General features: G+C 36.7%; 1 long non-coding RNA gene across 1 annotated transcript; it reads left to right on the top strand.

Annotated features, from left to right (window-relative positions):
* Positions 1-32,978: 32,978 nt before the first annotated feature.
* LOC125149440 (uncharacterized) lies at positions 32,979-212,019 on the top strand. Its single transcript, XR_007145914.1, has 4 exons — positions 32,979-33,148; positions 154,944-155,006; positions 159,588-159,674; positions 211,930-212,019. It is a non-coding gene; the product is annotated as an uncharacterized LOC125149440 (long non-coding RNA).
* The last annotated feature ends 76,339 nt before the right edge of the window (positions 212,020-288,358 follow it).

Genomic DNA, 288,358 nt, shown 5'->3' on the forward strand with positions numbered 1-288,358 from the left:
GGATGTTATTATGCTTTATGGAGTCATTGAGTACCCTAAGTCTACTTTTGTGATCCAAGATTTTTCTTTCCCTCTTTTGTTCAGCTTCATTATTTTCTACAGTTTTATCTTCTATATTACTTATTTGTTTCCCTGATTCTTCCATCCTTGTGGTCATTACATCCTATTGGTTTCAAAGTCTTGACTATTGTATTTTTCATTTCAGCCTGATTGGTTTTTAGGTCTTTTTTCTCTGCAGTAAAGGACTCCCTGGTGCCCTCTATGTTTTCTCAAGCCCAGATAGCATCTTTATGATTATTTGATTTTAATTCTGGATCAGACATATTACTTACATCTGTTTTGATTAGATCCCTGGCTGTGACGTTTTATTGTTCTTTCTTTTGGGATTAATTCCTCCATCTTGCATTTTGTCTAGTTTTCTGTTTTCTTCTGTCTTTTAGGAAAGCCTTTTGTTTCCTCTTCCTGAAAGTAATGGCTTTATGAAGTGGTCCTAAACTGTTCTGGGCCTGGTGCTTCAGGAAATGCCTCTTGTGTATGCTGTGTGCACTCTGCTGCTGTATTATGACTGTTCTTTCCCTTGGATCAGTCCTCTGCAAATTCGTCCTTGCCTGCGGTGGGGAGTGTTTGGACCTTGGCCAGAATGTGGCAAGTTTTAACTAGGTGTGTTGTGGTATGTTTGTTAAAAGAGACCGTTTGCTATTTACACTAGAGGTGAAGTTTTACAGAATTCTGTGCTCAGTTGACATGATGTGTGTGAGGTTTGTGCTGGTCTTCTGGGGGAGTGGCCCAGTGCCCTAACTCTCAGGCACACTTGCCTGGGAAAAGCAGCACCTGCAGAGTGCATGGGGACAGTGCTTGATGTAAGCAGTTTAGGCCACCACTCTTGGCTCTGTGTTGCTTAATAAAGTTAGTTTATGCTAAGGGGTGGGGGAGGAATAAAATGGAACCAGCCAGTTCCCAGCTCCCCTGAGAAGGGAGTTTGTGTCTGCTGCTGTCCAGGAAGCCCTTCCAGAAGAGCAAAAAATAATCTCCACTTGTGCGTCCCAGGCATCTCTTAGATTTCTGCCTTCACCCTGTTTTTGGGCTGTCTGCCTGCCTGACAGCTCAATTCACCTTGGGGTCTATTCCAGGCAGACTGACGCTAAGCTTTAAAACTCCAAACTTTAGGGACCTGAGTGGTAGGGTCCATTGCTGGTCCTCTGGGTGAGGGTCTCACTGCCCTGGGACAGATGCAGGTTTGTCCCAAAAGGACAGTCGCACCAAAGTACAGGTGCATGGAGTTAGGACTAAAGCACAGCAAAGAGCCAGTGCTCTTTGTTCTGCCCACAGCAAGCATCTTTATACCTATGCTGGGAGGTAGGTGAGGGAAATGGTGTCCACTGGCTCTTTTGTCCTCAGAGAGGCAATGCCACCTCTCTTAGATGTGCTCCAAGAAGGGGGAACTGTATCTTCCAGTGTGTCTCAGGAGATCTGGGAATCACACCATCTGCCCCTCCCCCCCCTCCCCACCCCAGGCTATCTGCCCTCCTCCTCAGAGGCACTGCAGTGCCCTCAGGACTTCACACCAGCCATGCCACAGACCTCTAAAACTACATCCTTTGAGCGCCCCTTGTTGTAACAACTCTTGACATTCAGCCCCTCTTGTTTCCCCATCAGTGGTTTTGAGGAAGTGTTTTCCTTGTGGGATCCCCTGTGTGCTCTTCTTTCTCTATCTCTCTTTCACCTTTCTTCATGACTGGGCTCCCTCCCTTCTGCAGTACCCATAATCCATTTCTCCCCCAAACCAGGTCTCTGCATCTCCTACCTTCTGCTATGTGGCCTCTTCATCTCCTACCTTCTGCTATGTGGCCTCTTCTGTACTCTAGTTGTGCAGTTTGTTCTGCTAGCCCTCAGATTAATTTCTTAGATACTCAGAATGTTTCAATATTTATTTAGCTGTGTTCAAGGCATAAGACAAGAAGTCCTACGTCTCTGCCATCTTAGCTCCTCTTGCCCTTATCCACATATTGCACAGAGATTAATTGGGAAATGAAAAACCCACCTCAAATATATATTTAAGTACTAATTGAGAGTGTGAAGTTTGTTAGGTGTAGAAATTATATCCTATGAATATACCTATGAAGATACAAAGCTATGTTAGGGCCAAAAGTGGCACTAAGAGGTAACATTGAAGTTGTAATGAGTGAACTCAGGTATAAAATTCTTTACAATGCTATGTGGGATCACATAAATAGCTCTATGAGAAAGGTGTATATGTTTTGCTTTTCCAAGATGTTTCCAAAGTGTTCCATAGATACAATTCTGGTTTCCTCAGGAACACCTAGCTTGCTCATTGTTTATGCAACAGCTGCAAAACAATTTGTTCCTTTAGTTTAGTTTTCATTCCCTTTTAACTCCTGAATTCAGAGAGTTAAGTGGTCATCATGCTCCATATTTATCACCATCATCATCATCAATGTACAACATGTCTGTTTCATTTTATTTTATATTTTCCTCCATCTTTCTTGATTCTCCCTGTTTCATTGCCCATACCACATATCTCTTTATAATATACATGTATTCTATGCAGTGCATCCAAATGAACTTGCTATTGACAGCAACCTGCTCTTCACTTCTGGTCTTAAAGGTCAAAACTCTGCTAGTGAGTGTCAGTGAACCCACCTCTCAGATCCCTCTGGACTCCATCCTTCCCTCCATCCATACTTCCACTCCTTAGTTCAGACATTTGCTCTTTATTTCCTGCTCCATTGTGACTGATCTCCCTAAGTGGTCTTCCTAACTCTAATCTTATTTGCCAAATGCAGCCAAAATGATTTTTCTAAAACACAAATATGGTGATGTCACCACTCTGCTTTAAAACCTTCCATTGTTGCATTTGCTGATGAAAGTCCTTAGAATAGTGCTAAGGCTCCTGACATTTTCACCCCTGTCTGCAATCACTGTACTTTTTCATTGGCACCCACTTTGCCTACATATTGAGCTGCTTGGCAGTCTCCCATATATACCTCTTGTTTCTTGCCTCAAGAAATGCAAAGATGACCAGAAAAAAGATATTACAAATAGAGAATCCAGCAGCAGAACAAAGGTACCCAGGAGAATCATTTGATTTTAAATTGGTATACACTTAATCATATGCTGTTTATTCTATACACATAATGGACCCATTGGTTACAGTCATGAAGCATTAGGACTATTGAAATTGATTTTTTTTAATTAAAAAATTTTTTTAATGTTTTTTTATTTTTGAGACAGAGCATGAATGGGGGAGGGTCAGAGAGAGAGGGAGACACAGAATCTGAAGGAGGCTCCAGGCTCTGAGCTGTCAGCACAGAGCCTGGTGTGGGGCTTGAACTCATGAACTGTGAGATCATGACCTGAGCTGAAGTCGGATGCTTAACTGACTGAGCCACCCAGGTGCCCCTGAAATTGTTTTTTAAGTATATAATTAAGAGCATGAAATTCTGATAAATCTTCCAATTTAGTTTAAAATAATTTTAACAAATCTATAATTTGACAAACATATGTAATAAATATTCTTATATAAGTGAAGCAAAATCTTGCAAAGAAATGTATAGAAATGATCATATTCCTTATATGATTTCATTGATTGGGAATAAAGCCTATTTTCAGCCTCACTGTGTTACTTGCCAGTTGCATCTTGAGATTTATCTTTCATCTTGTTATTTACAAACAAACCTTAAAAATATGAAAATAATCCTGTTGAATTTTGTGAAGAAAAGGATTTCAAATAACGAAAGCATTTTAAAATTCATTTTTAATATTGAAACACAGGCATATTTTATTTGATGCATTTTAACATACACCCCCAACCTAAATGTTAGTTCCTTTTTGATTTGGTTCCCCTGAGCTGAGTTAAAAAATGCCCTTGACACAGGCTGCAGTAGACTAGGTTTATACCTGAGTGTACCTTATGTCCTGGACTCTGTGGTCATATGTGTTACGTTGATAACCCTGAGATAGATGGAGTAACTGTAGGCCAGGTTAACATCCAGTTAGCCTACCTGCAGCAGTACTGTCTTCAGCCTTAATTTTCCTGGAGAAGGATAGTGATCTTCCAGAAGGTATGACTGTTGCTCAACTAAATATTATCAGCACATCTGGGCTTCCAGGTGAGAACCTTGCCCTAGGGGATGTTGCTGATTACTCTGCTGTGGACCTTGGCTGCCCTGGTTTCCTTCAATATCCTTTACTACAGAAACCCCATTTGACTTACTCACGTGGTACCTGGGTCTAGCCTTCCTGTCAATTTTAATCTTTATCAATAAGGCCAAAAGATAGGTTAAGCATTAAATACATTTGGTTTGGGCATGCCTGGCTGGCTCAGGTCAGTAGAGCATACAAACCTTGATCTCAGGATGGTGAGTTTGAAACCCACGTGTGGGTAGAGTTCACTTAAAAAAAAAATTGGGTTGAATCATGGTTTCTCTTAAATAATTAGCTTAAATTACATTTAATGACAAGCCTGTGTCATTTGTTAAATGGTAAGAAGATTTGTATTTATATTTTGAAATCTTGGGCACATTAAAATTAAATATATATTTATTTAAAATGAAAATATGTCTTTTTACTTTAAAATCACTTCTATGCCTGGCGAAAGTGCTTATTCAAAGTTCCTATGGGAATAAACACAATTATTTAGGAATGGGAAAGTATTCATAATTCAAGAAGTTGGGAAATGCTGGCTTAAGGGAAAAGCAGTGCTATGCTAAACTATACTATTCTTGGTGGGCAATGAAAAGAGAACACGAAAATGAGAGACCTTTCAACACTACCAGATTTTATAAGCATGTAGTAAAAAATACAGGGGTTGATTCTACACAGGTAATTAGTGAGATTAGACTCCAGAATTCTCCTCTATGTTTTTTTTGTACAGAAGCAGTGTTAATTGAAAATTGTCGCTATGTACTCAGCCATATGCAAACAGAGCAAAATGTTGCTTTTACAAATTCAATGTGCTTGCTGTCCTAAATGTGATTTCAATTTCAGAGAATTTTACAGGAATAACCAGCATTGGCATAATATTATTCACGTCCATTATAAAAAATTATTGGCACCGAGGCCAAGTGCATTTCCAAAGTTCATGCTTTCGTCTACTTTTAATACTTCAGAAGAGTTTATGGAGACTTTGAAAATATCATTTAAAAATAATAACGGAATGAAGATACCAGCTAACAAAAGAATATCTTACAAAGTTAAACTTTTTTTTAGAGCCCCATAAATTAGCCTTGCAGTGTAGAAAGATCAGAAATTGGAAGCTCTGCTTCTGTGAGGACTGACAGCCCTAATCAATAGATATAACATTTTCACACTTTGCTTCACCTAGAACTAGAAATTGTATTTAAAATGCCCTCAGAACAATTCTCCTCTTCTTCCAGGAAATAAGACCCAGCTTATAGAAAACACCACAGCTAATGTTCAGTCCCTGAACGTAAAAACCTCTTACTGAGGATAGTGACACAAGATGTATCATAGATTTTGAGAGCAAAAAGCTGATTTTTATGTTTAAAGACTGGCGACTGGGCAATCGGTACTGGTATTAGTGGAAAGAAGACAGCAGCTAAGGACTAAATATTTTACTCAAAATGTACTTGTTAAAGCTGGGCTGAGAAGTGACAAACCCTATAAAATCCATTAGCCATTTAAAATTAACATCTCTTCTAATCTGCAGAAAGGAATAGGAGAGTAAAGAGCCTTATTTCCTCTTTCTAAACGGGATATTACTGCTTGAGGAATTGCAAAATCCAGAATCAGTCTGGGAACCAACCATAGCTTATAGTTTTAGGGGGAAGAAGAATGTGGAATGTTTGTAACCTCTCCTGAAATTGAGCGAAATGAAACCCAGTCTTATTCTGTTGTGAACACACAAATTCTTCCTAAAGATTTGTCACTTTAGTGCTCCATATTGGCTGGCAAAATGCTGAATTACATCAGTCATTCTTCTGTGTTCCTTACTCTTCTGTCTTCCACTCAAAAAAACATGTCTGACCCATTGGTAATATTTATATCTGCTTTCACAATCCTTTACCACTTTGGAGCCATTTAGAACATTTCATACATCAGATTGCTATAGGACTAATTAGACTTCTGATCAATATAGTAGATTGATCTCATGTGATGCACACTGAAACAGAAATGCTAGGTAAAACATTGTAGAATATTCATAGAAACCATAAAAACATATTTAAAAGACATAGTGAAATTTAAAAGCAAGATAGGGAGATTTCTAGGTGCCAGAAATGAAGTAGGATTTTTTAGTAGTTAAAGGAGTTGAATCTGCATGGTACGTGTTTCAGATGCTGGGGTAGAATCCTTAAAGGGGACTGGAAATCTTTGCTAATCAGCTTGCTATTGTGACCAAAAGTGAGCTGTCCACTCTAGGCCAATGGAGTGAAAAGACACTGAAACAAAACATGACTTCCATTTAAAGATGTAAGGCCATATCTGTGAATATTTTATCACGATCTTGCTTTGGGAACTCCAATTAGGTTTGATTTTTGCAATTCCAGTATCAGCTCCATAAAGCTTCCAGAAAATTTCATTTTCCCTATATTCTCTGAGATGTGCCATTTAACTTGTACCATTCTGAATGCCTTCAATTTTTTTTTGAAACTTCGCAGTTTGTTTCAAAAATATTTACCTTCTTTAAAAAAAATTTTTTTTTATAGTTTATTTATTGAGAGAGAGAGACAGAACATGAGCATGGGAGGGGCAGAGAGAGGGGGAGACACAGAATCCAAAGCAGGCTCCAGCTTCTGAGCTGTCAGCGCAGAGCCCGATGCAGGGCTCAAACTCACAAACCGTTGAGATCATGACCTGAGCCAAAGTCAGATGCTTAACCAACTGAGCCACCCAGGCATCCCTTGAAACTTTGCAGTTCTAACTTTACCAAAATCCTTTCTTGGACAATCTGTGGCCATTATCACTTGAAATATTGCTTCTGCTCTGATTTCTTTCCCCTTTGGGACTTCAGTTATAATATATGATATTTTTTTCACTATGTCCCACATGTCACTTATACTCTTTCCTGCAATCTTCAATGCTTTTTCTCTCTGTTTATATTTATGTGTTTTCAACTGAAACACAAATTTATGTGTTTTCTTCCAGTTTTAATAATTCTTTCTTTTGCATACCTTATCTGTTGGTAATCATATCCATTGAGTTCTTAAGTTTAGTTGTTAAGGTTTTTTCAAGTCTATAACTCTTGATTGATAATTTTTCCAATTATTTTGAACATTATTCATTTTGTCATATGCTATGAGTTATTGTAGATTTGTAAAGTTTCATCTCTGATCATTCTAATAAATGTCTGACCCTTGAGTCTGTTTTTGTTGTGTATTTTTCATTTGAATCCTTTTCTTGGTGTGCCTGGTGCTTCTTATGGAATATTGGGCATTGTGTATGATACATTGTAGAGGCTCCAGATAATGTTATCTTCCTCCTGTGAGGATTCTCTTCATCATCTAGTAGCTTGGAAAAGTGGTGGCAGATCATCACCTTAATACAATCAGGGATTAAAATGACTAAAGACTTGGCTAGAGTTTTGTTGTTGCTTTCCCCTCATTCCTAGGGTTTAGACCATGAGATTCCGTATTTGGTGTATTTGTTAAAGGTCTTTTAAATGACATTGAATTCTAGGATCACTGATCAAATGCATCCTACTTTAGTAGGGATTTTGTTTGTCAGAAGCCACTTCCTACTTCTTCCCACACCTTCCCACCTTTAGTAAGGTGTTTCCAGTGACCTGCTCTAAGCCTCCACAGGACATTTGAATCGAATGGGAAGCTTAAAAAAGTACCCAGTCCTAGGTTACCCCCAAGACCAATTAGAATATTTGGAGGTGGGAACCTCAGCACCAGTATGTTTTAAAGTTCTCCAGTAAACCAAACTGCAGTCAAGGTTGAGTGCCACTGCCCTAGACATCCGTAGTTACCATGGTGGGATTGGCTTCTGAGGAGTCATGTGAAATAGCATTAGTCATCCATCAAAATACTTTTTGTTATGTGTTCTTAAAACTCTTATATTTGCTTTGTTTTATATTTTTCATTTTGCCAATCCTATTTATTTGCCAGATATTTACCTAGCATCTAGCACAGATATTTGCCAGCACTATGCTACAAGAATTTAATATATATTAAATAAGATTTTCTTTCCTTTAAGTAGCTTACAATCTAATGAGTAGAGATGGGCTCATAAGCAGTGAATTCACAGTGTGATAAGTTCTGTGACAGGAATAAGCACAGTGTGAGGCACCTTAAGCTAATCTTAGGGGATGATAGGCTTCCTGGAGGAGACATGATAAAGAAGATGGAATAATTCAGGCAAAAAGCACAGTGGAAAGAGGAAGAAATGGCACAGATAAAAGGAACAGTGTAGGCAAATTCTTGAGGCAAATATTACAAGGCACACTTAAGGAACTGCAAGTTCCCTTGACCATGTATTTCTCCTCCCTTTCAGTCATTTGCCACTTGAAGAGTTATGTTTTCTGATTTCATTGTCTCTATGTATCTCACTTGCTCTCTGCTATTTGTGTGTCTCTAGATTTTTATCATCTATCTGGATTTTGAATTAGTCAGTTTGGGCTAGTGTTCTTTCCTTCCCTTCCCCTTCCCCCTTCTCTTCCCTTCCCTTCCCTTCCCTTCCCTTGTCCTACCCCTACCCCTTCCCCTTCCCCTTCCCCTTCCCCTTCCCCTTCCCCTTCCCTTTCCTCTTCCCCTTCCCCTTTCCTCTTTTTCTTTCTTTCTTTCTTTCTTTCTTTCTTTCTTTCTTTCTTTCATATGCTTGGCTGATTTGCTATTTAGATATATATATTTTTTATTTTTCCTGGATGCTGTATCTTGTTCAGATATGTATCTTTGAAATTATTCATAATTAATTGGTGCAATAAAAATTGTGAATTTACTATGTGCTGGACATATTTCTAGGTACTGGTAATATAGTGGAGATGTTATAGCAAATACTCGGTGCCCAGGAAGAGACAAGCACCAAGCACTCGGGAATCAGAAAAGACTATTTATGTAGCACGTGTGCTAGCCCAGTGGAGTCATCTCCAAAGGCTGAGGATCCAGCTCAGGTTTTACTGATCTTTTTTACATATATGCTTCTGGGTTGGTTGGGACTAGTATAGTCAAGCTTCAGGCTCCTGGCTGCTGTTGATGGAAGAGGCAAACAAGAATACAGAAACCAAAAGCATGCAAGGGGAATATCCAGCCTCAGACATCCGGCTCGCCCTTTTATTTGCGTTTACCAGGTTTTCTTCTCATTCTTCCCTTTTGATTTTCAAGCTTCTGTAGCAGATTTTAGAGAAGTCAGTCATTTTTAGAGAAAATCAGTTGTGGGGGCCAGGGAACCCTTTATTGCCATGGGAGGAAGGATGAAGACTGTTCTGCCTTCTTCCTGCTGGACAAAGACGAAGGGAGGAATGTGACAGATAGGGTTCTTTGCCATTCAAAGGAGAGTAGTGACAGCCAGAATGGGGCAACTGGAGCATCATCTGGAGCTTTGTAGCTTCCAGGCTAGAGGGAACAAAGCTGGTTAGCATATTAAGAATGCAAGGACCAAACAGGAGGGCTATGAAAAGCACCAGGAGAGGACCAGCTAAAGGGAGGACCCAGGATGCCCAGTTCCATATGTTGCTCTAAGAGTTCCAGGAGTCTGCTAATTTCTGCCACTCTTTGTTGATTTGTTCCCTTACCCAGTGGTGTCAAGTTTAGGGTAGACCCAAGGGCCCGCAACTGTTGCCTTAGGGTAAGGTTGCCCTTTTTTTTTTTTAATTTTTAATGTTTATTTATTTATTTATTTATTTTTAGAAGTTTTTATTTTTTTTATTTATTTTTTTTTTTCTGAAATTTATTGACAAATTGGTTTCCATACAACACCCAGTGCTCATCCCAAAAGGTGCCCTCCTCAATACCCATCACCCACCCTCTCCTCCCGCCCACCCCCCATCAACCCTCAGTTTGTTCTCAGTTTTTAACAGTCTCTTATGCTTTGGCTCTCTCCCATTCTAACCTCTTTTTTTTTTTTTCCTTCCCCTCCCCCATGGGTTCCTGTTAAGTTTCTCAGGATCCACATAAGAGTGAAACCATATGGTATCTGTCTTTCTCTGTGTGGCTTATTTCACTTAGCATCACACTCTCCAGTTCCATCCACGTTGCTACAAAAGGCCATATTTCATTTTTTCTCATTGCCACGTAATATTCCATTGTGTATATAAACCACAATTTCTTTATCCATTCATCAGTTGATGGACATTTAGGCTCTTTCCATAAGTTGGCTATTGTTGAGAGTGCTGCTATGAACATTGGGGTACAAGTGCCCCTATGCATCAGTACTCCTGTATCCCTTGGATAAATTCCTAGCAGTGCTATTGCTGGGTCATAGGGTAGGTCTATTTTTAATTTTCTGAGGAACCTCCACACTGCTTTCCAGAGCGGCTGCACCAATTTGCATTCCCACCAACAGTGCAAGAGGGTTCCCGTTTCTCCACATCCTCTCCAGCATCTATAGTCTCCGGATTTGTTCATTTTGGCCACTCTGACTGGCGTGAGGTGATACCTGAGTGTGGTTTTGATTTGTATTTCCCTGATAAGGAGCAACGCTGAGCATCTTTTCATGTGCCTGTTGGCCATCCGGATGTCTTCTTTAGAGAAGTGTCTATTCATGTTTTCTGCCCATTTCTTCACTGGGTTATTTGTTTTTCGGGTGTGGAGTTTGGTGAGCTCTTTATAGATTTTGGATACTAGCCCTTTGTCCGATATGTCATTTGCGAATATCTTTTCCCATTCCGTTGGTTGCCTTTTAGTTTTGTTGGTTGTTTCCTTTGCTGTGCAGAAGCTTTTTATCTTCATAAGGTCCCAGTAATTCACTTTTGCTTTTAATTCCCTTGCCTTTGGGGATGTGTCGAGTAAGAGATTGCTACGGCTGAGGTCAGAGAGGTCTTTTCCTGCTTTCTCCTCTAAGGTTTTGATGGTTTCCTGTCTCACATTTAGGTCCTTTATCCATTTTGAGTTTATTTTTGTGAATGGTGTGAGAAAGTGGTCTAGTTTCAACCTTCTGCATGTTGCTGTCCAGTTCTCCCAGCACCATTTGTTAAAGATGCTGTCTTTTTTCCATTGGATGTTCTTTCCTGCTTTGTCAAAGATGAGTTGGCCATACGTTTGTGGGTCTAGTTCTGGGGTTTCTATTCTATTCCATTGGTCTATGTGTCTGTTTTTGTGCCAATACCATGCTGTCTTGATGATGACAGCTTTGTAGTAGAGGCTAAAGTCTGGGATTGTGATGCCTCCTGTTTTGGTCTTCTTCTTCAAAATTCCTTTGGCTATTCGGGGCCTTTTCTGGTTCCATATGAATTTTAGGATTGCTTGTTCTAGTTTCGAGAAGAATGCTGGTGCAATTTTGATTGGGATTGCATTGAATGTGTAGATAGCTTTGGGTAGTATTGACATTTTGACAATATTTATTTTTCCAATCCATGAGCAGGGAATGTCTTTCCATTTCTTTAAATCTTCTTCAATTTCCTTCATAAGCTTTCTATAGTTTTCAGCATACAGATCCTTTACATCTTTGGTTAGATTTATCCCTAGGTATTTTATGCTTCTTGGTGCAATTGTGAATGGGATCAGTTTCTTTATTTGTCTTTCTGTTGCTTCATTGTTAGTGTATAAGAATGCAACTGATTTCTGTACATTGATTTTGTATCCTGCAACTTTGCTGAATTCATGTATCAGTTCTAGCAGACTTTTGGTGGAGTCTATCGGATTTTCCATGTATAATATCATGTCATCTGCAAAAAGCGAAAGCTTGACTTCATCTTTGCCAATTTTGACGCCTTTGATTTCCTTTTGTTGTCTGATTGCTGATGCTAGAACTTCCAGCACTATGTTAAACAGCAGCGGTGAGAGTGGGCATCCCTGTCGTGTTCCTGATCTCAGGGAAAAAGCTCTCAGTTTTTCCCCGTTGAGGATGATGTTAGCTGTGGGCTTTTCATAAATGGCTTTTATGATCTTTAAGTATGTTCCTTCTATCCCGACTTTCTCAAGGGTTTTTATTAAGAAAGGGTGCTGGATTTTGTCGAAGGCCTTTTCTGCATCCATTGACAGGATCATATAGTTCTTCTCTTTTTTTTTGTTAATGTGATGTATCACGTTGATTGATTTGCGAATGTTGAACCAGCCCTGCATCCCAGGAATGAATCCCACTTGATCATGGTGAATAATTCTTTTTATATGTCGTTGAATTCGATTTGCTAGTATCTTATTGAGAATTTTTGCATCCATATTCATCAGGGATATTGTCCTGTAGTTCTCTTTTTTTACTGGGTCTCTGTCTGGTTTAGGAATCAAAGTAATACTGGCTTCATAGAATGAGTCTGGGAGTTTTCCTTCCCTTTCCATTTCTTGGAATAGCTTGAGAAGGATAGGTATTATCTCTGCTTTAAACGTCTGGTAGAACTCCCCTGGGAAGCCATCTGGTCCTGGACTCTTATTTGTTGGGAGATTTTTGATAACCGATTCAATTTCTTCGCTGGTTATGGGTCTGTTCAAGCTTTCTGTTTCCTCCTGATTGAGTTTTGGAAGAGTGTGGGTGTTCAGGAGTTTGTCCATTTCTTCCAGGTTGTCCAATTTGTTGGCAAATAATTTTTCATAGTATTCCCTGATAATTGCTTGTATCTCTGAGGGATTGGTTGTAATCATTCCATTTTCATTCATGATTTTATCTATTTGGGTCATCTCCCTTTTCTTTTTGAGAAGCCTGGCTAGAGGTTTGTCAATTTTGTTTATTTTTTCAAAAAACCAACTCTTGGTTTCGTTGATCTGCTCTACAGTTTTTTTAGATTCTATATTGTTTATTCCTGCTCTGATCTTTATTATTTCTCTTCTTCTGCTGGGCTTAGGCTGCCTTTGCTGTTCTGCTTCTATTTCCTTTAGGTGTGCTGTTAGATTTTGTATTTGGGATTTTTCTTTTTTCTTGAGATAGGCCTGGATTGCAATGTATTTTCCTCTCAGGACTGCCTTTGCTGCATCCCAAAGTATTTGGATTGTTGTATTTTCATTTTCGTTTGTTTCCATATATTTTTTAATTTCTTCTCTAAATTCCTGGTTGACCCACTCATTCGTTAGTAGGCTGTTCTTTAACCTCCATGCTTTTGGAGGTTTTCCAGACTTTTTCCTGTGGTTGATTTCAAGCTTCATAGCATTGTGGTCTGAAAGTAAGCATGGTATAATTTCAATTCTTGTAAACTTATGAAGGGCTCTTTTGTGACCCAGTATATGATCTATCTTGGAGAATGTTCCATGTGCACTCAAGAAGAAAGTGTATTCTGTTGCTTTGGGGTGTAGAGTTCTAAATATATCTGTCAAGTCCATCTGATCCAATGTATCATTCAGGGCCCTTGTTTCTTTATTGACCGTGTGTCTAGATGATTTATCCATTTCTGTAAGTGGGGTGTTAAAGTCCCCTCCAATTACCACATTCTTATCAATAAGGTTGCTTATGTTTATGAGTAATTGTTTTATATATTTGGGGGCTCCGGTATTCGGCGCATAGACATTTATAATTGTTAGCTCTTCCTGATGGATAGACCCTGTAACTATTATATAATGTCCTTCTTCATCTCTTGTTACAGCCTTTAATTTAAAGTCTAGTTTGTCTGATATAAGTATGGCTACTCCAGCTTTCTTTTGGCTTCCAGTCGCATGATAAATAGTACTTCATCCCCTCACTCTCAATCTAAAGGTGTCCTCTGGTCTAAAATGAGTCTCTTGTAGACAGCAAATAGATGGGTCTTGTTTTTTTATCCATTCTGATACCCTATGTCTTTTGGTTGGCGCATTTAATCCATTTACATTCAGTGTTATTATAGAAAGATACGGGTTTAGAGTCATTGTGATGTCTGTATGTTTTATGCTTGTAGTGATGTCCCTGGGACTTTGTCTCACAGGGTCCCCCTTAGGATCTCTTGTAGGGCTGGTTTAGTGGTGACAAATTCCTTCAGTTTTTGTTTGTTTGGGAAGACCTTTATCTCTCCTTCTATTCTAAATGACAGACGTACTGGATAAAGGATTCTCGGCTGCATATTTTTTCTGTCTAGCACCCTGAAAATCTCGTGCCAATTCTTTCTGGCCTGCCAAGTTTCAAAAGAGAGATCAGTCACGAGTCTTATAGGTCTCCCTTTATATGTGAGGGCACGTTTACCCCTCACTGCTTTCAGAATTTTCTCTTTATCCTTGTATTTTGCCAGTTTCACTATGATATGTCGTGCAGAAGATCGATTCAAGTTACGTCTGAAGGGAGTTCTCTGTGCCTCTTGGATTTCAATGCCTTTTTCCTTCCCCAGTTCAGGGAAGTTCTCAGCTATTATTTCTTCAAGTACCCCTTCAGCACCTTTCCCTCTCTCTTCCTCCTCTGGGATACCGATTATGCGTATATTATTTCCTTTTAGTGTATCACTTAATTCTCTAATTTTCCCCTCATACTCCTGGATTTTTTTATCTCTCTTTTTCTCACTTTCCTCTTTTTCCATAACTTTATCTTCTAGTTCACCTATTGTCTCCTCTGCCTCTTCAAGCCGAGCTGTGGTGGTTTCCATTTTGTTATGCATTTCGTTTAAAGCGTTTTTTCAGCTCCTCGTGACTGTTCCTTAGTCCCTTGATCTCTGTAGCAAGAGATTCTCTGCTGTCCTGTATACTGTTTTCAAGCCCAGCGATTAATTTTATGACTATTATTCTAAGTTCACTTTCTGTTATATTATTTAAATCCTTTTTGATCAGCTCATTAGCTGTTGTTATTTCCTGGAGATTCTTCTGAGGGGAATTCTTAAGCTTGGTCATTTTGGATAGTCCCTGGCGTGGTGAGGACCTGCAGGGCACTTCCCCTGTGCTGTGGTGTATAACTGGAGTTGGTGGGCGGGCCGCAGTCAGACCTGATGTCTGCCCCCAGCCCACCACTGGGGCCACAGTCAGACTGGTGTGTGCCTTCTCTTCCCCTCTCCTAGGGGTGGGATTCACTGTGGGGTGGTGTGGCTCGTCTGGGCTACTTGCACCCTGCCAGGCTTGTGATGCTGGGGATCTGGCGTATTAGCTGTGGTGGGTAGGCAAGGTGCTCGGGGGCAGGAGGGGCAGGCTTAGATCGCTTCTCCTTAGGTGATCCACTTCAGGAGGGGCCCTGTGGCAGCGGGAGGGAGTCAGATCCGCTGCAGGAGGTTTGGCTTCGCAGAAGCGCAGAGTTGGGTGTTTGCGCGGAGCGAGCAAGTTCCCTGGCAGGAACTGGTTCCCTTTGGGATTTTGGCTGGGGGATGGGCGGGGGAGATGGCGCTGGCGAGCGCCTTTGTTCCCCACCAAACTGAGCTCTGTTGTCAGGGGGCTCAGCAGCTCTCCCTCCCTTTGTCCTCCAGCCTTCCAGCTTTCCGAGCAGAGCTGTTAACTTATGACCTCCCAGACACTAAGTTGCGCTTGTTGTGGGAACACAGTCCGTCAGTCCCCTCCGCTTTTGCCAGCCAGACTCGGGGGCTCTGCTTGGCCGGCGAGCCGCCCCTCCGCCCCGGCTCCCTCCCGCCAGTCCGTGGAGGGCGCACCGCCTTGCCGCCCTTCCTATCCTCTTCCGTGGGCCTCTCGTCTGCGTTTGGCTCCGGCGACTCCGTTATGCTCAATGTTTATTTTTTGAGAGAGAGAGAGACAGAGTACAAGTGGAAGATGGGTAGAAAGAGAGGGAGACACAGAATCTGAAGCAGGCTCCAGACTCTGCGCTGTCAGCACAGAGCCCAATGCGGGGCTCGAACTCACAAACCGCAAGATCATGACCTGAGCCAAAGTCGGGCATTCCACCAACTGAGCCACTCAGGCGCCCCTAGGTTTCCTATTTTTATTTAGATTCGTCCCTTATTCCCTTGATAATGGGGGAGGGCACCCATAAAGAATTTTATCAGTGGAGAACCCCATCTATGTATTTAACTTCCTATTTGCAGCTGCAGTCTGTCTTCCTGAAGGTCCCTTATCTCTCCCTGGCTAATGTTAATCCTTTCCCTATTTATTCCTTCCCCTGGTATAGGGCCTGTAACTGTTGTTAGGGAATAGGGATAATGACTGTTCTGGCTTCTTCAAACTGATAAAGGACGGTGTGGGGATACAGCAGTTAGATACACCCAAGGGTAGGTTGAGTGGCTCACAGTATGGTTCTGCAGGAAGGCTGGCAGGCATGACGCAGCATAAAAATTAGCAGACACAAAGAGAAAAACACAAAGATTATATTGCCCAGCAAGATAGCATCTTAAGGTAATGTCCCCAGTTCCCAAACCAGTCAAACAATCTAGGAGAGACCCTAAGTTTGTCCAATTATTTCCAAATGTAATCTATTAGTTCTAAAACTCTGTGAGAATTATCATTTATATTGAAACAACGTATGTCAAGAAATCTCTCATAACCCAGGTGATGGAGGAGCTGTAAGTAATCACTGGTGGCTCTGTTCTCCAAGAGTTTGGCCCTAACTTTCCTTATTTTTTAAATCATCCAATTATTGTGAGGTGTTATAGTTTAGTGGAGTATAAGCAGGCAGTTTGTTTTATTTAGAATTGTAAAACTTGCAAGAGCTGGGAGTCCTATTAGAGAAAGAGTCAAGGCGACTGTTATATCATACCTCACAGGCTGAGCTATCCTTGACAAATTTTTTTTTAGTAAACATCCTTTGGGCCATTTGATAAATTTTATCTCTCCGTAAATGAAAGGCCTGATGCAGTGCTTTAATGATCTTTTAGTTCTGTAAGCTTAGTAACAGTAATTGCCCCAGCTCTGTTTGTAATCATCCCAAGGGCTAGAGTCAGTATCCGTTATTTAGACCCCAGTTTATTTTCTTAGGAGAGTAGGTGGGATTGAGTCTCCTTTAATAATTGATATAGCAGGAGAGCTATTTTCTGAACCCTGGCATCCACAGCCTATAATATCTAGTAATTCCCAAAAACTCACATAATTGTTTATCTGTCCTAGAGTTAGTAGCACTATAGTCTCTAATTTAGTTATAATGTCCCTTTCTAGCAAGGGAGTAAGGCTCTCTGGCATTATCAGGAAAGAATGAGAAAAAATTAAGTTTCCCCTGTACATCCCAGGGGCTGAAAGAAAAATTTAGTTAGAAGTTTTCCAGAGATGCCTCTAATCGTCATGCTGGCATTTGGATAGTTGTCCTGGAGTGGAAAGGAGGACAAAAAAGGTGGCCCCGATATCAAGAAGGAAGTGAACTGGCTTTCTAGCTACATGAATTGTCAGAGTTACCTGAGGCTCTGGACTTCCAATAGATAGTTGGTTCCGGGAGCCACCCCGAGGAGCCCAAGGTCCCATCAATCCCTTCCAGGGACACTGGTTATCTGAGCCCTCACAGATAGAGGTCTCTGAGGGCATTCAGGATTTCAGTGATTGGCTGACACAAAGGGCATGGCTTGCCAGGCTTTGACTTCTGTGGTTTCTTCTGAGGGCAGTCTTGTTTCCAGTACCCTGAATGGCCACATAAGTGGCATTTCATGCCAGGACCTTGGGAATTCTAGTTTGACATAGTACATAAGGCCACAACTAAGCCCTCATATATATATTTTAATCTTGGTTGTAATATACCCAGTCGACAGCTTGTAAGAGCTCCTCCAGGGACCCTTCCAGGCCAACAGCCAATTTTTGCATTTTTTCTGAATATCTAGGGTTGATTGAGTGACAAATTTGTGCTTTAAAATCATCTCAGCCTTAGGAGTGTCAGGGGAGATAGCTATATATTTAATGAGAGCCTCCCTCATCCTCTCCAGGAAGGCCACTGGGCTCTCATTTTGTGTTTGTAAAATATTGGCTTATTTAGCATAATTCAAAGGCTTAATCTTAGATTTTCTTAAGTTTTTTCAAAACATAAGCTTGGAGGTGGCAGCAATACCATTCCCCAATGGGATGATCATAGTCTCAATTAGGATCTTGGGGTAGAACTGCCTGAGCTCCAGTAGGGAGCTGGAAGTTCCCTATAGGATGTCCAGTCCCATGGTAATTAATGAGTTGCTCATCCCCATATCTCTTAGCTGCTGCCTGAACCCCACATTTTTCTGTCTCATTAAGAGTCTGATTTAACCAAAGCATTATATCTTTCCAAGTCAACTCAAAAACATATATAATGTTTTGAAAACCTCTGTATACTTATCTGATCAGAAAATTTACCTAGATCTCCTTTTATCTGTCTTAAGCCTTGTAATGTAAAGGTTTCTTCTTCTGGCATTCTAGTTTTTTTGTAAGGGAAACATTCCTGTTACATTACAGGGAAGGCCTAGAAAAGGTGGGCAGCAGGGAGAAGAATTGCATTCTTTTTATATAGATTCAGGACCCAAGGAGGAGGAGGTTGAGGTGGAAGACTTCCCTTCCTCCTTCTCTAGGTCTGCTTTGGATACAGGCAAGGGGCCCTTAGTTGTTTCCTCTCCTGTTTGCGGGACTTCAGAAAGGGTTGCCATTAAATCAGGATCCACCTTACATTGCTTACATATATTTTGATTTTTTTCTTAAGGCCCCAAAACAATGAACATAGGGGAATTCTCCCCATTTCCCATCACATTTGCAAAACAAGTCCAACTGTGGGATAGTATTGTCAATGATATTTCCCTCTGGCAGCCAGGTTCCCTCCTCCAGTTTGTATTGGGGCCAAGCCTTTGTGCAAAAGAAAATGAATCATAATGCATTCCAAAGGAATAATGGCCTTGGTTGGGAATTACCCATCTGTAGGAAAGAGGAAGAAAGGCTTCCCTCATCTCAATTTCCTATAGCTGGCCAAGAGAAACCTCATCTTCCAGCTGCCTTTTCGCTGGCTATGTGACTGGCAGCCAAAGGCCCTGTTGGTCTCACAAGGTGCTGGGAATAGTTGCTCTTACCCAGGCTTGACCTTACCTCTGAGAGTTGACCTGGTCTTCCCCAGTTTCTCTTACCCCTCCATTTCCCTCCTGCAGGATCTTGAGGGTATTGGCTGTGACCAAGCAAAACTTCCCTGGTTGTCATAGCATGCACTAATTTTATTTTGGCCCAACAGTAACTTACAAATTGATCACTGGCCATTGAGGGAGGGAATTAAAGGGCCGGAGTCAAGGTCTATTTCCCTGCCTTTTTCAACAATGCCCACGTAAATATGTTCCAGCCATGTGGATATCCATTGTCAGCATACGATGGGCTAAGCTTAGTAAAATTGCTCCCATGTATCTCAGTAAAAGCCCTTCATATATCATCCATCCCTCATATGGCACAAGCATCTATTCCTCTGCTAAACAGGAACAACACAAATGTGGAGGATTTAGAGGCCAGCACCAATGGTATTGCCATCATTTTCCCAGCCTTGGGTCAAAGGAGGAGGACATTTAATATTAACCTCGTGTACTTTTAAAATCCATTTATTTTAACCTTAGTTCATCCTGACCACACATAAAATTCCTTCCCAAAGATTTCCTTTCATGAACCTTCTACAACTTTCCTTTGCATTCAGATTTTGTCCCAAGCCATTTCTCTACAAATAACCATCTCATTTGGGACAAAATTACTTTCTTTTACCTTCAACAAAAATATATTTCCATTCCTTATATCTTTTTTCACATCTCTTACTTTTCTACATACAGAGTTGCTTTCCTTATTTCCATCAGTTTTAACTACATTTACCAAAATTTTAACTCTTAGAAATCTTAGTTTCCAGTTAAACTAAGTAGTAACCAATTTCGAACCCTATGTTACATCAGAATTCTTTGATGGCAAACTTATGAATCCATTAGGCATAAAGTAAGTTTTCCTACAGATTCAAAATATCCTTAGTTTCTCTGTAACAAGTCAGAAGCACAAACCTATATCTAGTAATTACTGCTTTAGTCTCTTATCTCAAATATCCAATGAATTTAATCTCAGTTTATCATGCAAGCAAAACTTTAATTTTTTAGGTTACCAAAGACTTTGAAAGCTATCTTTTTTTTTTTTTTTTTTATGAAATTTATTGACAAATTGGTTTCCATACAATACCCAGTGCTCATCCCAAAAGGTGCCCTCCTCAATACCCATCACCCACCCTCTCCTCCTTCCCACCCCCCATCAACCCTCAGTTTGTTCTCAGTTTTTAAGTCTCTTATGCTTTGGCTCTCTCCCATTCTAACCTCTTTTTTTTTTTTTTTTTTCCCTTCCCCTCCCCCATGGGTTCCTGTTAAGTTTCTCAGGATCCACATAAGAGTGAAACCATATGGTATCTGTCTTTCTCTGTATGGCTTATTTCACTTAGCATCACACTCTCCAGTTCCATCCACGTTGCTACGAAAGGCCATATTTCATTTTTTCTCATTGCCACGTAATATTCCATTGTGTATATAAACCACAATTTCTTTATCCATTCATCAGTTGATGGACATTTAGGCTCTTTCCATAATTTGGCTATTGTTGAGAGTGCTGCTATGAACATTGGGGTACACGTGGCCCTATGCATCAGTGCTCCTGTATCCCTTGGATAAATTCCTAGCAGTGCTATTGCTGGGTCATAGGGTAGGTCTATTTTTAATTTTCTGAGGAACCTCCACACTGCTTTCCAGAGCGGCTGCACCAATTTGCATTCCCACCAACAGTGCAAGAGGGTTCCCGTTTCTCCACATCCTCTCCAGCATCTATAGTCTCCGGATTTGTTCATTTTGGCCACTCTGACTGGCGTGAGGTGATACCTGAGTGTGGTTTTGATTTGTATTTCCCTGATAAGGAGCGACGCTGAACATCTTTTCATGTGCCTGTTGGCCATCCGGATGTCTTCTTTAGAGAAGTGTCTATTCATGTTTTCTGCCCATTTCTTCACTGGGTTATTTGTTTTTCGGGTGTGGAGTTTGGTGAGCTCTTTATAGATTTTGGATACTAGCCCTTTGTCCGATATGCCATTTGCGAATATCTTTTCCCATTCCGTTGGTTGCCTTTTAGTTTTGTTGGTTGTTTCCTTGGCTGTGCAGAAGCTTTTTATCTTCATAAGGTCCCAGTAATTCACTTTTGCTTTTAATTCCCTTGCCTTTGGGGATGTGTCCAGTAAGAGATTGCTACGGCTGAGGTCAGAGAGGTCTTTTCCTGCTTTCTCCTCTAAGGTTTTGATGGTTTCCTGTCTCACATTTAGGTCCTTTATCCATTTTGAGTTTATTTTTGTGAATGGTGTGAGAAAGTGGTCTAGTTTCAACCTTCTGCATGTTGCTGTCCAGTTCTCCCAGCACCATTTGTTAAAGAGGCTGTCTTTTTTCCATTGGATGTTCTTTCCTGCTTTGTCAAAGATGAGTTGGCCATACGTTTGTGGGTCTAGTTCTGGGGTTTCTATTCTATTCCATTGGTCTATGTGTCTGTTTTGGTGCCAATACCATGCTGTCTTGATGATGACAGCTTTGTAGTAGAGGCTAAAGTCTGGGATTGTGATGCCTCCTGCTTTGGTCTTCTTCTTCAAAATTCCTTTGGCTATTCGGGGCCTTTTCTGGTTCCATATGAATTTTAGGATTGCTTGTTCTAGTTTCGAGAAGAATGCTGGTGCAATTTTGATTGGGATTGCATTGAATGTGTAGATAGCTTTGGGTAGTATTGACATTTTGACAATATTTATTTTTCCAATCCATGAGCAGGGAATGTCTTTCCATTTCTTTAAATCTTCTTCAATTTCCTTCATAAGCTTTCTATAATTTTCAGCATACAGATCCTTTACATCTTTGGTTAGATTTATTCCTAGGTATTTTATGCTTCTTGGTGCAATTGTGAATGGGATCAGTTTCTTTATTTGTCTTTCTGTTGCTTCATTGTTAGTGTATAAGAATGCAACTGATTTCTGTACATTGATTTTGTATCCTGCAACTTTGCTGAATTCATGTATCAGTTCTAGCAGACTTTTGGTGGAGTCTATCGGATTTTCCATGTATAATATCATGTCATCTGCAAAAAGCGAAAGCTTGACTTCATCTTTGCCAATTTTGATGCCTTTGATTTCCTTTTGTTGTCTGATTGCTGATGCTAGAACTTCCAGCACTATGTTAAACAGCAGCGGTGAGAGTGGGCATCCTTGTCGTGTTCCTGATCTCAGGGAAAAAGCTCTCAGTTTTTCCCCGTTGAGGATGATGTTAGCTGTGGGCTTTTCATAAATGGCTTTTATGATCTTTAAGTATGTTCCTTCTATCCCGACTTTCTCAAGGGTTTTTATTGAGAAAGGGTGCTGGATTTTGTCGAAGGCCTTTTCTGCATCGATTGACAGGATCATATGGTTCTTCTCTTTTTTTTTGTTAATGTGATGTATCACGTTGATTGATTTGCGAATGTTGAACCAGCCCTGCATCCCAGGAATGAATCCCACTTGATCATGGTGAATAATTCTTTTTATATGCCGTTGAATTCGATTTGCTAGTACCTTATTGAGAATTTTTGCATCCATATTCATCAGGGATATTGTCCTGTAGTTCTCTTTTTTTACTGGGTCTCTGTCTGGTTTAGGAATCAAAGTAATACTGGCTTCATAGAATGAGTCTGGAAGTTTTCCTTCCCTTTCTATTTCTTGGAATAGCTTGAGAAGGATAGGTATTATCTCTGCTTTAAACGTCTGGTAGAACTCCCCTGGGAAGCCATCTGGTCCTGGACTCTTATTTGTTGGGAGATTTTTGATAACCGATTCAATTTCTTCGCTGGTTATGGTCTGTTCAAGCTTTCTATTTCCTCCTGATTGAGTTTTGGAAGAGTGTGGTTGTTCAGGAATTTGTCCATTTCTTCCAGGTTGTCCAGTTTGTTGGCATATAATTTTTCATAGTATTCCCTGATAATTGTTTGTATCTCTGAGGGATTAGTTGTAATAATTCCATTTTCATTCATGATTTTATCTATTTGGGTCATCTCCCTTTTCTTTTTGAGAAGCCTGGCTAGAGGTTTGTCAATTTTGTTTATTTTTTCAAAAAACCAACTCTTGGTTTCGTTGATCTGCTCTACAGTTTTTTTAGTTTCTATATTGTTTATTTCTGCCCTGATCTTTATTATTTCTCTTCTTCTGCTGGGCTTAGGCTGCCTTTGCTGTTCTGCTTCTAGTTCCTTTAGGTGTGCTGTTAGATTTTGTATTTGGGATTTTTCTTGTTTCTTGAGATAGGCCTGGATTGCAATGTATTTTCCTCTCAGGACTGCCTTTGCTGCGTCCCAAAGCATTTGGATTGTTGTATTTTCATTTTCATTTGTTTCCATATATTTTTTAATTTCTTCTCTAATTGCCTGGTTGACCCACTCATTCGTTAGTAGGGTGTTCTTTAACCTCCATGCTTTTGGAGGTTTTCCAGACTTTTTTCTGTGGTTGATTTCAAGCTTCATAGCATTGTGGTCTGAAAGTAAGCATGGTATAATTTCAATTCTTGTAAACTTATGAAGGGCTGTTTTGTGACCCAGTATATGATCTATCTTGGAGAATGTTCCATGTGCACTCGAGAAGAAAGTATATTCTGTTGCTTTGGGATGCAGAGTTCTAAATATATCTGTCAAGTCCATCTGATCCAATGTCTCATTCAGGGCCCTTGTTTCTTTATTGACCGTGTGTCTAGATGATCTATCCATTTCTGTAAGTGGTGTATTAAAGTCCCCTGCAATTACCACATTCTTATCAATAAGGTTGCTTATGTTTATGAGTAATTGTTTTATATATTTGGGGGCTCCGGTATTCGGTGCATAGACATTTATAATTGTTAGCTCTTCCTGATGGATAGACCCTGTAACTATTATATAATGTCCTTCTTCATCTCTTGTTACAGCCTTTAATTTAAAGTCTAGTTTGTCTGATATAAGTATGGCTACTCCAGCTTTCTTTTGCCTCCAGTCGCATGATAAATAGTTCTCCATCCCCTCACTCTCAATCTAAAGGTGTCCTCAGGTCTAAAATGAGTCTCTTGTAGACAGCAAATAGATGGGTCTTGTTTTTTTATCCATTCTGATACCCTATGTCTTTTGGTTGGCGCATTTAATCCATTTACATTCAGTGTTATTATAGAAAGATACGGGTTTAGAGTCATTGTGATGTCTGTATGTTTTATGCTTGTAGTGATGTCTCTGGGACTTTGTCTCACAGGGTCCCCCTTAGGATCTCTTGTAGGACTGGTTTAGTGGTGACAAATTCCTTCAGTTTTTGTTTGTTTGGGAAGACCTTTATCTCTCCTTCTATTCTAAATGACAGACTTGCTGGATAAAGGATTCTCGGCTGCATATTTTTTCTGTCTAGCACCCTGAAAATCTCGTGCCAATTCTTTCTGGCCTGCCAAGTTTCAAAAGAGAGATCAGTCACGAGTCTTATAGGCCTCCCTTTATATGTGAGGGCCCGCTTACCCCTTGCTGCTTTCAGAATTTTCTCTTTATCCTTGTATTTTGCCAGTTTCACTATGATATGTCGTGCAGAAGATCGATTCAAGTTACGTCTGAAGGGAGTTCTCTGTGCCTCTTGGATTTCAATGCCTTTTTCCTTCCCCAGTTCAGGGAAGTTCTCAGCTATGATTTCTTCAAGTACCCCTTCAGCACCTTTCCCTCTCTCTTCCTCCTCTGGGATACCAATTATGTGTATATTATTTCTTTTTAGTGTATCACTTAGTTCTCTAATTTTCCCCTCATACTCCTGGATTTTTTTATCTCTCTTTTTCTCAGCTTCCTCTTTTTCCATAACTTTATCTTCTAGTTCACCTATTCTCTCCTCTGCCTCTTCAAGCCGAGCTGTGGTGGTTTCCATTTTGTTATGCATTTCGTTTAAAGCGTTTTTCAGCTCCTCGTGACTGTTCCTTAGTCCCTTGATCTCTGTAGCAAGAGATTCTCTGCTGTCCTGTATACTGTTTTCAAGCCCAGCGATTAATTTTATGACTATTATTCTAAGTTCACTTTCTGTTATATTATTTAAATCCTTTTTGATCAGCTCATTAGCTGTTGTTATTTCCTGGAGATTCTTCTTAGGGGAGTTCTTCCGCTTGGTCATTTTGGATAGTCCCTGGAGTGGTGCGGACCTGCAGGGCACTTCCCCTGTGCTGTAGTGTATAACTGGAGTTGGTGGGCGGGGCCGCAGTCAGACCTGATGTCTGTCCCCAGCCCACCGCTGGGGCCACGGTCAGACTGGTGTGTGCCTTCTCTTCCCCTCTCCTAGGGGCGGGATTCACTGTGGGGTGGTGTGGCTCGTCTGGGCTACTTGCACCCTGCCATGTTTGTGATGCTGGGGATCTGGCGTATTAGCTGGGGTGGGTAGGCAAGGTGCTCCGGGGCAGGAGGGGCAGGCTTAGATCGCTTCTCCTTAGGTGATCCACTTCAGGAGGGGCCCTGTGGCAGCGGGAGGGAGTCAGATCCACTGCCGGAGGTTTGGCTCCGCCGAAGCGCAGAGTTGGGTGTTTGCGCGGAGCGAGCAAGTTCCCCGGCAGGAACAGGTTCTCTTTGGGATTTCGGCTGGGGGATGGGCGGGGGAGATGGCGCTGGCGAGCGCCTTTGTTCCCCACCAAACTGAGCTCTGTTGTCAGGGGGCTCAGCAGCTCTCCCTCCCTTTGTCCTCCAGCCTTCCCGCTTTCCGAGCAGAGCTGTTAACTTATGACCTCCCAGACGCTAAGTCGCGCTTGTTGTGGGAACACAGTCCGTCAGGCCCCTCCGCTTTTGCAAGCCAGACTCGGTGGCTGTGCTTGGCCGGCGAGCCGCCCCTCCGCCCTGGCTCCCTCCCGCCAGTCCGTGGAGCGCGCACCGCCTCGCCGCCCTTCCTACCCTCTTCCGTGGGCCTCTCGTCTGCGTTTGGCTCCGGCGACTCCGTTCTGCTAATCCTCTGGCGGTTTTCTGGGTTATTTAGGCAGATGTAGATGGAATCTAAGTGATCAGCAGGACGTGCGGTGAGCCCAGCGTCCTCCTAAGCCGCCATCTTGCCGCCGACTCCTCTGAAACTATCTTAACAATTACCCATGAACACTCTGAGACAGACAAAATTAACCATCATTTTAATCACCTTTTGATGACAAATTGCAACACGATAACAAGAGTTTATTTGACCTTCAGAAAACCTTAGGTGGAAAAAGTTTTATATATTTAATGCTGATGACTCTAAAGATATGTCTATCTTAAACCAACAAACTTAAATCTGTTTAAATACCACATATGTTCCATCTGTGTCCATTTAAAAGTTAATCAATTTGTTCCCCATTGTCTAATTTTACCTGGTGCACCAGTGGGGAAATCTGAAGTGGGTGGTCTTTGCTCCTCAACATCTAGGGTGGGAGGAGGAGCTAAATGGTGCCTGAGGCATTGAGGCCAGTTATGCAGGCCACACCCCAGGTGGTGCAGAAACAGGAGTGGGGGTGGAGGGAGGGAAGGGAGAAGAGGAGAGATGCCACCAGGAGGTAGAGAAAGGGGGTTTCCAGTTTTAAATCTTGTCAGCTTGGATAGATGAATAGATGCCATGTTTTTTTCCTTTCTACCAACAAGAGGAGATATGCAGTCCATGTCAGGCCAGAGAAGACTGGGAATTTTCCTGAAGCAAAGGGAGTTTCAGCAGCTGCTTGAGAATATTTCTTAAAGTCCCTGTTCTAGGTAGACTGACTAGAGACAGTTGGCTCTAACAGTTGGTTTTGAGGAATTTCCCCCCTCCTAATATCCTAGATGGGATCCCTCCCAATGTATGATGTTTCAGGACAAACATGAGGGAAGAGATAACTTAGTCTTCTTGGCCACTCCCTTTGTAGGGATTTAGACACCTCTTAGCATTGTCAGGTCAGTAGAAACCCCTGACTTGGATCAGGCCTCTGTGGACCTGATTCTGCCTTGAGCTGTATGAGGTTGTCATGGAATTGCAGGGTAGGACCCACTCAGGCTCTGTAGCTGAAACCATGGAGCATGGGCACTCACACACATGTTCAGACAGACCGCATACTTCCATCCAGTACTTCTCTGTCCTAAGTGGTGATTCTGTCACCTGGGAGGTGTTCAAGCTCCCCTTCCACCTCTAGGGTGGGCCTGAATTCGGTCCTGGGTCCCTGGGGGATATTTATCTGATCTGAAGTCCTGTCCTGGCAGAATTTTCTGATTCCTCCTAGAGTCTGTTTAAGCACAGCAGTAGCCAACTATTGTTGGTCCAAGTGAAGGTCAGGGTCCAGTGAAGTCACAGGCGGTGTGCCTTTCTTTCCATTACAGGGGCCCGCAATAAGTGGCCTCTCCACTGGCCTCTGACAATGGTGACTCAAGGGGCCAGTGTGGGTGTTGGCTTCCTGGCCAATGCACCAAAAATGTTATAGCAAATACTCTGAGCCCAGGAAAAGAAAAGCAACAAGCAGTCAGAGAATCAGAAAAGACTGTTTATTTCATACTGGTGCCAGCCCAGCAGAGTCACCTCCAACGGCTTAGCATCTGGCTTGGTTTTTACTGATCTTTTATACATATATGCTTCCGGGTTGGTTGGGACTAGTATAGTCATGCTTCAGGTTCCTGGCTGCTGGCTGATACAAGAGGCAAGCAAGATTGCAGAAGCCAAAAGCATGCAAGGGGAATAAACAGGCTTGGACATCTGGCTTACCCTTTTGTTTGTGTTTACCAGCTTTCCTTCTCAGAGACATAGCATTAAACCAAACAGACAAGAGTTCCTTTTCTCATAGAACTTACACTAATTGAAGATCATTCTTTTTTTTTTTTTTTTAACATTTATTTATTTTTGAGACAGAGAGAGAGCATGAACAGGGGAGGGTCAGAGAAAGAGGGAGACACAGAATCTGAAACAGGCTCCAGGCTCTGAGCTGTCAGGACAGAGCCTGACACGGGGCACAAACCCACAGACCGCAAGATCATGACCTGAGCCGAAGTCGGACGCTTAACCGACTGAGCCACCCAGGCGCCCTGAAGGTCATTCTTAATAACCTCTGGCTACTGACCAAGAGTATGTTTTTGAATCTCCCCATTAGGTTAAATTCCCAATATCGTCCAGAATTTCTCATCTTGTTTTTGAATTGCACATGCATGATCTATTGCTATTTGTGTTCTTCATGAGAACATGTTTCATGTGTCCTATGTCAGCACTGAGGTAACATCCAGAACCTTTACAGGGCCAATAAACTATAGCTTTAGTTGCCACTTGTTTTTATAAATAAAATTTATAGGCACATGGCCATGCCCATTTGTTTAGGTATTATCTTTGACTGTTTTCAGGCTACAGTAGCAGTTGAGTAGTTATAACAGAGACCATATGACTTACAAGTCTAAAATATTTACTATCTGTCCCTCTAAGAGAGTTTGTCAATCTGAGTCTATTCTAGATCATTTACCATAGGTTTAAAATTTTTTTAAATGTTTATTTATTTTTGAGAGAGAGAGAGAGAGAGAGAGAGAGAGAGCACGCACACACACGTGCACGCGCATGAGTGGGGAGGGGCAGAGAGATAAGGAGACCAGAATCTGAAGCAGGCTCCAAGCTCCAAGTTGTCAGTGCGGAGCCTGACATTGGGCTCAAACTCATGAACCATGAGATCATGACCTGAGCTGAAGTCAGATGCTTAACCACCTGAGCCACCCAGGTGCCCCTACCCTAGGCTTTTAACACAACCCTCCTGAACCCTCATTCTATGATACCTTATTTCTTTAATTTAGTAGGCATATAAAGATTTGGTTCCAGACCACCACAATAAAGTGAATATTGCAATAAAGTGAATAAATGAATTTTTTTGGTTTCCCAGTGCATATAAAAGTTATGTTTACACTATACTATAAAGTATACAATAACATACTTAGTTTAGTGTAGCCACCTTCAGTAATAATCTTAGCTAGGTCTTCTGGATAACTTGTTGAAGCTTCTATATCAGTACTTGATGCTTCACCTTGCACTTTGATGTTAGAGAGATGGCTTCTCTCCTCAAACCTCATGAACCAACCTCTGCTAGCTTCAAACTTTTCAACTACAGCTGGCTCCCCTCTCTCAGCCTTTACAGAATTGAAGACAGTTAGGGCCTTGCTCTGAATTAGGCTCTAGCTTAAGGGAATGTTGTGGCTGGTTTTGCTTTCTTATCATTTGCAAGTTCATTGGGTTAGCACTTTAAATTTCCTTTAAAAAGTTTTGCTTTGCATTCACAACTTGGTAACTGTTTGGCGCAGGAGGCCTAGGTTTCAGCCTGTCTTGGTTTTCTACATGCCTTCTTCGCAATGCTTAATCATTTCTAGCTTTTGATTTAATGTGAGAGATGTGTGACTCTCCTTTTCACCTGAACACATAGAGGCCATTGTAAGATTATTAATTGGCCTAATATCAATATTGTTGTGTTTCAGGAAATAGTGGGGCCTGAGGCGGGGCGGGGGGGGGAGAGATGGTGGAACGCTGGTCTGTGGAGCAGTCAGAACACATACAACATTTATTAAGTTTGATCATTTTATATAGGCACAGTTCATGGCACCTCAAATAATTACAATAGTAACATCAAAGATCACTGATCACAATTCATCATCACAAATATAACAAAAATGAAAAAGTTTGAAAAATTGCAAAAATTACCAAAATGTGACACAGAGGCACAAAGTGAGCATATGCTGTTAGAAGAATGGTACTGACAGACTTGCTTGATGCAGGAGTGCCACAAACCTTTAATTTGTAGAGACTGCAATATCTGTAAAATGCCATAAAGTGAAGTGCAATAAAATGAGGTAGGCTCGTATTAGGATAAAGAACAAATTTGGGCTGTTAATATTGCAAATGTGCTCAGTTTGCCAACAAGCAGTGTTGTCTCAATGCAATGGCCTGAGAGAGGAGGTTGCAGCATAGGTGTGTGTTCCTCCTATTCTCAGTTCAATAATTCCAGAAAAGTTTGGCATTCAGACTAGGCTGAAAGGAGAAAATATTTTCCATTTACCTTCCTGCCCTCAGTTACCATGAATGTCTGCAGTAGGACTTACAACACCAAAGGTTGGGTTCTGGGGATGTAATTTTGCCTGGATTAACTGCTTGAAGAGGGCAGAGATTGCTGTATTTTCTAAACTCTTTGGGTGTTGGGTGTGCAACATATTATATGCACCAATTTTTTTTTAATTTTAAAATAATGGGACACATGAGAAGCTGATTTTAATTCTGAGGTCCTGAGGAACCACACACATTCTTTTTTTTTTTTTAATGTTTATTTATTTTTGAGAGAGCGAGAGAGACAGAATATGAGTGGGGGAAGGGCAGAGAGAATGGGAGACACAGAATCCAAAGCAGGCTCCAGGCTCTGAGCTGTCAGCACAGAGCCCAATACGGGGCTCAAACTCACAGACTGTGAGATCATGACCAGAGCCAAAATCAGACGCTTAATCGACTGAGCCACCCAGGCGCCCTGGAACCACACACATTCTTAAGAAAGATAATAACCAAGGCAACAGCTGCTGAAATAACTCAAACATACTTGGGTTCAGAATAAGACATCTCTCTCTATGCCTGAGAAGAATAAAAGCTTTTGAAATAATGATAATAATGATTATAGAACTTTAACTTGACAATTTTGGATTTTAGTTTCTTTGAACTTTTACTTTTGAGATCAAGAAAATTTTATTTAGTGCTATAATGATTTTGGACATTAAACCCACAGAAGCAAGGCAATTTGATTTTGGATTGAGTTGTTTTGGACTTTAAATTATGTGTACTTTAACTTGTAAGGAAATTTAATTTGGGGACATTAATGTCTCTCTAGGAAGAGACATTAATTACAATGGAAGGTAATTTGTATTCAAATGTATAGCTCTTACATGTGGTAGCATTTTTTAAATGGTGTATCTTGATGTTTTTATTTAATCTCCTTGCAAAATCTTTGATGGCCTATGTTAGAATGTGGCCAGACATAGCTTGAAATGAGAAATGTAGACATTATATTGCCTTAGAGTTAATTTAATTGGTGACCATTTTTAAAACATTCTAGCAGCAAATTCGGTGCTATTTACCAGTGTTATCAGGAGGATCCACAAAACAATCATGGCTAGTATTGGGGAAGAGGGCTTATGAAGTTGATATAGAACTGCCATAATAATTTCTGATCTTCTATTAGAAAGGGATAACTACTATCCTGGTTGACTGTAGGTCAAATGAATTAACAGAACAAATACTTCTCAACTTCTCAGGTCTTCTTGTGGAGGTACTTCCCTAGAGTAAGTTTCCTGACATTTTGTCCCATGGAGCAGGAGGGAGACTCCTGATAAGTGGTTGACAATTACTGATATAAGTTTCTTGGTTGGAGCAGAGCTAATATGTTACTGGAGATTCTGTTTTCTCTTTTTCTCTTTCTACCCCAGATTAGGCTTTTGTGCTCGGTGCGCTTAAACTTCCTTGTGGCTTTCTCAAGTTTTAGAGTTACAGAGAGTATTGGCAAGTCCTAGAATTCTTAGTCCTAAATCACAGTCTCCAAATATTTGTGTCAGTAATAAAAGTGATATTTTGATTTGCATTCTGTTTACCTCTCAATGGGTTTAGAACTTGTGCAAGAAAGAGAGGGGTGTTATGTATTTGACACATTGAGAACTCAGCCTTAGATTTTTTTGATTTTGCTGAACGCTGGTCTTCTAGCTTAGTTTCCTAACTTGATCTGCCTACAACTTGATCTTTTTTTTTCCTATAGTATATTATCTGTCAATTGTCCTTATTACCATCTTAGTGTCAATAAATAGAGATATGATTGTACTCTTCATTTGAAGTGAAACTTGCTAAAAATTATTTAGGAAACATTAACAGTAAGGTAGAACAATGTATTGGGCTTGTGTAAATGGATGAAATAAACTTTGATTGGATGGATTTGGAACCTTTCAGGTATTAGACATTGTGTATATAAAACATTCATCTACTTCGGTTGAATTTTTCACTCTTTTTTCCAAAATTTTGTTATCATACAGATGGAGTAAAAGAACATTGGATTAAATTCTAACAACTGTATGGTTGTAAATTCTCATATCTCTAATCTAAACCCATCCTGGGAACCTGCCCACATGCCAAGGTTATTGCTTTTTAGTTTGTTTCTGATCACCTTTTATTACTTTAAGAAATGTCTGAATCCAAACTTTATAGATAGCAAATTCCACATAAAATATATATGGATATAGTTCTTAATGTTCTTTTGTAGCTTCTTGTTTCCTTACAACCTAGAAAGCACATCATTTCTTTTCATATTGAAGAAAAATCACACCATTAAGTTTTAATGTTCAAGATATTTTATAGTTGCTAAAACACACTTCTGATTCTCTCTCATTCATTACATATGGTTTGGGGGATACTACAGTAAGATTTTTAGGTTTGAGTACATTTTTTAAAGATCATGTTTTAACATGTTTTACAATTATGTGTTTTCATGGCCTCTAATTTGTAATTTGTTGCAATTAAATGAAAGTGTAGGAATGATTTTTTATTGATATGTAAATAAAAACCCGTGAATTTATTTGATCCAGGTGACAATAATGGAAAATAAATTCAAGTGAAAACTGTGATCAAATTATAAGTGAATGTTTTTTGTCTTTTTTTTTCCTATTGCTATTATGGATTCAAGGGGTCCAATTGCAGAAATATTTAATTTCTGAGTTTTCTTCTTCAAATATTCAGCAGTGTGAAAGTAGTTTTTAAAAGAATAATGTTTCATTAGTCAGCTAGCCACAAACATTTCTACCTATTCTTGAAAGAGTAGCAAATATGCTTTACATCATTTAAGATATCTATGAAGAATTTACCTTGAAAGATGGAAAAAATATTTCAAAGGTAAATATAACACAAGAACTGGCAAATCTAGTTCTCTACCCAAGGGAAACTAAAAGCTTGACATTTGTCAGCTAGTAGTTACATTTTCAACTGAAAATAAGAAAATACAGATGAAAGAACTATGATTTCATGCAAGTCATGAACAAAGTTGTCATTTATTTGAGAAACATTACTGTCTTGTGTTCAGGGCATGAGTCTTATTACTGTATATTTGTCTTTGTAAATACAGTGTCAGTGCATCTAAGAGCAAGAAATGATTTTGTTTCCACAGTCTCAAATGAACATCACCCTCTTGATTTTCTTCATTTTAATGGGCTTTGAAATGATCATCGGGAAGTGGATCACATCTCTAACTGCCAAGATGCAATTTGGTCAAAGAAGCTGTTTAGCTTTCATCCTGTAATCAGAGCTGGTGATCTAAGAAACATAAAGATCTTGTATTTGCTGGGTGAGTACTAATTAAAACTACCAACAGAGTTCAAACATCTACTTAATGCATGAGTTCATGTGGAGAACTATTCAAGACCAGCTTATCAGGTGGTAGGTTAATGTTGAACATTATGTATAAACATCAGCACACCCATACACTGTCTTTATTTTTTCTCCTTGAAACAATGACAATATTGCATCACTCTTTCCCATTATTTTTGGAAATACTTGAAAACTGAGACATATTAACAGTATCTGCTGCACTCCCAATGTGAGCAAGTCAGTATTAAAATGCCCTTCTCAGCTATGCATCAGTGTGGGAGAAGATGAGGGCTTTTGTTTTTAGTAAACCTTTCATTTAAATATAACATATTAACAGAAATGGATAGGGATATTAGCATTTAGTTAGATGGCTGCTGAAGTTCTGAAAATAAGCAATCCTTTCAAATATTTTTTTAAAAAAATCAATGCTTTTAAGAAATTTAATTCAGGATTGGGGTAAGTAATGATGGGAAGTATAATAGAGGTGACTAGTTGATGTTTTGAGTTCAAATTCAGGCTCATCCATCTTCTTCTAGCTGTGTGACCTTTGAGTAAACTAAATAATGTTCTTAACATTTCTTTCTTCATCTATAAAGTAGGAATAGATTCAGTTTGTATTTTTTTCATTGTGGGGCAAGGATTAAGACAGTGTATAGAAGTGTTTTAGCACTGTGTTTGGCACATAGCCAGAACCCAATGTGAGCTAAAAATGATATTAACAACAGTAATAAAAATGCTAATAATAGTAAGGAGCAGAAAGGGTTGAGAGGAGTAGTCTGCTTTTAAGGGACAGTAAGATTTACGGCATTTCAGGATATCAAGATAAGATGCATTTTAGTGATTCAGGAAAATGAAATTTGGTGTAGTGAATTTGAGATTGGCTATTTTGGAACCTGGAATTTCATCCTTAATCAGCATCCCTGGGGATAGTGCATTCTCAGACATAAAACATGGTGACCTGTTTCTGACAAATTGGAATAGTGGCAAGGATTGGACAGGGGAACATATACAAGGACTTAAGTCATCAACTGACAAGGGGAGAGGGTATTTTTATTCATTTATGTTATTATCATTTATTTTTTTAGCTTTAAACTTTTCAAGGTGATAATTCAAAGAAAACTGATCAAAAAAGAAGGGAAATAAATGATAGGCTAAAATAGAGGAATGAAAAGAGATTTAAATGTTAGGTTATGTGTCTTATTGTTTTTAATGTAAATACATGATATTTAAAGACAATTTAGGATATAGTTGTTATTGTCTCAGCATTTCTACAGGCTTGTGGTGGAGCTCAAGAATATGGATTTTTGGATACCTGGGTGGCTCAGTCAGTTAAGCATCTGATTATTGGTTTCGGTTCAGGTCATGATCTCACAGTTTCATGAGTATGAGCCCTCTGTAGGGCTCTGAACTAACAGCATGGAACCTGCTTGGGATTCTCTCTCTCTTCCCCTGTCTCTACCACTCCCCCACTTGCACTGTCTCTGTCTCTCTCAAAATAAGTAAACTTAAAAAAAAAAAGAAGACAGAATTTTAACAACCACAATTATTCTAGCACATATGTCCTTGGACCAAACTCTGAGAAACTCTGTCATAGACTTTGCTACTTACAGCGTGGTCTGCGGACCAGCAGCCTTGGCCTCCCATGGCAGCTTGTTAGAAATGCACAGACTCAGGCTCCATCTCAGACCTATGAATCAGAATCTACATTTAAAAAATATCTCCATGGTTTGTTCACACACAGTAACATTTGGGAAGCTCTGATCCACATGCTTCTCAATTCCTCAGTGCCACTGTGCTGATGTAGGGTCCACAAACCCCTAGCTGCACAGTATCTGGTGCCAGCTGGGACAGCGAGCAGTTTATTTCCTTTTTTAAAGATGAAAGTTTTGATCAGTGGCCTGAGCCCATCCAGCTCTGGAATTCTTATATTTTAAGAATTATTCTAATGACAACTTCACTGAATATTAGTTCCTTTATTTTTCCTTCAGCTTATTTATTTTCCCAAGTACTTTTCATTTCTCTGGTTTCATGTCAGCTTATACTGAGCTCCTTTTCAGAATAAAGCCTTCAATAACTGACTTGATACTTTTCTTCGCACATTGTGACAACTGGTTCCTTCAGATTCACTCCATCTCTCCTGTAGTTGAGAGTTCATCTTTTTTTTTCTTTTCTCTCCTTTCTTCAAATGTTCTCTGCCTGTTTTGCTATTTTACTCTCACTTTCAAAAACAAAAATGTTCATGAATATTTTAAAAGACACCAAGTGAATAATCCCCAATAATGACTAAACAAACATCTAACAGATTTTTCATAAATAAGAAATAAGCCTAACAGAAAATGTATGCACTTAGTAGTGAGTCATCACCCATGAGCCTGGCCACTGCTATGTGCATAGTGCTGAGGGCATACACAGACCAGAAGACGGCCTTTGCTGGCAGCCTAGTGGACATTTCAAATATATAAACTGTAAAGTTCTTTTGTTCGGTAAAAGTAGAATTGCAAACCGTGGGAAATTAAAGTTCTAGGAAAACCTATCCATTGTTTCACCAAAATAATCTTTTCTCTTATTTTTCTCTCATTTCTCTTATTTTCTTCTACTCTCCTTTTCTCCTTCCCTTTTTTCTTTTTCCCCTTTCTGTTTCCTCCCTTGCTCTTCCTCCTTTTCCTTTTTGGTTTCTTATCTTTATCAGACTCAATTTTTTCCTTCCCAAGTAACAGCACAGATGCAATATAAGGCAACTAATGAATACTTCATCTTGCTTTTTAAGGTACTTAATGACACTCTGATCATTCAGCATGTGCAAAATCCAAATTGGGTGAAATCAATCCTGTGGACATTCTCAATAGAGTGAATTTTCTGTTTTGCACTTTTAAGTTCTGTGTATGATACTTCTGAGGATTTACAGAAGGTTCTAAGGAACAACCCATATTTCTGAATTGCAGCTGGTTTATCACACTCAAGATTAATAATATAGTATCTATACTCTTAACTGGTTTTTCAGGCATTTAAAAAACTTCTCAAAAGTATTTAAAGAGGTTAAAATATGTAAGTTAAAATGACACATGTATTATTTATTTTATTATTATTATAGAACATCCTCTTTGTTTAAAGAATGCAATTGTGATATCTGTAAGGGAGTTTGGAATAATTGAGAACACAGGGAACAACAACCAAAAAACAAAACAAAACAAAACAACAACAATAACAAAAAGAAAAAGAGAGAAGGGGCATGAGTTTCTTCAGGGAAAATGCAATATAGAAATCAATAGTAGTGGTTTCACAGAAACAGATGTAGCTAAATTCTTATTTTATGCAGCAGCTGGAATGGCAAATAGAATTCCCAGCTCTTGGGAAGGGAGGTAAGGGACAGACTCAAATCTGTTATAGGAAACTTACCAAGCTTCCTTGATTCTAAGACACACAGTTTTCCCTTACATTTTATCATCTCTAAATTGTGTTAGCTCTGACAACAGATGGGCTGCTACTGTTTAACTGGTAGCATTTACCCCCTACACCTAGGGGCCACAAACCCCAGGAGTTTGGTGTGGCTTAGAGACAATGGTTACTGACATTCAGTGAAGTACAAGATGTAGTGGTGATTTCAGTGATATCTAGACATATTCTAGCCCCCATCCAAAGTATTTGAGGATTTCAGCTGCTTTTGTTGCTGATGCCAAAACTTTTATTAATAGGATATAATTTACTTTGTAGCCTTTAACCATGGGTAGGCACACATCAGGTTTTATCACTCATCTATTGCTTTGTTTGAATGGGTTTAGCAGAGTTTCTGATTGCCATGTTCTTTGCAGTTAGTTTTGTTAGCAGAAGGTATTGATATGGAGGAGCACCTGATAGTGCCTTATTCCACCACTATTTCTTATCATTAACCCTCATTTTTTAGGAACAAAACTGTATTTAGCCTTAAGGTGCAGACTCATCCTAGTTAATAACAGAAGCATCTGAAAATTAACAACACAGGAAACAGTAGATGTTGGTGAGGATGTGGAGAAAAGGGAACCCTCTTATACTGCTGGTGGGAGTGTAAACTTGTGCAGCCACTCTGGAAAACAGTATGGATTTTCCTCAAAAAGTTAAAAATAGAGCTACTGTACCCAAGGTATACAAAAATACTGATTTGAAGGGGCAAGTGTGCCCCAATATGTATAGCAGCATTATCAACAATAGCCAAAGTATGGAAAGAGCCCAAATGTCCATCAACTGATGAATGGATAAAGAATATGTGGTATGTATATACAATGGAATATTACTCAATTACCAAAAATAATGAAATCTTGCCATTTGCAATGATATGGGGAGCTAGGGAATATTATGCTAAGTGAAATAAGTCAGTCAGAGAAAAGCAAATGCCATATGATATCACTAACATGTGGAATTTAAGAAACAAAACAGATGAACATAGGGAAAGGGGAGAAAAGAAATGGAGGCAAACCATAAGAGACTCTTAAATATAGAGAACAACCTTGGGGTGTGAGAGGGGAGGTGGGCAGGGAATCAGCTAAATGGGTGACAGGTAGTAAGGAGGGCACTTGTTGGGATGAGCACTGGGTATGTACGTGATGAATTGCTAAATTCTATTCCTGAAACTAACATTACATCTTAACTAACTAGAATTTAAATAAAAACTTAAAAATAAAACAAAAACAAAGGCACCTGAAGAATGAACAATGCTATAACTAACAAATCTTTTCACTTATCAGAATCAAAGGATTCTACACCTGCTTCTTTGGTCACAGACTTACAATTTGTTCTTATCACTAGACTTTTGAGGAATGCTGAAGCAAGTGAGCTGCCCAAAGACCAGCTACACGACAACAAATGATGTAGTGACAGGGACACTGGCTCTGCAATCAGAATTGGCCATTGGATTAATTCCTCTCCTTCCCCTGACATCCATTTTTCATTTGAAAATGGAAATAATGTTGCCCTGCTTACCTCCCAAGATTGTTGTGAAGGTCATATGGAATGATATATATTAGAGCACTTGCTAAATTTCCAGTTTTAAGGGAAGGTTAGAAGTTATTATTATATCCAACCAAGAGGATAAGGAGAAATAAGAGAAAGTTTTGCCAGTTTATAGATTAGAAGTATAATCTTTGCATCTGGTCCCATTGCTTTGATCATGTTTCATTTTCCACTGTATTCCAAATATCAACAATTGAAGACTGTTTCCTGAGGAAGTGGGAGGCCAGCTTAGGTATCTATGAGTTGTGATTTGATAGAGGCTCTGGGAAATTACCTGTGTGACAGGGATTTGTTTTCATGGTACCTCTAAATCATTGTCACCTGTGCTCACTCTGTCCAGGCACTTAGTACCACATGGACAGAATGTGATAAACATTGTGTTCCAGGGAATTACTGTATACAGATGTCTTCATGTGCAATTGCCCCTAATTAGTCACTTGAAGTCAGTAACACAGAGATATTTTGGAGCATTCAGCAATTCTTGGGAAGAATTATAAGTTCCTCACTAAAAAGGAATCTTGGCCCCTTTCATGGCATTACCCATTTCATGAGCTCTGTAGACTCAACTTGTGATTACCTTTGACAGTGTGAGAATAAAATCAAAGGATCTATTGATATTTTCCACAGGGTAGTTTTTAAAGTTTAGCTAATGTTGGGACACCTGGGTGGCTCAGTTGGTATAAGCATATGACTCCTGATTTCGCCTCAGGTTATGATCTCAACAGTTTGTGAGTTTGAGCCTCATGTTGGGCTCTGCACTGACAGCATGGAGTCTGCTTGGGATTCTCTTTCTGTCTCTCTACTCCTCCCTGACTTTCATTCTCTCTAAACAAATAAATAAGTAAGTAAGTAAATAAATAAATAAATAAATAAATAAATAAATTTAAGGTTTAATAAATGTTAATTAACCATATATTATGTGCCAGGGTATTACTTAGCATTAGGGAGAGAGATGTCTAAGACCCATTCTGTTCACTCAAGGAGTTCACAGTCTAGTTTTACCCTTGAACAACTAGTAAAAAATAGGACCATATAAGGAATACTTTGTGAAGTAAGGGTATACTGACAGGCAAAGGACCTCTTAAGAAAAACTTTTTAAGATTTGTATCTTTTGAAGGGACCTTAGAAAGAGTCTCTTATTTATGAGTACATCTTTATTAGATATTAAGTCTTCTTATAATGTTAAAAATAATTTATTTTGATATTGCATACTTCCTTAAGCATATATATTCCTGTATACCCAGATCATTTTATGGAGCTTTGTAAATCTCTGTCAAATCATGGACTAAAGTCCCTTTAGCTTTTTGTATTCTGAGCTACCATTTTCCAACTTAGACTCCATAAAAGCTTTTGATTCTTTTATGGCTTGCAAGTATCTTTCTTCAAGCAACAAAGAGCTCTTTCCAAGTATCCAAACTTCTAATACTGGACATGTCTTTAACATTGCTTAGAAGGGGGTGTTGGGGCTGTGTATATTTTAGGGCTATAGTCTGCCAATTGAATGTGCCTTTGTTCTTTCCCTTATATACTTACTTCTCAGTATAATTCTCTCAGAGACACTCTGTGTGGCTATCTCAGCTGTGGTACTCCTGGCACAGGCTTATGTCTTTGAACTTCAGAGATCTGAAAACAAGAAAGTTCGTGTGATGCTCCACCAAGAGTTCAGGAATTCTCTTCTGTACTCGTCCAAAAATGTTTGAAAATTTTTTTTAAATAACCAGCCTCTTGAAATGTTGGGGAACGTCACTGTTTTTCTTGATGCTTTGCACTTTACAATGTATCCTTAAAAAATAGGTTAAGATGTGAGTTCTTAGATACTTGATGTATTATTCAGAACAAATTCGTTTGAAGATGCATCAAGACCTTACCATCGGAGCTGCTTTTTCATGTATCCTTTGTTTTAATTCACTCAGTGTTTGGGTCTTAGAGTCTAGAATTCATGGTGATGTGCTTACCCTATTGGGGAAAAAAATGCCTTTTGAAACATCATTCAAAAAAGCAGAAGGCTTACTCTCCTTCCTTTGTAGGCATTTAAAGATCCTAGTTAGTTGAGCCTAGTTAGAACTATCATGTGACCTGAAAACTGTGCCTGAATCTGTTTAGAACTCCGTGTGCACTCTGTGTCATTTAACCATTACCGTAAGCCAGGGCAAAGGGATTCTTAGGATCCCACGTTGTTATTCATGGAATAATGGCACTCATATCCCCACAGGGTTAAAATATTTCATTGGACACTTTATGCCTGGAAATTACTTCCTAATCTTTAAAAATTATACTCAATCTAGAATTTGGAATACTTTTTAATTCTATCTTTTGCATGTTTGACTAGTATCTTTGTTTAGGTTGCTATAACAAAATACCATAGACTAGGTAGTTTAAACAACAGAAATTTATATCTCACTGTTCTAGAGGCTGGAAGTCCAAGATCAAGGTGCTGACAGATTCAATGTCTGGTGAGAGCTCTCTTCCTGGTACAGATGGCCACCTTCTTGCTTTGTCCTCACATAGCCTTTTCTCAGTGTGTGCTCATAGGGAGACAGAATGGGGTTTTTGTCTCTTTCTCTTTTTATAAGGGCAGTAATCGCATCATGAGGGCCTCACCTTCATGACCAAATCTAACCTTAATCACCTCCCAAAGGTCCCACTGCCACCTACCATCCCACTGGGGATTAGGGCTTTAACATACGAATTTGGAGGGATGTGTGGAGGTACACAAACATTCAATCCATAGCAACTAGCAACTAAAATGAAACAGAACAAAATGAAATGGAGTCATCATGTGCAAAAGTTTCTGAAAAAGTTGAATTGGACATAGAAGAATGAAAAATATACCTCATGGATATTAACATTGAAGTGTTATGAAATCAGACTCAAGCAATCTTAAAATGTGTTTTGTTACGGCCCAGCATGGAGGCAATGCTTTTGACCTTGGTTGTTACTTTGTAAAATGATATATCCAGGGCAGTATGATAACCAAGAAAAAAAAGCCTCCACATTGGCCCTTTGCCTGAGAACACAACCTTAGAGTTATGTTGCCAGATCAAAGCAGTCAGCATGACGTCAGAAATCATGCTTCAGTCTGCAAGAGGTGATTGTGAATGGGAACAGTCACCAGGATCATTACACTTGGTGAAACCCATTCAATCTGACTTCCTGTGTGACAAAGAAAACCTGATGGAGGCTGGATCTTTTCCCTTCAACAATGTGCTTGCCACCCACTCGGCTCTCTGCTTCCTTACAATAACATGTATTTGAGATGAGAAGTATAGATTGACTCTTTGCACCTCATTAAGCTCATCCTTCTGTCTTCCAAGCAGGGGTTTATAAAAACTGTGGTAACTGCCTGAAATTTTGTCACAGTCCACTGAATAAGTAATTTCAGTTTTTCAAAAAATATTCATAGCAGTACTGTATGAAACATTTTATAGCAAAGTTTTGGCTTATTCACAATGTTTTAGTGACATAACCGGGAAATAGCAGAGTTCCATTATTCCCATATTCTGTGTGTGTGTGTGGGGGGGGGGGGTGGTGGGTGGGGTGTTGGGGAGGAGATGCCTGATACCTGGCAGTCATGGAAACAGCATGATTTAGTTTGCTAGTGTGTTTCTTTATAGTAGAATTTTACTGAAGAATGCAGAAGGATACTGTGGAAAGAATTCTAACCTTGGTTTTATCTCTTCCTGTTTTGTGAACTTGAATTAGTCATTTGGTTCTTCTGATCTGGAATTCAGTTTCTTCATCTATAAAAAGCAGACTTGGATTAGATAAATTCTCCGCTTCCTTCCACCCCGAAACCCTAGCATGCTGTGACTTTACCATTGAAGTCAAAGCTTCATGGAACAAGCATGAACTTGGGAGTCAGACAAACTTGGATTTTTATCCCTGCTGTTTCTTATTTCCTCTGTGAACTTAGGAGTCTTTGCCCTTGTGATGGCCCATTTCTTTATCTTTAAAATTGGAATTCCAGGAGCACCTTGGTGGCTCGGTTGGTTAAGCATCCTACTATTGACCTGAGACCAGGCCTTGATCTCAGGGTCATGAGTTCAAGCCTCACAGGCTCCAGGCTTAGTATGGAGCCTACTTAAAAATAAGTAGAATAGGGGGCACCTGGGTGACTCAGTCGGTTAAGCGTCCGACTTCGGCTCAGGTCACGTGGTCTGTGAGTTCGAGCCCGCGTCGGGCTCTGAGCTGATGGCTCAGAGCCTGGAGCCTGCTTCCCATTCTGTGTCTCCCTCTCTCTCTGCCCCTCCCCCATTCATGCTCTGTCTCTCTCTGTCTCAAAAATAAATAAACGTTAAAAAAATTTAAAAAAAAAAGAATAGAATAGAAAAAAAAAAGGAAAAGAAAAGAGGAGTTCCAGCATCCCTTCAGCATGGTTGGGAGATCTAAATATATGTCAGGTAGGTAGTATTGTACAGATTAGGTACTCAATATTGACGGTTATGATTATTGGCATTATGATAAAGACTACTGTTCTTTCAGTTTGGTAAAGAAGATTCTTCCACCTGAGGTTGAACTGAGCTTGGCACATGTGGTTGAATAAGGAGGTGATGGTTGAAAGGCCAAGTGATCCTGGTAAGTGGTTTGTGATGTTGCCAACACTTGTAAAGCATTTGGATTTGGAGACCCTATGTGTTTTGTTTATTTTTGTTCTTCTTGATTGTTTAAGAAGGTATTTCAAATAAGTCCCCCCTGTCTCTTTGTTTACCAGCTGTCACAAAGATAAGCTCAAGAATTACATGAGAATAATCAGTACAGAGCCACATAAATCTTATTTACCTCTTTAAGTAGCCCCATTTCTTATGACACTTAAACTTCAAACGTGGACACCTTGTTGTCCTGTGATTTCACTCTACTATTAACAAATAATAGTTTTCATTTGTTGGACTCTAATTATGCCAGACCTGCTGCTTTTATATGATGTACATATACTTCTACTTCCATTTTCACAAAACTCCTCAAGTACTTTTGTTGTATTTTCCAAATAAAGAAACCAAGGCTTGAAATGGTTGATTAGCTTATCAAATATTCAGCCTTGAAGTTAGAGGAAATCCATGACTGTTTCTAAAATTTGGGTTGTTTTTACTAAGATTTACTACATATATAAAATCAGCCATTCAATTTTTCCTGTTTTTATGTTTAAATAATAAATTGAACTGAAGAATTATATTCAATATTTTGAGTTTTTGTCAATTACCTGACATATCTAAAAACACCGTGAATAGGTTGTCTCCAAAATAGCTTAAACTTTGCTGACTGTAATGTTTTGCCAAATCAACTCATTGTAGAGATGAAACTACAATATTTTAAGTACCATATAATAAATCAGAGGCTGAATAAGGATTCCAGTTTTGGACTCTGAGTTTCCCATCTGCTCCTTAATCCCCAAGCTACCTGAGTTCTAAATTTATATGGAATATGAATCTATATTGGTCTTGGAATAAAAATAAGAAAGGGAAAAAGGTGCAGATTTAATGATGTCAGGGATTAGGATCTTAAACTTTTTTTTAACCTTAAATTACTTTTAGTCTGTACCTTCTTTGCCTGAAAATATGGGCATTTTTCTGTGTTCAATTCATGACTATATGTCATATATTTTTAATGTTAATAATATTCTTTATGACTCTTAACAAATCTTTAAAAGCCTGACTTGAACATGGAAGATATAATGTATGAAGTTTATGGATATCATTTTAGTTGAGCATCGACATAAAAAGGCTATAATAATAATTATGAATAAATACATTCAGGAAGAGAAAGATGGCAGATAGAACCTTAGCCACTTCAACTAATAGAAGAGAATGATTAATACCAAACCTGGTAAATAGCACAATAAGCAATCCAAAGCATCATAAAATCCCAGTGAATTGTGTATCACTCAGATTCCTATAGCAGTAATGCATCATAACAAACAAAGCCTAAATTTCATTGGCTTAAAATAACAATGGTTTATTTCTTGTTCCTTGCTTTGCTGGTCAGCTAGTGTGTGTATGTCTCAGGCTGTGGGTTGAGTTCAGGTCTGCTTCAAAATTCTTTTGTTCTAAAGTCAGTGGTTATTTGAGGCTTTTTCGTCTCATGGAGGGTGTCATAATTTCAATGGGGCAGACAGAAACATGTGATGCTTATAGCAGAGAATTGATAGTTTCACTTCCACTCACATATCAGAGAAAACAAGTCACATGGGTGAGTCCACTTCATTGGCACATTGAAGTATTTGTTATGGTTCACCATACAGTGAACCATGATAAGGATATGGAGGGATGAAAAATTGAGCAAATAATAAAATCCATATGTAATGACTAAGTGAAGCTTTCTGAAGACACAAAGAAAGTAGAACCATAATGTTTATAATTGTGCATCAGTGCTGTTTCTACTCACACTGGGACTTGGCTATTGTTTGCTTAGTTCTCTGGAAATCCCCCAAGGGAAAAGCAGATAGGAAGAGAGAAGAAAAAAAAAAAGAGGGTATTCAAAGAAAAATTTCCACCTGGTTAAGAGACTTGTATTCCGGTAGCATGAATGATTTATTGAAGTGTGCAACAGAATCAGATTAGCCCCAGAATGTTGGAGGCTGTCTATGAGACTGACAGACTGTGAACTACTCTGCTCATTTGCATATGTACTCAGTGCCTCTTAAGTTCACAGCATGGAGCCGGGTGCTTTGGAGAAAAAGGGAAGTATTGGAAATTAGGAGAGAATTGAGTAAATCCAGGTAAGAAAAGATGTAAAGAGAAAGTCAGGTGACAATTGATGGACTAAGGAGGGTTGATACTCAGGCACTAATGTTCCTGAGGAAGGAGGGAAGTTTGAGAATTCCTGTGCAGGGGAAGAAAACATCTTTTTCCTTTACCTTTCTAAGTGAGGAGGCCCTAGGAAGAGAAAAGAGAAAAGCACACACATTTATTTAACAGAAGTTTCACGTTACTTGGAGCCTTGATGAGGAAATAAAGAACTGAAGAAGTGGTTAAACCTGAGTGTTTTTGTGCTAAGTTTGATGAAGAGCCATGGAAAAAATGTGATTGGACAGGAAAGAGTATGAGCTTAATGCAGTTTGGGAGAAACGGCGAGAACTATACATTCACATTGCTCTTGTGTTCCCAACTGTTTAGAGGTAAGGATACTCCTTTCAGTGTAGGGAGGACACCTTTCACTTGAGGGTCTGTGACCTGCTTCAGGAAAGGTCAGAAAATCCTTCCTGCACCTGTTGTTTCTCCAGTTCTTTCAGCTTGAAGTATTCACTATGCCAAAGTGCCACGTTTTAGGACAGCTTGTCCTGAATGTTGTCACCTGTGATGAGAAGGGGAAGACAGTGGTGCAGGAGTTTGTGATTCAGTCACTTAGCAAATATTTATGAGTCTCTTTCGTGTTCCAACTTAGGTAGTATATGTCAAGAATACAAAGCACACATAGTCCTTATCCTCAAGTCACTGAGAAACAGATGGGGATCATACAAGTGAATGGACAATTATCAAGCAGCCCTTTAAGTGCAGAAGTGATGGTAAACATAAAGTCCTTCAAGTGTACAAAAAGATACGTAATTAAGACCTCAGAAGTTAGTAGGGACTTCTAGGACCAACTGACATTATGCCAGGGTCCAGAGGGACTTTAGATGATGATATAGGCTTCAATACAAGAAAAATATGAGTAATGGCAGAGGAATAAAGTTTAGAAGTAGCAACAGTGATCAAGGAGTCAACAGTATTCTGAATTTAAATTGGGGTGAGTGCAAGAAGGGATAGCAGGTCTTAAAAGTTGGGGAACAGGTTGTGGTATCCAAACCCTTTACTTCTCAGGCAGAAACTGGAAGTTGTGAGTTCCTTCCTGGTGTATGTTATGCTGGAGGTGGGGTTTATGGCAAGATTGTGCCTCAGCTTTTCCTACCCATTTTGATGTACATTTTTTTTTTTATCATTTACTCAGTCTTTAGATGTCACTCAGCTAAGTTTCTGGATTTTAAAAAAAATTTTAATGTTTATTTATTTTTGAGACAGAGAGACAGAGTGGGAGCAGGGGAGTGTCAGGGAGAGGGAGACACAGAATCTGAAACAGGCTCCAGGCTCTGAGCTGTCAGCACACAGCCTGACGCAGGGCTCGAACCCACGAGCTGTGAGATTATGACCTGAGGTAAAGTCCGATGCTTAACTGACTAAGCCACCCAAGTGCCCCTGGATTTTTTCTTTCAGAGAGAACTGCTCCATATGTAGCTTTGGTTTTGGTGTGTTCCTGGAGGAACTGAGTTCACAAATCTGCTATTGTCACTATTTTGAACCAGAACTCCTTAAAAAAAAATTTTTTTTAACGTTTATTTATTTTTGAGACAGAGACAGACCATGAACAGGGGAGGGGCAGAGAGAGAGGGAGACACAGAATCTGAAACAGGCTCCAGGCTCTGAGCGGTCAGCACAGAGCCCAACGCGGGGCTCGAACTCAGGGACCGCGAGATCATGACCTAAGCCAAAGTTGGACCCTTAACTGACCGAGCCACCCAGGTGCCCCCAGAACTCCTTTTAAAGTCACATTCATTTTTAAATTAATTAATTAATGTGTCCCATTTATTTGTATATTTATTTAACTTAAAAAATTTTTTTAACATTTATTCATTTTTGAGAGACAGAGACAGAGCCCAAGTGGGGGAGGGGCAGAGAGAGGAAGACACAGCATCAAAAGTAGGCTCCAGGCTCTGGGCTGTCAGCACAGAGCCCAATGTGGGGCTCGAACTCAGGAGCTGAGAGATCATGACCTGAACCGAAGTCAGATGCTCAACCAACTGAGCCACCCAAGTGCCCCATCTTTATTTAACTTTTATTCCAGTATAATTAATGTAGAGTGTTATATTAGTTTCAGGTGTACAATATTGGGATTCAACAGTTCTGTACATTACTCAGTGCTCATCATAAGTGTACTCTTTAATCTTCTTCATCGATTTCACCCATCCCTCCACCCACCTCCCGCATGGTAACCATCAGTTTGTTTTCTATAGTTAAGAGTTTGCTTTTTTGTCTCTTTTTTCTTTGTTTGTTTTGTTTCTTAAATTCCACATATGATTGAAATCCTATGGCATTTGTTTTTCTCTGACTTATTTCACTTAGCACTATACACTCTAGATTCATCCATGTTGTTGCAAACGGCAAGATTTTATTCTTTTTTATGGCTGAGTAATATTTCATTGCATACACACACATACATACCACATCTTCTTTATCCATTCATCTATCAATAGACATTTGGGCTTCTTCCGTATCTTGGCTATTTTAAGTAATCCTGCAATAAATATAGGGGTGCATATAATTTTTTCAAATTAGTGTTTTTGGATTCTTTAGTAAATACTCAGTAGTAGAATTATTCGATCATATGGTAATTCTATTTTTAATTTTTTGAGGAAGCTCCATACTGTTTTCCCCAGAAAGCCATATTCCTTTTAAATGTTATCGTCTACTACTTTTTAACTAAGCAACTATCTCATTAAGATGTCCTGCCTCTTCAAGTGCTTTGCATAATTTTGAGGAACAAGGGAGTTTGGTATGCATTGCCCTTACCATTTTTTTAAACACATGAGACTTAGTGATGTGGTATTGAAATATATTAGAGCTAGATGTAAGTGAATATAGTGAAATGGGGGAAAATATGTTTTGTCCTAGATCTTATTTAGAAAGATGAGGAATAGTGAAGTGAGGCAGAAAGAATGAAAAGGAAAGTTGAAACAGACATTTATTTTTATATGAATGAATGGTGAATTATATAAATGAAACTCAATAAAATAAATGCAATAAATACATTGTATTATAAGCCTAGTTTTAGTAATCATACTTATAGCAGTGAGTCAATATATAGAAATCCCTTTACTGGTAAGGTCTCCAGAGTTTGGCTTACACCCATGTTAAGCATGCCATTAACCTGCATGTAATCATTTACAGGGATAAAAAGAATGTAAAATAATTTACAGGAAAAGTTTACTATAGTTCATAAATATTTTGTTTTGTGTGTGGGACAGTCTCAAAGATATTCTAAGGAAAATAAGGTCTTATAAAATCGGTAAAATAAATATAGAAAAGTCTAGTACTTTAAATGAAAATCAATCCCTATATTGAAAACTGAATTGACTGAGAACATGTTAAATGTATGAAAGAACTAGGAACTAATTAAATGCTGGTGTCCAGGAGATCTTAAAGATCTCATCTGATGATAGCCTTTTCTTATATCTTGAGCCCTTTACCCAAAACTTCCCACCCACCCAACAGATCTATTAAATAAACAAAAACCAAACAAACAGCTTTGTTAGGTTTTTCTGTTTTGTTTTACCATAGGTTTGAAAATGGGAATTTAAAGGATATTTAGTGAATAAGTAATAAAAGGAAGGAGTGGTTAAAAATATAGTGAGGAAATAATGTATGAAATTCAGGTTTGGTGGAGATCATCTGTCTTAACATGACCTTAAATATGACTTTCCTACAAATTGAGAAGAAAAAGGTTTTTGGTGAATTTTCAGACCTATGCTTTAAAACCTCATTACATTAATATTTAACCATTTTACTTCACATTTGGGTTGCTTCTACTTCCCTCTGAATTTGGGCTGTTATGGCTTAAAGTTTGAAATATTGTAAATATTATTGCAGTTTTACTGCTTTTAAGTTCCATAGCTACAAGTATGTTCAGAGTGCTTTTTCATTATGGGATAAATTTGTTGAGATTCTTCTAAATGCTTAATCATAGCTTTGGCAACTTAGGGTATTTTTTAAAAAAATGAAAATAAATACAAAAAGTCTGGATAAAGAAGAAACATGGAATTAAAAATGTCAGGGACTAAAAACTTAATGAAAGGGGACATTTAATGTCAGATAACTTGGGGTAGATCCCAAAATCTTTACCATATGCAAGTGACAGATATTTTAGTACACAGTATTATGAACTGGTACAATTTTGGCCCTAGACTGCCTTGTGCCACCGCCTCATGTTATTAATTAGGAAACATAAGAGCCTTTTGAAATCACAAAACTATTAGAATCAAGGCTCTAGATTCCCAGTCTCAGGCTTCCCTGTTGGCATGAACAGTTGGGTGAGAGGCGCCTGACTTGAGTAACTGCTCACATTCATCAAATATTTTTGTGGGGACTTTAGGTAAATTACTTATTATATGCATGCCTTAATGTCCTTGTCTGTAAAAATCAACATAATATTTGTTTTCTTAAAAAAAAACTCTAAAAAACATTATACAGATTAATGGGGAAATGGCTCCAAAAAATACTGTTTCTTATCTACGAACTTAGGAAGTTAATTGAACCTGATGATAGCTCTGAAAGAGATCCCCAACAATTACCGGACAAGATGAGAACCTTCTTCTTCACTTTTTCATGCTGGCTTGAGTTCATTCTCTGAAACTCAGTACTTTGGAGTCAGCTTCTCTTTTTGCTTCTGGTAGGGGGTGGTACAACTGCTCCATATCCCATAGTCACCTATGCCTACTGCTAGTATTTTCTTTACTGTGTTTATCAGTCTTCCTCCATGTAAATGACCTCTTTGATGTTGGATACTATGTTTAATTTATCTTTGTAACCCAAATGCCTTGCACAGCATCTGGAACTAAGTGGATCAAAACAAATATTTGTCAAGTCAATGAAAAAAACCCAAGATGTTTTCAGTATCTGAGTTTGCTGGTGATGATAGGCAAGCATTTAGACATAATGGTCAGTATGTATGAGGTTCTAGATTATTAAAGTAAATTTCAAGTGTAGGATAACCTCTCTAATTCTAGAATTAGATTTAAATTAGAATTGCCATTTCACCCCCTGGTAAAAAAAAGTTTCTGTTTAAAATCACTCACCACAGTAATCAATTGTTTATATCTGCTGGTAAATGGAGAAACAGAAAGAGAAGCGCATACATGATCAAAAAATATGGAAAGGGAAAGAAAGGTAAATTCAGGATAACACTATTTATATGAACTGAATCTATAATCATCATTGCAGTCATTTTCACAGTAATAAGTATTTGGCATCAGAATGTCACTCACATTTTATATATATGTTATTGTAATATTTTTGTGGGGATAATGAAAGCATTTATTCTTGAAGACATATTAATGAAAAATCTGAATAGTGCATATTATAATCAGTTTTCTAATAAACAGTGAAATAAAACACATGCTTATTTGACTTAATTGCATTTCCGGTTATATGTTAGAGACATTTAAAATAGAACCAGAAATTAATGCCCAGTGGAGACAGGAGTTGAAGTAATTAAAAGTAAATATTATATATAAAGCTTAAAAGTACTGTTTTCTAGGGTACAAATAAAATAAAGGTGCTAAAAGCTAATGCATCATTGAAGATTCAATATAGATTGTAAGGACTTGGCTCTTCACTGACTATAAAAGTAATTTATTAGAATATAGATCAGACTGTACCACAGAGAGGGAAAATTTTCAAGGCATCAGGTGGTAGTTGGACAGGATGACCTTTATCGTCCCTTCCAACCCAGAGATTCTGTAAATGGATGAAATCCCAATAATGAGGAAGGTGCTAATGACACACCATAGTGCCCTCTATTTTTAAAATGAGTATTTTAAATGTCAATATGTTATTTGTTTTCAATGTCTCCAACTTTTATCATGAAAAAAAAATCCATGTTACCATTTCTCATTCAAGCTTCTAATGATAGACTGTGACCTTTTTCTGGGGGAAAAAAAAGGCCAAGTCTGTCTGAATTCTTGTTACAAAGAAGTAATGCAAATGAAAGAGGTTCCAATTCCCCAAAGGCTGCTAAATGACACCCTCCAACTATAACCTGCTGGTCTCCAGAGGGTAATTAAATTGCAGATCGGGAATATATCTGTGATTTATTTTTAGGAGACCAGGCTGGAGAAAATAAAATACACCTGACCTTTAAGTTTTTAGATTTGTAGGGGAATTATTAGCGAAGTTATTTGTGACTTTAAATTTTCAGTGTTTGGTAAGAAATGTCAATCAGTTAACAGTGCTGTTTGCTCTAATGGAATCTTACTGGTAAATTATAGGCATGGAACAAGAAACTATACTGAAATTGCAACAATAGTTTGCTGCCCTAAGCATAGATATTATGGCCCATTTTATGAGGAAGTGTCCTTAAAATTTATAGTTGTATGTGCACCTTGGCAAATAACAACATGAAACTGATCAGAATAGAGGAAGTCATTCCAAACTTTGCCAATGGGCAGAGGAGAGCAGTCCTTAGGTGAACTAGTTTCTACTATCTGTTCTTGGTAAACTCTACTAAAATGTGGAGATATTGTATACAGTGGTTGATCTTTTAAAAGAGTTTAAAATGTTTAATGTATGAACTTAAAATTTTGGCATTTTATTTGTCTTTTCAGAATGTAGATGAGAACGTATTTGGTTAATATGCCAGCTTTAGTTCATTGAATATGAAACATTTATTAAATAGTTTTTTCTTAGGTGTGTGGGAAGATATAATTTAAATTTGGAAACAAGTTTTTATTTTACTAAATTCATTAAAGTTTTTCTTTATACGTTGCCTAGGGGATCTGAGGAGGGGGGATTAAGAAAAACAGGTGTTTACAATTTAAGGAGACGTCTTACAGATAGCAGCTTGCAGAACTTCTAAGTGTGGGTGACTGCTTTGCAAGTTACAGGATACCAAAGTAAATATTGGCTTTGGGAAAGAGAATTGTGATTTTCTTCCCAGAAAATCTAAAATGTTTAGATACATGGGATACATGAAAAAAACTGGGTGTTCTCCATTTTGAGTTTAAGAATAACAGAATCCTGCATGTAAAATTCCTTTTGTGGGGATTCTAAGTTCATGAGATAATTGTGTGGAGAACGTGAAAGAGAGGAGAAAATTAGGAAATGTATCACTCTTGTTTTTTGTAAATAGATAATGGGAATGAGTAAGAATTAAAATGTAATATTTAATCACAGTTAGCCCCAACTCCCTCCCAGATTAATAGACTTGCACATTTCTGACTTGAGGTTAACATCAGAAGGAAAGGGTACATTATAGAAGGTGGTGGCTCAGGAGTGCTCCTAATTTAATGTCCACATGGGGGAAAATTTAATGTTCCTGATGGGGGAAAATTGGAATTGCCAGAGATGTTATAGAAATGTAAAAAAATTAAACAAAATAAGCTATGTAAATTGTGAAACATATTCCACAGCTCAATTTACTCTGTGGTAGGGTAACAATTATAAAATTTCCATCTTGCTAATAGAGACATCTACCTCTATCACATTAAATTATCTTTGCCTTCTCCTTCCCTTGCAATTATATTTTTTCATGCTTACATCTATGTTCTAAGTGTGAATGTCCAAAATTAAGCTACTGCTGTTGCTGTTGCTGCTTTAGCTCCTACAAAGGAATCTAGCACTTTCTATGTGATAAGTCTGAACTAAAGAAAGACTTTACAAGAATTTAAGTTCTTTGAGTCTCTCAAAAATCCCATGAAGTCAGTAGTTTCATTAATTTCCTTACAGGAGTGAGGAAACTGAGGCTTAGAAGGATTTGAGGCAGACAGTTCAGCTGCTTAACTCACATCTTAACTTCTGTTCCATAATTTCTCAAATTTTAATGACATTTGCCTTTAGAAATTTTAGAAGTTTAAAAGCCCTTGTCTCATCCTCATTGTAAAGACTCAGTCAGGACCTTCTTTCATTGAATGCTATTTCCTGACTTCTTTCATATTATACCCATCACCTTACACTTGATCTCTGAGCCTGGCTGTCAGGAGAAGACTCTAACTTTGTCTGTACTCTCCTCCTCCCAGGATGAGCCCATAAATGTGTGTAGTCTATTAATTATTAATTAAACAACCATATGCTTGCCTGCTATTGGATGCTAATTTGGAGGACCCCAAAAATGCATAACATCCAGCCCTTGCCATAAAGAGGGGGAGACAAAGGGACAGGCATATATCTCAATAACAAAATTATTATTGTTCATTTTCTTCTTGTTAAGGAGGACTTTGTTGGTATGAAATCCAGACTGCCTTATTTTTTCTGGCAGATGCTCTGCTTTAATCTGGTTTTGGCTTTCTAGTTTAACTCCTCCCACCCCCCACTTATAGCTCTAGTATTCAGATTCATTTATTTATTAAATATGCTGTGACTATACAGGAGTTTTAGGAGACAAATAATTCTTCTTTTTCCCCACCTGTGTTTAGAATCACTAATATAGACATAGAGGTCCAATAAATGGAGATAAAATGTTTTATAATATCTGTAAAGTTATCTGGAGATTGAGGCTGAGGTCAGGCAAGTGAGTTTGTGGATACACTGCCTTCCTCAGTGTAACAGGCAGCCCTAGGAAACCACAGACCAAGGGGTCTGGCCCCTGCTACTGCATAGTAGGGAGAAGACCATACATAATCTCTCATCTAATACACAGATCATGAAGAAAAGAGAATGAGACAGGACAAGAGCTGAGCGTGGCTGGTTTGTTCTAACTCTAACCCACCAGTTAGAGGGACTAGGGTGAGGGGTGCTGGAGAGAGGCCAGGAGTATCATCTAGTGGAGGTCTCGCTGCATAGACATAGGAGGAGCAAGGAACAAATTTTCCCTACAGCACATTAGACCGGATTGAAAGATGTGGTTAAAAGATCTCAATCAAATGAAAAGCCACATAGAGAAATAGGCAGTTCTAGTATAGGGAAGTTCATTTTTTCCCCAAATTTATTGAGGTATAATTGACAAATAAAACTTTAAGGTATTTAAAGTGTCTACTGTGATGATTTGATTTGTGTATATATTATGATAGGATTTCTTTCATGAATTAATTAACACATCCATCACCTTACATATCTACCTTTTTTTTTTCTCCTTTGGTGGAAACATTTAGGTTCTACTCTCTTAGCGATTTTCAATTATACAATATAGTGTTACCAACTACAGTCACCATTTTATATATTAAATTCTCAGACCTTACTTATAACTAAAGAAAGTTGGTACCCTTTACCAATTTCTCCCTGTTCCTAGCAACCACTTTTCTATTCTCTGTTTCTATGAGTTCACTTTTTTTTTTTGTTTTTGTTTTAGATTCTACATATAGATGACATCATCTGGCTTATTTCACTTAGCATAATGCCCTCCAGGGTCATCCATGATGTCACAAATGACAGAATTTCTTTATTTTTATTTTTATTTATTTATTTCAAGTGTTTATTTATTCATTTTGGAGAGAGAGAGGGAGACAGAGAGAGAGTAAGAGTGAGTGGAGCAGGGGCAGAGAGAGGAGGGAGAAAGTCTCAAACAGGCTTTGTACTGTCAGCTCAGAGTCCAGTGGGGCTTGATCTCATGAACTGTGAGATCATGACATTAGCCAAAATCAAGAGTCAAATGTTTAACCGACTGAGCCACCCAGGCCCCAAGATTTCTTTCTTTTTAAAGGGTGAATGATATTCCATTATGTCTATATATAACACATTTTCTTTATTCATTTGTTGATGGCTACCTACGTTGTTTCCATACCTTGGTTATTGTGAATCATGCTGCAGTGAACAAGGGAGTGAAGATATCTCTTTGAGATAATGATTTTGTTTCCTTTGGGTATATATCCAGAAGTAGAATTTTAGATCATATGGTAGTTCAGTTTTTAATTTCTGAGGAAACTCTTTACTATTTTCCATAGTGGCTGTACCATTTTACATTCTAGGGAGGTAGTTTTGTAGTACAGGTCTAAGTGTTGTAGAATGTGTCATAGATAGATTCCTAGAGGAGGTGACACTTGTTGACTCTTGAGGAAGAAAGATGAGTTTGCCAGAGAAACAGCAAGGGGGGCAGTGCAAGCATGTTCCAGCAGAGGAATAAATAGCACACATACAGGTTCTGAGTCTTTATATATTTGGAGAATTGAAACTGCTTAGATATTATCAGAGTGTAACTGTCAAAGATGGGATAATAGGTCAGAATATGAGGCTGGATGGTAGGCAAAGTTGGTTGACTCCCTATCCCCTGCTTCTGAGGGTAGCGGTATTTGGGACCGTTAAGTGTCTTCTCTTGGAGCTCTGCTCATTGGCCTAACATTGTGTAACCTGGTGAGAGATTCTTAAGGCACCTTTGCTTTAAGTGTAGGTGGAGCCTTTTCTCTTTCTTTAGTTATGTCAGCCTCACAATCCTTGAGATCATGTAACCCCCATGTTGTGCTACCAGGAAAGTCAGATGCAATTCTAAAGAAAGGTTGAGAATAGGAAGCAATTTCTAGTTTAAGACTAATAGCTTCTCCTAATTTTGGCTTAGTTTTTATATTTTTGTGGTAGATTAGAAAATTCCATTGCTTTGACAATCAACAGTGGTCACAAACGCTGGGCCCAGATGGCTGTTTACTGCCAGTGCTGCATTGATGCATTCACCACTAGGTGGACTCTAATACCACAGCTTTTTCAGTTCCAAACCAGGCTGACTTCTGAGTAGGGTGATAGCTTGCTTCATCCCCTGAGCATAGAATGTTATCCTCATAGAATATTGGAATATTAGAATAATAGAATAATAGCTCACAGAATATTATCCTGCTCTTGGAGGACTGCATCATGGAGCCTGGCAGATAGTTTGGTGTGCTTAGCATTTCAAATTTATAGAACTGAAAACGTTGAGAGGTTTGGAGGATATATCTTCATTTCTTAGTTTTGTTTGGCCTATTGAAATTCTGTGCCAGAGCAAGCTAAAAGTTATATTTACCACTTGAATTCATTATGCTGACTTTTTCATAAGGAATTATTCTTTGTGATAGTAACTTGTATATATGTAGTGTTCAATAATTTTTAGAAACTTTTCCTATACATTAGGAAAATATATTCCAGTACAGCAAATCAATAAGACAGGGCAATGTTTATTGTCTCCATTTTACAGAAGTGGATACTGAGGCTTACAGAAGCTAAGTTGTATCTCTTAGATCAGTGCTGTCCCAAAGAAATCTAATGCAAACCATATATATAGTTTTAAATATTTTGAGTGCCACATTAAACAAAGTAAAAAAAAACAGGTGAAATTAATTTTAATAATATCTTTTATTTAACCCAATGTGTCCAAATGTTACTATTACTGCATGAGATATTTTATATTTTTCTTAGTAAACCTTTGAAATCCAGTGTGTAATTTATACTTAAGGCAGGTTTTAATTCAGACTAGCCACATTTCAGGTGCTTGATAGCTGTAAGTGGCTAGTGGCTACTGTATTGAACAGCACAGACTTAAATAAAGACTGTAAGGCTGACTTTTCTATTGTGCACTATATTGACCCGCTACTAGTTTGGGTAATGGAGTGGCGTTGTGTTTTAAGAGTTGTAATACATCTAAACAACTTCATTACAAACTTTTTCTTGTTTTGCCTGAGAACAACATCATTTATCTTTGTATCACTTGATTATTTCCATAGGTGTGGTCTGTGAGCCCTGGAGTAGCTTTCCCTAGTAGAGGAATTGAGCAGAAACTCACAAATAATGAGCAAAGAGCTATAACCGACATTCCTTAAGTAGCCAGTTAGTAATGAGTAAGTTCACCTTTGTATCTTAGGAATGAAGGGGCATATCCAGTAATATCAACTTTGTGTGAAAATGCTTATATAAATGATTTTTCATAAGGAAAACTTTGTAAATGAAATTAAAATTTCACATCTAATCCTTCTCTAGTATTTTTCTTTACTTTGCCCCTACTATTTTCAGTCTGTGTAGGCCAAAATTTCATTTCTATTGATTGTTTAGTGTGGGTGGAATAGGCTGGCAGACATTTTTATTGACTAAATGAAATATATGCCTTCATGAGATTCATCATCTCTTTTCCTGAAATAGCAACTCTACATTTTCCAGGTAGCTAAAAGGGAAAAATCTCAGCTTTAGAATTTTATTTCTAGTGGTTCAAAGACTGAAAATCTTAGATTTTCAAATATGTGTGCTTGATTCCAGGGGGCTCCATTCCTTCCCATGAGAAAACCAAAACCAAAATAAAACAAACCAACAAACCTCAAATACTTTATTTGAAAAAAAACTTCCAGAGAGAGAGTATTTGGGATTTCCAGATAAAAGAGCTGTTGTTTCCAGTCCTTCCAGACTAAAGGCTAAACTTTACTTTCTCTTAAGTGTTTACACAAGCTTGTCCTTTGTGCTGTTGCCAACCATCTGTAGTCACTGGCTAAGACTGACCCATTTGATGAAATTTCTAGTTCCTCTTATTAGAATTAACTTTTTCTTTTCCTGGGTTCCCATAATACTTTGTTTGTATTTCTGTTATAAAAAATAATTACAGGGGCGCCTGGGTGGCGCAGTCGGTTAAGCGTCCGACTTCAGCCAGGTCACGATCTCGCGGTCCGTGAGTTCGAGCCCCGCGTCGGGCTCTGGGCTGATGGCTCAGAGCCTGGAGCCTGTTTCCGATTCTGTGTCTCCCTCTCTCTCTGCCCCTCCCCCGTTCGTGCTCTGTCTCTCTCTTTCGCAAAAATAAATAAAAAAAAAAAAAAAAAAAAAAAAAAACAAAAATAATTACAGGGGCATGTGGGTGGCTCATTTGGTTATGTGTCTGATTCAGTTTTGGCTCAGGTTATGATCTTGGGGTTGTGGGGTCAAGCCCTGCATGGGGCTCCACAGTGGGCCCGGAGGTTGCCTAAGGTTCTCTCTCTCTCCATCACTTGAGAGGTTTTTATTCTTAAAAAAAACCAACAACAACAAATTACATTGTCTTCTATGTTATATTAGGTTGATCCAAATGTGATTGCTGTTTTGTTGTAGGTATATGTTCACTTTCAAATTCTTCAACCTACCATAATTACCTTATAGAATTCTGAATACACACACACACTCATATATATCTAGGAGGCAGAACCTGTGTCAGGTTAATTTGTGAATATCCCATAGCATCTTGGCTATGGTAGCCCTTCAGTAAGATTTGTTTAGTTTGAACTGAATGAAATAAAAATGGAATGCATGTTGGGGAAACAGAATCATATAAATCAACCCTCTTCTCTATAACACTCATAGACTATTAGTGCCTTGCAGGTTTTGAATTTCAAAGAAATTGACAGACTTCAATTTGATGCTCTGATATGTATATTTAAGGAGAGGATGCCAAAGAAATTGGAAGTAAACATATTCCAGAATTTAGATAATGCTAGTTTTAAGCAGGGAAGCTGTTGTATTGCTGATAAATGGGTTGAGTGCATGTACTATTTTTATCTAAGTGATTATATATATATATAAATATATATATATATATTTAATAGATCCAGTTTGGAATGAAACCTTCAACAGATTGAGAATAAGAAAAGCTCTTTCTAGTGGCAAAACAATTGGTCTGAGTGATTTATCAGACTAAACTGACAATGGACAGTTTTTTATTTATTTGTTCATGTGTGATAAAGATACATACAGAAATCATGTGTTACCTTCCTATTCTATTTGTATATTGAAATTTAATGAAATCATGATTTAAAAAGCCAGATAATTTCAAAATCAAACTATCCTTTGAATTTGCTATTTTTTCTGTGTACACCTGTTCAGGATGTGCAACAAGATTATGGCGGCGGTTTTTCTTTACATATCTGTGCCAAAACAATTGCATTGGAAATTCAGAAGGAAGAAACATCTGTGGATTTTGTGTATCTGACATGATTTTTTTTTATGAGTCAATCTAGTCATTTTGAAATTCAAGGTCTCTGAATTCTCAGTTAGACCTTGGTCTCAAACTGTGGCTAAATAGAATATGAGTCAAATTGTGTAAGATAAAGTTCATACTTTGTCTTGGGCAGCTATATATCACCTCATGTGGCCATGGAAAGAATATTACACTAAATGTCAAGAATGGGCTCTGGTTATGCTGCCCAAATTTTCCTTTAGAGATGAAGGTCTTATTCCCCAGCTGCTGGAAGTGGTACTGGCAGATACCCCTCAGCTCTTAGACATTTTTGGAAAGTGCCTTGACAGAGAAGATCTACATTGTCCAAGGTCATATCCCTTCCTGGAGAAACCTGTATCCTATGAATGTCAATGTAAAGGTATAACATTCTGTACTTCTCATTCCAATTCAGGACAAGAAGGGTCCTTTAAGTTTCAGAGCCCCTGGCTGGGGGAGCAGGGGATCAGCTGAGTTGACTTTGGATTTGTTGAAGCCAAGTTCAGCCTTTGCCCAACTCTGCTTCATTCCCTTCTTTTCATTTATGCAAGGATTGATCTCAAAATTTTTTCCAATAAATTTCCTGTATGCTCATTTCTGTCTCAGAGTCTATTTTCATAGAGCCCAATTTATGACAATATCAAATTAGGAAAGGAGAGATGTTCCGAACTGATAGAAACTTGAATAAGACTTCAGGCTAAAGAAAATTTGCAAATTACCAATTCTTTCCATATTGTTGATGAAGAGACCTAGATGCCTTCGATCAATTGCCCATAGTTGCTGATACCACATCAGGGACTTGACTTCACAGGGTCTTATTATTTTGGCTGCAGAGCTGATTAGAGGTTCTTCCTGTTGTTTGTGTTCCTGTCTAGCTCGTTCTAGTGTGAAGTTATCTATCTATCTATCTATCTATCTATCTATCTATGATCTATAAGTGTTCCAGCAAATCAACTCAACTGAGTGATTTAATAGGTCCAGAAAATTCTCCAGAGGTAATGTCTAAATTTGAGTCTGAGGATATCCCGAAACATTCTGAGTTGTCAGAAGTGGTTGTTGTTTGCTCTGGCATTTGGAGTTCATTGCAAATAACTTGAAATCCCAGTCATTCTACTGTGTTTTTTGGGGGATATCTGAATAGAATGAGAATGACACTTGGACCATTTCATGCAAGTTGGAGTCTTCTGGATCCATCACTGGAGACACGCAATTCCCTGGGCTTGCTTTTGCAGTTTGCTTCAAGATAGTATAAAACTTACTGGGCCACTGATGGGTATTTTCTTTTTGTACTGTGCATTTATTTGAATGACCTCCATATGACATAGAGCAAGTGGCTCAAGGCTAGCTTTGTTCTCAATGCTACCATTCTGTGTGAAAATTCACCCAGCAGAGGCAGTCTCCTATTTTGAGCTCTCTCTCTTTTTCTTTCTCTCTTCTGTGTTTTAATTTGAGTCTTTTATAATTATCTTGGAAGATTATTATTAGCTGTTGCTTTAAGAATTAGTCCAATTATCTGAATGAGCCAGCATTTCTGTTGTGAGAAGTTTAAGAGAATAGTCAAACTTATCCTAAATAGATCTTATCTGTTGCCATTGCTAGTTTGACCAGGCTGGTAAGAAGAAACTGCTGTTTCTGAGTTCAGAAAGCAGATGTGGGGACTCAGAAGAGTATGGAGAAACATGATATTCTCTTTACATTTCTTTAGGTGTTACATCTATAAAAGAAAGCAAATCCATTTTTTTCTGTGTTCCTCAAGAAAACAGATCTAGGATTAGTGGGTAGGAGTTAGAGGAAGACAGAGGAAGCACTTTCTAATAAATATTGTCTCAAATTGAAATGGTCTTACATGGTAATGGGTGTAATCTGATTAAAGTGTTCAAGGATAATTGAGGTATACACCTGAGATATTTTCTCTTGGATGGAGAACTGGATGGGGTAGTCCACTTTGTTGGTGCTCCACAGTGATCATATCTTCTGGTATTTACACCATGTGCAATCTTCTTGGTTAGTAATACTGAGCTCAGCCACATGGCTACATCTCACCATTGGGAACATTGGCAAGCATGATCCAAGCAGAGGCTTGCTGAGTGCTTTTACATTGGAACTTGTCATCTGGGAACACTCCCTTTTGGGAGAAAGATGTTGTACCATAAAGAACTTGGGCTGGAGTACTCAACTATGAGAAGCTATTGGAGGGAGGCTAAGCTCCCAGTTGAATGCAGCCACATGAGTGATTTCATACCACAGACAGCAGAAAAACTACCTAAGTAAGATTAGAATCATGAGACATAATGTGTTGTTGCTGTAAGCCACTAAATTTGGGGGTGGTTTATTATGCAGGAGTATGTAATGGAAATACTGAATATGTTATATTATCTCTGGGATCTCTCCAATTCTTATGCTCTCCAACAGATTGTAAACAGTGGGAGAAAGAACTTCAAAAAGCATATAGTTATAAGGTCCCTTCCGAGGTACTGTGTTTCATTCCTTTGCCTTGGGGAAATGTTCATTTAAACTATCTCTACTTTGTGACAATCTTACAAGTACATAAATATCTCCCACAAAATCCTCCCTCATCAATCCTCCTGTTCTGATTAATCCTGATTGGCAGATTGTGTAGACATGGGGATGGTATTCCGGCTTCAAGTTGAGGTAAGAGTGAAGATACCAAAACCTCCCTCAAAATGTAACATTTCTGAAACTTCAACAGATATTAAATGTAGTTTAATCAACATTGATTGATTCCACACTGTTTTCTCATCTACTACATGAGGTTTCCACAGCCACTTAGTGGGAAAAAAAAGGAAAAGTTAAGCAGAATATAAATGAATCATTGTGTCCATTTTAAAATTAATTAGATAGGATTTTATATTCGCCTTATGCTTTTTCTTAGTAACTATCATTTTCTATTTCTTTTCAAGAAATTCTTTGCTAATCAAAGTTTATTTTTTTGTCGTTCCCTCTGGAGTTACAAACCAGCAGTATAAGCGGGAAGATACAGATATTCCTTGATGTGTTTGATTTATTTTGGATGTTGTCAAATTCACAGATCAGAGCAGAAGTTTGATTTTAGCTTAGGCTTCAGGAAATTTTTTATTTATAGAAAACCATGATAAGGAAATTTTTTATGATGTCAATATAGAAAAACATAGTCTTCTTGTATATTGTACCTTCACTCATTTACTTTTGGGCTATAGTGAGAAAATATGTTTTGTTATTGTTGTTGTTGTTGCTAATTGTTTACTTAAGTTGGGTGATTAGTACTTTCTCTAGTTTGGTCAGTCCATGTTTTGGGGTTCCTTAAAACCTGTCCCACAAACTGGCATTAAAAATACTGCTGTGAGTAGTGCCTGCATTCGGTTAATGTCTACTGGTGTAGTCAAGGCCCCAAGTTTGGCCCCATGAAATGGCCAGTGTCCACTGGTTCTTAACTTTCAGCTGGGCCATAACTCTAATCTCACCTCACAAGTGGAGCACCTGCCATCACAAAGGAAATGAGATAAGGGACCAAGGATATCTTGGGCATAGTCATCATTTCTTCTAGAAAAGTACCTAAACATGGAGGTCCTGTTTCAATTTGAAGCATACTCCATGAGATAAACTGAAGCAGCACATTATAGCACGTCTTGTAGAGGAAGTGGGAGAGGGAAACTGAAATGATGACAAGAAGAAGCTGGCTCCTTTCCTCACAGGCTAGTGAAGGACAGCGGTGACATTGTCCCATTCACTCAATATTGGCATCAAAACTCTGAGGGATTATTAACAGAGTACAGAGGGTAGAGATGTTGCCCAAACTTGGAGGCTAGACCTTGGGTTAGGTCATGGTCTGCTCTAAGAGAGAAGGCTTGAATGCCGACCTCCAAGCCTCTTTGGTGCTTGAGCTCCATTCTTCAGCAGAATGGACATTCTTACACAGTCATTTAGGATCTTGAAAAACTACATTTCCTATGGTATGCCTATTCTTTCATAAGTTTACCTCCTGTAACCAAAGTGAGAACCTCATCACCAATAACAAAACATAACCATGGTCCTCATTTTCTTTCTTCCAAACTCTTTCCAACTGACTAAGGACCTGACTTGCTTTGCTAACCCATTCCTAGGGTAAAGAGTGAAAAAGTGTGGCACATTGTGTGTACATGTATGTGTTTAGCAGGTAGAGAACTTGAAGGGACAGTAGCTGTTGTTATTCATTATAAAGCTAGTCAAAGTTTGTACATTTCTAACAAATATCAGATGTCAGATTCTTTACCATTATGTATCTTTAAAGTCCAGTTTATCTTTGTCTGAGGGGAAATCATGTTATTTTAATTGCTGTATTTACACTAAGGGAATATTAAAAATAGCTTGAAAAGAATAAAATAGCTAATACTTGTTGAATGCTTATTGTGTTCTACACACTTTATTACCCAATTTATTCTTCTAACAAACCTATAACATTCTGTTATTGTCCATATTAACAGCTAAGGAAACCGAGGTGTAGAGAAATCAATGGAGCTTGTTCAAGGACATTCTGGCTGGCTAAAGATGTTAACAAATTCTTCAACACTCTCCCACTGAGGGAAGTTCCCTCTCCTTGAAACTCGTGGACTCTGTGTCTGCTTTGACTAATATAATATGGCAAGAATAACACTTTGCCATGGGGTCCAGGCCTTAAGGATTTGGTAGCTTCCACTTCCTGTCTTTTGGAACACTTGCTCTAGGATTCCTGAGATACATGTAAAAGTCTGATAACTCTGAGGTCATCATGCTGAGAGGAGGCTGAAGGGAGCCAAGTGGAAGGGTCATGTATAGGAGGATTGATGCTCAGTGAGTCCCCAGTTGTCATGGCTATGGCTCCCAGCTGTTCAAGTCACCAACTGAAGCCACAGACATCATGTACATGTCAGAATACTTGACTCATAGATTAATGAGTAAAATAAATGATTAGTATTTTAAACCACAGAGTTTTAGGGTCATTTGTTATATAACAGTAGATAAGCAGAACAGTTATTATGTATAATACAAGCCAAATGGATTTAACCCAAGTGATTTGGCTACAGAGTACATATGCTCAACAAATATTCTATATAATATATATGGTACCCAGGATGTTGTGCTATTTGAGTTCAAACAGCAAGTCTCCCACCTCTGCAACACGCTGCATGGACTTTTTCTTTAGCCTATTTCTTTCTTCTTCAAAGCCCTACTACTACCTGACATCTTGTGTCCTCTGTTCATACTTATTTAGTGTCCATTTCCCTACCCCTCACTCAAATGGACAATACACAGGGCAGAGGTTTGCCTGTTGACTGCTATATCCCTAGAACCTAGAATAGTTCCCAGCATGAAGTAGATATTAAATATTTTGGACTGAATGAGTAAATGATAGAAATGTTTCATTTTAAAGTGAGAGAAATGGGAAATGCCTTTTGTTTCATTCACTTGAGACATTCTGTGTAGCTATTCTGGTTTACTCTTTAGGGGGGAGAGAGAGAAAGGTCAGAAAGAGAGTCTTACAAATAAAATGGATGATATATTAACCTCATAAGACAATTACCTGAGTCTAACCCAGGCAAAGAAAAGAAAGAATGGCAAACAGTAAAAAAGCAATTGTGACAAGCTGCATTTATTGAAGATGATATTTTTCTGGCTACAAATCTGTTAGTGAAATCTGCAGGGAGGATGTGCAGCAAAGCATCATCCCATAGAAGTGAGCTATCCCCTGGGGGTGGCTCAAATATGACACCATTCCACTTGGAAGAATTTGAGTAATGACAGGATGGCCTCCAAGAGTTCCATTGGCTTGAATAATTGAATAGGCTAAACTAAAGCAAGAAAAATTAATTTGTGGGTTAAAGAAGAAAGATAAGGAAACTAGACGTTTCTAGGAACCCTAGAGCAAAGATTGACCTCTTCAGATTCCAGTGAGGTATTAAGGAAAATAAATCCAAGTGATAGTTAGCTGTAATATATGGTAAGTTGAAAGTATGACATAAATGAGGTCCTATTATTATAGCATACCACTGAAAGAGGTTTTGTAAGTGACTTAGAGGAAATGAACTGTTCAATATGGAGATGGTGACAAGTTGGGAAATGCCTACAAATAGAGCCTCTCTCAATCAAGCGTTTGCTGGTCTGTTTTGTGTGTTAGTCATTCTGGCTTCCAGAAGAAAGAGTTAAGCCTGAATGATGTAACAGATTTAAACACTTCAACAAGACGAAAAAGTGATCTCACTGAGAAGTTATCAGCTTCTAAATCAATTGAGGGGGCTGAAGCCAGACCAAAACTAAATATATTCAGGTAGGTGTGCAGCAGTGGGAACTGGGAAATTGCTCTCCAGATGGTGTGGGTGAGTATTAAGCTCCCTCAGGAAATTTAAACAATTCTCTGTGGGCACATAACTCACGTTTCATGATGTGAATTCTAGAATTGTTTTCAAAAATTGGCACTTAAAGCCAAAGCTGTAGCAATAGTCTAAAATAAAGACAAGAATCACTTCCTCTAAACACAAATATCCAGTTCAACATTTATGAGAAAAGAGAAGTTGGGTGCCATTCATTTGGGGAGCTGAAAGTCAAGAGGTTATGTTTTGTTTTACTTAAAGAATTGAGTTATTTTCTTTCTAATTACACAATTATATCAGATATGGCAATCATGAAGTATAGTTTGCAAAAAGTGCCACATGTTTCACTGATTCCATTGCCTGGATAAGCACAATGAAATGTAAATGTCAATAGGTTGGGCCAAGAATTGAGAATTGATTTACCAGAGGGCCACTTTAGCCATATTTGTTTATTTACTGCCCTCAGAGTATATTAAAAACCCTGATCCTCCTCCATTTATATCATTTGTTTTAATTAATCTCCAAAAGACAAGGACCTATGCAAGTGTTTTCAAAATGAAGATAGGGAAATTCTAACATAATTGTCATTCATATATTTCCACAAATCTTTTAAAAATATATGATTTGTGTTTTTTATCAGAATATAGGTATGTGATTGAAATGACTTTACTTATTACTATATTCTTATAGTTGTTGCTATGTCCAAAAAGGAAACAAAAAGCCTATTAAAGAAGAAACTTGTTCCATTTACATCTGCAGTATGAGCAATAATAGCTAATTCATTCTGGGTGTCACTTATTAATACATTAAATTCTATAGCTTTGTGGCTGAGTAATGATAATAGTCAACATTGACTATGTAGTTTTACTTGTATCAACTCATTTGATTCTTATATCAACTTACTCCTATTTCATAGATGAGAAAATAGAGGCACAGAGATGTTGGGTAACTTTGCTGAAGTCGGGAGCGGGTAGGTGGCAGATCTGGCATTAGCATACAGCAGTTTGATTTGTAACCCAGTCTGTGCTCATATTAGGCTATTATGCTTCTCAAACACTGCATGTGGTAATTTTGCATTTTGTCTCATGATTCTTCCAACTGAATTAGTATATCAATGTTGAAATAGTATCATTTCATCTATTAAAAGTAAAGATGTTTTCTTTCTGTTATACTCTTGATGCAAAAAATACCAGATTTAAATTTTTATGGCTCATTTGGAAGGTGTCTTAAAACAAATAGATTTCTTTAGGTTGATGTGAAGTCAATGCTGGTGGCTGGGTTGGGGGGAGAGGGTACAGGGGAAAGATGGCTTAACCATAGCAATTTGTCAGAAAGGAAGTTACTCAAAGTGGCATTTTAGAGTGCTGCAGTAGAGTTCATAACATGCTCCTATAATGTACAGCTCATATCTGCTCTTGCTACCTAAAATGAGTGTTATAGAAAGAAAAATAAATAGGCATATTCTGGAACCCATGTTGTTTTGTGTAGTTGTAAGAAATATGGATAAACTAAAATATATTGCCACTTCACAGTTGGAGAAACTGAGGAGTAGAACCTGCTTCAGGATGTTAAGAGAGATTAGACACTAAGCCAGAACAAACATTTAGAATTTTATAAAATTAGAACTTGAAAGATTACAGTTCCCAACCATCTTATGTTGCAGTGAGAAAATAAGGCTTGATGGTTTTATAGGCTTTTTATTTTGAATGTGTGTAGGTACTTGTGTATTTGTAAACCTTACCTGGTTTCCCCAAACCCTCAAATACAAGTAGAGTACAGAAAGGCTTTTATGAACAAGACAAAATAAAGTTAGAATGCTAAGCTATAATGACAGGTGAAGTTAGAACACAAAATGAATGAGTTCCCAAATGCTGTTGGAGGACCATTTGGCTTTCAATTTTCTAGCAACAAACACTAAGACAGAAACACAAGCCACAGTGTTCATGTGATCAGAATAGCACAATTATTCCTGGTTCTGAGCCCTGAGAAAATTTATTGTAAAGGGCCACACAAAGAAGGGTGTGTTTATAAATGAATAATATCCTTAAAACATAAATACCATAAGCTTCATAGGACTGTTTCTTCACCTTCACTCTCTGTAGGCTGTTAGCAGAACAAATCAGCACAATATAGCAGGATAATTTTATGAGCCACTGAAGCAATGCAGACCAGGTATGAAGGTGTCCTGATGTCCTCTTAAGGATGGATTTTCAAATTTTAGAAGACATACAGACAACATCTAATTCAGGCAGTTATGCAGAATACATATTTCTCTCAATCAAGCTTTTAACTAAGTATTGAGTAGCAATGAGTTTGACATTATCCTCTCAACTAACTGTTTCAAAAGTAGTCTATGTTCTGATTAAAAGAAGACCCACATACCTGTAAGCATCAGAGTTCTCTGAACTGGGAGAAAGCTTTCCACACTGCAAGAGCTTTTGTATTCCCTTTTACACATATTTTCCCCAGCCCAATATTTATACTTCTTCTTTTTAATAATGTATTTTTCCATGTAGAATTATGGGTTTGCATGTGTCAGAGTAGGAGGCCACTCCAACTCCATGGAGTGATGGATTGAGCAAGTACTGAGGAGTAAGCCAAGATTTCTCCTAAAAATAACTTTAAGTTTATTCCAGCTCATGAACAGATGGGTGACCGAAGCCCTCAAAACATGGCCACAAGAATTTTAGTTTGGAACATTTTCAAAGTGGGTGTTAACAAATGCCCATCATGGCCATAAAAATAAACCTCAGGAAGGGATTCATAGAACATCTAAATGTTGAGCAATGTAATTTCCTACAGAATGCTCCCAGATGAAACGATTACAAAATATACCCCTCATGCCTGAATGAAGTGTGACCATACATAACCACGTATAGATCCATATGAATGCATCTATGGTGATCATGTGGTCTGGTGGCCTGGATAGTCCTGGATAATGCCTGTTGTCCTGACATGATTCTTAATAGCACTTTCTTTATTGTGAAAAGTGTTTTGGCCCTTTTGATGCTTTTTGGTTACATTTGTGATTATAGAAGATGTTTACTGAAAATCTTGTACTAATGTTAAGTATTTTTATAGACTTTTTGCTTTCATGTTTCATACGGGCTCTGCCCTCTGAATTTGAGGAGATGAAGGAAAAAATGATCATAAAAATCTTTTAAAAAATTCCAAATTTTCATTTCAACATAATGTTGAACACCTTTAATGTGTGTGTGTGTGTTTAGTGTGTTGCTCTAATTGTCAACTTTGTAGGCATTTCAATGTTGTAAAGATTCATTGCCATTGTAAAGGTCCTGGAATTGACTATTTGTCTCTGAAGATGTAATTAAACCAAATGAAGTACTTCCATTGGAAGGCTTATGCTGACCCTATAGCTATATGTTAATTCTCTAAAGGTTACATAAATATATAACTTTTGGCACACATACAACAAAGTATCCTGGATAAATTAAATGATCACACTATTCTTACCCGATTCTTGTTTTGGGGAGTCAATGCTAAGGAGAGGTACATTTAAGCTGCATAATCAGACACTATTTTTTATTGAAGTATAATTAACATATAATATACTCGTTTCAGGTGTACAATATAATGCCTTAACAATTCTGGACATTTATCAGTGCTCATTCTTTATGATGGCCATTGTTAATAGTGATCTGCTGTACCCTGTGTAGAATACTAATTTGAGAAACCAAAGCTCCCAATTTATTGGTGAGAGCTTGCTGTATATTTGAGATAACCATTATGTCCTTAATTTGTGGACAGAAGGAGTAGCTCTTTAAAACAATAAATGGGGGCGCCTGGGTGGCGCAGTCGGTTAAGCGTCCGACTTCAACCAGGTCACGATCTCGCGGTCTGTGAGTTCGAGCCCCGCGTCGGGCTCTGGGCTGATGGCTCGGAGCCTGGAGCCTGTTTCCGATTCTGTGTCTCCCTCTCTCTCTGCCCCTCCCCCGTTCATGCTCTGTCTCTCTCTGTCCCAAAAATAAATAAACGTTGAAAAAAAATTTAAAAAAACAAAAAAACAAAAAAACAATAAATGGATCACATCTTGAGTACTACTAGATCATGTAAATATATGAGGAAGATTTTGAGCCCATAGTTTGGAATGTTCCTTGAACAATTCTGAAAGAAAGAAATCTTCCCCAAAAGGCTTTATATAGATTGAACTTTAAAAAATAATCAGCAATACAATATGAGGAAGTAGTGTCCTAATATAATCCTAGAGTTGGCTGGGATTCACAAAGTTCAGAGCAATTGACCTTGGTTTGTCCAGCTGGGACAAGTATACATCTTAAGGGTCAACTTGAATCTGAGTTTGAATGACCACTTTCACTAAATTTATACTCTACTAACTTGTTTCACATTAAGTCCTATTGTTATATCTAGGCCCAAAGTTAGGCCCTTCCACAAGGATTCATTTACCCAAGTTCTTTCAAGGCATGGAGATTTAAAATTACAGAGAAAAATCCTATCTCCAAGTGTGATGACTCAGTTTCTTTGTACAGATGCTAATAAAACTGTAATTATGGGTGTGCTAAAATATGAAGCAGTGAGTTTGGTTGAATTCTTCCCATTGGTGGGGAAACCACTTGTAATTACTTTCCAAGGACCTTCAGGACTCCTCTAACCTGAGATAGAATTGATCATGCCTATTTCGTGTGCTCAGTGAATTTCTATCTGTTATTTGTATTTACCACTGTAACACCTTGAAGTATTTGGGTATCCATTTCCCATCAGACTTTAAATTCTCCAGTAGCAAGGATGGTGACTTATTTGCTTTTGCTTTTCCAACAATTAGCACAGTGTTTGTGTTGAATCAATGGAAAGATGTGTTTTGTCCATTTCTCTGACATTTTTATTTAAAAAAACAATTTTTTTTAACGTTTTATTTATTTTTGAGACAGAGACAGAGCATGAACGGGGGAGGGGCAGAGAGAGAGGGAGACCCAGAATCGGAAGCAGGCTCCAGGCTCTGAGCCATCAGCCCAGAGCCCGACGCGGGGCTCGAACCCACGGACCACGAGATCGTGACCTGGCTGAAGTCGACCGCTTAACCGACTGAGTCACCCAGGCGCCCCTCTCTGACATTTTTAAATAGCATTTTTTTAAAGTCTAAAAATTACATCACAGACATCTACCACTCATATTTACTACATATTAGTTTTGCATTTTGCCTTAGATAATTTTATTAAAAACAATTCTTTTTTTTTTTTAGAGAGAGAGAGAGAGAGCACCTGAGCAGAATAGAGGGGCAGTGGGAGAGAGAGCATTCCAAGCAGTCTCCACTGTCAGTGTGGAGCTCGACACAGGGCTCAATCCCATAACCCTGCGATCATAGCCTGAGCCAAAATCAGGAATCAGATGCTCAACCAAATGAGCCACCCAGGTGCACCCAGATAATTTAATTTAACTTAATTTTTTTATTTTTTTTAACGTTCATTTATTTTTGAGAGAGAGTCAGAGTGCAAGTGGGGAAGTGTGGGAAAGAGAGGGAGACACAGAATCTGAAGTAGGCTCCAGGCTCTGAGCTGTTAGCATAGACCCCAACATGGGGCTGGAACTCATGAACCGTGAGATCATGACCTGAGCCAAAGTCAGATGCTTAACTGACTAACCCACCCAGGCACCCCCAAAGGAAATAAAACTTTATAGCTATAACTAAGGCTTCTTGCCACTGGGTTTTCATCCCAGAGATTACCAGTCTCCTGAAATTGATTATGCCATTTCTGGCACTGATTTTTACTTCTTTATTCATATGCCAATGTGTATCCATAAAAACAGCGTTGTTCAAAGTGTTTTTAAATTCTTTACATGAGTGATATCCTATAAATATTTTTGCAACTTGCCTTATTAAATTGATATTTTGTCTTCAATATTCATCTATATTGATACATATAGATGTAATTCCTTCATACCAATGGCTGTATTCTATTATTTGAGTCCACTAAGGCTTATTTATCCTTTCCAGTATTGATAGACATATTAAGGTTGTTTTCAGATTTCCACAATTATGAATCATGTGTAAATAAATACCCTGGCACATATCTTACTGAGTACATAAGAATTTTTAGAATATACAAATATTAAAATGAATTTCTGGATTTTCTGGCTAATCACATTGTTAATTCTTTAAGGTAGTATAATCATTTGCACCATCATAAGCTGTGTATATTGTGTATATGTTCTTATTTCCCTATTTGACCATTCTTGGCATAATCCAACTAAATTATTGTCAACATGAGAGATGTGAAACATCTCATTGATAGTGAGATGGGAAATCTTTTCATTTGTTTATTATACATTCCTATTTTCTCTTCTGTGAATTGCCTATTTATAATCTTTTTCCATTTTTCTATTGTCTTTTATTATTGAGATATTTATTTATTGATGTATTCTTAATCCAAATCTATTGTCAGCTACATGAGTTGGAAACATATTTCTCAGTCTGTAGTTTGTATTTTAACTTTAACTGGGTCTTTTGTCAGGCAGGGATTTTAATGCAACTAAATTTCTTAGCGTTTTCCTTTATTTTGTGGGATTTTTATGCCTCGATTAAGACATCCTTTCAAAGAGAGAGACAATGCATATTGTCTTCCAAAGCTTTTAAAGTTTTGCTTTTCATATGTGTGACTTTAGTAAGTTAGAAACTAATTTTCAGCATGAAATGAAGGAAAATGAAAGGGTCTAGTTTTATTTTTTTCATACAAACAGTGTTATTATTTTTCACCACACCATCCTCCCTTCACTGATTTGAAAGTCACATGTCATACACCAAGATTTCATATAAATGGATATCTGAGTTTTAGCTCTTGATTTTGTTCTGTTGACTTATTTATATGTTCCTGCCCCAAAGGCTTTTTAATTTTGATAATTTTACCTTTTCAATATGTTATACTATCTGGTAGGGCAAGTTCCTTCCCTCATATTCTTTAAAATTACCTTGACTATTCTTGGCCTTTTATCCTTTAATATGAATTTTAGGACCATCTTTTCAAAATCAATGAAAAACACTGCCATGGTTTGGGAAGGATTACACTGCATTTATGAACTAATTCTAGAGGAGTTATTACATATAATTTCCATATCTGTGACCATGGTCTATTTTTTCTTTTATTTAGTTTTCTTTTTTAAGTTTATTTATTTATTTTGAGAGAGAGGGAGAGGGTGCGCAAGCAAGCCAGGGAAGGGCAGAGAGAGAGGGAGAGATAATCCCATGGAGGCTCTGCATCCTGGATTCAGGGCTTGAGCTCATGAACTGTGAGATCATGACCTGAGTTGAAACCAAGAATCCGATGCTTAGCTGACTGAGTCATCCAGATACCCCTGGTTTTTTCATTTAATAAAATTTTGTAACCTTTTGTTCCATAAAGGTCTAGAATATACTTTGTGGAATTTATTTATAATTGTCTTAAAATATTTGTTAGTGGTATATGGGAATCCTTAAAAATTAAATTTTCTAATTACTTTCTTATCATGTATAACAATTCTGTTTATTTTGGTATATTGTTTTTAATTGAGGTGAAACCACATGACATAAAATTAACCATTTTATTTTATTTTTTAAAATATTTATTTACTTGTTTTTGAGGAAGAGAGAAATAGAGAATGAGCAGGGGAGGGGCAGAAAGAGAGGGAGACAGAATTCCAAGCAGGCTCTGCATTGTTAGCTCTGCCCCATATGGGGCTCGAACTCACAAACTGTGAGATCATGATCTGAGCCAAAACCAAGAGTCAGACACTTAACCAACTGAGGCACCCAGGCACCCCCAAATTAACCATTTTAATGTGTGCAATTCAGTCATTTAGTACTCTCACAATGCTATTCAGTCACCACCTTTATCAAGTTCTAAAACATTTTCATCACCCCAAAAGAAAACCTCATACTGAATAAGCAGTCACTTCCCATTTTCCCCTCACCTCATCCCCTGACAACCACCTATCTGCTTTCTGTCTCTATGAACTTATCTATTCTGTATATTTCATATAAATGGAAACATGTGGTATATATCTCGCTGTTTTCACTTAGCATGTTTTCAAGGTTCAGCCATGTTATAGCATGTATCAGCACTGTGTTCTTTTCTTATGGCTAAATAATTCCTTTGTATGTATATATCATGTTTTGCCTATCTACTCATTCCTTGATGGAGATTTAGCATGTTTCTACCTTCTGGTTATTGTGAACTGTGCTACTACGAACATTTGTGTACAAGTATTTGTTTGAGTGCCTGCTTTTAGTTCTTGTGGGTAAGTGCTAGGAGTGGAATTGCTGGGTCATAAGGTAATTCTGTGTTTGACTTAAAACAATTTTTGTTTTTAACTTTTATTTTTGAGAGAGAGAGAGCGAGAGAGCATGAGCGGGGGAGGGACGGAGAGAAGGAGACAAAGAATCCAAAGCAGGCTCCAGGCTCTGTCAGCAAGAGCCCGATGTGGGGCTCAAACTCACAAATCACGAGATCATGACCTGAGCCAAAGTCGGACGCTTAACCATCTGAGCCACCCTGTGTTTAACTTTTTGAGGAGCTGCCAAAATATTTTCCAAACTGGCTAAACCATTGTACATTTCCAACAGCATGTGTGAGGGATTCATTTTTTCCATAACTTGTTATTATTGTTTTAATTATAGTACTCCTCATGGATGTGAAATGATATCTTACTGTGGTTAACATTTGCACTTCCCTAATGACTAATGATGTTGAACATCTTTTCATGTGCTTGGCCATTTTTATATATCTTTGGGGAGAGTCTATTCAGATTCTTTGCCCATTTAAAAAAAATTTTTTTTAAATTAAAAAAAAATTAATTTTTGAGAGACAAAGAAAGAGTGTGAGCAGGGGAGGAGAAGAGAGCAAGAGAGACACAGAATCTGAAGCAGGCTCCAGGCTCTGAGCTATCAACCCAGAGCTCAATGCAGGGCTTGAATTTATGAAGTGGGAGATCATGACCTGAGCCAAAGTTGGATGCTCAACCAACTGAGCCACCCATGCACCCTGGTTCTTTGCCCATTTTTAAATTGGTTTGTCTGTATATATACTGTATACTATATAGTTATCAGATATATGATTTGCAAATATTTTCTCCCAATCCATAGATTGTATTTTCACCTTAAGAGTATCCTTTGATACACAAAAGTTTTTTTTTTTTAATTTTAATGAAGCTCAGTGTATCTACTTTTTTCTGCTGTTGCTAGAACTTTTGGTGTCATATCTAAGAATCCAGTGCCACAACCAAAGTCAGAAAGATGTACCCCTATGTTCTCTTCTACTAACAGTTTTATAGTTTTAGGTCCTATATATACCTCTTGCTTTAGGTATAAATTTGTTAAATTTATTCTAAAGATCAGATGAATTGATATGGTTTATCACTCTAATTCTCTTTTAAGTATTATCTTTAGTTTAACTACTATATTAATTATAATTTTAATAGAAAATTTTCTTTCCTAAAATTTACACATACTTTTTTTTGGTGTCAGCTTCTTGTATTTTGAATAGTTTTTTTAATTTTATATTTTTTTAAAATTTACATTCAAATTAGTTAGCATTTAGTGCAAGGATGATTTCAGGAGTAGATTCCTTAGTGCCCCTTACCCATTTAGCCCATCCGCCCTCCTACAACACCTCCAGTAACCCTCAGTTTGTTCTCCATATTTATGAGTCTCTTCTGTTGTGTCCCCCTCCCTATTTTTATATTATTTTTGTTTCCCTTCGCTTATGTTCATCTGTTTTGTCTCTTACTGTCCTCATATGAGTGAAGTCATAATGATTTTTGTCTTTCTCTGACTGACTAATTTCACTTAGCATAATACCCTCCAGTTCCATCCATGTAGTTGCAAATGTCAAGATTTCATTCTTTTTGATTGCTGAGTAATACTGCATTGTATATATATACCACATCCTCTTTATCCACTCATCCATTGATGGATATTTGGGCTCTTTTCATACTTTGGCTATTGTTGATAGTGCTGCTATAAACATGGGGGTGCATGTGTCCCTTTGAAACAGCACACGTGTATCCCGTGGATAAATGCTTAGTAGTGCAATTGCTGAGTCATAGGGTAGTTCTATTTTTAGTTTTTTAAGGAACCTTCATACTGTTTTCCAGAGTGGCTGCACCAGTTTGCATTGCCACCAAAAATGCAAAAGAGACCCTCTTTCTCCGCATCCTCGCCAACATCTGTTGTTGCCTGAGTTGTTAATGTTAGCCATTCTGACAGGTGTGAGGTGGTATCTCATTATGGTTTTGATTTTCATATCCCTGATGATGAGTGATGTTGAGCATTTTTTTCATGTGTCGGTTGGCCATCTGGATGTCTTCTTTGGAGAAGTGTCTATTCATGTCTTTTGCCCATTTCTTGACTGGATTATTTGTGTTTTGGGTGTTGAGTCTGATAAGTTCTTTATAGATTTTGGATACTAACCCTTTATCTGATATGTGATTTGCAAATATCTTCTCCCATTCCATCAGCTTCCTTTCAGTTTTGCTGATTGTTTCCTTCTTTGCTGTGCAGAAGCTTTTTATCTTAATGAGGTCCCAGTAGTTCATTTTTGCTTTTGCTTCCCTTGCCTCTGGAGACATGTTGAGTAAGAAGTTGCTGTGGCCAAGATCAAAGAGGTTTTTGTCTGCTTTCTCCTCAAGGATTTTGATGGCTTCCTGTCTTACATTTAGGCCTTTCATCCATTTTGAGTTTATTTTTGTGTATGGTGAAAGAAAGTGGTCCAGGTTCATTCTTCTACATGTCACTGTCCAGTTTTCCCAGCACCACTTGCTGAAGATACTGTCTTTATTCCATTGAATATTCTTTCCTGCTTTATCAAAGATTAGTTGGCCATACGTTTTTGGGTCCATTTCTGGGTTCTCTATTCTGTTCCATTGATCTGAGTGTGTGTTCTTGTGCCAGTACCATACTGTCTTGATGATTACAGCCTTGTAGTATAGCTTGAAGTCTGGGATTGTGATGCCTCCTACTTTGGTTTTCTTTTTCAAGATTGCTTTGGCTATTGAGGGTCTTTTGTGGTTCCATACAAATTTTGAGATTATTTTCTATAGCTCTGTGAAAAATGCTGGTGTTATTTTGATAGATATTGCATTGAATATGTATATTGCTTTTGGTGGTATTGACATTTTAACAATATTTCTTCTATCCAGGAACATGGAATCTTTTTCCATTTTTTTTTGTGTCTACTTTCTTTCATAAGCTTTCTATAGTTTTCAGTGTTTAGATTTTTCACCTCTTTTGTTAGGTTATTCATAGGTATCTTATGGTTTTCGGTGCAATTGTAAATGGGATACATTCCTTGATTTCTCTTTCTGTTGCTTCATTGTTGTTGTATAGGAATGCAACCGATTTCTGTGCATTGGTTTTCTATCCTGCAACTTTGCTGAATTCATGAATCAGTTCTAGCAGTTTTCTGGTGTAATCTTTTGGGGTTTCCATATTGAGTATTCTGTCATCTGTGAAGAGTGCAAGGTTGACTTTCTCCTGGCCGATTTGGATGCCTTTTACTTCTTTGTGTTGTCTGATTGCAGAGGCTAAGACTTCCAATACTATGTTGAATAACAGTAGTGAGAGTGGACATCCCTGTCTTGTTCCTGAACTTAGAGGGAAAGCTCTCAGTTTTTCCCCATTGAGGATGATATTAGCAGTGGGTCTTTCATATATGGCTTTTATGATATCGAGGTATGCTGCTTCTATCCCTCCTTTCTTGAGGGTTTTGTTTTATCAAGAAAGGATGCTGTATTTTGTCAAATGCTTTGTCTGCATCTATTGAGAGGATCGTCTGGTTCTTGTCCTTTCTTTTATTGATGTGATGTATCACATTGATTGTTTTGTGGATATTGAACCAGCCCTGCATCCCAGGTATTAGTCCCACTTGGTCGTGGTGAATAATTTTTTTTAATGTTTTGTTGGATCCAGTTGGCTAGTATCTTCTTGAGGATTTTTACATCCATGTTCATGAGGGAAATTGGTCTATATTTCTTGTTTTTAGTGGGGTCTCTGTCTGGTTTTGGAATCAAGGTAATGCTGGCTTCATAGAAAGAGTTTGGAAGTTTTCCTTCCATTTCTATTTTGGGAACAGCTTCAAAAGAATAGGTGTTAACTCTTCATTAAATGTTTGGTAGAATTCCTGTGGAAAGCCATCTGGCCCTGGACTGTTGGTTTTTGGCAGATTTTTGATTACTAATTCGATTTCCTTACTGGTTATGGGTCTGTTCAAATTTTCAGTTTCTTCCCGTTTCAGTTTTGGTAGTGTATATGTTTCTAGGAATTTGTCCATTTCTTCCATTTTGCCCATTTTATTGGCATATAGTTGCTCATAACATTCTCTTACTATTGTTTTTATTTCTGCTGTGTTGGTTGTGATCTCTCCTCTTTCATTCTTGATTTTATTTATTTGGGTCCTTTCCTTTTTCTTTTTGATCAAACTGACTAGGGGGTTGTCAATTTTGTTAATTCTTTCAAAGAACCAGCTTCTGGTTTCATTGATCTGTTCTTGTGTATTTTTGGTTTCAGTAGCATTAATTTCTGCTCTAATCTTGATTATTTCCTGTCTTCTGCTGGTTTGGGTTTCATTTGCTGTTCTTTTTCCAGCTCTTTAAGGCATAAGGTTAGGTTGTGTACCTGAGATCTTTCTTCCTTCTTTAGGAAGGCCTGGATTGCTATATACTTTCCTCTTATGACCACCTTTGCTGCGTCCCAGAGGTTTTAGGTTATGGTGTTATCACATTCATTGGCATCTATATAGTCTTTAACTTCCTCTTTAACTTCTTGGTTAGCCCATTAATTATTTTGTAGGATGGTCTTCAGTCTCCAAGTGTTTGTTACCTTTCCAAATTTTTTCATGTGACTGATTTTGAGTTTCATAGCATTGTGGTCTGAAAATATGCACGGTATGATCTCTATCTTTTTGTACTTTCTGAGGGCTGATTTGTGTCCCAGTATATGCTCTACTCTGGAGAACATTCCATGTGCATTGGAGAAGAATGTATATTCTGCTGCTTTAGGATGAAATGTTCTGAATATATCTGTTAAGTTCATTTGGTCCAGCGTGTCATTCCAAGTCATTTTTTCCTTGTTGATTATTTGATTAGACGATCTGTCCCTTGTTGTGAGTGGGGTGTTGAAGTTTCCTACTATTATGGTATTACTATGAATGAGTTTCTTTATATTTGTGATTAATTGATTTATATTTTTGGGTGCTGTCACATTTGGCGCATAAATATTTACAATTGTTAGGTCTTCTTGGTAGATAGACCCCTTCTGCATCGCTTGATACAGTCTTTATTTTAAAATCTAGATTGTCTGATATAAGTATGGCTATTCTGGCTTTCTTTTGTTGACCTAAGCATGATAGATGGTTTTCCATCCCCTTACTTTCAATCTGAAGGTGTCTTTAGGTCTAAAGTGGGTCTCTTGTAGACAACATATAGATGGATCTTGTTTTCTTATCCATTCTGTTACCCTATATCTTTTAATTGGAGCATTGAGTCCACTGACATTTAGAGTGAATATTGAAAGATTAATTTATTGCCATTATGATGCTTGTAGTGTTGGAGTTTCTGGTGGTGTTCTCTGGTCCTTTCTAACCTTTGTTTCTTTTGGTATTTATTCCTTCCTTCCTTCCTTCCTTCCTTCCTTCCTTCCTTCCTTCCTTCATCTTTTGTCCCCTCAGAGAGTCCCCCTTAAAATTTCTTGCAGGGCTGGTTTAGTGGTCACAAAATCCTTTAATTTTTGATGGTCTCAGAAACTTTTTATCTTGCCTTCTGTTTTGAATGATAGTTTTGATGGATAAAAAATTCTTGGCTGCATATTTTTTCTGATTCAACACATTGAACATATCCTGCCACTCCTTTCTGGCCTGCCAAGTTTCTGTGGATAGGTCTGCTACAGACCTGATCTGTCTTCCCTTGTAGGTTAGGGACTTTTTTTCCCTTGCTGCTTTCATGATTCTCTCTTTGACTGAGTATTTTGTGAATTTGACTGTGATATGCCTTGTTGATGGTCAGTTTTTGTTGAATAAAATGGGGATCCTGTGTGCTTCTTGGATTTTGATGTCTGTGTCTTTCCCCAGGTTAGGAAAGTTTTCCACTATGATTTGCTCACATAACCCATCTACCCCTATTTCCCTCTCTTCCTCTTCTGAGACCCCTATGATTCTGATGTTGTTCCTTTTTAATGAGTCACTGATTTGTCTAATTCTTAAATCATGATTTTTGCCTTAATATCCTTCTTTTTTTTCCTACTTCATAATTCTCCATAAGTTTGTCCTCTATATCACCTATTCTCTGTTCTGCCCCATCCATCCTTGCTGCTGCAGCATCCATCTGTGATTGCAGCTCAGTTGTAGCATTTTTTATTTCATCCTGACCAGTTTTTACTTCTTTTATCTCCACAGTAAGGGATTGTAGTCTATTTTCGACTCCAGCTAGTATTTTTATTATCGTGATTCTAAATTCTGTTTCAGACATCTTGCTTGTATCTGTGTTGGTTAAATCCCTGGCTGTCATTTCTTTGTGCTCTTTATTTTGGGGTGAATTCCTTCATTTCATCATTGTGGAGGGAGAAAAGGAATTAATGAGGTAAAATATTAAAATTAAAAAATTAAAAACACACACAAAAGCAAATCGAATAAATGATGCTGGATCCTAGGTGTGTTTTGGTCTGGGTGTTCAAAGGGGCCTGACAGATTAGAGAAAAATGGGAAAAGAAAAAAAAGGAAATAGTTTGAAAATTTGAAAAAATGAATACACTGAAGTAGACTAAAATGAAATGATGCAAGTAAAGTAGAATTTGAAAAAATTTACACAAAAGTAAAAAAGTATAGTTGACAAAAAAATAAAGAAAAATGTTTTTAATAAAAATTGAAAGTAAAAATGAACTTTTTCTGCATTCGAGAAAAAGAAATGAGAAAGAGAAAAAAGAAAGAAAATTGAATAGATGGACCAGCGAACAGACTGAAATATGACTGAAATTACTTGTTTTCCCCTAGAGGTCAAACTATGAAGCATTTTATAGTCCATAAACTAAGCTGGCAGAGATTTGTGTTCCTGAAGAGCCAGGTTGGCCTACTTGGGAGGGGCTTAATGTAATGGCTCTTGTATCCATTAGATGGTGCTTCTTAGCTTACTGGGATGGATTGTTGTGGTGCTTGTAGGTGTTTATGTGCGTGTGTGGAAGCAGTGAAAATGGCGTCACCCAGTCTATAGTATCGGAACTGTGTTCTCCTGGATCACCAATCGTGCACCTGTAATTTGTCCTCAGCTCCCATCCACTGCCCGCTTTTACACAGTCTGTGACCATGCCCCAGGCAGCACCTCCCTCCTGAGTTCTATCTCAGATGTGGCTGTTTTTCCTAACCCCTTACTTCTGAAGGACTGCGACTTTGACCCATTCTGCCCCTCTGTGGGAAGGTCTCACTGAGCTATGGCCAAATGTCAGATGCACCCAGGAACGCTTGCTGGACCCTGCTGCTGCTGGTGCCCTGAGATTGGGGTCAAGTGCCAGCCCTCCCTAGAAAAACTTCTCAAGACAGTGTATAGCAGCTGCGTTTCAGGGATTATGGAAAATCATGCACACATCTGGCTCCAGGCTTCACCCTTAACAACCTTGTTCCAGCATCAGCAAATGTGGGCATTTTCTGGGGTCTGCTGGGACCAGGGGGCCTCAACAGTCTCTACCAAATGTCCTTTCAGCAGTGGAACTGCTTTTCCCTGTGTGGCCCAAGAACCTCCCAGACACCACTCTGCTCCTGGGAATTCGCCCTTCCCATCAGAGCACCACCAGGTATCAAGCTGCAGAGTTGCAGGCTCTGTGCTCTCCTTGTTTACAGTCTTAATGGAATTTAAACCCTGTACTATCTCCTTTTCTTTTCTCCCTTTTCAGTTTAGTCCCTGTGGTTTTTCCAATTTTTTTTGGGGGGGAGAGGTGCTTTTCCTGTATTCCCCCTTTGCCCCCCACTGTCTCCCTCCTCTTTCCACCCTCAAAAGTGGCTCCCTGCCTGCCACGGTTTCTTGCTCCCCAAGTTCACCTCTCCATGTCACATACCTGCTGAATGCTGTGGTTCAGGTTGTGCAGATTGTTGTGTTAATCCTCAAATCAGTTTTCTAGGTGTGCAGGATGGTTTAGTGTTGGTCTGCTGTACTTCATGGACAGGAGACACACAAAAATCTTCCATGTTGTTCTGCCATCTTGGCTCCCCCCATACATACTTTTTTTAATAGAATGCTTCTTTCAGTATATTTTCTATTCCATATTCAATATCCTTATTTTATTTGAAACATAATTATTTTAGCATACTTTGCAGATTAGTATATTATGTCAACTTTTTAGTTGTGCTAATCCTCTTGGTTTTTTGTATGCTAATTCTCATAGTAAATTGCTTTCTTGAGTAGTTTATGATTCTTGCATTGTGAATTTTGCAAGCTGGAGTTATTATTTTTCATCAATCCTGAGGATTGTGAATGTGTTTTCCAGAGTAGTCTGATTTTTGCTTTAGGTGAATGTATGAAGAACCTCACCAGCCCAGGACCATTTTTAAATTAATTTCTTGAATCAGGATTCTCACACTCCTTATGATACCTCCTATCATGTCAATTCAGATTTGATATCTTATTTACCTATGTATGTATGTATGTATGTATGTATGTATGTATGTATTTATGCCCACAGTCTTGCAGAGATTTACTTCTTTGGGTGATATGGTTTTCTAGTCCTATCTGAGGGGCCAGATTTTCTAGGACACTGGATTTTGACAGATGATATCAGCCTGAGCTTATTTCATAGCTTTGAGGCAATTGTCTTATTAGTGTTATGTTAAAGTCCCAACTCCTTGCTTATAGGGTCTGTATCATCATCTGATATGCCTACTGAGCTATCAAAGTTCCCTTGTACAGCTTTACAACCCTGACTTTAAGTTACTCTTCATTTCTGGTACTTGAGGATTTTATTCACTTATTTAACAGACTTTTATCAAGCAACTACAGTGTGTCAGGTACAGTTCTGGAACTTGAGCTGTATCTATGAATAATTAGATATTGTTCCATCTTTACAAGTTTATATTCCAGTAGTAGATATTAAAAAGTAGACACAATAAAAAAGTAAATTATATAGAATCTTAAAAAATGGTAAGTAATATGGAGGAGAAAAGAAGAGCCAGATAAAAGGATCAGGAAGGGTGGAGGAAGGGAGGCAAGTGTTTTCAGGGTACACTTCATGGAAAGGTAAAATCTGAGCAAATGTTTAATGCAAATTATGTGAGCCAAGCAGTTTTCTAGAGGAATAGTGTTTCAGACAGATGAGGCAGCAAAGTAAAGGCCTCTGTAAGTGAGATACTTTGTGCTTTCTAGGAGTAATTTGGAGGCCAGTGTTTCTAGAGCTGACTTAATTAAGAGGGAGGGTGCTAGGATATGAAAACAAAGAGACAAAGGGAGAGGACAGATCATGTAGACCGTGACAGTTCTTGTAAAGACTCTGGCTTTTAGCTTGATCTGTGACAAGAGTAGCAACGTGATCTGACTTAGGTTCTAAGAAGACTGCATTAGCTATGTGTTGAGAATAAATTATAGGAGTCAAGGGTAGACATATGGAGATCTGTTGTGAGGGTACTAAAGCAATCTGGGAACAAGATGATGAAACTGACCAGCATGGTAGCTGAAGAAGTGATAAGAAGTCACATGCAGCATGGTTTCCTGGTGGATTGGATGTGGGCTTGGAGAGAAAAGAAACAAGGCGTTAAGGACAACTCTTCTCTTTCAGCTCAGTTATATATATATAATATTCATTATTACTATTTCCTTAAGTCTAGCGTTCCTCTCTGATATTTGGGGCAGAGTAGTCCTGCATTACTTCAGCTAACTATATTCTTGACTAGAAGCCAATGAAATGAGTTTTAAAATGTCATCTTCTGTTTAAATGCATCTTTAAAAGTTTTGTTGTATATTCTTAGAAGTTTTGGAAAGTCCAAGCACTTTAAATAAAGTGTCTGAGAGAGCTGAATTGTTTGATCCTTTTGAGGAGCTGCTAAGGATGTACTCACTGCAAATGGATGGGAACAATAGCAGGTAGCTCTCTGTGATGAGAAGGGTTCTTAATCCCTCAGACATTTCCTGGCAAAGAAATACATATTTGGACAAAAATATAGGCAGAATTTTCATCTCAATGATTGGCATATTGCAGATACAGGGATTTTCTTTTTCTTTCGTTTTTCTTTCAACAAAGGGCAAAAAACTCAGAGTAATTAAAGACTTTCTTTCATTAGGTAACAGAGTTCTTTTACTTGAGAGAATGAACAAAATATTCCATGGCAATAGGGCTTTTTATATTTGGTGTGATGTAATTGCTTGATAAATAGTGTCTGAGGAAACCAAGTCGTTTGGGTCAAGAAACCATAAATAAGACACCACCCAATAGAAAAAAAAATCAAAATCTTTTTTAGTATTTTTTTGGAAACATTCAACAAAATTCATCCTTACAACCTAAGGTGAATATAGCAAGACATTTATTCCTCCTGTGATAGCCACTTCTTTCTTTTGAGAAAGCCATTTCAGTTACTGGCCAAAAATGTTAGCAGAATAAAACTGTGGGTATGGTAGCATATAGACATCTATTCACACGTGTGCAGTGACCACCCTTTCCCACAGACATTCAGTAAACAGCAATTCTCCCACCCATGGTTTCCAGGGCTTCTCCTCTAGTACTTAACTTCTGTTTCCCTATTGAGCTTGAAATGGAAAGGGATCAAGGAAAGGGAACTTCTTTTTCAGAATGTTGGTTATGTCAGAGGGATGGCAAATAATATAATATTTACCCCACATAGTTACTCTTCTCAAATCCCTTAGATTCTCTAAAATTTACTGTTTATTTAAAAAATAATTTTGATCTTGACAGTGTCTATAAACAGCTTGTTAATACCCTCTTATTTTGCCTTAAGGACTGTGGTTCCCAAACTTTATGTTGGGTCTGCCTCCAGGATTGTGATTCAGTGGGTTTTGAGTGGGGCTCCAGATTTACATTTCTAACAGGTTTCCAGTGTGTGTGGGTATCCAGGTGGTATTGGGTGGTGGGTTGTGGAATTCCTCAGTCCTTGTCTTCTTCAAAGAAAGAATTCAGTTGATAGACTTGATAGAGAATTAAAGTAGCAAAAGTTTTCTTTTAATGTTTATTTATTTATTCTGAGAGAGAGAGAGAGGGAGGGAGAGAGAGCAAGCGAGCGAGCTAGGGAGGGGCAGAGAGAGAGGGAGAGAGAGAATCCCAAGCAGGCTCCTTGCAGTCAGCACAGAGTCCCACAGGGGATTCCAACTCACCAACCACAGGATTGTGACCTGAGCTGAAATCAGGAGTTCTGTGCTTAATGATCAGAGTCACCCAGGCACCCAAAGGTTGTTTTTTTTGTTTTGTTTGTTTGTTTGTTTTTTTAGCAAAACATGACAGTATACTCCAGAGACAGATGAATGGGCTGCCCAGCGGATGAGTAGTACTGCCCTGAGTTTCTCATTGTGTTATATTATGGGGGTTTGTTTGGTCTCCTCGCACTCATCTTGTTATTATCGTTCCACACTCAGATCCACCTTGGTTTCCTCCCCTCCAACATTTTGCCCAAGTTTGTTTAGCTATTTTTCCACAAGCACCCAAGCATAACCCATGGGGGTGGGGGTGGGACCGAAACCATAATACAAATGGTTTTATAATGATATTATAATAGCCTGTGGTTACTAGGGGAGAAGGTCTTTCTTAAGTGTGCATGCTTTAAAGTTGGAGAAGTCCCTGTAGCTGGTATATTCTGCTTATCACTTGTATTACACCATAAAAAGAGGTTAGTCTAAAGGAGATGGGGGAGTCTGTGGGCGGAGACCTGGTGGTCACTGGCAATTGTCCATCAATCATTTTTCTTTCTCGCCTCTTTCTCATGCCTCTATACCTGATAACTGTCCACTCTAACATAGGAGCCATTCCTTGACTGTCTCAGGTTAATGAATTTCAAGCTTGAATGTACCTTCCAAACCATGGAGAGCTTTAAAAAATTCCATATAACTGACTGCACCCCAGACTAATTAAATCAGAATTCTGGGGTGTGTGGAGTGGGGGGCGGTGAGACCTGGTACCAGAATTTTTAAAGCTTCCTGAGTGATTCCAATATGTGTGCAAGTGTGAGACCTCTGCCTTAAGGTCTGCTGACTGGCAGCTAGATGCACTTGGCATAATTTGTGATTACCAGTAAGCTGCCTGTGCACCTGGGTTAGTTTCACAAGGTCTCCATGAACTCCTCCCTGGAGTCAAAGTCTTGTGTGAAATGAGAAATAGGACAGCACTATGCAAATATAGAGCTCTCATCATCAAACTTGCAGCAACATTTTGACGTGTATGGCTTTAAAAAAGGGTAGAAATTTCTCCATGTGTCACTTGGTATGAAACTAAAAATTAATTATTGGAGCTGAATTTTGCACACTAGCATAATGAAGAGGGAAAAGATACTCTTACTTTCAAAATGTCTTTTTGGATTCTGCTGAAACATTATGATATACCTCAGGATCCCCAAATTAACTTTTGTGAATATTTAGACTGCTTTATGTAGAATCAACTTAAAATGGGCAAACTGATTATAAATTGATTTTATTTAAGATACAGCATTAGGTTTCTGTTTCTTTGTCATTGCTGAAGTCACTAGAAACTTTCTCATCAAGAATGTCCCCCTTGACATTGGCAGATAATTGTAATATATAAAATTATAAATAAAAATATATAGTTAGATGAAACCATAGAAGGCTTACAGGCCATTCTGAACATAAATTAGTCAAGGATTTATAAATTTTTTGATGACACACAATTTTTGAGTTTAAGAGAAGCCATGAATGAGTTTATGCACTTGCTGTGTGACCTTGGATAATTCACTTAAACTTTTTAATGCTTAGTTTTTATCTTCAAATTAGGGTTAATGACATCTACTAATGAGTATTGAGAGTATAAAGTGAGATATATACATAACAATGTTTGCTAAATATAAATTTATCATGTTCAAGATAAAACACATAAATAGGATAATTGTTTTTCAGTAAATGCTAACAACGTAAGTGAATATTCCCTAGATGGTAAGACTCTTGAGAGTAGGGGTTATATTTGTATCCCCACTATATAGCACAGGTCTTGGGACACAGGAAAAGCTCAATTAATGATTGCTGAGTAAATCACCATCTAGACATTTTAACTTAGTCCCTTCTATGACCAGTAACACAAGTTTATGTGAAAACAAGGTAGTAAGCTAGGAAACAAAACTTTTCGTGGTGTGAATATAACTGATCTCTGAGGATTAAAGTTCTGCATTTTCCCTCATTAGCACCAGAATCTAACCTCCTCAGTTAATGGGATCAGAGACAAATTTATACATATACAAGCTACATCTTTCCCTTTTGTGCTATGAGCACTCCTAATTTAAGAGCCAAATAGCTAGTGGAGAAAAATAACTTTTATGTTATCCGAGGGATTGGCAGTTGACATGTTTCATTTTTCCTATGGCCCAAACTGCCTGTCTGTAAAAAATTAGACATTGGATAGTGAGTTACTAATCTTTTTAGACCATGTGATTGAGAACATACACAAAATAAGCACCTAAAAATTCAGTGATGATTCTTTGTGAAGCACTCATTTTCTTAGCACATGGGAAATATGCGGGAGCCAGAGTGAAACCCTGTATCGTCATCACCTTGGGTGCTTATCTTTGTGATACTGAAAGCAAAAATATGTGTGTGGGAGTGGAGGCAGGGATATCAAGCTGATTCATATATTTCTAGGCATATGTGGGGATAGGTAGAGTAGGGCTACAGAAGCCAGTTTATTAAATTAGGAATAAGGAATCTTGTTCTTAATTTATTAAAGGTCTATTATCAAATTAAGAACAAGGAAACTTTAAAGGAGATAAGTCATCCTGAAGGAAAGGAAATTGAGAGAATATAAGTTGGGTATAAGAATAATTTATTGATAATTTGAAGGGATGGGAAATTTTATGTATGACCCATTCCCTTGTATTCCTAGTCCAGGCTTGTTATCAACTGAATTGTGTACCCTCCCCACCCCCATTCATATTTTGGAGAACTAACCCTTAAAGTGACTATATTTAGAGATAGGGCCTTTAGTGAGGTACTTAAGGGTAAATGAGGTCCTAAGGGTGGGACCCTAATCCCATAGTACTGCTGTCCTTACAGGACTGCTGCACACAGAGAAAAGGTCATGTGAGGACACACTGTCTTTAACTGAAGAGAGAGATCTCACCAGAAACCAATCCTACTTTGGAGACTTTTCGACTCCAAAACTGAAAAAATATATTTCTGTTGTCTAAGCCACCCAGTCAGTGGCATTTTGTTATGGTAGCCCCGGCCTACTAATTCAGGGCTCTCTTAGTCTATTCATGCTACTATAACAAAAATACCATGGACTGAGTTGCTTAAACATCAAACATTTATTTTTCATGGTTTTGGAGACTGAGAAGTCCAAGATCAAGGTGTCAGCAGATTCTGTGTCCTATGAGGGCCTGCTTCTTGATCTATATATGGCAGTCTTCTTGCTGTGTCCTCCCATGGTAGAAGAGGTGAGAAGACTCTCTGGGGTATCTTTTATTTTATTTAAAAAATTTGTTTAAATGTTTATTTATTTTTGAGAGAGTAAGAGCACGAGAGGGGGGAGGCACAGAGAGAGGGAGACACAAAACCCAAAGCAGGCTCCAGGCTCTGAGCTCTCAGCACAGAGCCTGACATGGGGCTCGAACCCACAAGATGTGAGATCATGACCTGAGCTGAAGCTGGAAACTCAACCAACTGAGCCACCCAGGCCCTGCTGGGATATCTTTTATAAAAGCACTCATCCTATTTATGGAAACTCCACCTTCATGATCTAATCACCTCCCAAAGGCCTCGCTTCCTAATATGCTGACATTGGGGGTTAAGATTTCAGCACGTGAATTTGAGGGGACACAAACATTCAGTCTGTAATAAAGGCTATTTTAGGTTTGTGTTTGAACCCTAGAGAAAGAGGGGTAATTGTAAAAGAAAATACCTATATTTAAAATTTCTCTAACAGATCATAACAGAGGGTAGCACAAAAATGGGGATGAGAAGAATGACTCACTTTCTAGTCAGAGCACCTTAAAAACCAAAAATGACCACAGTGGCATGAATGGGGAGAGTCCCAGGGGCAAAACTAGGTAACAGCACAGCAGCATGCCTTGGTACATTGAAATCACTTCCATGCAGTTGAGCTTAGCACAGCTCATCTTACCTGAGTACCAGTTGGAGATCAAACAGTGTCTGTGGGATGGCTACAGCAGGGGAGACCCTGGTTGTTACAGAGACAGAGACCCAAACTCAAGAGAGAAAGGGGAACATGAGTAATTAAGAATTCATTAGGAGATGGTTCAAGATGACAGCATAGGAAGATCCTGAACTCACCTCTTTCCATGGACAAAACAAATCTACAGCTGCATTTGGAACAATTCCCTCTGAAAAAGGCTTGAAAACTAGTTGCATAGCTGCTCCACAACAAAGGATGAAAGAGCCACATAAAGGTGGATTGGAGAGGCAGAGATGAACTTTCACCAGCTTCTCCCCCACCCCCCTTGTGGAAACCCACAATTGGGAGTGATATCACAAATATGGGGCTTCTCCATGAGGAGAGAGAGAGGTGTTTCTGCCCCACATCAGGCAACTCAACCCATGGGACCTATGCAGAGGGACAAGCCCCCCAAAACTGAAACCCAGGAAAGCATAGGGCTGTGGGGAATGGAGATTCCTCTCATAAAGGGTTCATGCATGGATTCACTAGCCTTGGGACCCAGCACAAAAGCAGCGATTTGAAAAGCATCTAGACCATATGTAAATGAGATTTATTTTCTAATCTTAAAATGTCCGCCAGAAGAGCAAGAGCCTATTGGGATTCTCTTCAGGGCCAGAGACACTGGTGGGCACAATATTTTACTTTCTCCCTCTAGCTTGCTAGTGCCAGCATTAGCAGAAGCCATTTTTGCACTCCTAACCTGCTAGCACCAGTAGGTGTGCCTACTCAGCACTGCTCTTATGGCCTCACTAAAGCTGCCAGTTTTTACAACTGTTGCCAAGGGGGCACCTCCAGACTTCCTGGTCTGGAGTCCAGTAGGGTCTATAATTGCTGTCCCACCAAACAGTATACATTTTCATACATTCAAAGTGGCTGCCTGGGGGACTATCTTCCAATCAGCCTGAATCTAGGTGCTGACTGAGACCCTCTTCCCTCTGTAAGACTCATAGATCTTGGCACACAATTGATTCCTATCAATAACTGGCACCCATCAAGAGTAAATCAGGCTGTTTAGACAATCAAAAAGGTTTGAGAGACAACCAAGAGCTAGGGCACATTTTGATTATAAAGTTTATCTCCTACACAGGACCACTTCTTCAAAACTGGGAGAACTAGCAGTTTTGCCTAATACATAGGAAAAACCACAGAATCAAGCAAAAGGAAGAAACAAAGGAATCTATTCCATATGAAAGGACAAGATACAATAATAGAAAAAAAAAAAACCTTAGCAAAATGCAGATAAGTAACATACTTGATAAAGAGCTCAAAGCTCACTGGACTTGGGAGAAGAATGGATGAACACACAAAGAACTTCACAAAGAGATACAAAATATAAGAAAATACCAAACAGAAGTCTTAGAGATGAAAAATATACTAGAGGGTTTCAACAGCAAACTAGATGGAACAGAAGAAAGTATCAGTGACCTAGAACAGTAGAACTTAACCAAACAAAGCAGCAAAAGAAAAAAAAAAGAATTTTAAAAAGTGAAGCTAGCTTAAGCAACCTGTAGGACCACATCAAGTGGAATAACATTCACATTATAGGGATCCCAGAAGGAGAAGACAGAGAGAAAGGGACAGGAAGTGTATTGAAAAATAATGGCTGAAAACTTACTTAATCTGGAGAATTAGACCTCCAGATTCAGGATGCCTAGAGAGCTCCAAATAAGATGAACCCAAACGAGTTAATATCCAAAATACCTAAAGAAATTATCAACAACAACAAAAAACAAATAATCTGATTAAAACGTGAGCAGAGAACCTCAATAGACATTTTTTCAAAGACGATATACAAATGGCCAACAGACACATGAAAAGATGTTTAATATTACTAATAACCAGGGAAATGCAAATCAAAACCACAATATCACCTTATATATCTGTCAGAATGGATGGAGACAAAAAGATAAGAAATAACAAGTATTGATGAGAATGTAGAGAAAAAGGAAACTTTGTACACTGCAGCCACCATGGAAAACAGTGTGGAAGTCTCTCAAAAAATTAAAAATACAAATACCATATAACCTAGTAATTCCACTAACTGGGTATTTACTGAAACAAAACCAAACCACTGATTGAAAAGATATATCCACCCCTATGTTTATTGCAGCATTATTTACAATAGCCCAGATATGGAAGCAACCTAAGTGTTCACAGATGGATGTATGGATAAAGAAGATGTGGTATATATAATGAAATATTACTCATCCAGATAAAAGGATGAGATCTTATTATTTGCAACAGCATGGATGGACCTAAAATGCATTCTGCTAAGTGAAATAAGTCAGAGAAAGACAAATACCATATGATTTTACTTATATATGGAATCTAAAAAACAAAACAAATAAGCAAAAGCAGAAACAGAACCATCTATAAATATCAAAAAACTGATGATTTTCAGAGAGGTGGGAGTAGGGGGATTAGAAAATGGGTGATGGGGAGTGGGAGATGTAGGCTCCCAGTTATGGAATGAATAAGTACAGGGTTAGAAAGGTACAGCATAGGGATTATAATCAATGGTATTGTAGTAACGTTGTGTGATGGCAGATGGAAGCTACACTGTGGTGAGCATAGCATAATGTATAGACTTGTCAAATCATTATATTGTACACCTGAAACTAATGTAACATTATGTGTCAACTATAATTAAAAAAAAAAGATGAATCCAAAGGGAATGACACCAAGACACATTATAATTAAAAAGTTAAAGATATAATCTTCAATGCAGCAAGAGAAAACAACTTATTATGTACAAGGGAACTCCCATAAGACTATGAGAAAACTTCTCAGCAGAAACTTTGCTGGCCAGAATGGTGTGGCATTATATATTCAAAGTACTGGTTGACAAGTGGAAACTTCCAACCAAGAAAACTCTACCCAGCAAGGTTATCATTCAGAATTGAAGGAGACATAAAGAGTTTTCCAGACAAGCAAAAGTTAAAGGAGGTTATCACCATTAAACTTGCCTTAATGAAGTGTAAAAGGGACTTCCTTAGGCTTAAAAGAAAGGAAACTAATTACTAACAAGAAAACATACAAAAGTAAAAGTCTTACTGGTAAAGGTAAATATACAATAAAGATATGGAACTAATCACTTATAAAGCTGGTATGAAGGTTACAAGACATAAGTAGTAAAAATAACCTTAACTACAATAATTAGAGGATACACATAATAAAAAGATGTAAAATATGATACCAAAAACTTAAAACATGGTGGAAGGGTAAAAATGTGAATTTTGGGGGGTGTTTTCAAACTTCACTTGCTATCAATTTCAAATAGATTGTTATATATAGGCTATTATATGTGAGTTTCATGGTAACCAAAAGCAAAAACCTATAGTAGATACACAAAAGATAATAAAAAAGTAATCTAAGCACACTATAGAAAGTCATCAAACTGCAAGAGAAGAAAGTAACAAAGAAACTACAAAATAGCCAGAAAGTAATTAACAAAAAGGTATTAAGTACATACTTATCAATAATTTCTTTAAATGGAAATGGACCAAATTTTCTCACCAAAAGACACAGAAAAGATTAAAACAAAACAAAACAAAACCCATATGTGCTGCCTACAAGATACTCACTGAAAATGTAAGGACACACATAGGCTGAAAGTGAAGTGATTGAAAAGGTATTTAATGCAAATGGTTAGCCAAAAGGCAGTTGAGATAGCTATACCTACATCAGACACAATAGACTTTAAAACAAAGACTAATAAAAGACAAAGATGGGCATTACATAATGATAAATCCCAAAAGAAAATATAATGTTTGTAAATATGTATTCAACCAACAAAGGAGCACCTAACTATACAAAGCAACTATTTTTTTTTTTAATTTTTTTTTTCAACGTTTATTTATTTTTGGGACAGAGAGAGACAGAGCATGAACGGGGGAGGGGCAGAGAGAGAGGGAGACACAGAATCGGAAACAGGCTCCAGGCTCTGAGCCATCAGCCCAGAGCCCGACGTGGGGCTCGAACTCACGGACCGCGAGATCGTGACCTGGCTGAAGTCGGACGCTTAACCGACTGCGCCACCCAGGCGCCCCACAAAGCAACTATTAACAAACCTGAAAGGAGAAATTGACAGCAATTAAATAATACTAGGTGCCTTTAATATCCCACTTACATCAATGGATAGATGGCAGAGATCATCCAGACAGATAATCAATAAAGGAACATTGACCCTAAATGATATAGTAGACCAGATGTACTTAATAAACAGATATATGTGTTCCATCAAAAAACAGCAGAATACATATTCTTCTTAAGTGCACATGGGATATTCTCCAGGATAGATCAAATATTAGTCTACAAAACAAGTCTTCATAAATGTAATAAGATTAATATCATGTCAAGCATCTTTTCTGAACACAGTGGCATGAAATTAGAAATCAATTATAGGAAGAATACTAAAAAATCACAAGTATGTGGAGATTAAACAGCATGCTGCTGAACAACTAATGGGCCAATCGAAATCAAAAGAGGAATAAAAAAATACCTTGAGATAAATGCAAATGGAAATACAACATACCAAAATCTATGGGGTACAGCAAAAGCAGTTGTAAGAGGCCTACCTCAAGACCCAAGAAAAATCTCAAATACACAATCCAACTTTACACCTAAAGGAACCAGAAAAAAGAACAAAGTCCAAAGTAAGTAGAAGGAAAGAAATAAGAAAGATCAGAGCAGAAATAAATGAAATAGAGACTAAAAAGACAATAGAAAAGTTCAATGAACTAAGAGCTCATTCTTTGCAAAGATAAACAAAACTGACAAATCTTTAGTTAGACTCATTAAGAAAAAAATAGGGTTCAAATAAGATGAGAAATGAAAGAGAAATTACAACTGATACAAAATAAATATGAAGGATTATAAGAGACTACTATTAACAATTATATGCCAACAGATTGGACAAGCTAGAATAGTTAAATTCCTAGAAACATGCAATTTTTTAAGACTGAATGATGAAGAAATAGAAAATCTGAATAGATTGATTACCAGTTATGATATTAAATAAGTAATCAAAAAACATCCCAAGAAAAGTCCAGGACCAGATAACTTCACTGGTGAACTCTACCAAACATTCAAAGATTTAACATCTATTCTCAAACTCTTCCAAAAATTGAAGAGGAGGGAATAATATATCCAAACCCATCTTATGAGGCCAGCATTATTTTGATACCAAAACCAGACAAGGATACCACACAAAAAAGGAAAATTACAGGTCCGTATCACTGATGAATATAGGTGCAAAAATTCTCCACAAAATATTAGGAAACTGAACTCAACAATACATTAAAATATTCATATACCATCATCAAATGAGAATATTTCAGGGATGCAAGGATCCACAAATCAATCAACATGATATACTACATTAACAAAATGAAGGATAAATGCATGTGATCAATTCAGTAGGTGGCAGTAAAAGCATTTGACAAAATTTTGCATCGGTTTATGATAAAAACTCTCAACACAGTGAATATAGATGAAATGTACCTCAACATAATAAAGGCCATATATGACAAATCCATATCTAGCATCATAGTCCACAGTGAAAAGCTGAAAGATTTTCCACTAAGATCAGAAGCAAGACAAAGATCCCACTCTCACCACTTTTATTCCACATAGTATTGGAACTTCTAGACAGAGCAATTAGGTAGGAAAAAGAAATAAAAGGCATCTAAATTGGAAAGGAAGAACTAAAACTGTTACTATTTGCAGATAATATGATTTTATATATAGAAAAATTTAAAGACTTTACCTAAAACTTTTAAAACCTTACACCAAATACTATGAGCCTCTGATGAATGAAATTGAAGAAGACACAAATGGAAAATTATTCCATGCTCTTGGATTGGAAGAATTAATTTGTTATGATGTTCATATTACTCAACACAGTCTACTGATTCAATATAATCCTTATCAAAATGCTAATGACATTTTTCACTGAAGTAGAACAAATAATCCTTAAATTTGTATGGAATCACAAGACCTCAAATAGCCAAAGCAATCTTGAGAAAGAGGAACAAACCTGGAGACATCACACTCCTTGATTTCAATCTATATTGCAAAACTATATTAATCAAAACAGCATGGTATGGCATAAACAGAAACATAGATCAACGGAACATAAGATAAAGCCCAGAAATAAACCCATGCATGTTTGATTAATTAATTTATGACAAAGGAGGCAACAATATACAATGGGGAAAGGACAGTATCTTCAATAAATGGTGCCATCAAAGCTGGAAAACCACATGAAAGGAATGAAACTGGACCACTATCTTATAGCATATACAAAATTGACTTGAAATGGATTTAAGACTGAATGTAAGACCTGAAATCATAAACTCCTGGAAGAAAACATAGGTGGTAAAATCCTTGACGTTGGTCTGGGCAATAATAGTTTGGATCCGACTCCAAAGGCAATGGGAACAAAAGAAAACAAACAATTAGGACTACTTCAAACTAAAAAGCTTCTGCACCTTGAAGGAAATCATCAACAAAATGAAAAGTCTACTTATTGAATGGGAGAAAATCATATATCCAATAAGGAATTAATATCCAAAAAATATAAGGAACTCACACAAATCAGTAAGAAACCAATGGGTTTAAAATGGGCAGGAGATTGGAATAGATATTTTTCCAAAGAAGATATACAGATGGTCGACAGACACATGAGAAAATGCCCAGTATCACTAATTATCAGGGAAGTATAAATCAAAAACTCAGTGAGCTATCACCTCATATCACCTCTGTCAGAATGGCCATTATCAAAAAGACAAAAAATAATAAATGTTGTGAGGATGTGGAGAAAAACCCTTGTGCACTTTTGGTTGGAATGTAAATTGGTGCAACTAGTATGGAAAACAGTATGAAGGTTCCTCAAGACATTAAAAATAGAACTATCCTAAAAATCATCCAGCAGATACACTTCTGAATATTTATACAAAGAAAATGAAAATACTGATTTGAAAAGATATATGCACTTCTATGTTCATTGCAACATTATTTACAATAGCCAAAATATGGGAACAACCTAAGTGTCATAGATAGATGAATGGATAAAGATGATGTGATATATGTACATACATACCCAATGGAATATTACTCAGCCATAGAAGTAAATAAAATTTTGTCATTTGTGACAACATGGATGAACCTTGAGGGTTTTATGCTAAATGAAATAAGTTACATAGAGAATGAAAATTCCTTAGGATTTCACATATATGTGCACGTAAAATACAAAACAAATGAACAAATGAAACAAAACAAAACTCATAGGTACAGAGTAAAGATTGGTGGTTGCCAGAGGGAAGGAGGTAGGTGTATATATGAAATGGGTTAAGGTGATCAAGAGGTACAAACTCCCAGTTATAAAATAAGTCATGGGGATATAATGTATAGCATGGGACTATAGTCAATATTACTGTATTAAATATTTGAAAGTTGCTAAAAGAGTAGATATTGAAGGTTATCATGAAAAAATGTTTTGTAACTGTAAAGTGATGGAGGGTAACTAAACTTATTGTGGTAATCATTTTGAAGTATATACATATATAGAATCATTTTGTTGTATATCTGAAACTAATATGATCTTATATGTCAATTATACTTTAGTTAAAAAAAAAACAAAACTAATTGCTTCTCCTGGACACATATGAGACACCTCCTGGAAAGCTCCTAAGATAACTGGTGATGAAGAAACTTTGAAATGATTTTGTTTTTAAAAAATTTTAACTTTTTTATTCATTTTTTTGAGAGAGAGAGAGAGAGAGAGAGAGAGAGAGAGAGAGAGAACGAATGAACAAACCAGTAGGACAGGGGCAGAGAGAAAGGGAGACACAGAGTCCAAAGCAGTTCCACGTTCTGAGCTGTCAGCAGAGAGCCCTATGCAGGGCTCAAACCCATGAACTGCAAGATCATGACCTGAGCTGAAGTTGGTTGCTTAACCAATTGAGCCACCCAGGCTCCTAAAAATCATTTTGAGATTTTGAAGTAGTAGTGAGTGTGAGTTTATTTCATTAACTTAATGGAACAATGTCATGGCACATATAGTATGGCAGTATTAACATAAATGTTGTAGAAATTGGCATCATGAGGAAACTAATCTTTGTAAGATGCCTATTAAATATTAGGTAGTGGGCTGTTATCTGAATTATATCTCATTTTTGTATAACAATTTTGCAAGCTAGTATCATTGCCCCTATCTTTCAGTTGATGAAATTGGGCCTCAGGAAGGTTATGGAGTTCACCCAGGGTCACCTAGGTAGTGTCTCTGAAAACTAGAATACAAAGTAGCTGTGTTTGACTCCAAAGTCCATATTTAACACACTGCCATTCATAACCTGTGAAAATTTCTGTGATTTTTTGTTTTGTTTTTCCTGTTGTGTATAGAGGAGGAAATATAAATAGTTGTTTTAAGACATTATAAAGATAATGCAAACATTTTCCATCTCCCCTAAGTTGTGGAAGGACTTTGTATACTGCTAGTGTCACGGAACATCATTGTTATTCCTTCATTCATGGTATAACTGAGCTTTTACTGTGTTCTAGGCACTGAGGATGTAGTGATAAATAAAACAGACATAGCCTTTTCCAGTTATGAAATGAGCAAGTCAAGGAATAAGAGATATACCATAGGGAATATAGTCAATGGTATTGTAATAGTGTTGTATGGTGACAGAGGGTAGCTACACTTGTGGTGAGTGTGATATAATGTATACAGTTGTTGAATCAGTATGTTGTATACCTGAAACTAATGTAACATAGTGTGTCAACTATACTCAAATTACAAAAAAATAGACATAGCCTTTCCCTTATATACTTTGGAAATATTAAGCAAATTATCATATCAGTAAAATATGTAATTAATTTTTTAATGTTTATTTTTGAGAGAGAGTGAGAAGCAGGGGGGCAGAGAGAGGGGGAGACAGAGGATCTGAAGCCAGCTCTACACTGACAGCAGAGAGCCCTATGTGGGGCTTTATCCCACCAAATATGAGATCATGACCTGAGCTGGAATTGGACACTTAACCGACTGAGCCACTCAGCCACCCCAGTAAAGTATGTAATTAAGCATGGTGATAATTGCTCTAAAAAAATGGTCAGGAGAGGCATGGAAGAATAACAGAGATGAGATTTAGGTAGAGAGGATGGAAAGGCTTCTCTGCATTGAGATCTAAGAAAATATCTGATAGATGGGTGGGGTCGTTTAAGTGAGGCTTTGGGCAAACTCACCTCCAGGAAGGCAGAAAGAACATGTAAGAAAGCACAGGAGAGAATAGACTTGACTTATTTCAGGACCAGAGTGAAGGTCAGTGTGGTTGGGATATAGCAAGCGTAGAGGAAAGCTGAAGCTCCAGATGGAAGCAGGGGCCAAGTTATTTGGGCCATAGAAGCCCATGTTAATGATTTAATATTTTATTTTAAGTGTAATGTACCTTGAAAGGACATTGAAGGCTTTCGACCCAGGGAGGTAGATGGAGTATATGATCACATTGGCCATTGCATGGAGAATCAATTGGAAGGGGGCAAGAAGGGAATTGGGTAGTAAGTTGGGAGGGAGAAGATGGCAAGGAAGACTGACAAGGGGATACCAGAAAGGGAAGAAGATAATGCAAACTAAAGAAGTCAACTGCTGAAAAAGGCAGGTGTGGTCTACTGCTGAAAGGAAAGAGGCAGGGACAGGAAGGTGAGAGACTGAAGCATCCATGCCATCTAACTAAATAAGGATAAAAGTGAAGACGAGGGGCTGGCAAGACAAAGTGAAGGCTTCCCTGTGGCTGAGGACTGTTGAAGGAGATGCACTTGAACAAAGAGGCTGAAAAAAAGGTTTTGGTCAGACTATTGACTTTGGAGGGGGGTTGGCTATGGTGTGTTCACATTGTAATTTGTGAAAGTGGGTTGCTGGGGTAAGGAAGAAGAAAACAAAACTTGAAATAAAGAGGTCAAAGAATTGTTATAAGGGTGTTAGGAATGTCATCTATCTGGACATTAAGCTGTCTGGAGTGAGGAGGGAGCTAACGTCTCAAAGAATGAGGGAGCAAGGTCAGGAGTTCAATAAACTATACTGAAAATAAAGAAGAGATAATATTGCCAGATGGTCAACTCAGGGGAAGAGGGACTTTGCACTGGAAGGGGCACGGGATGATCTGGAAGAAGCACTGGGGAGTATAGGAGACGCTGATCATGTGTACTGTGGGATATAAGAAGAAAAACAGCTTCCATATCAGAGGGTCTAGGGGAGCCTATCCCCTCAGGAAGCAACAAAGATTCAATTAAGCCAAGTGGGTAGTAAGAAAGATGTTGAAGATGCAGAAGTATCTTTGGTCACATATTAGATCTCTGAAGGGGAGAGAGTCTTAGATAGAATAGAGAGTATGCACAGAGTTGCAGTGAGTGTAGAATCAAGTGGTGGTAAGAGCCAAGTAAGAAGGGTCCTTTGGTAAGTGCGTATAGGCATTACTGTGAGTGTGTGTGCATATGTGTGAACCATCCACTGCTCAGTGTTGGGTTGCCAACCCTGAAGTTTGAGTGCACCTGTAGGTTGTGGTCATAATCCAGTTGTCTCCAGTAGACCTATCAGTTTGAGAGTGAAAGAAGTCAATGAAGCTGCTTTTGGTAGGTGTCTGTTCTTTGAAAACTACCTAAGTCCCTCCTCTTGGACCCATAGGAAAAGCTGCATTTTATTAAATTTTCAGGGTAAAGGAAGCAGGAGATCAATGTAAAAATACTATTTATTCAGAGCACTTACAGAGAAAGGAAATTAGCTTTTTAAACTGTGAGATAATGTACAAGATAACTGAGCATGTAATTAGAGGCATGCTCAGTCCTTAGTTATACTTCTCAAGTTTATTCTATCAGTTCTTCTGTATCATAATGATAGAACATTTTGTTTCAGTATGGAAGACAGCTACTACATTCGTCCCAATATTATAAAATGTAGATTTCATCAGGTGCCATATATACAAACACAAATACTTCATTTAACTCAGAAGGAGTGTCATAGTTTAGGAAATAATTTTCAGTAATGATTAGAAAATAATCCCAGGGATACATAAGAACATTTCTAAATAAACCTCAAGGTAATTTGATGAACACTTTGTGGTTGTGAACATTTTCTCACAAGCTGTTCTTTTATTGTCTAAAGTAAAGAAATTACATGGAAAAGATGAATTGCAATTTTCAAGGCAAAAGGAAATTGCCTCATCCGTCACTACACCACCTTGCAGGAGGACAGGAATTCCAGATGCTTTGGAATAATGGGCCAGAGATGAGAGAATGCACACAACATGTACAGTGGAAGAGAAGTCATTTGTGGGATGAGAGCAAAAGTTCAAGTTGAGAGAATGAGGTGGGTGAGAGATTAGGCTGAATAAGTAGGTGGGGGTAGATCAGGACAACTTTATATTTATTGCTGAGAAGTTTAGACTTATTATAAGGATCATGAGGTATAACTGATGGCTACTAGGCAAAGGAGTGGCATAGTCAGAAATATATCTTAAAAAGATCTGCCTGATAGGTATGTAGAAGGTGGCTTATAGAGAGACTAGGAAGAAGACCAGCTAAGATGTAATAGCTGGGGGAAGTAATTATGAAGGCCTAAACAAAGTAAAGCCAATGGAGGAAGAACAGAAATTTGAGACAGATTTGGTAGTTCTGAGGATGGCCCACCACTTGTCTAAGGACCAGAGAGAGACTCAAGTGCAGAAGAGGTTTGATCCCTGAGTTTTTCTTCCTTCTTATTATCTTTCTAAGTTATCCCCTCTGCTTTTAAAAAAATGTTTAGGTGTTGGGTTTCATTATTCTTTATATATTTTGTATAACCCTTTATCAGATCTGCCATTTGCAAATACCTTCTCCCATTCTAAAGGTTGCCTTTTAATTTTGTTGATTTTTTCCTTCACTGTGAAGAAGCTTTTTATCTTGATGAAGTCCCAATAGTTCATTTTTGCTTTTGTTTCCTTTGCCTCTGGAAATGTATCTAGTAAGAAGTTGCTATGGCCATTATCAAAGAAGTTACTGCCTGTGTTTTCCTCTAGGATTTTGATGGCTTCCTGTCACAAACTGGTACAGCCATTCTGGAAAACAGTATGGAGTTTCCTAAAAAAGTTAAAAATAGAACTACCCTATGGCCCAGAAACTGCACTAGGTATTTACCCAAAGGATAAAAAATACTTATTCGAAGGGACACATACACCCTGATGTTTATAGCAACATTATCAATAATAGTCAAAGTATGGAAAGATCCCAAATGTCCATTGGCTGATGAATGGATAAATGTGTTCATGGTATTTATATATGTGGTCTGTGGTATGTATGTGGAATGTAGTATGTATATATAATGGAATATTACTCAGCCTTAAAAAGGAATGCAATCTTGCCATTTTCAATGACATGGATGGAGCTAGAGACTATCAATTATGCTAACTGAAAGGAGTCAGAGAAAGACAAATACCATATTACTTCACTCATATGTGGAATTTAAGAAACAAAGCAGATGAACATAGGGAAAAAAAGAGAGAAACCATAAAATAGACTCATAACTACAGAGAACAAACTGAGTGTTGCTGGAAGGGAGGTAGGCAAAATGATGGATTAAATGGGTGATGGGTAATAAGGAGGACACTTGTGATGAGCACTGGGTGCTGTATGTAAATGATGAATCACTAGATTCTACATCTGAAACTAATATTACACTATATGTTAACTAACTGGAATTTAAATAAAAATTTGAATCCACACAATTTTTTTAATTAAATGTTTTATTCTTTCCTCTTATACAGAACCCTGAATATAATATCCTCATGCTTTTGGTATTTTTTCAGCAATTCATTCCTTTGCTTTCTCCTAACATGTATGAGTACCATAGATATTCTCATTGAGTTAAGAGTACTGACCTTGCACAGGATTTGTAAGGCCCAGAGGCCAGTTCTTTCTTGAAAATGGGATAAAATGTTTCTAACTGTGCTGAATATTTCTGTAAAATCCCTGGAAAAGTCTAAAAATGGGTATATCTTTTCACTGAGCTTGAAAACATGTAGGAGCATAATAATCACTTTTTTAAAAGTGTAATTATTTAAGTAATCTCTATACCCAACATGGGGCTCAAACTCATGACCCTGAGATCAAGAGTTGCATGCTCTTCTAACTGAGCCAGCCAGGTGCCCCAAGCACCTTTTAAAAAGGGTTTTAAATATATTGACTCTCTTCGTCTTGAATTGTCACAATCCTATGAAATAAGTACTGTGACAAACTTCATTGCACAAATGTAGAAATTGAGGCATAGAGAAGTTAAATAAATTATACAAAGTCACACAGATGATTAGTGGCAACTTGCCTAAGGTAGTTCTTAGATAGCAGAACCAGGATTTAAACCCAGTTTGTGTGGCTATAGAGCACAGGTTTTTAACACTATGGCACCTTCCAATACTTGTAGTATGTTGTTAGCTGGGGAGGGGGAGTTTCTTATGCTAAGAGAAAACCCCATGATGTTTACCTACTAGTCAGAAGTGAGAATAATATTTCTAGATCAGGGTCTTTGGAGATTGATAATATTCTATCTGCTGGCACCATTAGGGGTGGTGATAGTCTATGGTTGTCTTTATTCCTTGTTGTTTCTCTGCCTCAAATCTTCTAAGGTTTCCAGTAGATCACACCTATTTCAATTCAATACCCCCACTGTTGTTGATGACAATAAACAACTACGAAGATCAAATGGTCTTAACTTGTCACAGGAAAGGAATGGTTATTATAGGGAGGCTATCTCTTTATCTCTATCTATCTATCTATCTATCTATCTATCTATCTATCATCTGTCATCTATATTTCTGGACATCCATCATCTATCTGTCTATCCATCCATCCATCCCCCATCATCTATCTTCTAACCATCCATGCAGCCATCCCTCTATTCCTATATATTCCCTGGCTTCTATGGGCCATATACTTCACTTTCCCCTTTCACATAGATTCTTTCTTTCTTTTTTTTTTTTTATGAAGCCATCCTTTTTCCTTTATTTAACTACTCCCAAGCAAATTAAAGCAAAATGAAACAAAACAAAAAAACCCAACGTACTTGTCACATTTTTCTTAAGTCGAACAAAGGTGTTAACAGGGTAAAGAGTCAATATACAAAGTATTCAATGAAAATTAATTGAGTACACTCTAAAAAATGTCACTGGTGCTAACCAAACCCATTTGTCAATTATATTCTTGAGAACAGGTAACTGGTGAAACTCAGTGATCAACTCTTTACCACCTGTAATTTTTAATATATAATTTATTGTCAAGTTAGCTAACACACAGTGTATACAGTGTGCTCTTGGCTTTGGGAGTAGATTCTTGTGACTCATCACTTACTAGCAAATGGTGCCGGGAGAACTGGACAGCAACATGCAGAAGAATGAAAAGAATGAAACTGAACGCTTTCTTACACCATACACAAAAATAAATTCAAAATGGATGAAATACCTGAATGTGAGACAGGAAACCATCAAAATCCTAGAAAACAGGCAACAACCTCTTTGACCTTGGCCGTAGCAACTTCTTATTTGACATGTCTCCGAAGGCAGGGAACTGAAAGCCAAAATAAACTATGGGGACCTCATCAAGATAAAAAGCTTCTGCACAACAAAGGAAACAATCAACAAAAACTAAAATCCAACCGATGGAATGGGAGAAGATATTTGCAAGTGACGTATCGGATAAAGGGTTAGTATCCAAAATCTATGACGAACGTTCCAACCTCAACACCTGAAAAACAAATAATCCAGTGAAGAAATGGGCAGAAGACATGAATAGATATTTTTCCAAAGAAGACATCCAAATAGCTAACACTCACATGAAAAGATGCTCAGCATCACTCATCATCAGGGAAATACAAATCAAAACGACATTGAGATACCACCTCACACTGGTCAGAGTGACTAAAATTAACAACTCAGGAAACAATAGATGTTGGCAAGGATACGGAGATCATTTAATTCTTAAAGGCTTGTAATGCCAGTATTTTACAGATGACGAAACTGAATCTAAGAATAGGATTCAGGTCCTCAAACTCAAAACCAAGGTTTGTAGTCAAATTTATCTGATCCCAAAGTATGTACCCTTTCCCTTTACAATATAGTTCTTATACTAGGTCATTTAATTTTTGGCTAGATATTCTACTTATTAGACTACATTATTGTTTAAGGTTTTTCCAGATCATCCCTGTAATTATCTCCATAGAATATTTGCAAATTAATCTTTGTTTTTCCCAGTATTATGAAAAATGTAATATAATAAGAAGAAAATCTGTTCCATATAGGCAAGTACAAAACTCGCAGGGGATACTAAAGATAAACTTTACTTACATTTCAGATGGATTGTCTAGTCGCATATCCTTTCTCTCTCTTATTCTGTGAGAGTTTTGAGAAAAATCAGTGCAGGTACAAGTGTAGTAGCAACGTCTATATTTCCATATATAACATAATTAGCTCGTTAAAATAATTTTAATGATATTATGTTTATTCTATAATCAATTAAAACTTCATTTCAATGAAATCCTATTAGAACAGTGCCCGGCTTTATGTAGAAAGAATGAATGAGCTGGATAAGCCATCTCACCTTTTTTGCCTCATACCAGTGATACCTAATGTATCACTCAGACTGGTTACTATGGCAATAAAAAGTATTGAAATTTCATCTTGATAAAAGGAATTGAAATAATTAAACATTTTAAGACATACAGTTTTTTCCTTTGACCTGTATTTCCTGCTGAAGCTGATGATCAAACTAGTTTGCCACATAATAACCAAGACAGGTAGTATTATCTTTACTCATGGTACCTGTATGTGTAAATTACCTTGCCCAAAGTAAGTAATAGTGCAAAAATGAACAAACTTAGTCACAGTAGACAATGCATGCACAATAGGATCAAAATGAATTGCTAGTTCATTCCCTACTACATTTTTTCCATAGATCTCAGTTGGGGAGACTCTTGAGTTTCCAGAAGAATGCTTTTTCAAGGATTTCTATCTGTTATTGGCTGAAAAATGAGGTTTATGTAAATAATGTGTTTTCTTTCTTTTCTTTTGGAGGAGGGTAGAGAATGAATTTCCTGTTAGTTAAATTCAGAATTTATTATGCATTTACTCTTTAGTGATAAAGGAACTCAATGTCATTAATAGACATGATCTTTACATTCTGTTCCAGAGTGGGGCATTTATTGAAATTGGATTGTGAATTCTACATGTTTACACACACCTTATTTAGGATTTTTATATAAATTTACTCCTGCTCTTTTTACTTATTGGTATTTATGTCTGTTAAATCCTGTTAATGTTTGTAATTGCTTTTGAGATGGAAAAACTAATGATCACTATACTGTAGGAGGGTGTGGGTGGCTGCAGTGACAACTTGCTGAGGGTGCCTGCGAGGGGTTTGACTGTGAGGGCTTGCTGTGGGCTCTGGGATAATGAGGAATCCCTGAAGGATTCTATGTCCCTGTTCCCCAAGGCTTTTGTGTTTGATTCTCCTGGTATGGCTAAGTCAGTCTGGACATAATAAAATCATCATTCCTGCAAAGCTGTGAGAGGAAGGCTCTTCAAAGATTTTTTTACCCACTTTACCACTAGAGTTTGCTCTAATGCAGTTGGACAGTATCTATGAAATAAACCATAAAAATGATAAGAATACATTAAAAGTTCAAAAAAGCTGTTTCTCTTGAAAATTAGGGACATATGTTTTATTGTTCTTTTTTCCCTCTGCAGTATAAGCTTAATGGTAGACACATTTTTATTTCTTTATTTTCATGTTTTGAAATATAGGACATGTATTTGTCAAAAAGTTGACAAAGAACAACATAATTGTGAAATGATAAAATTTTCCACCCATTTCTACAACAGACCTATAGTCAAAGGGAAAAGAGTTTTTTCAAAATTGAAATTAAAATAAAACAATTTGAGGGCTCCTAGGTGGCTCAGTCAGTTAATCATCTGACTCTTGGTTTTGTGAGTTCAATCTCCTGCTTGGTATTCTCTATCTTCCTCTCTGTCTGCCCCTCCCCCACTCATTCTATCTCTGTCTCTCTCAAAATAAATAAATAGATGAAAAAATTTTTAATTGATTTTATTTTTGCTAATAGTACTGAATTTTCTGTCACTCCATAGGAATGGTATTTAGAGTTTCTATGCATTACATGATTCTCAAAATGGGATTTTTTCTGCTTTTAAACAATAAATATTAAATAATATTAAATGATTAAATGATAATACTGGTTTTCATTTTGTTGGCCTACCTGCCTGCTTATCTATTTCTTATATTTCTTGGATCTCTTCCAAATTTACATATTAGCATTTCATAATCACAACACTGGTTCACTGGGCCTGACATCACAACTCTTCTGGGGGGCTCCCTCCTGCGGTTTGTGCAATTGGTCCTATAGAGGAAAATGGCACCTAGAGGGAACCACCCTATTGCCCAGATTCCCCCATAGAGACAAAACATTTTCCAGCTATCTATTTTTAATTAGCTGGTAATTACTGCCTACTTAGAGTGAGTTTCAAAAGTGGCAAAGCAGATACAGGTCCTGAGGCACATAGAACTGACCCCTTACCAAGGAGCTACCTTGAGTTTTGTTCAAAATAGTACATTTCTGTACCAGTTGAAGTAAAGATTTTTTCTGAAGTTCAGCCATACTTACTAAAGTTAGCTTTTAAAATCTTAAAGCTTCTTATAAAATTTGAAAATGCTTCAAACAGAGCAATGAGGAATACAAAAAGCTCAGTGAAACACATTCTTACATCAATTTTTACATAATTAAAAGAAATTAGAGAAAGCCAAATGACCCCAAATATAGACTATTTGGACAAATTATTGCACAACTATTTAAGGTGACATTGTGCTAGCATTATGACATATGCTGCTGGTGCAGAGCCTGCTTGAGATTCTCTCTGTCCCTCTTTTTCTCTCCCTCCCCTGCTCATTCTTTCTCTCAAATAAGTAAACTTTCAAAAAAATAATTTATTTTTTCATGCTGTGATGTAGAAATCTCAGTTTATTTATTTCTTGTATATCTAACCATTATCCTCACATGATTTATTAAATGGCCTATTGCTTCCATACTATGAAATGCTGTCTCTATCTTATGTTAAATTTTCAAATATGAGTGGGGGATTGTTTTTGGCATTTGTTGTATTTGTCTATTTGATTATTCTTGTACTACTATAACACTATCATAATTACTTCAGTTTTAAAATATATTGGTATTTGTGAGAGCAGGTCTGTCTACCTTAGTTTTCTTGTTAATAATTGTTTTGCCTATACTGGGCATTTTGTTCTTTCACATAAATTTTATTATCACCATAAAAGTTCTTTAAACAATGCTTTTGAAATTTGGATTGGATTTTTGTGGATTTATAGATTAACTTTTAGGAAGATTGATATGCTCAAAATAAACATTGAATTTTTCCATCTAAGAATAGTTTATTTCATCACTGACTTAGGTCTTTTATATCTTTAACATTTATATCTTTAACAATTTTAAGTTTTATTATCACCATAAAAGTTCTTTAAACAATGCTTTTGAAATTTGGGTTGGATTTTTGTGGATTTATAGATTAATTTTTAGGAAGATTGATATGCTCAAAATAAACACTGAATTTTTCCATCTAAGAATAGTTTATTTCATCACTGACTTAGGCCTTTTATATCTTTAACATTTTATGATTATTTGTATATCTTTTATTGGATTTTTCCCCATTACTGTGTGTGTGTATGTGTGTAATATTACTAAAAACCTACATTTTATAAATGGAAGTCTCTGGCTTATAGGAACCCTTCATTTACTATAGTAATGTTTTTTTCACAACCTTGTTGATCTCTTTTATTATAAGTTGATCTATTGATTCTCTTGGGTTTTCTTTGTAAAACACCATGTCCTTGACCAATAATGGCAAATCTATTTCTTCTTTTACACTTGTGCTTCTGATTTCCTTTTTCTTGTTTATTGGCCTATCAGAGACTGCTATCTACAAAAATGCACTCATCCCTTCTTTCTTAAAAATGGGGGTAGAATATGCCAAATGAAAAAACTAAATTTTGCAGTCTCCCTTACATATAGGGATAGCCACTGAAATGTATATAGAAGTAATTGGGTTGAACTTCATGAAAAATTTTTAAGGGACAAATGACTCCTATTGCTATCCTATCCTTTTGCTTTCATCCTGTCTTCCTTTCTGTTGCTTGAAACATGGATATGATGTTTGGAGCTCCAGTCTCCATTTTGGGATCATGAAGTACCTCTGAGAATGTAAGCAAATGTTGAGAATGGTGGAACAAAAAAATTTTTTTGTTTAAATTTTGTTTTGTTTAAGGCATTATTATTTATGTTTTCTGTAATATACAGCCAAATTGCATTATAAGTGTACATATACTGTGTTTTCAGTAGCATTTTGATAGAAGTAACAAATAGGTAAATTATTGTCTTTTTTTTTAATTTAGGAAAGGGTGATGGGCATTAAGGAGGACACCTGTTGGGATGAGCACTGGGTGTTGTTTGGAAACCAATTTGACAATAAATTTTATATAAAAAAAACAAACAATGAGTAAGTAAATAAGTAAATAAATTTAGGACAAAGTGTTTCCTTATTGTTTGTTGTTTGCTGTAAGTGTTTTGTAGAGAGCTTTTGAACATGTTTTCTTTCATTTAAGAGTTTTTATTATGAATGGTTGCTGAATTTTGTCTACTGCTTTTTTTCTGTATCATATGATACAGATGATAAAATAGGTTATACCTTTTATCCATTAATGTGATGATTTACTTTAATGAATTTTCTAATATCTTCTCTTTCTAATGTTTTTTTTTTCACTTGTGGGATAAACTCTAGTTACAATAAACTGTCTCTCAGTGTACCGTTACTTTAAAAAATATATTGCTTGATTTGATTTCCTAATAATCCTGGATTATTCATATAATCTTATCTCTAAAACTGCCTTGGCCAGTGATCTTTTAGTGAGTAAAATTCAAATTATTTTTCAATTTTAGGTAAGTTTCAGATTCATTAGTGGTTACACATTTTTTCATTTTCTATTTCTGCATGAGATAATTTTGCTATTTTTATATTTTTTAGAAAAATATTTATATTTCTAAATTTTTACACTTTTAGTATGAAGTTGTTCCTTACAGTGTCTAATTAATTTTTATTTATATTTTTATCTGTCCCATGCTTACTGCTAATATTTTTTATTTGTGCTTTCTCTACCTTAATGTTGGGAGACATCTCAGAGGTGTGTTCATTTTCCTTAGTCTCTATTTTAAAATATCTTTGTAATTTTATTGAGAAATAATTGATACAACTCTCTGTATAAATTTAAGGAGTCCAGCATGATGGTTTGATTTATATATATTGTGAAATGATTACCTATGTTCTATGGTGTAAGTACCTATGTACCTATGTTATAGTATGTTCAGCTAACACCCATATTTTCATGTAGATACAATAAAAAGAGAAGAAAGAAGAAAAGAATAAAGGAAATTTTTTTCCCTTGTGATGAGAACTCTTATGATTTTGTTTCTTAACAATTTTCCTATATATCAGATAGCAGTGTTAACTGTAGTTATCAAGTTGTACATTACACCCAGTACTTATTTCTCTTATAACTGGAAGTTTGTACCATTTCGTCACCTTCCTCCAATTTCATCTACCACCATCCTCTGCTTTAGTCTGACATTTCTTTCTATGTGTTTATTTTTATTTTATTTTATTTTATTAATTATTCATTTTAGAGAGAGAGAGAGAGCACATGAGAAGGGGAGGAGGCAGAGGAAGACAGAATCTTAAGCAGGCTCTACACTGAGCATGGAGTCCAACACAGGGCTTAATCCCATGACCCTTTCATGACTTGAACCAAAATCAAGACTCAGTCATTCAACTGACTGAGACACCTAGGCTCCCATCTATGTATTTATTTTAGGTTTTTTGTTTGTTTGCTTTTGGTTTCACATATATGTGAGATCACCCAGTATTTGTCTATGTCTGACTTATTTCATTTAGCACAATGCCTTTAAAGTCTATCCATTTGTCACAAATGGTAGGATTTCCTGAATTTTTACAGCTGAATAATATTCTGTTATATATATATATATGTGTGTGTGTGTGTGTATACACATATATATAATATTCTGTTTTTCATATATATACATATATATATATATAAATTTTTTTTTAATCCCTTCATATCCATTCATTAACTGATGGATACTTAGGCCCTTGTGGATCTTTTTTTTTTTTTTTTCAACGTTTATTTATTTTTGGGACAGAGAGAGACAGAGCATGAACAGGGGAGGGGCAGAGAGAGAGGGAGACACAGAATCAGAAACAGGCTCCAGGCTCTGAGCCATCAGCCCAGAGCCCGATGCGGGGCTCGAACTCACGGGCTGCAAGATTGTGACCTGGCTGAAGTCGGACGCTTAACCGACTGCGCCACCCAGGCGCCCCAGGCCCTTGTGGATCTTGATGTCCATTTCTCTCCCTAGGTTCAGAAAGTTTTAAGCCATTATTGCTTTAAGTATACTTTGTGTCCCTTTCTCTTCTCCTTCTGGAATTCCCATAATGTGAATATTATTTCTTGTTATTGTGTCCTATAATTCCTGTAGACTTTCTTCACTCTTTTCCCACTGAGTGGATAATTTCCCATGTTCTGTCCTCTAGATCACTGATTCTTTCTTTGGCATGGTTGAGTCTACTTATAAAATTCTCTATTGAATTCTTAAGTTGAGTTATTATATGTTTTAACTCTAGAATTTCCTTTTTTTGTTTTTTTTAAATTATTTTCTTGTTGAAATTCTCATTTTGTTCATGTATTGTTGTACTAATTTTGTTTAGTTGTCTGTGTTCTCTTGTAGTTTACCAAACTTCCTTGAGACGATTATCCTGAATTCTTTATCTGACAGTTTATAGATCTCCATTTCTTTAGGGTCAGTTATTAGAGCATTATTATTTTCCTTCAGTGGTGCCATATTTACCTGATTTTTTTGTGTGATCCTTGATTCCTCACATTGGTATCTGCACATTGGAGTAATTGGGTTGCTCTTACAGACTTTACAGTTTTGCTTTGGCAGAGACCATTACCACTCAGCTCAGTCTGGGTTTCTGAATGAGTCTGCTGGTAACATCCTTGGGCAGGGGACCTGCTGTAATGGTCTAGTTTGGGACAAAACCACTCTGTGAGCTCTGAGGACAGGGATGGACAGGTGTGCTACTGGCTGAGAACAGTTGGATGAGACTACTGGCTTGGTGCCCTACCCAAGTGAGGTGGTAGGATGGCCTCCATAGTTGCCTGGATTCTCAGGTCAGTCTTACTAGATGGTTGGAACTGGGTACTACATTCAGTAGCAGATGGAGTTGTAAAGTAGCTTCCCTGCCCTGGCAGAGCATCAGGCCAGGACCTAGGGCCTGTATAGCTCATTGTTTGAGGACCTGAATCAGACCTGAGCGTGCACTGAATTCCCTGGTCGTGTGAGGCCACTGGTCTTGATCTATAGACAGGAAATCATGGGTTATACCTTCTGTACAAGTGCCATTGTAGGGATATTGAGTGGGCTACATGGCTTTCCTTGTGCTCAAATTGGATTCCCTAGTCAGAGAGGTTGAGGGCTACATTCAGCACTGAGTAGGGCTATGAAGTATATTCCCAAGCCAGTACAACGGTTTGTTGTCTTAACTCAAGCGAACTCACATCCCAAGTTCTCTGTCTGAACAGGGTTACTGACTTTGCTCTGCAAACTATCAGCTCTGCTTGTCCATTTCTTGGCTTAAATGATGCTGGCCTGCAAAGCCTCCAGGATAGTCTCCAGCTCTTCTGATCAGATGGGGTCAGAAGATGCTCTTCATCGTGGGTGTGGATATGTCTCAGCTTCTTGCCTGGGTGTGGGCAAACCAGGCTCTAGTGCTGGCAAAACTCCTCATTTGAGAATCTGAATCAGGCAGATCTGCACTGCACCAACTTCCCTGGTCAGAGAATGCTCCTGAGTTGGTTTTGCATGTGAGCAAAACCACTATGTGGGATTACTAATTGGGCACTGCAGGTATGAATTTGGTCTGCCAAGATCCATGTACTGGTTGTTGCAAGACCCTCCTTCCTTCTCCATCAAAGTCAGATTTCCAGTAGTGGAGCCACCCAGATTCCTCTGCAATCCCCAGTGTTGCACAGTCAGAGCAGTGACTCCCTCAAAGTGGCCCACAATGCTAGGTGAGCTGGTTGTCCACCCCCAGGTTCTCTTTTCTCACTGAAAGAACTGGAGGCTCAGGGGGATCTTCCATGTGGTACTGCAATGGCCTGGGGGAGCGACAATGCAGTCAATGTGTAGCTGCTTCCCTTGTAGTGCAAGGGGTACCTCAGTCTCACCCCATGTTCTAGGATTCTCTTGTGGTGTGTTCTTGAATAGTTGTTAGTTGTTCTTGTGAGGGGCATTGAAGTGAGGAATGACCTATGTTGCCGTCTTGGGGACATATAAAACTGTTTTTATTCCACACCTTGTTTGTTTTTGTTTTTCATTTCACTATATCCTGCTAATTTTCATACTTCCATCTACTTAGGCCTTATTTGTTGATGTTGTCTGGCCTTTTGAGTCAAATGTTTTGTTCATTTTTTATCCTCTAATATATACATTCAAACAACACCTGTTACTGTAAGTACTAATTTGGCTGTACTCCACAATTTTGAATCCACAAAATTGTATCCACGATTTTGATACATAGTATTTTCATTGTCATTTCTCAGGTGATTATAATTTACATTATGATTTTTTTCTTTGATCTTGTGATATGTACCTTTCATTTTTAAACATGGGATTTTTTTGGCTAGTGTTTATTATTGTTCCTTTTTTATGTTAATTATTTAATCAAACTTTAACAATGTTATTAATTTTCTAAACATTTTAAACTCTCCTTCAGATTGTTCTATTGTATCAAATTGTTGAAGATTCTAATATTTTTCTCTTGTTTTTTTTCATATGCCCTTGGTTGTCTACTTTTCTGTCATTGCCCCCCCCCCTTTTTTTAATTGAAAACACCTCTTTAGTGTTGTTGTTTGCTTAACTATGTCAGTCAATGCATTCTTGATTATAGTACTGGTTCTTAATAGTATTGCCCGTATTTCTCCTAAAATTTCAAGAAAGTATTTTTTTTAATATTTTAAATTTTATTTAAATCCAAGTTAGTTAACATACAGTGTAATAATGATTTCAAGAGTAGAATTAGTGATTCATCACTTACATATAAAACCCAGTGTTCATCCAAACAAGTGCCTTCCTTAATGCCCATCATGCATTTAGCCCATCTCCCACCAAGCACCCCTCCAGCAGCCTTCAGTTCATTCTCTGTATTTAAGAGTCTCTTATGGTTTGCCTCCCTCTTCAAGAAATTCTTATTAAATTGGTGGTGTTACTTACATTAATATCTGACTCTGACATACCACCTACATAGCTAATTGTTCCCTAATACTTCCATAAATTATAGATTTGGAGTTTTGTTTCTGACATTAGAATTAATACTCATACCTTTGAATATAAATGGTTCTTCCTGTTTCCCAGGAGGATAATTACAAAGAGAGTTTCTAGGTCTCTTTTTATGAGGGGGTCATCCATTCCAGGACCCTGGCTACATGTGGGGGTCTAAGTTCCCTGTATCAAGGCCTCAAGCCACACATTTTTTTCCCAGGACTCAGGGAATAATTTTAGGATCAATATTTCCATGGCCCCCGTAAGATCAGTACACAAACCGATTGTTCTGTCTTTAAGATCTCATTTTATTTCTGACATCTGGAGATCTCCTTTTCTTTCTTCCACAATTTCCTGTATGTTAATCTTATTTAAATAGTTACATTTTAGTCAGCATTTCTATGTGGTTTAGCTGCGAGTGTAAATTTAAAGTCTGTACTAGCACTGGACATGGAAACTAATTTTATTGGGGAAGGAGGGGAAAGAGGAAATCCTTCAGGAATGTAGGGGACTCAGTGACAGAGGAATACAAGACTCAGTGACAAATTGCTCCAGAGTGCAAGTAGCATCTCCTAGGGACCTCTGGAGGACATCTTGACATGACGTGCTTATTTCTATAACAGCATGCTAAGAACAGGCCTGGTGGCCTGATAGAGTGGGACATTTGCTGAGCTAGCTTCTGGAGGTTACACAATCCTTAGTATTGCACTAAGTGCCACAGTCACAAGATTCTAATAGAAAAGGAGGTCATGGTCCTGCTGCCTCACATGTACTTCATTCATATTGTGGGAGCAAAGACAGAAGAATAGTAAATCAGTTGACTCTAGTGAGGGGGAGTGAAGCAGATGGGAAGGCTTCTCAGAGGCAATGTGTGAACTTTGCCATGAAGGGTGCCTCAGATGTTACCTGTGCAGAAAGGGGGAACCTGAGTAGAAGAACAAGACCTCCCTCTGCAGGGGATTCAGATTGCAACCTGCTGGAGCTGGAATCTAGGGCATAGTAGGAGAAAGGTGAGTCTGGGTCCTAACTGTGAAAGACCTTGAATGAAATATGTATCTTCATTTGTTTCAGAGATGTTTTTCCCCTAAACTTAGAAAAAATATTTTTTCACTTTATCTCTTTATTTTTTTAAGCTATACATGATATTAACTCGAGTACTCTACCCATACCCACAGGAGATACATTCTAAGACTCCCAGTGGATGTATGAAACCACAAGTAGTACCAAACCCTGTATATAGTGTTTTTTTTCCTATACCTATATACCTATGATAAAGTTTAATTTATAAATTAGGCACAGTAAGAGACTAACAATAAGAACTAATAATAATAAAGTAGAACAATTGTAACAATATAGTATAATAAAAGTTACATGAATCTCTCTCTCAAAATACCTTCTTGTATTACACTCACCTTTCTTCTTCTTGTGAAGATGTGAGATGATAAAATGCCTACATGATGAGGTGAAGTGAGGTGAATCACCTAGTGTTGGGATGTAGTGTTAGGCTACTATTGGCCTAGTGATACTGTTACAGCAGGAGGATTATCTGCTTCTGGACCGCTGTTGATCATGGGTAGCTAGAATAGCAGAAAGTAAAACAATGGATAAGAGGGTATTGCTGTATTAGGCAATTAAGATAATCTAGGGTGTTAATAATCAAGACCCATGTTCCAAAATATCATAAAATGAATAGATACAGGATTTGGTACAGTTTCTGATTTTAGAAATGTAAATGAGAAGGCAGTTCTACTTGGAATTCTTGCTTTTTAAATTTGTTTTACATTAATTTATTTTTGAGAGACAGAGCATAAGCAGCAGAGGGGCAGAGAGAGAGGGAGACAGAATCTGAAGCAAGCTCCAGGTTCTGAGCTGTCAGCACAGAGCCTGATGTGGGGCTCAAACCAACGAACTGTGAGATTATGACATGAGCGGAAGTCAGATGCTTAACTGACTGAACCATCAGGCACAATTCTACTCTGAATTCTTAAGAAACCACAATACTAGTTTCCATAATGACTGTACCAATTTACATTACCACCACCAGTGCACGAGGGTTCCCATTCCTTCACACCCTTGCCACTGCTTGTCATCTCTCTTTTTTTAATTTTTTAAAATGTTTATTTATTTTTGAGACAGAAAGACAGAGTGAGAGTGGGGGAGAAGAGAGAGAGGTAGACACAGAATCCAAAGCAGGCTCCAGGCTCAGAGCTGTAGCACAGAACCTGATGTGGGGCTTAAACCCACAAACCATGAGATCATACCGACACATAACTGTATGAGCCACCCAGAAGCCCCTTGTCATCTCTTGTCTTTTTGATGATGGCTATTCTAACAGGAGTAAGCTGATATTTCATATGGTTTTGATTTACATTTCCCTAATACATTGTGATGTTGAGCCCCTTGTCATGTACCTTTTGACAACTTGTATATTTTCTTTGGAAAATATCTTTTAAGTTCCTCTAACCATTCTTTAATCAGATTGTTTAATTTTTTCTTCTATAATTTATTTATTTTTTATAACTTAAATCCAAGCTAGTTAGCACATGGTGCAACAATAATTTCAGGAGATTTCTTAAGCCCCTTACACGTTTAGCCCATCAACCCTTCCCACAAACCCTCCAGCAACCCTCTGTTCTCTGTATTTAAGAGTCTCGTGTTTTATCCCCCTCCGTTTTTATATTATTTTTGCTTCCCTTCTTTTGTGTTCATCTGTTCTATGTCTTAAAGTTCTCATATGAGTGAAGTCATGATATTTGTCTTCTGTGACTAATTTCACTTAGCATAATACCCTCTAGTTCCATCGACATAGTTGCAAATGCAAAGATTTCATTCTTTTGGGTTGCTGAGTAATACTCCATTGTGTGTGTGTGTGTGTGTGTGTGTGTGTGTGTGTGTGTGTGTGTGTGTATCACCTCTTCTTTATCCATTCATCCATCAATAGACATTTGGGCTCTTTCCATACTTTGGCTATTGTTGATAGTGCTGCTATTAACATGGGGGTGTATGTGTCCCTTCTAAACAGCACACCTGTATCCCTTAGATAAATACCTAGTAGCGCAATTGCTGGGTTGTAGAGTAGTTCTATTTTTAGTTTTTTGAGGAAGCTCCATACTGTTTTCCAGAGTGGCTGCACCAGCTTTCATTCCCACCAACAGTGCAACAGAGATCCCCTTTCTCCGCATCCTCGCCAACATCTCTTGTTGTCTGAGTTGTTAATGTTAGCCATTGTGAAAGGTGTGAGATGGTATCTCATTGTGATTTTGATTTGTATTTCCCTGATGATGAGTGATGTTGAGCATTTTTTCATGTGTCGGTTGGCCATCTGGATGTCTTCTTTGGAGAAGTGTCAAGTCTTTTATGATTTCTTCACTGGATTATTTATTTTTTGGGTGTTGAGTTTGAAAAGTGCTTTATAGATTTTGGATACTAACCCTTTATCTGATATGTCATTTGCAAATATCTTCTTCCATTCTGTCAGTTGCCTTTTAGTTTTGCCGATTATTTCCTTTGCTGTGCAGAAGCTTTTTATTTTGATGAGGTCCCAGTAGTTCATTTTTGCTTTAGTTTCCCTTGCCTCCAGAGTCGTGTTGAGTAAGAAGTTGCTGCGGCCAAGGTCAAAGAGGTTTTTGCCTGCTTTCTCCTCGAGAATTTTGATGGCTTCCTATCTTACGTTTAGGTCTTTCATCCATTTTGAGTTTATTTTTGTGTATGGCATAAGAAAGTGGTCCAGGTTCATTCTTCTGCATGTTGCTGTCCAGTTTTCCCAGCACCAGTTGTTGAAGAGACTGTCTTTATTCCACTGGATATTCTTTCCTGCTTTTTAAAAGATTATTGGACATATGTTTGTGGATTCATTTCTGGGTTCTCTATTCTGTTCTATTGATCTGAGTGTCTGTTCTTGTGCCAGTACCATACTGTCTTGATGATTACAGCTTTGTAGTATAGCTTGAAGTCTGGGATTGTGATGCCTCCTGCTTTGGTTTTGTTTTTCAAGATTGCTTTGGCTATTGAGGGTCTTTTGTGGTTCCATACAAGTTTTAGGATGGCTTGTTCTACCTCTATGAAATATGCTGGTGTTATTTTGATAGGAATTGCACTGAATATGTAGATTGCTTTGGGTAGTATTGACATTTTAACAATACTTGTTTTTCCTACCCAGGATCTTGGAATATTTTTTCATTTTTTGTGTGTTCTTCAATTTGTTTCATAAGCTTTATATAGTTTTCAGTGTATAGATTTTTCACCTCTTTGGTTAGATTTATTCCTAGGTCTTTTATGGTTTTTGGTACAATTGTAAATGGGATAGATTTCTTATTTCTCTTTCTGTTGCTTCATTGTTGGTGTATAGGAATGCAACCGATTTCTGTGCATTGATTTTATATCCTGTGATATTGCTGAATTCATGGATCAATTCTAGCAGTCTTTTGGTGGAATCTTTTGGGTTTTCCATATAGAATATCATGTCATCTGCAAAGAGTGAAAGTTTGACCTCCTCCTGGCCAATTTGGATGCCTTTTATTTCTTTGTGTTGTCTGATTGCTGAGGCTAAGACATCCAATACTATGTCGAATAACAGTGGAAAGAGTGGACATCCCTGTCCTGTTCCTGACCTTAGTGGGAAAGCTCTCAGTTTTTCCCCATTGAGGATGATATTACCAGTGGGTCGTTCATATATGGCTTTTATGATCTCAGGGTATGATCTTTCTATCCCTACTTTCTTGAGCATTTTTATCAAGAAAGGATGCTGTATGTTGTCAGATGATTTCTCTTCATCTATTGAGAGGATCATCTGGTTCTTGTCCTTTCTTTTATTGATGTGATGTATCACATTGATTGTTTTGTGGATATTGAACCAGCCCTGCATCCCAGGTATTAATCCCACTTGGTCGTGGTGAATAATTTTTTTAATGTTTTGTTGGATTCAGTTGGCTAGTATCTTGTTGAGAATATTTGCATCCATGTTCATGAGGGAAATTGGTCTATAGTTCTCGTTTTTAGTGGGGTCTCTGTCTGGTTTTGGAATCAAGGTAATGGAAGTTTTCCTTCCATTTCTATTTTGGGAACAGCTTCAAAAGAATAGGTGTTAACTCTTCATTAAATGTTTGGTAGAATTCCTGTGGAAAGCCATCTGGCCCTGGACTGTTGGTTTTTGGCAGATTTTTGATTACTAATTCAATTTCCTTACTGGTTATGGATCGGTTCAAATTTTCAGTTTCTTCCTGTTTCAGTTTTGGTAGTGTATATGTTTCTAGGAATTTGTCCATTTCTTCCATATTGCCCATTTTATTGGCATACAGTTGCTCATAACATTCTCTTACTATTGTTTCTATTTCTGCTGTGTTGGTTGTGATCTCTCCTCTTTCATTCTTGATTTTATTTATTTGGGTCCTTTCCTTTTTCTTTTTGATCAAACTGACTAGGGGTTTGTCAATTTTGTTAATTCTTTCAAAGAACCAGCTTCTGGTTTCATTGATCCGTTCTACTGTTTTCTTTCTTTCTTTCTTTCTTTCTTTCTTTCTTTCTTTCTTTCTTCCTTCCTTCCTTCCTTCCTTCCTTCCTTCCTTTCTTTCAATAGCATTAATTTCTGCTCTAATTTTGATTATTTCCTGTCTTCTGCTGGTTTTGAGTTTTATTTGCTGTTCTTTTTCCAGCTCTTTAAGGCAGAAGGTTAGGTTGTGTACCTGAGATCTTTCTTCCTTCTTTAGGATGGCCTGGATTGCTATATACTTTCCTCTTATGACTGCCTTTGCTGCATCCCAGAGGTTTTAGGTTGTGGTGTTATCATTTTCATTGGCGTCCATATACTTTTTAACTTCCTCTTTAACATCTTGGTTAGCCCATTAATTATTTTGTAGGATGGTCTTCAGTCTCCAAGTGTTTGTTACCTTTCCAAATTTTTTCATGTGGCTGATTTTGAGTTTCATAGCATTGTGGTCTGAAAATATGCACGTTATGATCTTGATCTTTTTGTACTTGTTGAGGGCTGATTTGTGTCCCAGTATGTAATCAGTTCTGGAGAATGTTCCATGTGCACTGGAGAAGAATGTGTTCTGCTGCTTTAGGATGAAATGTTCTGAATATATCTGTTAAGTCCATCGGGTCATGTGTCATTCAAAGCCATTGTTTTTTGTTGATTTTCTGTTTAGATTATCTGTCCATTATTGTGAGTGGGGTGTTGAAGTCTCCTACTGTTATGGTAACACTATCGATGAGTTTCTTTATGATTAATTGATTTATATATCTGGGTGCTTTCACATTTGGAGCATAAATGTTTACAATTGTTAGGTCTTCTTGGTGGATAGGCCCCTCAATTATGATATGATACCCTTCTCTTGTTACAGTCTTTATTTTAAAGTCTAGGGTTTCTGACATAACTATGGCTCTTCCAGCCTTCTTTTTTTGACCATTAGCATGATAGATTGTTCTCCATCCCCTTACTTTTAGTCTGAATGTGTCTTTAGGTCTAAAGTGGGTCTCTTGTTAGCAGCATATAGATATATCTTGTTTTCTTATCCATTCTGTTACCCTATGTATTTTGATTGGAGCATTTTGTCTATTGATGTTTAGAGTGAGTACTGAAAGGTACAAATTTATTGCCCTTAGTTGTATTGCCTATACAGTTGGATTTTCTGGTGGTGTTCTCTGGTCCTTTCTGTGTTACTTTAGGTATTTTTTTCTCCCATCTTTTCTCCCCTCAGAGAGTCCTCTTAAAATTTCTTGCAGGACTGGTTTAGTGATCACGATCTCCTTTAATATTTGTTTGGGAAACTTTTAATATCTCCTTCTGTTTTGAATGACAGCCTTGCTGGATAAAGAATTCTTGGTTGCATATTTTTCTAATTCAGCACATTGAACAAATCCTGCCACTCCTTTCTGGCTTTTTAGGTTTCTGTGGATAGGTCTACTGCAAACCTGATCTGTCTTCCCTTGTAGATTAAGGACTTTTTTTCACTTGTTGCTTTCAGGATTCTTTCCTTGACTGAGTATTTTGTGAATTTGACTATGGTATGCCTTGTTGATGGCTGGTTTTTGGCGAATCTAATGGGAGTCTTCTCTGCTTCCTGAATTTTGATGTCTGTGTATTTCCTCAGGTTAGGAAAGTTTTCTACTATGATTTGCTCACAAAACACTTCTACCCCTTTTTATCTCTTCATCTTCTAGGACCCCTATGATTCTGATGTTGTTCATTTTTAAGGAGTCACTGATTTGTCTAATTCTTAAATCATGCTCTTTGCCTTAGTCTTCCTCTTTTTGTCTGCTTCATTGTTCTCCATAAGTTTGTCTTCTATATCGCTGACTTGCTGCTCTGACTCATCCATCCTTGCTGCTGTGCCAACCATTCAGGATTGCAGCTCAGGTATTGCATTTTTTATTTCATTCTGACTAACTTTTTCTCTACAGAAGGGATTCTAGTCTGTTTTCAACCTAGTATTCTTATTATCGTGATTCTGAATTCTGGTTCAGACATCTTGCTTGTACCTGTGTTGATTAAGTCCCTGGCTGTCATTTCTTCCTGTTTTTGGGGGGGTGAATTCCTTCATTTTGTCATTGTGAAGGAAGACAAGGAATTAATAAGGTAAAAAAATTACAATTAAAAAATTAAAATCAACACAAAAAAATCAAATAAAGGATGCTAGATCCTAAGTGTGTTCTGGTCTCGTTGTTAATAGGAGCTTGATAGAATAGAGAAAAAAAGGATAGATAAAAAAAGAAAGGAAAAAGAAAGGAAAATATTTGAAAATTTGAAAAAATGAATACAATGAAATAGAATAAAATAAAATGATGGAAGTAAAAAATGGAATTTGAAAAATTTCCAAAAATAAAAAGTATAGTAAAAAAAATTAAAGAAAAATATTTTTAATAGAAATGTAAAATTAAAAAAAAATTTCTCTTTCTGCATTCTAGATGAAGAAAAGAAAAAAATAATTGAATAGATGGTCCAGCAAACACACTGAAGTATGTTTGAAATTACATTGGTTTCCTCTAGGAGTCAAACTATGAAGCAATTTATAGTGTATAAACAACTCATGTTGTTCCTGAAGAACAACATTGGTCCAGTTGGGCAGGGCCAGTGTAATGATTCCATTCTCCACTAGATGGCACTGACTAGCTTACTGGGGTGGATTGTTGTGGCACCTGTAGGTGTGTGTGTGCGCACACGTGGGAGGGGTGAAAATGGCATCACCCAGCTACCCACTCTCTAGTATTAGAACTCTCTGCTCTCCCAGACCAGCTGTTGTGCTCCCATCCTTTGTCTCTGGCTTCTTCCACTCCCTGCTTTTACACTGCCTGTGACTGTGCTCACAGGTTGCCAGGCAGCACCTTCCTGCTGAGTTTTATCCCAGATGCGGCTATGTTTCCCAACCCCTTACTTCTGAGGGACTGCGGCTTTGACCCGCTCAGACCCTCTGGGGGTGGGTCTCACTGAGCAATGGCCAGGTGCCAGCTTGCCCCCAGGAACGTTCATGGGACCGTTCCAATGCCAATGCCCAGAGACTATGGCTGGCTGCCAGTCTGCCCTCGAAAAAGTTCGTGTGATTGTGTAACAGCAGTGTTTCAGGTGTTATGGTAAATCACAACACACATGTGGCACCAGGCTTCCCCCTTAACGTGCTTGTTCCAGCACCAGCAAATGTGGTTGTTCTCTGGGGTACACTGGGCCCTTTGCCTGTGGGAAGGATGCACAGCCTCTACCAAATATCCTCTCAGCAGAGAACTGCCTCTCCCTGTGTGGCCAGAGGACCATGAGGGCCTCGCTTTCTGCTCCTGGGAATTCATCCTTCCCACCAGAGCACCACCAGGTATCGAGCTTCAGAGTTTCAGACTGTGTACTCCCCCTGTTTATAGAGTCTTAATGGAATTTAAACCCTTTCCTTTCTCCTTTCTCCCTTTTTTGTTGAGTCCCTTGCATACTCTTTCTTTTTTTTTCCAGCTGCTTTTGGGTTGGGGGATGCTTTATGTACTATCCCCCTGTCTCCACAAGCAAAAACAGTTCCCTGCTCTCTGTGGCTTTCTCCCGCAATTCACCTCTCTGAGCCGCATACCTGCTAAGTTCTATGGTTCAGGTTATGCAGATTGTTGTGTTAATCCTCAAATAAGTTTTCTACATTTGCAGGATGGTTTATTATTGATCTGGCTGTATTTCAGGGATGAAAGATGCCAAAAAAACTTCCATGTTGTTCTTCCATCTTGGCCCCTCCCAAGTCTCATGAGTTCTTCACATATTTTGGATATTAACCCTTTATCAAATATATGATTGAGAAAATGACATTTAGCATTAACTTTACATTGTTATTTAGCATTAACACCTACATTGGTGTTATATACCATATACCTGATTTTTCTTTAATTGCTGACTTAGCCTGTGAAATAAGAATTGGTCTAATTGATTGATATAATTATATTAGGAGAAATAAGAGATTTTGAGATTCTGGTGCATAAAAATCACTCAGTAATATTATTTTTCATGATTTCCATAAAAATATAATACTAGGAATTTTATCCTTGAATGAGGTAGATATAGACTAAGCCAGGCAGTGCAGTTTTACTATCATAATTTCATATCACATACTATTTATGCTACTTGTGATTTTCTGAAAGACAAATTAATAAGACTTGCAAAGTAATGTGCTTAGCATTTTACTCAAAAATAATGATTTCATTCCTCCCCTTTATTTATAACCACTGCAGAGTTATTAAAAGGAACAAGATGGGGAGATTTTACTAAATTGGTGAAGCTTATTAGAGTACTTTCTAGACTAGTATGAGGTAAGAGGAAGAAACTGGGAAGCACAGGCTCAAAGTCTTAATATTCACTTTTAATTATGTGTATGCTAGACCTAGAAATTCACAGGAAAACATTTGTTATTCTAGTCTCAGTTTTAATTAGAATTTTAAGTAAGTGTGACCTTTTATTGCATGCTAGTTTTTACTTAACCTTTTGTTCCTTTATTCAGCAAATGTATCTCTATCTTCCTATCTAGATATTTTGGTGTCTACCAGGGATTGAATTGAAATACAATGAAACATAGTATGTGGTTCCTTTGATCAATGCCCTGCTATTTTCTACTTTTGCTTGCCTAGATTTAGGTACCTAGGTCATCTTTAAAATGAATTATCTCAGGTTTGCATTTGTGAACTGCAAATATACCCAATGGTCAGATCAGGTGTGGTATTTCTGCAAATGTGAATAAATGGGGATTAATTTCATGCTCCATACAGCAGTCAGATCTTTTGCATATTTGAAGGTAAATCACAGAAGTGGATGGGTGATATATCAATATAGTGTGATGCTTTACTCTTATTTCTTTGTCCTCAGTATTTAGAGATGTGAATATTTGAAAAATAATGCAAATTATGAAGAATATTATTCATTTTTCTAAAACTATTTTTGGTAAACTTGTAGGTTTAAGGCCATTTAATACAATAAGGAGGGAGAAATTGCAATTATTTTGTTGGATTTCTTGAAGCTTTACAAAAATTGCTATACTAGATGGAATTCAAAGAGTTGAAATGTAATTGTTTAACTGAAATTGAAAGTCTGAAGAGAGTACTGTGTAGTGGTTTTTAGGCTCTGAGAAACAAGAGAAAAGACTCCTGTCTCAAGTGAGTTGTTTCCCTAAATAGTTCTTTCAATTTTTAACTTTTAGAAGCAGAACCAGAAAGATTTTTTTTTAAAGTAGGAAAAGAATGATGATTCAGAGGGAGAGCAAAATATAATAATAATAAATAAAATAATAATTAATTAAGAGAGTAAATTATTACCTGGAAACATTAACCATAACAAATTTATCTGGCATTTGTCACAGCAGTTTCAGTGTTGGCTACAAAGAAAACATGGGTGATGGGCATTAAGGAGGGTACTTGTTGGGATGAGCACTGGGTGTTACATGTAAGTGATGAATCACTGGGCTCTGCTCCTGAAACTAGTACTACTCTGTATGTTAACTGATTTGAATTTAAATAAATACATTTTTTTTAATTTTTTTTTTCAATGTTTATTTATTTGTGGGACAGAGAGAGACAGAGCATGAACGGGGGAGGGGCAGAGAAAGAGGGAGACACAGAATCGGAAACAGGCTCCAGGGTCTGAGCCATCAGCCCAGAGCCTGACGCGGGGCTCAAACTCACGGAGCGCGAGATCGTGACCTGGCTGAAGTCGGACGCTTAACCGACTGCGCCACCCAGGCGCCCCTAAATAAATACATTTTTAAAAAGGATGTGAGATACACACACAGGAATAAAAATTAAAAAAAGAAAATGTATTTAGCTATTGATTTCAAAACAGAGAGCAATCACCAAATCTAGAAGTGGTATTTCTTAAAATGTTTCCACTCATTCAGCAGACATTTATTAAGTGTTGCTATTTATCAGGCTCTAGGTAAGCAGCTCCTGTACTAAGGAGCTGTTAGGAAGTGTTAAGAGATGGCCAAGAGACCAGTGACTTCTTCCAGGGTGAAGGGGTGTAGTGGACAAAAGAGACACATTCAACTTCAACTGGGAAATGATTAAATGTACATTTTCCTTCTCTGTGTTTTTATACTTTTTATCAAATTTCCTTTATTAGCCAATATGCCTCATTTTCCACTTTTAAATAAACTTTATTTTTTAGGGCAGTGTTACGTTCACAAAAAAATTGAGCAGACAGTACAGAGAGATCCTAGGCATTCTCTGCCTCCCCAGTTATCAACATCGCTCACCACAGTGACACATTTCTTACAATTGATAAACCTGCATTGACACATCATTATAACCCAGACCCAGAGACCACAGTTTACCTTAGGGTTTGCTCTTGGTGCTGTACATTTTATGGATTTTGAGAAATGTATAAGGTTATAGTATCATGCAGAATAGTTTTGCTGTTCTAAAAATCATCTGTGCTTTACCTCTTCACTCCCCTCCCCCTTATGCTCTTATGTTTTAAGTCATAGTATATGACAGTGTGTGGTTAAAATTTTCGTTTATGCTGCATATTTTAATGTGCATTAAAATATGCAAAGAATAGGGGCCCCTGAGTGTCTCAGTCGGTTACTCGTCCAACTCTTGGTTTAAGCTCAGGTCATGATCTTCCAGTTTTGTGGGTTTGAGCCCCATGTCGCGCTTTGCTGTGGCAGCATGGATCTGCTTGGGATTCTTTCTTCCTCTCTCTGCCCTTCCCCCACTCATGCTGCCTGTTTCAAATAAATAAATAAACTTTAAAAAATATGCAAAGAATATACTTAAAAGCTAGACACTAATGTATATTTACTAACGTCAAGAGCTTCTCACAGATTGTTACTTTTTATTATTACTCATATTATTACTCATATTATAGTACAGTTTTTAATCATAAGTAACAAGTTTGGAGCTTCAATGCTATGGAAATTTCCCAGTGTAATTAAGCTCATTCCGGAGTCTTTTAAGAAGTTTTCATGAGTAGAGAATATACATAAATAGTGCTTCATTAGGTAAACAGAAAAACCTATAGCAACTTATGAGACTATTTCTATTTTAGCACAATAAATTATTTCCTTTATTATTTGCCACAATGAAAACAAACTTACCTTGTATCCAGGGCCAAAAATCTTTGACTTGAAAGCCATCACCTGCATTTGGATCAAATCATTTTGGGAGCTGTATGTGTGTAGGCACTCACAAGTGTGTGTGTATGTGTGTGTTCCGTAAATTTTCAGCATCTGAGATCAAAATAAAAGTAAACCACCTGGGTAGTGGGCAGGAGAAGATGGCAATGCATTTATTTTTTTAATGATTGATAAAAAAAAGAGCAGTAGAGAGATGACAGAACCAAATGGGGGAGAGAGAAAATAAGTTAGTGGAGAGGAAACACACAGGTGCAGGAGGAATCGGGTCATTTTAGAGAAATGTGGTGAAAAGTGGCTAATGGCATCAGTCACCATGGCAAAAACAACTTCTTTCTTCTCTAATGGGGACCTGAAAAACCCAGACCAGTGATCCACATCTGTGTTTCTATAACTCACTGACTTTTCCCCCTGGCTGAGAAATAAAGGATTCTCTACTAATTACTTTATTTGGATTTTAACCAAGGCCAACAATCTATTACTTTATATAGGGTGTTTGAATTTTTTTTCTTAGCGTCCTCTCACCTGCTTATAAAGATTCTTATTGTTTGAGTTTAAGCGAATTAGTCCAGGGTGCTTCATCTTCATTTCTCACTGGGAAAATCTTTGAAAACCTTTCCCAGGTGGGCAGAGAAGTTTGATGGATTACATGTCAAATTGCAGTCTATCAGTGTTTATAGAATAAACTGGTCTTCAATAATTACTGATTTCTGGGAGTCAAAGGAAGCACATAAGTATAAGAAACCAAATAGAACTAAAGCATTAGCATTGAACTATAATCTTGCCACATGTTCACATAACATGTTTTAGTAAATAATTATATTTCTCAGAATAACCCAAGTAAAGTCTATGGGTCCATTTGCAAATTTGTACAACCAACCCTCCTTCTTTACCTGGTTTAGGAAAAAAATTTCCAATGAAAAAGATAAAATAGATAATTAAGATCCATTGCTGTGATGCTAGCAGCATGACCTTTTGTGTGTGTGTGTGTGTGTGGGTTGAGGGGTAAAACGTTGTTTAACAATATATGTTGGATGTTTATTCTTTTATAACAGTATAGCTTTTATTAGAAAAGCAAGAAATAGTAAATGGAGCTTTTGACAGGGTCTCTGGATTCTTACCCGGGCTTGATAAATAATTGGCATTCATATATTATTACACTCTAAACACATGGGTTTTGAGTTTATTGATATTCAATTTTCTTGATATCTCTTTGACTTTTAGCCACTACTTGCATTTTTATTGCTCACTTTGGAGCCATTTGTTTATCATTTCAGCCATTATTGGCACAAATGCAAAGAATACATGAGGAGGTGCGGAGGAAAGAGAGAACTTAAGAGAATGACAATTCAAATAAGCCATGTCATTGTCTAATTCTGCACTATGAATTAAGTTGAGTTATATGAACTGGCAATTTCTAAAACTGTTTCTCTGGGAGCATGTGTCCTGGGTTCCAAACAGATGAAACTACAGACAAGATGTGGAGTGTGGTTGTGGTGATGGGGGCTTTGTGAGGATGGGTGCCTCCTCTTACATTAATATTACTGTCAAGGCACTTGTCACACTGTCTAATGATTGTTTACTTGATGCCATGCTTCACTAGACTGTTACCAACAGGGCTGTCTTGTTTTTTTATGTCTTTGATGCCTAGTAGAGTGCCTGGCACACAGTAGGCATGAATACTTGATTCCTGGATGAATAAATGATAGGAACAGAAAAATCTCTGCATCTAAAATAATGATGAAAATAATAACAATAATAATGCTGGCGATAAGGCTAATAGTTAATATTCATTGAGAGTTAACTATGGGCCTGCCAACTCTTTGAAGTACTTTGTGTTAACTCATTGAAACCTCACAATAGTTAAATGCTATTATTTTACCAGTTTTATAGATGAGGAAGCCAAGGCAGAGAGCTGCTAAGCAATTTACATAGGGTGTCACAGATGAAAAAACGTGCTGGAACCAGGATTTGAATCCTAACCATCTAGCTCCAGAGACCATGCTTGTTTCCCACCACAATAAGCAACAAGCTCAGTCCCCCGCTCTCACCCATTTGTTTCAGGTGGTTGTGATATAAGCAGACTCTACTGTAGGGGTGAGCTATGGGCAAGGCTGCTGTAGAGCTGACTTATGAAGATGAAGCAAACATGGACAAAGGTAATTTACTATGGGAAGAATTTCAGTCATGTGGTAGAAGAGACACCTGGAGATAAGGAGCAAACTGTGGACCTGCATACTCCTGACCTGGTGAATTTATCCCTGTAGCCAGGCTTCAATGACCATGGACATTCCCATGAGTCTCTAGGAAGAACAAGGAAGCCAACAGGAGCCATATCACTTCTTTAATGCTCTTATCACATTTAATCTTTGCACCATTTCTCTGCTAGTTTGGAAATAAGCTGAAGTGAAAGCCACTTTCAACTGAACTCAAGTTGTCATTGTCTTCACTCTTCCAAATGGAACCAGATTCTGTGTTATGGTCAACTCTTTTCTGGACAATGCACTTAATACCTATTCCTTGTTTCCCTCTTTTGTAATATAGAGATAATATTCTCCTTACCTCGCAGGATTATTGTTGAGATTAAATGAGTTAGTACATGTAGACCTTTAAAAAAGTGCTTGGCACATACTAAGTGCTCAAAAAATATTAGCTCTGGGGTGCCTGGGTAACTCAGTTGGTTAAGCATCTGACTCTTGATTTCAGCTCAGGTCGTGATCTCATGGTTGAGAGATAAAGCCCTACATTAGGCTCCACGCTGAGCATGGGGACTGTTTCAGATTCTCTCTCTCCATCTCTCTCTCTGTCCCTACCCTGCTCATGCTCTCTCTCTCAAAATAAATAAATAAACATTAAAAAAAATAAAGATGACATTTAAATATGTAACAAATTCCTTTTTAAAAAAATTTTTTTTTCAACGTTTATTTATTTTGGGGACAGAGAGAGACAGAGCATGAACGGGGGAAGGGAAGAGAGAAAGGGAGACACAGAATCGGAAACAGGCTCCAGGCTCTGAGCCATCAGCCCAGAGCCCGATGCGGGGCTCGAACTCACGGACGGCAAGATCGTGACCTGGCTGAAGTCGGACGCTTAACTGACTGCGCCACCCAGGCGCCCCTGTAACAAATTCCTAAATAAGAGGATTGAACTGAAATGGTAGAATGACATAAAATCTGACCTTTTAGGTCAGAACACTATCTTCAAAAGTTTGTTCTTCTTTTCCTTTTTGTTTGAACTGTGACATGATTTAATTATTTACATTTTAGTTCAGATCCTTTCCTAGGCACCTCTCACTCATATTTCTTGCACTCAGCATTCTGTTTCTTTCAGATTCCCCAACTTTCACACTCTTAATTAGATTTAGTGATACCTGATAAACACCAAGTACGGAATGAGTCTCAGTTTCCATCGTGGATTCTTTTGAGATCTTGTGACTTGTAGTTATGCTTTAACCACTGTATGTTTATAAGCTTTGTTTTTCTTTTTAAAGCCAGAAATAATTGGCCAATAGTCTTATTTGTAAATTATATTTGTGAAAATTGTAGAATTTTAGGGGCAAGTAAGAAATACATGTTATATTTAATATTTATATTATAGTGTTGCTATTTATTGATTCCTATAACTAATAACTTTAAAAAATAGTGAATAGTTTATAATTTTCCCATCAAGATAAATAAAAAATTGCCTAATACATTTTCCAAAAAAAATGCCAAACAGAATTCATAAGGAAGGATATGAAAATAAATACTGGTAATAAATAAATAGTGGTATCTTTTAAAAAAATTTTAATTCCAGTATAGTTAACATATAGTTTAGTATGTTTGGTGTAGATTCAGGTGTAAAATATAGTGAGTCACTAACTCCATACATTACTCAGTGCTCATCACAAAAAATTCACTCCTAATCCCCATCATCTATTTCACCCATGCCTTCACCCACCTCACTTCTGGTAACCATCAGCGTGTTCTCTATAGTTGAGTATGTTTCTTGGATTCTGTCACTGTCTCTCTTTTATTCCTTTGCTCCTTTGTTTTGTTTCTTAAATTCCACATGAGTGAAATCATATGGTATTTGTCTTTCTCTAACTCATTTCACTTAACATATACTCTCTAGCTCCATCCATGAGGTTGCAAATGACAAGATTTCACTCTTTTTAAATGACTGAATAATATTCATATATATATATGTATATATATAACATTTTCTTTATATATATGTAAATAAAATGTTTATATATATGTGTAAAGAAAATGTTATATATATGTGTACATATATATATATATATATATGTATATATATATAGTCTTCTTTCTCCATTCATTTATCATTGGATAATTGTGCTTTTTCTATACCTGGCTATATATACCTTGGCTGTTGTAAATAATGCTGCTATATACATAGGGGTGTGTGTATCCATTTGAATTACTGTTTTTGTATTTTTTGGATAAATGACCTGTAGTGCAATTGCTGGATCATAGGGTAGTTCAATTTTTAACTTTTTGAGGAAAGTCCATACTGTTTTCCATAGTGACTGCACCAGTTTGCATTCCTACCAACAGTGCTAGAGGGTTCCTTTTTGTCTATAACCTTTCCAGTAGTTACTGGTTTTGTGTTTTTGATTTAGCCATTATGACAGGTGTGAAGTCATATCTCATTGTAGTTTTGATTTCCATTTCCCTGATGATGAGTGATGTTGAGCATCTTTTCATGTGTCTGTAGGCCATCTTTATGTCTTCTTTGGAGAAATGTCTGTTCATGCCTTCTGTCCATTTTTATCTTTTAAAAAATGTTTATTTATTTATTTTGAGAGAGAGAGAGAGAGAGAGGGAGAGGGAACATGAGGTGGGAATGAGAGAGAATTCCAAGCAGGCTCCGTGCTGTCAGCACAGAGCCTGATGCAGGGCTCAATCTCACAAACCGTGAGATCATGACCTGAACTGAAATCAAGAGTCAGGCGTTTAAACAACCGAGCCACCCAGGTACCCCAGGCCATTTTTAAATTGGATTGCAGTAAAACCTTGGATTGTGAGTAATTTGTTGTGCGAGTGTTCTGCAGACAAGCAAACATTTCTAATAAATTTTAACTTGATAAATGAAGGATGTCTTGCAATACAAGTAGTATGTGATGCCAAATGTCACATGATCACAATGGAGCCAATGGTTCTTCTCTCTTTCTCTCTCCCCCACCCTGTCTCTCTCCCTGTGGGATTGTGGGTGATTGTCAATGCATTGTCACATTTCTGTGAAATCCTCAAAAGGAGGCAAAAGCAAGTGTCATTAGATAGGTTCCTTGTTAAAGTTTCATGAAAAGGAAAAGATTCCACTGAGCCGACAGATAGCAGTAATTGTTAGTGATAGTGAAAGTTGTCCTACAAAATAACTCTCCTCTCTCATCTCCTTCATAGCAGCTATGAAGGTTTTCAAAGGTAAGTACAGGTTAATTTGTTTATTTTTCTTTATAGTTTGTATTTTCTTTATTATTTTGTATTAAAGTATTATAATCAATTTTATATGAATATTTGGGGTTATGGAATGAATCATCTGAGTGTCCTTTATTTCTTATGGGGATATACAAGTGCTTTGGATTGTAAGCATGTTTCTGGAATGAATTATGCTCACAAACCAAAGTTTTACTGTATTTGTTTTTTGGGTGTTCATACACACACACACACACACACATACATATACATACATATATGCATTCATACACACACACACACACACACACATACATACATACATACATATATCTTTTTTGACCTCGCCTAATTTAGATGGCTCCCTATCACATGATGTTACATTTCAATAAGTTTTGGTTAGCAAACTTAACCATAAAAATCATTTTTATTTTATTCCTACTGACAAGAAAAAATATGACAGACTTAATAAGATTTCTGGCTCATTACAGGTGCAACTCAACTCTGGAAGTGGTAAAACTTGTAAAACTCTTTTGTAAGCATAAATCCTCATGGATTTTATTATATGATGTTTAAACTCTATATTTTAAATGGCAATTTTAGTTTTTTAACATTAAAGATAAGTCATAAAAATGGAGGTAGGAGGATTACATTTCCAATAAGAGAATTACAATAAGATGAAGAATAGAAATAAAAATGTAAATTATCAGTAGATCTGTAGTATGCTACCATTTGAATACTTCCCATATTTCACTGTATTGTATTATGTACTATTCTATCAAATCGTATCTTCTTTTAATATAAATTTACTAAAACAGATGATATTGGAACCATAAGGCTTTTGTGGTTGTTTTAAAGTTGTGTTTTTCTTTCCAGAGCTAGTATGAATTTAGTTGCCAAATACGGAAGAAAACCTGATTCAGTTAACTTTGTATACATATGTTGTTATGTGGGAGGAAAAGTAACAATTAAGGACTCGTTTCCTTGAACTAGAAACTTCTGTGAGGGAAAAGTGAGGGAAAAAATCAATCACGCATTTGCGTTGTGGAAATAAACAGTTTTTAAGCATTAGATATGCCTTCCATACTTATTAAGTAGAAGGTTATATTTTCTAGTTCATTTGGTATATCTCCACAAATGTTTTCAGAGCTCATAGAGAAACAACTGTTAGAATCATTTAGTAATTTATTCTCCAAATATTTATTCACAACCAGTTTTCTAATGGCTGGAGATATACAATAAATAAAATAGGTAAAATATCTCTGCCCACATAGAATATTCACAATACTGAGATGAGAACAATTAACTATGTATGTGTGTGTTTTGTATATATGTATGTATATATATACTTATAAATAAAATATATTTTTATTAAGTATTATGAGCATTAAAAAAGAGAGAATGTTTGTGTCCCCTCAAAATTCATATGTTGAAGTCCTAACCCCTAATGTGATGATATTTGGAAGTGGGGCCTTTGGTAGTTAGGGTTAGATGAGGTTGTGAGAGTGGAGTCCCCATGATGGGATTAGTATCCATATGGGGGAAGACAGTCCAGAGCTCTTTCTCTCCCTCTTTCTGCCATGTGAGACAGAATAAGAAGGCGACTGTCTGCAAGCCAGGAACAGTGTTTTACCAGTAACTGAATCAGCAGGCTTCCTGATCTTGGATTTTTCAGTCTCCAGTACTGTGAGAAATAAATTTATTTTTAATGCCATCGAGTTTATAGTATGTTGTTGCAGCAGCCCAAACAGACTAAGACAGAAAGGATGGGGGTGGAAAATGTTAGAGAATTCAGGGAAGACCTCACTGAAAAGATAATATTTAAGCAGACTTTAGAAGTTGAGTGTGTGAGCCATGTCTTGGTATGCATAAAGAATTGCAAGGGTCTTGGGGAGGGAAAGTGCCTGGCTTGTTCCAAAACAGTGGAAAGCCGAAGTGAACAAAGCAACAAGAACAAGCACAAATATTAATAAATGAGGTCAAGGGGATAAATGGTGGCCTAATTTTGTGTAGGAAATGGAAGGCCATTTTAAGGGCTTTGTGTTTGCTCTGAGATGGAAAGTAATTGGAGGGTTATGAGCAGCAGAAGAAGATGCTCTGAGTTATGTTTTAATAGGATCATTCAAGTTCTATAGGGAGAACATATTGGGAGGACTGGAGCAAGAGAGGAAAATGAAAAAGGTATCAGTACATGATGGTGGCTTTGACAGTGGAAATCATAGCAATAGAAGCTGTGAAAAGAAGTTGGGTTGTGGATATTATAGTTTCAAGATAGAACCAATAGAATAGGCTGATAGATTGGATGTGGCAGGTAACAATAATAGAGGAATAAGGGATTACTTTAAATTTATTGATGTAGGCAACTGGAAGGAAAGAGATTTCATTAGGTGAAATGGGGAAGTCTCTAGAATGCAGGTTTGGTGGAGAAGATTAGAAGTTTGTTTTAGGAGATACTGTTTGAGAAACCTATTAGACAACCAGGTCGAGATATATAGAATAGGTTACTAAATATAGAATTCTGAAATTGAAGGGGAAGATTCAGAATTAGGATATAGATCTCTGAATCAGAAGCTTGTAGGTAATATGTAAAACATGAGATAGGTTGCAAGCACTAAAGAAATGATTATCAAAGGAAAAGTCCCAGGCCTGTGCTTTGAGGGCACTTCAATATTAAGAAGTTAGGGATAAAATGAGCAAAGAAGATTGAACAGTAACCAGTGAGGTAGGAGGCAAGACAGGTGAGTGTGGTATCTATTTCTGGACTTTCTCTTCTGTTGCTTTGATCTAGAAGTTTGTCCTTTTTCCAGGATCATATTGTTTTTGATGACTTCTTTATACTTAATCTTAAAATCAATTATGATTCCAACTTTTTTTTTCAAAATTGTTTGGCTCATCCATTATTTTGTTTTTCATATACTTTATATAAGATTTTAATTATTTTCAAAAATCCAGCTCAGATTTTGATTAAAATTGTATTTTATCTCTAGGTAAATTAAGAGAGAACTGACATATTTTATTATATTGAGTCTACCACTCTGCGAATGTGGTGTATTTGACCATTTATTTACACCTACTTTGATATGTTTCATCAGTGTTTTTCAATTTTCAGAATACAGATCTGACACATATTTTGTTAGATTTTTGCCTAATTATTTAATTTTTGAAGCCATAATGAAGTTTTTTTCAACTTCCAAATATTTGTTGCTATATATTACATATTTTTTGTTACCTTCTTTGAGATTTTTTAATTAAACAATATTATTGTCTGTGAAAAAATGTTTTTGTTTTGTCCTTTCCAATTTGTATGTCTTTTATTTCTCTCTGTTTCCTAGTTGTGCTGGCTAGGACCTCCAGTCCCATGTTGAATCTAAATGGTTGGAACATATTATGTTCCTGAGATGGTCTTGTCTTATTCCTGATTCTGGTGGGACAGTGGGCATTATTCAGACTTATATCATTAAGTATTACATTATAATATGATCATTGCTTTCTGAGCACTGCTTTAGTTTGACTCATCATATCTTGATATGCTGTTTTGTCATTTTAAATTCTTCCAAAACATTTTCTATTTTCCTTTCCTGTGATTTTTTTTCTTTGACCCATGACTTAGTGAAAAACATGTGTCCAGGGCACCTGGGTGCCTCACTCGGTTAAGGGTCCAACTCTTGGTTTTGGCTCAGGTCATGATCTCATGGCTCATTAGTTCAAGCCCTGCATCAGGCTCAGCACTGCTAGTTTGGAGCCCCTTAGGATTCTCTCTGTCTTCCTCTCTCTCTGCCCCTCCCCTGCTCTTTCTCTTTCTCAAAATAAATACATAAACTAAAAAACAAAACATGTGGTTTCCAAACATTTGGGGATTTTTGAGATATTATTCTGTTATTGATTTCTAGCTTAATTTCATTGTATTCAGTGAACCTACTTTGTATTGTATAAGTTAAATTTTTTTTAATTTCTTGAAATATATTTTATGGCTCAGAATACAGTTTATACTGATGCATGTGCACTTGGAAAGAATGGACATTCAGCTGTTGATTGGCAGATTTTAGATAAAATTGGATGAAAATATGGTTCAGGTCATCTATATCCTTACTGATGTTTTTCCTTTTCATTCATTTACTGAGAGAGGAATATTGAAACCTCCATTTATATCAGTTAATTTATGTGATTCCATTTTATCCTCCACAATTGGCTTATTAGACAGCCTTATTTTTATTTTATTTAATGGTTATGCTAGGGTTTTGGTACACATTTTCAACTTATAGTCTATCTTCAAATGATATTATACTACTTCACCATTAGTATAGGAAACTTACAGGTATATACTTCCATTTCTGCACTCCTATCCTTTGTACTATCATTGTCATATACATTACTTTTACATACATTACTAACTCTGAAATGTGCTTGTAGCTTTTTTTGTATTCAGTTATCAACTACCTTATAAAGGGTCAATAAATCAGAAAAAAATCTTTTATGTCTCTTTTTGTCTTTACTATTCTGGTACTCCTCATTTCTTTGTGTAGGTCCAAGTTTTCTTCTAGTATCATACTCCTGCCCAAAGAAATTCCTTAAACTTTCATTCGGGTCTAGGCTTTTGTTGGTTGGTAAGTCTTTCTTCAACCTTCATTTTTGAAAGATATTTTTGCTGTGTATAGAATTTCCTTATTTATCTGTGACCTTCCATATACTTTCCTTGCAGAAAAAAAAATATATTTTATTGCTTTGTAGTTACTTCTTCTTTGTACCATGAAATACTAACTCAAGAATTGAAATGTTAAAATAAATTATCCACTTATTTGGCATCATGTGGAAAAAACTACAGAGATGTTCATGATTCCAGCTATTTTTATATTATGTAAGTGTTGCCCCAGTATGACAAATCCCTCTGGTACCACTGGTACAAATTATTTGATGAATGAGAAAACAGGCAATAATTATGATTTATTGGCACTTCCAAATAATATGCTTAACTACTGTTACGGGAAATCCTTAGCAAATTCCCCAAATGAGATGACACGTCTGGAACAACACTGTAATATTATTTTCTTCTTATAGGAACCAAAGATGACAATAGACTGTAGCCACTTTTCTTTTTTTTTTTTTAATATGAAATTTATTGTCAAATTGGTTTCCATACAACACCCGGTGCTCCTTCCAACAGGTGCCCTCCTCAGTGCCCATCACCCACCCTTCTCTCCCTCTCACTCCCCATCAACCCTCAGTTTATTATCAGTTTTTAAGAGTCTTTTATGGTTTGGCTCTCTCCCTCTCTAACTTTTTTTTCCCTTCCCCTCCCCCATGGTCTTCTGTTAAGTTTCTCAGGATCCACATAAGAGTGAAACCATATGGTATCTGTCTTTCTCTGTGTGACTTATTTCACTTAGCGTAACACTCTCCAGTGCCATCCATGTTGCTACAAAAGGGCATATTTCATTCTTTTTCGTTGCCAAGTAGTATTCCATTGTATATATAAACTACATCTTCTTTATCCATTCGTCAGTTGATGGACATTTTGGTTCTTTCCATAATTTGGCTATTGTTGAAAGTGCTGCTATAAACATTGGAGTACAAGTGCCCCTATGCATCAGCACTCCTGTATCCCTTGGGTAAATTCCTAGCAGTCCCACTTTTCTTAAGCAAAGTGTGGCAAGTTCAATGTTCCATTTTCTAATCTATAGAAATGCTTGTCTTTATTGAGGGAGGAGTAACATCTGCATATCATCTGCTCAGAGGCCTTCTGGTTAGGAATTCTCCTTTCTGTATTCTTCTTATTTTTTTGTGAAACCAGTGTCTGGGTAAATTGGTAAGATGAGAGATCTGTCCCTTTGTATCTGGCCATATGAACATTATAATTGGATTTCACCATGGACCCAAAACATTGGTCCAGAGAAAGTAATAAAAAGATCAGAATACTCCTGTGACATTCACTAGTGCTCCCTAAGGTTTTGAGCTGTGGGCTGTGTGCATGTGTGTGGGGGGACAGCCCACTGTCATCCTCCTCCAAGACATCAAGTAAACAATTCTGGCTGTCATTTTTATAATTAAAGATACCAACATTCAAGCAAATGCCTGAAGGCAGCTAGATTAACATCTGGATATTGTTAAACATTGTATTTGGTAGGAGAAAAGGATTGAGAAAACTTTTGATTATTTCTTCCTCTCATTGACTTGGAATTTACATGTATGACTTTGAGAAGAATCAAAGTCAGGTTTTTTACAGACAAGGGAAGGGGTAATACCAAGTTTGGTGAAACCTAAAACATTGTACACAGCTAAACAGCTACGTTCTTTAAACATGCAAACACTTTTGAAAAAATATTGAATAAAAGTTCAGTAATTTGAAAAGATCAGCAAACATTTTAATTGCAGTGATTTTTGCATCATGACTAAGTTCTACCATGATTTAATCTCATGAGGCTCTCCACGAATAATGCATCAGATCACATTGTAGAGCTGACCTCCACACTCCAACCCCTGATCTCTTTCCACATCTCATGCTCCGTTGCTTCTTTGCAGGTGGGCAGCTTAATTCAGTCACTGGTCAGTCTCCTGAATGTACTATTGGTGCTAGCATTTTGCACTCACACTTCATTACTCTTAAGGGTGGATGGTATGGATTAAATGTTTGTATCTCTCCAAAATTCACACATTAAAGCCATAATATGATGGTATTTGAATGTGGGGCATTTGGGAGGTAATTAGGTCATGAGGGTGGAGCTTCCATGATAGGATTAGTGTCCTGGTAGGAATAGGAAAAGAGCTAGCTCTCTTTCTCTCCACCGTGTGAGGGTACAGTGAAGATGGCTGTCTATAAACCCTCACCAAGAACCTGACCTTGCAGGCACACTGATCTTGGACTTCTAGCCTTCAAAACTGTGAGAAATAAATGTTTGTTGTTTAAGCCACCCAGTCTATGGTATTCTGGTATAGCAGTCCAAACTAAGACAGTGGTTTCTTCTTGAATTCCTTTCTACTCTAGAATATGTTATATATACACATATCACTCCTGTATTACACTTTTCTTTCACTTCACTTTTATTTGAAGCCTCTACCCAGTATCCATACCAAATGAAAGGTCACATTATAAAATTAATTTCCAGATCTATTGATAGTTAAGGCTCAGAATTATATCCTTCTCTGGGATAGAAAGTGGCTGAAGACCATGAAATTATGGTTTCTGCTAAAATGAACCAAAATCTTGTCCTCAGGCACCTCAGGTCTTACATTCTACACATAATTGTTGACTCATTTCTCTCTATCTGACTTACTGTCTGTGTTCTGCCTGGCTCCTCGATGTCCATGTGAATTAGTCTCTGATCACCTGGTCATATGCAGGTTAAAACTCACCTCATCATCTCTTTCAGTTTTTCAGCCTAACCTGGAATCTCCTCATTTGTGTTGCCCCACCTGGGCTTCTTTTAGGTAGTGCAACAATATCTCCTGGAAGTTACATTCTCAGAGGCATAACTACCAGGATTTGTTATGTAGATAAATAATTGCTTCCCAATTTATATCCATAAATCTTTAATTGTATTAATTTTAAAGTCTTTAGAGTTCTACAAACCTAGATTAAATTCTGGATCTGCCACTTACCAGCTATGTGCCCTTGGGCAAATTGCTAATATTCTCTGGGCCTCATTCCCATCTTGTCTAGATGTTCTACTTGTGCATAGTATTATTTTGAGAATTAAAATATTTATGTAAAATGCTCAGTACAATATTTGGTACATAAGACACACAGTATGTGCTGAATAAGTGTTAGCAACTATTAAAATTTTTGTTATGGTTCTTAATAAATGCTGTTATGACAACATAATGATAATGAAAATTAATGATATAAATATTGTAACTATCAAAGTGTGGTGGACATTAACAGTATCTACTAACACCTTGTTCTCTTCTCATTCTGGGTATACCGGAGGATTAAAATTTCTAGTCTCTTGAAGTTAAGCATGGCTATGCAACTTACTTTTAGTTAATAAAATATTTGAGAGCTGGTATGTGACTCTACATTATTCTCTTCTCTTTCTATCCCTGTCTGGATTATTGCATAATCATTTATTAATAAGTCTGGGCTAACGCACGGAGCACTGGAACGTTTGTTTAAGCCATTTAGATTTTGGTATTATTACCAAATAGTAGTTATCTTACTGTCACTGATTTGTAAAATCAATGAAAGGAAAACTGATATCATAGGTGATTGTTTCTTCGATGAGCTTGCCTGAAAGGAAAGTTAGAATCTCAGCACTGGCCAGAGGAACTAAATCTAGGGTTGGGCATTGAGTGATTTAAATCTATTCTAAGGGCTACAGTGACTGCATGGATCAGTTGAACTGACTTTCATAGCAGAGAGTGACACAGATACTGAGCTAGGTCAGGTGCAGCCACCATCCCAATTCTAAGGAGAACGCTATCTAGTCACTGGAAGTATGATGAAGAGTTCCACCTCCTGGGAAGGACAAGTCCGCAACATGTAACCACTTATAGAAAGGGCTTCCCTGAAGAATTTCAGCCCCAGAAGGTGAACCAGAATACTGATAACAAAAATGAGGCAAACTCAGTTCTAGAACTTAGTAAGTTTTGGTAGGTTTGTGGCAGAGGGAACAGAGTTTGATGGAATGGAAAAGAGAAGTGCTGAATTGTTCTCTCATTTGGCATAAAATAATAAAAATGTTTCCTTGTGTTTTAAAAACTTTAAACTCAAACTATGAGACAAATGAAACCCAAAGTGCCTGAGGAAGTAGTCATACAATTAAAAAGTCATAAATTAAACCTAGTATAGATTTCACTTTTGAAATTTCATTAGGGATTGAGAAAATTTTAGTAATTTAAAAATACTGTAATGCAATAATTAAACATGAAATAGTATAGCTTGAAAGGGAGAAACTTCACCCTGTCAGGAAATGATCAGGTCACAAAAATTATTAATTTTATATTGCAGCTATGCAGAAAGTTTAAAGAAAAAGAATCCTTAGGGATTTTTACTTGTCTGTCAGGAAGAGTAAACTGATGGAGTGAACCATGCCATTTAAAGGTTTAGTGAGCTGTAGCAAGAATATTATCAGTAATGGCCGTGTGTTATGTGGGAATGCCACCTCCTTCAGATCTCTTATAAGTAGCTCCAGGTCTTGCTGCCTTGTGGGTCCTGTTGATTTTTTTCCCTTTTCTCTGGTTCTCTATGGACAAATACGACATCTATTTTTCTGAAGTTTGCTGAAGAAATTTTTACTGCTGCTGCTGCACATTGGTATAACTGCTGAGGTGCTAGGGACCAATGTTGTGAGACTGTAGCAGGTGCACAGAAGAGAATAATCCCCAAAGAACACAGCCTAAACAAAATACAAGTTTATTTCTTTTCCTCACAACAACAGTCTAGGGCTGGAATGGTGGCTTCCTGGCCAAAAGGGACCCAGGATCCTCTGAGGCTAAGCTCTGCCATTTTAGCTGGCCTCATCATCAAGGTCATCTCCTTTGTTACAGGCCATGTGTAGAAGAAAATGTGGATGGGCAAAAATATGCTTCTTCCACTCCATCAACCTTCATTAAGTGAAGCATTTCTACTCACATTCTGTTGGCTTTGACCTAGGCACATGGCCATGCCCAGGTACAAGGGAAGGTAGAAAATGCAGAACTTAACTCCAGGCAGCAGGTAGGGTTTCCTACTATTCTGCCAGTAGAAAGACAAAGACTAGATATGAGAAGGTAATTAGCTATCTTTGCCATAACTACCAAAGCCACTGTCATAAGTGCTATTGAGAATTTTTTATCTCAATGTCTGAGGTTTTTTTGTCCTAAATAAAAACAATATATACTTTTTATCAAAAAATATATATTCATCATATAGCACATGGAACAAACAGTCACATAAAAAGAATATTAAATTTTTTCTCTAATTGTACCATTCAGAAGTAACACAATATGTTGGTATATATTCTTTCATTATTTCATATATATTTATGCACTTATATATCCATCTACATGAATTAATGAATATATATAGCATATTATAAATATGTACAAACACTGGTAAATGAATGTATATTTGGGCATATTATAATCTTACTTTATACATTTTTTTTTACTTATTAACATATCCTCATATCAAGTTATTCTTTGGAAAAGAATTCAAAACTTTTTATTGGTCTATAGTATTTTATTATATCAAAGAGTTACCTTTACTAATTTAAATGATACCCAAATATTCTGTAAATCTATTATACTTGATGTACCTTATGTGATGATGAACATTGTGTTTTTGTTTGCGTCCATTTTGGATTCCTTAGTATCAATTGTTTAGAATTGTTGAGGCAAAGATTTTATATTTTGCCAATTTAATATTATGTGTCACACTTAGATATTTGTATTTAGGTAACTTTTATGACTGAGGGTATTTAGCAAAACTAAACCTAAAACCAAATCTAAATTATACAGTTCCTCATAAAATAAAGGGGTATACACCGGCAATTTTTTAAAGGGTACTTTAGGGTGATGGTGTTTATAAGTTTGCTTTAAAAACAACAGCATGAGAAAAAGATGACGTATAGCAGACACTTCCGGCATCACTACCTTTCATAAGATGTAAGTGAATCATGAATGCTATCTTCTTAATATTTCTTTTTGATGCCAGCATTGAACAGATATTTTCTTTCTTGAGTAAGGAAATACTGTGTTTATGTACATAGAAAATTATCACTTTCCAGTAATGCAACAGAGAGCATGGGAAATTAAGTGTATGACTGTGTAAGGGAAAATGACTCATTTACTGGGCATTGTTCTTAGCATGTGAGAAGACACCATTTTTTTTTTTTTCTGCGTTCAATTCAGGCCTCTGTCATTAGCTTCCGGTTGATTGAGTGGGGCAATGCCAGAGACAAAAACACTTCATTTATAACGAATTCAAACTCTTTCTTAAGATACTTGAAAGCAAGACCAAACTTAGGAAAGTCAGATATTTCAAAGTAGGCTGCTTATAATTGTCTTTGGTATATCTTATACATCTTCTTAATTAACAATTTAGAGAAAGCTAATCACCCAGGGACGCTCAGAATAGTTTAATTGTTCATTGAAGAACTGAAGCCCTGAAGGTCTTTCTAAAAAGAGAATGCTGAATGTGTGTATTTGACTAACAGGGGGTTGAAAGAATTTTTAAAGATGTGGTTGTTAATATGGACAAGGGGAGAAAAGGATCTGCTCAAAAATTATAATTAGAAATCTGCATTTGGGGAGAAATCTTTAAAATTTGCTTAGTATTCCCTTTGCTTAATGTCATCCCAAATGAGCAATTTAATAAATCTTATCCTTGAGAAGTTACTCATTGTTATGGATTTGAATATAGAGCATTTACTCCAGGAATCATCTCTTGATTTTTTTTTTCAAAATTTGAAAGAATTACTTTATAGTAAAACTTCCAGTTGGCCATTTGCATTTAAACACCCAGCGCACTTTCTTTTTCTTAAGACACTGCTGAGATTAAAAAAAGGGCTGTTTATTGAATTCTTATTCTGGATCAAATCCTTCATGTGTGTTGCTTTCAATCTTCACAACAAATATGCAAGGGAGGAATTATTATTACTCTTTTGTTAATGCTTATTTATTTATTTTTGAGAGAGAGAGAGAGAGAGTGAGCAGGGATGGAACAGAGAGAGAGGTTGACACAGAATCTGAAGCAAGGTCCGTGCCATCAGTACAGAGCCTGGTGCCGGGCTTGAACCCACAAACCATGAGATCATGACCTGAGCCAAAATCGAGTCAGACGCTTAACTGACTCAGCTAACCGGGTGCCCCTATTACTCTTTTATTAATAAGGAAACTGAGTTTCAGAGAGGATGAAAATTTGTGTCAGGTCTCACAGCTACTAGGTGTCAGAGATAGAAGTAGAATTTAGGGTATTTAGGCCAAAGGCACCAGAATGATTCCCTAAGGAAGGTATTGGCTGTTGGATGGAGAGGATAAAATAAAAGGTACAACAGCATAGAATGACTGTATTAAAAGTACACAAGAATATTAAAAACCAAAAACCAACACCTTCAAAGAATTACTTCTGAGTTTGTTTTTTATTATTGAAAACAAAAATCTAGTGAAAAGGGTAAGTTTCAGAGTCAAATATCAGTCAATATATACACTATTGTGATTGAAAACGACGCCCAGGTTCTTAAATTTCTGGAAACTATATGGTCCTGAGCATTTATCCTGATTTGATCTAGCTGTAAAATAGAGAGAAACATGTTTTGAGTTCACTAATGAGATAAGTGGTTAGTTTTCTTCTGAGGCCCTCATTATATGGCAAGGTTTATAGCAGCATCAGCTTACACTTAATGAAGGCTCCACATGTATCAAATGCTAAGTAGATAAGAACTTAGACAATTTAGGTAGGAATACTTTGAGCAAGATGGGAGTATAAATAGCGTTATATTTTCATGTTGGGCTTTTTATTCATTTGTAATGTTTAAATGCTTGCTGGGTATCCATAGTGTAGTGTTTAAGGAGTCTGAAATGTTTAGCTCTTGAGATGCAACATAGCTTAGTGCTTATGATGTCCTGAGCAAGATTTCCTGGGTGAAAATCCTGAAGTACTGAATCACCAGTTGTGTGTTCTTTATGAATAGTTTAACCCCTCCATGCCTCACTGTTTTAACGTTTATTTATTTACTTTTCATTTTTTTATTTTTAAGGTTTATTTTGAGAGAGAGTGTATATGCATGAGTGAGTGGGGGAGGGGCAGAGAGAGAGGAAGAGAGAGAATCCCAAGCAACCTCCACATCCAGCGCAGAGCAGGACATGGTACTTGATCCCATGGCCATGACCTCATGACCTGAGCTAAAACCAAGAGTTGGATGCTCAACTGACTGAGCCACCCAGGTTCCCCTCTTATCTTTAAAATGAAGCTATTAACAGTACTTTTTCACAGAGTTCTTAAGAGGATTATATGTGATAATATTTGTAAAGCATTTAGAATACTTAATAATATATAGTGAGTGCTATGTGAGTTTGATACTTGTTTTAGGAAACAATGTATAAAGCTGGATACATGGGTGAATGAAAAGAACAGCTTTAAATCCAAATGACAGCCCTGACTTAGTTTAAAGCTAAAGTTCTCTTTTCTGCTTATTATGGATCTTTGATAAGAAATACAATTGCTGAGAAGTCTGTTTTGCTTGCTGTTTGCTACGAGCATTGTGAGGCCTTTCCTGAACGTAACCCGCTGTGTAGTAGAATGGGTTGTAAACCTTCCTAAATGTAGTCTGATATGTAATGGAATGAGTGATTGTACATAAACTAACCGGCATTTCTCGCTTCTGTAAACCTGCTTGCTTAGCACATTCCTCACCTACCCCCTTCTCCCTTCCCCCTTTTTCCCTCCCGCCACAAGTAACGGACAAAGCCTTCCCGCCAAAGGACAGACAAAGGACGCCCAATCAGAGAACAACAAATGTCCTTACTTTAAAATCAACTAAACAGGCCCCTCATAATTTGAAACCTCCCCTGTGCTATTTGTCTCTGTCTATAAAAACGCTGTACCAACCCTGATTGTGGCCTCTTGCGTCACCGGCGACAAGTGCGCAGAGGACCAGGTTCGAACCTGCAATAAACGACCCTTGCCACTTGGCTTTGACTTACGACTCTGGTGGACTTTTGTGGGAGGTTTCGGAACTTCGGGCATTACATGAACAGGAACTTTACTCACATAATTCTGAAAATGCAATTCAGCGATTTCTTCAATTTCTTTAGTGTTAAAGAGGTGACATGATGTTTGTGTGGTGGTATGATTGTGTTTAAAAGAAATCATTCAAACACAATTTGGGAGGGATTATAAATCTTTGAGATTATTTGAAATTGATTTTCTATCTCAGCTTGTGATTCTTAAATTAAGGAGGAGGTACAGTGAGATTAAAACTTTGACTTTTAGAATATCAAGAGCAAAGAATAGATTCTAAATAATTCCAGAGAACATAACAAGGGAATTGAAACTGCATATACTTCTTAACAGGTACATATTGTGCTAGACAACAGGAGGTGAGTTTCAAAAATTCAAAGGAAAATTATTTTAACGCAGAATTCTTTACTTAGTCAAACTTAATCATGTGTATAATGAGATACCATTTTCAAATAGTCAAAGGCTCAGAAAGCTTACCTACCATACTTCCTAAGCCTTAATTTAGAAGTTATGTAAAGATGGACTAGAGCAAAATGAGGAGTAGACTAAGAAAGAACAACATATGGCAGCTAGGAAACATTTGATCTCACTCAGGAGAGTAATGAAGCACCTTCCCATAATGATGGCTGAGCAGAAGTCTCTGAGGACCATTGGTTCAGGATAAGCAAGAGGATAGAGGACCAGAAGGGAGGAAACTGTGAAAAGGTATTTGAAGAAATTTGGCAATGATCTTGAGAGGCTGGATGTGTTAAGGCAAACTATATACGGAAGAAGGAAAGGCAACTAGGAAAAACTTTTAGGATGTATTCACTACTCTTTTGGTCCAAGGGCAACATTGTGTTTTTTTTTTTTCTTTTCTATCACTTCTCTCTTGATTATGTTGGTGACTTCTATATGGTACATTCATTGAAATAAACCACTTTAGCTCCTCACTTTTGTGAGGAGTGGGGTGGAGGTGAACTGCTCACATCCTCCTTCACTAAGTCTAGAAGAGTTGCGTTGCCTCTTATTCAAGCTGAGATGGACCAAATTCAATGTGTGGCCACTACTGCAGCAGCCACCTGCCATAAACTTGACTGAACAGAACTGATGGGATAGTGAATATCCTGTGAAGAGGAAGGCAAACTGGTTAGTCTTTTGTTCAGGAAAGAACAACCTTTCTAATCCATATTAGGCAACTGCTTTATTGCAAAGTGTAGAATCTGTCATCACAATGAACTGAGGCTTTGTTTTAGATATGTGTTTTTCCATGTGCGTGCTTTGGATATGATGCTGTACCACATTCTTTCAGTACATACTTCCATTTTCATACTGCCATCTTGTTAGCAGCATGCATTTAAAAATTATAGTTTCATTATATTTTCATTAAGCTAAAAAATTTGGACTAAGTGCATCACTGTATTTGGGCTCTAAATAATGACAAAGTATTTCTTTATAAATAAAAAGAGAGTCATTATGTCAAAGAACACATTCAATATGGGATACCAAAAGTGGCACTGCATATTGAAATACCTTGAGTTCCAATGATGACTCATTCATTATCAGGCAATCAGTAATATATGATCATTTTGCAATCAGGAAGGTTCAAGAAAGACTTCTAGAGGTGCATAATCTTGGAGTTTTAATTAATGTTTTCCTCATCATTTTTCCATAAGTTATTTTTCCAGGTAATAATAGCTTCTCTCAGAAACTGGCTTCACTCTATATTTCAAACTTCCATAGAAAAATGATATAATAATTCTAATGAACTATACCAACTCTGTCCTTGAGAAGCCATTTTATATGACAGAAAAGCTTCAGGTGATTAGTTCATGAAGAATCAATTAGTTTATCCGTTTTCTCCCTTTAAAGGATTTGTATTACTTCTTGTTGCAGCTTTATAATTAATTTATAATTATTTTTAAAGAATCAGGAAGAGATTAATGTTCCAATCTATGTTAAAATGAGTAAGAGATATCTTCCCTGAGAGAATGAACTCTGCCAAACCACCTGATAGTCCCATTACTAGAGAAGCCTGATTGCTGACAGAAATAATGATAAACTTATTTACTAAATGATTTTTCATTCACAAAACAACAGCAATAAAAAACAGAAATAAAAACCATATAGAAATTGAAAGCACACAAGAACAAACATACTATTAACCTACTCCAACAGAAAATCAATAGCAGTGATATACTTAGGTCAGTGGTCTAGCGGTGTAAAGGATAAAGGATAAAATTTAGTTATCATTTAGCCAGGGATAGAAAGAGTAAATTGTTCCACATAATCTTATATTTCTTTTCAGAAACTTTGTTTTTTATGAGAGAAGAGTTTCCCTATTTAAAAGGCATTTCTACACATGTATAGCATGCAGTGTTTTTCTGCCTTCTTAAAATAACCTTCTCAAATGCAATTAGTGTGACAGAGACCCAATTAGAGGCAAATGAAGTGAAGTGAAGGTCAGAATCTGGAGGACCTGTGATACATGGTTGATGAGATAATAACAAAGATTGGGAAGGATGACATGGCTTTTATGAGCATCAATTTACAGTTTTCTCACTTTGAGAATAGACAGAGATAAATTGTAAGCTGCCTTTAGGACTGACATCACCGACGTTTATCGAATCTACAGTTCATCTGGCCCTGCCATATTCTCACTTCAAGTGGTAGCTCCATTAAATTACATTTTAAGGATCAGGTGGTCACCATTTTCTGATTGAAGTCCAAGTAATTTATACTCTGAAACCTGTCAGATTGCCCTCCATTGAAACTTGGCTTTACATTTACCTAGAATCAGCAGTACAATGTTTAAAATATTGTGTCAACCAGCTTATGTCCTAAAATTGTTACTATTAAATACTAAGATTTCTCTAAAGTAAAGTAGTGATATTTTATGGTATTTTATAGAAATTCACATTTTTTCTTTTTTTAATCAAAATGTTAAGATGCTAGTGCTGGAAGTGATTTTAAATCCAAATTAATCTTCTAAATATTTCATATTTAATGAAGTTATAGTTCATGATGTTAGAACTTTTTGAATAAAATAGCTGTTTAATTTTTGCAATATTTTCTTCTTTCTATAATGTACTTGTCCTTTTTTGTCTTGTTTTTAATAGAGCTTTTTTATCCTTATTGCATCAGATACTGTTGGCTTTCTATCAGGCATCCAAATTCCTTCTCTCTTCCTGATGATTAAATGCTGATTTCCCCAACATTAGAGAGAGGCACTCTATTTCTAGGCCATATCTAACCCTTATTAGTTTAGTGATGGTTATCTTACCTCCTTGCCGTTGGTTGGTTTATGAATGGGAATAAGATCTAGTTTGGGCCAACGAGATAAGAAGGGATGTCTTGTGAGAGCTTTCTAGGAAAGATCACCATATGGGATTCAGATATATGCCCAGAGAAGCGTTTCTCTCTATGAGGATAGCTATGCAGTAAGCCCAGAGAGCTATAGGTGTAAATTTGAATAAGCAATGGAGGTCGAGAGGGAGGATACTAAGAAAAATGGTTTGAAAGAATTTGGTAAAGTCCTTTAAAGATTGGTTGTTAAGGCAAACAGTAGAAGGAAAAAAGGGCAATTAGAAATTATTTGAAAAATGTATTCTGTGTTTAATGAGCTTAAAGGCATCGAGACATCTCTTTTGAATCACTTCCTTCTTGATTATGTTGTCAACTTCTGTGTCACCCATTCACTGAAATAAATCTCTCTAGCTCCTCACCATTTCTAACTATTCTTTATATTCTTTTAATAAGTGATCTGTTTTTCTGTTCTTGGGTATCTGGCTGTCAGGTCAGCTGGGTAGTTTCCTGAAGCCTAAGCCAATACAGGGAAGAGAGCAGCAGCAAGAGAATCACAGGGAGGCCTAGGTAAGCCCTGTGCCCTGCCCTGGGTCTGCTTTAGGTTTGTTGTTATGTGAGGTAAACAGTCATCTTCTCATTTGTTCCAATTTGAGTCTGGGCGTTTTGCTAATTTTGGCTAAAGGGCCCATTCACAAAAGCAAACCCTCATTGAACTTTACAGACTATGTTAATGTGCTATGTGGATGGGAGAGAAGTAAAATCATAAAGACAATCATGTGAGACTCACCTTTATCCCTGTTTCTCCAACTCTTTAGGCTAATTGAAAATAGGGATCATCTGGCTTTTTCTGAGACCCTCCCCTCAAGATAAATACACTTGTTTTGTGATAAATATACTTGTTTTAAGATGATTCCATGTTTCAAGTACCAGCTATACACTAATATTTTCTAAATCGACTGTTCCAGCCTCAAACTCTCGCCTGAACTCTAGACTTCTGTCTTCTGGAATCATGTGATTCCTTGACATCTCTACTTGGGTTTCTAAGAGACAGCTCAAATTTAAGAAGTTCAGAAACCAAACTCTGACTCCCTTACCCCTCATAGAAATTTGTTCTGTCCATAATGTTCTTGCCTAATGCCAACTGTTTCCTTCAGTCTAAAAACCTTTGAGCCATCTTTGACTGATATACTTTCCTCATACCCCATACCTGATCCATCAATGTGTCCTGTTGCCTCTATCTTAAAAATATTCTTATAACCAGATTCCTTCTAACGACTGTATGCTACTGTTCTTGACCCCACTCACATTCTGGTAAGTCCAGATTGGCCCACTCTCCATCCTGCTGTCTATTACCTTTCCCTTCTCATGCATCCTAACCTTGTAGCAGTTCTTGGGGCTTGAAAGGCAGGGACATTTCCATCTCTGGGCCATTTTGTACACTGTTCCTTTTGCCTGTAGCTGTCTGCCCTCCCACCACGTAGCCACCCTTTTGGGTCACTTCCTTGAGGCTTTTGCACAAATGTCAATGAAGAGTGAGGCTTTCCCTGAGGTTTTTCCTTCTCTTCTATTTTTGAAATTACATTTTCTCTTTGTCCTCAGACTCTTTTTGTGTCTTTATGATTTTACTTCTAAACACTTATCACAATCTTGCATACTATATATTTTAGATGTATTGCTTTACCTCTGTTTACTTCTCTAGAATATAAATTCCATGAGGGTAGGGAGTTTTGGTTTTTGTTTTCTGTTTTTGGATATCACTGTATCTCCACTGACACACTATAGGCGCTCAATAAATATGTGTTTAATTAGGAAACAATCTCACCTCTAGGCAGTAACTAACCTGATAAGTGAGTTGTTGCTAGTAGTTGTCATTGGTAACATAGTAAGATTTTAATATAAGAGAAATGCCGTAATATGCCTAAATATTTAATTTAAATACAGGTACTTGAAGTCAATATCTTAACAAAAATCAATGATTTTACTAGTGTATATTTCATTAGTTAAAAGAAAATGAGCCTCGCCTTAAACTTTTGTAGTTGATAGCATTATTTCAGTTGTAAGTAATAGAAACCCAATTCAAATTAAATTATATAAAACTATTAGCTCACTTAATGGAAATGTCTAGGTATAGGGTTTTGGTTAGGGTTCTTATAATCTTGGCTTCATTTTTATTTCCCAGGAGTCTCTTGCCTAAATCTTCCTCCATAGAGTGACTTCTTCCTCAGGCTGGTAAAATGTCTGTAGATATTATGGCTTCATATCCATGCATGGCAGTGTTGAGGAAAAGGAAGGTGAAGTTGTTTTAGAAAAATTCTTAGGAGAGACAGAAGGAATTTTGCCAGCAGTTCCCAGAAAATCACTCCTTATGTACCACTTGTTCAGTGAAAGTCACATACTCATCCTGAATAAATTATTGGCAAGAGATTTGGGATTATATTTAGCTATTAAGTCCACTCCAAGAGCTGGAGGAAAGGAGGGCTCTTCTGAGGCACATGGGATTTCTGGGAAAAGGGGAGGGCTTAAGAGCTCCAGGTAATTTTAGTTTTATGAGGAAGGAAGTAGTGGGGAGACAACCAAATGTCAGCTGTACTTTTTTTGTATCTTATGGACCATTTATTACTATTTTTCCAGCTTTAGAAACACGTTTATGATCGTTAAGATAATAGCTATAAAATATTCTCATCTTTAGATGTCCTCTGAAATTCATCTAAATTGCTGCTATGGGTAAAGAATTTAATTGTTTTCCCCTAAATGAACTGAACTCAATGTCACCTAGAGAGAAAAAAACCTTAATTTTTATTTTTTCAAGTGCTTTGAATTATGTACCTAGTGCTATATGAAGTGTGAAATGAATTCATTAGTTCTGAAAATTATACTTGGATTATTATATATGCTATTGATATGTTTTCATTTTATTATAATGACAAATGCATTTAAGGTTATAAAATGAAAATGAGATAAATGTGTATCTTCTCATCCTGAAAATTATATTATGCTTTTTAAAAAAGAGTATATTGAAAATATGTATTAGGATCAGTTTAAGGACTACTGACATAAAATAACACAAATCTGTCATTTGCATCCAAAAATATAGGACATAAAAAGAATTCTTAGAGAATTTTAGAGCATGTGATTTGGGTTCTCATTGTAAATCTAAAACCAGACCCAGGTTTCATGGGAATTTTCCAGGTATTTATGAATCATTTAAAGTCCCATGGTCTTCAATTCAGCATTATTTGATTATGTCTGCACATAAATTTGACAAGGTGTGTTCTTCTTGTTTCATACAGCAAGACCTAGAAAATTGGTCTTTGGGGAAAGAATTCTTCCTGACCACATTGTCTATGGCTAAAGCTGTGACAAGACCATTATCATACCACTCATTGGGATCATCAGAAGTAAAATTGTAAGGCACTTTCATTGTAAGAGGGTGAAATGTAGTCAAAATAGAGCAGAATCATTCTCTCTGGAGCTCTCTCTGGAAAAGGGATTTGCATATCCCACAAATCCTATCTTCAGTTTATTGGTGAGCTATCCTCCTCTGTGCTAGATTTCTCTACAGAGAGTCAAATCTTTACAGAAGGGAAGCAGAAGTTAGCTATCTTCAGTACACTAGAAGACTGCTTTGTGAGATTTATGTCTGTAAAATCTGAGAATGAAACTTTTGCCTTTTCTTTCTCCTCCTCCTTGTCCTTCCCCTTCCCCTTCCCCTTCTTCCTCCTCCTCCTCATCCTTTTTTTGAGGCTACTCTGAAATATTAGACTAGAGTGGATTGAGAATGATTCTGCCATTCAAAAGAAGAGTTACTTCAAGTCTAAAACCCATTTTGGAAATGAGCCTGACCCTCTAGCTTATTATAAGAGAAAGAAAGTCTTGCACTCTAAACCGAATGCTCATAAAATCATGTGTTTATATTAAAAGGAGCATTGTTTTGGAAATAGTCTAAGAAAATAGATTTCATTTGCCCTATCAACGACCACCTGTTGTGTCTCCTAAGAATTCTTATTGAGAGGTTTTGGAAGATTGATGCACAATTAATTGTGAAAGTTAAATTTTTGAAGAAAGCCATCTCCTGTATCTTGTGGTATAGGGGGTTGTTTGCATGGGCTGCTCAGCAGTCATTCCATAATGTTTTGTTGGAAGAAATGACTGAATTAAATATGATGAATAGATTGAATCGTACAAGGTACAAGATAACATCATTCTAATAATTCAAATCAGTTGATGCAAGAAGGGGGCTTTCTGTTACTCTTCAAGAGAACTTTGGCCTGTGGTACCACTGGATTGTTTAAGTATCAGGAAATTATCTTGTCAGTCAGTGGAGGATCTTTGTAGGAATGAATGCAGGGAAAATCCTTGCCTGATTAGGCCATAGTTTATCTTCACATGGGATTGCCAAATACCTCATGTTCAGCTTTATGAAAGTAAATTAAAAGGATATATATATGCCTCATAAACAAATAAATTGATATCATAATAATATTTTAAAGTTTGCCAGTTTTTGAGTCTGTTGACCTTTTCATCCTTGTCTTGGCCAGAACATATTTTGATACTCATTAATTGCAAAGAGACTGATATTTTAAGATATTTAGAGGTATCAACAATTAAAAGAATCTTACAAATCTTGTAGTTCTTATTAAATGTAATATTCCCTCCCATCAGTAATGTAGATACTATCTATAATACTTGTAGCCTTCCTTATGCCTAATATGGGACCCAGAGCTGGCATTGCCTTTTGGTGGATTAAAAAGCAAATGGTAGAAAGGTTTTTTCCAAACCTCTCTGAAGAATAGTGAGATACTTTTAAAGTAAAATATTGGGGAGATTCCCCATGGCAGGATTGTGAATCAGTAAGGAAATGTATTTGTGTCTTTCATTTGCCTTATTTGGAATACAAAAAGAAAAGTTATTTCTACATATGTTTATATGAAGTGTGTCTCCAAACACCAAGCCTATACGATTCCTAAATGAAAGGTAATTCAAGTAGGTGATATGTGTATGATGCTCAATATTTCCCAAGTTAAACAGTGACTTAGATCTATGTAATCTATTAGTTTCATGTGTTCCTGTGGTAAGAAGAAAAGGCAAAGAAAATAACAAAAGGCAATAAAATTATAGGAAAGGATAAAGAGGATAAGAAAAATTATGATGATTAATGAAATTAAACATGAAATGAAAATAGTAGGGGATGTGTGATGATTAAAATAGCCAGACTTACATAAGAGCCAGACAGGTGGACACTAGGATGTAACTGTTGTGAAGGCAGAGATTATATTCCTTTAGGTTGCCATTACATCCTTGGCAATTAAACACATACTTATGAGAGGAAAGAATGATATTATAGAATAAAATCCAAATGGATTAAAAGGGAAGTAGTTAATGTAATGTCTTTATGTAAATGTATATCAACTTTTTTTTTAAGTCACCCTCCACTCCCAACCAATGAGCCTTCTTAGCATTTTTTTCTATTTGTCCCCACTCTCCATGAAATTTTAAAAGGGTCATATACTGTGACCCTTTGGAGGACCACAAACAACTGTCACAACTAAGAATTTTTTTTATCTCCCAAAGCCAATTTTTGCCCCTTAGTGGAGATTAAAATTTCATTACAATTCTATTCCATTAAAAATGCATGCTTTATGGAATTGTGTTTTATTATGAATATTGTTTAAAAGTCAGATTAGGCTTGAATCTGCTTCTTAACATGTGGGGAAGTTACTCAACCTCTCTGAATCCCAGGATAATAATATCTACTGTGGAAGTTTGTTGTCAATGTAAAAATGCCTGCCACTCTGGCATATGAACTGACATTTCATAAGTCATAGTTCTCTTACACACTGCGGTATTTTTAAGAAAGTAGTGAAAATGTTTGGCAGATATGCCAATAAGTAATGTTCTCTAAAATATGGTACTTCCTGAGAAGACCTCTAAAGCGTACATTTTAATACCCATGAGCTGAAGAGTTTGAAACAAAACCTTTGGGTTCCTGCCTTTTGCCTTTTCTCTGACCTTAATCTCAGTCTAAAGTGATGTCTGATATGGGTCCAAAGTGAAACAGCTAAAAATCCCCTTTCTTTCAATATTGAACTGAAGCCTAATATGTAAAACAGATTAGAGCTCAGTGACTGTGACTGAATCTGGTCGAAGAGTCCCACTTACCACTGCACATGGCAAAGCTAGTCCTCAAAATCCTTCTCTGGAATCCCTGGGGCTCTATGAACAAACTGGAAAATGATTATGTTGTGTGATGCTTTCTAGTCTTAAGGTTTGAACACACTGATTCATGTACAGTTTGTATGTTGGGTTGAATTTCTAGTTGCCTCCATGTTGCTGTTTTTTAACATGGTTGATATGTTTAGAAACAAATGAGAAATCAGTGTTTGGTTTACTTTGTAAACATAGAAATTAACGTGTTGGGTTTTTTTCTTTTTTTTGTCATGGATTAAATTAAAAGCTTTCTCTCTCTTTCTAATAAAACTGGGAGAATTTGATTATTTTTTCCATTCTCACATGGATAGCCGCAGAAAAAATCATATGGGGTGAAAATTGCAAGACAATGTAGGTAGAATAGATGTTGACATTGAAGTTGCTGGTGATAGGAGAGACATGTAGCATTATGATACTCTCTTACTGGTACTTATTTTGCATCTTTCACTACGTGTTTTGCGTATGTTTAGTATACATTTGTTTGTGAAACTACCGCATAGTGAATATTATCTAGGAAAGCACCTTAGCCATGATGTATGGTAGAAAACAATCTTTACAAGTGATAAGATTATGCCAAGATTATTCTTCATTAAGAATAATGTAATAAGTGAAAGGCCTCACAAATGATTTCTTTTTTTATTGTTTCAAAGTATTATTCACTCCAAGACTTCCATGGATCTTTTAGGAAACTAATTCTAATAATAGTTGAATGGGTTTTCACAGGAGTAGCGAATAGCAGTAAATTGTATATAGGCATATAATTACATTAAAGATTTATAAAACTGTTATAGAAAACAGACACTTGGCTAAATGCAGAACACTTTGAATAATTAACAGTGCATGAGTAATGGCCTCAGATATATAGACATTACAAAGGTGAAGAGAGCTTGTTGTTGAAACATTTTTATTAGTATAAACAACAGTCTTTTTCTTACCCACAGATGTGCCAAGTATAAGCATGAGCCAATGCATCACTGTCTTTCTTGAAGAAAAACTTGTTGTTGGTAAGTAACAATTTCTATCCAGTTTCCAACTTGTGAAATAAAATTTCTTGAATTCTACAAAATTTTTCCTTTTCTGCTATGTGAATCTTTTCATTTTTGTTGAGGTTTTGTAGTCTGAAAAACACAAAACATGTTTCTTTTAACATTATCAAGATGAAGAATGACTTCCATTATTCTAAAATGATGTGCTTCCTTTCACAACAACCATGATAACAAGTCATGCCACTTGACTTTTAGGGAGATGAATATTCTTCCTTTGACATCAAAGATAGAAATATAAACTGGCAAAAAAAAATCTCTACTTTCTCTTTACTCACTGTCCCTTGAATAGAAAGTGTGTGTGTGAGTGTGAGTGTGAGTGTGAGTGTGTGTGTGTGTGTGTGTGTGTGTGTGTGTGTGTTTTCAAGATGTTGCTGAGAAACTCTTTTTGCTAGTTAGGAGCTTTCTGCAAATCAAGGTGCCATTAGAAAGACAGTGCCAAAATCTAGCAATCTGACATTCAGTAGACTAACCAATAAAATAATTTGAAATTAGTATTAGTGGGGGTGCCTGAGTGGCTCAGTCGGTTAAGCTTCTGACTCTTGATTTCAGCTCAGGTCATGATCTCATGGTTTGTGAGTTTGAGCCCTGCATTGGGCTCTGTGCTGACAGCGTGAAGCTTGCTTGGGATTCTCTCTCTCCGCTCCTTCCCTGCTTGCATTCTCTCTGTCTCTCTCAAAATAAACATTAAAAAAATTTTTTTTTAATTAGCATTGACATCTTGACTCTCTTCTGTGCTATATCTTCATAAATGCTCAGCACTTTATTTTATTTTTCATGTTTATTTTTGAGAGAGAGAGAAAGAGAGAGAGAGAGAGAGAGAGAGAGAGAGAGAGAGAGAATGAGTGGGGGAGGGGCAGAGAGAGAGAAGGAGATGCAGAATCTGAAGCAGGCTCCAGGCTCTAGGCTGTCAGTGCAGAGCCTGATATGGTGCTCAAACTCACAAACCATGAGATCATGACCTGAGCCAAAGTCCAACAGTTAACCGACTGAGCCACCCAGGTGCCCCTATATTCATTTTAAATAGTAGATTTTAAATAGATATGTTAATGGTGAAAGAGAGAATCAAGATCTAGGTAACAATGATGCTATGTCTCCAAATAGGCTGACAGTAAATGGAGACAGATGTTCTTGGGGTGGAAGAGGGGGCTGCTAATTACTATTCATAAGCATTTGGTATATGATCAGTTTGTAAAATACTTTTCCAATATTGCATGTTACATTGTAAATCCAGATTCCTGAACAAGAATGGAGAATAGAGAAATGTATAGACTTTTATACGAAGAAGCTTTTCTAGGAAAATATCTCAAAATCAAGAAAAGTATTAACTTCCACATATACTTGAATGGAAGCACAAGTTCCATTTTATTTATTTTTTTAAATGTTTATGTATTTATTTTGAGAGAGACAAAGACAGAGAGAGAGAGAGAGAGAGAGAGAGAGAGAGAGAGAGAGCGAGCGCCTGTGTGGAAGGGGCAGAGAAAGGGAGAGAGAGAATCCTAAGCAGGCTCCACACTGTCAGCACAGAGCCTGACATGCGGGCTCAATCTCACAGATTATGAGATCATGACCTGATCCGAAACCAGGAGTCAGATGCTTAATTGACTAAGCCATCCAGGCACCCTACAAGTTCCATTCTAGTGGATTCTTTAGATTGATGACTTTAAGTCTGGAATGAAGATAAAAGTGAGGAAAATGATACCTATCCCTAGGTGTTCTTACTTTTGTCACATTGGTAATTTGGGATATTCAATGTAAATCCTCCAGTATTTTTTTTATTGAATTTGGGATCAGAGGGGTGGGAAGTCCAGACATTTAAGGTCACTGTAATGCAACAAAGATCTGGGAAATAGCCAGTTTCCTACATGGCACTAGGTTGCTATGGCACTAGTTTGGACACAGGCCAAGAATGGATACCTGGAGGAGACAAAAACAGCTGCTATCTGATGAGCTGGGATGGGATGACCCTGAGAGGGCAGAGGGAACAACATATGGGCACAGTGCAACATAACCCCAAACAAAGTAAAACAGGGAAATAATAGCTTCTAACAGAAAAACAAGATGTGTGCCTCTGACACAAGCCAAGTGGCTTTTGGAGACTCTGACTTCATCCAGAATAAGGAACCACATTCTTTATAAACCTCATCTTGAAAACTAGCTGTAGATAAATTAGTACATAATAAATCCAGAGCAAGGAGAAATTATGGGGTTTGGTGATGTTATCCTGTGTACCTTCTGGCAGTCTTAGAGAAGTTCATTTCTGGAGTCTTTGAGGAGATTCATATCAACTAATATAAAAAGTAAACTAGTAGCATGTTGCATTTATTGTGAACTAGTGCAGGCAGCTGATTCATGAATAAGACATCAGGCTGGGAGTCACAAACTTGGTTGTACTTCTTCCATTACCTTGCAGGTAGGCTTCGGGTGACCACGTTACCATGACCATCATCATCATTGCCCCCATGAGTTGAAAATAGGTGTGTCAGTCTCTGCTCTAACACTTGAAACATAATATCTCATTTAACTCTTGCAAGTGATTTATTTGGTAGTTACTGTTATAATCTCCATCATATAAAGGAAGAAACACACCCAGAGAGATTAAATACTTGCTCCACTTTATTTAGCCACTAAGCTGAGTAAGCATTTAATTGTGGGACTTCAAAAGCATTAATCACTGTATTATACTCTCACACTGTTGCCTTCTGTGAGTTTCAGTTTATTTTTCTCTTAAACTAGGAAACTGTGCTAGACAGTCTCTAAATAGCTCCTCTCAAATCCTAATTCTGACCCTTAAATTACCTCTGGCTCCCCCAATACTACCCCACAACAGCCCTGAGGATATCTCCAACTCTGGAGATGACCATCATCCTTCCTCCTTCCTCCGCACTCTTTTTATAGGAGATATTTTTATTTCTTTGATATTATTTTTAGTGCCCACATATGTAGGACTTGTTGTAATTCATGTGACCACCTCCCCACCTCCAAGGAGGCCAAAATGAGATTACAAGATTTAAATTGTGTTAGCTCAGATCCTGGGAGAAAGTTGGATTCCTTGGAGGTTGTTAAAGCTCATGTGCTAACCAGAGGTCCAGACCAGGAAGATGATGTCCCTGCCCTTGCCTGATTTGCAGCCGGGAGAAGGTGGAGCAGTGATTCATGATAATATTTGTAATGAAACTAATACATTGAATGAGCAAGTTATTCAGGTACAGTGAGCTGAAATCAAGGAAAGAATTTTATATTAAAGTGGTAAATGTAGAGATCAGCAAGAATATTCAGAAAAATCTAGACTAAGGAATTGGTTTTATAGTTTTACCTGCTTAGAGTAGCTGCCTTCACAGCACAAATGTCTTGAATATTACTTTGACCCAATGTCATTTTTGCTGTGTAGACTTGACATGGGGAGTCTGGACAGTGTCATTTGTGTAGCTAATATGTGGTTATGCTATGAAACGATGGCTTGGGAAATCTCTTAAATTCAACTGTCCTTAAAACATATGGTACTATGTAATTTCATGATATTAGATATTGAAAAATACAGATGTGATAGTCTGTAAAATTTGCCTGGGAATAATGAACACAAATAATTATAAAATAAGGTTTCTTAGTTATTGGATTAGACTCCAAATTGAAGATTGATTTCACCACTGACTTATAATGGTCTTTACTAATCAGATAAGATCGCTGAGAAGTGGGATCAGATACTCCAGTTTAAAATCTACAGTGCTATCTGATAGAAAGTTCTGTGATCATGTACACTTTCTATATCCTGGCCACATGTGGCTATTGAGCACTTGATTTGTGGTTAGTGTGATTAGAACTGAATTTGAAATTTAATTTTAATTACTTTAAATTTAAATAGCCACATTTAAATAACCTACTGGTAATTGTATTATACAGCACAGAATTAGAAGCTCATCCTAGATCAATTTCTGAATTATACTTTGGCTTCAAGTTGAGACAATTCATTATTTTATTATAGATATTACCCCATGGATAATATGAACAACAATCCTTAAAACAAATGAAAAGGGAGCATAAAACCTTTATGTGTCCAAGACTTACTTGCCTCATGCCAAAATAGTGAGTCTATTTGTTTACCTTCACGGTGGTCTTGGAAAGTCCATCTGTTCTCTGGAAAAAGCGTGTGGTTAAAAGACTTGGCTAACAAAACATTTCATACTTCAACTGCTTGTGTTATGTCAAACTCAGAACTTTTTTTGGAAAATTATAATTTATTTCAAGAGAGAAGTATAGTAGTATTCTTGAAAATATTAGATATTTAGAAAAATAACTCAGGCACTGTGGCTTCTGTGGCTAAGTTCTCAACTACTAGCCTATAGTACTTTTCATTTCATTGTGGCTGACTACTATTCTCTTTCACCCTCTTTCCTTCAAGCTCCTCCATCCTTGAGTTCTTCAAGTAGAGAATGAAGGCAATATGGCTAAATATTCTCATTCTTGCACTGACGATTCATTTACCATGTAGGTGACCTTGAATATGCATATTTCTACCTTTTTTATTTTTTATTTTTTATATAGGACAATTAGAATGTACTTGGAGGTATTCTTGTTGCCAAGATGCCAGAGAGGATATACTTGGGACTGCTCTGTCTAGAGTGCTGCAAGGTAAGGATATCACTATGTCTCCTTGAGGTGAATTAACCTGAACTGCTATCAAAGAGGTAGGTACATAAACTGTAGGAACCACCAGTGTCATGACTCAGCTGAGATGGTCTTGACTGTGTTTAGTGTCTAGGTTCCATAGGCCAGAAAAAGCACATAACTATGGTTCTGCATAATGCCAACCTGCCCACAATGTCAGGGAAGCTTCTGGAAAATTTCAGAGTTCATGATCACCAGCATCTCGAGATTGAAGGTTTACTCAGTGAACCATTTTATATGCCTTGTTCATAGTAGTCTGAGCTCACAAGCAGGAGTAGTTGAATGATAAGTCAGAAGAAAAATGCTCCCTCTGTTATTTCTTAAAAATAATTGGACTTAAAAATATCATATTAAAGTGATTCTAGTACCAAATGTTAATTACACATTTAATTAGAATGCACAATTAGAATAAGGTAAGTTAGGCAACATATTCATGAATGGTTTAGAGTTATTGAATGCCTGGGATTCTGGAGGCATTGGGAATTTGCTGCTGTATGGATGTGTACATGACATTTGTGATATGTCTCTCCTTGTTTCTCATCATTAATGCATCTAGAACAACAACCATGGGGTATTTAGTAACATCTTTATCACTTTATTGCTCTATTTATGTTACTGACTATCCCACTAGAATGTGAAACTTATCTTATTCATGATGCTTTCCTAGGCCCAGGTGTGTTGTATGTCACAAAGGTTTGAATGAATGACCGAAAGGGTAGTAGGAGGATTAGGCAGAATATTACCAATATTTCTGATATTAATAGGGATTTTCAGTGGAGATAACTGGGGACTATAATAACAAAGGTGAAATTCCATAAAAATAATTTTTGGAGCATTTATACTCCAATTTTTTATACTATTTAAAGAGGTGAACCTAATGCCCCCCAATACCTCCTCTGCTTTCATTGTTTTGACTAAAGGATGAGGGGTTTTTTTGACAACTTATAACACTCTTTATAATGACAAATATGTCATAAAAATAAAAATGTGTGCATAATCATTGTGATGATAATCTATAGATTCTACTGGATGGTCTGTTGGAGAATAGACATCTTATTTTGTGCTAAAGTCCCAGCCTGGTTTCTTCCTTTCCAAACCTTATTCCTTTCCTTGTTCTACTACACGGTGCAGAATCTCCAGTTCACTACTGAAAATAAATGCTGATGGTGTGCATCCTAAGCTGGTTAAAAATTGTAAAGGAAATTTGTTCAATGTCATATGTTTAAGATGCACCATATGTTTAAGGGGCACCTGAGTGGCTTAATTGATTAAGTATTCTACTCTTAATTTCAGCCCAGGTCATAATCTTATGGTGTGTGAGTTCGAGCCACGCATTGGGCTCTGTGCTGACAGTGGGGCTCTGTGCTGCTTGGGGGTGTCTCTCTCTCTCTCTCTCTCTCTCTCTCTCTCTCTCCTCTCCCTCTCCCTCTCCCTCTCCCTCTCCCTCTCTCTGCTCTTCCCCAGCTTGAGCTCTGTCTGCCTGTCTGTCTCTCTCTCTCTCTCTGTCTCTCAAGTAAATAAACTTAAAAAAAGTTTAGGAAAAAAGATAATGTTTGCTGAAGTTTGCTATGCAAATTTCCTCCTATTCTTAATTTTTTTTTAATATTGTGAACTGATATTGAATTTTATAGGATGCATTTCTTGCATCTGTTGAGATTGTAATTGACTTTTTAATCTGTAATTGCTTATTTGTTGATTTTCTTATGCTAAACCAGCTTTGCATTTCTAGATGACCTTAAGTTACTTGTGCTCTATTTGATATTTTTTTATATGGTGCTGCAGTCAATTTCCTGGTAGTTATACTGATATGTTTTTGGCCCAATAAAAGTATGTTTTGAAAATTAACATGTAAGAAAAATCCCTAGTTTTTTAATAATTTTTTTTTATTGATTTCCAACTTAATTGCTTTGTAATGGTATCTATTGTTAATGTGTTGACAATTGGTTTCTGGCCTGGCATTTACTACATTTTAATAAATATATGATGTATGCTTAGAAAAAATTGTAATCTCAAACTGTGGGATGTAATGTTCTTTTTGCTTTTTAGAATAAACCTGTTTATTGAGGGTACAAATGTTACAGATTTTACCGATTATTTTTTTCACCTTAATCTATTAAATTCCAAGATATATCTAACCATTTTTCATTGTGATGTTGAAACTCATCTCTCCTTCTAGAGCTATCAATTTTGGATGATGTATTTTGAGAGTTTGTTATTAAATGCATAATGATTTAGAATTGTTTTATCTTTCTAATGAATTGAAACTTAAGCAGTTATTTTCCTTAGTTATAGTAATATTTTGTCTGAAAATCTATTTTTTAACAATATTTATAATACAATACCAGTTTTCTTTTATTTTGAATACAAATCTAGCATATATATTTTCCATCCTCATATATATAAACTTTCTGTGTCCATGTATCTAATAGGTCTTTTGTAAATGACTTATAGCTAGATTTTTTAAAAACTTGGTGACATCTTCATTTTTTAACAGAAAAGTTTCTCTTTTGCAATTACTGATATACTTGGACTCATTTCTGCATCTTAATTTTCACTTTGTATTTTTTGACCTTTTTAGTTTCATGTTTTACTTCCTTTCTTCATTTGAATTGTTTTATTTGGTTTGGGTTTGTTTCAATTTCTAGGTTTCCTTTTCTTATTGGTTCTCCATTATTAAACTTCACTATTTGGAAATTATACTCCATATAGCTATTTTTTAATGATTATCCTAGATAGTTTCACATGCATATTTAACTAAACAATGTCTGAAGTTATCAGTATCTTTATATATTTTGAAATATATTGGTATCAAAAGTGCTTTAACTCTCATAATAATTCCCCAGATAAATTATAACCTATTTGTGTCTAGTGGTTTTTCTTAATCTGTATTTCAATGCCATACACTTGTACTAGACATTATTATTTTTTAAAACAATGTTTTATAGATTTACTAAAATCATTACCAGTCATTCCCTATTTCTTTTTGAGTAGGAAAACTTTTAGACTTTTATTCAGTGAGAATTTTTGGTAAACTTTCAGTTTTCATTTAGACAGAAAAAACCCAAAATTTCATCATTATACTTGAAAGATAGTTTTGCTGGTATAGAGTTCTAGGTTGACATTTGTTTTCTTCTAGGTACATTAGAGAATTTTCCACTGCTTCTGTTTTCCAGCTATCAGGTTAAAACCATCCCTTTGGCTCAGGCTTCTATAGGTATCACACTCCATTTAGTCCTCTACAGTTTCATTTAAAATGTTAGATGACTGTGGCACTTGGGTGGCTCAGTTGGTTAAGCATGTGACTTCGCTTCAGGTCATGATCTCATGGTTCATGAGTTTGAGTTCCTCTTTGGGTGAGGACGAGCCCTGCTTCAGGTGAGCCTCGCTTCTGTCTCTCCCATGAGGGATTCTCTCTCTCCCAATCTCTCTGCCCCTTACTCACTTGCGCCCTCTCTCTCTCTCAAAAAAAAGTCAGATGACTAATTATATAAATATAGTCATATATGTATTTGTTATTTAAGGCAATCAGTGGGTTTCTGGAATCAGAAATCAGTGTCTTTCAATAATTTAGAAACATATATTTTCCATATTTTTGCATCTTTGGACTACTTTCAAGTAACTTCTCTGTATCTAGCTTTTAATTCAATAATTTGTTCTTCAGCTGTATCTAACGTTTACTTCAATCTGTCAACTGAGTTTTACATTTTATTTTTCATTAAAAAAATTGTACTTAACTTATTTCAAACCTTGTATTCTCTGTCCCTTGCTTATAATTTTAATAAATACTTTACTGAAACATGAAAAGTACTCATTTTACATACTCTTTCTGATAAATTCCAATAGTTGAAGTATTTGCTAGTACCTTGTTTTTGCTGGCTGTCATTAGCATCACCTTATTTCATAAGGTGATGTCATTAACATCACTTTATTTCATATATTTCATAATATGTTCACATATTTCATAATTGTCTTTGTGAGCTCATATTCCTTAGAACTTCAGCTGTGATAAATCTTTGATGTCTGGGTATGCTTGCATTCCTCTGGAGAGTATTTCCATTGGATTCTGCTACTTACCTGATATCATTGCCAATTTGGGACCGCTTGAAAATCTTCAAATATAGTATGACCCTAGGCTGGAAAACCTCAGATTTTGAGAGCAAAACTGTGCTTACAAATTATCAGGGAGCCTTGGAGAAGCATGCTTTAGTCTGTTAGATCTCATTCACCCTCCCAAATCTCAATTTTATGCAGAGATCTTCTATTAGACCCTTCACTTTGGATAGTCCTTGATTTTATTACTTATTTCCCATGGTCTGCACTGCTGTCAAAACAGAAGCTGAAATTATCATGGTTAAGCAGATGCTTCCTGGGGAAAAGCTGGCTTTAGGTCTTATTTATTTTCCAGCTGTCTTCCTTTTCTTCATTTTCAGCTTCTGAACATTCTTTACTTTCTCACTCTCAGGAAATCACTGAAAAAAGATGTTTTCAATACATTATTGAGTATTTTAAGTTATTTTTATTTTTCAGGATACATGGAGTGGTTATCACTGGAACTGAAATTCCTTTTCTGAAGTCTCTGGGAGAGAGGCATTCTCTCTCTGTGGCATTCTGTGACCAAATGCCTTAAGAACCACTCTGATGTACCATGAAAGGGTGAAGACAAAATACTAATGGGTTGACTGATAATCTTGAAAATCAATTCAGTAATCTTAAAGGTTTTTATTTAATTGGAGCAAAAATACCCTCAAGGAGGACACTATAAGACTACAACAGCGAGATGCAAGCATTAAATACAAGATCATAGCCTCAGCCTAAGTTGCTCAATCGTGTTTGTGGAACTGCACCCTTGACTGCATTTAGTTATTCTTTTTCTGAATCAGAAATTATTTCAGTATTCTTTGAATACACTTAAATGTGTCTCATCAAAAACAGGTTTAACATGTAGTTTTTAGCCATGAAATTATATATTAACCAAACAAAATTATTGACCAAATAATATTATATCAACTCAAATAATAGTGACCACACAAAGTCCCTGGACAGTAATTTCACATGACATTATGGCCCAAGAAAACCTGAGATTTCACCTGGCAAGTTCCCAAACTCAAAATTATAATGTCGTTTTGATATTGTGGTGGTTGCTGTGGAAATTTGTTTTGTTTTGTTTTGTTTTTAACACTGAAAAGTGAATTTTCAATGGGACAGGGAAATAAGTGGCAGGTGCTTACGAGCTGCAAATATAAAAGGTATTCTTTCAATAGAGTTAGACTGTCACTACTACCTCGTTATTATGAGTCAAACGGGAATGTTTGTTTCCATCAAGGGAAATCTGTCTTTGTTTATCCTCCCTACGTTAATTATTTTCATACAGAGAATCTATAATAGGTCTTCTCAGGCAGCTCCAGGGGCCAGACTCAGATGTGGAGAGAACATTCCCAGAGACCTTGTAGGCACTTTGGGAGGTATGCTAGCTCTTTCATAATAGCAGAGTACTAGTTAGGGCATTTTCTACATTGAAGACCTTGTTTTTCCATTGTGATAGTAACAGAAATATTCATTAACCTTCGTAGTTGCATAGGGCTTTAAAATTATATAGTCACCATTGTTATTGTATTATTATTAATGCATAGTTCTCAAATCTGTTTTGAAGCTGGTAGGATATAATTGTAAGTAAATATGAATGATTTCTATGGAAATAGAACTTCTATTTCATGGTAATATTAAATAACGAAATCCTTTCTCTAACTGGAAATATTAACTCCATTGATTCCATGACACAATTCTAGGAACACCATCTTCTTTGGATGAATGGGAAGTCCACAGCATGAGAAAATGGATAAGCAGTGTGAAAATATGACTATAATAGAGAAAACTTGGCTTGCACTCCTGGATCTGCAGTATGTTAATGGTGTGATTTTGCATAAATCAGTTAATCTGTCTAAATTTAGGTTTCTCACCTATAAAAAGTATTTGGGGAAGTTAGACATAGATTTGAGTTCTGAATCTGCCAGCAATGAACTGTGTAAATATGAACAAGTTGCTATCCTCCTCAGGAGTCAATGTTCTTACTTATGAAATGGAAATAGTGCAGTGTCTGGATCATTTGAAATAATAAGAGATTTGTTCCTTTTTTCCCGGGAAAATGCAAGTCCATCTTTTTGTTGTGGTTGTTGTTGTTTTACCCCCAAATTTTTCCTCCTACATCGTAGGCTAGTCACCAGTTTGGGTGAAGCTAGAGAGAATGAGAGAATTGAAGATAATTTTACTGATCTAAGATCAGACAGGAGTCTTGTATCACATTCTGAGTAACATGGAAAAACAAGCCCCTTCACGCATTAAAAGCTCAGTTAGTGGCAACTTTTATCAGGCCATAAATTTGTTGAAGTCAGAGACTCGGTCATGCAAACTCACTCAATAAATAATTAGGGAATGCCTACATTTCTGTCACTGGCATAATGCAAAGGAGAAACCAGCCAAAGTCCCTGTTCAAATTATCATAGGGTTCTTTATATTCATATCGTTTTCTAGAAACTTCCATAATCTTGGCCCATAGAACACACAAAATAAATACTTGTTGAATGAATGGTAAAAGAATGAGGTTTCTTATACCCAGATAGAATTAGTAAGTCAGGAGACTTTCTCTTTCTAAGCTAATAAAGAGGAATGAGTTTATTTACATGAACGTTAATCTTAAGAAATGGCATGAAATGTTTGCGATGAAATTAACAAATTCCATTTCCTGTTCCATTTCTACCTTCTAAATTGAGTATCTATTCCTCATTGACATAGTCTATGAATAGATATTCTACTTGGCTTTTTGTGAATGACCAATCCTTACACCATGGGAGACTTATGACTATGAATAAAGATTAACTTCAAAATTACATCAGCAATTCAAGCATCTTATGGTGTACTAAAAAATAGATTAAAGTAATTATCATCAATGTGCCATTTTAAGCTGTAAGAAAAATGGCCACACTGTCAGTTTGATAAATAATGCTGGTGTGAGAGAATGTGCATGTTTTAATTTTATCCTTTGGAGCTGCAAACCCACATCCATTTAAAAGTAGTCCAGGATGATACAGCGGGCTTGTTATTTGCCAGGGAATAAATCATTATCATCTCTTTTAATAAAAGTGCTGATGGCCATTGTTCAGTAACCCTTCTGCTTAAGTAACAGATCTGTGGCTTCAACAGAAGGTTATAACTAGTTTTCAGCAATACACAGTTTTATTAGACAGAAATCTGTATTAAAAATAGTACTGAGATATAAGTTTAAGTATGTGGAAGTTGAGGCCTGCTCACAATAAATAGCCCTTATACTTGGAAATACCCCCAAGCAAATTTCTTGAGGACCTTAATGCATTCTTGATCAAGACTAAAATAGCGTCCATTTCAAATTATGCATCAATTTTTATATTGATATTAACTTTTGTCTGGAAAGAACTTTGAGATATCCATCTAGCCTGCTCTCTTCTAAAAAAGACCATACTTACAACTTTGGTATCAGGAAACTAATTTTGTGTTTAAAGTATCCAAGAAAAAGAGATTTTATAACTTTCTGGATCTGTAAATTACCAGACTGGGTAAAACAAGGTCACTGCATCTCATAGTTAATCCTGGAATGTTTGGCAGGTGGGAGAACCAGCAGGCCTCCCCTTTGGCAGACTCTCCTGCCTCCAGACCTGGGAGGCTGAACTGCCATTACCCAGATTTTTTGCAACATCTCTAGGTATGATACTGCTCTTGGCATATTGGATGTGCTTAGTAGATCTTAATAATACATAGAATTTCTCAGAGCTTTCCTTCTTGGAACCATGGTTGGCATCGAATAATATTGTATTTTTTTTTTTCTGAGAAATAGACTTGGAGACTCTGAGATTTGCATTCAGGTAGTTTATTTGGGAGTTTGTTTATAGGAGTTAATACCTATGAGAGATTAGGGAAGTGTAATTGGGCAGACAGAGAGGTGAATTGAGATGCAATTGCAAACTGCATCCTAACTGGTTCTACAGGTTTCTCTGGAGCTGGCATGGACCTTCATTGTTGTCCTGAGTGCAGACAAGGGGGATCAGCCTTTATATCTATATGTGTACCAATTATGGGAGGCTAACTTATCCTCGAAAGGGAGTAATGTTGGGAAAGGCATCTACCTTCCCTAACAGAATTAGATTTCTGAACAGGTCACAGATGTGAATCATCAGCTGCCAACATATCTGGAAGCTGGCAGATTGAGTGCCTAAGTCCTAAAGAGAGATCTAGTGGTATACTATAGCATTTACTGCAAGTAAACATTTGTACCACAGTATCTACTACAAATAAACATTTGTTTAATTAATTGTTACATTTTTTAAAAAGAGTTGCTTCCAACATGAAGATGGCAAGAAACAACAAAATACTAAAAAAATCATTGTGATTGGAAAGCAGGGGTGGGGATGAGGAAGTAGCTTGATAGTGATACACAGGAAGAGTTTGGATTTTATGATATCATTATAACTGACAGTACAGGAAGGAGCAAGAATTGTATTCACAAGGGAGCAGGTAGAAGAGGCTTGCACAACCTTTTTAATACTCAAGACTGACCATGCCATTTTCTAAGACACAATGATCTGATTTTTGTTTTCCATCTCCATCTTGTGCCATGACTCCCTTTCTGGTATTTGTATATACACAACATACATCTTAGCATTTATACATTTCTCCTATAACTTACTTCATCCACGATGACTTCTCCAGCCCACCCTTCTTGAAGCTTTTTCTGTTTACTCTCTTCCTGGTACTAGGTAAAATTAATAGCCTCCTCCTAATGGTGGTCTTTGCTTCATGTTGACTCCAATCATTTTTTTGCTTCATGTTTGACTCCCCAGCTTAGATTCTAAACTCTCTGAGAATAAGCCAGTCATATATCTCTTTGAATAATTACCATTTGATATTATGTCTGACAAATGGTGGCCACTCAGAACTTTTGGTTGAATTAATGAATTGCATAATACTTGGGTAGGATTCCAGTTGTTAGAGAGGATTAAGGGGATGTTGTAATTTAGCAGAACATAGTTCTCAAGTGCAAAGAAAAAAGGAATATCTAAAGTAACTTTAGAAAATAGTTAGCAAGACCTGTCTAGCTGGCCTGAGGGCTTATTATGTGGGCAAAGAGAGAGGTGAATGGGAGAGGACGTTGGAAACCTGGATAAGAAGCTCACACTTAAGTATTTTTAGTTCATGGTTTTTCAATATGGGCAAGTACACAAAGTCTCACTTAAATACTGAAAGGGTGACTTATCAGGTACACTGAAGGAATGAGTGATTGAGATATCATACCAGTTGGGCAGTTACTGCAGTTACCTGGCATAAAGTAGGAGGCAACTTACCTCAAATGAGCAGTGTAGCAGACAGATACTCTAGAGTTACACTGAATATCCAGATAGGTCAAACTCAGGGCAAGTCAGAAATGAATCATGGCAGGATACAATAGGCAATGCAAGAAGGTAGTGAATAGGCGATAAGAAGACTGCATTATCTCATGGCGAGCCACCTACAGATTATCCTACACTTCACCATCTGGAAGGTCTGACTGCAGGTGGGTGTAATAAGAATTCAGAGAACTTGGCAGCAGGTGATAGGTAGATTCCATCAAGCCAGCTGGCAGTAGAGAAATCTGGCAGAAGTCAAGAGAAGCCAACCATAATACCAGGATTTAGAAGGTAGTCCATGGGATAACTGAAGAGAACAAAATAGAGGTCTCATACTCTAGGAGTCTCACAACAGGTGAAGCACCAAGGCAGGGTGTCAGTTATTGAAATTAGCATACAGGATGTGAGTGTGATCATAGTAATAGGCAGCATTAGAGTCTGCACTTTGTTCTTATCCATTCTAAGGAAGGAGGCACACCTGGTAACCCATGGCAATGATGGTCTTCTTTGAAAGATACTTGGAGAAGAAAACAGGAATACAGCCATAGTGTTACTAGTCTGACAGCAATACTAGTTACTCAATAAGAACTCTAATAATTGTCACCTCAGGAATGGTTATCATGGACCAGAGAGACTCAGCCACCTATTTCTTTTCCTCTTGTCATTACCAAAAAGTACCATTACATACTGCTTCCTGCTTTCTGTCTGTGTTTCTCATGTTCTATCTTCCACTTCTGATTCTAAGCTCTTCTGAATGCCTCATATTCAAACTCCCCAAAAGAGCTCCAGTTGGCACAGTTAGTGTTATAACTAGTTTGCAGGACTGTCTCATAAATATACTTAATGGGCTACTTACTGACAGGCTGATAACCTGGCTACCCTTAGGTCAGATGCCATCATTGGTTGAGCCAGCTGTGGTGTTGGTGATTGGTTTGGATTACTTGGTGATTGGTGGTTAGCTTCCCTTTACCAAGGGTGGTGAAGGTAGCAGGCATTCAGTCATACTGGACTCCTCTAACCCACTGAAAGAGGAGTAGATGATCAAGACTATAGCAACAGGAAGGCTGATGGGATGTTGACCAAGGATTCCAAACATTCAAACCCAAGGTGGCAGTAACAGGCCACCAAGCAGGTAGTTTCAATGCGATATGTATGAGAAACATTATAAAGAAGCCTTGGAAAGTTTGGTTGCTAAGTAATTTGGTTGACTTTTCTTATATCTCTCTTTCCTCCAGAAGAATCTCTGAACACAGCTTTTTAAAAAGGTCTTATTCACTAGCAGAACTAAGAGAGCTCTGAGAATCAAAGTATATATTCCACCTCTTACCTTCTTTGCTATACGAAGGCCACAGTAAACAAAAGTTCATGACAAAATAAAGTTTCCTTTAAGATTAAGATGATTAAGATGATGACATATTTGGAGGGAAAAAAAAATCCATGATCAACCAGTAAGATTCCAACTAGTATTTCATACAAAGCCAAAAGTAAATATAAGTTTTGTTTACATAAAATAAACCACAAGGATTTTGAAATGCAATTTTTCTGTTAGAGTGAGCCAACATAGGCAGGTCTAAAGCTACTTGTTAATACCTTGTAAATCCTGTAGAGTAGAAAAGAATATCATCGTATTTAAGAAAATGGAGGGGCTCCTGGGTGGCTCAGCCAGTTGAATGTCTGACTCTTGGTTTCGGCTCAGGTCATGATCTCTGGGTTCCTGACATCAAATCCTGTAACCGGCTCTGCACTGATAGTGTGGGGCCTGCTTGGGATTTTCTCTCTCTGCCCTTCCTCTGCTCCTGCTCTCCCTCACTGCTTTCTCTCTCTCTCTCTCTCTCTCTGTAAAAATAAATAAATAAACTTAAAAAAAAGAAAGGAAGAAAATGAAATTTGTTTAGTATGAAATGGGCCAAAGAACTGAAAATTTTAGACAAGACCTTTAAGAAGAAATGGCAAAGGTTTTTTTCATTGTCCCCCAAAGAACAATACACCTAATTTTTCTACATCATTTTGTAATTAACACAACTCTTTGCATTCCTTACATTATAAGATCTTTACCAAAGCTTTTTGCATGTAAGGAAACTGTAGGTCCAGGAAAGGTGATTTGCCCAAGTCCATATGGCTACCAAGCTGCTAGACCAGAACTTGAGCTCCGAACATCTTTAATCTGACTCATTGAGTTTCCCTGCCTTTCCCCAACCTAATCCTTTATTGTTCTCAGAAAGAGCTAGATAGAAGGAGAAATAAATGATACAGTATTAGCAGCACACTAAACTGTTTCTACTTCATTAATATGTATCAGATTTAATGGTATTCAGGGATTCTCCATAAGTGAAATTGTGTTTCCTTTAGCTCCGTGTGCTGCACAGCAACCACCTGCATTTTTGGGATTCTTTCTCAGGAGTACCAGGAATTTCAGCAATATCCAGATGCCAGCCTTGTATTATGGTCTTATAGCAAAAATAATATTCTTTAAAATGTGTTCTGTAATTTACAAAGCTTTTCATATACACACTGTATAAACACAAACAAATCCCTTCCTTACCCATGCTCTCCTCCTAAATGGTAGCATCTATTCATGCAAGCTAAAGCAAATAATAGGACAATACTATATACACATTGTCACTTAATACATTTTAAAATGTTTCATGATTATATGAGTATATTCCTTTCAAATTCAACTTCATTACGATGTTTGGAATATTCATATAAAATCTATATACTCATGATATATTGAGCTTAGAATGAGTTAGAATCACTTTTAATGTTAAAATGATCCAATATTCAATCTGTAGTTATTGTGGACTCCTATAGGTCAGGTACTGTGCTGGCCACTGAGGCTATATAATAATGTATAAGACAGGTGTGGCTCTGTCCTCCTAGAACTCACACTCTGCAGGTGAATTAGGCATCAAATAAATAAGCAAATAGTTAAAAACATAGGTTTAGAGTTATGAATGCAACAAATTGATTTCCATATAGAAAATAAGCAGTTTAATAATGGGTGTTCAGGAAACTTCTCTTTAAGTGGATGTCAGTTAAGTTAGGCCCTGAAAGAAATGTCAAAAGTTCAGGAGAAAGAGATTCCAGGCTGAGGGAACAAACAGCTAGTGTGTGCGTCTGAGTCAAGCATTAAGGGAACTAAGAGAAACCAGAATGGTGGCACTTACTGGGAGTGGGGTGGCAATGGTTGTGGGTGGAGAGAGGCCTGCAGAGTACTGTGAGCTAGGGTAAGGCATTGGATTTTAAGTGGTGTTGGAATCTGCTGAAGGATTTGTAGGATGTTTAGAATCATGGTGTTCATTATATCATGAGGTGAGTTTCCGGAGGTCCCGAAAGTTCCAGGAATGGGCACCCAGCTGGACAAAGTGGTGGAGTTTTCTGAGTTTTCAGAATCCTTAGCAGGTTGCCCTGGCAGATCCAAGTCTCCAAGTCCTCAGCCACAACAGGAGACCTCTTTGGACTTGAATCCAATCTCCTATTTCTCCTTGCTGTGCAGGGAGATCAAAGAAAGACCATTGATGTGGATTCCAGCAAGGGGACTCAGGACAGAAGTCTGGCTCAGGGGGCGCCTGAGTGGATCGGTCTGTTAAGTGTCCGACTTCAGCTCAGGTCACGATCTCACAGTTCGTGAGTTTAGGCCCTGTGTCGAGCTCTGTGCTGACAGCTCAGAGCCTGGAGCTGCTTCAGATTCTGTGTCTCCCTCTCTGTCCCTTCCCCGCTCATGCTCTGTCTCTCTTTCTCTCTCTGTCTCAAAAATGAATAAACATTAAAAGAAAAAAAGAAGTCTGGCTCAGGGGAAAACCCAAATATATATAAACTTGAAACAACAGAATTTCTCCTTCAGAATCTGTAGTGTCACTATAAGCAAAGCAATATTTATATGAACTGTGTCCTTAGTCAAACAGAATTAAAAATTATTTCTATATTTGTTGAAAGTATTTTTTCTGGTTAACATCTGATATGCCACAAATTTCTACTGAGATTTTTAATGAAAATTTACTTAAATGTTACAGGTGTATGGGAAATAATCACAGCATCCAGGACATGCTAACCCTGCAGAAAGACATTTTTTTTTTTCCAGATGCTGGTAACATTCAGATTCCAGAATTCCTCACAATGTATAATCCAGTGCAAGGACTCCCTTGTGCATCAGTTTGTTCTGAACAGCTGAAGTAAAGATTTGTAACTACGGAAACCAAAGTGCAAAAATAATTAGTGGGCCTTGCAAAGAAGTAAGTCAGGTATTATCCATACTGACTCCAAGTGATTTACACACACAGTCTAATTGTCCAGGACAGTGTATGACTTTTAGTAGTCTCTGACGAAAGTTAACAGAATAGAATGAACATGAATTTTTGTTAATGAGAATGTATATTCAGAGTTACTTGATACATATATAGCTCTAAAAAGCTTTGTCATTAGAAAAATGGAATGGCATACATGGATAAATGAAAGAAAACTACATTTTCACTCATAGTTGAAATTAACTTCTTGTTAGCTCATCCCATCCTCAAAACAAAGGACATAAACAAAACCCCCAGACCTTTTGCCTTCACAAACCAGTTCTAGACTGATTCAAATTTTCTTTTAAAGTTACTCCCAAATGTTTTTAGTGAAGGCTTAAACAGGCAATGAATCAGCCTGTCATTTAGAAAAAAGAGAAACCAGGGGCGTCTGGGTGGCTCGGTTAAGAGTCCAACTTTGGGTCAGGTCATGATCTCACGGTTCGCGAGTTTGAGCTCTGTGTCGGGTTCTGTGCTGACAGTGTGGAGCCTGGAGCCTACTTCAGGTTTTGTGTCTCCTTTCTCTGCCTCTCCCATGCTCATGCTCTCTCTCCCTCTCTCTCTCTCGCTGTCAAAAATAGACATTAAATTTTTTTAAATAAAAAAATTATTAATGTTTAGTTTTGAGAGCGAGAGAGAGAGAATGAATATGCAAGCTGGGGAGGGGCAGAGAGAACGAGAGGGAGATAGAGAATCTAAAGCAGGCTCTAGGCTCCGAGCTGTCAGCACAGAGCCTGACGCAGGGCTCGAACTTGTGAACCGTGAGATCATGACCTGAGCCAAAGTTGGATGGTTGACCAAATGAGCCACACAGATGCCCCCCAATTTTTTTTAATGAAGAAAAAGAAAGAAAAAAAAACAAAGATGAAGGAAGTGGGGGAGAAAGAAGGTTTTACTGTCTTTCAGGGGAGACTATGATAGCCAGCTTCTGGCATGGCTTTCAATGATTTATTCCTCCTGGTACTCACACTTCCGGTAATCCCCTTTGCTTGGTCGTGATTTGGACCAGCCCTGTCTGGTACCTTAACTACAGCCCTGTGAGAAACCCTAAAACAAAGAACCTAGATGATCTGTGTCCAAAGAACCTGTGTCCAGGTTTATAACCCACATAAATTATAGGATAATAAATGCAGGCTGTTTTAAGTGACTAAATTTGGGAGCAAATTGTTACATACCAATATGTAATGAATATAAGAACTTTTAAAATTATTCTCATAAACATGCTCTTTGCCCACCCTCTATCCCAGTAATGTGGCATCGCACCATAGATTTTGAAATATTTGACCATTATTCCCCAGAAGATCTTGATATAATCACCTCTCCTATTCCCATCCTCTATCCACTTGAAAGCCACTGTCTCATCTTTACAGTTAAAAATAAGAACTTCAATAATTGAGAATATTTGGTAGAGGAAGGCCTCCATATTTGTGAATTGAGTTTTGTGGTTTTAAATGTTCTAGTACGTGGCATACCTATTTACCCTCTGAATTGTTCACACTCTCTTAACAAGTGTGATGGAGGAATAGTAATTTCATCTTGGTGCAACTAGAAGAGGTGGTGGAAGAGGCCAGTAAGAAGTGGGGAAATGGGAGAAAAGACTGGCAAAATGATGAAAAGTAGCAATTTTGGAATTAGAAGACTCGAGTTTCAGCATGTAATATGCCATGTGCAAGCTCTATGATTTAGGAGGAAATTATTCAACCTTCAAGGCCTTCTCTTTTTCTCATTTATATAAATGGGGAAATAATTCATGTAAGCTAAAGAGCCCAGCACGTGGGGAGCACCCAGTGAATGGTGTTTTATGTTGTTACTTCCTTGCAGTGATGCAGAGCAAGCATATGAGTAGGGGAAACTGTCTCTTCAATTGACATTTTTTCCTTTGGCCATCTCATAATATGCTCTTTTTTATGTGGATTCTGAAGCTCACTTTTAGTTTTCTCACTTCTCAGGTCAGCATGATCTAGTGATCAATGGATTCTGCATTCATTACATTCAAATTTAATCTCCAATGGATGGAAAATATAAACCATATCTGATTTTATGAAGACAATTGTATTCACTCCCTTAGCCTATCAAATTTATGGAAACTTCATCAGTTTCTTATCTATGTATTATACCTCTCTCTCTCTTTCTCTATGCTTGTATCTTGGAGGAAAGGCAGACATATAGAAAGAGCTAACATAGCCTGGTCTGGTTCAGCTATGCTGAACACTAAAGCTAAATATCTGGAACAGAGCTGTGATTAAGGGCAAGCAAACCTTAATGTATTCAGGTAGGAATAGGATTTAGCTTGGATAAAGGAGGTTTCTTCCCATTATATCTTAGTTAATATCAGGCAAACAGTGGATTTGAAAATTGGGCTCTTCTGAGCAAAACATTGCCAAATCTGTCCTCCAGCGACATTCAATGTGTAAGTGGATAGGGATGTACTTTAGAGATTTTGTCAGACTTCTCTTTTATATCAGTGAGTAAATCTTCTTAAAAAATGGAACAAACTGAATAGAAATACAACCAGGTTCTCAAAGTCAGTCATTTCTAGTTAATTTAGGAAATCCTTCACTGCAGAGATCTTGAGTTAATGCAAAGGTTCTTGTACCTGCAAGGGCACGTACTCCTGAACAGGGTCTCATTAGTCTTCGTTTAAAGATACCTTTGTCTTTGGATTTGTTTCCAAACATCACCACATCCCTCCAAGTAGTTCCGTTCCTCAGGGCTAGTTTTCTGGTACCAACCCTTCCTTTTAATGTCTGATTTTGCTGTACATTTATTCAGAGAAAGTTGATATTCAGCTTCCCATATCCCTTTTACCTAGTTATTTCCACCAGGTCCCCTTTTCCCTTTGCTTCCCCCATTCTCTGATTACAGGCCATCACTGCCAGTCCCAGACCCAGTTTGGGCCTACTTTCCCTTGGCAGGACAGAGCTGGTAAAAAATGGAAGCATTAACCAGCTGGCCAACTCAACCAATTCAGCAGGGAAAAGGTATTTATTGCATGTCTTTAGACCAAAAGGTTTATTTACCTTTTAAAAAGATGGTGTACATTTTTAACTTCCCCATTTGGTCTGTAAACTTGTTTAGATCACATTGCATTTATGTTTGTATCTCCTAGGGGGCTCACTATAGTGTTTTAGTTGTGTAGTGTTAAATACATGTTTTTCTTGAATGAGACTGAGAAAAGGAAAAGGAATTGGCATTAATAGAAACTTAATTTATCCAAGTCCAGGTATCTAGTGAGTAACAGAGCAGACATCAGAACCTAGGGTTGTCTGACACAAAACCTCTATGCTTTCTTTTACAACATGCTGCCTTACCATTGTGGCTTCACTGCTGCAATCATGCAAGATGCTTCTTTCTGCAATTTTTAGCATCAAAACCTGTATGGACATTGCTCACTAGGGAAAGGTGGCAGTCTGAAGAAAATTGCTGAAAGATTAAAAAAACAGATTTTTAAAAAGTGAATTGGAGGAAACAACAAATGTGTTGTATTGAAGTCACTCATTTTGCATTTTCTCAGTCTTTGATCCCTTATTCACTTCATGAAGAATTCTTTGTCAAATTTTGGAGAGAACACTGACGATGTGTTAGTGTAAATAGGATGTAAGATGTAATGATGCTTGAGTAAAGGATTTTGATGATCTACACAGATTCTCATTTTATTTTATATTCTCATGTAAAATAGTAGTATTTAAAATCTTATTACTCTTTTAGGAAAACCTGACAAAAATAGCCATTTTCCTTACTACATATGTTTATTTTTTTTATAAAGAATGTTGCTTATATGTAAATGAAGCATAATCAGAAATGACAAAAACATTAGTAAATAGTTAAAGTTGGCATCACTAGAAAATGAATTTAAAATAAAAATGGAGGGGCACTTGTACCCCAGTGTTTATAGCAGCACTCTCAACAATAGCCAAATTATGGAAAGAGCCTAAATGTCCATCAACTGATGAATGGATAAAAAAAATTGCTGTTTATATACACAATGGAGTACTATGTGGCAATGAGAAAGAATGAAATATGGCCCTTTGTAGCAACATGGATGGAACTGGAGAGTGTTATGCTAAGTGAAATAAGCCATACAGAGAAAGACAGATACCATATGTTTCACTCTTATGTGGATCCTGAGAAACTTAACAGAAACCCATGGGGGAGGGGAAGGAAAAAAAAAAAAAGAGGTTAGAGTGGAAGAGAGCCAAAGCATAAGAGACTCTTAAAAACTGAGAACAGGGGCGCCTGGGTGGCTCGGTCGGTTGGGCGTCCGACTTCGGCTCAGGTCATGATCTCACGGTCCGTGAGTTCGAGCCCCGCGTCAGGCTCTGTGCTGACAGCTCAGAGCCTGGAGCCTGTTTCAGATTCTGTGTCTCCCTCTCTCTCTGCCCCTCCCCTGTTCATGTTCTGTCTCTCTCTGTCTCAAAAATAAATAAACGTTAAAAATTTTAAAAAAAACCAAAAAACAAAAAACAAAAAAACTGAGAACAAATTGAGGGTTGATGGGGGTTGGGAGGGAGGGGGGTGGGTGGGAGGGAGGGGGGTGGGTGGGAGGGAGGGGAGGCTGTGTGGGTGATGGGTATTGAGGAGGGCACCTTTTGGGATGAGCACTGGCTGTTGTATGGAAACCAATTTGACAATAAGCTTCATATATTGAAAAAAAATAAAATAAAAATGGAAACATTGACTAAAATCTGAAGAAAAAAATTTTAAATTCGTTAAGGCATTGCCAAATGAGCAGAGTTTGAGAATGAATTATAAATTTAAAATACTGTTTGAAAAGAAAACAAAAGAAGTGCAAAAAGATTTAGAAAACAACACATTTTTCTGCGAAAAATTATAACATGAAAAAAATACTTAACACTGTAAACAAAACTCAGAGACTGTGTTATAGTGTGTGAAGTTTCCTGTAGACCTAAAAACTCACTGAGCAAAAAGAGCCTCTTGAAATCTATCAACTGTTTGGAACACTTCAGGTGCATGGTTTGCTTCCTGTGTGGAACCTGAGCGTTCATAGAGTGCCCCTTTCACACTCCTCTGAACCTTCCTCTTTGAAGTGAACACATCTAATTGCTGAGGATCTGGTATTGCTAGTTAGGTTGGAATTATCTTCCCTGGTTTTGTTCCCAATAATCCACTATTTTTTCTTTCAATCTGCTTAAACTCCATTTCAAGGTAATTATGATGAAATTAATTTTTCCTTTTAATCTTCTTATTGGTTAGGAACTTCTGTCCTTCATGAGTGTTTTGTACATGTGGCTGAAATAGTCTTAGTCCTAAAACTTTGTACATGTGTACATGTTTTGTGCATGTGGCTGAAATAGTCCTAGTCCTAGAACTTTGTTCTCTCCAACATAATTCCATATGACCTGTTCATTGTAATCCTAGAAAGCTTCTTTCTGTTTGGCAAACGCCATGTTTTTGTAGCTGTCCTTTTTTTTTTTTTTTTTTTTTTTTTAAGGAGTCTTTTAAGCTTCTTCTAACCTTCTTGAATAACACCCTACTTACAGACCAGGAATCACAGAGAAGAGAAATCATGTGATTTTTATCTGATAACTGAATAAAGCTTGTTTTCAGACTGTGATTTCCCTTGGCAACTCCCTAGCAGTATGTGACTTTTGTAACTTCCATTGTTTAAAATTTTTGAAAAATTATGATAATTTTGGGGGCACCTGGGTTTCTCAGTTGGTTAAACGTCCAACTTGGACTCAAGTTATGATCTGACCACGCGTTATTTTGAGCCCCGCATTGGGCTCTGTGCTGAACAGCTCAGAGCCTGGAGCCTGCTTTGGATTCTGTGTCTCCCTTTCTCTCTGCCCCTTGCCCACTCATGTCTGTCTCTCTGTCTCTCTCTCTCTCTCTCTCTCTCTCAAAAATAAACATTAAAAAAAATTATGATCATTTTTACTGCTGAGTATTATAACATGAATATTTTTAAATGAAAACTGATCTGATTTAAGCTGTGTGGATTAAAATAAAGGTAGTTGAAGGATGTGATAATGATATACAAACAGTTTAAAGATGTAAAATTTAGTGAATAATGCCCCCAAACAGTTCTATTTTCCTTCCTATTATCTCTCATGATGATGATGGAGCAAGGAACTTTTAAAAGAAATCTTATAAAACTTCCCATTGTTAGCATCCCCAATGTAAATCTTACTGGAACAGGTACTGAGGGGCAGTATTAGGGCATGTGGAGGGTGGGGAAAGAACATTTCATCTTCCCTCCTTAAGAGGAAGAATTCATAAGCAGCCCAATCTGCCTGAGATGGAAAATGGAACTTATTGATGCTGAATGACAATTACAGTCTACTCTTTTGGTTTAAGTAATTCATGAGTCAATATTATCCTGCTAATCAAGTTATTAAAATAAATAACAAAGGAATGAATAATTAGGCCACTAATTTGTCAAACATAATACCAACCTGGTTATTATGTACCTTGAAATAGACAATGCATTTTAAGTAGTCATTCCAGATATTCCATAAGCTGGGTTATAGCAACTCTTGGCCACTGAATTTTCAGAATTTTTAGAAAAAAATATTTGGGTAAATAAGTGGACATGGATAATTGGGTTAAATTTCATATCCAACTTTTAACTCAGTAAAAGCTTTGGATAAGCCAAGTAAGATTATGCACTGAGTTTATTACATAAGCACAACATAAATTCAGTTAGGCTAAAAATACTCCCCTTTAAAAAAATTTTTTTAATGTTTATATTTGAGAGAGAGAAAGAGAGAGACAGAGCACAAGAGGTGGAGGGGCGGAGAGAAGGAGGAGACAGAATCTGAAGCAGGATCCAGGTTCTGAGCCATCAGCACAGAGCCCAATGCTGGGCTGGAACCCACAAACCTTGAGATTATGATCTGAGCCAAGCCAAAGTTGGATGCTTAACCGACTGAGCCACCCAGGTGCCCCTTCCCACCTTTTTTTTTTTTTTAATAGAATGAAAGTTTCTAGAACCTGAAAAACAGTATGGAGAATATGTTGATATCTGCTGTTTTTTATGTTGTCTACCATGCTACTGCTTTCTTGCAGTGCTAACCACAGTTCAGGTACAATTTTTGAGTGAATGCCTAACAGTAAAGATTCATTAATAGCTTTAAAACATAGTGTACTCATCAGGTGTCCAAAAATTGCACTTCAATTTTACCTAGAAAGCAGGGAATGATTATATGAAAACTATAGTTAATTGAATTTAGTTTAAATGTATAGTATTACATAATCATTTTCTTCACAGATTCAAAATAATCTTGGTTGGCACATCATTATTATTAATAGTTAGAAATTCAAACAGTTCTTGGTTTCCTTTTACTGTAGACATCATGAAAGGAAAAAGCTATCTACTTAAATAAGAGTGCTAGGTGAAATATGTATGGCAAGCATCTCTTAAGGAGAGCCTTAATCAACAGATGATTATCTTAGAAGAGTTATGGAATTTATCTGGAGACTTAACTTGGAGTAGTAAATACTAATTTTGATCTGAATTTTCAGCTTTTCTGAAACTAACACAGAAAGGATTTATTATGTCATAAAATTCAGAATATTTTGTTCTGTCAGTCAAGATAGGTTAAATTTTATACTCCAGTAAGAAACAATACACACATTTCAGTGGTTTAAAGTAACAAGGTTTAATTCTCACTTATGTTAGATATCAATCACACAATCCGTGAGTGTTCTGCTACATGTTGTCCTTAATTTGGGCCTGGTGTCATAGACATGATCTGGAATATTACCGTTCTCTGGCAGTGGGAAAGAGAACATGGTGAATGGAATACTGACTCTTCCTTATATCTTCTGTTTGCTGAGACTACTTTACATTTATTTCAAAAGTGTTCATGATTCTTCACTCAAGCATTTTAATAAAAATCACCTTAAAGTCTTTGCTAGATAATTCTAACATCTGTGTCATCTTGGCCTTGGTGCCTGCTAACTGTCTTTTTTCCATATGAACTTTTTATGATTCTTTGTATGCTGAATAATTTTGGATTTTATCCTGGATGTTTTGAATGTTAAATTGTAAGGCTTGGGTCTTGTTTAAGTCCTACAGAGAAGGTAGAATTTTTATGTTGGAAGAATTGTTAGGTTCAGGCCATAAGTTTGTTTTATCTTCTGAAGCCTATGGCTCCAATTTAAGTTTAGTTTTCAAAGCTGTTGTAGTGCTCTTCATATATGTCCATATTGTTCCCCACCCCACGTTCAGTCAGTGACCTGGGTGATAGTTTACCCCTTAGTTCAGTTCACAAAGTCTTGGCATGCTAATTAAGATCAGGTCCTTGGGCACCTGGGTGGGTCAGTCGGTTAAGCATCTGACTTTGGCTCAGGTCATGATCTTGCAGTCCATGGGTTCCATCCCTGCATCGGGCTCTGTGCTGACAGCTCAGAGCCTGGAGCCTGCTTCCGATTCTCTGTCTCTCTCTTTCATGGCCCCTCCCCCACTCACACTCTGTCTCTCTCTCAAAAATAAATAAATATTAAAAAAATAAAAAGATGAGGTCCTGTGTAAGAGGCTCTGAGATAAGCCCTGGGGCACATACACAGCTTTATGGGATTGCTTTCATGAACTCCATCCTCTCTGCTACCTCCTTAGCATTTTTTGGCTCCCTTGATCTCCTCTTTTCAGGATTCTGGCCAAAATCCTGGGGCTCCTGTTGCCCCAGTTTGCTGAACACTTTTGTGTTTGGGCTTACCTCTGTGACTAACCCACAAAAGGCAGAGAAAAAACAAATAATGGGTGGCTCTGCATTCTTGATATCTCAGCTTCTCCAATTGGAGAGGAAGATTACCCCTCACTCAGAGATTTGACTCCTTCTAGCTCCCCTCACTGGTCACCATAGTGGCATTGCTTGCAGCATAGAGTGTGAGAGAATGGAAACAAGAGAGGAGTAACAGGGAGGGTTTCTATGTTCTCTCTGGGTGTTAGAAGTTCCCCTTTTTGCTTCTCAAGTCAGAATTAGAGGGTTTTTCCTGGAACTCTCTTTGTGACACAGTGCTTATTACATTTACTCTGGGGTGATAGTGTGGGAGAAATGATAAGCCCAGTGTGAATTCAGTGGTACTTCAAATTCTTTGTTCTTCTCCAATATGCCTACTATAATTTACTTTATAAAGTAAAGGAGTTTTCAAATAGGTACTGCATGATTTCTGTCCAGGTTTTATAATTGTATCAGAGGTGAGAGATGGGTGCAGTTTGCTTACTCCATTCTTAACTGCTACTAAACGTGATAATTAGGTCTTAAGGCTTTCACCAGAAATGATACATGTTATTTCTATTCACATTTTGTTGGACATAGGAAGTCAAATGGCCAGAACTATCTTCAAAGAGGAAGAGAAATGCAACACTACTCTTTGCCCTGAAAGAGAGTCATAAGTATTTGCTAAATAGCACCCATGGCTACCCACATTGCAATAATTTGGACCTCTAGGATCAACTTCATCTTGAACCAAACCCAAGCACCGGTTGACTAAACCTAAGCTAGAAGTATAATGATTCTCTTAAAGGCATACTTGTGGGAGTCTATGCCATCAAAATCTATGGCTGTCTTTGTGGGACTATCTATAGTCCAACTACTTAAAAGAGGAATCAATGATGGTATGCTCCACTCATATAATCTTGAATTTATACATTGGCACAAAGTAAAGAAACAATATGTTTTTAAAACTCCAAAGGTGGTAATAGTGAGGAAAATATCTATATGATTGAATACTAACTAGAAATAAAATATAACTGATAGAAGAAAGCAGAGTTTACCAGAAGAAACACTTAAAAGGAAGTCATTTAGATCTGTTGATACTATATATTTTGTCAAACTAGTCAATATTACAGTCTCATTAAAATTGATTCCAGAACCTCCAAAGGAGTTTTTGGGACAGCTTTATCTATGATGTTTCATATCAATCTGTACCTATCCCACTAATATTAATTAACTTTCTCCACTTTTCCCTAAAGTAATGTATTTGCTCCCACAAAAATAGAACTTTCATTTTATTTGACTTAGGCATAGAGTTTAATTCCAAAGTTCTGCTCCACTGGAAAACAACTTAGAATCAGAAAGTTGTTGCATAATTTCTCAACAGCCTGGAGAAGGTGCTGGGCAAGGGTTTAGATCTAGTTTACAAGTAGTACAAAGGAAATATGTAATTCAGCAAGTAATTCTCAGTGAACTTATAGTAACATGACTCACAACAAGAAAATCGGTGAATAAAATATGCTGAATGGGAAATGATTCAGTGAAAATATTATTCAGAATTAGCAATTACCGAGTGAAAGTATTACCCACAGCAGACAATTACTCAGTGAAAATATTACAGGGAGCAGGCAAATATTCAATCAAACATTTGACAAGGGGAGCAATTATTCAATAAACAATCATATAATTGTACCCAATGGAGCATGCTTGCCATACAGCATACAAATCATTTGCAGACACTCAGGATGATGTTCTGACTGTTGCAAATATGGATAATTTATGGTTCTCATTTGTCATTTTTGAGATAATTTCATTTCAGTTTTACTTTCAAGTAAACACCATTAAAATGTGTACAACCATACTAAAAATCAATTTTTCAAATAATCCTATTTCAGATTTTTTTTTTTTGCCTCCTCTCATATCATTCTCTCCCTGTCCTTTCTCCTTCTTTCCCTTATTTCCTCCTTCTCTGGCTGTTTCTTCCTCTATCTCACTGTTTTCCTCTTTCTCTTAATATATTTTAAAGAGTAAGTCTGAATATTAAGAAGCCCACATTTATTATTAAATATTCTCTCTATAAATCACTCATGAATGTGTTTTCTGGAAGAAAATATCACTAGAAGTTATTTATCACACATTGATGGATTGCAGGTATAATCTGCAATGAGACCCAGTGAGAATGTAACTGTATTTTCAGGAAGTTCATAGGCTAAAATGGTAACAGTGAATGAATCAATGAATACATATTTCAATCAGCAACACTATTGACTATTCCCTGTCAGTCACTGTACTGATACATATGACAGTTCCTGTTCTGAAGCAGTGCATAGACTAGTGGTAGAGACTGTTCCACAAACCAAAAATGTCAACAAAATATAGTAACTGCTGAGAGAGGTGTGCATAAAGGGATAGTAGGGCAAAGGATGAGTTCAAGATAAGCTACCTGGAGGTATTGGAGACTCAGCTACATGTGAAAGAAACATGAATATTTAGCCAGGTAAAGACAGTTGTGAAAAGGAGTCTTTTGCTAATCAAACCTGTGGTTAGTGTGGGGACTCCAAGCACTTCAGTGTTGTAGCATGTGACATGACACTGGGCCAGTGGTGGGAAAGGATGCTGTCAAAATGATCCCATCAGAAGATCAACATAGGGCGCTTGGGTGGCTCAGTCGGTTGAGCGTCTGACTTCGGCTCAGGTCATGATCTCATGGTTCGTGGGTTCAAGCCCCGTGTCAGGCTCTGTGCTGACAGCTCAGAGCCTGGAGCCTGCTTCGGATTCTGTGTCTTCCTCTCTCTCTGCCCCTCCCTGGCTCATGCTCTGTCTCTCTCAGTCTCTCAAAAATAAATTTAAAAATGTTTAAAAAGAAAACTAAAAGAAGATCAACATAAAGCAAATTAATACTCCTCCTTTACTCGTCTTAAAAAGGCTCTTGGTATATACTTTCTTCTCCATTTTCCAGTTTCTAAAGGAGAATTAAATATAGTTGTTGCTCCTCGTCTACATTCAGTTACAGAGGGGATTGAAAAGTGGTGTGTATTCATGAAGGAAAAATGCTTGCTTCAAACAGGGATGGCCATCATTCAGCTTGCTTGGTGATGCAAACAGCTTGAAGAGGGTATATGGTCACTGACTGTTTTTGCATCTAGTATTCACTTGCCTTTTCTTAGTAACTGCATCCCCAGTGCCCTGCTAGGGATCAGTTCTTCCCCAGGCTCACTGTGTGATTTGAGCAGCACTGATTCCCATTCCTAGTTCTAGAGGCTCAAGACAGTCAGGGTTTCTACTCTTCAATGGTGTCGGTGACTTCTCTTTTTCCATGGGAAGCATATATCCCCTTTAATGGCCACAGTGAGCTATTTTCTGGAGCTTTGAAGAAAGGAAGCTTTCACTTATCTTCTGGGTTGGCTAGAGAGCTGGAGTGAGACAGAAGTGCTGAGCTGTCTTCCTATGGTGGGGTAGCTAGCCTGAGAAGAATGTCTACACAGGACTTCCACACAAGGGCACAGCATGTGGGTATGCATTGTAGTTTAGTGTCCTGATTAAGCCATTAGGCAGTCATCTGTCTGTTCCTTGAGCTTTTCAGACTATGCCAGTTAATGTGTTTCCTTTTTTCTGCTTAAGCCTGAGTTGAATTTTCTGTCTTTGGAAACCAGAACAACCTTGACACAAAGGTTGAAAAATTGAAATGGTTTGCCAGGTGGCTGGTACATATTTGTTTAGTTACATAATAAACTAATTAAACTAAATGAATCTGCTAAATTCTCTCTCATTTCTCAGTTCCTTATCTATGAATGGTTCTTTACAGTTGCAAAGCATTTTGCCTACATTCTCTGGCTTAATCTTTGTAATAAAAATTGGAGTAGATACTATTTATACCTTTTGTCTTTAAGGAATTTTTGCAGGATTATACAACGCATGAATGTCTCAGGCACAGTCTCAAGCTTTCGTACTCTAACTTGAAGGATTTTGCCAAGTTACTTTTACATCTTTAACTACTATCATGTGCACTTCAAAGACTCACATTATACTTCACATTATTGTAGCTTTTAAGAGATGAGCATTAAGAAGGGGTTTGTTTGAGATTTCTTATTTATAAGCATGGAGTTTAGAGATTGATCGAATAGAATGATAGGGAGGAGAGGATTGCTTTTTTTTAAAGAGATTTTTTTAAAATGTTTATTTTTCAGAGGGAGGGGAAGGGCAGAGAGAGAGGGAGACAGAGGATCTGAAGCAAGCCCCGCGCTGATGGCAGAGAGCCTGATGCGGGGCTCAAACTCACAAACCATGAGATCATGACCTGACCCTAGCTGACTGAGCCACCCATGCGATCCAGGATTGCTTTTAAAATGCAATTTTAAAGTAGAACTTTAAATAAAATTCTCAAAAAAATTTTTTTGAAGTGACTAATCAATCTTAAATAAAGATAATTTACTAGAAATATGAAATTCCCTTAGCAAATTTCAAATTTGCACATCAAGTGTATTATAACACTTTGTGCTGTTATGGTATTGAATAAAGGCCTTTATTTTCTAGGTCACCATTGTTGTGACTTTAGAATTGCTTGTTTGTTGATTGATTGATTTGAATCTGTTTAATTGTCTTCCTTTTTAGAGAAAGAAAATACCAGAAAAAAAATTTTTAAATAAATACTGTACATTCCTTTTTTAGAATTGCCAAAGAAGTATTTGGATTTTTTCCTTTGTTGTTTCTCCTGCTGTTTTTTCTCTTGAGATGTAATGGAAATATAACATTATATTAATTTTAGGTGTAGAACATAATGATACGGTATTTGTATACATTGCAAAATGATCACCACAATAAGTTTAGTTAACATCCATCACTATACAGAGTTACAAAAATGTCTTTTTCTTGTGATGAGAACTTTTAAAATCTATTCTCTTAACAATTTTCAAATATGCGATATGGTATCATTATAGTTGCTGTGCTGTACACTACGTTTTTATGGCTTATTTATAATTATTTTATAATTGGAAATTTGTACCTTTAGGTTAACTTTTTTCTATTGCAGTATTTGGTTTTTAATTCCCCAAATGTTCTTGATATAAATCATTTCTTGGGGGAATCGTTACGCTCTTGAACTCTGTCTGCCACTCATAGATAGCTTCCCCCTACCAGGAGGCCCTGGCTGGAGTTATAAGAGAGCTAAACAAGTCTGACTGGAACCTCCCATCATCAATTTAAATTATGGGTCTGTTTTTGATGAAATAAAAACCCTGGGGAAGTAGTGCATGAAACTTTGCAGTTAACAAATAAGTATTTTCCTTTTGGATAAAGTACAGTTGCTGCACATTACTCTGTGTTATTTAATCATGCCTTTAGGGACTAGAAAGAGGTTCCTTGAAGAGTTGCTCCTGTCTTATGTCATCAAATTAATAGCAAAATAAAATGCCCCTGCAGAAACAGAATAAGAGGTCCTACTCTTTTCTCACTTGAACTTCATCTAAGTATATCAAATACAATATATAATACTTCTACTTGAACTTTAACAGTGCCCTCTGTGAAATTTTGATAAAATTTATTCACCCTTTGCCCTGCCAGTTAATTACTCATTTATGCATCATTTCTGCTCAGAATAACTTGTGACCTTATTGAAGGCATAGATGACGCTTTTTAAAATCCCATTATCCTATACCTCCCATCTGAATACATAGTATAATCCATCATATTATTAGATGTTCAGTGTATGTCTGGTGACTTTGTTAAAAGTAGATCTGCACCATATTGGTCCAAAGCATTGCATTTGCAATTTGATTTAAAGAGAAGAAATGAAGATTAAGTTCTGATGAGATGATAATAAAACAGATAAATTTATATTGCTAGTGAAAAAATAAAATAATATGAACCTACACTGAGTGAAAGGAGGATCTTTCAGGATCCATAAAAGTATCAAAGCTTTTTGGCCCTACCATTATATTAATAAAGATTTTATTCTAAGGAAATAATTACTCAGCAGAAAATAACATTAATTTATTCAACAAACAATTATTGAGTGATAGCTATATGCCAGATACTGTTGTAGATACTTGACCTCTATCATTCAACAAAATGGATCTTATATTCTAATAGACAGTGACAAATAATAAATGTAATAATTATAAATGATGAAAGTATACAGGATATTAGGTAGTAATGAGTGCTTTGGAAAAAAGGGCAGAGTGAGGATCAAGGATATGGAATTAGGGATTAAAATTTTAAGTGAAGTTTTGGGGTAGATCTTATTGAGAAACCGTATATAAGCATTGAAGAGAAAGGGTTACCACATGATATCTGTGGCAAAGATGATAAGCAGCAAAAGCAATAGTCCTAAATTAGGAGAGTGCTTGGCATGTTCCAGGAAGAGCTAAGAGGGCAGTTGGGGGTTGGGGAGTGAGCAAAGAAGAAAAAGTAGTAGAAGGTGAAGTTTGGGAGAAATGGAAGCCCAGATCATGCAGGGCCTTGTTGGCCTTGTAAGGAATTTGGCTTTTATGCTGAGTGAACTGAGGATCCATCGCAAGTCTCTGAGGAGGAAAAAAAAAAAAGTGGCCAAGATCTAACTGGCATTTTATTTTTTTTATTTCAAAAAATTTTTTTGACGTTTATTTATTTTTGAGAGAGAGAGAGAGAGAGAGAGAGAGAGAGAGAGAGAGTGAGCATGGGGGAAGGGCAGAGAGCAAGGGAGACACAGAATCTTAAACAGGCTCCAGGCTCTGAGCTGTCATACAAAGGTTCGGAGAGCCATGAGAGATCATGACCTGAGCCAAAGTCAGCCACCCAACCGACTGAGCCACCCAGGCTCCCCTATCTAACTGACATTTTAAAAGGATCACTCTTGTTGCTGTGCTGAGACTAGCCCATGAAGAGGGAATGATTGAGGTTGGGTGACTGGTTAGGAAATGTGGTAGGCTGAATAATGCCTCCCCAAATGATATCCACATACTAATTCCTGAAACCTGTGAGTGGTGGCTTTTGTGGCAAAAGAAACCCAAAACAAAACAAAACAAAAAACTAAACTCAAATAAAAATCCTCTGGATGTGATCAAATTAAGGATATTGAGATGGAGAGATTATCTGGGATTATCCTGGTGGGCACTTTAAATGCAACCACATGTATTTTTCTAAGAGGGAGGCAGAGGAAGATTTGACCACAGGTAAGAAGAGCACATGATGGAAGCAGAGTCAGAGACAGAAGATATTATAACATTGATTTTGAAGATGGAGAAAGAGGCCATGAGACAAGGACCACAGGGAGTGCAGCTTTAGTTGCTGGAAATGGCAAGGAAAGAGAAAAGGTAAAGAAATGAATTCCCCCCCGCCCCCCACAGTTCTCGAGGGAGTGTGGCCCTGTCAATACCTTGATTTTGGCTCAGTGATAGTGGTGTTGGACCTAAGGCTTCCAAAACTGTAAGAGAATAAATTTCTGCTGTTCTAAGCCACCAAATTTTTGGCCATTTGTTATAGTAGCCATAGAAAACTATTGCTCTTATACCAAGAAAGAGATGATGGTAGTTCAGATGACAATGATAAAATGGAGATGATGAGAAGAACTGCATTTTGAGTAAGTTTTATACATAGAATAAAAAGGATTTTCAGTCAGATCAAAAGTGGGATTTGAAATAAAAGGGAATCAAGAAAAGCACCAATGTTTTTGCCTAAGTAACTGAAATGATTTTGCATTAGATAAAAAAAAAAGTTGCATGTGGAAACGGTTTTTCAAGGGACAACCAGGAATTCTGTTTGGAACATACTGGATTTGATAATTTTTTAAAGAGATCTAAATGGAGGTTTGATTAGGCAGTTGGATATAAAAGCATGGAGTTTACAAGAGAGATCTTTGGCTACTGATGCAAGTTTGGGAGTTATTGACACATATTTGTAGAATTGTATTATACTTCTTAGTTGAAATGCTGAAAGTCTGCCTTAAAAGGATCAAAATTCAACTTTCTTGACATTCATATGAACTTTAAGTTGGAATGCTTTTGTGACATTATCCTCTAAACTGCATTTTCCCCCTATCCTGTTGGTGTAGAGACTATTATAGTTTAATAAAAACTGTCTTATTTGTAAAAGGAGGAAACGGGAAGAAAAAATATCAATATAAGCATTAAACAAGGAATGTAACCAATTAATATGGGTTTATATTAATTATATTAATGAGGGTTTAATAATGGAGATTTTCAAGAAAGATGATCTACTTATTTCTGATTTCTCAGACATATGAATTTAGGCTATGGTAGCCATGAATTGATTTCTGTCATATTAGCCTTATGGCAGAAATTTGATACTATATGGAGATACATTTAGTGTTAAATTTTTATAGTGTTAGAATAACTCATCAAAGAGAGAAAAGGAGTCCCTTAACTGTTAAATATTTTAGTGTCAAAATCCACTTTATTGATTTTTCACTGATATACTTTCATTAACATTTAAAAAATTCCATTGCTTGAATTTTACTTTTCCCTCAAGCTGATTTGTAATATGTGGACATAGGCTTGTGTTGAAAGGGTGGCTGGAACAAAAGTTCTTAGAGATCATATAGAAAGAAATTATGTTATCTGTAAGGAAAACACACATGATTTAGAATTTTTTATAGTATTGTAATGCATCATCCAAAAGCTTAGAAGACTTTTGTCAATTTGAAAAGCAATGTTGGGGTTTCCATTTCTGGCTCTGATGGAGTTTCTTGTGGAAGTCCTGCCAAAATCAACTAAGAGAGCTAAACAAAATATAATAAATAACATTTCTTTGAAGGCATCAGAGGGCTTCTAGAATAATAACACTTCAGGGGGGAAAGTATGGGGAAGTAGGATTCATACACAAATGTGAGCTGATATGCTATAGCCACTTTTATCTGTAGGTTATTTCTGATATTTGATGTGGACCAAGAGGCTGGGAGTCCCAACTAAAGGTGCAGAGGACTACTAGTGAAAGGCAGTGCAAAAGCAGAGATACTGGCAGAATAGAGATTTAAAATATTAGAGACTTGAGATTCTAGGATCTCAGTGAGAAGAGATGGGTAAAGAATTGACACCGATACCACTGATTTTTCTCAGTACATCTGTCTAATTCTAAAACTGTGTATGGTAACCTGAGCAGAATAAGAAGCTAAGCAGAAAGCCCTTGACATGCTGAGCAGAGCTGATAGCAGTCCTGGTGATAAGGGTTAGAATTCAAGATATTTCAGAGGGAGAGACTCTGGTGAATACCACACAGACTCTTCATGGAAAACACTAGAGAGTCACTTTCTATGAATGAACTCAAGGTACTGGCAATCATACCTCAAGACAGCTAAGTCTCAGTGGGATTAAGGGGATTGACATCACACTATTAACTACCAAAGGAAAAGTTAAACCTTCTGTAGCGGAAGATAACATGGTTCACAATTTTTATAATATTTCATACATAATGTTTTCCATTTAGTTACAAAATTACCATGTATGCAAAATGACAGGATCACATGACTAGAAACCAAGAGAAGAGAAAAACAACATACCCGATGATGATCCAGACATTGGTCAAGGACTTTAAAATTCTTACTATTAATTTATGGGGGAATACATGGAGAGGTAAAAATGAAGAATTCACCAGAGAACTGGTGTTTTTAAAATGGACAAAAAAATCTGTTTGAAATTCTAGAGGTGAATAACACAATAACTTAAGAACTCAATAGTTGGGCAATAGCAGACTTCACCAGAGAAGAAGATAGCGTTAGTGAACTGGAAGGTAGGTTAATAGAAAAACAGAAAACTTGTCAGAGTCTTATGGGACAGAGTGAAAAGATCTAACACACTTAATCGAGTCTCAGAGGAGAGGAGAAGAAAACTAGTGCAGAATTAATATTCAAAATAGCTGAGAACAGTGGCGCCTGGGTGACTCAGTTGGATAAGCGACCAACACTTGATTTCAGCTCAAGGTTGTTGGTATTGAGCCCTGTGTCCAGCTCTGTGCTGATGAGTGTAAAACCTGCTTGGGATTCTCTCTCTCCATCTCTCTCTCTCTGCCCCTGACTCCCCCTACCTCTCTCTCAAAATAAACAAAGAAACATTAAGAAAAAAAAAAAAAGAAATAGCTGAGAACAATCCAATATGGGTGGAGGATATAAAGCTACTGATTCAGGAAGTTCTGCAAACCTCAAGTTTGAAGAACACAAAGAAAACCGTCACACTTAGACACACCATAGTCAAACTGCTGAAAACCAAAGATAAAAAAATCCTAAAAGCAGCTCAGGCAGTCAGAGCTTTAATTCAGAGATTAAAAAAACAAACAAATAAGCAAACAACACCCTCCTTCCAAGAGTCTTTATGAAACAAAAGGAGGATAGTTTATTTTTCAGCAGAGATGTGGAAGCCAGAAAAAAAAATGGAATAAATACTCAAAGTACTGAAAGGATACAACTGGCGATTAAGAGCTTTCTAGTCAGAAAAAAAAATACCCTTTAAATACAAAGAACAAACAGGGTTGATGAGGGGTGGGGAAGAGGGGAAAGTGGGTGATGGGCATTGAGGAGGGCACTTGTTGGGATGAGCACCGGGTGTTGTATGTAAGCCAATTTGACAATAAATTATATTTAAAAATCAAAACAAAACAAAACAAAAAAAAAATTCAGTTGAAATCTTCAGAGAAACCAAAATTGAGAGGTATCATTGTCAGGAGACCCATACTAAAAGAAATACTAAAGTTGATTTGTAAAACAAAAACAGTAAAGTCTTACACAGTTTTGAATAATATTAAAATACACAATAATAATTCAAAAGAGTCAGGAGGAGGTAAAAGGAATTAAGATGTTGTAAGTTCCTGGTCATAAATTAATAATTGTATTAGAGAATTGTAAGTCAAAGACAGACAGTGTAATCTCTAGGGTAGCCACTAAATGAAAAATAAAGCAGTGTGGGTAATTTGCCTTTGCCCTGGTCCCTTCCTTGGAAGAAGGAATGACAATCTGTTGGTGATCTCACATGGGGAGCTGTCTGATAAATCACTGGATTTTTAGTAATTCATTCAAGATCAAAATAATCATTATTAGACAGCCTTGAAAGACATAATTGGTGAATCCAGAATATAAACTTTAAAGAACACTGAGATGAGCTAGACCTGGGAGGAGAGAACCTGGATTTGACATTCATTATAAGACTTTGCGTTTGTAGGATAACATGGTATGGCAGGCATAGCTAGTTGCATATGTAATGTACATTTTTTCATTTTTATGTATTTTATACAACTAGGATGCACATAGTTCAAAATATTCACTTTTCCAGTTTCCTTCACTTGAAGGTGGTCAGTTCTGACCTTCAGATTTAAAACAAAACTCTACCTAGGAATTTTGAGAAAGTTTCTTCCTGATATCCATGTTACCTCTTCCTCCTTCTTCCAAACCCCTCTCTTCAAGGCTGGGTTGGCCATCTTGAGAGTAGCAGCCATCTTGAGATCATGAGACATGCTAAGGATGTCAGAACAGAAAAACAAAGGGAGCCTGAGTCTTTATTGATACCTTTGAGCAGTTAGCTGTAGAAGACATAAACTAATTGCTTGAAGGATTGTTTTTTTTGTTTGTTTGTTTTGTTTTTGTTTTTAATTTGAGCACAGTTGACACAATGGTACATTAGTTTCAGGTGTACAGCTTCAGGTGACTTGACATTTTATACATTATGCTATGTTTACTACAAGTATAGCTATCCTCTGTCCCATTACATCACCATTACAATATCACTGACTGTATTCCTTATGCTGTATCTTTTGTTCCTGTGACTTAGAAACTCCGTAACTGGAGACCTGTATCTTCTCCCCTTCACCTGTTTTGCCCAGCTGCCCCCATTCCCTCTGGCAACCATTAGTTTGTTCTCTGTACTTTTAGTTCTGATTCTGTTTTTTATTCATTCATTTTTTTTAGATTCCATTTATAAGTGGAATCATACACCATTTGTCTTTCTCAGTCTGATTTGTTTCACTTAGCATAATAACCTCTAGGTCCATCCATGTTACCTCAAATGACACAATCTCATCTTTTGTGATAGCTGTGTAATATTCCATAGTATATATATACCATATATTCCCTATCTGTTTGTCTATTGTTGGACATTTAGTTTGCTTCCATGCCTTGGATATTGTAAATAATGCTGAAATAAACATGGGGTGCATGTATCTTTTCAAGTTAGTATTTTCATTTTCCGTAGGTAAATACCCAATACTGGAATAACTGGATCATATGATATTTCCATTTTTAATTTTTTTAGGAACCTTCATGTTGTATTCCACAGTGGCTGCACCAGTTTGCATTCTTACCGATACTGCTTGAGAGTTCCTTTTTCTCTATATCCTTGCCAATACTTATTTCTTTTCTTTTTGATTTTGGCCATTCTGAGAGGTGTGAGGTGACATCTGATTGTGTTTGTGATTTCATTTCCCTGATGATTAGCAATGTTGAGCATTTTTTTCATTTGCCTGTTGGTCATCTGTATGTCTTCTTTGGAAAAATGTCCATTCAGATCCCCTGCCCATTTTTTAGTTGGACTGTTTTTTTTGGTGTTGATTTCAATAAGTTCTTTATATATTTTGGATATTAACCCCTTATTATATATATAATTTGCAAATATCTTCTCCCATTCAGTAGTTTGTGTTCTTGTTTTGTTGATGGTTTCATTTGCTGTGCAGAAACTTTTTATTTTGATGTAGTACCAGTAGTTTATTTTGGCTTTTGTTTCCCTTATCTTAGGAGACATATCTAGAAAAAATGTTGCTATGGCTGGATGGCAGAGAAATTACTGCCTGTGTTATCTTCTATAATTTTTATGGTTTCAGGTCTGTTTAGGTCTTCAATCCATTTCAAATTTATTTTTGTATATGGTGTTAGAAAGTAGTCCAGTTTCACTCTTTTACATGTAGCTGTTCAGTTTTCCCAATGACATTTATTGAAAAGACTTTCTTATTGTATATTCTTGTCTCCTTTGTCATAGATTTATTGACTTTGTATAAATGTAGATTTATTTCTGGGGTCTCTATTCTGTTCCATCAATCTATGTGTCTATTTTTATGCCAATACTATACTGTTTTGATGATTACAGCTTTGTAGTATATCCTTAAATCTGGAATTGTGACACTTCCTGCTTTATCCTTCTTTCTCAGGATTGCTTTGGCTATTTTGGGTCTTCTGTGGTTCCATACAAATTTTTGTATTATTTGTTCTCGTTATGTGAAAAATGCTGTTGGCATTTTGATAGGGATTGCATCGAATCTGTAGATGCTTTGGGTAATATGGACATGTTGACAATATTTACTCCAATCCATGAGCATGAAATATCTTTCCATTTGTTTATGTCATCTTTAATTTCTTTCATCAGTGTTTTACAATTTTCAGAGTACAGGTCTTTTACTTCTTCAGTTAAGTTTATTCCTAGGTATTTTATTCTTTTTGGTGCAGTTGTAAATGGTGTTTTCTAAATTTCTCTTTCTGTGACTTTGTCATTGATGTATAGAAACACTGCTGATTTCTGGGTATTATTTTTGTATCCTGTCACTTTATTGAATTTATTACTTGTAGCAAATTTTTAGTGGAGCTTTGGGATTTTCTATGTATAGTATCATGTTGTCTGCAAATAGTGACAGTTTAACTTCTTCATTACCAACATGGATGCTTCTTATTTCTTTTTTTTTTTTTTTTTTATTTTTGGGACAGAGAGAGACAGAGCATGAACGGGGGAAGAGGCAGAGAAAGAGAGAGACACAGAATCGGAAACAGGATCCAAGCCATCAGCCCAGAGCCTGACGCGGGGCTCGAACTCGCGGACCGCGAGATAGTGACCTGGCTGAAGTCGGACGCTTAACCGACTGCGCCACCCAGGCGCCCCTCTTCTTATTTCTTTTTAATTGACTTATTGTTGTGGCTAAGATTTCAAGTACCATGTTGAACAAAGTGGTGAGAGTGGACATCCTTGTTTTGTTTCCAACGTTAGAGGGAAAGCTCTGTTTTTCACCATTGAGTATGATGTTTTTCATATTTGGCCATTATCATGTTGAGGTACTTTCCATCTAATTCCATTATGTTGAGTTTTTATGCTGAGTGGATGTTGAATCTTTTCAAATGCTTTTGCTGCATCTATTGAGGTGACCATATGATTTTTTTAATTTTCCATTTTGTTGACATGGTATATGACATTGATTGATTTGCAAATATTGAACCATCCTTGCATCCCAGGAATAAATCCTACCTGATCATGGTGAATGATCTTTTAATGTATTGTGTGTTATTTGATAAGATTTTGTTGAGGATTTTTGTATCTTTGTTCATCAGAAATATTGGCCTGTAGTTTTCCTTTTTTGTAGGGTCTTTGTCTGGTTTTGGTATCAGGGTAATGCTGGTCTTTCCTTTCTCTTCTATTTTTTGGAAAAGTTTGAGGAGGATAGGTGTTAAGCCTTCCTTAAATGTCTGATAGAATTCACTTGTGAATCCATTTGGCACTGGACTTTTATTTTTTGGTAGGTTTTGATTACCAATTCAATTTTTTTACTTATACTAAGTCTTTTCAGATTTTTTATTTCTCCCTGGTTTAGTTTTTGGAGATTGTATGTTTCTAGGAATTTATCTCTTTCTTCAATGTTGGCCAGTTTGTTGGCATATAATTTTTTATTGTATTCTTTTATAATCCTTTGCATTTCTATTGTGTCAGTTATTACTTCTTCCTTGTTTATGATTTTACTTGTTTGAGTCCTATTTTTCTCTTGATGAGTCTGGCTAAGGGTGTGTCAATTTTGTTTATCTTTTTAAAGAACCAGCTCTTTGTTTCATTGATTTTTTGTTGTTGTTGTTTTCTTTGTTCATTTAGTCATTTATTACTTCTCTGACCTTTATCATTTTCTTTCTTATACTCAGCTTGGCTTTTGTTTGTTCTTTTTTAGTTCCTTTTGGGGTAAGGTGAGAATGTTTGATTTTTTTCTTTTTTCTTGGGATAAGCCTATATTTCTATATCTGTTCCTCTTAGAACTGCTTTTGCTGTGTCCCAAAGATTTTGGACCATTGTGTTTTCATTTTTATTTATGTCCATATATTATTTCATATCTTCTTTGATTCATTGACCCTTTGGTTGTTTAATATTATGTAGTTTAGTCTCCACGTGTTTGTGTTTTTCCCAGTTTTTTGGTTGTGATTTGTTTTTAGTTTCATACCATTTTTGGAAAAGATGCATGGTATTATTTCAATTTTCTTAAATTTGTTGAGGCTTGTTTTATGGCCTAACGTGATCTATTCTGGAGAACGTTCCATGTGCACTTTAAAAAAATGTATATTCTGTTGTTTTGGGATTGAATGTTCTGTTATGTTAATCTGGCCCAATATGCCATTCAAAGACATTGTTTTCTATATCTTTCTCTCTTCTTGTGGGACTTCTATAATGTAAATATTTGTTTGCTTAATGTTGTGCAAGAGATAGCTTAATTTATTTTTATTTTTAAAATTCCTTTTCTCTTTTTGCTGTTTAACTTTAGTGCTTTTCATTACCCTGTCTTGCAGATTGCTGATTTGTTCTTCTGCATCCTCTAATCTACTGGTGAGTCTCTCTAATGTGTTTTTTATTTCAGTTATTGTATTCTTCAACTCTTTTTTTTTAATATTTTCTATCTCTTTATTGAAGGTCTCACTCAGTTCTTGCATTTTTTTCTCAAGCCCAGTGAATATCTTTATCATTTCTTTAAATTCTTTATCAGGCATAATGCTTACCTCCTTTTCACTTAGTTCTTCTAGTGTTCTGTGTGTGTGTGTGTGTGTGTGTGTGTGTGTGTGTGTGTGTATGTTCTTTCTTTTGGAGCATATTCCTCTATCTTCCCATTTTGCTTGACTTTGTGTGTTTGTTTCTATGGATTAGGTGAAGCATCTACTTTTTCTAGACTTTAAGGAGGGGTTTTATGTATGTTGTTCCCTATGTAGACTTTGTGCTTAGTGACTTTTGCTGGCTGGCTGGAGCTGTGACTGTACATGCTACTCTTAAACCATGGTGTTTCTGTCTCTCCTGCTATTCTCTTGCCATTCTTTTTATCTCATGGTTGTTCAGTAGCTGTTCAGTCAGCCCTTATTTCTTCTTCAGGAGGAATTCTTCTATTAATAGATGTAATTCGGTGTGGTTCACAGAGGAAGTGAGTTCAGAGTCTTCCTACATCACCATTTTGAGTCCTGCATGAAGAGTTTTTATTATATGAGAAAAATACATCACTATTTATTTAACCCACTGTAGTCTAGTGTTGTGTTGCTTAATGTTAAATGCCTCATAATTCATGTACAAGTTTCCTTTATTAAGGCCAACTTTTTACCCTGACACCCAAGTCTGGTCTACTTTAGTTATCTCTTCTGGCACTTCTCTGCTCCTTCTAACTTTCTTCACTTTTTTGTGGCCCTCTTTGTTGAAGAACAAAAAGACACAGCTGTCCCTCTTCTTACAAATTATATCTATAATTACAGGTTTCCAATATTCATCCAATACTTTTCTGTTTCTGTATCTTGGCTCAGTCTTTCAAAATCTTAACCAATATTTAATTATTGCATACACAATGAAGAGTATTAAAATTGTTTTAATGTTTATTTTTTTTTTGAGAGAGAGAGAGACAGAGTGTGAATGGGGGACGGGCAGAGAGAGGAAGACACAGAATCTGAAGCAGGCTCTAGGCTATGAGCTGTCAGCACAGAGCCCAATGCAGGGCTCAAACCCACAAGCCATGAGATCATGACTTGAGCTGAAGTCAGACACTTAACTGACTCATCCACCCAGGAGTCCCAATGATTAGTATAAAAATCCCCAAAATGAAAATGGCCTTCATATCTGCTTTTTGGAGCAAGAAAGAAGTGGAAGTCTTTGGTAATGGTTTCTCACATTTCACATTAAAAGCTTCAAATTAATTCTACTAGATTAGATTATGATGGAATAGCAAATAAATCCCAATATGCCACCTATTTAGAATATAAAGGTTTAATTCTCTCCTAGGCTGCATGTCCATTTTGGGTTTGTTGGGGCCTCTGCTCTATATGATCGCTTAGCTCAGGCTGATGGAGATTGCTCTATGTAGATCATAGCAGCCGAAGTAGAGGAATGAGAATGCAGGACTCATGTACCATCACTTCTGTGCTTTGACTTGGAAATGACACATATCCTCACCTCTCTCAGGCCATTGGTCACAATTAGTCACATGACCCTACCAAACTACCAGGGCTGGGAACCTAGGATAGCAGAAAAATCTTTGGTGAGCCTTCTACAAGCTCCACCAAGCAGAATGAGCAGTGGAGGCATGAAAGAGGAAAAGAATGTGTCCTAGGTATCTGTGGAAAAGAGGAGAATCTGGCAAGTCAGTCAGTCTGTGTTGAGAGGTAACCTCAGTTTAGCTGTTGGTAATCCTAAGTGGTTCTCCAGTGTATGCCCACAGAGCTAATTACTGGAAATAAAGGCATAATGTTTATAGACCTAGGGCTCAGGTTGTCAGCAACAGAGATGACATTCAGCTCATACCAAGACTTAGCCAGAGGGCTGGGGCTTAGATGGAGCTAGTTGTTGCTCAGCAGTAAGGTTAATTCTTGTGCCTTAACTTCTCTCTGTGACTTTGCTTTCACAGGCAAGAATATGTCCAAATGTTGCAAAAATAGAACCTAAGAATAAAAGGGTCCTGAGAATGCTGAGAATAATCAGTGAATAATCTACCTTCTTCCTAGAACCATTATGTTCTACCTGGAACAATTATACTGAATGTAAAGTTTCCTGTTTCACATGAAATATTTCAACCATAACACTACATTGAAGTTTCAGTTTCAATTCTACATTGAACTTTCTTTATTTTAGAAACATATTATAGGATTTCATTTTATCCTTATAACCCACTCTATTTAGTAGGTAGCATTACACTCGTTTTACAGATGAAAAACTAGAGGCCCAAGGAGATTGTTCAAGTTTGAAAGGCTTAACTTTCTAGCTCACACATTTCAATCCAGGCCTGTCTATTTCCTTCATATTGAGAGAGTTTTCTTTTTTTAAAAAAATTTTTTTTTCAACGTTTATTTATTTTGGGGACAGAGAGAGACAGAGCATGAACGGCGGAGGGGCAGAGAGAGAGGGAGACACAGAATCGGAAACAGGCTCCAGGCTCTGAGCCATCAGCCCAGAGCCCGACACAGGGCTCAAACTCACAGACCGTGAGATTGTGACCTGGCTGAAGTCGGCCGCTTAACCGACTGCGCCACCCAGGCGCCCCTTGAGAGAGTTTTCAAATTAGGCTATAAATCCTCATGTCTCTTTATACTGGTGAGACAAAACACTTGACTTTTTCAGCTAATTTTAAAAATGAGTGATTGCTCACATATCTCTCATCGTGTGTGCCTTTTGGCCATCTTAGCCTTCAGCACGTTTTGCTGGCTAAGTGCTGGCTGGCAGTTGCAAAGTTCCCTGGGATCTTATCTTTAGGCGCGAAAATGATTATACCATTTGACAAATGCGATATCTGAACTTAGCACCCAGCAAAAATGAGTGTTCACAGTGGCAGGGCAATTTGAATATTACGTAGGTGTTCTTGTGGGTTGCAAACACTTTATTACTAGCACCAAAATACTAACATATATGCATGTAGTGGCGTAGAGATTGCAAAGCAGTTAAAAAATGGAAGCTTCCTCCATTGCTAACAAATCAAATGTAATGAGGAAAAGTTGACAAAATGAAAATGGAAATTACTTTCCCTGTAGCAAGTTAATAAATTGAAAGTTTTCTTTCTCCCTTATTTCTTTCTCAAACTTAATTTTATAGCAGTTTTACTCTGCATTAACAAAATACTCTTCACTTAATATGTAATTATTTCCACTGAAAATACTACTAGAAACTGGAATACTTTCTTTTATAATCATGATCCAAAGGAGATAGTAAAAAGCCAGATCCTATGTATTGAAACTTTATTCTTTTATTCTTACACTTTTATATGCCTCACTGTATCATGTAAGATGCTTTTAGTTACAAATAAGAGACGACAGAAAACAAACTAGCTTAAATTACTTGGAAATGCAATTCAGAGCTACAACAGTCTTCAGGTATAGTTTGATAAGGGCTTCAGTTCCATTTCTCTGCTTTAGTTTGTTCATTACTTTCTCCATGTGATGGCTTTACCCTCAGACTGACTTCCTTGCTGGTAGTAAAATGTCCTTACCTTACATGTACAAATCTGTAAAATTAAAAGCAAGAGAGAAATATTTTCTTTTTCCAACCATGGGACAGAAGATTTTGTGTTTCTCTCTATCCTGGGATAATGCATTATACTAATTAACCCAGTCCTGAATAATTTCTTGTCTTTGATCCTATCACTGTGATAAAGGGGACATATTTACCCCTAGAGGAAAGAGTAAAGTAAATAGCCCTTGAAACGTAGCTACAATTCAGATGAAGAGGGATGGCTTTCTAGAGCAACAGTCTGGGGTTTTCTGGGAAGAGAAAAGGAAGGAATAGACACTGCTTGCATAATGAATACATGACCATTACATCCACTGATGGTACTTTTTAAGGTCAAGAAATTTTCTTTCTACTGAGATAAAATACTGTCAGGAAACCTCTCATGTGGTAAATTCATTTCCAGAATAAAAGGCAAATGCCCATACACTTTATAAAATATTTGTCTGAGCTGAGGATAGTCAGGGCTTCTTTACCTATGTTGTATTAAATGTAAGCTATTGTTGTACCTGTGAAAAACAGAGGCAGACAGGGAGGAAGGCTCATTCCTGGTCATTACAGCATTCTGTAGCTTCTGATTTCAGCCCCCTTCTTGGGTCACACCTCTCAGAATGTCTTTAGTGGTTTCTGTTCAGGTCATCCACTCGTGAAATATTAGTAACAGCTCTTGTGATCACAACAGATCCTGTGATCTTCTGTTTCTTAGAGCAAGATTGCAACTGCTTTGGCTATTTGAATATTCTGAATGAACTGACTATTCATGTCTTGTGGCTTAGTTTCCACCTCTCTCTAGCTTTTATTGATGGCAATAACTTGGCTATCCAACAGTGATTAAATTCTAATACTGTATATGACGTTGAATATATATGTTCTTGTATAATATAGAAATATTTTGTGCCCTAATCCCTGGAGCCTGTGAATACTATGAGCTATCTTTCCTCTAATTGTTATGTTATATGGCATGGTTGACCTTTAGATAGAGAGATTATCTGGGTGAGCCAGATCTGATACACAAGCCCTTAAAAGCAGAAGTAAAGAGCTTTCTCTGGCTTATGGCAAGGAGGAAGGCAGAAAAATCAGAGAGATTTGAAGCATGATAGGATTTGACACACTGTGGCTGGCTTGAAGTTGGAGGGGGCCTCATGCAAGAAACATTGAGTGAGTGTAACAGTTATGAAGAGATTTCAGTCAGGCGGCAGGGAAGCAAAACCCTCAGTCCAACAACTGCAAGGAACTGAATTCTGCCAAAAACCTGAATGAGCCTGGAAGCAAATTCCTCCCTATAGCCTCCAGGTAACATCTTCATCCAACTAATATCTGGATTTTGGCCTTGTGATACCTGAGCAGAGAACCAGGCTAAGTATAGTCAGATATCTACCTACAGAACTGTAAACTCATAAGTGGATATTGATTTAAAGGTGTTAAGTATGTGGTAATATGTTATAAATCATATAGTTAGACTGAACCTTCAATGAGGACAAAAGCCATGAGTAACCTCATGATTTGAAAAAGTAAATGGAGCTTTCATTAAGGTGAGTTGTTTGGTTCCCATATATGGATTGACATATTCCAGAGGAGATGGTCAAATAACAGGAGGAGATAGTGCAAGTGAGAATGGGACTTAGTCATGGAGAATGGCCAGTCATGAGCAGGTAGACCACAGCATCTCTGGGCTTTGGTTTTAGAATATTCATCTTATTTTCTACATCTAATCCAAGGGCATTGTTCTTGTACCATCATATTTTTTCCTCTGATTTGAATTGTCCTCTAAATACAAAGGGTCTGTTATTTTCCCTTCCAGTTATTTCCCCCATAGAGTTCCTGGCCCAGTATACATGAGTGGTGTTGATCCATTTTAGCTTCACTTCCCAGCTTAAGGTAACTACGATCCCAACAAATCATTCCAATAGCCTCCCTTTAAGGTTGAATCTAACACTTTTTATAACACTTTATTTTTATCCCATTTCACACTCTATTAGAACAGTCCAACCCCTCAAGAATATTATTTTAATGCAAGCTCTCAGAAAGTCCTGACATTTGTAGTTTTATTTTATTAGTAAGTTAACCATCTTGATTAATTTACTCTAAACACACCAAAATATTTCTTACTAGGCATTTGGGAGAAATGGGAGCTAAAAGTAAAACCTTGAAATTAGACATGCTAACTATGCCAGCATACATCATAATGCTGAAGCTGCCATGATAAAAGAATAGAGATAGGGCACTTTGCATTTACTTCTTAGAACTCTGAGTTTAAGGATCCTTGCATTTCATTATTTCATTTTTGTGTATTCTTATTCTTCTACTTTGAGCTTTAAGCTTATCTCCCACAAGGACACTAGAATTTCTTTCCAACTTATTATTGGAAATTTACATTCTTGTCTCCATCTTCAAAACTGAACGTATTAGTGGATCTATTATAAGGATATAGACAGTCACAGGTAAGTATCTTTTGGGAGTTCGTTATGCATGCAGGGGTAGTTTACATTAATTGTGGTTTGAGGAATAAAATATAATGGACAGAAATTTCCTTTCATACCAGTCATGTGGAGACTGGTAGAGACTGGTACCAGACTTTCTTTTCTTTTCTTTTCTTTTCTTTTTTTACCTTTATTTAACTATTGAGGAAAGTGAAGCACAAATACCTTACAGAACTTACCCAAAACTCACTATTAGGACTCAGATCTGGGCAATCTGATTTTGACATGTTCTGAGAGCTAAGGTTTGAAATGATTCTGCCATTTTAAGTAGGCAGAGGGGAGGGCCTCTGTGGCAATAAATGTGGCCGTCTGTGGCAATAAAAAGCTGTCTGTGGCAATAAATGTCTTCTCTGTCTAAACAAATCCTACCTTGTTTGAATGTAATTAACAACAAAAACAAAGAAAACAACTTAGAGAATATGAAAAAGGAACGACAAAAACAATGTAACAAAAGCTAATGGGGGTAGCATCTGGAAAACTCAAGCAAATATTCCTTAAGAGGATCTAATGAAGGATTAAAGAAGCATTTCAGAAGACTGGTATCCTTCACAACATGAAATAAGTTATGAAAATGGAACAGAAAGCCAAAGACATGAAATGGACTGGTATAAAAAATATTAAAAATGAGATACATGAAATAAAAAGTACCAAAATGAAAATTCAGATGCCAAACCAGAATTGAACCCTTATTTCAGTCAGTTAGGAGCCTAATTGTTCCTGTAAAAAATTGAATTAATGATATGGAGGTTAAGTTGACCATTTTTCACAGGATTCACAGTGCTACGATGGAATCACTTCTCTTATCTAAATACCATTCTCAAGCATTTCTTTCAGTATATATGGCAGGATTTCAGAGAAGTAGATTTGGAACACTGTAGCCAGGGAATGGGAGAGGAGGTCAGTAGGGGAGAGCTGAATCCCAGAGGTATTAACAAAAACACTTGAGAAGACCACATTCTAAGACCCAGGCCCACTAGAAAACAGAGACATAATCAGAAGATAAAAAGCTGCACTTCTCTCCCACCCACCACCACACAAACAAGCCTCTACTATTAAAACAGTGGGTTATAGCTGAAAGACACAGACTCAGAGGAAAAGAACAAAGGAAGTCCCACAGCTAATAGAGGAAGGAAAAAACGAGTTCATTAGAGGATTTTCAGGCCTCTGATGTTCATAGCCATAACAAACCTCAGACACAACCCAACTCCTGGCCAGATTAACTAAATCTTTACACAAAAGGCTGATGTAAACGTGGTACATATTAAAGATACAACATGTTCAATTTTCAACAAAACAGTTAGAAAAAAAATGCCCAAGAGAAGAAAAAAATACTATCTGATGAGACAAAAAAGTTATCAGAATCAGATCCAGATATGACATAGGTGTTGGGATTATCAGCAAAGAACTTAAAATAATGATGGCTAGTATGCTAAGGATTTTAATGGGAAAAATAGACAATTTTTAAAACCAAATGGGTATGGTGCACAGAGGGATGGAAATTATAACAACTGAAATTCTAGATATCAAAACCCAGTTACAGAAATGAAGAATGCCTTTAACGGCTCATCAGTAGACTGATACCACAAAAACTCTCATAGAATCAGTTTTAAAGGTAGAGGTTGATAACACATTCATGATGACCTGTTCATACCACACAAGAATTATGAGACAGTTTCATCATATTTGTCTCTACACATTTTCAAAGTCCCTCTTAATAGGTGATGTTTTATTTCCAGGAATTAAGAAGAAATAAACAACAGCAGCAGCAACAAAACCAACTATGGGTTTTAGCAAATGGCTAATGCAAGCCAAACTAATAATTTTATGATACTCAAAAATTTTGCTCTCAGTTCTAAATGTGATAAAGAGATAAAGATATGCATGGGTTATTAATTTTTTTTTCTGTCTCCATGCTGTCATAATTGTGCACTATTCAAATAATTTAAAAGGTTGGTATGTCAAGAAGTCTTGGATTCAAAATCTGATTGGGTAACATCCAGCTGCTAAAGAGGTATGGGTCTCTGCTGCTCTCTTTAGCCATCCAGGACAACATCCTGGATTGCACAGGCAGCAGAATCCAGAAACTGTCTCTCCTTGAATTTCTTCAGGTTTTGACATCTTTCATCAGGAACCAATTCTTCTGTGTTCAGAATATATCCCTTCTTACCATGGGCAAATCATATGGAGTTTGGTTTATTTCCTTGATTTTGACTCAGCTAATATTTAAAAAAATTTTTTTTAATGTTTATTTATTTTTGACAGAGAGAGAGCGCGCGCGCGCACACACATGAGCGGGGGAGGGGCAGAGAGAGAGGGAGACAGAATCCAAAGCAGGCTCCAGGCTCTGAGCTGTCAGCACAGAGCCCAATGCAGGGCTTGAACTCATGGACTGTGAGATCATGACCTGAGCTGAAGTCGGACGCTCACCCGACTGAGCCACCCAGGTGCCCCCGCAACTAATATTTTGATGGAAAATCAAGTCAGAGAGAAAACTTGGGTCCCAAATATTGATACTACAAATTTGTTAATTTTTTTTCTCTCCTAATAGAGTTGAGTAGGTAGACTGCTATGCTCATTGTAGCCAAAATTTAAGATACAAGTTCAGAACCATATAGGATAGATCAAAAATCTTTCTCTAAAAATATTAAACTGTGCACTTTCAAAAGGAATAATATTGTCCTCAAAGTGGTAAAAATTTGGTTTTGGGAAAAGGCAAAAAAAATCTTGCTCTTTTTATGTATAAACTCAGGAATACATACAGTACATAAATATATATACAGCATATTTCTGGTATTAAAATTTTTGGAGGGGAGTTATGATTAAGGGGAAGGTCTAAAAATGTTCCTTGGAGGGTCAATAATGAAAGAAGGCAAAAGTGTCTCAAACCAGTGACTTTTCTTCCTCCCCTACTCCCAGCTTATCTATAATACAGTCTGTGCCTACATGTGTACACACCCAGATATTTGAAAAAATTTTAAAAATGACCAATCATCTTGTATTTTACTTTAAAAATATCAAATGGTTTCAGGAGATTGAGAAAGACAAGCCACAAATTAGAGAAAATATTTGCAGAAGACGTAGATGATAAAGGACTGTTATTCAAAATATACAAGAACTCTTAAAATTCAACAGTAAGAAACAAACATCCTTATTTAAAAATGGACAGAAGACCTGAACAGGCACCTCACTAAAGAAGATATATAGATGGCAAATAGCACATGAAAAGATGGTCCATATCATGTCATTAGGGGATTACCAATTAAAACAACAGGGAAATACAACAGCAATCTTATCAGAATGGCTAAAATTCAAGACACTGACACTACCAAAGGCCGGTGAGGATATGGAACAGTGGGAATCCCTATTCAATGCTGGTGGGAATGCATAATGACACAGTCACTTTGGAAGATAGTTGGGCAGTTTTGTACAAAACTAGTCATATTTTTACCACATGATTCAGCACTCATATTCCTTGGTATCTACCCAAATGAGTTGAAACTTACGGCCACAGAAAAATTCATACATGAATGTTTATAATTTCTTTAATTGTTTAATAATGGCTTTATTCATAATGGCCAACACTTGGAACAACCATGATGTCATTTGGTAGGTGAAGGATACACTGTGGTACATTCAGACAATAGAATATTATTTCACACTAAAATGAAATAATCAAGTTATGACAAAGACATGAGGAGCATTAAATAAATATTATGAAGTGAAAGAAGTCAGTGTTAAAAGGCAACATGCTATGTGATTCCAACTATACAACTTTCTGAAAAAAAAACAAAACTATGGAGATAGTAAAAATATTAGTGATTGCCTAGGTTAGTAGAGAAAGAGAGATGAATAGGTACAACACAGAAGAATTTTTTAAGCCAGTGAAACTATTCTGTTTATACAGAATAGTTTCTATACTATACTATACTATACTATACTATACTATACTATACTATACTATAATACTATATAGAGATGTGTGGAAAATCTGTACCTTCCTCTAAATTTTGCTATAAACCGAAAACTTTAAGAAATAAAGTCTATTAAAACAAAACAAGACAAAAACAAAACAGAATAATACCAAATATCCAGATATTTGACTACATTGTGTAAAATAGGTGAATGGCTGGCTGAAATTTTATTCTGGGTATTTTAACATGGTGCATCAGAATTCTGTCTCTGTAACTTCATTGCTTGACTTATTTCAGAGTGTGAGTATTTGAGCACACTGGCTCTGTTCTTGTGACTCCTGCTGGGTGTATTCAATACATCACCTTATAGTTTGTAGCTTTTATTCACATTGCTTCCTATTTCTTGGAGAAAAGATGTTATGTTTAGGGTTATACCCAGTTATAATTGATACTTAAAAGTAGTTGCTTCACTTCCAATTAAATATTATTCCAACAAAGCAATGTTGAGAAATGACAAAGCTGGAGACATCACACACCCTGATTTCAAAGTATACTACAAAGCTGTAATAATTAAGACAATGTGGTATTGACATAAAAACAGCCCCATATCAGTGGGACAGAAGAGTGAGCCCAGAAACAAACCCATGCATATATAAACAATGAATTTACAACAAAGGACCCAACAATATACAATAGAGAAAGGACAATCTTTTCAATAACTGATGTTAGGAAAATTGGACAGCCATATGCAAAAGAAAGAAACCAGACCACTATTTATATTATACACAAAAATTAACTCAAAATGGATTAAAGGCTTGAATGTAAACCTGAAACCATAACACTCTTAAAGAAAATAGGAAGTAAACTCCTTCATATAATCTTGGTGATGATTTTTTTAATAAGACACCCAAAGCAGAAGAAACAAAAGCAAAAATGGACAAGTAAAACTACATCAGACTAAAAAGTAAAGGAAACCATCACAGCAAAGGAAACTATTCACAAGATGAAAAGGCAAACTACTGAATGGAGAAAATATTTGCAAATCATGTCTTATAAGGGCCAACATTCAAAATATATGAAGAACTCATGCAATTCAGGAGCAAAAAAAATCTGATTAAAAATTGGGTGGAAGACCTGAATAGAAATTTTTCCAAAGAAGATATATAGATGTTCAACAGGTACATGAAAAGATACTCTGTATCATTAATCATCAGGGAAATGTAAATCAAAACCACAATGAGATATAATCTCACACCTGTTAGAATGGCTATCATCAAAAAAGAAGACTAGAATAACAAGTGTTGGTGAGGATGTGGAGAAAAGGGAACCCTTGTACACTTTTGGTGAATGTAAATTGGTGGGGCCACTGTAGAAAACAATATGGAGATTTCTCAAAAAATTAAATATAGAACTACCATATTATCCAGCAATTCCACTTTTAGGTATTTATCAGAAGAAAACAAAAACACTAGTTCAAAAAGATATATGCACCCCCATATTAATTGCAGCATTATTTACAATAGCTAAGGTATGGATATTACATAAGTGCCCATTGACACAAGATTGGATAAAGAAATTGTGATATGGAATATTATTCAGCCAGAGAAAAGAATGAACTCTTGCCATTTGCAACAACACGGATGGACCCTGAGGTTGTTAGGTAAGTTAAATAAGTCAGACAGACAAAGACAAATACCACATGATCTCTCTTACACGTGGAATCTGAAAATAAAAATAAAAATAATTAAAATTAATGAAATTAGTGAAAATAAAAAAATAAAAAATAAAAATTTATAGATACAGAGAACAGGTTGATGGTTGCCAGAGGAGTGAGGGGTGATGGGTGAACTGTTTTTGTTTGTTTGTTTGTTTGTTTGTTTGTTTGTTTTAGTTTAAATAAGTGGAATTTTTTGAAAAGGAGAGAAAGTGGAAAGAAAGAATGAGCAAAAACGAGAAGCTATCTGTATATTTTAACACTGATTTCAGTGTTTCAGCTTTTCCTCTCTCTTCTTTTCCTTTAGTCAGAGCAGGCAATATAATAGTACAATGTTTTAAGAAGGTGATTTTCCATGATTGCATTTTCTAGGCATTTCTATATTTTGGGATAATTCTATCTCAAAACACATATCTCAGGAGCAGCAGAACTAGTACATTGTATTAAAGAGAAAAGGACCTCTGTTTTTACTAATTTATTGCTGTGTGACAAATTACCTCAGAACAGTGACTTAAGGCAACCATTTATTTTACTAATGCTTTGTGGATTAGGAATTTGGAAAGTACTCGACCATATAGTTAGTCTCAAATCCAGATGGCATTAACTGTGGTGGTTGGAACTACCTGTTCAAAATGGCTTCTCCACTCGTGTTTGGTCTTAGCTTCTTTCTTTCTCTCTACATCGCATCTTATCTTCCACACTTTAAGTGGCTTGACCTTGACATAGCTTTTTCATGGTTTTTGGATTTCTCTTTTTTTTAAATGTTTTTTATGCATTTATTTTTGAGAGAGAACAAGTGGGAGAGGGGCAGAGAGAGCGACAGAGAGGGAGACACAGAATCTGAAGCAGGTACCAGGCTCCCAGCTTTGAGCACAGAGCCCCACACGGGGCTTGAACCCACAAACTGTGATATCATGACCTAAGCTGAACTCAGGTGCTTAATCAACTGAGCCACTCAGGCACCCCATGGTTGTTGGATTTCTTAATTGGCTGGCTTCTTCTAGTATGAGTGTCACCAGAGCAAGTGTTTCAAGGGACTCAAAAGGAAGCTGCAAGACTTCTTATGACTTGGCCTTAGAAGTTCCAGAACATTTATTTTGCTGTGTTCTATTGGTCAAAATATTTACCAATATCAGGATAGGTGGAAAAATAGACTGCACCTCTTAAGGGAGGAGGGAGAGATAACACACACACACACACACACACACACACACACCCCGCACACGCACACGCACACACACACACCCAAGGACAACAAAAATTGATGGCAGCAATCTTGCAGATATATGACAACAATTATTTTCTATACAATTTGTCACTTATAATTAAAGTAAGGGGGAGTCTGATTAAAAGTTATTATTATATTCAACATGAATGATAATATGAATCCCAAAATCATGACATATCTAGGATACAGATAACATGAGGTTATCAGATTTTTCATGGGGTTTCAACTATGAAATAGCTCTGTTACCTTAAGCTTTTGAAGGCTGTAAATTCCTAAGCTGGTATCAATTCAAGGTGAATATTTGTTTGAAAATCAAATTAATTTTATTGTTAGTCTCAAAGACATCAAGGGACCCAAGGTCAAGCAATTCTGGACTGTCGATTTTCCAGGACACACATATTACCCAGAGTAAATTATATAAGGATAGTTTGTTAAATGCTCATTAAATTATGCATAAGTAACTCCTATTTAATAAAAGAGTTCATATCTAGGCATAATAATCCCATCATTTAGTTAAGGATCTGATACCATAAAAATGATTTTCTTTAGAGCAAAATAATCCTGTTTCTCTATGTTCACAGCAAAAGCATCAGTATCAATTACAACATAACCTAGCAATTGAAAACAGGATACTTATTGTTCTCTTGGGTTTTAAAATAAACCAACTGATGTTTATGTAGCCTTGGTCCATCAAAAACAACAAAGGCTATCTGGGGGTGGGGATGAATGGTTGAATGGTAAATATGTTCCAGATATATACAGGAAGTTCAGTTTTTATCATGTGCAGGCCTGTGTAAAATCATCTGAACCTTTATTTTATGTGCATCCTGCTGTGTACCTCAATTCCTAGTGGTATTATGCCAACCCTATAAAACACTCATCTGCTCCAAGTTACTACTAACAGGGAATCTCTACTTTAAAAAAACCAACAGAAAAAACCCCACCAAAACCAAAAACGCTGATTATCCCCAAAGAAAGCTATTTTAGTATTTGAGAAACTGATTTACTTATTGATCATGGAAAGATTCAGGAAGACTAATGAATACAGATGAACTTCCTTTTAGCACTGAAAGTTTACATTTCATTAAAAAAATATTTCAATACTATATCTAAAAAAGATAGTGTGATATAATGCAGAGAATCAGAACTAAAGAATATAAATGCTGAAATTTAGTTCTGGTTGCTCACCTTTACTAATTCTATGGTTTTGGTCAAATACTACAGCCTTTAAAGTTATCAGCATTATCATTTATGAGTGAAATATTACCTGCTGTTTATTTTTCTCTTTCTGTCCCAATATTTGTGAGCAGAAAAAAGATGACAAATATTATATTTTTTGCCAGGTGTAATAGGAATACCTCACAAGGAGAAAATTACCTTTGTTGGGAAGATGACTTGATGAATTCATCTGAAATGGCCGTATGCTGGGGTCACAGCTTTTGAGAAAGTCTTGAAATAGTTGGTAAGATAGTAGGAGATTGCATGGTATTTGATGGGCTCCTACACTTACACTTTTTCACAATCATGAGTGTGAATAAGAGTGAAAATTACTAAAATTTAAGATTTTTATCTAAGTGTATTTATTTATTTGTTTGGTAGAGAACAGAGAAGATTTGGTTTGCTGTACAAGTTGCTATGGGCAAAATCAAGATAGCATATGTACACGGAAGTCAAAGAGATGATGAGAAACCAAGTTCTAGGGGGCTTGCAGAAAGTATATACAAATATATCATATCTGTGGTATTACAATTTGATGAGGATTATGATTAGCAGAATTCCAATACCTTTAGTATATGTGCATTGGTTTTTATGCATATATGTGTGTATTTTAATATAACTCTGCTCTAATTCCTAGGAATCTTGAAAAACAAATAGCATATGCGCATAGCCTAAAATATCATTTATTTCTTTAACTGATACTTCTTGGTTAATCTACTGACATAAAGGGTTTATATATCCTCTAGTTCTTGGATTACTTAGTATTAACTTGGGACGTTTGGGGCAATTATTTCAAATGAGAAAAAATATTCTACTTCAGTCTGGCATGCCCAATAATTAATTTTCTAAGAATCTTTAGAACTTCATATTAATACTTTTGGAAGCTGGTGATAGCTTGATGCATGTCCTTAGAATTCTTCATGAATTTTGACTTTTGTGATGTGGAAAGAGAATGGAAAAGAAATCAACCAGATTGAATAGGAATTCATGGTTCTGGTTTGATCTAGTTATGTAAGCAGATGAAGCCGCACACACAAAAATATATTCTCAAAAACTAGGAAAGTATACTCTGGTATAGTTTAGTGCAATGTTTGTTGGCCTTGAGGAGAGGTGGAAACTGCTTAATATACAAGCAATAGCTCATCTTGATAATTTTTCTTTCTGTAAGTTATTTCATAAGATAACACAAAGATGAGGTCAAAGAAGTTGAGACTGGTATATTACAGATATAAAGGAGACAAAGCAAATTACTTCTTTTAGACAAATACACAAGCCAGATGAATAGGGAATAACAGTTAAGTTACCTTTGTTTTTTTGAAATCATGCTCTTTTTTTCTCCCAGTGGGGAAAAATTTGACTGTAGAAATATTAATTACATACCGTCTCTCTTTAGTGCACATAAAACTTTATACTCTCATTCTTACTGTTTTATAACAAACATATTCTAAGCTGAATAGAGCTGTATCTTTAGATTGATCTTCACACTATCCAAACAACCTGTTTCAAACTAATAACGTTAGCAGATAAGTTGTTTAAAACTTTCTGATAACTGCAGAACTAACAGAAATAGGCTTCTGAGACTTTAGTAACTGTAAAGATAAATTTAACTTGAATGGAATTTTTCTAGGACTCTTCATCTGAAGAATGTACACACCCAGTTTTAGGTTAATAAGAATAGTAACAAGTAATTATAACAGTGGAGGACAAAACTTTTTGCATTTAGTAATCAAAGGACAAGTATTGGTAACACTGAAGATATGCAATCTTATGTAGGGGCAATTAAGATTCATGACTTATTTAAACTGAAGTTGGGGATGTGCATTCCTATTTTACACATGAAGGCAAGGAAATGTTTATCATACTGTTTGAAATAGCAAAAATTTGTGTAAATGTTATTAAATTCTCAAAAGGAGGGAGAATGGGTAAATACTTTTGATATATTCATAAAATAGATGTTCTTCTCAAAAAGGATATAATGAATGCTATATATGTAAACATGACGACATTCCAAACTATAATGTTAGGCCCACAGATATTTTTTTTAGGCCACAAATATTTTTAAAACAAATATAGATTACATATTTATGTAAGATAAATTTATTTATATTTTAAAACAAAAATTTATATAAATTTTAAAACTTAACAGTAGTGTATGTAGTTGAATGGATATGTTTGTTTTATTGTTTTTATGTAGTAAAATTGTTAAAATATGCATTGAAATTAAACTCACCATGGTCAAGGTGGTGACGGCCCTGGGATTGTATACGGGGGTTCAGGGGATTTTTCTTTTCTTTTTATTTTTTATTAATTAATTAATTTTTTTAGCTTTATTTTTTATTTTTTAAAATTTACATCCACATTAGTTAGCATATAGTGCAACAATGATTTCAGGAGTAGATTCCTTAATGCCCCTACGCATTTAGCCCATTCCCCCTCCTACAACACCTCCAGCAACCCTCAGTTTGTTCTCCATATTTATGAGTCTCTTCTGTTTTGTCCTCCTCCCTGTTGTTATATTATTTTTGTTTCCCTTCCCTTATGTTCATCTGTTTTGTCTCTTAAAGTCCTCATATGAGTGAAGTCATATGATTTTTGTCTTTCTCTGACTAATTTCACTTAGCATAGTATCCTCCAGTTCCATCCATGTAGTTGCAAATGGCAGGATTTCATTCTTTTTGATTGCCCAGTAATAGTCCATTTTATATATATATATATATATATATATATATATATATATATATATATATATATATATACACACCACATCTTCTTTATCCATTCATCCATCGATGGACATTTGGGCTCTTTCCATACTTTGGCTATTGTTGATAGTGTTGCTATAAACATAGGGGTGCATGTGTCCCTTCAAAACAGCACACCTGTATCCCATGGATAAATGCCTAGTAGTGCAATTGCTGGGTCATAGGGTAGTTCTATTTTTAGTTTTTTTGAGGAACATCCATACTGTTTTCCAGAGTGGCTGCACCAGCTTGCATTCCCACCAACAATGCAAAAGAGATCCTCTTTCTCCCCATCCTCACCAACATCTGTTGTTGCCTGAATTGTTAACGTTAGCCATTGTGACAGGTGTGAAGTGGTATCTCATTGTGGTTTTGACTTGTGTTTCCCTGATGATGAGTGATGTTAAGCATTTTTTCATGTGTTGGTTGGCCACCTGGATGACTTCTTTGAAGAAGGGTCTATTCATGTCTTTTGCCCATTTCTTCACTGGATTATTTGTTTTTTGGGTGTTGAGTTTGATAAGTTCTTTGTAGATTTTGGATACTAACCCTTTATCTGATATGTTATTTGTGAATATCTTCTCCCAATCTGTCAGTTGCCTTTTAGTTTTGCTGATTGTTTCCTTTGCTGTGCAGAAGCTTTTTATTTTGATGAGGTTCCAGTAGTTCATTTTTGCTTTAGTTTCCCTTGCCTCCAGAGTCGTGTTGAGTAAGATGTTGCTGCGGCCAAGATCAAAGAGGTTTTGCCTGCTTTCTCCTTGAGGATTTTGATGGTTTCCTATCTTACATTTAGGTCTTTCATCTATGTTGTGTTTATATTTGTGTATGGTGTAAGAAAGTGGTCCACGTTCATTCTTCTGCATGTCGCTCTCCAGTTTTCCCAGCACCACTTACTGAAGAGACTGTCCTTATTCCATTGGATATTCTTTCCTGCTTCATCAAAGATTAATTGGCCATAGGTTTGTGGGTGCATTTCTGGGTTCTCTATTCAGTCTGAGTGTCTGTTCTTGTGCCAGTACCATACTGTCTTGATGATTACAGCTTTGTAGTGTATCTTGAAGTCTGGGATTGCGATGCCTCCTGCTTTGGTTTTCTTTTTCAAGATTGCTTTGGCTATTCAGGGTCTTTTCTGATCCCATACAAATTTTAGGATTATTTGTTCTAGCTCTGTGAAAAATGCTGGTGTTACTTTGATAGGGATTGCATTGAATATGTAGATTCCTTTGGGTAGTATCAACATTTTAACAATATTTGTTCTTCCTATTCAGCAGCATGGAATCTTTTTGCATTTCTTTGTGTCGTCTTCAATTTCTTTCATAAGCTTTCTATAGTTTTCAGTGCATAGCTTTTTCATCTCTTTGGTTAGATTTATTCCTAGGTATCTTATGGTTTTTGGTGCAACTGTAAATGGGATTGATTCCTTTATTTCTGTTTCATTGTTGGCGTATAGGAATGCAACTGATTTCTGTGATTTTATATCCTGCAACTTTGCTGAATTCATTAATCAGTTCTAGCAGTTTTTTGGTGGAATCTTTTGGGTTTTCCATATAGTGTATCATGTCATCTGCGAAGAGTGAAAGTTTGACCTCCTCCTGGCTGATTTGGACGCCTTTTATTTCTTTGTGTTGTCTGATTGCAGACGCTAAGACTTCCAATACTATGTTGAATAACAATGGCGAGAGTAGACATTCCTGTCTTGTTCCTGACCTTAGGGGGAAAGCTCTCAGTTTTTCCCCATTGAGGATGATATTAGCATTGGGTCGTTCATATATGGTTTTTATGATCTCAAGGTATGATCCTTCTGTCCCTACTTTCTTGAGGGTTTTTATCAAGAAAAGATGATGTATTTTGTCAAATGCTTTGTCTGCATCTATTGAGAGGATCATATGGTTCTTGTCCTTTCTTTTATTGATGTGATGAATCACATTGATTGTTTTGTGGATATTGAACCAGCCCTGCATCCCAGGTATAAATCCCACTTGGTCGTGGTCAATAATTTTTTAATTTTTTGTTGGATCCAGTTGGCTTATATCTTGTTCAGGAATTTTACATCCATGTTCATGAAGGAAATTGGTCTATAGTTCTTTTTATTGGGGTCTCTGTCTGGTTTTGGAATCAAGGTAACGCTGGCTTCATAGAAAGAGTTTGGAAGTTTTCCTTCCATTTCTATTTTTGGGAACAGTTTCAAGAGAATAGGTATTAACTCTTCCTTACGTGTTTGGTAGAATTCTCCTGGAAAGCTGTCTGGTCCTGGACTCTGTTTTTTTGGGAGATTATTGATTACTAATTCGATTTCCTTACTGGTTATAGGCCTGTTCAAATTTTCTATTTCTTCCTGTTTCAATTTTGGTAGTATATATGTTTCTAGGAATTTGTCCATTTCCTCCAGATTGCCCATTTTTTTTTGGCATATAATTGCTTATAATATTCTCTTATTATTGTTTTTATTTCTGTTGTGTTGGTTGTGATCTCTCCTCTTTCATTCTTGAATTTACTTATTTAGGTCCTTTCCTTTTTCTTCTTGATCAAACTGGCTAGTGGTTTATCAATTTTGTTAATTCTTTCAAAGAACCAGCTTCTGGTTTCATTGATCTGTTCTACTGTTGTTTTGTTTTTGTTTTTGTTTTTGTTTTTTGTTTTTGTTTCTGTTGTTTTGTTTTTGTTTTTGGTTTCGATAACATTAGTTTCTATTCTAATCTTTATTATTTCCTGTCTTCTGCTGGTTTGGAATTTTATTTGCTGTTGTTTTTCCAGCTCCTTAAGGCATAAGGTTAGGTTGTGTATCTGAGATCTTTCTTCCTTCTTTATGAAGGCCTGGATTGCTATATATTTTCCTCTTATGACTGCCTTTCCTACATCCCAGAGGTTTTGGGTTGTGGTGCTATCATTTTCATTGACTTCCATATACATTTTAATTTCCTCTTTAACTTCTTGGTTAACCCATTCATTCTTTAGTAGGATGTACTTCAGTCTCCAAGTATTTGTTACCTTTCCAAATTTTTTTCTTGTGGTTGATTTCGAGTGTCATAGCATTGTGGTCTGAAAATATGCACGTTATGATCTCAATCTTTTTGTACTTAATAGGGCTAATCTGTGTCCCAGTATATGGTCTACTCTGGAGAACATTCCATGTGCACTGGAGAAGAATGTTTATTCTGCTGCTTTAGGATGAAATGTTTTCAATATATCTGTTAAGTCCATCTGGTCCAATGTGTCATTCAAAGCCATTGTTTCCTTGTTGATTTTTTGATTAGATGATCTGTCCATTGCTGTGAGTGGGGTATTGAAGTCCCATGCACATGCGCGGGAGTGGTTAAAATGGTGCCACTCAGCTACCCAGTTTGTTCTCCTGGATCAGCAATTGCGTACCTGTCCTCTGTCTTCAGCTCTCGTCCACTCCCCGCTTTTTCACTCTCCATGACCAGGCCCCAGGCCATACCTCTCTCCTGAGTTTTGTCTCAGATGTGGCTGTTTTCCCCGGCCCCTTATTGCCAAAGGACTGCGGCTATAGCTTGTTCCGCCCCTCTGTGGGAGGGTCGCACTGAGCAATGGCCGAATGAGCAATGGCCGAATGTTGGCTGCACCTAGGAAGGCCCGCTGGACCATGGCGTTGCCGGTGCCCCGAGAATGCGGCCAGGTGCCAGCCTGCCCTCCAAAAAGTTCACGAGACAGTGTAGCATCAGCGTTTCAGGGATTATGGAAAATCACAACACACATCTGGCACCAGGCTTCACCCTCCACGACCTTGCCCCAGCACCAGCGAATGTGGCTGTCTTCTGGGATCTGCTGAGACCAGGTGGCTTCAACAGTCTCACCAAATGTCCTTACAGCAGTGTAACCACTTTTCCCTGTGTGGCCCGAGAACCTCCCGGACCCCACTCTGTTCCTGGGGATTCACATTTCCCTCCAGATCACTGACAGTTATTGAGCTGAGGAGTTGCAGCCTTTGTGCTCCCCTTGTTTACAGTCTTAATGGAGTTTAAACCCTCTCTTTTCTCCTTTTTCCTTTCTCCCTTTGTAGTTTAGTTCCCGCAGCTATCTCCAACTTTCCACTTTCTCTCCAGCTGCTTTTGGGGAGGGGTGCTTTTCCCGTATGCTCCCCCCTCCCCACTCTCCATCCTCTCTCCGCCCGCAAAAGGGGTTCCCTACTTTTTGCGGCTTCTTGCTCCCCAAGTTCAGCTCTCCGTACCTGCTGAATTCTGTGGTTCAGGTTGTGCAGTTTGTTGTGTCAATCTTCCAATCCGTTTTTTAGGTATGTAGGATGGTGTAGTGTTGGTCTGGCTGTATTTCATGGACGCAAGACACAGAAAAAGCTTCCATGCTGTTCTGCCATCTTGGCTCCTCTTCCAGGGGATTTTTCTTTTAAATGTGGTATTTTGTTTCTGTATTAAAAAACAGATATAAATATGACAAAATATTAAAATTTGATGAAGCTCAATGGTAGAGATACGTGTGTTTATTATCTACTGAACTGTATTCTACCATGAAATGTAACCTAATGTTGATGACATTTAAAATAAATTCTTAACTATATTTTTCTACTTTTTAATTTTTCAGAGAATTCTTTAGTGCTGTGAGTTTTTCTCTGAATCATCAGCTTTGAGTCTTTCCCTGAATTATCTCATGTTACAGTGATAGATTTTAAGGTGATAATTACATTTAAGATCTTATTTTTTAAACTACTATAGCTGTCATAGTAGCATATATACAAATATAATGTACAGTATATTATAGTATATACTACAGAAATATAGTACTTATATATGGTAATATACTCTATACATGTAACAACATAAATCTGCTCTAGTAATAGTGTGTATTTTATGGTCTATTTCCATTTTATGGAAGATAACAGTTTCCTATTCTTCCCAGCAACTTAAAAATCTTTTTAATTGGGGAAAAACCCCACATGCAGAAAATTTACTGCCATTATATAAAGAACAATTATCTGCAAGAAGGTTGAACCATTAAGCATCTGTAACCTTAGTGGCTGCCTGCATGGCCCTTTATAAGCCCCATTTTAGTTACAAAGATAACTCTTAGCCTGACTTTTATGTTAATAATCCCTTCATATTTATTTATCTTTTATATCATTTAAGTATGCAACAATAAACATCATAGTTTTTACCTGCTTTTGAACTTCACATAAATGAAGTGAATTTTTGTTCTTCTGAGTATGCCTCTTTTTTATTGTAAGGTTTATCCATGTGATTATGTAGCTTTAGTTCATGCACTTTTGTTCAGGAATATAATACATTATGTGAATATATAAAAATTTAAAATCTCCTGTTGATAGTCTTTGGGTTTAATATAGCCCAATATCCCTACTAATGCTTAGCATGTCAGACTTACAGTTAATATTTTTGTGACTGCTGAAGTACCTTACTGTATTGTATATGTTTGTGTTTGAGGTTTAAGTTACTTTGATGTGCCCTGAACTTTTACATATGGATAAGCCTTTGTAAGTGCCATCCAGGTCAACATATAGATTATTTCCAGCATCCCTGTAAAGATTCTTCACCAATGCCCCCAAAGGTAACCACTAATCTGAACTCTGTCACAATAGAATGTTTTGCTATGTTTGACCTTCAGATTCACATAAACTACACTTTTTTGCATTTTTTTGGCAACTGCCTTTTTTTGGTTCAGCATTTTGTCTTATACATTTTTGCGTGAAGCAGTTGTTCATTCTCTTAATTTCTGAATTCCAAAATTTACCCACTTTACTATTGATGGACATCTGAGTTGCTTCTAGTTTTTATCTCTTATGAATAAAGCTCTGTAAACATTTTGGCACATTTCTTCTAGTGAATATAACTAATCATTTATTTGTATATACAGCTAGGAGTGGAAAGGCTGGGTCATAGACAATACCTATGTGTAGCTTTAGCAAATAGTGACAGTTTTCCAAAGAGGTTTTACCAATTCACACCTCCACCAGCAATTTATGTGAGGTCCACTTCCTGCACATGGTTGGAAAGTCTTGGTATTGTCAGTCTTTATAATTTTAGTTACTCTGATGGGGATATGGTGATATCTCATTATATTCTTAATTTGCATTTTCTATATCATATATTCATTGTCCATTTGTATATCCTCTTTCTGCTTCTTAAAGTGCCGTTTCAAGCCTTGACTTCTTAAAAACATTTGGTTAGCAGTTGACTTCTTATATACTTTAAGAATATTTTGTATATTTGGTAATATGAATCCCTTATCAAAGATGTGTGATGCAAAACAGTCTATGGTTTGTGGATTTACTCCCCTAATATCTTTTGATAAATATATATTCCTAATTCTAATAGAAGCCAATTTATTAAACTTTCCTTTAATACTTTTTATTCCTTGACAAAAATATTTGCCTACTCCAAGATCATGAAAGTGTTTTCCTATGTTTCTTTTTTCCCTAAAAGTTTCATGGTTTTAGGATTCACATTTAGACCTGGAATTACTTTTGTGTATGGTGTAAGGGTCCAGATTCACTTTTTCCCTATATGGATATCCATTTGACTCAGCACCATCACTAAATTGAAGTGTGACATTTGTCATAAATCACTGTTACTAATTTAATTGCTGTAGCTTTTAATAAATTTTGAATCCCGTTGTTTAAGTCTTGTAGCATTTTCATCTTTTTCTTCAAGATTGCCAAACCTATTTTTGGCCCTTTACTTTTATATAGAACTTTGAATATCAGCCTGTCAGTTTCCACAAAAACTTTTTTTTGAGATTTAAATTAGAATTTCCTCAAATTAGAGATGAACTCACAGACAACTGACATCTTTACAATATTGCATCTTTCAATGTGCAAAGGTGGCATAATCCTTTATTTGTCTAGGTCTTATTAAATTCCTCAATAGTATTTTACAGTTTTTGGTTTAAGATATATTTTTAATTAGATTTGTTCCTAAGCATTTGATAGTTTTAGTGCTGATATAAATTATTTTATTTTCTCATTATTATTGCTGGCATAAAGACATAAAATTAATAACTCTACTAATCTTATACCCAGAGAATTTGCTAGATTATTTGATTAATTCTAATAATTTGACTTTAGATTTTTGACATACCCTATGTACCTAATCATGACATCTGCAAATAACCATTATTTTATAACTTCCTTTTAAAACTTTATACTTTTTTTTTTATTTTGTTACAATAGCTGGGACCTCCTGTGCCATATTTAATCAATTGATATTGGTGGACAAATATTTCTCATTCTAGATCTCAGGGTTAAACCTTTTAATATTTCAACTTTAAGTATGATGTTTACTGCAGACATTTTGTGGATACTCTTCCTCTGTAGTATCTACAAATAAACTGTTGCTTGCTTAGCAATTTTTTAATCATGAATACATATTGAAATTATTATATATAGGTTTTTTTTTCTCTATGGAGGTATGCATGTTTCCTCTTTTTATTAGTGTGGAAATTTGCATTGATTGATTTTGAATGTAGGAATGAACTTAACTTTATCATGATATGCTTTCCTTGTATATCACACTCTGGATTTGATTAAAAAATATGTTTAGAATTTTATGCATTTATGTTCCTGAAAGAAATTGTCTATAATTTGCCTTTTTGGTGATTTATTTGTCATATTTTGCTACTAAGGTATGACTATTTCATAAAATAAATGTAATTACTTTTACCCAAGTTTATGAGAATTCACCATTGAAGTAATATGGATCTAGAGATTCATTGTAAGAAGGTCTCTAACTATGGCTTTAATTTCTTTAATAGATATTTCAGTGTCTTGAAATGAAACTTTAGATAATTTATATTAGCCTTTTTTCCTTCTCTATGTATTCATAAGTTATATACGATATTTATAAGTCTTTCAACCACAGCTTTAGATGCTTCCCACATATTTTAGTGTATCTCTTCCATTTTTATTTATTTTAAAATATCTTCCATTATTAAGTTAATTTCTTTGATTCTTGGGATATTTACAAGTACAGTGGTTAATTTATTGATATTTGGACATTTCCACTTTTATCTTAACAATTTTTAGCTTAACAGTACTTAATTCTATGCTATTAGAGAACTTACATAATTTAAAACTTCTGAATGTTTGAGATATATGATCTAGCAGATGGCTAAGTCCAGTTAAATAATCCATGAGCAGTTGAAAGTACTGTAGAGTCAGCTAAAAATCAAAGTCACAAGACTCAAATAAGCCTACCTGATTTCTAGGGGAATGGCACTAGAAAATTAATCAAGATGAAATTCTCATGCAGGAAGAGAATTAGCCTATTTTTTTTTTTATAGAAAACCAATGTTAAGTCCTTAGAACACTAGCTCTATTTACTATTCCATATCTTTGTGAACATTTTCTTGCTTTTTAATTATCCCCTCCACTTCCTTTTACATACCACACACATTTGTAAAATATTTGTATATATGATTTCCGACTTAGAAGTATGAGGACATCTCATGTACACCCACACATAAATTTACCAACTGTTTCCATTCTTGCCCCATTCTCTTTATCATTTTTTCTCTATATATATTGTAAGTCTCAATTTACCTATGGCCCTTCTATGGTGGAATTTTCCAGGGCTCCTGAGACCTGTGGTATTCCCTAAGCCATCTCCTTGAATCCTGAGCCCACTTGTCTCTCTTCTCAGAGATGTGAGGTTGCTGAAAATTCTCCTGACACTTGTTGCTTGACTTCTTGACTGCTTGACTTAAGCAGTTTAATTAGAACATGTCTTTACTAGAAAATGAGTTCCAGGAGTAATTCTGACTTCACAGTGCCTCTCCTTGATAAAGGGTCTTAGCCCTTCATGTCTTATTTGGTATGGGAGCACCAAACTCCATCCAAATCTCTGCTGGTTTCTCTGATCTCAGCAACTACCCTCAGTCCAGCTTCTATACTCTTGCTTTGCAGTATGGATTGGCTGATGACCCAAGTAGAAAAGCTGATTTATGAATAGAGTTCAGACAATTTCTTTCTCTTCAGTCTGACTGCTCAGGTCTGGCTGCCTTGACATCTTCTGATGTCATCAAACACATGTTTTTGTGTTTTGTATTGCCTTAAATTTTTTTTTCCATTGGCAGCATTAGCCTGTTACATAGCTGAAATCCGAATCTGTACTTTCATATTTCTTTTTTTTTTAATTTTTTTTAACGTTTATTTATTTTTGAGACAGAGAGAGACAGAGCATGAACGGGGAGGGTCAGAGAGAGGGAGACACAGAATCTGAAACAGGCTTCAGGCTCTGAGCTGTCAGCACAGAGCCCGACGTGGGGCTCAAACTCACAGACTGCGAGATCATGACCTGAGCCGAAGTTCGGCCGCTCAACCGACTGAGCCACCCAGGCGCCCCTCTACCTTCATATTTCTAATAAACATGCTCAGTGCTGTTTTTTTAAATCATATATGTAGTCTGTTTTCTTTCCATTACACAAAGTGAAGATTTATTTTTTATAGCTTCCCCTTAGAAAAATGTACACACTTCCCTATTCCTAACACTACAAATATATACATAATTATTTAAAAATAATATTTAATAAATATTTAGATTTTATTGTAAATACAAGAATATTTTCTTTTGATCCATGTACAATGATTACATTTCTTTTCATATGTTTTTCCTGGACTTGATAATATGTCTACTCATTTTTATTTCCTTTTGGTCACTGTTTCAATTCCCTGTGGTTGCTATAACATACAACCACAAACCTAGTGGCTTAATATAACAGAAATTTATTCTCTTAGAGGTCGGGAGGCCAGATGTATAAAATCAGTTTCACTGAGCTAAAGTCTAGATGTCAGTAGGGCTGATTCTTTCTGGAAGACCTAGGGGGAAATAATTTCCTTGCCTTTCCTAGCTCCTGGATAAGATCTTCATTTCTTGTCTCATGACTCCTTCTGTCATTCCAACTTCTTGCTTCCATTGTCATATTTCCTACTTCCTCCATTGACCATCTCTATTTCCTTTTATAAGGACTTGTGTGATTATATTTAGGGCCCATCCTGATTAACCCAGGATAATCTCTCCATCTTAAGATCATCAGTTTATTCATATCTGTAAGTCTCTTTGGCCATAAAAACTAACAACATATTCACAAATTCCAGGAATTAGAAGTAGATATCTTTCGAGGGTCCATTATTCAGTCTCGCACACTAATTCAACCTCAAACTACCTCATAAATATAGGATTCTTAGTAATACCAATCATATCTGGAAGGTTTTCAATTCATTTTACTCTTGCATACATACTCCTTGAAGTCCCCTGTTTACCTGCTGCATTCTCTAATCTGGCTATGGTATTCCTGGCCCGGTTTCCACCTTTTCTATCATTTTGTAAACATCATTTGGTTTTCTGTTTCCTGGATCCCATGCCTTCTCTTCCTTGATTAACTCCCTTATTTTGGTGAAACAAATATTTCAGCAACTTCCTGAGAAAGAATCCATGGAGGTAATTTTTTTTTTTGTGCCCATACATATCTGAAAATGTCTTTATTTTTTCTTTCCACTTGATTGACAATGTTGTGTAGAGACTTCTGGCCTCCATGTCTAGTTTTCTTCTGTTACCTCAGATGACAATAAGGTGATAAATCCCAATCCCTTTGCATTAGGTAGGACCTTGCTATCAGTTTTGGAGGTGATATGTCACTTCTGATCCAAAGAATTTAAGAGCCAGTGCAATCTGTTGACTTTCTTTCATCTTTTGCAAAAGCTACACTGAATGCCATGGATTGATATAATGGAGCCACAGATGAAACAGCCTTTCCTTGTACCACTGAGTCACTGCTTGTAAGAAAGCCGCTTGAGAGAGCTGCCCAACTTGAGGAAGTCTTTGTATGAGTAAGAAATAAATTATGTATTTAACTTCTGAGATTTGGAAATTAGTTGCTACTACCAAATAACCTAGCCTATTCTCATGTAAGCAGGTATGAAATTTTAGATTTCATGCATTTTTTCCGGGTCATTTTGAAAGTATATCTCCATTGTCTTCTAGCTTTCAATGTTCTGCTAAGGAGTTTAAGATTCTTAAGATTTCTGATTCCTTATTACATTTGTTTTCTTCCCATCAGAATAATTTAGAATCTTCTCTTTATTCTCAGTTTTCAGAAATCCATGAGAATATGGCTTGTGAGTTTTTTACTTCAGCTTGTGGGCACTTTATAGTCTCTTCATCCTAGAAAATATGTTTTTTTCAGTTGTAACAAATTTTGAATTTGTAACAAATTTTATATTTGAAAAATATTTCCCTTTCATCTTCCTTGTCCTATCTTTCTGGAACTTCACATAGCTGGATATTACACCTCCTAGATTAGTCCTTTAATATTCTTTTCTGTGTTACTCGGTTTCCATTATTTAATATTTTCTTCTGAGATATTTTTTCAACTTGATGTTCCAAATATTTTATTAATTTTTAAAAATTACTTTTCATATTTTAATTTCCAAGAACACTCTTCCTGTTTTATGAGTATATCTTTTTTGAATAGTACTCTTTATTTTATGGATGCAATATGTATCTTTCTGAGGGTGTTATATTGTTTTATAATATTCTCATCTGTTCTATATAATCTCTGTTTTCTAATTAGATTTTTGTTATTTGTTTATGTTTTGTTTTTGAGGAGAAGCTATTTGCCTTTATATTACAGCTGTTCATCAAATACTGGTTGCCAATTTATATTTGTGAGTAAGGCACTGAAGCTGATAAGTTACTTGCATTTAGGTAGGACTTAATGAGTGACTGGATTCAGTTATAAGTGGTGAAACAAGGCTGGATACTTGGTTTAGCAAAAAATAAACTGTTATTTCCTGCTTTGGTGCTATAAACTGGCTATTAGTTTTTTGAGACCAAAGTATGGATATATTGTAAAGCAGAGAATATTGCAAAGAGTAATTAGAATTACTTTGTCTTTTTTTTTTTTTTAATTTTTTTTCTCCGTTTTTTATTTATTTTTGGGACAGAGAGAGACAGAGCATGAACGGGGGAGGGGCAGAGAGAGAGGGAGACACAGAATCGGAAGCAGGCTCCAGGCTCCGAGCCATCAGCCCAGAGCCAGACGCGGGGCTCGAACTCCCGGACCCCGAGATCGTGAGCTGGCTGAAGTCGGACGCTTAACCGACTGCGCCACCCAGGCGCCCCTGTCTTTTTTTTTTTAAGTAAGACATCTATTTGTCAAGTATTGCCAAGTCCAGAGTCTCCCTGATGCAACTTCTCAGAGAATAAACATCTAGGATTTTTGTGGGAATGAAGGAGTAATTATCTGTTGCCCCAGGGCAGGAAGGATATCTGGGATTCTATCCTTTTAAATTGACTTGGAACCAGTCCTCTTGTTTTTAATCCTATTTGCATTCTTTAAAGATAGCTGATGCCTCCAGTTTCCCAGCATGTTTGGGATTCTGTTGTGAGAATAAATATGTTTCTTGGCCTCCTCACCTTCACATGTATTTATACCCTCTCCACCCCAAATCTATACTTGTGGCTTTCCACTTTCCAAGCTTAACTAAGTCAGCTACTGCTACTTTCAATTTATTTTCTAGGTTCCATAATTTTGTTGACATCACTCCTTGGCTCTAATGTCTTCTCCCATTAGCTTGTGTGTGTTCAGATTGATATGCTTTAATTGAAGTCACCTGCCTTGAATTATTCACTGTACCTTTTGTGAATTTGACCATGGTATCCTCTATCCTTCATTATTCTCTATTTCTTATTCTAGGTGAAAACATATTTTTAAATGTTAGAATTAAACAATAAAATCTTACTTTCCTTTTGCCATAAGATATATTTGCCAATTAAAAAGTGATAGATTTCCAGGACTCTGATTAGTCCCTGTGATTTCCCGCAAGATGACCTTGTAGTTAGCAAGTAGATCAATATACAATGATGGGCAGGAGTCAGGCGTGTTCTCATAAATTCAGAGACATAATGTGATGTCTATTGCTTACCATATTGCTCTGAAAAATAGGCATCTTCTAGTTGTAGTGATTTTGCTGTTTGTTTTTCTTAAATACTCCAACTCCCTATTTACTTCTCCCCGTGTATACACAGAATAAATCCATAATGGCTAATGTATCTGTATAATTGAGATTTGATTGCCCTGGGATAGATTAGAGAGCATCTCGGAATGAAGGTGAAAATGTGATGAAGGTTTATCTGTCATGCTCTGGTCTAAATAGATTCTGTCATCTCTGAGGTGCAAGCCAGCAGCATGTCTGGATGATTATTTCTAACCACCTTCATGCTTGCTATTCTGTTGGCAGTTCATTATTTTTTATTGTTTTGTGGACATTTTCTTTTGGGATCTGGTTTCTACTGCCTTTTCAACTTTGTTTTAATAAGTAACTCAAAAGGAAGGAAACTTTAATCTGGAAAATCTCTATTATGTTTGTGCTAATAAAGAATACCATAAGAGACTCTTAAATACAGAGAACAAACTGAGGGTGGCTGGGGGCCAAGGGGGTGGGTATTGGGTGAGGGAATGGGATAAATGGGTGATGGGCATTAAGTAGGGCACTTGATGGGATGAGCACTGGGTGTTATATGTAAGTGATGAATCACTAAATTCTACTCCTGAAACCACTACTACACTATGTTAGCTAACTTGGATTTAAGTTAAAACAAAAACAAAAAGAAACAACTTTGTTAACAAATATGGATTCTTAAGTAGCTTTCAAAATAAAATAAATTATTACTTGTTAGAGCTAAGACCCTTTGTTTTTCTAAGTTCTAATTCCACACAAAGATCATATTAATTCTGATTAGGTGATCACTTATTTTCTGATAATCTTCCTTTTAGCTTCTTAAACATCAAGATCAATTTTTATTTAAAATACATTAATATCTATTAGTATTATTAGTATTATTTCTGTATTCATGATTAAAAAGAAGTTGCCATGTTACTTGCATTGTAAATGATGTTTTCTTGAATGGAATGGAAACATTTGATTAAAGATCTAAAAGAGAATTGCAGGGGTGCCTGGGTGGCTCATTGAGTTGAGCGTCCAACTTAGGCTTAAGTCATGATCTTCTGGTTTGTGAGTTTGAGCCCCACATGGGGCTCTGTGCTGACAGCTTGGAGCCTGGAGCCTGCTTCAGATTCTGTGTCTCCCTCTCTCTCTGCCCCTCCCATGCTCATGCTCTGTCTCTGTCTCAAAAATACATAAACATTAAAAAAAATAAAAAATATATATACACACATATTCGTATAGATATATATTTCCAGATTACAATGATGCGATGTCTATAAAATTTTTAGGGAAAAAATTATAAGAAAAATTTCTGCATACAATGGAGCTATAAAATTAGAGTGTAAGGAAGGATAAAGACAAAGTATCTTTTGGAACTTTAGGAGGTAAAAGCTTCAGGATCAATCATATCTTCAAATTCAGACCTCTTATTATATACCAGACCTCCACCTTTATTCTTTTAGTGTGTCTTTTTAGATCTCCAGGTACATTGTTTTGCCTGAGCGTATCAACCATTCAAGTGATTGGTTGTCTGATTTTTCTCACTACACTGTATCAGTACAAAGTCTAGACACTGGATTCTCTGTGGAAAACTTATGGTAGTTTTAATTGGCACTGCAGATAGAATCTCTAGAAATTATCTTTTTAATGAAAGATGATGGCAATACATATCCTCTCATCTTTCGCACAAATGTTGATGACAATTGCCATGTGTATAGACTCTAGGCCATTTATGTGATTTTGGGTTCCCCAGAATCAGTCCTTTAGATAAAAATTGAAATTAAAACAAATCCCCAAATAGGGATAATCTCAAGACTGGTATAAGGTAAGTAAGTCAAAAGAACAAGGGCAGCCAGTAAGGGGTACATTATCAAGCTAGTGCTGCTGTTGGTAATCAGAGCTTAAGGTTTTTGGAGAACTTTGGAATTCCTTATATAACATGTGTCTCATTCATGAGGTAGGAACTTGGGACTTTTTTATACCTACTCCCATCAGGTATTATTGAGGTCTGTTCCTGGGTGGTAAGGGGAGCTTAATTTTTCTGGTACCTCTGACCTACTCTGAGAAAGGGAAGAGAGCCCTCTTCTCTGAGGGAAGTTACTCAGTTGAAAGGCTTCTGTGTAAGGCTCAAGGGGATATAGTTAGGACTTCAATGGCATTTATTACAACATACTTTGGGTAATTGGTGAGTGGACATATTAATTAGGTATATTAGGTGCTTCTAGCAAAATGTGAATGTCAGTATAAATTTATAGTTTCTATTAGCAGGATTGAAGATTTAGGATACCAGAGACGGTGAGAGAAATAAAAACAATGGTATAACTACAGCCATGGCTTATAATGCCAAAGCCAGATAACACTTTGTTATAATAGCGAGTAAGGCTAGTCAAAAAGATCAAATGAACTAATAATCAGATAATAATAATTAATTAATTAATCAGCTAAAATGCCACCTCAGATGAAACTACATATTGTAATACATGGTAACAAAAATAATAAAATTTTATTTTAGAGGCTTGGAAAAGAAGAAGACTGTGTTTTAAAATGAATCATTTAAATTAATTTTCAGATATACAGAGAAAGAGAAGTTTATGATAGAAGACAGCAAATAAGATAAGTCTGAACAAAATTATGCCTATGGAAGTTATATGATTTACAAAGGTGCAGTTGTACAAGGTAGTGAGACTGTTGGGAAAGTTACAATGTCAAAATAGGGCTGAAAGAAATGTCAGGTGATTTTTTTTTACCCTTCTAACTTATTGTATTAAATCTATAGTCTTATGCATTGCAGACTGTAAAAACACCTGATTTTTCATGGATCATGGACAATAGAGGAAAAGGCTGGACAGTTCTAAGAGTGAATCAAAAATTGTGTATGGCAACTGAATTAAAGCAACTGATCCTTTTTGAGGACCACATCTGTTAAGATACGAGGTCCTGATTAATAGTACTTCATTTTATTGTTGACTGAAGAAGGAGTGCACTCTAATACAACTCCTTAGTGTTTGGGTCACTGATAATTAGGGCCACAAACATCATTCTTGGGTCCTAGTAGTGGAGGAGAATTTGGATTCTGTTCAGTTTTTGATCATTTTATTTTGAATAGAGCTAAAATTAAACATTCTTTCCTGGCAAGAAGTAAAAACCCAATTAAAACTAGAGAAGCTTAGAGTTTGAAATTAAGCTCAACCCCAAGCCAAAAATATTATGTAAATCAGTAACCTATTGAAATACAACTTGTGAGTGGTATTTTCTGAGCTGTTGGGGTGAATGTACCCAGCCCTGGAAACTGGGACCTTTGTCATTTTTACACTGAATGGCATTATTTTACTGGGACTATGATCTTGTCAAACCGGATGAACATTCTTCTTGGTCAAATGCAGGAATTTAATATGACCTCAAGGGCTCCTGCAGCCATCACCTAGTAAGGACTGAGGTGAGGATGTGTCCGGAGGTCTTTGGCTTTAGTTAAACTAATTTCACTAAAGCAAAGAATTGAATGAATGAAGTTGTGTTTATTCCATGTAGTTCCTACTATATTGTGAGAATTTTTGTATGCTTACTACTTTATAGTACTTTTTAATTAAAGGACTGATGTAGATAGTCTTCTGGCATCCCAAATAGAGAGGAAAATTTGTGATTGAATGACATTACTCTCAATTATTGAGGATGTAAAAGATGGAGAGGTGATTTTGTAAGGAGGAAGCACAGTCCTGACTGTGACTGTGTAAGCTGTGCATACAGAGCTCTTATGCCCTCCCCTGCGATGGGAACATGTGCTTTGGTATGTGGTGAGTGAGGGTCTCCAATTCTGCTCAGATGTGTGGAACAATCAGGGAATAAAATCACATGAGTAGAGGGCTTAAAAATAGTGTGGTTAGTATCTGATTATTAGTTAATATTATCTTAAAAAATAAACTTGGTCAAAAATCCTTATGATTCATGCTTTTCTTTTGGAGTTTCGAGACTTTTTAAAATTCTCTGCTTTTTAAAATTAAACAATTTATCAATTTAGGGAAGAGAAAAAGAACAAACCCCTGTTCTGATTTTTGACCAAGAATTTCTGCTAAATGATGTGCAATAATAAAATTGTAGTCAGTTCTGTAATATATGCTCATACTTTCATTTTCCCTGTTCTCCAATTTGCTGAGAACCTGCTTAGAAAAAACGTTTCATATGAATTATTTTATACATGCTGAAAAAGTCATTTTTAAATAATTTACATGAAATATGGGTAGTGTAGGAGAAAAATTGAATGATAAGATTTCTAAAACTCCCACATTGTTTTTGAGAAAAGCAATCAACTCTGCAGATATTTTGAAAATAAGGGAAAAATATGAAACCAAGAGGAGTGTGTTTTAAAATAGCATATCCTGCAAATGATGTGACATATTTGCCTGAACCTAGCTAAGGACATATCAAAACAATGAGACAAAATGGATTACAAATAAAGAAAACACGAGGAAATAAAAACTATATTCTAAAATTATACTTTCTTTTTAAAAGTAAAGATTGTCATATGTATTAGGGCTGTCCAGAGAAACAGAACCAATAGAACATATATACGTGTGTGTGTGTGTGTGTGTGTGTGTGTGTGTGTGTGTGTGTGTAATTCCTTTGATATATATAATCACAGAAATTGACTCATAGAGTTTTAGAGACCAAGAACCCTATGATCTGCTGACTGCAAACTGGAGAACCAGGAAAATAGGTGGTATAAATTCAATCTGAGTCCAAAGGTCTGAGAATGACAGGTTGAGAAGGAAAGCAATGGCCTAGGTCTTGGTCTGAGGCCAAAAGCCCGAGAACCAGGAACAGTCATGTCTGAGGCAGGAGAAGGTGAATGTTCCAGCTCAAGTAAGGAAGCAAATTCCTCTTCCTCCACCTTTTTGTTCTATTCAGATGCTCAGTGGCTTGAATGATGCCCAGCCATGTCTTTGTTACTCAATCTACTATTCCAACTGACGATCTCTTCTGGATATGCTCATGGAGACACTCTAAGAAATAATGTTTTACCAGCTATCTGGGCATCCCTTGGCCCAGTCAGAGTGACACATAAAATTAACCATCACATCTGAGATCATTCTGAGATCCAAGTTTTAAAATACTGGATATAGAAAGAAAATAAAAGTTACTTTGGGAATCTTATGTTTATATCCTATACTGAGAACAGAAGTATCCAATTCAAAAACATACACTAAAATATACTTATTGTTATGACATTATTGGATGAAAGCTTAAAGAAGCAGGGTTATAGTACAGTGGCACTCATGAGGTGGAAGTGGAGGTTTTAAGAGGACAATTTGACCAAAGAGTCACTAGGGGATGAAAGGAGGACATGCCCTAATTCAGACAGGTTTGTTTCAAGTGGGACAATTCCCTAAATAAAGCCCAACTGATGAGAATAATTTAGAGGCTGCTCTGTCATCTACAGCAGAAGCTCAAACAGAACTCAAGACATTTCTACTTGTCTGGTTTCATAGGAAACTGTAGGGAATTTATCTTTCACCTGCTCATGGAGACATACCAGTGACGTGGTGACTGGAGCAGGGCTTAGCCAGGCAAAAATTTGATTCTACAGCCTCTCCCACCTCCCCCCCCCCCACCTCTCTCACCTCCTCGGGTTTAGCCTCAGACCAAGACCATAGAAAACAGAAACAAACATTTCTTACTTTTGCTTTTGACCTAGCTGTATCTTATCTGCTTAGAACTACTATAGGCTTATAAATTCAATTGGGATATCCAAGTCTCCAACATCCTTTATTCTCCTTGGAAACTTGCACAGGAATCCTGACATGATATGGGCAACTGTATGCCCAGACAGGGTAGCAGAATATGCCACCCCTAAATATGCTTCTTCTATACCTGCAACAAATATGCTGGCATGGGCAGGATGCTTGGAGGTTTCAGGAAAGCAAGAATTCTCTAAAACCTGCAATCATTTCAAGATTACTTAGGAATATTTTTTGGTAACTGTGACAGAAATTCAACTAAATCTAGATAATAGATAGATGATAGATAGATAGATAGATAGATAGATAGATAGTTTTTTACAGTGATAACTGGAGTATATTCTGTAATCCAGGATCCAGGGTGAGACCAGCAAAGGAAAGGGAGCAATGTGTGGGCCCCAGAATGGTTATTGCTTTCAACTTCTTTTTTCTTAATGTCTCTTTGCATATCAATATATCATATTTGTTAAATATATATACTTAATAAAAATTGCGAACACTAAAAAGTTATAGGAAATATTTTATCAGACAGCTATATGCCCTTTACTATGAATGAACTTATATTAACATTTTGTGGTACTTGCTATAGCCCTTCTGCACCTCTATTTTGAATAATCACTATTTTAATTTTTTTTTTTTTTTAAGAACTGGCAGAGGTCATTTATTCAGAACTTGCTAAACAGTCAGCACCCATCACCTGTGTTTTGTCAGAAACTCAAAGGCATGAAGGAGGAGTAGGAAAGCTTTATATTGGAAAAAAGGGAAAACTTTAGCTATGCCCTGATTGGAACCTGTTGGCGTGGGGAAGCTACAGGTAGACAAGTTACCTATAAGTGGGGTGTTCTTTGTGATTCGTTAAGTATAGATAGTTGGCTCTCTCTGGATGATTCTACACTTGATCTTAGCCAAAAGGCCAAGAAGTGATCTCTCTGTATGATTCTAAATCAGAAATGGAGGCTGAATATTTTTATATAATTCTAACATACATATCTGTACTTTTCTACATAGAATTTTATAGATACTAAACAACATTTGGCGAAACTTAAGTATTACGTAACTTGTATCATTGGGATACACATGGTTTTCCATTTCTTTTTTCTCTCCACATGCCTTTGAGTTCTGTTTATGTTGACATGCATATCTATAGTTTATATATTTTAAATTATCAATAGTATCTGTTGCAGGAATAACCTTTAGTGCATGCTCAGTTGTGCGCTATTCCTATTTTTTGTGTCCCAAAATAGGACTGTTTGTGGCAAACATCTTTGTTCATCTGTGTGAATGTGTTCTCTAGGGCATATTTTAGAATTGGAACTGCAGACTCATAGATTTTGTGCCTCTCACCTTCAGCTTTATTAGGTGTTTCTAAATTGTTCTCTGAAATGTCTCATCAGTTTGCCTTTCCACCAGTAGTGTACAAATTTCTCCATCTTCATGTCCCCATCCAAGCTATTTTTTTGCTCATTAGAAGGAAATTAGGTGATACCTTGTTTTTATTTTCTCCTCCCTGATTTTTAATGAAGTTGAATGTTTTCTTGTGTTTAAGAAATAATTCATGGGCCAAAGAATATACCATATTGGAAACTGGAAAATGTTAGAGCCAGATCAAAATGAAAACCTTACATTTTAAAATACATAGGGGTCAAAGTATCAGGGAAAGGTAATTTTTGGCTTTCTCTCTGGATGGAACAAAGAGATTCTCCCCTGAGAATTCTATCTGCAGGTCTGTGCCTCACATAGATTCAAGGTCACAATATGTGCTAAGTATATTGTCCAGGAGGTCTGTAAGTGCTAAACATGGGGGGTGGGGGTTGGGACAGTCTCCAGGAAACTTTGGGAACTTTATTTTCCTCTCCTTGTTTTTGTTATTGTTGTTTTCCAACTTTATTGAAAGACATATAACATCGTGTAGGTGTACCTCTGGGTTGATTTAACACACTTGTGTATTTCAAAATAATTGTTAGCTATCACCTCCATCATGTCATATAATTACCATTTCTTTTTTGTGGTGAGAAATCTTAAATAGCGCATGATAAACCGCCTTGCCCTTATCATGGCTAAGAGTGAAATTACCAGATGTCTAGGTGTGCCTAGAGATAAAGCTTGTGCTTTCCTGTCTAGCTGTCAATTTTTCTAATTCCACTCCTGGTATGTCCCATAATGGGAGAGTGGGGAAGTAAGTATGGGGGAAATGGGCAAATTCCCAGAAGAGGAGGGGCTTCTTGGCACACACAATAGATGAACAGTGACTTTCCAAACTTAGGTTTATTCTTTAGGCAGCTACACCCAGTCTTAGCTTTTAAGAAGAATGGAATGCAAGGGCCAGAAAAGAATTCCATATATGCAATCAGAAGAAATTCCTATCATTCTCTTTTTCTTTATCAGAAAGACTAATAACTTCAAAAGGCAGCATCAGCCTCTTCCTCTGTGCATATGTCCTATTGGTAATGGTTGACGGTGTCTGAGTCTATACAGAGGAACTTTAAGGCTTATAGAAAATATAAAGGGAGGACTGTATTCCTATGATGCCATGTTCCCTACCAGAACTCCCCTAGGCCCTGAGTCCCTGGGCCAGTTTCTATAGTTCTAGGTTTGCTCTGTAGCTCCTGGAAATAGTTTGTTTACCTTCTCCCTGACCTCACAGACTGTTTCTGCTGAAGCCTTTTTTTTCCCACCTCAGGCTCATTTTTAAATCAGAACAAAACTCTTGGAACACTGATTATAGCCTGCTGTGTCCTTCAAGCTATTATACAACTACTTTGGCTTTTCCAAGCTTTTAAAGTTAGCTAAAAAATGTAGAAAGCAAACGGTGTGAAATAAGGAGGAGGTGTAAAATTTTTAATAGTTCCCGAAAAGACAAAGAATAGGATTGATGCATGGGTTTCAACTTTAGTACTGGAGTAGATCAACTGATAATGTCACATGCAGCAGTGGAAAGAGCACAAATATTGATGAGCAGAGTGCAATAGCACTCAACAACAATAATAATTGTTGGACACGACAAAGATAAGAATAATATCTTCATGTCTTATTTATTTAGTATGGGTCTGGCATGCTACTAGCTACTCTAATATATCATTTCTTTCACTCTTCACAACAATCTTGTGATATAGATACTCTTACAAAATGAGAAAACAGAGGCTTACTTACTAAAGTTAAATAGCTTGTTCAAAATCATACAGACATTTTGTTATATGACAGGGAGGGATGGTAGCACAAATGTCATGCATTTGAGGTGATCTTTGGATTTTAAATTTATTATAAAATGAGCTATAGGGGCGCCTGGATAGCTCATTTGGTTGAGCATCCGACTTCGGCTCAGGTCATGATCTTGCAGTTCGTGAGTTCAAGCCCTGCGTCAGGCTCTGTGCTGACAGCTCAGAGCCTGGAGCCTGCTTCCAATTCTGTGTCTCCCTCTCTCTGTCCCTTCCCAGCTCATGCTCTGTCTATCAAAGATGAATAAACATTAAAAAAACATTTTTTTAAAAAATGAGCTGTACTTATTACAGGGGTTGGCAAATTACAACCAGTGGTCCAGATATGGCTATTTTTGCAAAAAAATGAAAAGTTATTGATACATAGCTGTACCCGTTGATGTAGATATTCTTTGTGGTTGCTTTCACACTATAATGGTAGTGATGAGTAGTTGGGACAGAGACCCTGTTGTCTGCAAAGCCTAAAATTTACTGCCTAGCCCTTACAGAAAGTTTGCCTAGCCCTGCTCTGTTGTGTACTTTTTTAGAGCATTTTGGAGACACCTTGCTTTTGTGTTCTACTTTTCTTTCCTTCATATTGTGTTCTAATATCCAGCCTATGTTGGAGGTTGAGTATTTTTTCTGGATGATTCTCCAGCCACTTTTAGATTCTCCATCCTACTCAAGAAGGTTCAAATTTTGCAGTTGCCCTTTTTCCATCTGTGTGATAAAGTCCCCAATATAGCCCTGTACTTTTCCCCTAAGGCTTCAAGTAGAAGTTTATTTTTTCTTCAGCCTTCCAACATGGGGTTCTTGCATGATTCCAAGGCCTTTGAAGGAGAAAGAGTCTTAAAAATCTGGGTTTCCATGTTATATGCTTTTTATTCACATAATTTTATATCTCTTCCTCATTTTTTTCATGGTGGCCGTGACAGAAATCAGTATTCATGTCATGAAATTATACTTTTATCTCCGTATATAATCTTCCTTGCTTGAGTGTATGTTTGTTGTTCACACTCTATTTTGCTGTTTTAGCATGCATAGATAACTCAGCTCCCAATGAGAAAAAAGTGAGGAGAATATTCCTTCCAGAGAAAGATGTCATGCTAGCTCAAAAGGAGCATGACTCACACAGCTCCTTGAGGTCATGAATCTTAGCTATCTGATTCTTAGCTCTGGCTCTAGTATTCAGCAGTCTGGTTCACTAAGTGCTTATTGAATAAATGAATGAGTAACTGTAAAAGAACATCTCAAGTAGGGAGATGACCGAATTGATTTTTTGTCTATGGTTCCACTATTTCCCAGACTTCTTGTTTAGTATCTCTCTGGGTTCTGGGACCAATCAAACCTCTAGGCAGAAGAAATATATGGAGCCCTGCTTGTAGAGTTCTATAGCTTGGCACCATCTCAGTTTTGCTCCTGGTCCCACTTAAAATGTCTAGACCTTTACCTTGTAATCAATTACCATCTTGAATCTTATCAAGGTTATGACTTTCAGAATTATAAGATAATAAATTGTATTGTTTTAAGCTATCGAGTTTGTAGTAATTTTCTACAGCAGCAATGGGAAACTAATATGAATGGATATACACCTGGCCTTACAAACATGTTTCTGAAGGTCAGAAGTCCAAAATAGGTCTCACTGGGCTAAAATCAAGATGTCAGCAGAGTTGTATTTCTTCTAGAGGCTCTAGGGAAAAATCTGCTTCCTTGATATTTTTAGGTTCTAGAAGCCACCTGTATTCCTTCCTCCAAAGCTAGCAGCCTAACATGTTCAAATCAATCTGTCTTTTCCTCTGACTTCTGCTTCCTTCAGCACATATCTTCTGACTCAAAACCTCCTGTTTTCTCTTATAAAGACCCTTGTGATTACATTGGGCCCACTGGGACAATCCAGGACAATCTCCTCAAGATCCTTAACTTAATCACATGTATGAAGTCCGTTTTGCCATTGAAAGTAACATATTCACAGGTCCTAGGGATTTGTAGGTGGGCATCTTTTGGAGTAGAATTATTCAGCTACCACACTCTTCCTCCTTATTTGAACTGGCCCTTGGCTACCTACCTAGTAACCTGAAGCTAGCCTGAGGAAGGAATGTCACAAAAGGAGACCTGCCTGAACATCTGCCAGTAGCTTGCTGCAACACTCCCTGAGACCTTCATGCACATTCTGGACCCTGTATTCTGTCTACTTCTAAATCTCCCTGATGCCTATCTGTGTCTCTGCCTGGAGTTTTCCATGTTGCTACTCCTGAGATCTACATCAAGTCCACGTTTAAGGTACACTCCTAGTTCTCCCCACTCCTGACTCTGACAAGAGGCTTGACAGCAGAGACTGTCAAGTAGCAAATAATCCTGGGACAGAACTCTGCAAAACTGCTTGGGTCAATCCAAATGGCTAGGAATGGAGATAATAGAAAACTATAGAAATTCTATTTGATATAGTCTGTGCTTCAACCTCCTTCCTGGTTTTCTTTTTGGTGATGTCTGGATAGCTTCATTGTTTTCAGCTTGACTTTACTTCTGGATATTGGATTTCTGGCTTTTTCTCTACCCACAATGTAGTTTCCAGGACCCCACTAAGGCACAGTTCTCGAATGTGTACAGTCATTACCAGCCTACTTTGGCCATGACTCCATTTATCTCCTCATCTAGCTGCCTCACTCCAATCAAACATGGGTTTGAAGAGGAGCTTGCAAAATTAATAAAAGTATTATTGGGACCTCAAATGATTGTGTTAGTTACAATTCTATTGTCTGCAAGTGTTAAAGATGGAAAACAAAAGTAAACAAAACTGAAACTGAATTAAAATTTTTGCCACCTTTCTTTTAATCAGAGAAATCTTTTACAGGAAGAGTAACAAGTGAGATCACTCATTTTAATCACTAGGAGATAAACAGAGTTTTTATAGTTGGGAAATAAAGGCTTATATACAGAAACTTATCATGTGTTATGCTGATTTCTTCACCAATTGATTCAAAGTTTGACCCATCATTAATTATTTTCTTGCTATTCATTTTTTAAACTTTATGTCATTATTTTAAAATATTTCAAAATCCTTAAAACATAGAGGGTTTTGTTGAGGAAACTGAAGCTAATGACCTGAAGGCACACACCAAGCCTTCTCAAAGAGTGTTTATTAGGAGAAACTGATAGGAAAGAAGTGAATATTCCCCCACTGCTGATTACATTCTAGGCAGTGAACTGGGATATAGCCAGGCCAGATGTTAGACTTTGGGAGAAGAACCTGACTGGGCTGGTTGATTGGAAAAGTACTAGCTCCTCCATGGTATGACCAGGGGCTGGGTACAGGTCTTGTGGTCATAACCTCAGCTATGTGCCTAGACTGCTTGCCTTTAACACTTGGCTGTAACAGATTTCTCTAGATCTCTGCAGGAGGACAACTCCCTCTCTGGGATGTCTATGTTTAGTAAATCAGAGCATCAACTGGAACAAGTAGACCTTTACCTGTCAGTCCACTCCCTTGACTTCAAAGAGCATGTGTTACAGGCTGGAAAACATCAGGTCTGGCCAAGAAGTTGGCCAGGCAATGGTTAGCAAGAGTGGTGTGGACAGGCTGGCAACTGCAGCTAGAGCATGAGGTCAGGAAAATGCAAAACAAGGCAGAATTATATGGAACAAGGTAAAAGTAATGTTTTCAGCTCTGGTCTTTTGGGCCACCAAGTTCAAGTGCTTGTCAAAAGAGAGAAGTGCCTACATGTTGGAATCAACCTACAGTTTGATGGAGGGTGTGTTAAAATCCCTCAACTACTCAGACAATCATAGTAGAGGATATAAAAATAAATGTGGGAAGGATATGTAGAATGAAGGACATTTCATTGGCTGATTGGCTAATACTTAGATATGCCAGTAGTAAGTTTTATCACCCCTGTAACACTTCAGTTGGGCAGGAGACAGATGGAGGATTGGGTGAAGGGGGAGGTTGCCATTTTTCAGTCAAAATATCTTCTTTACTGCCTTTCTGGGTGTAATCCTGCACTTGCAACCTTGATAACATAAGAAGGATATACAATTTTGCAATCTGGCTCTGGTCATCCTTATCTTCTGGATATTCTCTATCATATATACTGCAAGCTTAGTCTGATTGTTTCTTTCCCATCAGTGGTCATTGAGTACACCTCCAATATCCTGTCATTACTATTTTTTAATAAAACTGGGCTTAAGACATCATCAATATCATTACATGTGACTTTTCATTGTGAAACCTGTGACCATGTAGCTTACAAGAATTCATTGAGGAAGCTCACGGGATAGTTCTAACAATACTTTGGTTCTCCTTTGCTGTTACTTCCTTCCCAAAAAAAGCAGGTTGTCACATTTGATATATGTCTTAGCTTTCCTATACCCTACTGCATGTAACTGGGCATGTAGTAGTTCTACACCATCTTGAGCTCTCCACTGTGTCTTAGGAGAGAGTCAGAGAGGCCCTAGTGGGTTAAAATCCTCTAATATTTCTACTGTAAGGGATTTGTTGACATGAGTTACTTTCTACCATCCTGTGTGGTTGCATATATTCTCCCTTAGTGAAATCTGACCCATCATGAGCAAATTTCTCCAAGCTTGTTAATAACCAGAGATATTTTCCCAGGTGACAATCTCTTGCTTAACTCCTCCCTCCAAGTCTCCTGTTCATAGTGGATCCCTGAATAGGAGATCCTCAGGAATTTCATCAAGCATTCTCATTTTTTTCTTTCTGTCAGAGAAGTCCTTCCCATTCAGGGATATATTCTCTAAAGCCACTGATAAGAGCCATAATGTATCAGTTATCATCAGGAGAAAGTGTTGACTAGCAGATGCATGTGCCAACCCAACCATGAATGTGATGTTCGATTTGGAACATTTCCAGTTGAAAATCTTGGAAGTAAGAGGTAAGGCTCTTTAAAGCACATACTCTTCACTCTTTTTTCATTTCAAATCCATTTGCAGTGAAGGAGATATCAGAAATGACTCTGGTTCTTTGGAGGAAGATTCTGTACAACTGAAAGGCAAATTAATTTGCTTTTCCCTTTTTTCTGTTCTTAAATGAAATATTTTTGAGTTTAGTTTCTTCCTCCCTCCCTTCCTCCCTTCCTTTCTTGCCTCCATCCCTCTTCTCTCTATTTTAAACTGAAACTGACATAGCTTCTAGGAAGATAAAATGACTTTCTCAAGATCACATAGCTTATCAGGAATATAACTGAAACTAGAATCCAACTATAGGAGTTGCATTTATCTTATATCACATATTCAGCATATATGATCTGTGTAGTATATAATCTTCAGTCAATTTCTTATTCCTCATTCCTCTGTTCATTCTTGCTAACCAATTCTATTTCAGACTTCCCTTAACTTCTCTTTATAGAGTTGCAAGAGCTTCCTGTGGGGTCACATTACCTCTAATTGCTCTTCCCCTCAATCCATCATGACCCTGATCCCAAATTAACTTCCTTAGAGCACCACTTTGATTCCAGACTCTTTTGCTTAAAAATCAAAGTGACTCACTGTTTTACACCAAACTCCTTAATCTTCATTCAAAATTTTTCACATTCTATATATAGAGAGGGTATGTCTATGTATACAATAACAGTTGACTCATAGCTTGTTGTTAGACAGTTACTGCATGCCCATGACAGCAAGTAGGTATTTGGAGTGGTGCGGCAGGGGGTGGGAGACAATGCATTTGGATGTAGGCAGTGATATCTTAGTGTTTTTATTAGCTGCTGCTGTTTGTTGTTGTTGTTGTTGTTGTTCTTTTTCTTCTAAAATAAAATAACTTAGTTGCAACCTTGTTTCAAGAGGTTGTGTTTTTTGCACTGAGGGGAATTTTCAAGACCAACCCGTTCTGCCAATAGGATAGGCAGACTGATAATGAAGCATGTGGGAGTTCCACCATGTTTTATAAGCCACATATTTATTTTTATGAGTATTTTCTATGATTAAAAGTTCTCATTATAGGAAATTTTAAAATAATGTAGATAGTAGATCCATGAAATTTTAAAAAATGACTTATTTTTCACAATCTCAATGCCTATAGATATCCTTAACCATAATCATTATTAGAGTTTTGGTTATATTACATTTGGATATATTTCCAAACTTCCTCAAATACTCTAAGAAGTGCAAGACCAACAGATACAAATAAGTTCATATTAATAGTTATGCTCAATTTTTGTAGCATCTCTCTAACCTATACAGCTACAGGGACTAAACCCTCAACTCAGCAGGACTTCTGTTTCTAGTATTCTGGGGAGTTTCCAAAGCTGAGAGAGTGAGCTCTGAGAATGATCATGAGTCACTGCCCTCGCTGCCCTGGATTACTAGTGAGAGTCTTTGGGGTGATGCCCCAAGTTATTATGTTCAACAGCTTTAACAGTTGAAGTTTCCACCATTCTGGAGGAGTCTCAAAGCAGAGTTCTTTGGAGTATAATTTATTAAACAGGTGAGTCAGCTTGATTTATTTGGAAAAGGACAGATTTGATAAATGACCTTTTCTATTCCATGACAATGAGGCCAGCTGGTTGCTCCATTTGGAACAGAATCAATTAACATCCATCACTCAAAATTCAAAATCTCTTCAGGCTGGTGTTCACCCCTCTTGTCTAAATCTGATTTTTATTGATTTAATATGAAAACTATTTGATCTTAGTGGCCATAACTTTGATTTCCTGATGTTTAGTTGCTTAGATGTGCATCTGCTTCCACAAGCTAGATGCTAATTGCTTTGATTAAACATTATGAATTCCTACATGAAGAAACTCCTATTGTGAAGGAAGTATGAGAAATGACAACAAACAAAGGCACAAGGCAGTTCTGGTTGAATGATAAAATTAACAAAATTGGATGTGTGCAGAAACTGGATAGAGCTTTCTGTACTTACTTGCCACAATCCATTATGAATGAAACAAATACATGTGGGCTGGATAAAGTACCAGATAGGATTAGGATTCAAGATTGGTTGATGACTAGGATGCTGTTGGTGAGGCCATTACCAACTTCGAGAGAAATGTGTGTATTGCTAAAGGACTCTGTGACTGGCTGGGCCTTGATTTTGCTCTCATTGAGAATAAGGACAATGGGGAACTTAGGTCAAATTTCTATATGCTGTGAAAATTTGATGGGTAGTTGATCCATATCCAAAAGGATGTTTCAATAATCAAATAAATAAACATAAATAATTGTGAAAATCTAATAGGATAACAGTGAATAAGAATAAAGTTCTTAGCATATGTGCCAAAGAGCTATTTCACAGGCGTGGGTCAAAAGGGGCATAGTTTACCAGCAGGGCTTAAAGAGAAAGCCTGGGATTTGGGTTGGCTCAAATATTTGTGGAGAGTAAAATGCTGCACCAACTGTCATAAAAATCTCAGGTGTTATCAATGAAAGTGTTTTCAGATCAAAGGAGATTACAGTCAACTTTGTGCTAGACAGATCATACCTAGAATAATTATGTTCTGATCTAGACACTGCACTTCATGTGGGATGATGAAAGGCTAAACAGACAAGGATCATAAACTAGCTTAAAACCAAGAAATATTAGAAAAACAATAAATGGATGGATCTGAGTTTATAATAGAAAAAATATTAGTGAAGACATTATAGCTGTCTTCAAGTATCAATACATAGTTATTGATATAAATGTAGTTACGTTTACTCTTTATCATTCCTGAGAGAACAGTGAAAAAAATAATGAACATGTTTTCAGTACTTACCAAGTGCCCAGTCTGAGGTAGATTATCACATGTGTATGTATATAATTTCATTGAAATTTCACAGCAATTTACAGTGCCTGGCTGCCTCAGTTGGTAGAGCATGTGACTCTTGATCTTGGAGTTGAGTTTGAGCCCCACATTGGGTGTGAAGATTACTTAAAATCTTTAAAAATATTTTTTCACATAACTTTATAAGGTAAGGTATCTTATAATTTAGAATTCTAAGACTCAGAGAACTTTATAAACTTCTTTAAGGTAACATGCATAGTTATGGGATATAAAATTAGAATTGTAGAGTGGATTCCATGGTAGACACCTGATTATCTGGGGAAACAACTCCTCTTGTTCTCAGTCCATGAAGTCTGGGAGGCTCTGTGTTTCCTTTCTGAATCCAGGGTAGGGCAAGTCCTCCTGTTCTGCTCAATCAGAGCATAGGATCTCTGGTTCTGAATGACTTAATCCATGCATATGGTATCAACTCTAGGGCCTTTGATTATTGGGGAAGAGTCATTCTTTCTTCTCAATGGGATTCTTAAAGGCTAAGACATAAAACATAAGCTGCTTGCAGACATTTTGCCAACATGAGACAAAGATTGGTGCCTGACAATGGGCCAACACAAAGGAAAGCAGAGCAGCTTATAGTGCCATGCTAAGCACTTGAAATGTATTTTAAATTTATTTTTTACTATGCATGTGAGGATGATTCCATCATCTTAATTTTGCAAGAGAAAAAACAAGCTTATTGACAATTCTGAGTTCACAGTATTATTCCTAGCAGAGCCAGGATTCATATCCAGCTTTGTCACACATTTCTTAGATATCATTGATTATTACCATCTCTATTTTCATCTCAATTTTGCAGATCAAAATAAAACTATGTATATTATTATACTGCAGCTCTTAACTTCATCATATAGATGAGAATATATGTCATCTTTCTACATGAAATTATTGAATTTCATGTTTAGGGGATAGATTAATATACTAACAAATTTAGGGGGGAATGCAAATTTAAATAGCTGTTCAGAGAAGGTCATTCATATTTGCTTCCCTCTTGTGCCTGCCAAATCCAATGCATAGGAGAATATTGTCAATTGTCCAATTGTATTTGAAGTGCAACTACTTTTTCTAAATCCCTATTGCCCTATTTCCAACACTCAACAGCTTTTGGCTAGGCTACTATCATAGTCTTCAAACTAGTCTCCCACCTTCTTCAATGGACCTCCTATATTTCATTCTTCTTACAGTAGCCAGAGTGATGTTTTTAAAAAATAAGTCAGGTTGCATCAAATCCCTGTTTATAATTCTTTGGGGGCTCCCTATGACACTTGTGACAAAATCCCAGGTCTCTTTACCCTGTCTTCAAGGTCCTGTATGGTCTTGGCTCTTTCTGACTTTCCAACCACACAGCATGCTTCTCTTCTCCTTGCTCAGCATGTTCCAGCCTTAATGACCTTCTTTCTGCTTCTCAAAAAGATCAAGTTTATTAATGCCTTGGGGCATTTCCATCTTCTGCCTTTTCCTCCTGGGATGCTCTTGTTTTAGATCTTTTCATGTCTGAATCCTTGTCATTCAGCTTACAACTTCTACAACCATCTCATGAGCAACAGCTTTCCTGACTGTCCAGCCAAAACAACCAGTTTCAGTCCCAGCACCGTGTTTAGTTTTATAGCAATCATACTTCTGTTCTTTCTCATTTGTTTGTTTATTGCTAAAATATAAGTTCTAACATCACTATAATGTAAATTTACTAGAACGTAAATTCCTCAACAACTTAGGAGAGTGTCTAATATGAGGCTTGCAACATATGTTTGATAGGTGAGTTTAATTATATTTCATTTAGGAGACCAATACTTGGAAATACTACAAATAGAAGTACAATATAAATATTGTGTATTATTTCAAAGATGTATAATAGTACAATTGTGGTAAAAAAGATTAGAAAAGATTATAATAAAATATTATCCTTGGTTAGTTCTAAAGTAGGATTTTTTTTCTTGTTAATTTTAAGTTCATAATTTCAACATTTGTCATAAATGTTATTAGAAAATATTCAAAGCTGGAAATAAGAGTTTATTTCTAGGTTAAATAGGAATGTTGCATTCTTCTTTAAAGTCAGTTTTGATGTTCAAAATATTTTAATAAAATAGTTGTATGCAAGTAAAACAAGGAGAAATTAGTCCATCAAAGCCATAGAACTTTAGGTAAAACAAAAAAGAATATATTGAGGACCTCCACTTCTATCTGAAAAAGTGAGGAAGGTAAGAGTCAATTAAAACCAAAGCAAGCAAAAAGAAGTAACAAAGATCAGAGAAGAAATTAATGAAATATAAAATAGGGAAAATTCAAAAAGACAAAAGGGAATATAAATGGCACCAAAAGCTGATTCTTTGAGAAATTCAAATTGATGAACCTCTACAAAGACCTATCAGAAAAAAAGATAGGGATGTGATAAAGATAGAGAGAGGGATAGAGATGAACGAATGAGAGAGAACAGAGAGATAGAAGTGGAAGAAAGAGGGAAGGAAGGAGGGGAGAGGCAGAGAAGGAATGAGAGAGGGAGAAATAGGGGGTAGGAAACAAATTCCCAAAATCAGAAAGGAGAGAGGTGACATCAGTACAGATTATACAAATATTAAAAGGATAATAAGAGAATACTATGAACAACTGTTTGTCTATAAATTTAAGCAACTTAGATAAAATGTACAAACTACCAAAATTAATTCAATAAAAAGTGAGTAATATTGTCATATATATTAATAAAATTAAATTTGTAGTTAAAATCCTTCCTAAAATAGCAAAAAACAAAAACAAACAAAACAAACAAACAAAAAAAACCTCTAGGCTCAGAAGATTTCACAGGTAAACCAAATATTTAAATGGAAATAATGTTAATTCTACTCAAAGTCCCCCAGAAAATTAAAGATGGAATACTTCCCAATTCATTCCACGGGTTCAGAATTTCTCTGATATACAAAGAAAGAGATATGTAGGAAAAATGCAGAACAATTTTCCTCATGAATATAGATGCAAAATGTTGTAACAAAAATTTGACAAGTCAAATTTAACATTATGTAAATAACATGTCATGACCAAATGGGTTTTACCCAGGATTGTAAGGTTAATTTAACATTTGCAAATAAATTAATGTAACTCAGCATACTGAGAAACTACAAAAAAAATCAATATGATTACTTCACATTGTTTAATAAAATAATTTATCAAAATCCAACATCTACTGTGATTGAAACCCTGCAGGAAACTGGGAGTAGGAGGGAACTTTCTCAACCTGGTAAAGAACATCTATGAAACCCACAACTAACACTATACTTAATAGTGAAAAATTGTATGTTCTCCCTCCCTACAATTAAAAGGTAAAGAAGTCCTCTCTCACCAACATTTTACTGTAGGTTCTATCTAGGGCAAAAAAAAAAAAATCAGAGGGGCGCCTGGGTGGCGCAGTCGGTTAAGCGTCCGATTTCAGCCAGGTCACGATCTCGCGGTCCGTGAGTTCGAGCCCCGCGTCGGGCTCTGAGCTGATGGCTCAGAGCCTGGAGCCTGTTTCCGATTCTGTGTCTCCCTCTCTCTCTGCCCCTCCCCCGTTCATGCTCTGTCTCTCTCTGTCCCAAAAATAAATAAACGTTGAAAAAAAAATTAAAAAAAAATCAGAGAAATTAAATAAAGGGAATTCAGATTGTAAAGGAAGAGGTAAAACTCTATTCCCAGATGACGTGATCAACTAAGTAGAAAAGCCAGTGGAATCTATAAACAAAACAGAACACAAGTACTTCAACGAATAATAAGTGAGTTTAGCAAAGTTGTAGGATAATCGATCACTGTACAAAAATTTTATTGTATTTTTAATATACAAGAAGCAAACAAAACTTGAAACAAAAAATATGATTTTACCAATAAACAATGTGTAATACCTATACACTGAAAGCTGCAAAGCATTGCTGAAAGAATCCGAAGACCTAAATAAAAGGAAAGATTATAACATCATCATGGGTAGGAAGACTCAATATTTTCAAAATGTCAAGTATCCCGTAATTAATCAAAAAATGAATATAATCTGATTCAAAATCTTGGAAGCTTTTTCTTTTTTTAAAATAGAAATTGTTCTAAAATTCATATGAAATTAAAAAGGACCAGGAGTAACCCAAATAATTTTGAAAAAGAAAAAAGTTTGAATACTAAAATTACCTGATTTCAAGACTTATTTAAAAACTACAGTAATCAAGACATTGTGGTAATGGTATAAAAATAGGTAGATAAATAAAACAGAATAGAAAATCTAGTAATAGATTCACACTCATGGACAGATGGGTTTCAAAATAGTTTGCAAGGGCAATGATAGAGAAAGGACACTTTTTCCAACAAATGATATTGGAACAATTGGATATCTGTATGCAAATAGATCAACTTTGACCAATGCCTTACATCATGTTACAAATATGAATGAAACATATATCATAAAGGAAAAAAAAACACATGAACTATGCAATTGATGCAGAAAACAATTTGAGAAAAAAAATTTTTTAAAAAAAATTTTTTTTTTCAACGTTTATTTATTTTTGGGACAGAGAGAGACAGAGCATGAACGGGGGAGGGGCAGAGAGAGAGGGAGACACAGAATCGGAAACAGGCTCCAGGCTCCGAGCCATCAGCCCAGAGCCCGATGCGGGGCTCGAACTCACGGACCGCGAGATCGTGACCTGGCTGAAGTCGGACGCTTAACCGACTGCGCCACCCAGGCGCCCCAAAAAAAATTTTTTTAATTATTATTTTTTTTAACATTTATTCATTTTTGAGACAGAGAGAGACAGAACATGAAGAGGGGAGGGTCAGAGAGAGAGGGAGAGACAGAATCTGAAACAGGCTCCAGGCTCTGAGCTGTCAGCACAGAGCCAGACGCAGGGCTCTAACTCAGGGACCGTGAGATCATGACCTGGGCTGAAGTCGGAGGCATAACCGACCAAGCCACCCAGGCGCCCCAAGAAAATGTAAATGATAAAAACACTCTTGACAAAAACACTCAAGGCGGGGGGGGGGCAGGGCAGGGCAGGTGGTGCCTGGGTGGCTCAATCGGTTAAGCCTCCGACTTCGGCTCAGGTCATGATCTCACAGCTTGTGAGTTCTAGCCCCGCGTCAGGCTCTGTGCTGACAGCTCGGAGCCTGGAGCCTGCTTCAGATTCCGTGCCTCGCTCTCTCTCTGTTCCAACCCACTCACATTCTGTCTCTCTCTCTCTCAAAAATAAATAAACATTTAAAAAAATTTTTAAAAACCCACTCAACTGGGAACATAAGGGAACCTTTTCAACATAATAAAGGCCATGAGAGTGATATCAGCATCATGGTAACATAAGACAGCTTTCCTTTAAAAATACAAATCGTATATAAAAAGCCAACAGCTAACATCATACTTAACGGTGAAAGACTGAAACTTTTTCCCTAAGATCAGGAATAAGAGAAGCATGCCGACTTTTACCACTGTCTTTCAATATACAACTGAAAATTTTAGCCAGAGCAATTAGGCAAGAAAAAGAAACAAAAGGCATCCATATTGGAAAGAAATAAGATTTTATCATTTCACAGATGACATAATCCTATATGTAGAAAATCCTAAAAATTCTGCCAAAAAAAAAGTCTTGTAAAATTAATAAATAAATTAAGCAACATTGTAGGATATAAAATCAAAACTCAAAACTCAGCTATGTATCTATGCAATAACAATGAATGATTTTTAAAAATTTTAATTTGAGGGGCGCCTGGGTGGCGCAGTCGGTTAGGTGTCTGACTTCAGCCAGGTCACGATCTCGCGGTCCGTGAGTTCGAGCCCTGCGTCAGGCTCTGGGCTGATGGCTCAGAGCCTGGAGCCTGTTTCCGATTCTGTGTCTCCCTCTCTCTCTGCCCCTCGGCCGTTCATGCTCTGTCTCTCTCTGTCCCAAAAATAAATAAACGTTGAAAAAAAAATTAAAAAAAAAATTTAATTTGAGAATTTTTTTTTTAAATCCCATATACAAATGTTCATAGCAGCTTTATTTTTAATAACCGAAGACTAGACATAGTTCAAATCTTCACTGCTGCATTAAATATAATCTTCCTAAAAATAGAAACTCAATCTAATGTTAAGGGATCTTGTTTATGATTTTGTGACTGTGTTGTAAATGGTCTTATTAATGCATTTTGAGTTCATGGGAAGAAAATTTATTCCAGAATCAGTTTCTTTGCCTGGGATAAAATTTGGGAAATAAATCTACTTAAGAATCAATTTCTTACTTTGTTCTGGATCCCAAGAAAAATATCAAAGCCTCCAGGTTTTCCTTTCCAATTGCGTTGCTAGAGATATGTTTTTTGTCTTTCCTCCTTATAACAATATAATAAATTTATTTTCCATAATAACATAATAAACTATAAATCAGCTGTTCTGTATCATTTAATTTTAAAGTGGTCACAACTATTTATATAATGTAGTGTTAAATGCTTATCTTAAATATACTTTATAGTTTTCTATCCTAAAACATATATTTTTATAGAAACAGCCATATATTTCAGAATACTAATACATCAGAGCTAACATACATGGAATAGGGGAACTCTTTTGCTCACCCTGTTCTCATTACTGTGTCATGGTTAGTATTTTTTTTTCTGATACACTGTATACTAAATACATTGTAAACAATAAGATTTTGATTAGATCATTCATTTGAAATCAGTTTCTTCTGCTTTTTGTTGAGTACAACATGGCCCTAGCAAAACAGACCATCTTCTCTTTTATCTCCTTTGTTCCCTTCCTTTTCTAGATCGAATGAATGATATAGACTTATACAATTTTATTCCATATTTTATATTTTAAAAATGAGTTTTACTTGGCAAAAAGGTAGATAGCTAAACCCTATCACCCAGTATGTAGGGTTTGAAGCTCATTAAAGTCTGGTGGCTTCTGAATTAACTTGTGAGTCCCTACAGTGATGGAAATTGCTTCTTTCCAGTATTATTGACTGACTGAGCAGGTGATAACTTGTTTGCATCTTTTGAACAAGTTCATTAGTTTCCCATAAAGGCTGTTTCAGGTAAACACTCCAATATTTAATTAGCAGATTTTCTTTGGTGAGCCTATCAACAATTATACGACCTTTTCTCTTCCATTTGCATTTAGGGCTCAAATGTTTTTTATGGCCAGTCTCACTCATCTCCAGTCAATAGGTGTATGCCTGACAGCTGCCATTAATAACTATTAAAGCAACTGCCTACTTTTTTTTTTAATCTAAAAATAAGATTCCATCAATCTTCAAGATAAACTGCCTGGGCAGCAAAAGTTTTAAGCCTCTTCAATCCATGTCTTCAAGTTGACACCACTTACCCAGAATCTTCTGTGTCATTGCCTAATAAATTGAAGCAACATATAAGTGTTGAAAATCTCTTATTAAGCACATACATATGTTCCTAACAATAACCTAGTGCAAGCAGACATTCAGTTTCAACATATGTTGACTACTTGCCATCAGCTTGTCCCTAGGGATACAAAGGGTACTAAAACGTATTCTCTGCCTTAATATAATTCCCATTTAGTGGAGGAAATAGGTAAGCATTTAACTACAGTATGTTTTTAAAATTTTTTAATTTTGTCATGAGATTCAGAGGAGTGAGAATAAGAGAGATGTTGTATATTGAATAGTGCAGCTTTCAAGTAATTTCTGTCTACTACTTGTGAAAGGAATGATGTATACAAGAGAGCCACATAGCATTGAAAACAGGGCTTGAAGAAAGAAGATAGCAGTATTTAAAAGTGGCTCTTTGTATGTACCTGTAGTAAAATGGAGAGATATCTAAACAGGATTTTAAGAAAGTTTTCTTTATGATGCTTTCTCCCAAAAAAATGAAACCCATGGGGCGCCTGGGTGGCTCAGTCGGTTGAGGGTCTGACTTCAGCTCAGGTCCTGATCTCACAGCTCGTGAGTTTGAGCCCCGCGTCGGGCACTGTGCTGACAGCTCAGAGCCTGGAGCCTGCTTTGGATTGTGTGTCTCCCTCTCTTTCTGCCCCTAACCCACGTGCATTGTGTCTCTGTCTCTCAAAAATAAACATTTTAAAAAAAGTAAAAAAAATGATTTTTGAATAAAATCGTTACCCTAGAAACTGAGCTAAAAGAATGCATCTACAATGACCACTCAAATGTTGGAATTACAGTGCAAGAGATTGAGTATTAACGGGATAAGAGATATAGTTTTTGAAATAACTCAAATCAATGGAAATGGCATAGAACTCTCCGGGAGTAGAATTTCAATACTGGAGGATTTTTTTTTCAAGATTTGGTTGTACTAGAATTTTTCCAGAGTTATATTAGCTCACTAAATTAAGGAATCTATGAAACTTCTTTACAAAGTTGTAAATTTAAAAGTGTTTTTTTTACCCAATAATCTTAGACACAAGATTTCCTAGTAAATTAAGTCTTGGACAGAGTATAAAGGGCAGTATTTCAGTTGAAGAATTTTGCTTGCTCAACCATCAGCACATGAATCTTCAGGAACTGGCAACTACTGGGAGATTTTAAGCAAAGCAGGATTTGGAATTACTGTATAGATTATTTGCTATCGGAGAAAAATAAGACTATTCTAAACACCTTTAAAGCATGGATCTCAAACTCAACGTCAAACATAAGTTATGCAGCAGGTGGGTATTTCAAGAGATAGAACTGGAAAGCACAGGCCCTGCCCCACCAACGGGTTTAGCCACTCTTTGGGTCGAGTGATTATTGCTGCCATACTGGAGCTAGGGCCTAATTGTTGTCTCATCTTCAAGATTTTATTTTATTTTTTTATTTTATTTTATTTTATTTAACTTTTATTTATTTTTGAGACACAGAGAGAGCATGAACAGGGGAGGGACAGAGAGAAAGGGAGACACAGAATCTGAAACAGGGTCCAGGCTCTGAGCGGTCAGCACAGTGCCTGACGCGGGGCTCGAACTCACGGGGCTCGAATTCACGGACCGTGAGATCATGACCTGAGCCGAAGTCGGTCGCTTAACCGACCGAGTCACCCAGGCGCCCCACATCTTCAAGATTTTAAAGAGAAGCTGAAATATAGCCTTTAAAAAGTATTAAATCTTCCATTTTTAAATATTATATTTGAAGAATACCATTTATTTTTAGCATTTTATAGATAATCATTCTTTTTTTTTTTTATGTTTATTTATTTTTGGGACAGAGAGAGACAGAGCATGAACAGGGGAGGGGCAGAGAGAGAGGGAGACACAGAATCGGAAACAGGCTCCAGGCTCCGAGCCATCAGCCCAGAGCCCGACGCGGGGCTCGAACTCCCGGACCGCGAGATCGTGACCTGGCTGAAGTCGGACGCTTAACCGACTGCGCCACCCAGGCGCCCCTAGATAATCATTCTTAAAACCAAAAAAAGGACATAGACCAAATCTTGAAGATAGTTAGTATACACAGTCAATAATTATTATTTGTGGAAATATATTTGGGAATTCATCTACTTACTAAAAGTTATTTGTAGCTCAAATTTAATACTAATGCACTTTCATGGTCATTTGTGAACATGAACAGCATATTAAAAAATTTGAGTTGCCACATATAACAAGGCAAAGCTCTGTCTTCTTTTTTCAGCTCTCATAATTTAAATGTGTCCTTTTTGTGGTCTATTTAGTGCCACAGTTTTCATATTTTGGTGCTTTTTGTTGGGGATTTTGCTGTTAAACTGGCTCTCAAACATAGTGTTTAAAGTACTATAGTGTACCTAAGTGCAATAAGGCTGTGGCGCAGAAAATACTTGTGTTTGATAAGCTTCATTCAGGCATGAATTACAGTGTTGTTATTTGTGAGTTAAATATTAATGAATCAACAATATATGTTAAAAAAGATATCTTTAAGAAGAAACACATAAAGCCAGGTTATGTATTGATTGATTCATGAAAATGTTGTGACCAGAAGCTTCCAGGAACCTAACTGTGTATCTTTTCTTAGAGCACTGATTCAGTGTTTGCTAACTGAATACTTGTGACTTTATAGGACATAACTATAGGACATAACTGAATAACAAGAACTCATTATACTTTCTTGTTACTGCCATGAGTTACTAAACAAAACCAGACTTCACAGAAAACCCAAGGAGTGACAGTTGGTGCAGCCAGTTAGCACTAAGAAGAAATAATGGATCAATAAGTGGAGCTCTGACCCAAGTTACTCAGGCAGCAGTGAGGAGCTCTGTGTGACACAAGTGTCCCTCACACTCCTACAGTCAATTCTCCTTCTTTCCATGATCCTGCTGAGAATAGGAGAGAACAGGTTGGGGCATGTTTTTCACCATCAGGTACTCCCCAGAGCTAGACAGGGCTCAAGTCAACATCTTAAGTTTGTTTCTAGAGTGACTGATTGGTAACATGTGTAGTCACTATGTCCTTCTGGGTGTAAGTCTCTGGTGCTTCCCAGTTGTCATCAGTACATTGAGAGGTGAGGGAATCTCCCATCATTGCATCTGTGAGGCAATGAAAGAAAGTATATTTGGGCCAGCCACACTAACAAGGCCAAGAACAGGGTGAATCCTCCATTTTTTCTCCAGGCTGGTGACATAGACAGTGAGGAGCTGGACTAAAATTGAATTCTAATAATAATGAGTTTGCTCTTGTGGCAAACACAAATACTTCAACTGCAAGATTTATTAGAAGAAAGATCACAGCAAGACTGAGATAAGTGTCACCATCCACAGAGATAATGGGCTAGTATGTGAAGAAAAAAAGGGAAGTTTGGTGGTCAGTCAGAAAAACTCAGATATTTCAAATCGGTATGGAGGTTCCTCTTCTCATCTATTCATCTGAAAGAGAGTTGTATCATAGCTTTGTCTGGGATCAACAAATTTTTCAGGGTACAAGATAATGAAATGATTTTATTTTCCAAAATTCCAAACTCTTTCTCTTGAGAAGCAGATAGATCAGAAGATAAATCACCTTTTTTTAGAGACTGAGTATAGATTCCACAAGGACAAGAATCATGCTTGGTTTTGTTTACTATTGAATCACTAGTACAATGCCCAGGACATAGGAAATTGTTAACAAATGCTTATTAAATAAATAAATACAAATATTGATTATCTTGATAATCATGTGTCAGGAATGGTACTAAGCAACAATTTATGTACATTATTCCATTTAATCTATAAATGGAGGTATAATCCCTGAATTCCATATAAAGAAACAAAGGTTAACTTATATGGACAGATGGTAAGAGGTAGAGCTAGAATTTAAAGTAAGGTATGACTCTAAAATCTATGCTTTAAACCACTGCTCTATAATACACCCATGAGTGTGACTTATCACCTGTGCATGGTACATGGCAGGAGGGGAGAAAATGTATCTTAGATGGTAGCTGTGAATTATGGGATGAGGCTCAGAAAGTTGATGGAAACAAAGGGGAGACATTACTAGCCAAAACTAAACTCAGAGATTAGCTAGAGCTTTGGTATGACACTATAGAGATGCACCTAGCAACTTCCCATAATCTGAGTCAGATATAACTAGCCTGCCATCTGCAAAGAATAGTCATTCTTCCTGTTTAAAAATGAAAAGGGCAATCAAGAAAATAATCCAAACAACAGTTTTTAAGGCTTCAAATGACTCGAATTTGATGTTTAAAAAAATAAATAATTTACTCTTGATTCATCAATTCAATCTTACTTAGATCAATAGTTAATCAGAATCACTCAGGTATACTTGAATACCTATGAAAAATACCTGCTTAGTTTAAGTCCTATTATGCAGACATCTCTATCACTTTTACTTTTATTTAAATTTCTTTTCAATCCCATATTGTAGTATTTGTTCCAGCCCCAGTTATGCCTTGATATATCCTTTGGTTTATCAGAGATTTGCCTGGTTCTACCAGGCACTGACTTAAACTTATAAACCAAGGTATGCATCGTAAGGTGAGCTTCCTTGGATAGGACATCCCTTCCATCCTTTTTTTTTTTTAATGTTTATTTATTTTTGGAGACAGAGACAGAGAGAGAGAGAGAGAGAGAGAGAGAGAGAGCGAGCATGAATGAGGGAAGGGCAGAGAGAGAGGTAGACACAGAATCTGAAGCAGGACCTAGGCTCTGAGCTGTCAACACAGAGCCCAACGTAGGGCTTGAACTTGTGAACACCGAGATCATGACCTGAGCCAAAGTCAGATGCTTAACAGACTGAGCCACCCAGCTGCCCCATCCCTCCCCTCCCTTGAACTGAGTTCTCTTCAGAGCCTGGTTTTACTTGTCATTTTAGAGTCCCTGGTGGCCACCTGCTTGAGAACATCTGAACAACAACTCCCACCAACATTCTGCTTGGATTCCTGAAACAGAAATGGAAACTTCTGAACAGTGTGTTCATTACTGCTGACCTTGTTATGCTCTACACTTGGGATTTGCCTCCCTCTGACTATAAAGTAGGTCAATTAACTCTGCCATACTTCTCATCTTGTCATGTTATGGTAGCAATAATAATTTAAGATCTGCAATGAATTCAGTTATAGTTGTCTTTATATTTTGTGTTTCTCCACTCCTATCTTTTTCCCAGTTTTGCTTTCCCTCCAAACTTATTTTACTATGCCCCCTATGATTAACAAATAGCCCATTATAAATACATACATCTGTTTTCTTAGTTTTCCTCTTTTCCCATTAATCCTTTGGCAGAAAGGATCATTAATGCTCTCTTTTCCTCCAGGCACAACCCCCTAGGCAGCCACTACTCCTGATTGTTGGCTTAGTAATTCTCCATACTTGGTCCCAGGAAAAGAGGCAACTCTTCCTCTTGCATAATGTCATTGCCTTTAGATTTTCATTCCTTCTGTGCAAAATCTTATCCTTTTATGAGACCTATGCCATGCAGCCATACTTCTGTCTTCCACTCTGTCTTTGTTGTCTACTGATTTAATAGCTATTTTCATAAATCATTGAGGCTCTTGGCCTTTGGTTCCTTGTCTTCCCCCTATTCCAACCACTGCTGTCTTCTTCATGTCTTCATATATTCAAGTGGAAGATCCATCTAATGTTATAGCTTCAAAGTTTTGTGGTCTCCTCAGTATATGCTATTGTATCTTATTTAACAAATCCTTCTCTTTCCCAAGATCATAGAATTTTTTCTTCTATTGTTTTAAAATATTTTATATTTTTTCCTTTCACATTTAGATATTAATGACAATGGAATTGAAGTTTATGTATTGTGAGAGATAGGAGTCTAATTACCCTTTTTTTTTTTTTTTGAGAGAGAGCATGGGTGGGGGAGAGAGAGAAAGAGAGAGAGAAAGAGAGAGACAGAGGGAGAGAGAGAAAGAGAATCTTAACCAGGCTCCATGCTCAGTGCAGAGCCTGATGTGGGGCACCATCCCACAACCCTGGGATTATGGCCTGAGCCGAAATCAGGAGTTGCACACTCAGCCAACTGAGCCATCCAGGTGCCCCTCACACTTTCCTATAGGTAGATTCCTAATTGTTGTTCTGTTTATCTTTGGGGAAAGACTTTGCTGAAATTCCAGCTCTGTGATAAAGCAAGTTCCATTGTCTATGGGCCAATCTGTTTCTAGGATCTTTGTTTTTTTCTATTGTCCAATTTATCTATGCTTATTACTATCCACTGATCTAATTATCACAGCTTTATGTCAATTGTTGATATTTGTTAAGGAAATGCTCACTCCTTTGTTAGTTTACAAACCTTTGGTGGGGAATCATAGGCCTTTTCCTCTACTCTACCAATTTTAAAATCAGCCTTCCAAGCTTCATAAACAACCTGTTTATCCCAGGCCTGTAGGGATTTTACTGGAATGGCATTGAAACTACACATTAATTTGGGGAGAATTGACCAATATACTGAAACTATTAATCCATAAGCATGGTATATCTCTCCATTAATTTATGTTCTTTCTCTCTCTCTTTCTCTCTCTTTTTAGAAAGAGCATGTGCACAAGAGGGGAGAGGGGCAGGGGGGCAAAGGAAGAGAGAGAGAGAGAGAGAGAGAGAGAGAGAGAGAGAGAGAGAATGAATCTTAAGCAGGCTCCATGCTCAGTGTGGAGCCAAATGCTGGGGCTTGATCCCAGAACCCTGGGATCATGACCTGAGCTGAAATCAAGAGTCAGACACTCAACTGACTGAATCACCAATGTACCCCTTAGGTTGTCTTAAATGCCTACCAATAAAGTTTTATAACTTTCTCTGTGTACTCTAGATTCTAGAAATCTGCTTGATTAATTTCTATGTTGTTTATAGACTTTGATGCTATAGTAAATGGTATATTTTTAATTTTTATTTTCTAATTATTTGTCCCTGGCATATAAATATATAATTAATTTTTATATATAAATTATAATCCAGAAAATTTAGTGAACTGAAATAATTCAGTAATTCAAATAATAATTAATTATTTGCAGATAATGACAGTATTGTTTCTTTTCTTCCTAACCTTATAACTTTTATTTGTTTTTTGGCCTTAGTGTCCCGACTGAGATTTCCACTATAATATTTGTTAGATTGTCATTCCTTCTGTGCACAATCTTATCCTTTCATGAGGCCCATGCCATGCAGCCATACGTACATCTTCCACTCTTTGTTGCTTCGTGATTTAATAGCTATTTTCATAATTCACTGAGCCTCTTGGCAAATGGTGATAGTTGATTCCCTTGTTTTGTTTCCTATATTTAAAGAACTATTTTGAACTTTGCACTTATTTTAAGTGAAATGTATGTTGTAGGTTTTGTATAGATATTCTTTATCAGCTTAAGGTTGTTATCTGATTTTGGTGCTTTGTTAACAATTTTTACTGTAAAAGAATCACATCATGTTCTCTTTGAAATATGCTAATGAGTTAAATTAATAGAGTTTCTGATGTTTACCTGTCTGTGTATTCTTTGGTTAAGAGGTTTATCTGATTCACATCGTTGGATTTGGTTGCTAATTTGCACAGTTATTTAGGATTTTTCATCTATTTTTATGAGTGTGATTGGCAGGCAACTTTTTTTTTTTAATGTCTTTACCTGATTTTGATATTGAACACTTTCTAGAGTCAAAGATGATATGGAGTGTTTCCTTTTATTCTATACACTGGAGTAATTTGTATAAGACTGGGATTACTCAGTTTTATTTTTCATAAAAAAGAAATCCCCTGAAGTCATGGGCTTAACCGACTGAGCCAACCAGGCACCCTATTCCTTTTATTTCTTAATAACATTTGTTTTCTCTGCCTCTTCAATTCCTCTTCCTCTTCCTCTTTCTCTTTCTTCTTCTTTCTCTGTTTCTTTTTATCTTTTTTCTTTCTTTTTATCTCTTTCCCAAGACTTGCCATAGATTTGTCAAATTTATTAGTGTTTTTATATAATCAACTTTTGCTTTGATGCTTTTATTTATTCCATGTTTATTTACTGTTAATCCAATGACTGTAGAATGCACAGGATATTGAACATCCTTGTTGCATTTACATTTCCCTATTGAAAAAATTTTTAAGAGCAGATTTTTAGAAATTTAGATTCAGATCACGTTACCAGTTATTGTGAAGGTTTTGCTTCTTTTTACTTAGCTAAGAAATGTTTGTTTACTCCAAGATTGAAAGATTTTTTTTAAGTGTTAACTTAAGTGTTAACTCCTAAATGTTTTGGAGTTTTAGCTTTTGGTTTAGGTCTATGATACATTGTGATTTAATTTTATGTTCAAAATTTATTTATTTTTCTATATGGATAATCATTTATTCTGAGATATGTGTTAAAAAAGACTGTGATTTCCCAGTGTTGAGTAGTATTGACAACTTTGTTGAAAACCAACCAACCATGTGTGTCTGGGTATATTCTAGTCTCATTATAATATTCCATTTATTTCTATATTTATCCTTATAACAATACTGTATAGTATTGTTTAGTATAGTTTTAAATCTTGATGTCAGGTTCAAACTTTTTTTTCATTTGCAAAATTCCAATTTTTCAAAGTTCCAAATTTTCAAAATTGATTTAGCTATTTTTATGTCCTTTGCATTTTAAGTTAGATTTTAGAATTAGTTTGTTACCATCTATAAAAACTTCTTCAGATTTTGATTGAAATTGTTTCAAATCTATAGATCAATTTTGGAAAATAGTACAAAAGTGGAATTACTAATTATGCTTTCTTTTTTATGTCTGTTCCTTTAAATCATTAAACATATTAAATACTACCATTTTAAATTCTTTGTATTTGCTACTAGGATTGGTACAGGTGAATGTGCTTGCTCTTGGGCATTTCTAGAATGTGAGTGTTTAGCCATCGAACACCAGTTGACTATGTGGCCTGTTCCCAATCATGAATTGATGTCATCTTACTCAGTAAGCCATATATGTAGGTATAAGTAGCAGTAATTGATCGCTATGGAAAGACAATGGGCTTAGGCATGTATAGAAGCTACAACTAAGTTGTATGAGTGGGCATCTCAGACACCTTTAGCACCTGTTACATTGCCTCCTCTCTCTCTCTCAATTCATCATGGGGAGTGTCTTAAAACCAGGTGACAGAAGAAGAAAAAACTCAAGTGTACAGATAAGTATCTCTGCAAGAAATACTTGTATCAGTGGAGAGTGCATGATTGTAGCATTATAGCTTGACTGAGAGGTAACCCTGAAGGATAGCAGTGAAAGAAAATTTTCTCAGTGGGTAAAATTTGTTTACTTTGTCTGGAGTGAATTGTCAGAAGTATATATCTACAGTGTTTTGAGTATATATCTACAGTTACTAACAGTTTGATTGGATTGTCAGGGACTTGAAAGAAACAGGATTATAAGATGGATGACAAGGAAGTCTGAGGGGAAGGATCACCTGGAGCTGGCACACTGTGAAGACATATGTGTCTCATGTGAATACTTAAAAAGGGCATCTTACTAAGGAGATGATAATAATTAGAAGGACAAAATGAAGAATTCTGAGGATGTCAGTTTCTTTCATTGGCCACCCCAGTGTTGGCACAGCAGGCCCATGAATGAATGTCACAGTGGCAGTGATAAAGGCTGTGCATGAGATCTATCTACAACATGGACTTCCCTTTACTTTATCTGACCTGGCTATTGCTACTGATGAATATCTCATATGCCCATAGTAAATACCATTGAGCCCCTAATATGGCATCATTCTCTGGGAAGACCAGCCAGCCACCTGGTAGGTTATTGATTACATTGACTTCTTCTACTTTGGAGGAGGCAAAATTTCATCCTCACTAGGATAGACAATATTCTGCAAATGCATTTGCCTTCTCTGCCATATGCTTCTGCCAGCATGACTGTCCCTGTACTCACAGACTGCCCTAGGCAATATCATGGTATTCCATGTAGCGTTGTTACTGATCAAGGGATTTATATCACAGCAAAGAAAGTGCCTTGGTCATAGTTTAGTTAAATGGAAATTTTTTTCTGTCTCAAAGGTTCATACAATGTACTCTGAAATCATGGCATATTCTATGGCTATGGTGGGACTCATATGACAAGGGAACATGTTACTACCACAGATTGCCTGGGCAGACATGAGGAAAGACATCAGAGTTTAGAGTTATAAAGGATTTATTTCTGTCATTTGTTTGGTCTCCTGAAGCAATTCATTTAACTGCTCTGGGATTAAAGTCAATTTTCTCATGGCCAAAATTAGGTAAATAATGTCTATATTCACAATAAATGAAATGAAATGGACAACACAGTAGTTGCTGGCTGAGTAGAGAATGTAAGCTTTATAACCTTCAGTCTATGATACTATTGCTGCCTATAACAGAGGGTATTTCCTGTGGAATCAATATGTTCCTGACATCAGATGCCATCCTGCTTGCGGTCCAACCCTAGGAAATGCCCTCATCTGATTCATTACTGCTTTGTATTAAGTATATTGTTCAGTTTAGGGGATATAAAAAACAATATTAATTCAAAATTTTTAATTCTGTGTGTGTGTGTGTGTGTGTGTGTGTGTGTGTTTTATTCTGGAAAGAATTTTTCCTATAATTGGTACCAGACTATACCTTACAACAAAAGATTTAACCACTCCTTGGGAAGCTCTAAATTCAGGTATTCTCTGTTAGATTTCTCTTTGGGCCTAGTTGCAAATATTGCCTAGTTGCTATTTTATAGCCTTTAATACTGATCAAGAATATTTTGGCTCTTGGCATTTCTCTTTTTCTTAGTACTATGGAGATATATTTTGTGCCGCTTAAGAAGTATAGGTGAAAACAAAAATACAAAACCCCTAACAAGTTTATTCATAAGGAACATAGAAACAAAAGAAGTATTATGTAGTGGCAGTATTTAATATGGAGAGCAAACAAAATGTGTGTATAACATGATATTGGCCCTTTTTTAAAGCTCTGATGTCTTTTGGACAGGTAACATATCCTTAACTTGTGTGTATTAGGTTAAATATTTTTATGATTATTGATACAAATATAAGCACACTTGAATTTCACTACTTTTTTACCCCTAACCTAAATATCTGAAGTAATTTCTAAATATGTGTCTTTTTATACCATTTTGGAGAGTATAAAACAGAGAATAAGTATAAATATACTTACTAATATATGTTATACTATGTAAGTATAAATATATGTAGAAATTAAGTATAAATATGTGTAATTAAGTTGAAACCTATAAAACATGAATTAATTAAAATTATTTTAAAATAGTTCAGTAAATTGGTAAATATACAAATGATGATTTAAAAATAAATTTATAAGGGGCGCCTGGGTGGCTCAGTCGGTTGGGCGTCCGACTTCAGCTCAGGTCACGATCTCGCGGTCCGTGAGTTCGAGCCCCGCGTCGGGCTCTGGGCTGACAGCTCAGAGCCTGTAGCCTGTTTCGGATTCTGTGTCTCCCTCTCTCTCTGCCCCTCCCCTGTTCATGCTCTGTCTCTCTCTGTCTCAAAAATAAATAAACGTTAAAAAAAATTAAAAAAAAATAAATAAATAAAATAAATTTATATTAAAAATAAAAATCCTTTAATATCAATTTTGTTCATGTTTGCTTATAATCATATTTTATATAAAATGAGAAAATCATTTTAATGAGGTGTCTTTGCTACTTGACAAAGATATTTCAGCATTTGGTGGTCTACCTTAAATAATGTATGTCTGATTTTTACCAACAGAAAAAGCTTTCAGACTTCAATTTAGAAATTTATTTCTACTTCTGGGGTTATCAGAACACTTGGACAAATAATAATTGCCTTAGACCTCATTATTCTTGTTTAAAAGCTGAAGGAGTTACATGAAATGAGTTTCAAAGTCCCATTTGTCTCTAAAAACTAAAATCATCTAATAAAAATGAATTTCAAAGCTATTTAGATCAATCTAGGAAAATTATTCTCAGGAAAATATTATTTATTTGCCTATCTATATCCCTCGCTAGCTTGTAAATTTCAGCAGTGCAAGATTGTGACATATTTATTCTAGTAAGCCAGTGACAAACATGATGTCTCATACATATCCAGTGCTCAGTGAATGTGGAATAAGTAATTAGTGTCATTGCAGAAAAATTAAAACCAGAAAATAGTGTTCTCTTATACCTTTCTAAAAGCCTAATCTTTTTACTTTAGAAAGCAAATCTAGTGGAAACACGCACACACACGCACACATACACACACATGCTTGAACCTTAAGTCTTACAAGATAACATGAGAACTTTCAGTTGCCAATTGTTAAGTTAAATCTTAAAGACTGTGACATTATAAGTGGGGCAAACATTCAATTAAAACTATAAAACCCCAAATTATAAGATCATGTGTAATTTATTTAAACTACCAGTGTCTTCTAGCTTAATGCAGATTCTTCTTCTATTATTAATGAACTAGACCTTTAAAATCACTTGGTAAGACAGTTTTATTGCTTGCTAATTAGGATCCACATTTTAAAGGCATACTTTTATATAAAATAGAAAAACTGAACAACTTTTCTGGTATTTGAAGAACAAAGTTTGATATTTGCCCATTTAATTGATTGTTTTCTTATTCTTTCTATTTCAAGTTAGTTTTCTTCCATTTAAGATACGTAGCTAACACTAAAAATGAACTCTGAATTATTTCTTATAAAGAACTCTAATTTGGGCCATTCATCATGAATTTGTGTAGTCATTTTTTTTCTACAAAACTTTTTGAACAAATTGAATTTTCAGGCTAATTTTTTAAGTCATCAAAATAAAGTTTGAGAAAAGGTATATATCATATATATCATAAAAAGGTATATATATCATATATACCTTGCTTGGTATATATGATGTGATTATTTCCAAATAATGCTAATTCTCTTGTCAAGTCCATCATGGAGTCAGTGACTACAACAAAACAGAACAGCATAGAAATATTTACTCATGAGTCCACACAGTTGAAGTTATTGGGGAAGTCCCATTGGAATAGATGACATGTTACTGAAAATATGTAGTATACTTCCTGTTCTGTTGGAAAGTTGAACACCAAAGATTCATTATTTTTATAGGAAAATATGTTTCATGATTTTAGGATCAATTATGAATTTGATCTTGCTGTCTTTTCAGCTGTTATCATAATTTGAATGATTTTTTTTCTTTCAGGGAACATGTCATCTATTCCACATGGGACTTCCCATTAACTTCAACTGAGTGGACTCACGAGTAAATATTTCTATGTTGTTCTGTTTTGTTGAAGTCACTGACTCCATGATGGACTTGACAAGAGAATTAGCATTACTTGCAAATAATTACATCATATGTACCAAGCAAGGTACTCTTTTCTCAAACCTTATTAATTTTGATGACTTAAAATATTAGCCTGAAAACTCAATTTGTTCAAAAAGTTTTGTAGCTTTATTTTGATTGCATTTTATCACAAGGTAAAAAGGATTTTATAAAAAATAAAAGCTGCTAAGTATTTTTGAAAGACAATTCTCCATGGGTCTCTCATATTTCTAACCATTTTGTAAGCAAGGCACTAGTTACCTTTTATTCTGAACTATTTTTTCAACAATATTTGGTTAGAAAAAAGCCTTAGAAAATAGAGATAGTGTCTCCCTTGGGAACAAAGAGTAGGCATGCTTACTGCGTACTGTAATAAATTTAATGATTATGTTTTCCTCTTACTGAGTAATATAAAAATTTGGTTTTCCTAGGCTCAGAATTCCTTTCTTCTAGTGATACCCACTGTGTTTAGATGCCATCTAGTCTTCCTCACGTCATTTTGTGGAACTGGTGAAAAAATGATGATGCTCTTGCTATTGCTATTGCAGTAACAAAGTACGAGTAGTAAAATTTCCTTCATCTCTGACCCAGGAATCTTCTGTCTTCTACTAGCATCCACAAAAGTATGGCAGGATAGCTTCTTATGTTGCAAGTAGGGGAAAGCTCTCACCCTCCATACTGAGAAAAATTGTTGACAGTGCACAGAAAAATTTATGTGGTTATATTGACCTTGGGTGAATAGCCTATAATTAAATTAAATTTTACCTGAAAGCCATACAGTTCTGTCTACTTCTCAAGATTCTCTACAATTTTATTCCATCTTGCTCACCCTAATGGTGTTGCCTGGTACATACTCTGTACCATAGAAGACTTTCTTCATTGTACACCGACCATATCTAGTATTTTTTATGCTTTATTTGTATTTCACTAGTTTTTTTCAAATGTCTTTTTTCCTATTTAAGATCCCATTTATATTACATTTAGTCATCCCATTTTGTTAGCCTCCTCTGGCTTATGACAGTTTCTTAGATGTTTCTTATTTTTGATGACTTGAACATGTTTGAAGAATACCAATCAAGTAGTTTGTAGGATGCCCTTCTAGTGGAATTCGTTGATGTTTTTCTTCTCGCTACATAGGGGTTATAAATTTTAGGGGTGGAAGATCATAGAGGTGAAGTGAAATCCCCACCATACCATATCAAGTTACATGTTACCAAAATGACATCACTGGTGATATTAACCTTGATCACCTGGCCAAGGTGGTACTTGCCAGGTTTATTTATTGTCAGGTTTCTTTTTCCTCCTTTCCAAGCTCTGCTCTTTGGAAGTGGTTCACTAAGTGTAGCTAACATTCATAGGAGGAGGGGAAGTCCCCAGTTTTACAAACTTGGTGGGGAGAGTGTATAAATAAATTATTTTAATTTCTTCTACATGGGAAACTTTTTTCTGCCATTATTTTTTTAAAATTTTTTAAATTTTTAATTTTTTTAATGTTTATTTATTTTTGAAAGAGAGAGAGAAAGAGAGAGCAGAGGAGGGGCAGAGAGAGAGGGGGACACAGAATCCAAAGCAGGCTCCGGGTTCTGAGCTGTCAGCACAGAGCCTGATGAGGGGCTCGAACTCACAAACTGTGAAATCGTGACCTGAGCTGAAGTTAGACACTTAACTAACTGAGCCATCCCGGTGCCCCATTTCTGCCATTATTTTTAAATGAAATCTTTATTTATACTAGCATAGGCTTATTATTATTGATTTTATCCTTTGGGTTATAATCCAATAGTATGTTATTTGCTTAGTTGTTCAAATTGTTACAGTGATGGCTATTAGGTAGGAGCTCTTTCAGGAAAGCTTCTGGATTCTTTTGACATATATATATATATATATATATATATATATATATATATATATGATCCCATTTATATTACATTTATGTATATAATATTATAAATATATAATTTTTTAGTACACTTCCTTACTTTCTGACACTATAAGACGCTCTACCCATTCACAGTCATTTCTCCAAAGATCTCTGTTTTCTTTTATTAGAGAATGCTATTAAAAACCTAGAATAGGGAGCTAGATATATTCATTGCTAATGGGGTGTCATTGTTTCTCAGTGGACAGAGCTAAAAATAGCTTACCAATTTCCACCTTCAGACATTTTCTCAAGTTAGTCTTCATGAGCATCATTTTTCCCTTTCTATTTGCACATATTCTCCATAGTCTTCATATTTAGATCAAGTTCTAACTCTTTCTTGAAGGTTTCCTTATCTATGCTATTATTGAAATTTTCTCCCGTGGCTACCACTTATAATAGCCATAATTCTGTTGAAATTGATTCAATTTTTAAAATTTTATTTTAACTCTAGTGTAGTTAACAGTGTTATATTAGTTTCAGGTGTACAATATAGTGATTCACCACTTTCATACAACACCCAGTGCTCATCACAAGTGCACTCCTTAATCCCCGTCACATATTCAACTCATCTCCCCTCCAAGCTCTTCCTCTCTGGTAACCATTAGTTTGCTCCCTATAGTTAAGAATCTGTTTCTTGCTTGGCTCTCTCTCTCTGTTTCTTCTTCTTGCTTATTTGTTTTGTTTCTTAAATTCCACATATAAATGAAATCATATGGCATTCATGTAAAGATATGAGATAAAATAATTTTGTGTAATTAGGTATCCAAACTTCAAAGAATTTTGGGCAAGAATAAAATGAGAAGGCACTAAGAATATGCTTAATGGTTTAATGCCATGTATCTTAGTTACATTGGACACTAAGAGAGCCTTAATGAGAGAATCAGAAAAATGTTAGAGTTTCTGGGAAGGCATGGCTTGTATTGTTTTATTAATAAAATAAGTAGAGGCATTTTTTATTGTCAAAATTCTGTCATTTGGGTAAACAAAACCATTCTGAATTTATACTACTTAAATAAAGCATAAAATTATAGAATAAAAATGAAATGGGACTTTTGGTTTTAGCACAGCAGAATAAAGATATGTTCACCTTTTCTTGACTTAGAAGCCACCCCAAAACAACAATGAGAATGAGAAACAAAAAACTTATGTTCTAAAAACAAAACAAAACCACAACAACAAAAAAATAAAAAAATAAATTTACATTCTATCTTTAACAAATCTAGGAATCATTCACAATTATGAAATATTGTATATGAAAAAAATTACCAAATGTAGATCAATAACCATACATGAGCAGAAGTTGCCTATTATTTTTGTCAGTTTTATTGAAATATGATTGACATAACACATTGTATAAGTTTAGGGTGTAGAGCATAATGGTTTGATATATGTATATATTGCTAAAAAACTGGTACAAGTTTAGTTAAATCCATCACTTCACATAGTTACAAATTGTGTGTGTATGTGTGCGTGTGTGTGTGTGTGTGTGTGTGTGTGTATGTATGTGTGATGAGAACTTTTAAATGTACTCTCTTAATAGCTTTCAAATATATAATACAGTATTGTTAACTGTAGTCATCAAGTTATACATTACATCCCCTGGACTTATGTATTTTATAACTAGATCAACTTGCCTATTAATGACAGTGATTTTAAAATTAGATATTAGGGTGCCTGGGTGGCTCAGTTGGTTAAACATTGGACTCTTCAATTTCATTTCAGGTCATGATCTCGTGGTTTGTAAATTCAAGCCCCACGTTGGGCTCTGTGCTGATGGTGCAGAGCCTGCTTGGGATTCTCTCTCTCTTTCTCTGCCCCATCTTCTCTCTCTCTCTCAGAATAAATGAATAAATTTTAAAAAATAAAAATAAGGGTCCCTGGGTGGCTCAGTTGGTTAAGTGTCAGACTTCAGCTCAGGTCATGATCTCAAGATCTCAGGGTTCATGCTTTCCTGCCCCTCATCAGGCCCCTCATCTGTGCTGACAGCTCAGAGCCTGGAGCTTGCTTCAGATTCTGTGTCTCCCTCTCTCTCTGCCCCTCCCCGGCTCATGCTCTTTCTGTCTCAAAAATCAACATTAATAATACTAATAATAATAAATAAAAATAAATAAATAAAGTTAGAAAGACAAACCCATCTCTACGCTCTATACAAGTGTCAAAATTAAAACACAAAGATTCAGGGACAAGCAAAAATATATCAGGTACATGGGAACAGTAAGAGATTAGCAGTAGCAACCACAGCAAGATCATGATTGAGGCAAGGAAGGCCACTATTTGTTTCTATTTCACTTTGGTCTGGTGTTACTGACTAATGAAACTAGACAAGAAAAAATAAAGACATAAGAATTGGAAACAAAGAAATAAAACTATATTTGCAAATGGCATGCCAATATACTTTTATAATCCGAAAAAAATCAATGATGAAACAAAGTCAAACAATATAAGAATTCAGCAATGATACAAAATTAACATACAAAAATTAATAGCATTAACATACACAAATAATAACCAGTTAGAAAATATAATAAATGAGAAAATTCTATTTACAATGGCAAAAATATAAAATATTAGGGATACACTTGGCAAGGAATGTTGCAAAACATTTGTACAAAACTATAAAACACTACTAAGAAACACAAAGATGGGCTTGAATAAAAGGAAGGACATTCTTTATTTTTGTTTGGATGGTTCAACATCATGAAGATGTCAATTCATTCTGGTTCAATTAAAATTGAATACAGTTACAGTGAACTATTTTATGAAGCTAGAAAAGTTGAACCTTAAATTCAGATGGAAAAATAGACAAGGTCGGCTAGGAAATCATTGAAGAGGAAGAGCTCCAGGGGAGACTGATTCTGCTAGATATTAAAGCACACTACAAAATCAGTATAATTAAAACAGTCGAGTACTGGCATTGAATAGACAGATTAATGAATACAATACAAATGAATAGAATACAAATTACAGAAATAGACTTAATGACATATAAAATTATAGTATATTATCAAGGTATTCCCTTCCATGTATATATCTGTAAAAAATGCATATTCTACAGTTGTTGGAAGCCATGTCTTATGGCATCATTTATATCTTTTTTTCCAATTATGTTGTTGGATCTCTGTATATCTTTGCTGATTTTTTGCCTCCTTAATCTATCAGTTATGGGTATAGGCATCTTGAAATTTCCCCTATGGCAGAACATTTGTTAATTTTCTTGTATTTCTTAAAATTTTTGATGTAGCTGAGAGCTTTGTCATTGGTTGCATCCAAATTTAGAATTGTTGTATACTCCAGATAAACTGAGCGTTTTATTAACATTTAACAATCTTCCTTAACAATCTTCCTTAACTCTAGTGATACTTTTTGCTTTAGACTCCTTTTTTTTTCTTTTTTTGTTATTTATGTAAGCTACATGATTTTGGTTTAGTTTTGTTTCTTTTTAAACATTTTTTTTTAATTTATTTATTTTGAGAGAGAAAGAGACAGTGTGAGCATGGGAGGGGCAGAAAGAGAGAGAATCCCAAACAGGTTCTACACTACCAGTGCAGAACCTGATACAGGCCTTGAATTCATAAAACTGTAAGATCATGATCTGAGCCAAAACTAAGAGTCAGTTGCTTAACCAACTGAGGCACCCAGGTGCCCCAGTTTTGTTTTGTTTCTTATGAACAACATAAAGCTATATATATTACCCAGTGTGCCTTTTAATAGGAGAGTTTGGTTTATTTACACTTTTACAATTGATTACAAATTTACAATACACCACAATCTAGTTTCATTTCTGCTATATACATTTTTTTAAACTTTTTATTTAAATTCCAGTTAGTTATCACACAGTACAGTATTAGGTTCAGGAGTAGAATTTAGTGATTCAACCCTTCCATACAATACCCAGTGCTCATCACAACAAGTGATCTCCTTTCTGGTCTACCATATACTTTTAACTTCTCTTTTTTCTACATTTTTTTAGTTTTCTGTTTCTCCTCTTTTTTTCCTTCCTTTTAGTGAAACACATTACTCACTTATATACCATTCTGTTTTAAATTGTTACACTAAAATTTTAATATGCATATTTAACTTAGATTCTAGTTTTAGTAACTATATTTGCTCTCTTCTCAAATACTACAAAGGTGTGCTTTGCTAATTATGGACATGGGTGGTTTGTTTATTGAGAAAATCAGAATTGCTAAACTGTTTTGAACAATCCCCAGTTCAGCATCGCTAACTGATAATGACAACAGGGGAATCAGGAGAGGTCAAACTGGTGCCTGAAATTCTCCATTGGCAGTTGGATCTGTGGTTGAAGGTTTTACTCTCTATTAGTTTGTGAAAATTTAAGGAGTTTATTCATTATTCCAACTACATATGAAACAGATTTATAAACAGATTTTGAAAATGTTCTGAGGCAGAGTCAGAATATATAAACAATGACAGTTTGAGAGTAATGAACCAGAGAACCCCCTCCCCCCATGTGTGATAAACACACAATTGGAAAGTGAAGGCCAACACAAAATGGACTTGATTGGCATCACACTTTGCCTAAGTTGTCTTTATAGAGAGTTTGGAGTCAAAAGCTTGTGGACCACTTTCTTACATCAAACACAAAAATAAGCTCAAAATGGATTAAAGACCTAAATGTGAGACCTAAACCATAAAAATCCTAGAGGACATAGGTAGTAACCTCTTTGAGTTCAGACATGGCAACTTTTTTTCTAGATATGTCTCTTGAGGCAGGGAAATCAAAGCAAAAATAAAACTCTAGGGACTGCATCTAAATAAAAAGCTTCTGCACAGCAAAGGAAATGATTATAAAAACTAAAAGGCAACCTATGAAATGGGAGAAGATATTTGAAAATGACAAATATGATAAAGGGTTAAAGTCCATTAAGAAATGAGCAGAATATATTAATAGGTGTTTTTGCAAAGAAGACAGATGGCCAACAGACACTTGAAAAGATGCTGATCAATAGGTAAATACAAATCAAAACTACAATGAGATATCACCTCAAACCTGTCAGAATGGATAAATCAATAATACAAGAATCAACAGGTGTCAGCAAGAATATGGCAAAAGGGGAATCCTCTTGCACTGTTGGTTTGAATGCAAACTGGTGCAGACACTATGGAAAAGAGTATGGAGGTTTCTCAAAAAGTTAAGAATAAAACTATCCTATGATCCAGCAATTGTACTAGTAGGTATTTACCCAAACACAAAAATACTAATTAAAAGGGATACATGCACCCCCAATGTTTATAGCAGTATTATCTACAATAGCCAAATTACGGAAGCAGCCCATGTCCATTGACTGATGAATGGATAAAGAAGTGGTGTATATATGCATGTATATGTATCTGTATGTCTCTCTCTCTCTCTCTCTATATATATATATATATATATCTCCATATATATATATCCATATATATATATATATATATATATATATATGGAATATTACTCAGCAATCAAAAAGAATGAAATCTTGCCATTTGCAATGACATGTATGAAGCTGGAGAGTATTTTACTAAGTGAAATAAGTCAGAGAAGAGACAAATACCATATGATTTCACTCATATGTGGAATTTAAGAAACAAAACAGATAAACAAAGAGAGAAAAAAAGGGAGAGAGAAGCAAATCAGGAAACAGATGCTTAACTATAGAGAGTATACTGATGGTTACCAGAGGGGATGTAGGTGGCGGGATGGGTTAAATAAGTGATGGAGATTAAGGAGTGCACTTATTGTGATGAACATTGGCTATTGTATGAAAGTATTGAACTACTATATTGTACATCTGAAACTCATATAACATGGTATGTTAACTAATTGGAATTTAAGTAAAAACTTTTTTAAAAAGCTTGGGGAAGAATTAATTTTTAGAAGCAGTTAATGTTTTCTTGACTTAACACCATCTTAGGAATTTCAAAAAATTAATTTTTTTCTTGCATTTGTTGAATCCAACTGATGTGAAACTATCACTGATTACAGGCATATGTGGCCATCAATTTGATTGAGGTCACTCATGGCTTGCTTTTTGGTTCAGAAGTTCTGGAAATGGATGCAGAGGAAATATACAGCTATGGGTACAATTAGAAAATAAAAGCAATATCTGTTAAAGATGAAAAATAAAATAAAATAAAATAAATTGAAAAATGTTCCCACTGCAACTGGCAGAGCCTGTAAAAGTAAACTACTTGAAATTAATTTGGTCTCTCAGGTAGAAGCTCCCTAAGGATGATCATTCACAGAAATGAGCAGGAGATATTTTTTGGTGGATGTGATTGTGAATTACACTTGCATTATTTATTTTTTAAATTTACATCCAAATTAGTTAGCATATAGTGCAACAGTGATTTCAGGAGTCTGTTCCTTAATGCCCCTTACCCATTTTTTTCTGAAGTATTTCTTTATTTCTTATTAAAAAGAAAAATACAGGGGCGCCTGGGTGGCGCAGTCGGTTGAGCGTCCGACTTCAGCCAGGTCACGATCTCGCGGTCCGAGTTCGAGCCCCGCGTCGGGCTCTGGGCTGATGGCTCAGAGCCTGGAGCCTGTTTCCGATTCTGTGTCTCCCTCTCTCTCTGCCCCTCCCCCGTTCATGCTCTGTCTCTCTCTGTCCCAAAAATAAATAAACGTTGAAAAAAAAATTTTTTTTAAAAGAAAAATACATAACAAACTGGTTTATAGGTTATTATAAGGGTTAGTAAGGACAATTTTCTTCTTCTTTTGAATACTAAATTTAAAGTAAAAGTTCATTTTAAATTCAGTCATTAAAGGAGACACAGAATAAATGATTTTTAAGTTAATATTCAGGAATAGAACTCCATAAATCAATTCCCTAAACATAATTAGCTCTTTTTTATTATTTTAATTATCCTAATGGAAGATTAGAATAGGATTTGAATAAAACCAATATATTATATTTTCTATACCCACCAAAAAATGATCTGGTTACACTGACAGTTTTTAGGATTCATTGTAAATTTCTATTTTAAAAAGAGGGGTCTTTTAAATCTGTTTAATTAATCAAACTTTAATGTGTAATTAGTTCACTGTTAGAAGGAATGTGTCTTGAAAACTTTTAAGGAGATGTAGTATATGAAATTTATATGAATTGTCCAAAAACTAAACTACTTTTAAAATGTCTTACTAAAGTCAAAACTGTTCAGTTTAAAACTGTGAGTAACTAGAAAACAATATCCATCACTTAAAATTAATAGAAATTATAATAAAATTAAAAATATACACAACATATGATATTTATGTATTTTTGAAATGTAAAATGTAGATGTTAAAATGAATTGAAATAACATTTGATAAAATTGTTTAAAAAAGAAAATAGAAATGAGCTTTAACTTCAAAATGTTGTACATTAAAATAATGTGTTTTATGTTATATATCAACATTCTAAACAACCTTTTTATTTCTTACTTAACTTTATTTTTTATTTTTTAAAATTTACATCCAAATTAGTTAGTATATAGTGAAGCAATGATTTCAGTAGATTCCTTAATTGCCCTTACCCATTTAGCCCATCCTCCCTCCCACAACCCCTCCAGCAACCCTCAGTTTGTTCTCCAAACTGTTGTTTTGTCCCCCTCCCTGTTGTTATATTATTTTTGTTTCCCTTCCCTTATGTTCACTGTTTTGTCTCTTAAAGTCCTCATATGAGTGGAGTCACATAATATTTGTCTTTCTCTGACTAATTTCACTTAGCATTATCCCCTCCAGTTCCATCCATGTAGTTGCAAATGGCAAGATTTCATTCTTTTTGATTGTGGAGTAATATTCCAGTGTGTGTGTGTGTGTGTGTGTGTGTGTGTGTGTGTGTGTGTGTATCACATCTTCTTTATCACTCATCCATCAATGGACATTTGGGCTCTTTCCATACTTTGGCTATTGTTGATAGTGCTGCTATAAACATAGGGGTGCATGTGTCCCTTCAAAACAGCACACCTGTATCCCATGGATAAATGCCTAGTAGGGTAGTTCTATTTTTAGTTTTTTGAGGAACCTCCATACTGTTTTCCAGAGTGGCTGAACGAGCTTGCATTCCCACCAACAATGCAAAAGAGATCCTCTTTCTCCACATCCTCACCAACATCTGTGGTTGCCTGAGTTGTTAATGTTAGCCATTGTGACAGGTGTGAAGTGGTATCTCATTGTGGTTTTCATTTGTATTTCCCTGGTGATGAGTGATGTTGAGCATTTTTTCATGTGTCAGTTGGCCATCTGGATGTCTTCTTTGGAGAAGTGTCTTTCATGTCTTTTGCCCATTTCTTCACTGGATTATTTGTTTTTTGGATGTTGAGTTTGAAAAGTGCTTTATAGATTTTGGATACTAACCCTTTATCTGATATGTCATTTGCAAATATCTTCTCCCAATCTGTCAGTTGCCTTTTAGTTTTGCTGATTGTTTCCTTTGCTGTGCAGAAGCTTTTTATTTTGATGAGGTCCCAATAGTTCATTTTTGCTTTAGTTTCCCTTGCCTCCAGAGACGTGTTGAGTAAGAAGTTGCTGCACACAAGATCAAAGAGGTTTTTGCCTGCTTTCTCCTTGAGGATTTTGATGTCTTCCTGTCTTACATTTAGGTCTTTTATCCATTTGGAGTTTATTTTTGTGTATGGTGTAAGAAAGTGGTATAGGTTCTTTCTTTTGCATGTTGCTGTCCAGTTTTTCCAGCATCACTTGTTGAAGAGACTGTCTTTATTCCATTGGATATTCTTTCCTGCTTTGTCAAAAATGAGTTGGCCATACATTTGTGGGTCCATTTCTGAGTTCTCTATTCTGTTCCACTGATCTGAGTGTGTGTTTTTGTGCCAGTACCATACTGTCTTGGTGATTACAGCTTTGTAGTATAACTTGAATAAAGTCTGGGATTGTGATGCCTCCTGCTTTGTTTCTCTTTTTCAAGATTGATTTGGCTATTTGGGGTCTTTTCTGATTCCATACAAAGTTTAGGATTATTTGTTCTAGCTCTTTGAAGAATGCTGGTGTTATTTTGATAGGGATTGCACTGAATATGTAGATTGCTTTGGGTAGTATCGACATTTTAACAATATTTGTTCTTCCTATCCAGGAGCATGGAATCTTTTTCCATTTTTTGGTGTGTTCTTCAATTTCTTCATAAGCTTTCTATAGTTTTCAGTGTATAGATTTTTCACCTCTTTGGTTAGATTTATTCCTAAGTATTTTATGGTTTCTGGTGCAGTTGTAAATGGGATCTGTTCCTTGATTTCTCTGTCGCTTCATTGTTTATTGTAACAAAACCTATTCCTTTATACTTTATGGAATCTGATTTATAGAAACCTCTACCAGAAGTTTAGAGGTTTCTAGTCACACATAACTTCCTTCTCTCAAGTTTATCCTTAGGTCAAATGCATGCAAGTGTTGGAGGGACCCAAAATGGCAGAACAGCATGGAAGTTTTGTGTGTCTTGCATCCATGAAATATAGTCAGACCAACACTAAACCATCCTGCACACCTAGAAAACTATTATTTATATATATATATATATATATATATATATATATATATATAGTCTTTACAAAACATGTAGGGACGCCCTACTGAACGCTGGGGTGACTCTCCCCCTCAGGAATGTTGTACTTTGGAGTACCTTCCTGGAAATTGTCTTAGCCCACTTCAGATGCTTGGTACCTGCTGGACTGACAATGCTGTTTAGACAGGACTACCTGACTCTGCAGACCCACAGGAGGGTAGGATATGGGGAGCGAGAGCATTAATCTCATTAACTCCCCTATGTCTCTCTCCTTCTCTCTTACCACTTATCTCAAGTATGGGATCAACCAGATACCCCAAAGAGCTCTTAGCTTCACATATGGCATTGTTGGTCTCCCCAGTTCCAGGGGGGCTTCCAGGCAAAAATATTTCTTCTAAGCAGAACTGTATTATTTCCTGGGATCACATGAGATTGGGCCTCCAGAATGATGCTAGTTTGTTGATTTTGTTGACTCAAATTATTTGTATAGACATCGTTTCTAAGAAAGATATTTGCCAGAGGTCCCATATACTCTAGGGGTGACCCAGCTGTTAAGCCTATTGATTGACTCCTTACTTTAGATCAATCTTATTGTCTTGAACATGAACTGCATAAAAAATAGAGAAGGGAAAAAACATTCTTTGACAATAAAACTTGCAATAGAAAACTACTTTTATTCTTAAGAAGTTAACAATAAATTAAGTTCTTGTTTTTAAGCAAAAGAAATTTGGCTTTTCTCTCCAGGTAGTGGAATGATGACTCCCTTGCAACAGGTCATCAGGCAAAAGCTGTGTCTTCCTGAATGGAAATAAATTCTGATAACAAAGTCATGTCAGCTTATCCAGAAGGATCCTCTTAGAGGGTATCAATTGCAGCATCCCATCTTTATGAAAAAAATTAATATTCCTTTGAGTTTGTATTCTTTAGAAATAACCTTGTGTATACAATTTTCTCAAAAGAGGTTTCCAAATGGATAAATTGTGAAGGATAAAGCACATTCTCAGCTGCACTGTAATTGTTTTTGGTGATAAATATATATATATATATATATATATATATATATATATATATATATATATTTATATATATTTACATTTATCATATATTTGGTGATATATATATATATATATATATATATATATATACACACACATACATACACACACACACACAAATTTGCTTTATATCCCTTAAGAAATTATACACTGTAATTGTTTTTGGTGATAAATAAATATATATATACATTTCCTTTATATCCCTTAAGAAATTATAAGCCTTGGGAAATCAAATGGAATTTCTGGATGCACTTGTCATAAATAACTGAGATTTCAAAAATTATCACAAAATTTATAAAAAGGGGGAACCTAAGATATCTAAAGCAGCTCTGAAGAAAGGGTCAGCAAAGTCACTGCTTAGGAGAGGCAGGAGTGGTTCCTGATAGAAAGCATTTCCTGATGGTTTTGCCAAAAGTTGAAGCTCCTTTTACCCTTCAGGACCTTGGATCATGCCCCTATTCCCAAAACAAAGCAAAGCAAAGCAAAGCAAAACAAAACAAAACAAAACACAAAACTCTTCAAGTCTTCTTGTTTGGTGGCACATTCTTAAATTCATTCTAACCAAATTAGAATTTGAGAGAGAGAGAGAGAGAGAGAGAGAGAGAGCGAGCGAGCACACAGTTATCAGAAAAGCAATGTGGAAAGCATGCTTTTCATTTCAATATGGAAACTGCAGAAATCACCAGCATGCATTTGCCAGCAATATCTATAATGTAATCTTTCAATTCCTGTTTTCTGAGTCATGAACAGCTAATGCTCTGTACATATAAAAGGAAAGTCTTATGCCCCATACTCCTCTCTCCCTGTACCCTCAGCATGCTGACCTTGTCTGAGGATCACTTTTGCAGTAGGGATTAGTCACATGACTCTGGCTAGTTGGGACAGTGTACACAAGGAATATTCTTTTTCTCATTAGTTCCTTCATCTTTTCTCAGGCAAGTACTGTCCAGTAGAATATTCTGTGATGATGGAAGTGTTCTTCAATGTGTGGCTATTGAGCACTTCAAATAGGTTCATGTGAATGAGGAAATGAATGTTTAATTTTATTCAATTTAAATTTAAATTAAATTTAATAGATAATGAAAATTTAATTGAAATGTAATTTTTTATTAAACTTTAATTTTAATTAAAGTTAAATAAAAATTTATTTAATAGTTACGTGTGGCTTAATTGCTACCTGGTCTGACATCCTGAAAGGTAAGTGGAACATGTGGTCAAGGCTCTACCCTATTATCTCCTCAGTCTTAGCATTCTCCCTTATAATTTACTGCAGCCCACAAGGGCTTCATTCTTCATACTGGTGATCCTAGGACTATTGGGAAAGTTAGGGCATCTTCCAGGTCAGTCCCTTTTCTTTTTTGCTCTGTATCTCATCCATCAAACATTATTAGCAGGACACCCACTCAGTTGCAAAACTGAGTCAATTCTCTTTGGAGATTTATACTTCTTTATGTACATCTTTATCTCTTCTAAACTACTTTAGTCAGCTTAGCCTTAAGGGAGACTTTCAGACATTCCAATCTTTAGTTTGTCTTAACAGTTTGTTTATTTTTTTTTCTGTTGCAGTGAAATGTCTTCTTCGCATGCCTACCTTCCTCTTGGTTGGATGGCCTTCTAATTCTTTTCACTTTCTTTTATGTTTTCTCAGGTAGTGGTCTACACGTAACTGGAAATGGCACCAGCACCATACAGGTGACCGGGCAGCCACAGATGTGGATGTGTGGTCTTGTCACCTAGTATTTGACTCTTCTCCCCTGTTTCCAGTTTACAAGCTATTCACAACTGGAAGTGAGACCAGTCCTAAAAGGTAAGATTACTGGTTTTTATTGACACTAATAAATCCAAATATGCAAGTATGTTTTAATCCCATAGGTAACCAATAAGAGCATGGTAAAAAATGTATAAATTATATTCAAATAGAGGGGAAAAGTGAAATAATTCAAAATACATGATCAACATACTAGCAGGTAAGAAGATAAAGAAAACTGTTGACACAAAAAGAAAACAAATAGTAAGATGGTAAATTTAAATCCAAATATATAAGTAATTATATTGAATATTAACTAAGCTAATCTTGGGGTGCCTGGGTGGCTCAGGTGGGGAAGCAGACAACTTCAGCTCAGGTTGCAGTCTCGCAGTTCATGAGTTGAAGCCCTGCATCAGGCTCTCTGCTGTGAGTGCAGAACCTGCTTTGGATACTCTGTCCCCCTTTCCCTATCCTTCCCCTGCTCACACTCTCTCTGTCTCAAAATTAAATAAACGTTAAAAAAAAAAAAAAGTAGGCTAATCTATCATTTCTTACAAACACTGTACATGTTTTCATTAAAAAAAGAAAAGAAAACAATAGGAATAGCATAAACTACTTAAATAAGTGAATTTAGTAAGATTATTAGATATAAGGTCAACATGAAAAGTCATATGCTAGCCACAAACAACATCTGAATTAAAAATAAATATCTTTTACCATGACCTCAAAGAACAACAAATACTGAAGAATAATAAAATATGTGTAAGATCTTGTGGTAGTTTAAAAACATGCCTGAAATCCTTTGACACTTCTACTATTGAAAAATAACACTTATTTCTCCTTCCCTTGTATCTGGGCTGGATTTTTTTACTGGCTTGTTACCAATCAGAAAGCAGTAGAAGGGACAGTCACTATGAGAATTCTGAAGCTGGGCCACCAGGACCCCCAATTTCCACCTAGCTCACTTGAGGTCCCTTCTTTCTGGATGTTCTGCGATATGATGCCTCTGCTCAGAAACCACTTCCCAAGCTGTGGAAAGCCCAAGCCATGAGAGATTACATGTAGGTGCTGGAGCCAACAGCTCTAGCCAAGCCCTGATTTTCAATCTCATCAGGCTAGGTATGAGATATACAAGTAAAGATGATTCCAGAGTCTTCCATCTGAGGCTTTAGATGGCCAGGCAGAGACAAACCATCCCTAATGTGCCCTTTCTGAAATTCCTGAGCTACAGGATCCATGAATATAAAAACATGATTGTTTTATGCCATTAAATTTTGAAGTGCTTTGTTTAGCAGGAGCAGATAGCCAGAACTGACATTTGAATTGAAATTTATGAAACATTATTAGGAAAAAAATTTTTTGAAGTCCTTATTGATGCATTGGAAGACCCAATACTGTGGGGTGCCTGGGTGGCTCAGTTGCTTGGGCATCTAACTTTGTCTCAGGTCATGGTCTCACAGTTCATGAGTTGGGACCCCATGTCAGGCTCTGTGATGATAGTACAGAGCCTGGAGCCAGCTTTGGATTCTGTGACTCCCTCTCTTTCTCTGCCCCTCCCCCACTCATGCTCTGTCTCTCTGCCCCTGTCTCTTTCTGTCTCTCAAAAATAAACATTAAAAAAAGTTTTTTAAAAAAAGAATACTCAATATTGTAAACATGTCATTTTTTTCAATGTAGATTGATAGTGTCAACACATTTCCAATAAAAATTCCAGATAGATATTTGTGGAAGTTGACAAGTTGGTTTTAACATTTATATGAAATGCAAGTCCTAAGAATAACCAAAATAATCTTGAGAAGAAAAAATATGATGATTCTACACTATCAGATATTAAGACCCACTGTAAAGCTACAGTAATTAAACTGGTTTTAGCTACATGGATAGACCAATGAAACAGATTCAGAAGGTTGAGAAAACAATCATACCTATAGGGTTTTCTCTCTCATATTGATGAGGTTTTGGGGTGATGGAGTTCATGGGGTTTGGAGCTGACAGCCAAGAAAGAATCCTTGAAGAGGTCTTTGGTGCAAAAGGTGATTTTATTAAAACATGGGAACAGGACCCGTGGCAGAAAGAGCTGCCCTGGGGTTGTGAAAACTGGCTCATTATATACTATGTGGCTGAGGGAGATAAAGTCAAAAGGGAAGTTTCCACGGTTTTCATATGCTAAAGACTCAGATTACTAGAGGCCTAGCTATTGTCTAGCTAAGGTTGTTTTTCCCTCTAGCAAAGCATTAACATTAAGACAGTAGGGAGTTCCTAGGCTTTAGGCTATTGATGGGATTGTCTTTTTCTTGTAAACTGGTGGAGACTCTTATCAGTTTAACCATTTGGTTTTTTTGTCCTTTCCTATTTTTGGAGTGTCCAAGGAATATCACACATATCCCACCTGGGGAGTGGGCGTGTGCTAGTTTGTACTTTGCCCTCAGCCTGCCTTATGCTTCCTCATCAATATGATAAAGGTGACCCTGCACAGCAGTAGTGAAAGGTCGGTCTTCCAATAAATGATGCTTGGTTATTTGGATATCTAGAGCTATAATCTCTAAATATGTAAGGGACAGGATGGGGCTTACCAAAAACTCAATGTTTTGTTGTTGTTGTTGTTGTTGTTGTTGTTGTTTTTAAACACACTTTAATGAGGTGTAATTACTGTATAAAAACCTGAATCTATTTACAGTCAGTTATTGGTAAGTTTGACATATGGATACATCTGTGAAACCATCTTCACAATCTAGATAAATTCTCAATGTTAAAAAAGAAGAAAGCAAAGAGAACTAGAGAAAAGACAGTACAATGGAAAATACAAAATGATAGAAATAAACTCAAATATATACTGGACATTAAAATCATTACAAATGAACTGAATTTAGCAATTACAGGAATAGGTGAGACAAAGTCATGATAACAGCCGTGTGCTATGTTCAAGGGTTATGTGTAAAACAAGAAAGCAGAAAGACTGAAAGTAGGTAGATGAAAAGAAACTATGCCAGACAACTATTAATTAAAAGAAAATTATTCAAAATATAGACTTTGAAGCAAAAAGTATTATATAAGGAACACATAGATATTACAAATAATAAATAGGAAAATTCAGCAGGAATTTACTCCAAATCGACACTGATACATAGCAATAAAATAGACCCAAGTACACAAAACTTAACTTGACAAATTTTGAGAAAAATTATACACCTCCAAAATCATAATGGGAGATGTCATTATGTCATTTTCTGTAATTGGTAATGAATCAGACAAAAAATTAGTAAGGGTATTTATCACTTGGACAACATAATTAAGTTTGATAATATTAGCAAAATGTAGACTTTAGCAAACTCTAATTAGAGAATCTACATTCCTCTCAAACACACATTAATCAGTTGCCAAAATTTGTAACATATAAAGCCATAGGACAAGTTTCAACATATTCAATAAATCAAATAGCACATAGACCATATAATCTCAACACAATGTAATTAAGTTAGAGATCAAAAATGCAAAGATACCAAAAAAAATTATGCTTGGAAACTTAAAAACAGGCATCTAAAGAACTGATCAAAGAATTCATGCTGGGAATTATTAGTATTTTATTTTTTACTTCTAGCCCCAAATCTATTTTGATTTCTGTCACATTTCTGCAAGTCTTAGGGCTTGCTCTTTAGCTTTATGAAAGCATTTGTACAGTGGCCTAAGTGATGCGAGCATAGCATATATTACGTATCCCTGTAAAGATTTCGAGAGGTTTCTTTTGGTGCATCTGGCTTCTCTCTGGTATATTTTTATGCAAATCCAGCTGCTTCAGCCACTCCCAACAGTGACTGACCTCTCTTTCAGCAGCTCAGGGTGATAGCTTCCTTTGCTTAGGCTGCTGTCCTTTGCTCCTTGCTGGATGGAAAATGCCCCAAGGCTGAAAACTATTGTTGGTTCAGCTAGTTCTTTTCCCTTCTCTTAGGGAATACAATCCTGTGTTACCTCTGGTAAAATATCTAAAAAATGTTGGAATTTATATTTCTATGTACTATATTATATATTAATGTTTATGTAAAAAATATATTTTATCCTGTTTCCTGGCAGTTTGTGGTGAGAAGGCTCATCTCTATACCATTATATTCCTGTTTAAGACCTTGAAGTTCTTGGTGCTGTTTCTGGTCTTGGGCAGCCTTTCTTCCTGCTCCCTTTTTGGGCTCATACGCCATTTCCCTCTCTCCTCAGATCATGGGCAATCTAACATAGTCTCTTCAATGTGCTTAGTCTTTTACAGAGGAGAAAAAAAAGCCAAAAATTATTTCAAAGTGTTTTTGCTATCTGTCCAAAATTTACTGAGTGAAGATCTTTCAAAATGCGTGTATGTGTGTGCATGTGTATGTGTTGTCAGAGGGCCATAAAAAGAGAGAAAAACATAAATAGAGATTTTAATAAAATGTTCCAGCTAAAAATCCTTTGTAATTGCAGAATTAGTAACTATATAGTGTGTGTGTACATATGTGTGTATATACGTATGTGTGTACACACACACACACACACACATATATATATATATATATATATATATATATATATATATATACTTTTTTTTTCTTTTGGTTTGGGCATAAGGATTGTTGAATATGATGTGCCCATGATTATTAATTTTATGTGTCAACTTGAGTGGACCAGAGGATGCCCAAATATTTGGTTAAAAGTTATTCTGGGTGTGTCTGTGAGGGTGTTTTTAAAGGAGGTTAACATCTGATTCAGCAGACAGAATAAAGCAAACTGCCCTCCTCACTGTGGTACACTGTATACAATTCACTGAAGGTCTGAATAGAACAAAAAGGCTGAATAAGAGAGAGTTTGTTCTCTCTTTGTTTGACTGTCTTGGAGCTGGGATATTGGTCATCTCCTGTCTTTGTACACAGATTGGATCTATGCCATTGGTTCTCCTGGGTCTCCAGTTTGCTAACTGCAGACCTTTGGACTCTCAATGTCCATAATCCTGTGAGCCAATGCCTTATAAGAAATCTCAGATGTAAGTATAAATATATAAAATCTCCTATTTCTATTGGTTCTCTGGAGAACCCAGACTAATTCAGAGTCTTATTGAGTGATTTCAATTTCTTTTTTTTTTTTTTTTTTTTTTAAATTTTTTTTTCAACGTTTATTTATTTTTGGGACAGAGAGAGACAGAGCATGAACAGGGGAGGGGCAGAGAGAGAGGGAGACACAGAATCGGAAACAGGCTCCAGGCTCTGAGCCATCAGCCCAGAGCCCGACGCGGGGCTCGAACTCACGGACCACGAGATCGTGACCTGGCTGAAGCCGGACGCTTAACCGACTGCGCCACCCAGGCGCCCCGAGTGATTTCAATTTCATGAAGGTTTTTTGGCCAACTTACTTTGGTGTATGCCTAGCAATTTCCACAATCTTTTGGTGAATGCTCTGATTTTGCTTCACTTGCCACTGGAACTACTTTTGAGAATTGGGGGAAAAAGAGAGGAAGGAGGAGAGCCAGGTTTACAGACTGTCATATAGACGAGGACTGAGCGCTATCAAAATTGGGGTATCTAAAGTCATAGTTAGGGGAGAAAAAGGGCATGTGGTTAGAAATCAAACTTCATTCTAGCTATTTAATGGAGAAAATAATTTCCCAAATCAAGGTTTTAAGAATTTTTGATAGGCCACATTTTCTTTGCATGTGACATTGTAATACATTTTGTAAATACATGAGATAACATTTTGTGATCTTCATTTGTAAATGTGATAGTTTTCTGAGATATTGCTTTAATTTCCTGAAATGTTACCTGTCTTCCCCTGTGTTTACTAAAATCATCTGAGGCAAATCTTAAATTGTACTTCCTCTTTGTAGCCAGACTTGACTTTGAACTTCTGTTTCCATTATAATGATTGCTTTCCTGAGGAATCAGTTTTCCCTATATTAATTTCATGTAAGTACTTGTCTCATATGTAGAGAGAATATGAGAGTGCAACACAGCAGGGAGAAAAGAAAGGAAATTAGAAAACAGAGTACTTAGCACATAGGAGGATTGAGGGAAGAACACAATGGACTGGTATTATGGTTTGAATTTTGTCCCTCAAAAGTTATATGCTAGAGTTCTAACCCCTAGCATCTCAGAATGTAACCTTATTTGGACATAGGGTCATTGCAGATGTAATTAGTTAAGATGAGGATAGGCTGGAGTAAGGTGGACCCTCAATTCAGTATGACTAGTGTCCCTATAAAAGAGGAAAACTTGTACACAGATATGCTCACAGGGAGAGCACCAGGTGAACACGAAGGCAGGGATGAGGGTGATACATGTAAAGGCTGAGGAATGCCAAGGATTCCTGGCAAACCCCAGAAGCTAGGAGAGAATCCTAAACAGATACCCCCTACAGCTCTCAGAAAGAACCAACCCTGCCCACACCCTGATCTCTGACTTCTGGCCTCCAGACTGTGCGACAATCAATTTCTGTTGTTTAAGCCACCAGTTTGTGGTACTTTGTTAGGACAGGCTCAGGGAAGCTAATATAACCAGAATTCAGAAAACCTTGATTTTTGAACTGTCATTTCTCCTAATTTTGTGACTTGAGTAATGTTGGTCATACTTTGTGTTTTGATTTCCATAGCTAAAAAATGAAGGAATGTACTAAATGAGCATATCTGTTAATTTTTTTAATATAGATACCCTTTTATTTTCAAAATGTATTGAGAACCCCAAAAAAGCTTATATGTATGTGGCTATATAGATATATCCATTTTGCTATATTAAAAATTAAACTTAGAAATTTTATAAAATATTTATTTCTGAATTTATTTTAAAATAAATTCAGTACATGTTAAAATAATATATTTATACGTTTTTATGACAACCATATTTTACTAAACAAATGAAAACTTAGAGTGATATTGTCTTACATTTTTGCAGATCTCTTCATTGTCTAGCTTAGAGTAAAGCTGGGTTCTTGAATATAGCTGGGTCCTTATATCTGTTTCTGCATTCAACCATTAGTAATGTTTTGTTTTCATTTACGTACATAGGGAAAATTCAAGTTCATATATGCTTATAGTAGGAAAAGTGAGGAGTATTTTAATTGCTTTTTGAAAGTGTGTGGATATTCTTTGATTTTACACCAAAACTCATTTTTGTTTTCTTAAAAATAAGGCCCACTATGGAATCTGAAAGCTTGTCAGTGACATTTTTGTTCTCTGTTGTATAGAATCTCCTGATCTATCTTATATATTGAATGACTGTCTTGCCTGTTGCAAGATTTTGTGTCATGATGCTTTGGTCATTTGGAAAATATTGACTCACTGATTTATGAAGATCTACCAAGTGTTGACACATTTTCACTATTTAAAAAAAAATATTTATTTATTTACTTACTTACTTACTTACTTACTTACTTAGAGAGAGAGAAAGGCAGAGAGAGGCAGAGAGAATCCCAAGCACAAGGAGCAGCACATGGGACTTGATTCTACAAACCATGAGATTTGACCTGAACCAAAATTAAGAGTTGGTCACCCAACTGACTGAGCCACACAGGCACCCTGACACATTTCACTATTTAATATCAAAACATCACATTTGGAAATAGCCTGTTAAAACTTGTGGTTGCAGATGTAAGTTTTCCAAAATTCTAATTTTTGCTTGAAAGCTCAAATTCTATTGATACCCAAAATTAACATCAATTATTTTTCTTAAAATGACAAGCTTACTTTGTTCATTTTCAAGAAAGTGACTGTTACATTACCAAGTCTGAAAATTGTATTTTCTCTATCATTGTTTGTTGTTTGTTCAAACTGATTTCCAATTGCTCTTCCGTGGGGAAAAAGGAAAAGCTAGATCAGTTCTCAATTTGAATAATGGCACAAGTCATTTTCCTCCAGATAGCCCTTATACTTTGGTATGGTCAAGAAGTACTCTATGTGTATCTCCCATTTCATCACACAGAAGATTCAAAATTTCATGCATTGATTCTGGTGCAGACATTTAATAAAATTAATAGTTTTCACTGTATCATCAAGGACATTCTTTAGTGAAGCTGACTTTTTTTGTCTGTAAGCGGGCGATGGCAAAAAAAAAAAAAAAGTCTATTAGTACAGTTTGGAGCCTTGATTTGTGCTAAGGAGCTAGTAGAGTTTTACCCACCGTTGTTTTTTGCATCACTGGTATGTCAGGGAGTAAGAATTACTGTCCCTTTCAAGGTCCTTCTAGCCAGACTGAGAATCAAATTAACATAAGACAGTTTAACAGGAGAAAATCAAATTTAATAGCGAACATATGGGGAACCCACAACAGACATGGAAATTCCTAAGGCAGTAAGGCAAAATGAGGTATATGTATCATCCTGAAGTAAGGAAAGGGGGTAGGGGTCTGGGACTTCAGAGGAAAGGAATGCAATTTACAAAAAGATGAAAGAGTAAGCGTTTGATAAGCAAATGTTTGCGGGGCTACTCAGAAGCAATAGGACAAAGAGAGGACTTTGATCAAAGTGGCCTTGCTTGGCTCCTCCCTATCTACCATGTCTACCATACCTAGTTCATATCATAATGTAGTGATCTATGGTGATAACGCTCTTCCTGGAGCAAGTCCTGTTAATTCTTTTTATGCAATTGAGGGAGAAGCAAAGAGCTTTTCCTGAATCTGCTGGGTTTTGATCACGTTTTGAACTCATGGCAAAGTGGCCCAACTTGTGGCAGCCTAGTTTTGGCTCCTACAAGTGCACATGTTGACCCAGAAAAAAGGCAAATAAAGTCTTTTTATTATTGTAAAAATAGATTCTGTCTCATGAGCACTGGGGTAGATGATTTGGGGTTTCTTTTTTTTTTTCTTTTTTATTATTATTTTTTACATGTATTTATTTTTGAGAGACAGAACACAAGTAGGGGAGGGGCAGAAAGAGAATGAGACAAAGAATGTGAAGCAGGCTCAAGGCTCTGAGCTGTCAGCACAGAGCCCGACGTGGGGCTCGAACCCACTAACTGTGAGATCATGACCTGAGCCAAAGTTAGACGCTCAGACAACTGAGCCACCCAGGCACCCCTTAGGGATTCTTAACGTGCATCTCTTTTATGTTACCTATGAAATTATTCTATGAGTCGTTTTGTAATATGTAAAACATTGATCACATTTCTAATGTACTCAGTATCCAAGAAGGGAGATACTTTGTGAGCAAAAAGAAAAGTCACCATTGAACTCCATGGGGCACTGTTGTCCTGGGAGAGTTGGAGAGACACCCCTCAAAAGTCAGTGTTGTCAGCATAGGAGAGGTACAGGACTGAATTGGCAACCCTAGCCATCATACAGGTGATCAGATGAACATTTACTTTCTCTTAGTGGGAGGGTACCCCAAATTGTCCTGGCTACACAAGATCACAAAAAAGATAAGA

This window comes from Prionailurus viverrinus, chromosome D3 (genome assembly GCF_022837055.1).
Source record: "Prionailurus viverrinus isolate Anna chromosome D3, UM_Priviv_1.0, whole genome shotgun sequence".
NCBI classification, from domain to species: Eukaryota; Metazoa; Chordata; class Mammalia; order Carnivora; family Felidae; genus Prionailurus; species Prionailurus viverrinus.